The sequence below is a fragment of the Drosophila suzukii genome, chromosome 4 (genome assembly GCF_043229965.1).
Source record: "Drosophila suzukii chromosome 4, CBGP_Dsuzu_IsoJpt1.0, whole genome shotgun sequence".
NCBI lineage: Eukaryota > Metazoa > Arthropoda > Insecta > Diptera > Drosophilidae > Drosophila > Drosophila suzukii.
In genome coordinates, this window is record NC_092083.1 from 1 (window position 1) to 288,358 (window position 288,358).

The 288,358-nt window shown below is 36.9% G+C and overlaps 10 protein-coding genes and 8 long non-coding RNA genes across 62 annotated transcripts in view; 8 read left to right on the forward strand and 10 right to left on the reverse strand.

The window, feature by feature from the left end:
- Window positions 1-16,350: 16,350 nt before the first annotated feature.
- Window positions 16,351-23,265, reverse strand: LOC118878296 (uncharacterized). Its single transcript, XR_005014805.3, has 3 exons — window positions 22,910-23,265; window positions 16,863-17,033; window positions 16,351-16,779 (listed from the first exon to the last, which is right to left on the reverse strand). It is a non-coding gene; the product is annotated as an uncharacterized lncRNA (long non-coding RNA).
- Window positions 23,266-34,317: 11,052 nt separating this feature from the next.
- On the reverse strand, window positions 34,318-124,776 carry Cadps (calcium-dependent secretion activator 1). Of its 8 annotated transcripts, none has more exons than XM_036822689.3 (25): window positions 124,445-124,774; window positions 121,382-121,763; window positions 110,576-110,696; window positions 101,969-102,136; window positions 100,321-100,496; window positions 100,033-100,264; window positions 99,724-99,974; window positions 99,624-99,638; window positions 98,573-98,803; window positions 98,372-98,516; window positions 98,210-98,316; window positions 97,972-98,147; window positions 97,708-97,914; window positions 77,666-77,802; window positions 73,489-73,676; window positions 73,142-73,431; window positions 72,046-72,158; window positions 68,330-68,536; window positions 65,270-65,426; window positions 54,943-55,084; window positions 54,496-54,663; window positions 35,621-35,930; window positions 35,179-35,559; window positions 34,893-35,029; window positions 34,318-34,836 (listed from the first exon to the last, which is right to left on the reverse strand). In XM_036822689.3, the coding sequence occupies exons 2-25, from the start codon at window positions 121,720-121,722 to the stop codon at window positions 34,632-34,634; spliced, it is 4,605 nt and encodes a 1,534-aa protein (XP_036678584.2). In that variant the 5' UTR covers window positions 121,723-121,763; window positions 124,445-124,774; the 3' UTR covers window positions 34,318-34,631. The 8 variants fall into 8 exon arrangements, with proteins under 8 accessions (XP_036678584.2, XP_070853295.1, XP_016944118.2 ...); XM_070997194.1 differs by having other exon boundaries at window positions 124,419-124,774; XM_017088629.4 differs by lacking the exon at window positions 99,624-99,638 and having other exon boundaries at window positions 124,419-124,774.
- Window positions 49,135-50,201, forward strand: LOC136117249 (uncharacterized). 4 transcript variants are annotated; one of them, XR_010654657.2, is made up of 5 exons: window positions 49,135-49,265; window positions 49,330-49,392; window positions 49,463-49,649; window positions 49,722-49,836; window positions 49,960-50,191. It is a non-coding gene; the product is annotated as an uncharacterized lncRNA (long non-coding RNA). The 4 variants fall into 4 exon arrangements; XR_010654656.2 differs by having other exon boundaries at window positions 49,150-49,392; window positions 49,960-50,189; XR_011604540.1 differs by having other exon boundaries at window positions 49,150-49,649; window positions 49,704-49,836; window positions 49,960-50,201.
- Window positions 117,057-119,729, forward strand: LOC136117705 (uncharacterized). 4 transcript variants are annotated; one of them, XR_011604511.1, is made up of 3 exons: window positions 117,098-117,348; window positions 117,605-118,277; window positions 119,258-119,729. It is a non-coding gene; the product is annotated as an uncharacterized lncRNA (long non-coding RNA). The 4 variants fall into 4 exon arrangements; XR_010655268.2 differs by lacking the exon at window positions 119,258-119,729 and having other exon boundaries at window positions 117,057-117,348; window positions 117,425-118,275; XR_010655270.2 differs by lacking the exon at window positions 119,258-119,729 and having other exon boundaries at window positions 117,057-117,348; window positions 117,437-118,275.
- On the reverse strand, window positions 117,754-119,553 carry LOC136117660 (uncharacterized). The gene is made up of 2 exons (XR_010655233.2): window positions 119,412-119,553; window positions 117,754-119,329 (listed from the first exon to the last, which is right to left on the reverse strand). It is a non-coding gene; the product is annotated as an uncharacterized lncRNA (long non-coding RNA).
- A 2,060-nt stretch (window positions 124,777-126,836) lies between the features above and the next one.
- On the forward strand, window positions 126,837-128,800 carry LOC139353321 (uncharacterized). The gene is made up of 3 exons (XR_011604542.1): window positions 126,837-127,398; window positions 127,936-128,085; window positions 128,284-128,800. It is a non-coding gene; the product is annotated as an uncharacterized lncRNA (long non-coding RNA).
- A 1,913-nt stretch (window positions 128,801-130,713) lies between these two features.
- On the forward strand, window positions 130,714-152,695 carry Dyrk3 (Dual-specificity tyrosine phosphorylation-regulated kinase 3). 2 transcript variants are annotated; one of them, XM_017088717.4, is made up of 6 exons: window positions 130,714-130,859; window positions 131,197-132,324; window positions 132,386-133,248; window positions 150,990-151,590; window positions 151,648-152,019; window positions 152,080-152,695. In XM_017088717.4, exons 2-6 carry the CDS (start codon window positions 131,913-131,915, stop codon window positions 152,370-152,372), a joined length of 2,541 nt encoding a protein of 846 aa, XP_016944206.2. In that variant the 5' UTR covers window positions 130,714-130,859; window positions 131,197-131,912; the 3' UTR covers window positions 152,373-152,695. The 2 variants fall into 2 exon arrangements, with proteins under 2 accessions (XP_016944206.2, XP_016944207.2); XM_017088718.4 differs by having other exon boundaries at window positions 130,807-130,943.
- Window positions 139,783-141,562, reverse strand: LOC108020415 (uncharacterized). Its single transcript, XR_011604545.1, has 3 exons — window positions 141,055-141,562; window positions 139,987-140,841; window positions 139,783-139,929 (listed from the first exon to the last, which is right to left on the reverse strand). It is a non-coding gene; the product is annotated as an uncharacterized lncRNA (long non-coding RNA).
- A 5,462-nt stretch (window positions 152,696-158,157) lies between the features above and the next one.
- Arf4 (ADP-ribosylation factor 2) lies at window positions 158,158-159,169 on the forward strand. Its single transcript, XM_017088513.4, has 4 exons — window positions 158,158-158,315; window positions 158,476-158,738; window positions 158,814-158,939; window positions 158,993-159,169. The coding sequence occupies exons 1-4, from the start codon at window positions 158,249-158,251 to the stop codon at window positions 159,077-159,079; spliced, it is 543 nt and encodes a 180-aa protein (XP_016944002.1). The 5' UTR covers window positions 158,158-158,248; the 3' UTR covers window positions 159,080-159,169.
- Window positions 159,170-159,757: 588 nt separating this feature from the next.
- Window positions 159,758-162,617, reverse strand: LOC108020330 (uncharacterized). Of its 2 annotated transcripts, none has more exons than XM_036820412.3 (2): window positions 161,271-162,617; window positions 159,758-161,211 (listed from the first exon to the last, which is right to left on the reverse strand). In XM_036820412.3, exons 1-2 carry the CDS (start codon window positions 161,303-161,305, stop codon window positions 160,947-160,949), a joined length of 300 nt encoding a protein of 99 aa, XP_036676307.1. In that variant the 5' UTR covers window positions 161,306-162,617; the 3' UTR covers window positions 159,758-160,946. The 2 variants fall into 2 exon arrangements, with proteins under 2 accessions (XP_036676307.1, XP_016943952.2); XM_017088463.4 differs by having other exon boundaries at window positions 159,762-161,214.
- A 4,714-nt stretch (window positions 162,618-167,331) lies between these two features.
- Mitf (transcription factor Mitf) lies at window positions 167,332-180,071 on the reverse strand. 3 transcript variants are annotated; one of them, XM_017088721.4, is made up of 9 exons: window positions 179,735-180,071; window positions 176,861-177,200; window positions 176,691-176,810; window positions 176,220-176,624; window positions 169,503-169,523; window positions 169,233-169,392; window positions 168,928-169,169; window positions 168,712-168,873; window positions 167,332-168,656 (listed from the first exon to the last, which is right to left on the reverse strand). In XM_017088721.4, exons 1-9 carry the CDS (start codon window positions 179,908-179,910, stop codon window positions 168,090-168,092), a joined length of 2,193 nt encoding a protein of 730 aa, XP_016944210.1. In that variant the 5' UTR covers window positions 179,911-180,071; the 3' UTR covers window positions 167,332-168,089. The 3 variants fall into 3 exon arrangements, 2 of the variants coding, with proteins under 2 accessions (XP_016944210.1, XP_016944208.1); XM_017088719.4 differs by lacking the exon at window positions 179,735-180,071 and adding an exon at window positions 177,301-177,870; XR_001767965.4 differs by lacking the exons at window positions 167,332-168,656; window positions 168,712-168,873; window positions 179,735-180,071 and adding an exon at window positions 177,301-177,893 and having other exon boundaries at window positions 169,019-169,169; window positions 169,233-169,388.
- A 4,341-nt stretch (window positions 180,072-184,412) lies between these two features.
- PIP4K (phosphatidylinositol 5-phosphate 4-kinase) lies at window positions 184,413-195,977 on the forward strand. 7 transcript variants are annotated; one of them, XM_036817710.3, is made up of 10 exons: window positions 184,413-184,517; window positions 184,912-185,069; window positions 185,131-185,228; window positions 185,297-185,546; window positions 185,599-185,729; window positions 185,787-185,955; window positions 194,109-194,260; window positions 194,321-194,415; window positions 195,648-195,712; window positions 195,773-195,977. In XM_036817710.3, the coding sequence occupies exons 2-10, from the start codon at window positions 184,932-184,934 to the stop codon at window positions 195,887-195,889; spliced, it is 1,215 nt and encodes a 404-aa protein (XP_036673605.1). In that variant the 5' UTR covers window positions 184,413-184,517; window positions 184,912-184,931; the 3' UTR covers window positions 195,890-195,977. The 7 variants fall into 7 exon arrangements, 4 of the variants coding, with proteins under 4 accessions (XP_036673605.1, XP_036673556.1, XP_036673646.1 ...); XM_036817661.3 differs by having other exon boundaries at window positions 184,470-184,612; XM_036817751.3 differs by having other exon boundaries at window positions 184,485-184,503.
- On the reverse strand, window positions 195,887-207,018 carry LOC108020384 (uncharacterized). 2 transcript variants are annotated; one of them, XM_017088643.4, is made up of 10 exons: window positions 206,875-207,018; window positions 205,169-205,219; window positions 204,866-205,011; window positions 199,039-199,199; window positions 198,209-198,856; window positions 198,011-198,141; window positions 197,471-197,956; window positions 196,273-196,418; window positions 196,135-196,216; window positions 195,887-196,084 (listed from the first exon to the last, which is right to left on the reverse strand). In XM_017088643.4, exons 1-10 carry the CDS (start codon window positions 207,016-207,018, stop codon window positions 196,082-196,084), a joined length of 1,998 nt encoding a protein of 665 aa, XP_016944132.1. In that variant the 3' UTR covers window positions 195,887-196,081. The 2 variants fall into 2 exon arrangements, with proteins under 2 accessions (XP_016944132.1, XP_016944131.1); XM_017088642.4 differs by having other exon boundaries at window positions 205,127-205,219.
- On the reverse strand, window positions 203,228-204,859 carry LOC136117227 (uncharacterized). Its single transcript, XR_010654615.2, has 3 exons — window positions 204,365-204,859; window positions 204,132-204,298; window positions 203,228-204,083 (listed from the first exon to the last, which is right to left on the reverse strand). It is a non-coding gene; the product is annotated as an uncharacterized lncRNA (long non-coding RNA).
- Window positions 206,875-263,274, reverse strand: Kif3C (Kinesin family member 3C). Of its 8 annotated transcripts, XR_011604554.1 has the most exons (7): window positions 263,125-263,273; window positions 262,163-262,387; window positions 253,887-254,495; window positions 253,001-253,821; window positions 245,725-245,926; window positions 235,708-238,863; window positions 235,427-235,656 (listed from the first exon to the last, which is right to left on the reverse strand). XR_011604554.1 is itself a non-coding variant. In XM_036816392.3 (6 exons), the coding sequence occupies exons 1-6, from the start codon at window positions 263,194-263,196 to the stop codon at window positions 206,979-206,981; spliced, it is 2,007 nt and encodes a 668-aa protein (XP_036672287.2). In that variant the 5' UTR covers window positions 263,197-263,273; the 3' UTR covers window positions 206,875-206,978. The 8 variants fall into 8 exon arrangements, 6 of the variants coding, with proteins under 6 accessions (XP_036672287.2, XP_036672234.2, XP_016944012.2 ...); XM_036816392.3 differs by lacking the exons at window positions 235,427-235,656; window positions 235,708-238,863 and adding an exon at window positions 206,875-207,056; XM_036816339.3 differs by lacking the exons at window positions 235,427-235,656; window positions 235,708-238,863 and adding an exon at window positions 217,790-218,266.
- Window positions 208,356-229,766, forward strand: pho (pleiohomeotic). Of its 3 annotated transcripts, XM_017088533.4 has the most exons (7): window positions 216,758-217,018; window positions 217,208-217,453; window positions 225,456-225,621; window positions 225,686-226,458; window positions 226,536-226,833; window positions 229,152-229,271; window positions 229,325-229,766. In XM_017088533.4, exons 2-7 carry the CDS (start codon window positions 217,282-217,284, stop codon window positions 229,470-229,472), a joined length of 1,677 nt encoding a protein of 558 aa, XP_016944022.1. In that variant the 5' UTR covers window positions 216,758-217,018; window positions 217,208-217,281; the 3' UTR covers window positions 229,473-229,766. The 3 variants fall into 3 exon arrangements, with proteins under 3 accessions (XP_065723399.1, XP_016944022.1, XP_016944023.1); XM_017088534.4 differs by lacking the exon at window positions 216,758-217,018 and having other exon boundaries at window positions 225,468-225,621; XM_065867327.2 differs by lacking the exons at window positions 216,758-217,018; window positions 225,686-226,458; window positions 226,536-226,833; window positions 229,152-229,271; window positions 229,325-229,766 and adding exons at window positions 208,356-208,375; window positions 217,669-217,787 and having other exon boundaries at window positions 225,468-225,621.
- Window positions 229,152-288,358, forward strand: part of LOC108020352 (uncharacterized) — a 67,449-nt gene continuing 8,242 nt past the window's right edge. The window contains exons 1-9 of one of the 12 annotated variants that reach the window (XM_017088536.4): window positions 272,784-272,801; window positions 273,229-273,324; window positions 273,439-273,579; window positions 276,081-276,200; window positions 277,816-278,057; window positions 278,125-278,241; window positions 279,479-279,880; window positions 279,948-280,365; window positions 281,506-284,358. In XM_017088536.4, the coding sequence (XP_016944025.3) occupies window positions 276,180-276,200; window positions 277,816-278,057; window positions 278,125-278,241; window positions 279,479-279,880; window positions 279,948-280,365; window positions 281,506-281,775 (1,470 nt within the window). In that variant the 5' untranslated portion in view covers window positions 272,784-272,801; window positions 273,229-273,324; window positions 273,439-273,579; window positions 276,081-276,179 and the 3' untranslated portion in view covers window positions 281,776-284,358. Of the gene's footprint in view, window positions 229,272-248,961; window positions 249,302-254,492; window positions 257,264-272,763; window positions 272,802-273,147; window positions 273,325-273,438; window positions 273,580-276,080; window positions 276,201-277,815; window positions 278,058-278,124; window positions 278,242-278,536; window positions 278,809-279,478; window positions 279,881-279,947; window positions 280,366-281,505; window positions 284,359-288,358 lie in introns of those variants that run through there. The other 11 variants (XM_017088539.4, XM_017088537.4, XM_065867331.2 and 8 more) reach the window with 11 other exon arrangements.
- Window positions 270,311-271,252, reverse strand: LOC139353328 (uncharacterized). Its single transcript, XR_011604558.1, has 3 exons — window positions 270,742-271,252; window positions 270,583-270,687; window positions 270,311-270,438 (listed from the first exon to the last, which is right to left on the reverse strand). It is a non-coding gene; the product is annotated as an uncharacterized lncRNA (long non-coding RNA).

The window sequence follows — 288,358 nt, forward strand, 5'->3', positions numbered from 1 at the left end:
TAGCCCTAACAGTGGCCTTAACATAGCCCTAACAGTGGCCTAACATAGCCGCTAACAGTTGCCTTAACATAGCCCTAACAGTGGCCTTAACATAGCCCTAACAGTGGCCTTAACATAGCCCTAACAGTGGCCTTAACATAGCCCTAACAGTGGCCTTAACATAGCCCTAACAGTGGCCTTAACATAGCCCTAACAGTGGCCTTAACATAGCCCTAACAGTGGCCTTAACATAGCCCTAACAGTGGCCTTAACATAGCCCTAACAGTGGCCTTAACATAGCCCTAACAGTGGCCTTAACATAGCCCTAACAGTGGCCTTAACATAGCCCTAACAGTGGCCTTAACATAGCCCTAACAGTGGCCTTAACATAGCCCTAACAGTGGCCTTAACATAGCCCTAACAGTGGCCTTAACATAGCCCTAACAGTGGCCTTAACATAGCCCTAACAGTGGCCTTAACATAGCCCTAACAGTGGCCTTAACATAGCCCTAACAGTGGCCTTAACATAGCCCTAACAGTGGCCTTAACATAGCCCTAACAGTGGCCTTAACATAGCCCTAACAGTGGCCTTAACATAGCCCTAACAGTGGCCTTAACATAGCCCTAACAGTGGCCTTAACATAGCCCTAACAGTGGCCTTAACATAGCCCTAACAGTGGCCTTAACATAGCCCTAACAGTGGCCTTAACATAGCCCTAACAGTGGCCTTAACATAGCCCTAACAGTGGCCTTAACATAGCCCTAACAGTGGCCTTAACATAGCCCTAACAGTGGCCTTAACATAGCCCTAACAGTGGCCTTAACATAGCCCTAACAGTGGCCTTAACATAGCCCTAACAGTGGCCTTAACATAGCCCTAACAGTGGCCTTAACATAGCCCTAACAGTGGCCTTAACATAGCCCTAACAGTGGCCTTAACATAGCCCTAACAGTGGCCTTAACATAGCCCTAACAGTGGCCTTAACATAGCCCTAACAGTGGCCTTAACATAGCCCTAACAGTGGCCTTAACATAGCCCTAACAGTGGCCTTAACATAGCCCTAACAGTGGCCTTAACATAGCCCTAACAGTGGCCTTAACATAGCCCTAACAGTGGCCTTAACATAGCCCTAACAGTGGCCTTAACATAGCCCTAACAGTGGCCTTAACATAGCCCTAACAGTGGCCTTAACATAGCCCTAACAGTGGCCTTAACATAGCCCTAACAGTGGCCTTAACATAGCCCTAACAGTGGCCTTAACATAGCCCTAACAGTGGCCTTAACATAGCCCTAACAGTGGCCTTAACATAGCCCTAACAGTGGCCTTAACATAGCCCTAACAGTGGCCTTAACATAGCCCTAACAGTGGCCTTAACATAGCCCTAACAGTGGCCTTAACATAGCCCTAACAGTGGCCTTAACATAGCCCTAACAGTGGCCTTAACATAGCCCTAACAGTGGCCTTAACATAGCCCTAACAGTGGCCTTAACATAGCCCTAACAGTGGCCTTAACATAGCCCTAACAGTGGCCTTAACATAGCCCTAACAGTGGCCTTAACATAGCCCTAACAGTGGCCTTAACATAGCCCTAACAGTGGCCTTAACATAGCCCTAACAGTGGCCTTAACATAGCCCTAACAGTGGCCTTAACATAGCCCTAACAGTGGCCTTAACATAGCCCTAACAGTGGCCTTAACATAGCCCTAACAGTGGCCTTAACATAGCCCTAACAGTGGCCTTAACATAGCCCTAACAGTGGCCTTAACATAGCCCTAACAGTGGCCTTAACATAGCCCTAACAGTGGCCTTAACATAGCCCTAACAGTGGCCTTAACATAGCCCTAACAGTGGCCTTAACATAGCCCTAACAGTGGCCTTAACATAGCCCTAACAGTGGCCTTAACATAGCCCTAACAGTGGCCTTAACATAGCCCTAACAGTGGCCTTAACATAGCCCTAACAGTGGCCTTAACATAGCCCTAACAGTGGCCTTAACATAGCCCTAACAGTGGCCTTAACATAGCCCTAACAGTGGCCTTAACATAGCCCTAACAGTGGCCTTAACATAGCCCTAACAGTGGCCTTAACATAGCCCTAACAGTGGCCTTAACATAGCCCTAACAGTGGCCTTAACATAGCCCTAACAGTGGCCTTAACATAGCCCTAACAGTGGCCTTAACATAGCCCTAACAGTGGCCTTAACATAGCCCTAACAGTGGCCTTAACATAGCCCTAACAGTGGCCTTAACATAGCCCTAACAGTGGCCTTAACATAGCCCTAACAGTGGCCTTAACATAGCCCTAACAGTGGCCTTAACATAGCCCTAACAGTGGCCTTAACATAGCCCTAACAGTGGCCTTAACATAGCCCTAACAGTGGCCTTAACATAGCCCTAACAGTGGCCTTAACATAGCCCTAACAGTGGCCTTAACATAGCCCTAACAGTGGCCTTAACATAGCCCTAACAGTGGCCTTAACATAGCCCTAACAGTGGCCTTAACATAGCCCTAACAGTGGCCTTAACATAGCCCTAACAGTGGCCTTAACATAGCCCTAACAGTGGCCTTAACATAGCCCTAACAGTGGCCTTAACATAGCCCTAACAGTGGCCTTAACATAGCCCTAACAGTGGCCTTAACATAGCCCTAACAGTGGCCTTAACATAGCCCTAACAGTGGCCTTAACATAGCCCTAACAGTGGCCTTAACATAGCCCTAACAGTGGCCTTAACATAGCCCTAACAGTGGCCTTAACATAGCCCTAACAGTGGCCTTAACATAGCCCTAACAGTGGCCTTAACATAGCCCTAACAGTGGCCTTAACATAGCCCTAACAGTGGCCTTAACATAGCCCTAACAGTGGCCTTAACATAGCCCTAACAGTGGCCTTAACATAGCCCTAACAGTGGCCTTAACATAGCCCTAACAGTGGCCTTAACATAGCCCTAACAGTGGCCTTAACATAGCCCTAACAGTGGCCTTAACATAGCCCTAACAGTGGCCTTAACATAGCCCTAACAGTGGCCTTAACATAGCCCTAACAGTGGCCTTAACATAGCCCTAACAGTGGCCTTAACATAGCCCTAACAGTGGCCTTAACATAGCCCTAACAGTGGCCTTAACATAGCCCTAACAGTGGCCTTAACATAGCCCTAACAGTGGCCTTAACATAGCCCTAACAGTGGCCTTAACATAGCCCTAACAGTGGCCTTAACATAGCCCTAACAGTGGCCTTAACATAGCCCTAACAGTGGCCTTAACATAGCCCTAACAGTGGCCTTAACATAGCCCTAACAGTGGCCTTAACATAGCCCTAACAGTGGCCTTAACATAGCCCTAACAGTGGCCTTAACATAGCCCTAACAGTGGCCTTAACATAGCCCTAACAGTGGCCTTAACATAGCCCTAACAGTGGCCTTAACATAGCCCTAACAGTGGCCTTAACATAGCCCTAACAGTGGCCTTAACATAGCCCTAACAGTGGCCTTAACATAGCCCTAACAGTGGCCTTAACATAGCCCTAACAGTGGCCTTAACATAGCCCTAACAGTGGCCTTAACATAGCCCTAACAGTGGCCTTAACATAGCCCTAACAGTGGCCTTAACATAGCCCTAACAGTGGCCTTAACATAGCCCTAACAGTGGCCTTAACATAGCCCTAACAGTGGCCTTAACATAGCCCTAACAGTGGCCTTAACATAGCCCTAACAGTGGCCTTAACATAGCCCTAACAGTGGCCTTAACATAGCCCTAACAGTGGCCTTAACATAGCCCTAACAGTGGCCTTAACATAGCCCTAACAGTGGCCTTAACATAGCCCTAACAGTGGCCTTAACATAGCCCTAACAGTGGCCTTAACATAGCCCTAACAGTGGCCTTAACATAGCCCTAACAGTGGCCTTAACATAGCCCTAACAGTGGCCTTAACATAGCCCTAACAGTGGCCTTAACATAGCCCTAACAGTGGCCTTAACATAGCCCTAACAGTGGCCTTAACATAGCCCTAACAGTGGCCTTAACATAGCCCTAACAGTGGCCTTAACATAGCCCTAACAGTGGCCTTAACATAGCCCTAACAGTGGCCTTAACATAGCCCTAACAGTGGCCTTAACATAGCCCTAACAGTGGCCTTAACATAGCCCTAACAGTGGCCTTAACATAGCCCTAACAGTGGCCTTAACATAGCCCTAACAGTGGCCTTAACATAGCCCTAACAGTGGCCTTAACATAGCCCTAACAGTGGCCTTAACATAGCCCTAACAGTGGCCTTAACATAGCCCTAACAGTGGCCTTAACATAGCCCTAACAGTGGCCTTAACATAGCCCTAACAGTGGCCTTAACATAGCCCTAACAGTGGCCTTAACGTAGCCCTAACAGTGGCCTTAACATAGCCCTAACAGTGGCCTTAACATAGCCCTAAACATGCCTTTAATATGGAACAAGGGAACGGATGGAATCAGTGGAACGTTTGGAGAAACTAACACTGGAGGAACGAATGGAGTCAGTGGAACACATGTGGTACAAATGGATTAGGTAAAGCCTTTAGGACAAGTGGAATAAATAAAACAAATGGAATCGGAACATTTGAAACGAATAAAATAAGTGGAACACTTGGAACAAATGGAATCGGAACATTTAAAACAAGTGGAATCTGTGGAACACATGTGGAACAAATGGGATTGGTGGAACACATGGAACGAATGGGACTGGTGGAACAGATAAAACAAATAAGATGGTGGAAATAATGGAATCGGAGAAACATACAAAACATGTGGAATTGATGAAACCTATGGAACAAGAGGAATCAGTAGAACACTAAAACAAATTGAACAAAACGGAACCTTTGGAACGAATGGAATTAGTGGAACACTTGAAACAAATGGAATCGGAACATTTGGAACAAGTGGAATCGGTGAAACATTTGGAACAAATGGAATTAGTAGAACACTTGGAACGAATGGAATCGGAACACTTGGAACGAATGGAATCGGAACATTTGGAACGAATGGAATAGGTGGAACATTTGGAACGAATGGAATCGGTGGAACATAATTGGAACGATGGGATTGGTGGAACAGATGGAAAAAAGGGAGGGGTGGAACAAATGGAATCTGAGAAACATACAAAACATGTGGAATTAGTGAAACCTATGGAACAAGAGGAATCAGTAGAACACTTGGAACAACTGGAATAAACGGAACCTTTAAAGCAAATGGAATTAGTGGAACACTTGGAACAAATGGAATCGAAACATTTGGAACAAGTGAAATCGGTGAAACATTTGGAACGAATGGAATTAGTGGAACACTTGGAACAAATGGAATCGAAACAATTGGAACAAGTGGAATCGGCGGAACATTTGGAACATCTGGAATTAGTGGAACACTTGGAACAAATGGAAATGGAAAGTTTGGAACAAGTGGAATCGGTGGAACACTTGGAACAAATGGAATCGGTGGAACATTTGGAACAAATGGGATTGGTGGAACACATGGAACAAATGGGATTGGTGGAACAGATTAAACAAATGGGATTGGTGGAACAGATGAAAAAAAGGGATGGGTGGAACAAATGGAATCTGAGAAACATACGAAATATGTGGAATTAGTAAAACCTATGGAACAAGTGGAATAAGTAGAACACTGGAACAAATTGAACAAAACGAAACCTTTGGAATGAATGGAATTAGCGGAACACTTGGAATGGATGGAATCGGAACAGTTGGAACAAGTGGAATCGGTGGAACATTTGGAAGAAATAGAATAGGTGGAACATTTGGAACGAATGGAACTGGTGGAATATATTTGGAAAGATGGAATTAGTGGAACAGATGAAGCAAATGGGATTGGTGGAACAAATGGAATCGGTAAAACATATAAAACAAGGCAAACTAGTTAAACATTTGGAACGAATGGAATAAGTGGAACACTTAAACCAAATGGGATTGGTGGAACAGATGAAACAAATGGGAGGGGTGGAACAAATAGAATTTGAGAAACATTCGAAACATGTAGAATTAGTGAAACCTATGGAACAAGTGGAATCAGTAGAACACTTGGAACAAAGGGAATAAACGGAACTTTTGGAACGAATGGAAATATTGGAACACCTGGAATGAATGGAATCGGAACATTTGGAATAAGTGGAATCGGTGGAACATTTGGAACGAATGGAATTAGTGGAACACTTGGAACAAATGGAATTAGTGGAACACTTGGAACATCTGGAATTAGTGGAACACTTGGAACAAATGGAAACGGAAAGTTTGGAACAAGTGGAATCGGTGAAACATTTGGAACAAGTGGAATTAGTGGAACAATTGGAACGAATGGAAGCGGAACACTTGGAACAAGTGGAGTCGGTGGAACATTTGGAACGAATGGAATAGGTGGAACATTTGAAACGAATGGAATCGGTGAAACATATTTGGAACGATGGGATTGGTGGAACAGATGAAAAAAAGGGATGGGTGGAACAAATGGAATCTGAGAAACATACGAAATATGTGGAATTAGTAAAACCTATGGAACAAGTGGAATAAGTAGAACACTGGAACAAATTGAACAAAACGAAACCTTTGGAATGAATGGAATTAGCGGAACACTTGGAATGGATGGAATCGGAACAGTTGGAACAAGTGGAATCGGTGGAACATTTGGAAGAAATAGAATAGGTGGAACATTTGGAACGAATGGAACTGGTGGAATATATTTGGAAAGATGGAATTAGTGGAACAGATGAAGCAAATGGGATTGGTGGAACAAATGGAATCGGTAAAACATATAAAACAAGGCAAACTAGTTAAACATTTGGAACGAATGGAATAAGTGGAACACTTAAACCAAATGGGATTGGTGGAACAGATGAAACAAATGGGATGGGTGGAACAAATGGAATCTGAGAAACATACGAAACATGTGGAATTAGTGAAACCTATGGAACAAGAGGAATCAGTAGAACACTTGGAACAAATGGAATAAACGGAACCTTTAAAGCAAATGGAATTAGTGGAACACTTGGAACAAATGGAATCGAAACAATTGGAACAAGTGGAATCGGCGGAACATTTGGAACATCTGGAATTAGTGGAACACTTGGAACAAATGGAAATGGAAAGTTTGGAACAAGTGGAATCGGTGGAACACTTGGAACAAATGGAATCGGTGGAACATTTGGAACAAATGGGATTGGTGGAACACATGGAACAAATGGGATTGGTGGAACAGATTAAACAAATGGGATTGGTGGAACAGATGAAAAAAAGGGAAGGGTGGAACAAATGGAATCGGAGAAACATTCGAAACATTTCGAATTAGTAAATCCTATGGAACAAGTGGAATCATTAGAACACTAAAACAAATTGAACAAAACGGAACCTTTGGAACGAATGGAATTAGTGGAACACTTGAAACAAATGGAATCGGAACATTTGGAATAAGTGGAATCGGTGGAACATTTGGAACGAATGGAATTCGTGGAACACTTGGAACAAATGGAATTGGTGGAACACTTGGAACAAATGGAATCGGAACATTTGGAACAAGTGGAATCGGTGGAACAATTGGAACAAATGGAATCGGAACATTTGGAACAAGTGGAATCGGTAAAACATTTGGAACGAATGGAATAGGTGGAACATTTGGAACGAATTAAATCGGTGAAACATATTTGGAACGATGGGATTGGTGGAACAGAAAAAAAAAAGGGAAGGGTGGAACAAATGGAATCTGAGAAACATTCAGAACAAGTGGGATAAGAACACTTGGAACAAATGGAATAAACGGTACCTTTAAAGCAAATGGAATTAGTGGAACACTTGAAACAAATGGAATCGAAACATTTGGAATAAGTGGAATCGGTGGAACATTTGGAACGAATGGAATTCGTGGAACACTTGGAACGAATGGAATTGGTGGAACACTTGGAACAAATGGAATCGGAACATTTAGAACAAGTGGAATCGGTGAAACATTTGGAACGAATGGAATTAGTGGAACAATTGGAACAAATGGAATCGGAACATTTGGAACAAGTGGAATCGGTAAAACATTTGGAACAAATGAAATAGGTGAAACATTTGGAACGAATGGAATCGGTGGAACATATTTGGAACGATGGGATTGGTGGAACAGATGAAAAAAAGGGAAGGGTGGAACAAATGGAATCTGAGAAACATGCAAAACATGTGGAATTAGTGAAACCTATGGAACAAGTGGGATAAGTAGAACACTTGGAACAAATGGAATAAACGGTACCTTTAAAGCAAACGGAATTAGTGGAACACTTGGAACAAATGGAATCGAAACATTTGGAACAAGTGAAATCGGTGAAACTTTTGGAACGAATGGAATTAGTGGAACACTTGGAACAAATGGAATCGGAACATTTGGAATAAGTGGAATCGGTGGAACATTTGGAACGAATGGAATTAGTGGAACACTTGGAACAAATGGAATTGGTGGAACACTTGGAACAAATGGAATCGGAACATTTGGAACAAGTGGAGTCGGTAAAACATTTGGAACGAATGGAATAGGTGGAACATTTGGAACGAATTGAATCGGTGGAACATATTTGGAACGATGGGATTGGTGGAACAGATGAAAAAAAGGGAAGGGTGGAACAAATGGAATCAGAGAAACATTTGAAACATTTCGAATTAGTAAATCCTATGGAACAAGTGGAATCATTAGAACACTAAAACAAATTGAACAAAACGGAACCTTTGGAACGAATGGAATTAGTGGAACACTTGAAACAAATGGAATCGGAACATTTGGAATAAGTGGAATCGGTGGAACATTTGGAACGAATGGAATTCGTGGAACACTTGGAACAAATGGAATTGGTGGAACACTTGGAACAAATGGAATCGGAACATTTGGAACAAGTGGAATCGGTGGAACAATTGGAACAAATGGAATCGGAACATTTGGAACAAGTGGAATCGGTAAAACATTTGGAACGAATGGAATAGGTGGAACATTTGGAACGAATTGAATCGGTGGAACATATTTGGAACGATGGGATTGGTGGAACAGATGAAAAAATGGGAAGGGTGGAACAAATGGAATCTGAGAAACATTTAAAACATGTGGAAGTAGTGAAACCTATGGAACAAGTGGGATAAGTAGAACACTTGGAACAAATGGAATAAACGGAACATTTAAAGCAAATGGAATTAGTGGAACACTTGGAACAAATGGAATCGAAACATTTGGAACAAGTGAAATCGGTGAAACATTTGGAACGAATGGAATTAGTGGAACACTTGGAACAAATGGAATCGGAACACTTGGAACAAGTAGAATCGGTGAAACATTTGAAACTAATGGAAAATGTGGAACATTTGGAACGAATGGTATAGGTGGAACAGATGAAACAAATGGGATGGGTCGAACAAATGGAATCGGTGAAGCTTATAAAACAAGTGGAATTAGTGGAACACTTGGAACAAATGGAATTGGTGGAACACTTGGAACAAATGGAATCGGAACATTTGGAACAAGTGGAATCGGTCAAACATTTGGAACGAATGGAATTAGTGGAACAATTGGAACAAGTGGAGTCGGTAAAACATTTGGAACGAATGGAATAGGTGGAACATTTGGAACGAATTAAATCGGTGAAACATATTTGGAACGATGGGATTGGTGGAACAGAAAAAAAAAAGGGAAGGGTGGAACAAATGGAATCTGAGAAACATTCAGAACAAGTGGGATAAGAACACTTGGAACAAATGGAATAAACGGTACCTTTAAAGCAAATGGAATTAGTGGAACACTTGGAACAAATGGAATCGAAACATTTGGAACAAGTGAAATCGGTGAAACATTTGGAACGAATGGAATTAGTGGAACACTTGGAACAAATGGAATCGGAACACTTGGAACAAGTAGAATCGGTGAAACATTTGAAACTAATGGAAAATGTGGAACATTTGGAACGAATGGTATAGGTGGAACAGATGAAACAAATGGGATGGGTCGAACAAATGGAATCGGTGAAGCTTATAAAACAAGTGGAATTAGTGAAACATTTGGACCAAGTGGAATTAGTGGAACGTTTTGAACAAATACAATAAGGTGATCATTTGGAACAAATGGAGTAGGTGGAACACTAGGAACAAGTATAATTAGTGGAACATTTGGAACAAGTGGAATCGGTGGAACACAATTGGAACGAGTGGAATTGGTGGTACTGTTGCAATCGTTAGAGCACAATCGAAACAAGTGGAATCCATTGAACACTTATAGAACAAATGGAATCGATAGAATTTTAGGAACGAGTAAAATTGATGGAACATTTTGTACGAATGGAATTGATGAAACACGTTTGGAACATATGGAATCAAGGGAACATATTACATAAGGAATTGCTAAAACATTGAAGCAGTGGTAATAGGTGGAACATTTGGGACAAATAGAATCGATAAAACATTGATAACGAATGGAAACAGTGGAACACATTTGGAACTCATGGAAACGATAAAACATTTGGAAGACATGGGATATGTGAAGCATTTGGAACAAATGGAATGTAAGCTTGATGTAGAACCTTTGTAAGCTTAATGTAGAACTCATGCAGTATTTATTTAGAGTTCATGTAGAATTCACGTAAAATTCATGTAGATAACTTGCAGATAAATTTAGTTTTCATGTAGATAGTGTGTATAATTAATGTAGAATTTATGTAGGTTTAATGTATAATTCATGTAGATACCATTTTGAAAACATGTAGATAACGAGCAAATTACACGTAAGTAACACGTACTACTAATGTAGATAACTGGTACGACTAATTTAGATGACCTGTAGAATTCATGTAGTTAAAATGTGCTAAGCGTGCCCATTTCATGTAGACATGTAGGAAATAATGTCGATGACTTGAAGAATACATGTAAGTATCATTTAAATAAATTGTGATATTTTTCTAAAATGTTTTAAGAGTGTATATTTAAAAAATTAATACCTTTTGTAAATACTTATTGCCTTCCTAAAATACATATAGAAATTAGAACTTCTTGTCAAATTTTGAGTCATTTAAAATTCTGAAACAATTACTTTATATTTTAGAAACTTCGATTTCATTTTGTGTACAGTTTTTTATAACATACATTTAATGCATCAACACATAAACTTATAAGGCTTATAAAACAAAAAAATAAAATTTGTATTTAACCTTTTAATATTAAACATACTTTTCATATAAGATTGTTTTATTTCTTTTTCATTGAAATTGACATACCTCAAAAAATTACAAAATTTTAGATTAAAATTGTATAACAAATTTTTCCACAAAAACAATTTAAAACGAATAAAGTTTGTTTCAGCTTTTAAAATGTTATAATCAAGTCATTAATTATGTGTTCATGTGAGTTTCGTAAAGGAGTAATATACCATTATTGTAAAATTAATGTGCAGTCTATGTCAAATTCATTGGTTAAATATGTATTATTTACATTGGTTTATAACAATGTTCATGTTCACTTTATCTGTAATTCATTAAAAATTCTTTCGGCATTCATGTAACAATAATCCATATTTTTTGTTCAATGCATGTACAAACAATCTGATTTATACATGCGGCGGGCGTAGTACTGTTTTCTACTTACGAATTCTTATAGGGTGTTCAAAAACATTGATAAGCTATTAAGACGCCCAAAACATTTAAAACAAATTTAAATTTGTCATAATTTCTGTATAAATTATTTTTAATATTCAATACAGACAAAAATATTTTTTTAAGTAGGATATGCCGTCGCAACCATTTAATATATTGTTCACTATAAAGCACACAAAAATATTAATACGATTTCGTATACTATTTTATGTTTTTTTTATGTTTTACTATTACTTGTTTTTATTTTGTGTATTATTGTGTAAGAGAATATAAACTACAATTTTAATTTAAAATAAAAAAAATTGAGTGTGCACATTTAATAGTTTGTATTTTTATTTATATTTATAATCTGAATTTTTTTATTTGTTTGAAAAAGTATTTTTTAATTGTTGTGCATTTAAATATCAGCTATTAGATACCAGCCTTGTCTACTGCTATTATTTAATAGTTCGTGTTAGTTCTTCAGTCAGAAAAATTAAAATTTATTTAATGTTAGGCCTATTTTATAATGAGAAGATGCTACTTATATTAAAATCCGCCGAGCGTGCTACTTCCTTTTTTTATCGCAATGTGTCAGCTAAACGCCGGTATGCGACAGCTAAATTTTTATAAAAAAGCGGGGTGCTGTTGTTCTTAAAAATAATTTGTTTACTGTTATTTCGACATTGTGGAGATAAAATTTTAGCGGTGTTCAAAGTTACTTGTTTTTAAATCAGTTAATATTGTGTGGAAGACTATAATTAAAATTAATTAAAAATTAAATGCTTTCTATACCAAAACAACGTATAATTGTGTGCAATCCAACATTTAAAAAAGAAATCAAGTATTTAAGCTTGAGGCAAGTATTTTCTATGGAAAAACATTGCCAAGCATTGAAAATACAGAACCCGAAAACAAAATGCTGTTTTTAAGCACCAATTTTCAAGACCGAAATTACTAGGTGTCAGAACTTTTCGGTATACAATCAAGTATGAATAATTATAAAATGTACTCATATGTGTACTAAAAACGAAAGATTTAATAATAATAAAATGAGAAAGTTGAAGGCATCATTTAAGGACGAATAATTCCTAAAGCAATATACATTTATAGCAAATTTAAATGGGGTTTTAATTATGTGCTAGTAAGATAATTAAGTTTTGGAAACTGAAATAAACGAGATTTATCTATATAATATGAATTATTTTAAGTTTACATACGATTTGAAGCTCACGGGCATTACCACTGTTTACTTTATGCTCTTTATATACCGAGCACTTTTAGAATAAACAGTTTGAAATTAATAGATATTTAAATACAAAATGTGCTTAATGTGAAACATTTTTAAGCACGAACATTCCTAAATGGTAAGCATTAGATCGTTCTTAACTCAAGGCTAATTGTACTTGATTTTAGAACGGTGTTTTTTCCCAGAGGGTATATTTTTTATTATAAAAGATTTTTAGCTTTGGGAATTTTTATTTAGCTGCGATTAATTTTTAGTTTAGTCCAAAGCTATTAATTGTTAGTTGGTGTTAGTTCATCTGTCCGAAAAAATAATTTCAATTAATTTGTGTTTGAGGGCCATCCTAGTATAAGATGAAATTTATGTGTCGTGAGTATTGTTGTTCTCTTCTAACGAATTGGGCTAGCAACACGCCAATCGCATCGTCTGCGTTCTGTTAAATTTGCTGCGTGCGGATCGCAGCCCTCATCTAACGAATTGGGCTAGAGTGTCTTGACATTGTCTTCTTATAATGATTCGTAAAACATAAAAAAATGTATATACTGTGTTAGTTCTAGCTTTAAAATACTTTTTAAAATTTTTTTTATTAACATAGGAATTTTTAAGTATTTGTAATCCCTTGCAACAAGCAAATATATTTTGTTTCTTATAGCGAACCCAAAAATAACTAGCTGCATTTGTATATTATTTTAAACCTTGTAGCGATATTAGTTATGCCGCGTTCTAAGTTACTTGTCCTAAATTCGTGTAATATTGTTTGGAAGAATAGGAATTTAGTTTAAGATTTAAAACAAAACAAATTTTTTCGGAAAATTTAAACATAATTGTATGAAATGAATTAAAGTGCATTCTTATTGATTGTATTATAAAAATGTTTTTTTCATTGAGATTTTTTTTGTTTTAGCCGAGACTAGTTTATAGCCTTGTCAATGGCTACTTATAGTTGGCTGGTGTTAGTTCATGTTTCGGAAATAATAAATAATAATTCGTAAGGACCACCCTAATATAAGAAAATGCTAAATGTTACACTGGCGGCGTGCATCTTTTGCTTTCCTCTTCTAACAAACTAAAAGTTTGCCGCTGCGATTGACGCATTGCTAGCACAATTCGTTAAACAATACGCACACAGCCATTTAATAAAGACATATGCGTCGTAGACCACTGTATTTCTGTTACAATTCGTTAGAAGAAGACCGCAATACGCTCGCCGCCATTTGAACATAAACAAGATCTTAGATTATTGGCCCCGAACACATTACTTTAATTTTTCCGACATGAAATAACACCAAATAATAGCTATGAATAACGCTAAAAACTACTCGCAGACTAAATATAGAAATGAGTATAAATAAAAAATTCGTTTATTAAGAGTTGTGGATACGGAATGCAATTATTTTTAAATTCGGGGACAAAATTAATCTAATTTTTAATTGAAACTTAGGTAACTTTGAACAGCTCTAAAGAAATATCGCTACAAGGTTTAAGTAATAAACGAATGCAGCTTGATATTTAAGGGTGCTCTATAGTAAATAAATTATTTTTTATTGTTGCGACGCAGAACAACCACTTTAAAATAACTTCGTTAATTAACTATTAGAAAAATTATTTTTTAATAATAAAAATATTGCAAATTTAATTGTAATAATCAATAATATTAATTGTAACAATGTCGAGACACCCTAGAGTTTTTCCTTAGAAGAGAACAGCGTCTGGCTCTCCGGCGTTTTATCGGAACTTGGACGCTGCGGTTGGCGTGTTGCCAGCCCAATTCGTTAGAAGAGGAAAACAATACCTACGCCGCCATTTTATTAAGGCTTGCGCGTCGTGAGCCGGCGTATTTCTGACACAATGCGTTAGAAAAAGACAGCAATACGCTTGTCGCCATTTTAACATATATAGCATCTTATTTAGTGTGGTCCCAAAACATATTATTTTAATTTTTCCGACATATGAACTAGCACCAAACAAAATCTATGAATAACGCAAAAACCTGACAAAAAATATGGAGCTGAACATATTTTGCCCGAGGAAACTCATAAATTTAATGGAAAACAAGGAAGAACGCTATAGTCGAGTACCTCGACTATCAGATACCCGTTACTCAGCTAAACAGACCAAAGGAAAATTGAGATATGCAAGCAGCAAAGCGAGATTGAAATGCGCCACCTACCGGCGGTAAACCGATTTAAGCGATGTGGGCGTTCGGGTGGGCGTGGCAAAGTTTTTTTTGGATCAATCTATAGGTATTGACGAGACCATTACATTTCAGTTAAAATTTTTTATCTAGCATGAAAATTGTGGGCGCCACAGGCTTGGGCGGCTTATCGGCGTTCGAGTGGGCGTGGCATATTCGCGTAACAAACATGCGCTGGGTACAAGGCTACGGAATCTAAATCTGAGAGCCCAATTCTCTATCTTTAATATTTTCCGAGATATCCGCGTTCATATTTACGATTTTTTGAAGTTTGTGGGCGTTAAAGTGGGCGTGGCAAACTTTTTTGGGTCAATCGATAGGTATTGATGAGAACAATACATTTCAGTTAAAATTTTTATTCTTGCATCAGAACTGTAGGAGCCACAGTTTTGGGCGGTTTGTAAGCGTTAAAGTGGGCGTGGCACTGTACTGAAATAAACTTGCGCTGCGTAAGAAGCTCAGGAATCTGCACGCCAAGTCTCAATAGCCTAGCTCTCATAGTTTCCGAGATCTCAGCGTTCATCCGGACCGACAGACAGACGGACAGACGGACATGGCTAGATCGACTCGGCTAGTGATCCTGATCAAGAATATATATACTTTATGGAGTCGGACACGCTTCCTTCTGCCTGTTACATACTTTCCGACGAATCTAGTATACCCTTTTACTATACGAATAACGGGTATAAAAATCGTTAGACACTTATGAAAAGGGCAAAAATCTGTCAATTATGTAAGTCTCCTTAATCTACACGAAAATGATTTGGAACGTTATCTGCCCGAGATAACTCATAAGTTTAAGGGAAAAAAATCGTTAGCCACTTATGAAAAGGTCAAAAATCTGTAAATTATGTAAGTCTCCTTAATCTACACGAAAATAGGTTGGAACGTTATCTGAGGTTGTTAGCTGGTAAAAATCAGTCATTTTTTTTTAGCTGAGACATAGACAAAAATATCATCGGAAAAATTCCAGTTCTTGCATTAATTATGAATTCACATTTTGAACTAAAAAATATTAGTTTTTTGTCCGAGGCAACTCAACAAATGGTCCAAATAAGAAATGTCATACCGCGTTGAATTTGTAATAAAATGTCGAATCGTTTGGCTTTCAACCCTGAAAACCCAAATTTTTGTCCATTTTTGGCAAAAATAAAAATAACGTTAGCCCCTTATGAAAAATTTGAAAATCGGCGAGTTATTTAAGTCTTCTAAATCTACTTGAAATTGATTTGGATCGTTAGCTGAAATTCTAAACAACAGTAATTATTTTAAATGAGACCCAATTTAGCCATCTTACGACAAAAATATCAACGCAAAAATTCCTGTTCTTGCCATACTTTATGAATTCAAATTTTGCACTAAATAATATTATTATTTTTTCCGAGGTAACTCAAGAAAATTTTCCAAATAAGGAATGTCATACCGCGTTAAGTTCGTAATAATATTTCCAATCGATTGGCACTCAAACCTGAAAACGGTAATTTCTGTTTATTTTTTGCAAAAAAAATATTGTTTTTAAGGTTTTAAGGTCTTCTAAATCTACTTGAAAATTATTTGGATCGTTAGCTGAGGCTGTTAGCTGATAAAAACTATTTTTTCTTAGCTGATGCCCAATTTATGCAACTTACGACAAAAATATCAACAGCAAAATTCCTGTTGTTTCCCTGTTCCTCTCTAATATGCACTTTTCATTTTTTTCCACTCACCTGATTTTAATGTTAATCCTTGTGTGTTAATCCGTTTGTGCTTCGTTCGGCTGTTAAGAAGTAGATTTAATAAATGAGACAATAAATAAGTTATACATGCTGTATACTATATGTAAAAAATGAGCAAACTTACCTTTAATAATAAACCGCTCTTCCACGTCGCCCGTTCTCTTTAAGCAATCCCACTTCTAATGAGCACTGTTCACGCAGTTTGATCAGCAAGAAAATAAAAGAGGAAGAACTAAAGATATGATGGCCGCCGGCGCACACTGAATGCTTCCAATTGCACTGTGCCCAAAAATACCTAGTATGAATGTTGAATTATTTTCCACTGATTATTGCTTTTGCATATATAAACATATACATATATTTAATTAGTAAAAAGTTGATAATGACTAATTTAATAATAATAAAAAACAAGAAAAGAAGTTAGCTACGGCACAACGAAGTTTTTGCCCTTGCAGGTAGTTCCCGTGGGAGCATTGTTTGTACAGAGCTTCCGATTTTAAGAAAACTAAAAACTAAATATTATAATTGTGAGATATTTGTCCATTTAAGTTAACTACCGTCCATGTTTGCCGAAAACGATATATAACGGTCTATATACTATTTTGGCATTAATAATCCGATCGTTTCTATGGCAGCTATACGATAAAGTCGTCCGTTTTTATTTAAAGTTTATTCGAAATGTTGATATGTTAAACAAGGAAGAACGCTATAGTCGAGTACCTCGACTATCAGATACCCGTTACTCAACTAAAGTAACCAAAGGGAAATGGAGATAGCAGCAAAGCGAGATTAAAATGCGCCACCTACCGACGGTAGACAGATTTAAGCGTTATGGGCGTTAGTGTGGGTGTGGCAAATTTTTTTTTGGATTAATCAATAGGTATTGACGAAACCAATGCATTACAGTTAAAATTTCACAGGCTTGGGCGGTTTGTGGGCGTTAAAGTGGGCGTGGCAAACTGTTTTTGGGTCGAACGATAGGTATTGATGAGAACCATACATTTCAGTTAAAAATTTTTTTCTAGCATCAAAACTGTAGGAGTGACAGTTTTGGGCGGTTTGTGGGCGTAAGAGCAGGCGTGGCACATTGCTGAAACAAACTTGCGCTGCGTATGAAGCTCAGGAATCTGCAAGCCAAGTCTCAATAGCCTAGCTCTTATAGTTTCCGAGATCTCAGCGTTCATTCGGACAGACGGACATGGCTAGATCGACTCGGTTAGTGATCCTGATCAAGAATGTATACATATATACTTCATGGGGTCGGAAACGCTTCCTTCTGCCTGTTACATACTTTCCGACGAATCTAGTATACTCTTTTACTCTACGAGTAACGCGTATAAAGAATGGTAGTTCCAGGAAGAGAAGTTAATATGTCAAAAAACACCAAAGCTATAATTTGTTTCAAATTATTTTTTCACAAATTCTCCGATTGTTCCTATACCAGCTATATGATATAGCGTTTGATTACACCAGTTTACAAAAGAAAATTGATGAAATACGCCTTTCAGGAAACCTTTGTTTTCCGGTAAGATACATCTCCCTGATTAAGAAAAGGGCACTTAAAATTTTTTCTATGGTACCAATTTTTGTTAAGTGTAAAAAACGTTTTTCGCACTTTTTTATTTTCTAACTCGAGTTGTGATAAACCGAATTCGGTCATCAAAGACTCATTTTACAGGTAATAGAATGCCCTTTAACTTTTTTTTACACATCATTAAGTTCCATTCATTAGTTCAAAAGCTACACTTCGTCAAAGTTGAAAAATTAGGAAAAAAATCAATAACGCTGGCATAAATGGCTTCTTTAAAAATACACGCGTAAAAACCGAGATTAGTTTTATGTTTTCTTGAAGGCTGAACCATAACGGAGAATATGCGCCATTGATCACGACAATCCGTTGGTAAATCGATTTTTAACAGATTTTTAAACGTATATACCCAAGTTCAGTATTCGGGAGCATCGGCCGTTAAACGTTATTTTAAATTTTCAGTGTTGGGGAACGTAAGAATTTGGTGCAAGTTGTTATGCATAACGTCAGTTTCCTTGCTATTAGCGCTGGGCAAGCTAAAAAGTATGCGATTGCAGTTACGAGGAAATCATTTTCATATATTTTTAGCAAGGAAACTGACGTTATGCATAACAACTTGCACCAAATTCTTACGTTCCCCAACACTGAAAATTTAAAATAACGTTTAACGGCCGCTGCTCCCGAATACTGAACTTGGGTATATACGTTTCAAAATCTGTAAAAAATCGATTTCCCAACGGATTGTCGTGATCAATTGCGCATATTCTCCGTTATGGTTCAGCCTTCAAGAAAACAACATAAAACTAATTTCGGTTTTTACACGTGTATTTTTAAAGAAGCCATTTAGCCAGCGTGTTTGATTTTTTTCCAAATTGCCCTTTTCTTAATCAGGGAGATGTATCTTACCGGAAAGCAAAGGTTTCCTGTAAGGCGTATATCATCAATTTTCTTTTGTAAACCGGTGTTATCATACAATTAAATTTTAAATTCAGAACTAATTAAGAAAATGTTATTTTCAAGCGTAGGAGTTTGAATGTTAAAAAACACCAAAGATATAATTTTTATACCCTTGCAGAGGGTATTATGATTTCAGACAGAAGTTTGCAACGCAGTGAAGGAGACGTTTCCGACTCCATAAAGTATATATATTCTGGATCAGCAAAACTAGACGAGTCGATCTAGCCATGTCCGTCTGTCCGTCCGTTTTTACGCAACCTAGTGTGTCAGGTTTAAGGGTATCTGGCTAAAACTTTCCCAAAAGTCCAATTTCTTTTTCAGGGAGTATATAAGTCGGAACCAGCAAGATCGGACCACTATATCTTATAGCTCACATAGGAATAATCGGAAACAAAATTATATCTTTGGAGTTTTTTAACATACAACCTCCCACGCTTGGAAATTACATTTTTTAATTAGTTTTGAGTTTCGAATTAAATTTTATCAAAATCAGGCGACTATATCTTATAGCTGAAATAGGAACGATCGGAAAATTGGTGGGAAAATAATATGAAACAAATTATATCTTTGGTGTTTTTTGACATATTATCTTATACTATTGGGAATATCGTTTTATTTATTCTTCAGAATTTCAAATTAAATTTAATAATTATAACTGCAAAGGTATATAAACTTCGGCTTGCCGAAGTTAACTTCCTTTCTGGTTTTTTATAATTTAAAAAAAAAAATCAAGTGACCGAAAACAAAAATTTCAGAATTTCTTCCCTTGTTATTAAAAGTATTTCTTATATTTTTAGGCAAAGCTGATGGTTAATCCATTATAGAAGGAAGCATTAATCGTTCCATTTTAACCACATTATCCGAGGAACTTGTTCCAGAACCAAAAAAGCTTAAGGTCTACCCAAATTTCGCCCGCGCCTTACTAAGTTACTCTTAATTGTAAGTTTAATTTTTAAAAGACTTCTGGGATTTTTACTTCAAATGCCAAAGATAACATTTCTTTTATTATAAATAAAACTTACGAATAACGATTACTTTCGGTCACTCGTATATGTTCTCGTCTCGTTCTATTTTTAAAACTTATTTTTTTCTAATACTAGATGCAATCATTTTGGTGGAGCCCTCGGAAGCACCCGAAAGGGCACTGCAGAAGGCAACGCGGTGCGTGAAGAATTTGAGCTTAAATGCTGGCGAGGAGGTGCCAACGACTCCGTTAGGACCGGGAACCCCTGAGCCAACATTTTAAAATAAAGATGCAAATGAATTAAAAAACAAGGAAGAACGCTATAGTCGAGTACCTCGGCTATCAGATACCCGTTACTCAGCTATATGGAGATATGCAAGCAGAAAAGCGATATTAAAATGCGCCACCTACCGGCGGTATACAGATTTAAGCGTTATGGGCGTTAGAGTGGGCGTGGCAAATTTTTTTTTGTATCAATCGATAGGTATCGACGAGACCAATACATTTCAGTTAAAATTTTTTATCTAGCATGAAAATTGTGGGCGTCACAGGTTTTCGCGGCTTGTGGGCGTTAAAGTTATTGATGATAACAATTTTTATTCTAGCATCAAAACTGTAGGAGCCACAGTTTTGGGCGGTTTGTGGGCGTTAGAGTGGGCGTGGCACTGTGCTGAAACAAACTTGCGCTGCGTAAGAAGCTCAGGAATCTGCACGCCAAATCTCAATAGCCTAGCTCCCATAGTTTCCGAGATCTCAGCGTTCATCCGGACGGACAGACAGACGGACAGACGGACATGGCTAGATCGACTCGGCTAGTGATCCTGATCAAGAATATATATACTTTGTGGGGTCGGAAACGCTTCCTTCTGCCTGGTACATACTTTCCGACGAATCTAGTATACCCTTTTACTCTACGAGTAACGGGTATAAATATAGGAATTAAATAAAATTGGAAATATTTTTGCTGCTACGAGATGAACGTGTGATTTTTTGCATCTCAAAAAAACGCTTTATGCGTGCTAGTAGAACCCTAGGACATGCCTATGTTAATTTAAGCACTCATTTTCATACAAATTGGTCGCTTATTAAGCGCTCTGTGATGAACTTTTCCAATGATTGAGTGCTCAATAAGCGCTGAATGGTACTGCAAGGTTTGATTTTCTGACCGTGCCGTCGTTGTGTGCGCCGACTAATTTGGTGGTGGTTTTTTGCATTGTTTACGTTTTGTTGCTGGTGGTAGTTGTCAGGGTTTAAAATGCCGGCAAAGGCCGAAAACCTATTCAAATGACCCTTTATAAATAAACTTACATGCATACATACAAAAAAACAAGGTAGAACGCTATAGTCGAGTACCTCGACTATTAGATACCCGTTACTCAGCTAAAGGGACCAAAGGGAAATTGAGGTATGCAAGCAGTAAAGAGAGATTGAAATGCGCCACTTATCGGCGGTAGACAGATTTAAGCGTTATGGGCGTTAGAGTGGACGTGGCAATTTTTTTTTGATCAATCAATAGGCATTGACGAGACCAATGCATTTCAGATATAATTTTTTATCTAGCATGAAAATTGTGGGCGCCACAGGTTTTGGGCGGTTTGTGGGTGTTAGAGTCGGCGTGGCATATTCGCGTAACAAACATGCGCTGGGTACAAGGCTACGGAATCTAAATCTGAGAGCCCAATTCTCTATCTTTGATAGTTTCCGAGATATCTACGTTCATACTTACGAGTTTTTTAAGTTTGTGGGCGTTAAAGTGGGCGTGGCAATTTTTTTTTATGTCAATCGATAGGTATTGATGAGAACAATACATTTCAGTAAAAATTGTTATTCTAGCATCAAAACTGTAGGAGCCAGTTTTGGGCGGTTTGTGGGCGTTAGAGTGGGCGTGGCACTCTGCTGAAACAAACTTGCGCTGCGCAGGAATCTCAGGAATCTGCATGCCTAATACCAGTATTGTAGCTTTTATAGTTTGCGAGATCTTAGCGTTCATACGGACAGACGGACATAGCTAGATCGACTCGGCTAGTGATCCTGATTAAGAATATATATACTTTATGGGGCCGGAAACGCTTCCTTCTGCCTGTTATATACTTTCCGACGAATCTAGTATACAATTTTACTCGACGAGTAACGGGTATAATAAATGGGCGAAATCGGGTTTGCATTTGTTGCAGTTTATTGGTATTTTTATGGTCTTAATCGCTGGGTGCCAGTATTGGTTCTTTTTTATAGTTATTTTGATCCCCAATTGTCTTAGGCTCTTTTGCAATATTAATTCTTTGTCGCCTTGCCAAGTTCTCATGGGAACATTTTTTTCTTGCTTGTAAATCGTCGAAATAAAAACAATTTTAATTAAAAAAAAAAAATTAAAATTAAAAAGGTTTTGAAAAACTACCCTCCCCCTTCTTTACAGGCCACACCATTGGCACACGCTCTTTTTTTTACTTGTTTTTGTTTAGTTTGCGACAATATAGTTATACCAACTTGAAATACTTTTTACATTTTTTATAATGGTATTTAAAAAATATGTCAATCATATAATCTTTTTAAGGAAACAGAGCGAAATGTATGGCAGAGGAGACGGAGAGGGAAACATTTGTTAACAATTAGTACTACTCGAGAAAGAGATGGACAATGTTTAAATATGTTATTTTGACTAACAAAATGTACCAAATCTTTTAAGTTTAAAAATCGTTTAAAATGCCGTTATCATATTACTTACCGTCTGGCTCATTTTATTTGCATCCATTGACGAATTGAAAAACAAAACAAAATATAAAAAAAATTAATTGTACATGCATGCATATATAACGTAATATCACTTTTATACCGGCACCTGATCACAATCACGAACATATATGGCGCATATGCATTTTTAAACACGCACGCCTACGCAGCACAGCTTAAACTGCGTCACTAACTGACTATATGCACTTGCATTTCTATACTTTGGTTAATGACTCCACAACATGTCTTTAGTTTAACCGTGAACTTTTAAGCCACATGAGCTGACGCATTCTACCGGTGGCCAGCTTTTAAAATAAATTGCTCGTCCGCAACGTCCGTTCTCTTTGAGCAGTCAACTTGCACTCCCTTCTACTGAGCACTGTTCATACATTTTGGTCAATAAGAGAATAAGAAAGAGCGAAACAAAATGTTGGCCGACGCACTTACTGAAAGTCTCCAAATGCACTGTGCCAAAAATACCTAGTATGACTGAAGATTATATTTCATTGATTATTGCTTTTAAGTATATATATATTTATATTATTTCTAATTTTATATATATTAATTTAAATAGAAACAGCTAATAATGATTATTTCATTAATAATGAAAAAAGAATAGAATAAAATAATAAAAATGTTGTAATAAATATTATTGTATTGTACATGACCAATATTTAATTAACAATAAATTGGAAACAATTAATAAACGCGGGGTACTTAAACATGTATTTCTTAGATTTTGAATATTTAATTTTAATTTTCTTCATATTAAACATACCCTATTTATCTGCAAGTGACCAAGAGTAAGAGAGTGGAGTGAGGAATTTAAAGTCAGAGTGATGTGGGTACACACAGAGAGAGAGAGAGAGAGATGGAAAAATACGTTACATTTTCATTGAACACTGCATATTACATAAAACATGAATGGTACAAAAATAATAAATAAAATTTTGTTGTACGTGAATAATAATTTGTAGTTAATTATAAATAATAATAAAACCATTAGTAATGCAAGGTTCTTAAACAACAAGTATTTGTTGTAGTTAGATTATTACATTTTCATTTTCATCGAAGTAAGCATTCCCTTCTTTTCTCCAAGTGAGAGTTCCAGTGGTGGTGGAGAGAGAGGAGTGAATTTTAAGTCAAGGAGCAGATCGAATACTAAGAGGGGAATACTGCGCATAAAAATATGTATATACATATGTATATAAAGCAGCGGAATAGCAGCTTGAAAAAGAATGGGCAAGACAAATGGTCTGAACGACGCCAAAAATGGTTGCGGTTAATTTTGGTTGCACATGTGTCTGGCTGCTGCTCTGCTTTGTATGTGTATTTACGCATGCATGTACATACGTGTCGGTTCCCTGCAGTTCCCCAATTGAGTATAAGCGCCCAATCATCATTAAAATAATTGGTGTGGGCTTTAAAATACTTGTATTTCTTTAAAAGAAATGTATATGTTTATTAATATTATATGTGAATAATAATAATAATAATTATAATATATGTGAAGTTTAAAACATTTTTTTTCTGGAAGGCACGCACCTTTTTCGTATTTTTTTGCGTTGCTACGTCCTACGCTTGAAAATAAAATTTTTTAATTAGTTCTGAATTTCGTATTTAATTTTATCAAAATTAGACCACTGTATCTACCATAGCTGCCATAGGAACGATCGGAAAATTGGTGGGAAAATAATATGAAACAAAATAAAGCTTCGGTGTTTTTTAAGTATTATCTTATACTATTGGGAATATAATTTTTTGTATTTTTCAGAATTTCGAATTAAATTTAATAATTATAACTGCAAGAGTATACATACTTCAGCCTGTCGAAGTTAACTTCCTTTCTTGTTTTTATATTTAAAAAAAAACAAATAAGAAAATCATTTGACTGAAAACATTTCTTCTCTTGTTATTTAAAACTTTTTTTATATTTTTAGGCAAAGCTGATGGTTAATCCATTATAAAAGGAAGCATAATTCGTTCCATTGTAAGCATATTATCCATATTATTCCAGAACCAAAAAAGCTTAAGGTCTACGCACCTTACTAAATTAGTTTATATTCGGGCCGAAAGTAACTATTATTTGTAAGTTTAATTTTTAAAATACTTCTGGGATTTTTACTTTAAGTGCCAAAGATAACATTTCTTTTATTATAAATAAAACTTACAAATAACGATTACTTTCGGTCACTCGTTTTAAAACTCATTTTTTTTCTAATACTAGATGCAATCATTTTGTTGGATCCCTCGAAGCCACCCGAAAGGGCACTGCAGATGGCAACGCGGTGCGTGAAGAATTTGAGCCCAAATGCTGGCGAGGAGGTGCCAACGACTCCGTTAGGACCGGGAACCCCTGAGCCAACATTTTAAAATAAAGAAGCAAATAAATAAAAAAAATATAGAAATTAAATAAAACTGTAAATATTTTTGCTGCTACGAGATGTAAAGGTGCTGAACGTGTGCTATTTTGCATCTCAAAAAAGCGCTTAATGCGTGCTGGTTTTCGAGCACTGACGAACCCTAGGACACGCCTATGTTAATTTAAGCACTCATTATACCCGTTACTCGTAGAGTAAAAGGGTATACTAGATTCGTCGGAAAGTATGTAACAGGCAGAAGGAAGCGTTTCCGACCCCACAAAGTATATATTTTAGATCAGGATCACTAGCCGAGTCGATCTAGCCATGTCCGTCTGTCCGTCTGTCTGTCCGTCCGGATGAACGCTGAGATCTCGGAAACTATGGGAGCTAGGCTATTGAGATTTGGCGTGCAGATTCCTGAGCTTCCTACGCAGCGCAAGTTTGTTTTAGTAGACTGCCACGCCCACAAACCGCCCAAAACTGTGGCTCCTACAGTTTTGATGCTAGATAGAAAATTTTAACTGAAATGTAATGTTCTCATCAATACCTATCGATTGACCCAATTGGCAATTTTTTTTATCAATCAATAGGCATTGACGAGACCAATACATTTCAGATATAATTTTTTATCTAGCATGAAAATTGTGGGCGCCACAGGTTTGGGCGGTTTGTGGGCGTTAGAGTCGGCGTGGCATATTCGCGTAACAAACATGCGCTGGGTACAAGGCTACGGAATCTAAATCTGAGAGCCCAATTCTCTATCTTTGATAGTTTCCGAGATATCTACGTTCATACTTACGAGTTTTTTAAGTTTGTGGGCGTTAAAGTGGGCGTGGAAAATTTTTTTTAGGTCAATCGATAGGTATTGATGACAACAATACATTTCAGTAAAAATTGTTATTCTAGCATCAAAACTGTAGGAGCCACAGTTTTGGGCGGTTTGTGGGCGTTAGAGTGGGCGTGGCACTCTGCTGAAACAAACTTGCGCTGCGCAGGAATCTCAGGAATCTGCATGCCTAATACCAGTATTGTAGCTTTTATAGTTTGCGAGATCTCAGCGTTCATACGGACAGACGGACATAGCTAGATCGACTCGGCTAGTGATCCTGATTAAGAATATATATACTTTATGGGGCCGGAAACGCTTCCTTCTGCCTGTTACATACTTTCCGACGAATCTAGTATACAATTTTACTCGACGAGTAACGGGTATAATAAATGGGCGAAATCGGGTTTGCATTTGTTGCAGTTTATTGGTATTTTTATGGTCTTAATCGCTGGGTGCCAGTATTGGTTCTTTTTTATAGTTATTTTGATCCCCAATTGTCTTAGGCTCTTTTGCAATATTAATTCTATGTAGCCTTGCCAACTTCTCATGGGAACATTTTTTTCTTGCTTGTAAATCGTCGAAATAAAAACAATTTTAATTAAAAAAAAAAATTAAAATTAAAAAGGTTTTGAAAAACTACCCTCCCCCTTCTTTACAGGCCACACCATTGGCACACGCTCTTTTTTTTACTTGTTTTTGTTTAGTTTGCGACAATATAGTTATACCAACTTGAAATACTTTTTACATTTTTTATAATGGTATTTAAAAAATATGTCAATCATATAATCTTTTTAAGGAAACAGAGCGAAATGTATGGCAGAGGAGACGGAGAGGGAAACATTTGTTAACAATTAGTACTACTCGAGAAAGAGATGGACAATGTTTAAATATGTTATTTTGACTAACAAAATGTACCAAATCTTTTAAGTTTAAAAATCGTTTAAAATGCCGTTATCATATTACTTACCGTCTGGCTCATTTTATTTGCATCCATTGACGAATTGAAAAACAAAACAAAATATAAAAAAAATTAATTGTACATGCATGCATATATAACGTAATATCACTTTTATACCGGCACCTGATCACAATCACGAACATATGTATATGGCGCATATGCATTTTTAAACACGCACGCCTACGCAGCACAGCTTAAACTGCGTCATTCACTGACTATATGCACTTGCATTTCTATACTTTGGTTAATGACTCCACAACATGTCGTTAGTTTAACCGTGAACTTTTCAGCAACATGAGCTAACGCATTCTACCGGTGGCCAGCTTTTAAAATAAATTGCTCGTCCGCAACGTCCGTTCTCTTTGAGCAGTCAACTTGCACTCCCTTCTACTGAGCACTGTTCATACATTTTGGTCAATAAGAGAATAAGAAAGAGCGAAACAAAATGTTGGCCGACGCACTTACTGAATGTCTCCAAATGCACTGTGCCAAAAATACCTAGTATGACTGAAGATTATATTTCATTGATTATTGCTTTTAAGTATATATATTTATATTATTTCTAATTTTATTTATATTAATTTAAATAGAAACAGCTAATAATGATTATTTCATTAATAATAAAAAAAGAATAGAATAAAATAATAAAAATGTTGTAATAAATATTATTGTATTGTACATGACCAATATTTAATTAATAATAAATTGGAAACAATTAATAAACCAAGACCAAGAGTAAGAGAGTGGAGTGAGGAATTTAAAGTCAGAGTGATGTGGGTACACACAGAGAGAGAGAGAGAGGGAAAAATACGTTACATTTTCATTTAACACTGCACATTACATAAAGCATGAATGGTACAAAAATAATAAATAAAATTTTGTTGTACATGAATAATAATTTGTAGTTAATTATAAATAATAATAAAACCATTAGTAATGCAAGGTTCTTAAACAACAAGTATTTTTTGTAGTTAGATTATTACATTTTCATTTTCATCAAAGTAAGCATTCCCTTCTTTTCTCCAAGTGAGAGTTACAGTGGTGGTGAGAGAGGAGTGCATTTTAAGTCAAGGAGCAGATTGAACACTAAGAGGGGAATACTGCGTATAAAAATATGTATATATGTATGTATATAAAGCAGCGGAATAGCGGCTTGAAAAAGAATGGGTAAGACAAATGGTCTGAATGGCGCCAAAAATGGTTGCGGTTAATTTTGGTTTCATGTGTCTGTCTGCTGCTCTGCTTTGCTTCTGTATATGTACGTATAATTTTATACGGGGGCTCATATAAGCTTCAATATATGTACATTTCAGGCCTCACTTCAGGGCTGAGTGATTTGTTGCACCACCGATAATATGGATTCTGGAATAGCCGTAGGTTATTTTAGGCCATAATTAGTTTTGACGGGGCAGCCAGCCAGTTAATAGGTAATACAAATCCACAAATTCATGATGTATGTATAAAAATTCTATATACACATACACACACCCAAATATACACACATACATATATGTGTCGCAATATACACAAGAAGACGTTTCCGACACGATAAAGTACATACATATGTACATATGTACATATGTACAGTGGCGTGCAAGTCTGAGCACATGTCAAATTTTGTGTGTTTATTCTTTAAATAAATTTTTAAAAATTCTTATACAATATATAACAAAATAAACTAATTGGTCTCATTATGAAAAAAAAAACAAAATAAACTCACATGTACTCAGTTATGCTCAATTTGAACTTTTCAACAAAAGTTGCACAGCTTATTCAATTAAAAGCCTTATTGCAGAATTTTACCGTTTGTTTTTGAGAAGCTTCTGTTTTAAAGTGGAGATTTTAACTAAAAACGTACGAAAACTTACGTATTTTTGCTCTTTTGTATTAGAAATAAAAAAAAAAGAAAAAATCAAGAGACGTTAAAGATTCAGTAGTAAACCTAACTGAAAATGGGTGCTCGACAGGAATAATATCCAAAAAATTAAAAATCAGCGAATCAGCAGTCATTCGTGGGCAAAAAAGGCGCAACGCGGTACCCAAGGTACAAAGAAGTGGTCCACGTCGAGTTTTGACTGATGCAGATGCAAGGCTTATGATGCAAAAAATTAAAAATGAAATAAAAATTTACACCCAAGGATGCATCCGCAGCCATAGGGAAGCCCGTCAGCCAGTGGACAGCGTGTCGAGCACTTAGGCGCATTGGATACGTCTCAGAAGTAAAAAGGAAGAAACCGGCCTTGTTTGATAAAAATATAAAAGCGCAATAAAAATATGCGAGGGCGGATAAAAATTGGAAAGTGGACGACTGAAAAAGAGTTATGTGGTCTGATGAATCTAAATTCAATCGATACCAGTCGAATGGTAAACAATATTGTTGGAAGACGTCTGAAGAATTGTTGCAGAAACGCCACGTACAAAAAACTGTGAGACACGGAGGAGGAAATGTGGTCTGGAGCTGATTTACTTGGTGGAGCGTTGGACCAATTAAGAAACTTGATGGAATTATGAAGAAGGACGACTATTTATATATTTTGCAGACCCATCTTTGCGATTTTGTTGACAAATACGCATATAAGGAGAGTGACATCACATTCCAACAAGATGGCGATCCAAAACACATGTCCAAAATCGTCAAAGAATTGATCGCAAAACAATATTTTAAGTTGATGTAGTGGCCAGCTCAGAGTCCTAATCTCAATCCTATCGAAAATTTGTGGTCGATAGGAAAAAGACGATTGGGACTCTACGAATCGGTACCAGCAAACCAGCACGAGTTGTGGCAACGAGTACAGCAAGAACTGAGAGCTATTCCAAAAGAAATCATACATTTGGAAGAAAGTATGCCAGATTGAATAAATAGCGTAATTAATTAATTAACACCATAGATATAATTTTTCTAAATTTTTTTTTCCGATTATTTTTATGGGAGTTATAACATATAGTTGTCCGAACCGGCTGGTTCCGACTTATATATTATCTGCAAAAGATATAAGACTTTTGGGAAAGTTTCAGCCCGATAGCTTTAAAGCTGAGAGACTAGAGACGGACGGACAGACGGACATGGCTAGATCGACTTGTCTAGTCAAGCTAGTCAAGAATATATATACTTTATGGAAACGTCTCCTTCACTGCGTTGCAAACTTCTGACTGAAATCAATAAACCATTTGCAAGGGTATAAAAATAAGCGTTTGTTGAAAAATTCACGTTGAGCATAAGACATAACATAAGATCAATTAGTTTATTTTGTTATATTTTGTATAAGAATTTGTTAATAATTATTCAAAAAATAAACACAAATAATTTGGATTCATTTCATTCAACATGTACATTCATGTTGTTATGTACATACATATATGTAAAACATAAATGGGCCGACTTACCATTTTGTATAAATTGTTCGCGACGTTTGTCCTCGTTTAGCACAGTTTGCTCAATTGGTACACAATACATACATAGACTTATCTCTAGGTTAAGGCAAATTATACCTAAATTCTAACCCATTTTTGGGCATTTTAGGTAATTTATTTTTCTGGGTGTAGTCCAGCCATCGAAAAGCACGTTAGTGTCCAGTAAATAAATGAGAATAAGACAAACACCAACTAAATAAAATTGAATTTGAGATACTAGCCATGTTAATTATAAACTTGTTTCAAGGTCTTAGAAATAAATGACCGACCATGTCTGCAGAGAGATTCGATCACCATGCCCATTAGATTAGTAGTCAAATGTGTCCAAATTGCAAGCAAGCCCGCGGTTGACTAGATTAAAACTAAATTCGACCATTGCTGGTTCTACTGTTACACTGAAATTTTTACCGCTAGAGCCCGCCATATAACACGTTTATTGTATGAGATCTCCCCTCTGTACTCTTTGATGTTTTCGTAGAGCCTACATTTGGGAGTGCTGGCAATGTGCCAGGGGGCTCCTGTTTTCACCCTCACATTCATTAATTAATTTCCCATTTTGATTTACCTTTTAAAGCGCAAAAAATGATACTTCGGTTTACGCAAGCTGTAATTTGTTTTCGTTTTTAAAACGACAATTTTTCCTTTGCGTAAGTAATAATCTTTGTTGCCATAAAAAGTTACGCTTTAAGGTCTATTAGATATACATATATAGATTAATTATTTTAAACAAAAGATAAGTTAAATGTACGAAAGTTAATGAAAGGCAAATTGTAATGGTGGTACAAAAATGTTATTTCCCATTGCTTTTCTAAAAACCTACTCCCTTTAGCTGCGTAACAGGTATCTGATAGTCCAAGTACTCGACTAGTGTACTTCCTTATTTAATTTTGTATACCTGTTACTCGTAGATCAAGAGGGTATACTATAATAGACGGAAAGTATGTAACAGGTAGAAGGAAGCGTTTCCGACCCCATAAAGCATATACATTCTTGATCAGGATCACTAGCCTAGTCGATCTATCCATGTCCGTCTTAACATACTTTCCGACGAACCTAGTGCACCCTTTTACGAAAGTTATTATAGCTTAATTTGTGCTGGGGTTGACAATGGACGAATGTGCGTTTTTAAGATGTATAAGAAAATCTAAGCATTTAGCGCGCGACAAAAATAGAAATGATTTTTTTACTACCTGCTCAACTTACGATTGCAGCAATACGTGAAGGAATATTTTGATGCAGCTAATTTTATAGTGATTCTAATTCTTTATTATTAAAAATGTAAGTATTTAAGTATATTTAAGTATTTTTATACCCGTTACTCCTAGAGTAAAAGGGTATACTAGATTCGTCGGAAAGATGTAACAGGCAGAAGGAAGCGTTTCCGACCACATAAAGAATATATATTATTGATCAGGATCACTAGCCAAGTCGATCTAGCCATGTCCGTCTGTCCGTCTGTATGTCCGTCCGGATGAACGCTGAGATCTCGGAAACTATATGATCAAGGCTATTGAGATTTGGCATGCAGATTCCTGACCTTTTTACGTAGCGCAAGTTTGTTTCAGCAGCGTGCCACGCCCACTTAAACTTCAAAAAATCTTAAGTATGAACGCGGATAACTCGGAAACTATCAAAGATAGAGAATTGGGATTTCAGATTTAGATTTCGTAGCCTTGAGCGCAGCGCAAGTTTGTTACGCGAATATGCCACGCCCACTCTAACGCCCACAAACCGCCCAAACCTGTAGCGTCCACAATTTTCATGCTAGAAAAAAATTATTAACTGAAATGTATTAGTCTCGTCAATACCTTTCGATTGACCCAATCGCCACGCCCACTCTAACGCCCAAAACGCTTGAATCTGTCTACCGCCCACAAACCTACATATTGTGATCAGAGGTAGGTGGCGCATTTCATGCATGCATATCTCCATTTTCCTTTTGTCCCTTTAGCTGACTAACGGGTATCTGATAGTAGAGGTACTCGACTACAGCGTTCTTCCTTGTTTATCCATAAAATCGTTAGTACTCAAGATCCCCAATATCTATACAATAAGCTAGCACCATCATTATCTCAAAGGACTCAAATTTTAATTCTTCCAATATATAAGATCCTGTGTTCAAATAGACAATTCTCCATAAATGCCAACCGGCTTTGGAATAACCTACCTCAGCTAGAGGGACCAAAGGGAAATGGAGATATACAAGCAGCCAAATGAGATTGAAATGCGCCAACTACCTGTGATCTCAATATATGGTTATGTGGGCGGTAGACAGATTTAAGCGTTATAGGCGTTAGAGTGGACGTGGCAAACTTTTTTGGATCAATCGATAGATATTGACGAAACCAATAAATTTTAAAATTGTATATTTAGCATGAAAATTGTGGGCGCCACAGGTTTGGGCGCTTTGTGGGCGTTAGAGTGGGCGCGGCACATTCGCGTAACAAACTTGCGCTGCGTACAAGGCTACGGAATCTATATCTGAGATCCCAATTCTTTGTCTTTGATAGCTTCCGAGATATTCGCGTTCATATCCACGATTTTTTTTAAGTTTGTGGGCGGTTTGTGGGTTTTCACGTTGGCGTGGCAAATTTTTATTTTGGATCAATCAAAAGGTATTGATGAGAACAATGGATTCCAGTTAAAATTATTATTCTAGCATAAAAACTGTAGGAGCCACAGTTCTGGGTGGTTTGAGGGCGTTAGAGTGGGTGTGGCACTTTACTGAAACAATCTTGCGCTGCGCAGGAATCTCAGGAATCTGCATGCCTAATCCCAGTGTTGTAGCTTTTATAGTTTCCGAGATCTCAGCGTTCATACGGACAGACGGACATGGCAAGATCGACTCGGCTAGTGATCCTGATTAAGAATATATATACTTTATGGGGTCGGAAACGCTTCCTTTTGCCTGTAACATACTTTCCCTTTTACTCTACGACTTGGCATGTATTTTATTGGGCTTCCTGCGCAGAGTAAATTTGTTTCAGCAGGGTGCTACGCCCACTCTAATGCCCACAATCGCCCATAAAGCTAAAACCCGTTCAGCGCCCACATTTTTTTTTAAATTATGTAAAAACTCAAATGAGATTTTGTTCTTATTATCAATACCCGTCTACATGCCATTATTCAAGTTCAACCATTAACTAAAAAATTATAGCCAAACTATAATAAACAAGGAAGAACGCTATAGACGAGTACTAGCGCCACTTAGGTTTCATGCTATGTCGCGTTAGTGTAATCTCGTAAACAGCCGATAGGAATGAACGATAGGTGTCGTTTTTTTGTTAGCTGAGTCGATAGTCGAGGCAGTTGACTATAGCATTTCCTCTTTTTTTAAAGTTATAACCGTTAAGGTTTCTGTAAAAAGATAAATAGTAAACATTTATAACAAACAATTTTGTTATGTAAAAGCATGTGTGTTATTTTATTCGTTTATCTATTAACAGGTAGAAACTCATCAATTTATTTTTCTGACAGCAAAGTAAGTGTTACTCATAGAATTATTAGGGATTGTAAGTAAATGATGTAACAGTTTGTGAAACGCCGTGTATATTCGGTTTGTTGTAACGAAGAAAATAATTATATATCTCTTAAATCTTTAAGAATGCACAATATACTTAAGCTATAAAGAGAACTGGTTTCTGAACCCTCACCATGGGCTTTGTTTTTTCAGCCAATGATGAGCCAAATATATGTTTTCATTTACGAATAACGTAAAGATTTTATTCTTTTGAGCAGGCATAGTAGGTCAGGTAACAGCTCAGCTTTCAGTTATGGAGTGCAAGAGACCATAGTATTAATATATCCTTGAAACTCATACAATAAACTATACTATTTATATATATTTTTAGATTAAGTTAGGATTTATTACGTTATATTTAGTAAAGAAGTAATAGGGTAGTAAATTTGTATTTATTTAGAACATCAAAGAAGCAAAAGGAGAAATAGCTATATAAGTTTTCCTATAATAAAGTGGCTAGATAACTATTTTTGGGTGTAAACAACTTATTGACAAAGGTATAAAATCCTTTTTAAGTTGTGTATTTGCATATCATTATTGGGATCTAAAACCATTAATAAATGTAAAATGAATAAATTAGGAAATGTAAAATAATACTTTAAAAGCTATTCCTTAAAGAATTAAAAATACTAGCGTCTAAAACCAACTTCCACTTCCCAACTTTGAACTAAGCCCGCCGATGCCTTTGCCGAGTAAATTACCCACACGCCCGGCAACCACGTTGGTAACAGCAGCAGCTTGGGCGGCAGCAATTTTTGGTTTTGGTAAGCCCCTTGGTATGTTAGAGGTAGATTCGTCGCCAGTGTCTTCTTCTTCCCCTTCTCGAATATCGTCGCAAGGTCTGAATAAGAACAAATCTTTTTATAAGTTTTTGTTTTAATGCAAAAGTCAACTTACTCATCTTCGTTAATGTCGGGCATTGTTAAAGCACAAGTCGCTTCTTCTGTAGCCATTCGCTGTGCGACCGCTTGATATGCTTTAGAATTTAACTTATCTTCCAATACGCCTTGTAATTCGAAGTCTGAATATATTTTCTAAATTAAAAAGAATGTTATATTGCTTTTAGCCACATTAAATATAGTATTTTTTTATATAAATCAAGGTTTATAATGCTGTTTGTCAACAGTAAATACATGTGTAACAAAAAAAACGTAGCTTCTTTTGTATAATGCTTGTGTATTACCTTGATTATATGAGAAATAGATGAAACTTGAGCGTAGTGCAGAGCGTGGTCCAAACGTTCCGAAAGCCAATTACAAAGCATATTAATCTGCTGTGAATACCACTGCTCAAAGAAATTTAAGGTCCATAAATCGTCGCCAATTTTTCCTCGTACTTGATCCATATTATTTCTAAAGAAATTTACATATCCTTGCCCGAGATCCTTTCCTGAGCTCGATACATTTGTAAAACTAAGAATCGAGCCGATTAGGCTACCCTCGTCGTAGCGTGCTAACTTTGACAAAGTCGACTCTAGCACTGACATAAGTTTACCACTTAGACCTTGTGTCATAGCTACATTCGCTTTGTCGATTTGGTCGTCAATTTTTGCATGAAATTTATACTACATAAAACAAATATATTTAATAGTTTTAATTTAATTTTTGCAAAATTAAATGTCTTACCAAATCAATGCCGTCAATAGTAGTCAATTTAAAGCTTTGATTTTTAGCATCTAATATCACATTGACCATAGCGCACATTTCAGAAGGTAAAATATAATCAGTTGATATGAAGGCAATGTTTTTTTTTAGCCAGGACTGAAAAGACGAATCAGTTCGTTGTATACATTGCTCTATCATATCGACGGCCATCATTTTAAGTCGCTGTTCTAAATGTTGTCGAAACTCTGCGTCTGGCCAGTGCAGATCTCTTATGAACGACTGTAGAGCATCTAGTTTCCAAAATAAATCTTCGGAGGTGGCACACCCGTTTCTAAGCACAAAAACACCAAATTTTAGATAAATTAGATTTTTTGAATCATGAATTTGAGATATATATGTATGGTAACATAAAATATTGGTTCATTAAGAAGCATTTTTAAAAAAATCATTAGTTCAATGGATTTTATGCGCAGCACTGAGCACAACATAAGACACTGCTAATATATTTTTTTTTCTTACTCACGTTAGGTTACCTCTTCAACAAAATAAACAAATTGATAAGTTATAACTTATATTATTCAGGCCTAAAGTGCAATAGCCAATTAAAAAAGTAAATGTATTTATAGGCATGCTACCGCTTTACTTTATATATTTAACGTTAAATGATTTCATATTCGCAAAAACATTTTTTTTTGTGTCACGTTTAAGAAGTTTTAAAACTTGTGCGATATTTTATTTATTTGCCTAATGTGCTACAGTGGCCGAAATTGCCAGTCTGATTTATTTTACATTTTTATGAGATTGTGAAAGTTTGTTCTAAGATTCCAAGACAATGCATCCCTGTATTCCTAGGAAATACTATCACAGTTTTATATTCACTGGGTACGAACTATATTAGCTTTTACAGTAAACAAATGAATTTTCAATGGCATAATTCATAGCTAAACCCGATTGCATTAAAAAGTAAACATTTTTAAGATAATATATATATCAGCCAACATATTATATAACTATTTAAATTTATTGGCTGATATGTATATTTATTATTTATATAAAGCTAACTTAAAACGAAAGACTAAGGCTTTCGGCTCGTCTGGGTTCAAACAAAGGCTGAAATATATATTATTTTAGAAATGTTTACTTTTTAGTGCAATAGTGGGAAGCTCATGAAATATGCCCTTAAAAAATATTTCAGCCAATATTATAATATTTCTATATATATATTATATTTCAAAAATATTACAATATTTATATATATTTATTATATTTCGTTGACTTTCATATATTTTTAAAGTTTTTTATTGCATTTATAAACTAAATAAGTCTATGGATTGTAGTTATTCTTGTATGTGGTGAGTTGTCATTAAAGTAAGGCTCGGTTTTATCTAAATTTGAATCCTTATCTCGCAGACTTTTATTGTAGGGCTCATAGAAGCAATAGCCTAGCAGTTTATGTTTAAGGATCTGTAGTCGCCGTTCCCCAAATATATCGAGCGAATTTGGGGTACAATAGTATGCTAATAAGTAGTACATATTTAGTAGTAGAAGTAAGTTTCTATAAAAAAAACAAGGAAGAGCGCTATAGTCGAGTACCCCGACTATCAGATACCCGTTACTCAGCTAAAGGGAACAAAGGGAAATGGAGATATGCAAGCAGCCAAATGAGATTGAAATGCGCATCCTTCCGGCGGTAGACAGATTTAAGCGTTATGGGCGTTAGAGCGGGCGTGGCAAATTCAATCAATAGGTATTGACGAGACCAATACATTTCAGTTAAAATTTTTTATTTAGCATGAAAATTGTGGGCGCCACAGGGTTGGGCGGTTTGTGGGCGTTGGAGTGGGCATGGCATAGTCGCTTAACAAATTTGCGCTGCGCTCAAGGCTACGAAATCTAAATCTGAAATCCCAATTCTCTATCTTTAATAGTTTCCGAGATATCCGCGTTCATATTTACAATTTGTTGACAGGGTTGGGCGGCTTGTGGGCGTTAGAGTGGGCGTGGCATATTCGCGTAACAAACTTGCGCTGCGCTCACTATCTACCTTGACTATCAGATACCCGTTACTCAGCTAAAGGGACCAAAGGGAGCTGTAGATGTGCAAGCAGCAAACGAGATTGTAATGCGCCATCTACCCGTGATCTCAAACTATTTTTGGGTCAATCGATAGGTATTGACTAGACAAATACATTTCAGTTAACATTTTTTTTTAGCATGAAAATTGTAAGCGCCACAGTTTGAGCGGTTTCTGGGCGTTAGAGTGGGCGCGGCAACCCGTTGAAATAAACTTGCGCTGCGCAAGAATCTTTAGAATGCATGCGTAATCCTCACTATCTAGCTTTTATAGTTTCCGAGATCTCAGCATTCATTCGGACAGACTTACAGAGAGGCGGTCATGGCTAGATCAACCCGGCTAGTGATCCTGATGAAGAATATATACACTTTATGGGGTCGGAAACGCATCCTTCTACCTGTTACATACTTTCCGACGATTCTAGTATACCCTTTTACTCTATGAGTAGTAGGTATAAAATAATCGAGTATACCCTATTACTATACGAGTAAAGGGTATAATTATAACAGACGTTGTCTGTTGTTTTCTCTTCCTCTAAAAAAATTTGTTGTCTTACTTTGTTCTTGAATTAATAAATGGGTGTATATAATGAAAGCTATCAAAGACGACTGTCTGGTAAATGTTGCACCTAGTTTGCCATCTCTCCATCTCATAAAATTGCACTCAATGTGCATGCATTTGTTCTTAGAGGTTGTATGACAAAATTATCTGCAGTAAAGAGGAATTAAAAGAATTGATCGGCCTTCCAGCTTCTACTTCTAAAAGTTTTACACAAGTTCGAATGTCCCAGTCATCTTCTGGTTTTCTATTCCAATATATTTTCACGGAATATCTGTTCCCTATGTTATTACGCCGTTAACTTTCGAAAAAACCGAATACTTTTTGATTGAGTTTTTGTGTTGAAATTGCTTTAAAATTTAAAAATTGTAATTAGTTATTGGGAGATAGAGCAACGAGTGTATATAAGTAAAAATATTGAACATTTGAGCTGTTTGGGGCCAGTGGGGATACCCCAGTTTATTAGCGACCACCGAGCCCCCCTTTTTTATTTATTTTTAAAGTGCACAGCAAAGCTCCTTGTTTCCGAGATTTATCCTCACACCTATTTCGACAATATTTCCACTGTTTCACCGAATATCCACGTAAGATAGTTTACCCTAAAACTTATATATCTGGCAAACGGAAGGCACGATTTACATAAATTAAAAGCAGGTGGGTTTGTCTTTACATGGACGATTACGAGACAAATAGTGCATTTTACTTAGCCATAGATGACCAAGCAGTTAGTTATGATTTTGAAAAATAAACTGATTGAATTTTCACAAAGCACATACGGTTGTTATTATTTTCTAATGTAGTGTTTTGGAAAAATGTTTTGCTGTATTTGGTGAGGAATAACGTTTTATGAGTATGGCGCTTTTTCCTACCGTTGAAAAAGCCTTTTCAAATCTTAATTTAAGTCTATCCTTCACAGATTAAAACAATCGTATATCCTTTTAGAAAATAAAATTGATTTATTTAAAAAAAATGTAATTATATTGTCGAAATAGGTATGAGGATAAGTCTAGGAAACGATATGCTTTGATCTCAAGGTGGTACTGTGCACTTTAAAAATAAAAAAAGGGTGACTGGGTTGACTTTGAGCACCCCATATGTTAATCAGCACTAGACGAGACTTGCGCTGCACAAGAATCTCTAGATATCCTAGATAGCCATATCCCATAATTCTAGCTTTTATAGTTTTCGAGATAACAGCTTTCATACGTACGAACAGACAGACGGACATGGCTAGATCGACTCAGCTAGTAATCATGATCAAAAATATATAAATTTTATGTGATCGAAAACGCTTCCTTCTACATGTTACATACTTTCCGACGAATCTAGTGTACCCATTTACTTAATGAGTAACGGTTATAATAGTGTACTTAAGGCTGACAATCATCTCTGTCCAAAAGGCATCGAAACAAAAATTTCCATCCAAAAATGACAGTCGAAAAATTTTATGAACTGAATTTGTATAAAGGTTTTCTTTTCGTTGTCTTTTTGATCGCGGAGATGAAGATATTTTTCGTTTTACAAGTGTATATGTTGTATGTGCTTTGGAGAAATCAGGTAGGTGTTCCGACTTACATGCCTAAAGTGTAACAACTTACACAAAATAGACAAAATGGTTTGTTTCTTTTTTTATAAAATGTACATTTAATAATTACATTTCTACAAGCGTAAAGAACACATATTTTAGAAAACAAGAAAGGAACTTAACTTCGGCAAGCCGAAGTTTGTATACCCTTGCAGTTATAATTATTAAATTTAAAAATTCAAAAAATGATATTCCAAATAGTATAAGATAATATGTCAAAAGACACCGAAGTTATAATTTGTTTCATATTGTTTTCCCACCAATTTTTCGATTGTCCCAATGGCGTTTGGATGCTGTGTACGGTGACTCTTCTCCTTCGATGGCGACCCTCAAAAATTGTTTTAACGAGTTTCAACTTGGTCACACGTCGGTTTTTGATGAGCCATTCCTAGGTGCCCCGAAAACGACTACCACGGCGGATAACGTGACAAAAATCCACGATCTCGTATTGGCAGACCGCCGATTGAAGATACGCGAGGTAGCTGAGACAGTAGGCAAGTCAAAAGGCCGCGTGGGTCATATCCTGCATGAAATTTTGGGCATGAGAAAGCTGTCGACGCGATGGGTGCCGCGTTTGCTCACTCCGGACAACAAACGCAACCGTGAGACCACTTCAGAGCAGTGTTTGACGCTGTTTAAGCTCGATCCGAAGGAGTTTCTGCGTCGTTTCGTGACCGTCGACGAAACATGGATCCACTGGTACACACCAGAGACCAAGGAAAAGTCGAAACAGTAGACTTTACCCGGCGAACCTGCTCCGAAGAAGGCGAAGACTGTCCCATCGGCCGGAAAGGTTTTTTGGGATTCACAAGGTGTGATCTACATCGACTACCTGGAGAAGGGCAAAACGGTCACTATGCCGAATTATTGGGCCGATTCGCCACCGAATTGCAGAAAATACGGTCCCATTTGGCGAAGAAAAAAGTGCTCTTCCATCATGACAACGCACCGGCACACACTTCCGCCCTCGCCATGGCCAAATTGGTCGAATTGGGCTACGAACTGCTACCCCATCCACCATATTCTCCAGATTTGGCCCCATGTGACTTCTTTTTGTTTCCAAACTTGAAAAAGTCACTCGCTGGATAGAAATTTGCGTCGAACGAGAAGGTCGTCGCCGCCACAGAGGCCTATTTTGCAGACCTCGAGAAATCGTATTTTTCAGACGGGTTAAAGAAGTTGGAGCATCGCTTGGTCAAGGGTATCGAGCTAAAGGGAGATTATGTTGAGAAATAAATAGCCACTTTTCCAACATTTTAGTTTTTCTTTTGGAGGCTAAGTACTTATCGGACCACCCTCGTACAATACATTTCTTAACCCATTCAGTATTTATTGAAAAGGACGAATTTGTGTAAATCTACTTTTTAAACTTTTTTCCTCGACTTGAAAACTTAATTTTTTTTGTGCAAAAAGTTTCTTTAAACAAAAATATTAGTAACTGCAAACAAAAAATTTCAAAAATCTTTTTGGTTATATTTTTTATGATTTTTAAAAACGTTTAGAAACATGAATTTGAGCCATTTTTTTCTTTTTCTCATACAAATTTTTTCCGACATTGTCACCTTCAAAAATTAAAAAAAAAATATAAGCAAATTGTTTTTTGAAAAATTATTTTTTCAGTTACTATTATTTTTGTTTGAAGAAATTTTTTGCACCAAAAAAATTAAGTTTTCAGATGGAGGTAAAAAGTTTAAAAAGTAGATGTCTACACAAATTCGTCCTTTTGAATAAGTACTGAATGGGTTAAGAAATTAACATACCTTTTCATTGATGCCAAAGTTTACAAAAAGTAAGTTCAAATTATGAGTACATTTAACTTTTGTTTTGTCAAAATACTTAAGACGAGCAGTGTATGTTAAAAAACACCGCTGCTATCATTTTTTTCATATTATTTTCCCACCAATTTTTCGATCGTTCCTATAGCAGCTATATTATATAGACGGCCGATTTTGATAAAATTAAATTCGAAATTCAGAACTAATTAAAAAATGTAATTCCCAAGCGTAGGAGTTTATATGTTAGAAAACACCAAAGATATCGTTTTTTTACATTTTTTTTCCGATTATTCCTATGGGAGCTATAAGATACAGTTGTCCGATCCAGCTGGTTCCGACTTATATACTACCTGCAAAAGGAATAAGACTTTTGGGAAAGTTTCAACCCGATAGACTGAGAAACTAGTTTGCGTAGAAACGGACAGACAGACGGACATGGCTAGATCGACTCGTCTAGTGATGCTGATCAAGAATATATATACTTTATGGGGTCGGAAACGTCTCCTTCACTACGTTGCAAACTTGGGACTGAAATCATAATACCCTCTGCAAGGGTATAATGAAAGTTGATTGTTTTGGTCAATATCTTAAGCGTCCGTCTTATCGCATCGCTCAATTAGTTCGCGGCCCGACATATAAGGAGCAGTAGTAAGCAAATATAGATATTTTTTATCGAAAGTGTCGATTATCATAAGCTCTGTGTAAAAATTATACAACTCTGTGACCACGTGCTTTTAAGTTACAAATTTTTAAGTAATACAACCTTTGGGTTTTTCTACAATATGGAAAAAAAGGAGTTTCGTGTCCTGATTAAGCACTGTTTTTTGGTAGGAAAAAATACAGTAGAAGCAAAAGTTTGGCTTGATAAACATTACCCAGATTCTTCTCCGGGAAAATCAACCATCAAAGATTGGTACAATGAATTTAAACGTGGTCGTGTGGACACCAAAGACGCTGAACGCAGTGGTCGCCCAAAAACAGCAGTTACGCCAGAAAATGTGGCAAAAATCCGAAAAATGGTATTGGCCGATCGCAAATTGAAATTAAAGGAGATAGCTGATGCCTCAAAGATATCGGAAGGCAGCGTGTTTACGATATTACATGAACATTTGGACATGAGAAAGCTCTGCTCGAAGTGGGTGCCGCGATTGCTAACACCGGACCAAAAGCAACAACGCGTCGATGCTTCCGAGACGTGTTTAAGCATGTTGAAGCGCAATAGGACCGATTTTTTTCGCCGTTACGTAACCATGGATGAAACCTGGATACACCACTATACTCCAGAATCCAGTCGTCAGTCTTCTGAGTGGATGGTAGCCGGTGAAAGCCGTCCGAAGCGTCCCAAAACACAAATATCGGCGGGTAAGGTTATGGCTTCTGTATTTTGGGATGCACATGGGATTTTATTTATAGACTACCTGGAAAAAGGTAAAACAATAAACAGCGAATATTATATAAAACTGCTGGATCGATTGGATCGCGTTGTCAAGGAAAAACGTCCACATATGGCCAAGAAGAAACCACTGTTTCACCAGGATAATGCACCATGCCACAAGTCTATGGCAACAATGGTGAAATTGAGTGAATTGAGGTTCGAACTTCTGCCGCACCCACCTTATTCTCCAGATATGGCCCCCAGTGACTACTGGCTTTTTTCAGATCTCAAAAAGCACCTCCAAGGCAAGAGATATCGATCAAATGAAGAGCTGATTGTCGATACTGAGACCTATTTTGAGGGTAAAAGTTCATCTTTCTACAAAAATGGCATAGAAAGGTTGGAGAAGCGCTGGACTGAGTGTATAGCCGTAGATGGAAACTATATTGATGAATAAAACAAAATTTTCAAAAAAAAAAGTGTTTTTCCTTGTTAGGCCGGGAACTTATTGAGCGGTGTGATATAAGCCTTAAATGTTGCTTAGAGATTACAGCTTTCATACTTACGAACAGACAGACGGACATGGCTAGATCGACTCATGATCAATAGTAATCATGATCAAAAATATATATATTTTGTGGTGTCGAAAACGCTGTGTAACCATTTACTTAATGAGTAACGGGTATAATAGTGTACTTAAGGCTGATAATCATCTCTGTCCAAAAGGCATCAAAACCAAAATTTCCATGCAAAAATGACAGTCGAAAAATTTAATGAACCGAATGTACATAAAGATATTTTTTTCGCTGACTGTTTGATTGAGGTAAGTAACAGGCTTTGAACAGAATTTCAATAAACCTTATCCGTTATATACAAAAAAATTCGCGGAGATGTAGATATTTTTCGTTGTACAAGTGTATACGATATATGTGCATTGGAGAAGTCAGGTAGGTGTTCCGACTTACACGCCTGAAGTGTAAAAACTTACACAAAATAGACAGTGCTTGACATTAAAAATTGTTTCTTTGTTTTTCTAAAAAATGTTCATTTAATAAGTACTGTAACGAACTGATTTTGTATGTCTGCTCGCTACTAGATTCGTGCGGCTAGCTCAGAAGATTGTGCGTTCGTCCCACCAAATTTATATGACGTGATTGCCCGTAGATCAGTGAGAAAACAAAGTGTTCAAATGGTAACAGTGGGATTTATTCTCGTGGTATTGGTACAGCGGGTGTGTGGCTATGCTGGCTTCTGTATCTCCTTGTCCTGGTTCCGCCGGCTGCTGGTGCTCCTCCTTCTGGCTTGTCGACTCGTTGACTCGACGTCCGCTGGCTCCTGTGTCTCGGGTCGCTCGTAGTGGCCGCCTCTGCTCGCTTGCCGATGCAGTGCCTCGGGGTCGCTTGTCGCGCCTTAGACTCGCAGAGAATTCGGCCTTGTGGGCTTAGGGAAGTGTCACCATTCTCAGACTAGGGTGAACAAGCTTTGCTCTCCAGGCTAACGCCTTTCGAGGCAAGACCTGTCCCTTGCTCTGTCCCGGACGGTCCCGCTAGGTTCTTGCTCAGATCGCGCTGACAGTCATTGCTTCCGCCAGGAAGCTGCCTAGCAGTTCACTTTGCTTTACGCCTAGCGCAGACGAACGTTCCACCCGGCTTCACCCTAATGCTTGACGTCCGCGACGCTCCTGCGTTCCCCAATGAGCTCCGCGCGACGATGGTAACGTGGCTGCCGGAGATGTCTGCTGGCGTCGCTGTCGATGTCCTCTGCGCTGTCTTCTGGCCAGTATCTCGTTGTTCTGGCGCTCGGGGAGCTGGGCGGTCGCTGCTCGGGAACTTCGCCGGTAATCGCAGGGCTCTCCAGGCTGCCGCCTCTTGAAACCGCAAATCGATCTACCGCTCGTCCGTCACGCCAGGTCCTGCTTGGTCGGGCAAGGTACGCTGGGTCGCAGACAACTTTCCTCCCCAAGCTGACGGCTCTTCGTCGTAGGACTCTTTTGCTTGTCTCTGACAGACCCGCCGGGCGACTCGCCAGGGTGTGGTCGTGACAAAGTTAGAAAACAAACGCCTTGACTTAGCCGCGTGATGCCTTTCAGAACTCAGCCACCTGTGTCTCAATTCGGAGATTCCTGATGTCCTAATCCCGAACGTCTCGACGTGGCGATCTTGCTCCTTGTATGCTTCCCACGGCGCTGCTTCCGACGACTCGCTTGGTTGTAGCTCCCTCGTAGATTATTTGCTTGACTGACTGTTTATTTGGTACTTTAATTGATCTTGAAGGTTTGACTCCTCGTGATCGACTGATCCAGCTGCCAGCGCTCTGCGGCCTTATATAGGGCCTCCAAGCACCGTTATTTCCCTTTTGCGCACGGCCCGCTGGATCTTTCCACTCTGGGTCTAAAGTCCGTGCCTCCTGAATGACCCACTTGTCCTTTACGTACCGCTTCCAATAGATGTTCCGCCCACTGCTGCCGTTCCGCTGATTCCCGTGCCGCTTGTGGCACGCCTGTGTGCCGCTCCACTGCCGAGATGTGGCACTTCCTCTCCCGGTCCAAAGTTCACGGGAGAGTCCAAAGTCCAGTGGAGTTCCGTTATTCCCTTCTGCATACGGCACTCTTGCTCTGCCCGCGAAGTCTCCATTCTCTCTCGATCTCCATCCTTGGTCTCCAATCTCTCTCGCTCTCTTTCATTGGTCTCCAAACTCTCTCGCTCTCCTTCGTTGGTCTCCAAACTCTCTCGATCTCCACCCTTGGTCTCCAAACTCTCTCGATCTCCACCCTTGGTCTCCAAACTCTCTCGTTCTCCTCGCCGCGCCGTTACTACGCGAATTCGCCGCGTATCTGGTAAGCGGCCGGCCATCTGCTGCTGCTTCTATTTGTGGGGAGTTATTCAACTCCTCACAGTACATTTTTACAAGTGTAAACACACATATTATAGAAAATGAAAGTTGATTTTTTGGTCAATATCCGTCTTAAACGATTAAAACAAGTAGTAACTAATAGAAAGGTATTGAGATTTTCTTCAATTTCAATGGTTCATGAGAAAATGCGATGAAAGAAGAAAAAGTTAAATTTAGAAGATTTAATATAGGGAAACCGAGGGATCAAAATGTACCAATAAAAATAGCTAGATATCTTGGATTTTTTATAAGACTGAAAAGTTTTATTCAAATTAAGTATTTGGTGTCTTAAACAACGTTGTTTAAACTTTCTTTTCATTTTAAACAAGGAAGAACGCTTTCGTCGAGTACCTCGACTATCAGATACCCGTTACTCAGCTAATGAAACCAAAGGGAAATGAAAATATGCAAGCAGCAAAGCAAGATTGAAATGCTCCACCTACCGGCGGTAGACAGATTTAAGCGTTATGGGCGTTAGAGTGGGCTTGGCAAATTTTTTTTGGATCAATCGATAGGTAATGACGAGACCAATACATTTCAGTTAAAATTTTTTATCTAGCATGAAAAGTGTGGGCGCCACAGGCTTGGGCGGTCGATAGGTATTGACGAGAACAATACATTTCAGTTTAAATTTTTACTCTAGCATCAAAACTGTAGGAGGCACAGTTTTGGGCGGTTTGTGGGCGTTCGAGTGGGCGTAGCACTCTGCTGAAACAAACTTGCGCGGCGCAGGAATCTCAGGAATCTGCATACCTAATTCCAGTATTGTAGCTTGTAAAGTTTCCGAGATCTCAACGTTCATACGGACAGACGGACATGACTAGATCGACTCGGCTAGTGATCCTGATCAAGAATATATATACTTTACGGGGTCGGAAACGCTTTCTTCTGCTTGTTACATACTTTCCGACGAATCTAGTATACCCTTTTACTCTACGAGTAACGGGTATAAAAATTAAAAATGTTTAAAAATAACGGAGTTTTATCCAAATTGTCGGACCAATATCGATTTTATGTATCTTGTGGTGGACACGATTCCGGAAGAACGGTTTCAATCAATTATTTTGTCACTGAACGAATAAATTTAAAAACTTTAGGTTAAAGCGGAAATAAGGGAGCTTGACCAAAGAAATAACGAAATATCAAGCAATCCGTCAAGAAAATCACTTGCGCCGAAGGCATTAATATTTATACGGCGTACCATGTCGTATATTAAAGTAACTGATACCTATCTGAGAGCTTATTTGAGATAGTCTGGATAGCGGACAGGTGATTCGCATATATTGGCAATTCAGATGACGGCGAAATATAGGAACATTTTATGTATATAACAAGGAAGAACGCTATAGTCGAGTACATCGACTATCAGATACCCGTTACTCAGCTAAAGGGACCAAAGGGAAATGGAGATATGCAAGCAGCAAATCGAGATTTAAATACGCCACCTACCGGCGGTAGACAGATTTAAGCGTTATGGGCGTTAGAGTGGGCGTGGCAAAATTTTTTTGCATCAATCGATAGGTATTGACGAGACCAATACATTTCAGTTAAAATTTTTTATCTAGCATGAAAACTGTGGCCGTCACAGGTTTGGGCGGTTTATGGGCGTTAGAGTGGGCGTCGCAATTTTTTTTGGGTCACTCGATAGGTATTGATAAGAATAATACAGAATCAAGAATATATATACTTTATGGGGTCGGAAACGCTTCCTTCTGCCTGTTAATACTTTCCGACGAATCTAGTATACCCTTTTACTCTACGAGTAACGGGTATAAAAATACCGGAACGAGAAAGTTTTATACCGAGAATTTCGATGTCATTTCATTCCTTGAGAATTAGAACTTCAGATGGTTATTTTCAGTCAACGTCGGGTCGGACGATCAAGCACATAAGTTGTGTACTTACTTGGAAAAACTTCGGAGCTAAGAATATCCGGTTTTAACCAGGTTTCAGTAAATACAAAAACGTGGGAAGACGCGGAAAAACCATCAGTGTACAAATTAGTCAGCTTACTTAGTAAACCTCTTGTATTTTGATAGAAAAACAGTAGGAAAGAATCTAGTTTTTGGGACAGAAGAAGAGGTAGAGGGCGCTGTGGACGGCTCATTAGAGGGGTTTTCAACTTCCTTTAAACGAATTTCCTTTTTTAGCCACGTACTCTTTAACAAAAATGACTACAGGCCAAAATTTGGTCGAGCACACAGTTGCAATCTGAGCAACAGGAATACCAATTTTACAAGATTACATATTCCTAGCATATATAAATGTAAATTGTTCAACCTTTAAGTCATCAACCTGAATTTTTCTACGGATATAGGCCGTGATATCCAGGGATGAAAGGTCAAGACTCAGCCGTAAAAAAAATATTTGCTTTCCCTGCGGTCTACAGGTTATAGGTTTTGGTACCACGCAGGTGACAGGATTTGGTACTACAGCATTAATTGCCGGACCACCAGTTTCCATCGTCATTCCGGACGTGAAGTCAACATGCGGCGTTGGATTCAGTGTTTTATTATTAACCTAAGATTTTCCGGGTATCGCAAGCGGCAAAATATAGCGATCTGTACATTCGGGAACCGATTTTTTATTAGCCTTCGACCTCAGTACGATTTGAGCGGTGGCTGAGGTCAATTGCTGTGCTGAAGACCCCGGATCGCCAGAGGGAGTTTCACTGGCGTCGACCGCGATCTTTTTGCGCTTAGGGGAATGGGACTCAGATACGTATTTTTACGGCTTTTGCGGATGACTTTCGTAACGGTGCTCTTAGTGAGCCGCCTTTCGGAGATTGCCTGTTCTAATAGCGCAAGTCACTCCTCTTATCAACTGCATCGTGTACCAGGACTGAAAAATCAAGGCACCTTGCATGGCAAATATTTTCGCATGTATGGCACGGAATACTCAGTTGTCCATCAATGATAACCGCCTTGTATTTCTTTGAACTACAGACTGACATTACAGGTATATATTGGACCACTGCAGTGGTGCACTGTGCAAATTAAAGCTCTAAAAAGATAAGAGCAAATTAAAGAGCAGTAGAGAGTGAGCGGGAGGTACTGGGCGGGAGAGTGCGAGCGGGAGAGAGTGAGGGGGAGAGAGTTAGCGGAGGATTTAGCGTAAGTTTTTGCTATTCGAAAACAAGAAAGTTTAGCGCGTGAGTGCGGGAGAACGGGTAACTACAGTTTAGACTCTAGGCGCCCCAAACAGCGTTTAGAAGAAAAAGAAAAAGAGAAACATAATACAATGGCAACAATCACTGCACAGAGACCTTAGTTTTAAGCTAATGTTCACAGAGAGAATTCTGACGTTCTCATCTGAGTTGAAAACGTTCTTAAAATGAGAACGACATTTTATCAGCTCAAAATGTTCTCTTTGTAATTGAATCAAGTTGAGTTTGTACTTAAAATTTGGTAAAATCAAAATTGTTCTCAAAACAACAACGTGGCTCTTAAATCAAATTCAATTTGTTCTCAGAAAACCAATAATCTTCAAATGTTCTTAAGGTAAGAACGGAGAGGACTAAAAATAGAACACAAAGTGAGTTGCGTTTCGACTTGAAATTGCGTTCTGGATTTTTTATAACGCGTTAGTATCTTTCGGTTAACAGTTAGCACGCGTTAGACTCTTCTTCTTTGCTCTTCTTCTTCTGAACCATTCGGCTGGCACATTTCATCTGCGTTTCGATTTTTTTGTGCCGCATATAAAGTGTAAAGTGATGGAAAGCGAAAGTGACGAGCAGTTGTTAAAGTTCCTGAAGGATGTAGAAATGGAGTCCGTAAGAAAATTCCATGAAGGTTAGTATAAATTCCTTAGTACTTAGAGCTTTAAAATAATATACACTTTTACAGCTCTTCTTTTCTTTGCAGTAAAGTCTATGTATGTACATATGTACATATGTATGGAATGTACATACACCTGCAAGTGTTTGCTGAATTGTTTTTAAAGATTGGCTGCATTGAGTGTGTTTTTCTCAAGAATTTGGTAAGGACAAATTCGATCGTGTCTGTATGTATATATAAACACATGTAAGAAAAACACTTATAATTGTCAGAAAATCATAAAAAAAACTTATAATTACTCTCAAATTTATTCTTTTATTTTCAGCACACTCTTACATTACATTAATTTAGATTTATATATTTACAATAATGTTATATTATAAGCCCTTAAATAATCAAATATTAAATATGTAACTGTCACCAACTTAATAAAAATATGAAACTATTATAAAATAAATAAACTTATTTTTGCGTTTTTTTGGGAAGAGAATTCAGTTTTAAATCATTTTTCTTTTAATATTAGTTTAAAATGTTCTTCTTTTGATCCTAAAATTTAAATAAAATCAATCACAAAATGTTATCATATTGATAAACTTCCGTTTAGCTCCAACGCCCGATTTTTTTCAAACTTTCCATATCAACGTGTTTTTGGGTCCTGATTACGGGAAAAATAGTGGCCCAACAAACGGGATTTCGGAATATAACGGTAAAAACCGTAAAATGTTTGTTTTTTGCTGTTTTTTTTTTCGAAAATGTAAGGAAAATCAAAAATGTCTCAGACAAGAACCAAAGATATTTACTAAACGGACCTTTTTTGTTATAATCAACGGAAAAGAAATATTTTAAATAGGAGGTGAACATTTAAAAATATTGCATTATCCCGCCATAAAAATGGCGTCAGATAGTTTCGACTAATCGATAACAGCATTTTAGGTGATGGACCTTTTTCGTCTTTTTTTACGTTATATCGTGCTCATGCTTCCCATTTAGCGAAATATACAATCACTTTGCATTCAAAGCTTGTACTGAGAAGACCTGAAAATGGAAGAACTTAATTTGTTCAAATTGGTCTCCATTCTGAGCAGTCGGGAGAGTACTTTGCAATGGCTGCGGATGTCGGGTTAATACCCAAAGACCGCTATTGCCATAAACATAAGCAGAGCATGATTTTGTTAGATCATAAATCAATATGCCGCGATTTTTGTTAAAAATTTTTTTGCCTGCGACCTTAGAAATGCTTTTTATATTTTTTTGGTTAATACATTTTATTTCCGTTTTATAATTTGAATTTGATTTGTTTTTCTTAATTTATTTTTAACTATGACAACTGAAATGCTCTTTCAACATTTCTATTTTGCTTTTTCTTTTCATTTAGACTTTATTATTTTAATTTCGTGTTCCTAAAAATGTTAATGCCGTTCTCGTGTCTTGGTCGTTCCATCACTAAAACATCGAGTGACATCGACAGTAAGGAATCACTTTGAATGTTACAATCTACCAAAAAACCCCAGACCGAGTGCACAAACGGAACTGAAACAAAGGGTTGTTTCTCTGAAGCTAAGCGATTGAGTCTCAATTCTTAAGTGCTTTCAACTGAGCAGGGGAGAATATATTATAAAAGTTCTGTTGACCGTATCTACGAGCTCAGTTAAAAATGTGGGCGACAGACAGGTTTTAGCGTTATGTGCGATAGAGTCGGCGTGTCACACTTTATTACGTCAATCGGTAGGTTTTGAAGAAACCATTACCCGTCAGTTAAACTGTATTCTACTATTAAAACTGTAGGCGCCACAGTATTAAGCGGGGCAAACAAACTTGGGCTAAATACGAAGTCAAGGAATCTAAATTTCCAAAATTTTAAGTCTCTAGCTCTTATACAAGGAGTGTCTCAGAAGTCCCCAAGCTTTTTTAATAAAATGAAAACTACAACAAATTTTTGCGTATTTGTTTTTTTGTTCCTTACAGTAATCTCCATCTGCTTCAATGCACTTATGGCTTCGTCCAACAACAATTCCAAATTGTGTTTAAATTTGTCGATCGGAATGGCCATGTCAGCATAGTGTTGACTTTTCTTGGCTAATTTCACTTAGCCGAACAGGAAGAAGTCGCAGGGTGCCATATCAGGCGAGTTATTAATGGTAAAAATTATATTTAAAAAAAAATAGGTCACAAATGTCGATCGATGGGAAGGCGCATTATCATTATCAACACTCATTTTTGAACCGTTGACGCAAACATACTGTCACATTAGGCGCTACAACCCCATTTCCACCGTTTCAAATGTCATTAAAGATGCACCTTTCAACACGAGTTTTTACAAAGAGGTGGCACCACCAGAAATTGCCCAAATGCTTGGGACATACGATACCTATCATAATGATACCGATCTAGAATATATACCTAATGGGGTCGGAAACGCTTCCTTCTACCTGTTACATTCTTTTACCCGAATACAATGTATCCTTTTTATTCTACGAGTAAAGGGTATCGTTATAGTTTCGTTGTTTTTAATCACATTTTCTTCTACTCTGGGGTACAGATTTTTAAAACAGTTTTAAATCCTACGACCCCGATCCCACGGTCGATCGATAAATTTATGAGAAAACAAGGAAGAACGCTATAGTCGAGTACCTTGACTATCAGATGCCCGTTACTCAGCTAAAGGGACCAAAGGGAAATGGAGATATGCAAGCAGCAAAGCGAGATTAAAATGCGCCACCTACCGGCGGTAGACAGATTCAAGCGTTATGGGCGTTAGAGTAGATTTTGTATCTAGCATAAAAATTGTGGGTGCCACAGGCTTTGGTGGTTTGTGGGCGTTCAAATTTTTTTTGGATTAATCGATAGGTATTGACGAGACTAAAACGTTTCAGTTAAACTTTTTTATCTAGCATACAAGTTGTGGGCGCCAAAGACTTTAAATATATTTATTTTTATATTTAAATATATATCTGTCATAGGAACTGTCGGAATTTATATATACAAATCTTTCGAATATACGATTTCCGTAATATAAATGTGATTTCATTCGCATGATCTTGTTTAAGATGCAAGGGTATATCAACTTCGGATTGCTGAAGTTAGCTTTCTTTCTTGTTATGTTTGGTACTAAGGATTTTTTAAAATTATAATGCAAACAAGTTTACCAAGATAATAAACGCAGCTTTCAATGTTAAACAATGTCACATGTCGATAAACGTAATATTTTTATGTACATTATTAAGGATTTTGAGGATGGGAAAGATTAAAATGCAATAAAGCTTACAAAAACTATAATCGGAGCTTAACATGTTAAATAATGACACATATCGCTATGTAACAAGCCAATAAATATGTCAAAACCAACAATTTTGGTACTAGATGAAATATGTACTATGTTTAAAGTTTATTAATATAACAAAATTAATGCTTTAAAATGTCCTGCAAAGTACAATTTATGTAAAATGAAAATAATTGTAATCTGTCAATAAATTTGTTTTCTTTTTCTCAACCACACTTTAAATTGTGAAAGAAAGTCGTTCTATTGTGCAACCTAAAATGAAAAATAATCGAAAAATACCTTAATCAAAAAAAAACTTTAAAATGTCCTGAAAAGTAGCTCTTTTGGTAAATTGAAAATCAATGTTATCAGACAATATGCTGTTCTTTTTTCAACTGCACTTTTAGTTGTGAAATAAAAGATATTGTGCATCCGAAAAATTGAAAAATAGTCGAAAAATACCTAAAGCAGTCTTTCATTCAGCTGATGACGAACAAATCTTTATAATATTTAAAAGTGGCTTAAAAGAAATCCATTTAGGTAAAATGAAAATAAATTTTATAACCCGATAATTTGGGTTTCGTTTTCTCGCCTGCGCTTTAAATGATGAAATCGAAGTAAAAAAAATACTTAAAGCCGGTATTCATTCAGCTGATAACATATTAAAAAATGGCTGAAGAGAAGTATACTGATGTAAAAATTATACTGCGAAAGAGAAAGTATTCATCGTTGAGGTTGCTTTAAGGAAAAATGTGGTTTTGAAAAATCAAGAGGAAACACTATAGTCAAGCCCATCGACTATCATATACCCTTTACTCACTCAGCTAAACAATTTAACTTGTTAACTAATGGTCCTACTTAAATCATTTTGGGTACGCCGATAGATTGACAAATTAAATAAAATAATATGGGCACTAAAAAATCTTCATTCATGTGGGCGCCTTGAACTTTTGTATATAATAGAATCTGTAACTCAAGCTTGAAAAACGTGGTCGCAAAACCGAACTGAGCGTTATGGGCGATGGGACTTTTGACTTGCCGTAGGATTTATAGTTACTAATTGAATCTACTTGTCAAGTTTTAACTCTCTAGCTTTTAGTATGTATGAGTGAGATCGACTTATTCCTAGCGGGGAAAGCTTTAATTGCTTAAGACTTTTTAATTAATGATCCGTTTTGATCAATAAGTAACCTAATGCTCTTATAATTTCCGAGATGGCCCCTACGAACCGTAACTAAAGGACCGAGTTAAAAAACAAAGTAACGGACGATATAACGGCCCTAGCATTTCTATAATAAATGTATTTAAAAATATCAAAATACTTTGTTATAAAGATTTGCAATATTTTTTAAATGCACGAACTTAACAACGCTATAAGTATGAAATTATGAACAAGGAAATCGTTTTCAAGATAATATGTAACTTAACAATACTACGATTTTTCTAGAATTCATTTTCTATCTTGTGAAATGCATATAAATGCTGACAAGTTATAAGATCGGCAATGCTAGAAATTTGGCAAAACACAAAATGCAAAACCAAATGCAGACAACTTGAAAATCTACTTCTATAAATAAATTGATTTTTTTTATATTTAAAAACCTCATTTCGTCGCTGGCCGCTGTTGAATTAGATTGCTTTGGTAACTTCGGCACATAAAAATTTACTGTATCTTTTTTGCCGCTGAGTAGCATTGATGGGTTGAGAGCTGCTGTATTGAGCGCCTGGGCAGCATTGTTTAATGCTGCAGGGTTCAAAGCAGCGTTAATCCTAAAGTTTTATAGAATAAAAATATAAATACAACACAAATACTGCGTTTATATGCAGAATATGAAATTTGAGCTTAATTAATATATGTACGTATGTGTGACCTTGCCAATCTGATTTCCAAAATATCTTTCAATCGGATCAGTTAATGAGTTAAATTTAATATAATTTTTGAGTATTAATTTGCCAATTATGAATATTGTTTGCAATATGTGCATATATTACTCATACAATTATTTGTTTTAAGTTGTACGGTAATTGAACATTTAAAGTCATACATACCCTTTGCTTTCCCAGCGTTCCTTTTCAAATCCCTTATGAATTGACTGAGCTATTGAAGATTCCATCAGATCTACGTACCGCACGACTAATGGTGCGAATGTGTCTCGAAGGTGCTGATGAAAACGCCCATTCCGCAAATTATCTAAAAACAAAATGATATATAACCAATAATTAGATTATCAAAAAAAGGAAGAACGCTATAGTCGAGTACCTCGACTAAAGGGACCAAAGGGAAATTATCTAGCATAAAAATTGTGGGCGCCACAGGCTTGGTCGGTTTGTGGGCGTTAGAGTGGGCGTGGCAATCTTTTTTTGGATCAATCGATAGGTATTGCCGAGATAATACACTTCAGTTAAAATTTTTTATCTAGCATGAAAATTGTGGGCGCCGCAGGTTTGTAAGCGTTAGAGTGGGCGTGGCATATTCGCGTAACATAATTGCGCTGCGTACAGAGCTACGGAATCTAAACATAAGATCCCAATTCTCTCTAATATTTTCCGAGATCTCAGCGTTCATACGGACCGACTAGGCTTGTGATCCTGATCAAGAATATACCTACTTTATGGGGTCGGAAACGCTTCCTTCTGACTGTTACATACTTTCCGACGAATCTAGTACACACTCTACGTGTAACGGGCATAAATACTTTTGTAAACGTAAAAGTCCATAAACTAGTCTATTTGGTATGTTCGGCTAGCGACTAACAGCGACAAGTGAACGCCCAAATATAATAGGAGCATTATTGTATATAAAAAAAAACAACTAATATTGTTTTATAAACGCCCTAATATTTTAGGAGCACTATTGTACATCGAAAAAAAACAACTAATATGGTTTTATAAAAGTAAATTATTTGAGTATAGTAAAATTAAGTAAATTGAATTTACTTATAATGTTATGTTTATTTATTATACATTTTTATTACAACATAATTTTTTAGTTTAGTTATAAAAATTAAGTCCGTTAAAATTGATTTCAATATTAAAAACATTTTAGAATAAACATTTTTAAAAAATTCATGTTGTATTTCTTAGTCAAGAAGTAAAAATTTAATAGTCGGATATTTTTCGCTTTAGAAAGCGTATAGGTGCAGTGGCACGCGCCAACAGCGAAGAAAAAACAAGGAAGAACGCTATAGTCGAGTACCTCGACTATCAGATACCCGTTACTCAGCTAAATGGAGATATGCAAGCAGCAAAGCGAGATTAAAATGCGCCACCTACCGGCGGTATACAGATTTAAGCGTTATGGGCGTTAGAGTGGGCGTGGCAAATTTTTTTTTTGGATCAATCGATAGGTATCGACGAGACCAATACATTTCAGTTAAAATTTTGTATCTAGCATGAAAGTTGTGGGCGTCACAGGTTTTTGCGGTTTGTGGGCGTTAAAGTGGGCGTAGCAAACTTTTTTTTGAGTCAATCGATAGGTGTTGATGAGAACAATACATTTCAGCTAAAATTTTTGTTCTAGCATCAAAACTGTAGGAGCCACAGTTTTGGGCGGTTTGTGGGCGTTGGAGTGGGCGTGGCACATTGCTGAAACAAACTTGCGCTGCGTAAGAAGCTCAGGAACCTGCACGCCAAATCTCAATAGCCTAGCTCCCATAGTTTCCGAGATCTCAGCGTTCATCCGGACGGACAGACAGACGGACAGACGGACAGACGGACATGGCTAGATCGACTCGGCTAGTGATCCTGATCAAGAATATATATACTTTGTGGGGTCGGAAACGCTTCCTTCTGCCTGTTACATACTTTCCGACGAATCTAGTATACCCTTTTACTCTACGAGTAACGGGTATAACAAAAGAAATCAAGTAAAGGGGAGAGAGGAAGACTTGGTGCATTCTGTTTGGGTGATTGAAAGGGAAGCATACATTTTAATTGTGCGCAGCAGAGTTTCTTTAATCGTTTCTTTAAGTTAATATAATAAAGTCAGGTAAGTGCTGCATTAAGTTTAGGATGTTGTGCAATGATCTTAGTTTAAAGTACGTAAATTTTGAAGGTATTCAATAAGATCCGTTAGCCGAAAGTGGACAATGAAATGTTTTGTGCCAAAAAAAATCCCGCAAAGGGTTTATACACAGCTCTAAAAGGTAAATATACAAATTAACAAGTAAAACGCATTTTTTAATCACATGTTTGAGAAAGGCGATGACGAACGTAAAAAACAAACTAACAAAACAAAAGAATTAGAAATACTAACTAATTGCCTTTTAATTGAAAATCATAATAATACGATCTAATTAAAATGAATTTAAATGTAATTAAAAATGTATGTACTTTAAATTCTATATTTTTGTAAGTGAAAACTCATGGGAAAAATTCTGAATTTCACAAGTGATTTCACTTGGGACGTGTCACTTGCAAGTCATTTTATAAGTGAAAACTCATTGGTAATATTCTGAATTTCACAAGTGATTTCACGTGGGACGTGTCACCGAAAAACTTAAAAAATCTGAGACCATCTCCAAAATGTCCTGCTCACATACTTAAGCCACCTGGAACATATTGGTTGAAAAAGTAAAAAAATTTCCCAATATTCCTTATACTTTTAATAAATTTACTTCAATATTGAGTGGGATGACCTTTCTGCTTAAGAAGAGCGGAGCAACGCTTTGGCATTGAGTCCACAAGACGTGCGCACTGTTGATGGGTGATTTTCTTCCACTCTTCTTGCAAAACTCGCCATAAATCGTTTTTATTTGCTGGTTTTTTTTGGCCAACGACTTGTGAAACAGCCTCAGACCATAATCGAAGCCCCACCATGTTTAACAGTCTTCTTCGTGTATTTGGGGTCCAATTGTTTTTTGGGAGAACGTCGTACATATGGTTTACCATCACTCCCAAAGACATTAAACTTGGATTCGTCGCTCCAAACAATCATGTTCCAAAAATTGGGACCTTTTTGAATATGCTCTCTGGCGAATTGAAGGCGCTTTTTAACATTTTTAATTGACAGCAATGGTTTTTTTTTGGCAATGCGTCCATATAACCCGAATTCATTTAGCCGTCTTCTTATGGTCTGAGTTGACACATTCACGCCATAATCTGCCACCATTTGACCCCTGATTTGCGTCAAAGACTAGAACAGATCGGCTTTACTGATTTTGAAAATCCGTCTATCGTCGTTTAAAGTGGTTTTTCTGGGCTTTTCACGTGGAACACTTTCCCAGGTTCCATGTTTCTTATAAAATGCAATCGCATTTCTGACTTGGCCACGCGAAAAATGTAAAGTCTTACAAATTTGTAGAATATTTGTGTTTTTTTCGTAATATCCCATATTACCTTTCTTTCGGCCGAATTTGAATTCTTATTTTTAGCCATAGCGGTCAAATTGTTTTGGGAAACGTATTTAGTATTCAATACTTTAGTTTAGAAAATAACTAGCACAACTTTTTCGGAAAAAACACAAGTTTGACGATTTTAGCTCAAGGTGGCTTAAGTATATGAGCAGAGCACAATACTTCTTTTTGACATTTAGTCAATTTTTTGGAAAATACGAATACCTACTTGTCATTTTTTACTGTGATCAGATGCTTAAATAACAGTTCTGCAAAATGCAAAAATTTCAGGCCGAAATAAATATGTTCAAAAAAGTTATTAAGAAAACAGTTTATGGTAGTGGCAGTGGCTTAAGTCTATGAGCACCACTGTACTTTATGGGTTCCGAAACGCTTCCTTCTACCTGTTACATACATATAATATACCTTTTTACTCTAAGAGTAACGGGTGTAGGTTCATGGCCTATTGAAATTTTTTTAGTTCAAACGATAGCTTCACATCTGCTGAACAGGTTCTATAAAGGTTATGTTAAAGTTCGTATAGAAAACTTTTCGTCTATCTGTCCGTGTGAACGCTGTGATCTCGACAACTATTGGGTTGGCAAGAAAGTCATGTCGTTTTTTTTCAATATTTTCAAAGATGATTTATTTATATCAGGACTTATAATTAATCAATTATGTATTGGCCGTTTTGTTCGACCACTAATGACCATCTCTCGGGCAGCTGCATAATTCCGCGCTCGAAGAACTTTTGGTCTTTTCCAGCAAAGAATCGAGACAAGTGGTTTTCGACAGCCTCATCTGAATCAAAGTTTTTACCATTCAAAGAGTTTTGAAGAGAGCGAAACAAATGGTAATCTGAAGGTGCTAAGTCCGGACTATAAGGTGGATGTGGTAGCACTTCCCAATTCAGCTCCGTTAATTTTTGCCGAGTGACCAAAGATGTGTGGGGCCTAGCGTTGTCATGGTGAAAGACTATACCCTTGCGATTAGCTAGTGCCGGCTCCTTTTCTTTAATTTTTTCCGCCAAATTGGATAGCTGGCGACAGTACACATCTGAATTGATGGTTTCATTCCGTCCCAGCAGCTCAAAGTGCACTACACCCTTCCAATTCCACCAAACAGACAGCATAACTTTCCTCTGATGGATATCGGCCTTTGATGTGGCTTGGGCTGGCTCATCTTTCTTGCTCCATGATCTTTTTCGTTGGACATTATTGTAAACAACCCACTTTTCGTCGCCAGTAATGATCCGCTTCAAAAAAGGATCGTTTTTAATCCGTTGCAGCAGAGAATAGCAGATGTTGATACGCTTAGTTAGGTGAATTTCCTTTAAGTTATGCGGAACCCAAACATCGAGCTTGCTTACGTAGCCAAGTTTCTTCAAATGGTTTTCAACCGTTGTATGCGACACACTGAGCTTCTCTGACATCTCCCGCGTTGAATAGCGCCGGTTTTCATCCAGCAAAGCCTGAATTTGTTCGTCAAAAACGGCCGATGGTCGACCAGAACGTGGGGCGTCTTTAACTCCAAAATCTCCAAGCCTGAATTTGGCAAACCAGCGCTGACATTGGCGATCACTCATGGCATCTTTACCATACACTTCGCACAATTTTTCGCGAGCTTCGACCGCTTTTTTTCCTTTTCGGAAGTAAAAAAGCAAAATATGCCGAAAATGCTCACTTTGGTCCTCCATGTTTAATTTGCTATAGCTTCCACAAATGTTATCGAATAATTACCAAATTTTCGTCGATAGTACCTAAGACAATAAGCTTTAAAACGATACTAAAAAGTGTGACCCTGGTGCTCGATTAGTCGTAAATAAATTAGATTAAAAACGATTACTAAAAAAAACGACATGACTTTCTTGCCCACCCAATATAAGAAAATCAGGTTACACTTTGGTCGAAACAGACCATTCATTCCATTTGTTAAAGGAAGATCAAATCGTTATAAAGTTATCTTGGCTACCAGTAAAAAAAAATGGTTACGATGAAAACGTATTCGAAATTTTTAGTCCTCCAGCCTAATTAAAGCGCTGTAACTTTTGAACCAAATTGAGTATTGAAAAACCATTCTTCTTAAAAATACAATTTACTCAAGGAAGGTAACTTCGGCAAGCCGAAGCTTGTATACCCTTGCAGTTATAATTATTAAATTTAAAAATAAAAAAAGGTATTCCCAATAGTATAAGATATAAGCTATAATTCGTTTCATATTATTTTCCCACCAATTTTCCGGTCGTTCCTATGGCAGCTATATGATATAGTCGTCCGATTTTGATAAAATTATGGGAGCTATAAGATATAGTTGTCCGATCCTGCAGGTTTCGACTAGTATACTACCTGCAAAAGATATAAGACTTTTAAGAAAGTTTCAGCCCGATAGCTTTAAAACTGAGGGACTAGTTTGCGTAGAAATGGACGGACGGACATGGATAGATCGACTCTTCTAGTCATGCTGATCAAGAATATATATACTTTATGGGGTCGGAAACGTCTCATTCACTGCGTTGCAAACTTCTGACTGAAATCAATATACCCTCTGCAAGGGTATAAAAAAGAAGCTTACTTCGCCCAACAGAAGCTTCTATACCCTTGCAGGTCGTCCGCATGGGAGCATGTATACAGAGCTTTCCAATTTTTTGAAAACTATAAATAATTACAGATACATTAAGGTAATGTTCCATTTCAATTTACTACCAAAAACAAAATATACCGGTCTTTGTATTATTTTGACATTTTTTAATTTTTTTTGTTTAAGTTTTTTTGTTTAATTTGATTCGCAATTCTGAAAAATTAAAAAGAAGTTTTATACCGGAGTGGTTAATGATCAAAAAATAACGGAGCTATTATTATTTTCCTATCATGTTCCCATTAATTATCTAATTTGAAAACTCTGAAATATTAAAAGAATGATACTTTTAAGAGTAGAAGTTAATGTCAAATAACACCAAAGTAATAATTTAAAAATTAGATTTTTTTTAAATTGGTTTTATCATTCCAATGAGAGCTATAGAAAATAGTGCTTTGACTCGACTTATGTACTACCTGCAATATAAATAAGACTTTTGGTACGGTTTTATCGCGATAGCTTTAAAACTGATAGATTACTTCGCATAGAAACGGACAGACGGGCGTGGCTAGATTGACTCGACTAGTGATGCTGATCAAGAACGTTTATACTTTATGGGGTCGGAAAGGTCTTCTTAACGGCAATGCAAACTTCTGACTGAAATTATTATACCGTCTGCAAGGGAATAAATATTTTTAAATTTTATAAACCCAAGCATGGTTTATGACTCCCTCTAAGACCGACGGTATTAACACAATTAATTAAAGGAAGCTTACTTCCGCAGGCCGAAGTTATTATATTCTTGCAATTAAAACCATGTCATGTAAAAAGTCAATTGTTTTTGGGGAGACTAAAAACGTATCATTAAGGCGTATAATAAAATATTGCCACACAGAACTTTTGGTATATGTTTCCCCACATCATCATGACATTGCATTAACCATATATTGTTACAAGTGTTGTTCGAATCGGTCGGAATTTATCAGAATACAAATAGCAGACTGCGGGGGTGTTAAACCCGTGCCAACGTGCCTCACATTTTCTTGAAACCAAAACTTCTATTCGATAGAGAGAAAAAAAAATTTATATCATTGTTAAAAAAGTGCATAGCACCAGACTCGATCGATCAAATTCAATAAAAGTTGCACTAAAAGTCTATTAAGGGTTTATATAATTATACCCGTTACCGAAGAGTAAAAGGGTATACTAGATTCGTTGGAAAGTATGTAACAGGCAGAAGGAAGCGTTTCCGACCCCATAAAGTGTATATATTCTTGATCAGGATCACTAGCCGAGTCACTAGCCATGTCCGTCTGTCCGTATGAACGCTAAGATCTCGAAAGCTATCAGAGCTAGGCTATTGAGATTTGGCGTGCAGATTCCTGAGCTTCTTACGCAGCGCAAGTTTGTTTCAGCAATGTGCCACACCCACTCTAACGCCCACAAACCGCCCAAAACTGTGGCTCCTACAGTTTTGATGCTAGAATAATAGAAAATAGAATAGAATAACTGAAATGTATTGCTCTCATCAATACCTATCGATTGACCTAAAAATATGTTTGCCACGCCCACTTTAACGCCCACAAACCTCCCAAGCCTGTGACGCCCACAATTTGCATGCTAGATAAAAAATTTTAACTGAAATGTATTGGTCTCGTCAATACCAATTGATTGATCCATTGATTGAATTTGCCACGCCCACTCTAACGCCCATAACGCTTAAATCTGTCTACCGCCGATAGGTGGATCATTTAAATCTCGCTTTGCTGCTTGCATTTCTCCATTTCCCTTTGGCCCCTTTAGCTGAGTAACGGGTATCTGATAGTCGAGGTACTATAGCGTTCTTCCTTGTTTTTTTTTAATTATAGTTTTACACAGTCTTTTAAAATGTGGCGCACGGATGATACAAACTTGCACTGCGTAGGAATGATTTTAATATACATGCTTATCCCAATATCAGCGTGCATACGGACAGACAGGCAGACATGTCCAACGGAAACGCTTCCTTCTACCTCTTGCATACTTTCCGACGAATCTAATATACCCATTTAAATCAATCAAGACAAATTTCACTAGTCTCAAGTCATAATTTTTGCCATTAGATCTTTATAGAAATTATCGACAGAAATTTAAAATAAAACAAGGAAGAACGCTATAGTCGAGTGCTTCGACTATCAGATATTCAGCTAAAAAGAAGCAAAAGGGAGATAGAAATATACAAAGGCAAAATTAGGTTGCAAGGCACCACCTACACGCGATTTCAATATATGGTAATGTGGGCGGCGACCTATTTAAGATGACAGACCCAAAAGTTTGCCACGCCCACTTTAACGTCCACAAACCGCCCACAAACTTCAAAAAATCGTAAATTTGAACGTTGATATCTCGGAAACTATCAAAGCTAGAGAATTAGGATCTCAGATTTAGATTTCGTAGCCTTGTACGCAGCGCAAGTTTGTTACGCGAGTATGCCACGCCCACTCTAACGCCCACAAACCACCCAAGCCTGTGACGCCCACAATTTTCATGCTAGATAACAAACTTTAACAAACTTTTCGTTTTTTGTTTCAGACGACTTATGTGTGGTGTATCCTGCACACCTTTTAGGTCCGTAAATTTGGGAAAGTCTCGTTCCAGCTTCGGTCACCCGTACACTTTCTTGATAAAACAACAGTAAATAATTCAGTAATTATTCAAAAACCTTGAATACATTACTTACACGAAATATCCAAAAAAGCGCTTGAAAATCGACATTTACACAGGTGAACCCCCATAAGGCTTAAATTAGTCTACCGCCCACATAACCATATATTGAGATCTCCAGTAGGTGGCGCATTCCAATCTGGCTTTGCTGCTTGCATATTTTTATTTCCTATTGGTCCCTTTAGCTGAGTAAAGGGTATCTGATAGTCGAGGTACTCGACTATAGCGTTTTTCCTTGTTTTTTTTTATTTTCTGCACCTTTCTTATGCACCCTTTTTATACCCGTTACTCGTAGAGTAAAAGGGTATACTAGATTCGTCGGAAAGTATGTAACAGGCAGAAGGAAGCGTTTCCGACCCCACAAAGTATATATATTCTTGATCAGGATCACTAGCCGAGTCGATCTAGCCATGTCCGTCTATCCGTCTGTCCGTCTGTCTGTCCGTCCGGATGAACGCTGAGATCTCGGAAACTATGGGAGCTAGGCTATTGAGATTTGGCGTGATTCCTGAGCTTCTTACGCAGCGCAAGTTTGTTTCAGCAGAGTGCCACGCCCACTCTAACGCCCACAAACCGCCCAAAACTGTGGCTCCTACAGTTTTGATGCTAGAATAAAAATTTTAGCTGAAATGTATTGTTCTCATCAATACCTATCGATTGACCCAAAAAAATTTTGACACGCCCACTTTAACGCCCACAAACCGCGAAAACCTGTGACGCCCACAATTTTCATGCTAGATAAAAAATTTGCCACGCCCACTCTAACGCCTATAACGCTTAATTCTGTATGCCGCCGGTAGGTGGCGCATTTTAATATCGCTTTGCTGCTTGCATATCTCTATTTAGCTGAGTAACGGGTATCTGATAGTCGAGGTACTCGACTATAGCGTTCTTCCTTGTTTTTTACTTGTCGCTTTGTAGTTTTAAGAAAATATGTTTGGCACTATTGAGTTTTGATTAACTGCGTAACCATGACACCGGCAAAGAAAAGTATCAACATTTTAAAAAATTACGTGGAGATAGATTTCGACCACATTAAATGCAAAACATGTTTCCGTGCTATAAAAAACGACCGTGTTTTTAATTTAAGGAAACATTTACAATGGCATTACACCCGACCTGAGCAGCAAGAAATCGATTAAAAGAAAGGTGCAGAAAAAAAAAAAAAAACACAAGCGAGAGCCGTAGCACATGAAAAAGTAGCATGTGCTCTGCTCTCATCTCGCTATAAGAGCACAGAACTTCATTTTCTGCTATCGCTATTGCTACAGTTTCTTAAGCGACAAAACTGCGAGCAGAGCAAAGCACATACTTTCTCGTTGTTCTGCTATGAAGAGCGATAGCAATAGCAAAACGAAATACTACGAGAGTAGCGTAGCTTTACAAACGTTGATTGTAGGATCTAGCTCTTACAGCTTCCGAGACCACAGCATTACACGGTCAGACAGACACGGCTAGATTGACTCGGCTACTAATCCTGATCAATAATATATACACTACGCATCCTCCTACCTGTTACATACTTTTCTCCGAATACAATATACGCTTTTTGTCCACGAGTAACCGGTATAAATAGATTTAGGGTTGTTATGTATAATCTATGAAGACAACATTTATTATTTCGAACTTTTCCGAAAGGTGACCCAAGACTGTTTCTTACATTTGATGTGGAATGCAGGAGATAGTAACATGACAATAATAATGGTAATGATAAAAATAACAATAGTGCTAATACTTGTTAAAAAAATTTTAAAATATTAACTTACCATCAGCTCTCAAATAATCATTTAAAATTTGAAATAATGGGAATGAATCCCATGTATCAGGAGCTTGTTCTGATAAGACTCTATCCATATCAACTGCAAAGAGAGACCAAAATATCTCCGCGTGTTCAACCAGCAAGTCGCTAAACCATGCAAAAGCCTAAAGGAAATGAATGTTTAATTATTATTGATTAATAAAAAATCGTATACAAATATGTAAAATCAATTAAAGAATTACAGGCAACATTTTCAAAGTACAACAGTTTTAAAGGAAATATTAACTATAATTGCACACATAGAAGGTATTTTACCAGTTCACTAAAGATTTTGTATTGTATTCGTTTAGATGTGTATGGGAAGGTTAAAAAAGTAACCTGATCATCACTACGAAAGTGTTAGCATAAATTAGACAAGTATACATTAAGTGTTTTACTCAATATTTATTGACCACTAAACAAATTTACACCGAATATAAAACTTAAGTTTTTCTGTGTTATTTAAAAATCAATTATATAAATAAAAACTATTTACATTGAATTTAGAATCCTCTTTAGCAATATGATTTGCTTACCCAATTATAAACGTTTCTTTAACCAATTTTTAACCACGTAAAAATAAATTAACGTTTTAGGTAAAAAGTGAACAACTTGCATGCTACACTTAAATATTTTTATTCATTTCGCCTTTTTATATGTTCTATATCACTTTCTTAGGAAGCCCTACGCATAATGTAATTAAGCAAAGGAACGAAAGAATTAAAAGGTAGCCTTTTGAAACATGTTTAGTCTTGTATGATATCTCTTGTTATATCTGTCTGTCTCTTATATGCCCGTTTTTCAAATTGTTCTTAGCAAAACTAAATAAATAATAAAACTTTAGTATAATATTTAATGATTAACACTTGCAACAATTAAAAAAAAATATTTATTTTAGTTTTTATGCATTAATGCAATGCACTAAAGAAGACCTTTCCGACCCTATAAATTATATATGTATACTCTTGATCAGCATCACTAGACGAGTCGATCTAGCCATGTCCGTCCGTCTGTCCTTTTCTAAGCGAACTAGTCTCTTAGTTTTAGAGCTATCGCGATGAAACCTTTCCAAATGTCTTATTTCGATTGCATGTAGTATATAAGTCGTAACGACTGTATCCTATTGTCGACGGCCTCGACTATCAGATACCCGCTGCTGAACTAAGGGAAGTGCAAGGAAGTACAAAGCGACTGTTCCCAAGATGGCAACCACACCACCTAGCGTGGATTCCTTTATTTGCGTATAACTTTACAATTAATGGTCAATTTCAATATTTTTTGGCATGTAGATGGGTATTGATTATCAGAACAAAACCTCTTTTACTCTTTTTCAAAATATTTAAAAATGTGGACGCTAGACAGATTTCAGCGTTATGGCCGTTTATGGACGTGCCCCCTGCTCAAATAAACTTGGCTGCGCAAGAAGCTCTAAAATCTGCATGCCAATTCCTAGCTTTTATAGATTCCGAGATCTCAGCGTTCATACGGAGGGACAGACGGACATGGCTAGATCTACTCGGCTTTATGGGGTCGGAAACACTTCGTTCTACCTGTTAAATACTTTCCGAAACAATAATAACCCTTTTTTGTGACCGGTAAAAAATATTTTTATAAATATAGGGTATGCTTACCAGGAAGGGTCGAATTGTATAGCCCGAAATGTGACAAAACAATTATGTAACGTAATCGTTAAAGGGTTCTAAGCAATTACAAAATTACGGTCTAACATTACTTTTTAGATTTTAAAGATTTCTGTTTTAAAGCTCCTGTTTAGCCTTACTTAAATAAGCCGACATGACTTGGTGCAAGAATATACACATTTCGGCTTGACGAAGCTAGTTTCTTTATTTAATGTAAGTTTTCACTGAGGACGTAGTGATGAAGTGCTCCGGCTGAGGGTCGATTAACTTTTTATAAGCAACATTTGTAACTATACGTATTTTGTATCAAAATACCAGTTTGTTTTGTTCATGTTAAAATTTGTGGATTAACAATACAGAACAAACAAAGAAAATGTGTGAATGACATTAACAGTGAAAACCATAGCTCGTACAATTTTATTGACACATTAAAAGTGTTCAAACACTATTTAATGAAACGTTGAGAAAAACGATAGGAAAAGCTAAAATCTGTTTTCAATGATTTTTGTCTTCGCTCAAAACTTTTTCTCCGACCCGTATATACGAAACCATTTTATTTTTAATTTTAAACATTTCAAAACTAATATTTTTTTAAATGATTTTGATAATAATGAAGTAAGGAAAAACCAGATTAAAAGAAGCAAACGCTACCACACCGTATAAATAACACATTTGTGGCAATAAAAGTACCCCTATAATTTATTATTGGAAGACAAATTAAAGAGCTGGTTTAAGTTGGCAAAATAGAAGTCTTGGCAAAGTTTTGGTTCAGTCTTGATTTCATACAAGTCCAGGCTGTCGAGTCTTTTAACAGTCTTCTAGGTTATCAATAGAAGACTCGTGCCATCCGGTAAGGCCTTTAGAAAACACAAGTATAAAAAGCGACCTGTCGTATAAACTTACATTTCTTTTTTATTTAAAAAGTATTTTGAAATTAAAAAAGAAAAAATAGTTTAAGCAACGGAAACCTTTAACCGAAATAGCATCATGGGGTATGTCGGTCTGTATACAGTTTTATGAATAATTGAAACCGCTCACGATGAAATAACCAATTCCAATCCCACGAATTCCCTTGTGGGCAAGGTACAGAACTACGTCGGCCGCTAAGGAAACTTCAGGGATATGTATATTATTCCTACACCCCTGATTTCTATAAATTCTGTTTTTGATTTTGTAGTTTGATTCGTGCAGTGGTTTGAACAATTTTTTCACCTCTGTCTATGCTTCCCGGATAACCGTAAGAAAAAGACTTCAAATAGTTTAAAACGCTTCCAATTCTGGTATGATTAAAGGGAATTTACTGAAGGTGCTAAATCAATAATGGAAGCCCAACCAGGTTAATTGTCATGTCTATTATTTCTAAACCTATGTTTATCAACGATACATGCCGTTGGTACTGGCGTGGTGTATACTGCATGTGTCGGCATACAATAACGAAATGAGGATCCATCAGTTGATGCTGCAGAAGCCAGTTCAGATGTGCTAGTGAGTCCAGTATTGGCGGTTAAATCAACATCGCTTTCATTGTGGCCTTCTGGTACATCACCATCTTCCTTACGCATTTTATTTTTATCCATTTTGTCATGTTTGCGCAGCTAAATAAATCGGGCATAGGTGTTAAATAGGGTTAAGTACATACAAATCGTTATATAATTTTAACTAAAGTATACAGATATATAGTGTTACATTTACACTATTCTGCAACTTCAAACGGAATCTATTTGAAAAATAAAAATACATTTCTTTGGTTAATAAATTTATAGAAATAAACTATTTTTCTCAATTTCCTCAGTAAAAATATATATTGTTATAAATTTGATTTACGGCCAAACTGTTTAGCACGTTACCATGTTTGAATGTTATATTAAAATTAAGCAGAGAGATGAGGCCTGCACGTTTTTGTCTTTTTCAACTGCTTTTTTCTTCTTAACGAACACCCATTCCCTACTTCATAAACTCTATTTTTTTAATTCGATCTTATCAAGCCAACGTAATTATACATTTTAAGCTGGATTTTAAGTTCGAGATTGCAAACCAAAAAAAATAACAAACAAAAAACTTCCTAGCGAGGGAAAAATATATTGTAATCATACTCAAAAAATTAATTCATGATTTATATTTCTGTCTCCAATAAAGTGTCCACTTTATGCGGTCCAAATGGACACAACTATGTTGTTATACTCTTTCAGGGGACTATAATAATCCTCGATCAGAACCGATTTTGTCATTTCCAACAACGCAAACAAGTCTTGCAGTTTTAAAGCTTTCTCAAGCCTCAATTTATATTGCAATCGGAGCAATTACTTAGTTTTGATACGATTTCAGTTATTATTTAAAATATACTTAACATCTTTTTAACTGCAAGGGTTGGGTCGGTTTGGGGAATTTAGCAGCGCTGTATTGGTTTGCGTAGATAAGCTATATGATTAAACCCAAAAGTGTTGTCAGAGGAAGTGATAAGTCGTAATGAGCCGGATCGGATAATTATATCTTATTGCTTCCATAGGAATAATCGCAAAAATAAGTTACAAAAATTGTTTTGAACTATAGCTTCGGTGCTTTTTGACATATTAACTTTTACTTTTAGGTATATTATTTGTTTAACATTTCAGAATTTTTAATTTAATTTTAACAAATCGGACGACTATATCATACAGCTGCCATAGGAACGTTCCGATAATTAATTAGAAAACAATAAAAAAATAATTATAGCTTTGCCATTTTTGATCATATTCTCTTTTACTCCGGGGTGTACCATTTTTTATTATTCATTAATAAACTTGTTTATATGTTGAACTCGTGTTTTTTTTTAGTATCACAATTCTTAAAAATTAAATACGGTGTAAATAACGTTGACTATTTCTTATAACTGCAAGGGTATATAAACTTCGGCTTGCCGAAGCTAGCATCGTTTCTTGTTTTTGCGTTATTTTCTTTTTAAAATTCAACAAGGAAGAACGCTATAGTCGAGTACCTCGACTATCAGATACCCGTTACTCAGCTAAAGGGACCAAAGGGAAATGGAGGTATGCAAGCAGCAAGGCGAGATTGAAATGCGCCACCTACCGGCGGTGGACAGATTTAAGAGTTATGGGCGTTAGAGTGGGCGTGGCAAATTTTTTTGGATCAATCGATAGGTACTGACGAGACCAATACATTTCAGTTAAAATTTGTTATCTAGAATAAAAATTGTGCGCGTCACAGGTTTAGGCGGTGCGTACAGGGCTACGGAATCTAAATCTGAGATCCCAATTTTCTACCTTTGATAGTTTCCGATGTTTTGAAGTTTGTGGGCGTTAAAGTGGGCGTGGCAAACTTTTTTTGGGTCAATCGATAGGTATTGATGAGAACAATACATTTCAGTTAAAATGTATATTCTAGCATCAAAACTGTAGGATCCACCGTTTTGGGCGGTTTGTTGGCATTAGAGTGGGCGTGGCACATTGCTGAAACAAACTTGCGCTGCGTGAGAAGCTCAGGAATATGCCAAATCTCAATAGCCTAGCTCTTATAGTTTCCGAGATCTCAGCGTTCATCCGGACAGACGGACATGGCTAGATCGACTCGGGTAGTGATCCTGATCAAGAATATATATACTTTATGGGGTCGGAAATGATTCTTTCTGCCTGTTACATACATTCCGACGACTCTAGTATACCCTTTTACTCTTCGAGTAACGGGTATAAAAAGTATGGTTTTAAGAGTACATTGTTGTTTTTTTTTTTAATGTAGTGTTGTTGTGCAGGTCTTATAAGCTGATGAATATCGACTATCAGTTACCCGTTACTCAGCTCAGTGTACTGGGAGCACTCTGGGAGTGCGAGGGAGATAGAGATATACACGTAGCAAAGCATCTGTTCCCAAGATTGCACACTTTTTTTTGCTTATATCTTTTTAGTAAATGGCCCTCATTCAAATTCTATAAAAATATTTTAAAATGTGGGTGCTAGACGGGATTTAGCGTTATGGACGCAACAAGCTTAAGAATCTACATGCCAAGTCCCAACATTTTAGCTTGTATAGTTTCGGAAATCTCAGCGTTCATACGGACGGACAGACGAACAAAACAAATCCTTCTACCTGTTACATACTTTCCGACGATTCTAGTACACCCTTTTACTCTACGAGTAACGGGTATAAAAAAAATTAATTTTTTTAGCAACATTTTACATTGCAAAAAGTTGTTTTTTTTTTATTATCTTATAGCTTCATGTTAGATGATAATAAGACTATTTATAGTCATTTTTAAAAATTTGTTTTTTTTTTCAAAGATTGATATTTTAATTATAATATTTTAGTCACAGTTTAATTCGTGTAGTCTACAAGAGTATTAACATCGTCGGCTTACCGAAGTTATGGTTTCTAATACAGACCTCTCCCCTGTTCTTAACATTTTAATACATCAATAACCAATCTTTAAAGTGAATGAAAACCACTTAATACTGTTAATACAATGCTTAATATAGTCATGGTTAATGTAAGCACCAATAAAGCTAAAAATGTAAAAGACAATTAAAAAAAGTAACATAAACAAAGACCTAATAAAATATTTTGTTATTTGGGTAATGCTTTTTTTTAATATATTTTTGGTCATGAAGTTTGATAAATTTTTATAAATAAATTAAATTGTAAAAAGGTTGTTTACTCTTGTGTGACATTTGGAGAGTCCCAACCAAAAATAGACCAAGAATATGGGAAATGTGTAATGTTTTCTTCGCAACAGCCATTGACACAAACACTTAATAATATAGTTATATATGCATTTAGTATTAGTCATTCTTTTGTAACAACATTAAGCGTTCTATTATATACATTATAGGTCTAGACAATAACAGAAGAAAAATATAACTTTGCGAAATAAAACTGGTCACATGTTTTTATTGATTAAAGTACGACACATAAGCTAAGTTACAAAAAACAAGCGGATGAAAGAATGGAAACATAGGTCAGAATATGGTATTTAGTATTCGCACATCGAACAAAAGGCATTTATCTTTTGAATAATATTTACAGACACATATGAATATTGATAAATTTTTAAGATAATTACTTAAAAAATAAGCATATGCAAACAAAGCACTTTTATAACAATAGCGAAACTTACTTCTCCATAATGTTCTTCATTTTGTTGCAACAAATCAACACAAAGTTCTGCTAAGTGTATTAGGTCCTCTAGTTTTTTTGGAGCCGGAACAATAACTTCTCCTCGTAAATCCTCTGTGAATAAAAAATATATTTAAGTTACAAGTAAATGAGATGTTCATAAATTAAAATAATTTTTTCCTTTTTTAAACTAAATATTTGCCGGGTCCATGCGGCCCAAACCGAACCCCTAAGCGGACTGACAATTTATTTTGTAAGCAAACCAGAGCCATTGCTTTATAAATTGTGATCGATTCAAGAAAAAATAATTTCAATTGACAAATGTTCAGTTTTTAAGGAAAATGTTTGTATGTATCAACATATACTTATACAAAAGAAAATACAAGTACACTAAAAGGTTGTTTATGTAATGCATATACTGAACGAAATTATAAATGTTTGCCCATTCAATATTCCTGTTACTTTATTTTATTTTACCAATGATAAAATAAATCCTGAAAAACAGGAAGACCAATCGTGGCTGCCGATTGGTCTGTATTGCCATAAAAATCTAAAAAAACACCATGAAATTTCATGTTTGTATTATCATTTATATTTTCAAAGGACCTCTAGTCCTATAGGGAGCTATAAGATATAGTTGTCCGATCCGGCTTGATCCGACTTATACCTGCGATAGAAACAAGACTTTTGGGAAGGTTTAATCGCGACAGCTTTATAACTGAGAGACTAGTTTGCGTAGAAACGGACAGATGGACTAGCTAGATCGACTCGTGTTGCTGATCAATAATGTGTATACTTTATGGGGTCGGAAACGTCTCCGTCATTGTGTTGCAAACTTCTGACTGAAATCATTTACCCTCTGCAAGGGTATAAAATTGTATTGCTCTGTGTCGGAATCGAAATCTCATTGACATTGCTGATCTTCACAAAAATGTAATTCTTTCCAAAATATCTGCGTTTGCACACTTTGTACTCTTTGATACTATGTATTATATAAATCGATTGTGGGAAACGTACATGGAAGTTCATTCCCAAGAAGGTTTAATTTGCTATTGCTAGTTTTCTTATATTTGTCAAAGTATAAAAAGTGTTCTTACCTTCAATTTTAGCTTTATTGGAGAGACGTGTGTAATTAACAAGTGCTGCCGTCTCTAGGCTTTTTTTAATCATTTGACGAACTTCTTCAGGTGGAACCGGGGTAACAATGTCTTTCATTAGAACTCTCTCTAGCAAAGATAATGTCGCTTTGAGAGCACCTTCGGGGCGACCGAAAGGAAAACAGTATCTAAAATTAGTTATTTGAAACTCCAGTAACTGACGTAGGCGTTCTTTGATTTCAGAAAATTTTTCCTTTTCCTCATGCGTTATGCTTCCTACTCCATCAGGTCTGTAAATATTTCTTATAATTATTTTCCTGGATTTTAATTTTATAAATCTACGTTACCGATTTCCGTGAACATGGCTTGCGCAAAACGCAAATGAATAGTGAATCAGAGTTGGGTCTATCATGCATTGCTTTTCTGCACGATCCAGTAAATCAGAAAGGTAGCATAAATGTCGGTAGCATCCCCGCACACCGTATCGCGCGCAATATTCGTCCAACACGAAAACTTGACCAGGACTAAACCACCCCTAAAAATAATAACAAAATTGTCAAAATTATTAGGAATTAAAAGCTAAGGGAACGCTTAAGTCGATTGCCTCGACTATCAGATACCCGTTACTCAGCTAAAGAGTGCAATGGATGGATGGTTTAATTCAAACAATTTTTGGGTATTGATAATAAGAATCAAAAACAAGGAAGAACGCTATAGTCGAGTACCTCGACTATCAGATACCCGTTACTCAGCTAAAGGGACCAAAGGGAAATGGAGATATGCAAGCACCAAAGCGAGATTAAAATACGCCACCTACCGGCGGTAGACAGATTTAAGCGTTATGGGCGTTAGAGTGGGCGTGGCAAATTTTTTTGGATCAATCGATAGGTATTGACGAGAATAATAAATTTCAGTTAAAATTTTGTATCTAGCATGTAAACTATGGGCGTCACAGGTTTGGGCGGTTTGTGGGCGTAAGAGTGGGCGTGGCACGCAGCTAAAACAAACTTGCGCTGCGTAAGAAGCTCTGGAATCTGCACGCCAAATCTCAATAGCCTAGCTCTCATAGTTTCCGAGATCTCAGCGTTCATCCGGACGGACAGGCAGACGGGCATGGGCATGAAAACGCTTCCTTCTGCCTGTTACATACGTCCGACGAAGTATACCCTTTAATTATACGAGTAACGGGTATAATGACCGTCTGAACTTTTAGAGTAAAGGGATATATTAGATTGAAACAAATAGATGGAAGTTTGTACATTCTAGAGCGTCTCGCGGAGCGCAGATTTATTTCATCACGGTGTCACTCCCACTCTAACGCCCATAACGCTAAAAACGGTATAGCGCGCATACGTTTTTAAAGATTTTTTAGAAGTGTAAATTGAAGTTGATTTTATTGATCGTACCAAACGCATTGTTATTTAAAATTTTTTGACAGTGTTTCTTCTTGTTTTATACATAAGAGGGCTGCTATGTGGCCTAGGTCACTTCTAGCCATATAAAGACCAATTGGCCTTTTCCTTAAAAAAAAGTTTGGACTTTTATCGATAAAAGCTCCATACAACTTTTTCATATGTGTCCTCGTTTGATATCGATAACCTCGAGAACATTTTCGTGCATAATTTTTCACAACTTTCGACGTGGGTTATCACGACAAGAGTGCATCGATGAACCTAAATCTTTATTTGGTTATGAAACATTATCCTATAGCACTGTGAAAAACTGGTTTAATGCATTCAATCGATTGATGCCGTCCGTGAACTGATGACGCAAGATCATCATGTGACATACCGTAATATAGTGGCGTCCTTCGCCAAGGGAGAACGCTTTAGTCGACTACCTCGACTATCAAATACCCGTTACTCAGTTAAAGGGACCATAGGGATATGGAGATATGCAAGCCGCAAAGCGAGATTGTAATGCGCCACCTACCCGCGATCTCAATATATGGTTATGTGGGCGGAAGACATATTTAAGCGTTGTGGGCGTTACAGTGGGTGTGACAAACTTTTTTTTTGGTCAATCGATAGGTATTGATAAGACATACCGTAATTTAGTGGCGTCCTTCGCCAAGGGAGAACGCTTTAGTCGACTACCTCGACTATCAAATACCCGTTACTCATTTCAGTTAAATTTTCTAGTACTAAAACTGTAGGAGCCACAGTTTTGAGCGGTTTGTGTTCGTTAGATTGGGCGTGGCACACTGACGAAACAAATATATATATATACATACAATTTTTTATATGTCCCCTCTAAGTATTAATACTTATATACATACAATTTTTTGTATGTCCCCTCTAAGTATTAATACTCTTTGGTAGGACGGTCAATTCTGAGTGGTACACCACAACTGGTTTGCCTGAAGTCTTCGGAGAAATTCGAAAAACGAGCAAGAGATGACAGGTCATTGTGCACCATGACAATACGAGCTTTGACACATCAGTTCAAACCAGCGAATTGATGGGTCATACGACGCATATCCCTGAATTGGCACCCAATGATTTCTTTTTTTTCCGCACATCAAAACAGTGAATCAAAATGCGTGATCAACGATTTTCGTCGCCAGGAAATGCTGTTGAAACGTTTAAGAACCATGTTTCGGAGGTGTCTCAACCGGAGTGGAAAAAGTGCTCCGACAATTGGTTTAAGCGCATACAAAAGTGAATACATTTTGGTGGAGAATACTTTGAAAAACAATAAAACCATTTTTGATGATCAAATTTCCCGTTTTCATTATTAGGCAAGAAAAATATATAGCAACCTACGTATAAACGAAGTTATAGGGAACTTCTGGTCTTGGTATTGAGGTATACTAATTTGAGTATTAACACTGTGACATAAATTGACTTTTAAAAACTTCTGATACTTATCAAAATTAGTGACGATCTCAACTTCAACATACAAAAGTTTTGATATCAACTTTTGTGACACTCTCTCAATTTTTCTAATTTGGCACGCTTCATCAAAATTGTACTGAATGGTTTACCTCGTTAAGAGCTGTTTTTGATTGATTTATTATTCTTTAAATTTGAATATTTTTGATAAATACACTCCGCAGGACTCTTTTTGTTTTCAAAATAATTTTTTTAATATACGTAAGAGCCAGATCACTTTAATTCTTGATTACAAGTAGAAATACAAGCACTTAATGCACATAACGATCCTTCGAATACACTTTAAAACTTCCACTTAGAATGGTTTAAAACTGTAATTATACCCGTTACTCGTAGAGTAAAAGGGTATACTAGATTCGTCGGAAAGTATGTAACAGGCAGAAGGAAGCGTTTCCGACCCCATAAAGTATATATATTCTTGATCAGGATCACTAGCCGAGTCGATCTAGCCATGTCCGTCTGTCCGTCTGTCCGTCTGTCCGTCTGTCCGTCTGTCCGTCTGTCCGTCTGTCCGTCTGTCTGTCCGTCCGGATGAACGCTGAGATCTCGGAAACTATGAGAGCTAGGCTATTGAGATTTGGCGTGCAGATTCCTGAGCTTCTTACGCAGCGCAAGTTTGTTTCAGTACAGTGCCACGCCCACTCTAACGCCCACAAACCGCCCAAAACTGTGGCTCCTACAGTTTTGATGCTAGAATAAAAATTTTAACTGAAATGTAATGTTCTCATCAATACATATCGATTGACCTAAAAAAAGTTTGCCACGCCCACTTTAACGCCCACAAACCGCGAAAACCTGTGACGCCCACAATTTTTATGCTTGATAAAAAATTTTAACTGAAATGTATTCGTCTTGTCATTACCTATCGATTGACTCAAAAAAAAGTTTGCCACGCCCACTTTAACGCCCACAAACCGCAAAAACCTGTGACGCCCACAATTTTCATGCTAGATAAAAAATTTTAACTGAAATGTAATGGTCTCGTCGATACCTATCGATTGATCCAAAAAAAATTTGCCACGCCCACTCTAACGCCCATAACGCTTAAATCTGTATACCGCCGGTAGGTGGCGCATTTTAATCTCGCTTTGCTACTTGCATATCTCCATTTAGCTGAGTAACGGGTATCTGATAGTCGAGGTACTCGACTATAGCGTTCTTCCTTGTTTTTAAAATTAAATGTGCTATTTTATAAAATATAGCAAAGGAGTGGCTAAAAACTTTTGTGAACTTTTAAAGCATATCCTAAAAGAAGTCTACATCCAAATTGTTGACCGCACCGCTGGCTGATAGATATTAAAGACGAAATTATGTACAAACCAGAAGTCGCCCATTGCAGTTTGTGGCGTTTTTACATACATAGGCTGGCACCGAAAGACCGACGGTTTTCGAAATAAGGCTGCGACCTTATTTGCTCATAGTTTTGTTATTAATGTTCCAAATTAAAGAATGTTTGCATGAAGATTTTAAAAACCAAATCAAAATTCCTTTTAGCCTTAATACAAAATTAGAAAAAATAATACAAAATCTGTTATTGAGCTTGTTGCTAAAAAAATACCCATTTCTCTTTCCCTTCATCCGCGCCATAAATTCGTACATGTCTTCATAAATTATAGTTAGGTAAACTTACCAAAGAAGCATAGGGATCGTTAAGCCTATACTCCAGTGTGAGGTTTTGTAATGTTTTGAAAAGAGTAGCATGATCAAATGTGCAAGGATCAGTGCTTATAAAATCCTCCATCCCGTGTTTCCGTGCTTTGTCTGCATCTGAAATATAAATATTTATTATATAGGCACATTAAATAAATTAATACGAAAACAAACAAATACATTTTTACTTTTGTACTTGTCTTAAAATTTCAGTAAAATCTATTTGTACAACACTTCAAAATGTTTCTCACTTCTCTTAATATGTTTTTTTGTTTTTTCTCGAATAATGTAATATAATATTTATTTCACTTTCAAACCAATATTTGTTTGCGCACGTGATTTTTTACCGGTCACCTAAAGGCTCTCGGAATCAATGGTAAGCAACGAGTCTTGCCACTTCTCAGCATTTATCGCTTAACGATCCTGATCTCTTACGGTATTGCAGTGAGTATGGACGACGAACTTTTTATCACGCACTTGCTGAAATTCACAATCACCCTACATTTCCCGTCAGTCCTGTGAAGGAGAAGTGCACTGTAGATCCATTGGAAGATCAGGGTTTAATGTGGTCAGCATCCGGACACTACATAAAATATATTTATACGTACCCACGCTAAGGCCCATTTTGTCAATATCTATCGACGTGCAAAAGGCAAAAAATGTACCTAGTTTCAAACTGTTACTCAGCTAAGGGGAGTGCGAGTCTGCTGGAGTAAGCAACAAAGCGAAGATTGCACACTCCGGAACAACGCCACCTAGATTCGATTCCTTTATTTGCTTACAAATTTGTAATGGATGGTCCGATTTGAACAATTTCTGGTATAAGGACATTTGCTTGTCAAAACAAAATTCCATTTACACTTTATCATAATCTCGCGCTGCGTAAGAACCTTAAGAATCTGCATGTCAAATCCCAACTCATACGGACGGACGAATAGCCAGACATAAAAACAGCCAGACGGACAAACAGATGGCTAGTTCGACTAAGCTAGTTATCCTGATTAAGAATATATATGACTCAACTGGTGATCCTGATCAAGAATTATATATATATTTATATATATCAACTAACTATACAAACTGGCATGGATCGTTACATCCAAATCAAGCAAAACCTTAGCTTGATGGTCGGAAATAAATTGAAAATAAACTGCCCCAAGAAGGCGGTGAACAATCAGGGGCATCTAATAACAACAGATTCAGCCTATTGTCGGATGCTGAAAATATTCAAAACGAACCTGGACAAGCGGTCCAAAAAAAATTGAAGACCCCACCAATTAACATAAGGGAACGTTACTCGAATGCACTACACCCTTAAAAATAATCGTCATCAATATGCCTCTATTTAGGTGTCAAAGTGACACTATTGAGTGTCAAAAAATATATGATAATCTAATAATGAATCTCTAATACAGAATAACTTTGACACTTGGCAAAAGTTTTCTACGAAAAAGCTTTTTTGGTCACAAAAAAGCATTTTGCCGCTGGATATAAAAATGTAGGCGTGGCTTAGAGTGCTAGCGCATTGTTTTTTTTAAAGAAAAAGCCTTTTTTCCAAAAATATTATAAATATAGTTCACAGAAATAAAAAACTGTAACCACTCTTTAACGTCAAATCGGAGCCGAAGTACGTCCGATCTATAAAATGCAATTCCTATTTCATAGAAGGATAACCGCATAAGCGGAACGGCCCCCTGCAATGCACAAACTGACAGGAATTCAGACATACTAAAAACAACTGTGGACTTCAGTCAATCAGCGTAGCTTGTGGAGGCTTCCACAATTCTGAACCATGTCCTGCAAACAAAAAATATCCAAAATGGATAAATTGAGCTAACTTTGGAGAAAACCATACCGCCCAGGCTATAAGGGGCTGAAGAATCAGCTTCAACGAGCAAAATCTGCATGCTCCCAGAATATACAAAGTGAGTACGTGCAATCTCAACCCACACCTGAAATTTTCTTTGGGAAAGAAGCCAGATCTTCATTTGTCCTTCTAAACAGAAGTGTCCTTCTAAACAATCTAAATGATCGATGTCTTGCCTTCGAACATCCTTGTGGAATGCCAACTGCGTGTCACGGCACAAACTTGAAATAACAAAATTCCTCATTGAAATCCACGTAGAGGTAATGCTGCTGGCAGAAACGCATCTTACAAGTAAATACAACTTCCAAATATGAAGATACACTTCGTATTGCAAAGATCATCCGGATGGTAAAGCCCACGGCGGAACTGAAATCTCAATCAGGGAACGCATCAAACACCACTTTCAGCAGAGGTTTGCAACCAAGCTACATCTATAATATTACAATCAGGCAACAGTATTAGCATCGCCGCTGTTGTTCTTGGATTTCTACAATTCACTCGGAGATCGCTTTATAGCAGAAGGAGACTACAATGCGAAACACACGCACTGGAGCTCACGATTCGTGACCCCCAAAGGAAGGCAACTATATAAAGCAATCATAAGCTTCAGCAACAATCTCGAATCCACTGGCAGTCCTACATACTGGCCAGCTAACCCCAGAAAAGTTCCGGACGCAATTGACTTCGTTGTGACAAAGAATATCTTAAGAAATCTAATACGAGTAATATCTCTATCGTACTTATCATCGAACCACTCGCCGGTTTTAAATCCTCTTCTTCAAAGCCCAGAAATAATCAAGCACCCCTACAGGCTGACATCGCATAGGACTAACCGGCTAAAGTACAATAAGTACGTAGCTAAGAATGACATCGATTACTGTGGCGATGCCCCGGAATCCGAACTCGTGGCAGCAGCCAAAACCTCAACACCGCAAGAAACGACTGTGCGTAGCAACCAATTTCCCAGCTCCGGTACATTGAGAAATTATCGCCGACCAGTACAAAGCATCCCTTGTGGATATCTCATCCAAGTTTCAGCTCTCCGGTGGAAACAGTCACTCCGATTAGAAACTCGTGAAATCGTAAATGTCATTAGGAAGCAACTAAATAATCCAATAATGATAATTGAACTTCCAAACTGTGCAGTGAATCACAAATCTTGGGTACTTCCCAAAAAAGGTAAAAGTCTATTGTCATAATGATACCGAACCCTGGGAAAGACCATACAATTCCCTCATCGTACAGGCCAATAAGTTTATTATCGTGCCGGTCCAAATTATTAGAAAAATTCCTTCTTACGCGTATAACACCATATCTAAGAGCACATAATATAATCCCGGCATATCAATTCGGGTTTCGGGTTTCGGGGAAGGCGCGGAACCATCGAGCAGGTCAACCGGATAACATCAGAAATTCGTTCAACCTTTAAACTTCGGGCGATATTCCTAGATGTTTCCCAAGCACTTCACCGAGTTTGGCTTGACGCCCTTATGCATAATATCCTAACATTACTGACAGGAAACACTCATAAGTTACTTGAGTCGTTCCCCTATCACAGAGTCTTCGCGGTGAGATGTTATGCAACAACATACAACTATACCATTGAAGATGGAGTTCCACAAGCTAACATATCTCGGCGTCCGTCTCGATAGAAGTTTCCTGGAGGAAACACATTGAATGCAAGAACGTACATCTCAAACTTAGAGGTAGCAGCCTACATTGGATTATAAATTCTCTACCACCCCTGTGTCTGGACCACAAGGTTCTGCCCTACAATTCCACTCTTAAGCGCATTTGGACATGGCTCCCAGCTTTGGGTGAATGCAAGCGACAGCAACATTAATATTACACAGCGCTCACAATCAATCACGATCACTGGGGCATACCGTTAAAGATGAAATATCAAAACATAAAGCGGCTTACCATAAGAAACGGGTTTTGAACAGAACCCATCTACTTCGAACTACCACCCCAGCAATAATTATCAGGGCCACTTACTGTAGTCAGTCTACATGACTGTTAGTTAGTTTATATTTATTTTTATACCCTTGCAGAGGGTATATTGATTTCAGTCAGAAGTTTGCAACGCAGTGAAGGAGACCCCATAAAGTATATATATTCTTGATCAGCATGACTAGACGAGTCGATCTAGCCATGTCCGTCTGTCCGTCCGTTTCTACGCAAACTAGTCTCTCAGTTTTAAAGCTTTCGGGCTGAAACTTTTCCAAAAGTCTTATATCTTTTGCAGGTAGTACATAAGTGGAACCAGCCGGATTGGCTGTTGGATTTCGAATGAAATTTAAACAAAATCGGACGACTGTAGCATATAGCTGCAATAGGAACGATCGGAAAATTGTTTTGAAAATAATATGAAACAAATTATAGCTTCGGTGTTTTCTGACATATTATCTTATACTATTGGGAATATCATTTTTGTATTTTTAAATTTAATAATTATAGCTGCAAGGGTATACAAGCTTCGGCTTGCCGAAGTTAAATTCCTTTCTTGTTTTAAAAGGTTTTTCCACTTATTGTTTGTCATGTTAAAGAGAACATTCAATAAATATAGCAAATGCAGATAAAAACACTATATTAAATTTTCAATAAAGTTTAACTAACATGATGTCCTCGAAAAAATAGTACAGGAATATGGAGTGGACAATCATTTAAATTACCGTTTATTGATAGCATTGCACAGACAACCTAGTACATTACTTGTGGTTTTAAAAATAAGTAACAATTTAAAACAACTTTATTTACGAACAAATAAAATTCAGTTGTTAAACGTGGGAAAGATAGTAAAAGTGTTAAAATTTGTAGTACTCAATTAAAAAAAAAAATACGTCTTTTAAATTAAAATATTTATTTTTTGTTTTTTGACATACTAACTTTTGTTCTCGGAAATATCATTCTTTTAATATTTTAGAATTTCGAATAAAAAGAAAAAAAAATCGGACGACTTTATCATATAGCTTCGGCAAAAAGAGCTAATAAGATGGCGCCGAGCTGAAGGCTACCGAACAGGCCGCAGGTTGCGGTAAGCGAGCGCCCTGGTTCTCCAGGGTAGCTATGAATAAGCGTGGAAGTTGGTACGGCCCAGCACCCGCCAAGCTCCCAATATTAATCGTAAATAAGAAGCCCCGGACAGTCGGCTATCTGCGACGGAGCACTACCGACGTCGCGCTAGTGCTGCCGCCTCCGACAAAAAGCTCACACTCACCCCCCTCCCCACACGATAAAGCTACCTTTTCCCTATCCCCCAAGCATTCATCTCATCCAGGACTGGACTATGGTGTAACTCGTATCGTGCCGAGAGTCAGGGTACCGCTCCGAAAGCCCTAGTCCAGGTGACTTCAACACCTGCCAAGGCCAGCGAACAACGCAGCCGACTAGCCCCGAAACCCCACAATGACCAGCCCAAACCTCCCACTAGCGTAGGAGCGGCTAACCAGCCAATGTAACCTGAGGACCGTGCCCAGGCTGATCTTGTGGTAAGCACCAGGGCCAAGGAGTTCAAGAGGACACCATCTAACCAGGCAGGGCCTCTAGAACGGAAGAAGGCATTCAGCATCCTCAAACGGCAGGCCACCAACCCCATAGAGTACCAAGCGTCTACAGAGGACTACCAAAAAATCCTAGAGAACATAGCCTGGGCAAAGGCGGTACTCCCAAACTTCAACCAACCGCGACACATGGTCGAGGTCCTTTGCGTAAGTGGTAAAGGATCGGAAGATCATTGGAGTCATCGACCAGAACAATGAAGGCGGCAGGATTCTAAGAAACCAGTGGGGTCTGGTTATACGGGCACTGGCGACAGTGGCGTTGAAAGTGCTGGACGAAAACTCAGGTGCCCCCCCGATTGCACAGATGCGGGGTGGTACCAGGGTAACTTGAAGCGGATCGCCTGTGAGGACGAAAGATCGGCAACGCTTTACAAGGCTGCCAAGGCTGGCGAGGTCTGCTGACTGTTTGCAACGCTGTTCGCAGTGTGGCTGCCGTCTGAACCCTCTGAGCCAAGGGCTATTTTTAGCCTTTTGACAAGGTTCAACCCGAAGCTTCCAACAGAAAGTTGGAAAGTGGTTAGGGTGGAGAAAACCGAGCGCGTCACAAAAAACGTGGCATGTAAAGAACCCCTCGCAGTGTAGCAGAACCGGCTGAACTATGAGTTTGACAAGGTGCAACTCCCCATCTACGATACGGACAAACTAGCGGCAGACAACCTGGCTGCCTGTGCGTCCTACGAACCCCCAAGTGATGACGAGATGGAACACGAGGATGCCAACAATACAGGGTACGTGCCAACTGACTCAGAGCTCACCGAAAGCTTTAAGGAGCTGTGCACAACCCGAACGGGGCGCACTGTACTCCAGGACATAGTGGAGGAAGCGGAGGGTACCCAGCCCGAGCTCAGCCCTAAAGATGGTGCAGTTTCTACACATTAATCTGAATCACAGCAAGACAGCATACATGCACACTCATCTAAGGAACTCATCCTGGGAGGGGACAATGGAGAAGTACAAACACAAACGAAAGGTTACTATATGACTATCTCCTTCAATGAAATCTATTCATCTGCAACAAAGGTAATGACCCAACTTTGATCACAAGAAATAGGAGGGAAGTCTTAGACATTACACTAATATCTGATCCCCTGCTTAACCAACTCGAAGCGTGGAAGGTGGGGGTCGAACACTCTTTTTCAAACCACCGGTACATAGAATTTACAATAACTCTAGACTGTCCTCCCGCCAAGAACATTACTAATCTAAGACTAACCAACTGGGGTTACTACAAAAACTCCTCACAAGAAACTTACATACTCCACCGACTACGTGCGTCAACATTCAAGAACTAGACAGCGTCAAGAACTAGTCAATACTTTCACTGACATCTGCAGTGAAGCCATAAAAAAGGCTTGCCCAAGCAGAACAGTCAAAACAAAGAATCTTAACAACAACAGCTAAGCTTCCTGGAACATATGCCATACGAAGCTAGGCCTATACAAAAAGGAAATAAGAATATCGAAACGAAGAGAATGGGCTAACTTCTGCAGTAGCATAGAATCTACCGCGAAGGCATCCTGACTCAGAAGAATCTTAGCAAAATCTCCAGCAACCATTGGCTACCTAAAAACCAATTCTGACACCTGTACGGAAAACAGCCAGGAAACCCATTTCCCTAAAAACACCTTAACAGTGGAGGACCTCTACATAGTGGAGAACCTCGACGATAAGAGCATAGCCAATATCTTAAACCCTGACCGCATCAAGTGGGCTACTAACTCTTTTAAGCTTTTCAAACCCCCCGGCTCTGACGGTTGTACAACGGACACTAAACACAACCCTTCCTTGGCTGACAGCCATCTTCCACGGCTGTCTAGGACTAAACCACATTCCATCCAGGTGGCTGGACGTTAAAGTAATATTTATACCGAAGGCCGGCAAACTTCTGCCCGATAAGTCTCTTTTCCTTCTTGTTGAAGACCCTGGAAAGGCTAATTGACACCCACATCAGGCTAACTACCAACCCAAGCCTACTCTCCAACGTACAATTTGCGTACCGTCAAGGCAGATCAACAGTTAGTCCTCCACTCGACCAGGACTGTCAGTAGAGGAACCCCGCAAGGGGGTGTACTCTAACCTCTTCTATGGGTTATAGTGGTCAACAAACTACTATCACTTCTAGAGGACGATGGCTCTGCAAGAAAAATTTCCTTAAACTCTCTGCAATCTGATGGACACAGCCCTGTCCCCCCTTTCTAGGTGGACAGCGGAATGTGGACTGAAAGTTAACCAAGATAAGACCGAACTAGTACCAAGTCTAACTCTCCCAAAACTACACCAAACGCGCCTAACCCTTAGCAACCAGGCAAAGAACTCAGTAACTATCTCTGAATGCCGCAAAAGTATTTAATAAAATCATAGAAGTGCAGTGACTGGTTCAATAAATCTACAATAACGCGAAAATATGCTCTCCGCGATGAAATCGCTAATGTTTATATTGATTAATTAATTAATTAATTAATTAATATAAAACATAACACCTAAAACTCGAACGATTACAATGAGTCAAAACTACGTTCGCACACAACGCCAACGTGAGCAAGACGAGAGACGGCTCTCAGTACAGAGAAAGAACGCGTATAGATCTTTTAAAGCAACCGAAAATAATGCAAATTCTGATCAAGCGCGGTCAATTACCCCCAACTTGACCGAATTCTTAAACGTAGCGAGCAAGAGAGCGCGTTCTTGCACCCCCTCGCTACCACAGATGTCTCTGCAGCCAAAGAGCGCTGTATGTGCTCCAATGAACTACGCTGATCAGCAGTAACTAGCACCGCTGCCCGAAAATCATAACAAAAACAATGAACATCCAAATCAAAAGGAAGCTGAGTCCCCTAAATTCTCAACGGAAAATAACCCGTGGTAATGCTAGCCTAGCTGCAATAGAAACGCCCATGAATACAAACCGATTTAAAATCTTGGCAGATGCCTCTACCGCCGAATCTACTGAAGTCGAGAAAAGGAAGCCAAAGCCTCCGCCTATCTATAAAGAAAATAGTTCCAATGTTCTTGTCAACAAAATCACCGAGGTTATTGGAAAGGATAACTTCCACATAATACCTCTTGTAAAGGGTAACATTCAAGAAACAAAAGTTCAAATGAAGTTTGAAGATAATTACAGAGTATTATCGAAATATCTTGACGACAATAAAAATAACTTTTACACGTATCAGCTAAAAAGCAGCAAAGGCCTGCAAGTCGTACTTAAAGGCATAGAGTCCGACCTAACGCCTGCAGAGATAACAATGGCGCTACAAGAGAAGGGAATTAGCGCAAAGTCAGTCTTCAATATCCTTAACGGGGATAGAAAGCCGCAGCCACTCTTTAAGGTTGAGCTCGAACCAGAAAATAAGCCCCTGAAGAAATACGAAGAGCGCCCTATATACAATCTTCAGTTCCTGCTGTACCGCCGAATTACAGTTGAGGAATCGCACAAACGCAATGGTCCGGTACAATGTGCGAACTGCCAAGAATACGGCCATACAAGGTCATACTGTAAACTGCGCCCGGTGTGTGTAGTTTGTGGAGAGCTTCATGACTCCGCACACTGCCCAGCGAGCAAAGATGAGTGCAACTCGAAAAAGTGCGGCAACTGCGGTGACAATCAAACTGCTAACTATAGAGGCTGCCCAGTTTATAAGGAGCTGAAAAGCCGCATCCACCAGAGAGGAATTACTGCCCGCACCCAAAATAAAACGTTGATAGCCTCCAGATCAAACCCTGAAGTCTTCTTCTCGACTGCAGCGAGATCCTCATTATAAACTCTGACAAAAATGTGACATACGCAAGCGCTTTAAAATCAGGACTGGCTACCCCTGCCTCAAAAGGTTCATTTCTGCAATTAGCATACCAAGAACAGAACACGGCTCAGTAGCATCAATCGCCGGAGCAGCCAAAAAGCAACTATGAAGCTATGATATGCAGCCAATTTATGTCGTTTATGCGCACAACTATACAAGATTTAATGCGAAACCAAAATCTATTGATTCAAATGCTGGTTTCACAACAATCCAAATAATGACTTTCCTACGGATATCTACGTGGAACGCTAACGGCCTTTCGCACCATAAACTTAAGTTTAACACACCTTACAAACAAATACAATTTTCAACTACGAGGTTATTCGTTCTAAGGAACAAGTCATACAAATGGTAAAGCACATGGTGGGACTGGAATTCTAATCAGAAGCTGTATTAAGCACCACTATCATAACAAACTTCCTACAGTCCAAATCTATAAATATACAGCTAAATACTGGCAACCAACTTACACTAGCCGCCGTATACTGCTCCCCTCGCTTCACTATAGCTGAAAGTGAGTTAGTGCAGTTTTTTAACTCACAAGGAGACCGCTTCATAGCAGCAGGAGACTACAATGCCAAGCACACACACTGAGGATCTCGTCTCGAGACTCCAAAAGGAAAGCAGCTCAATAATGCAATTATCAAAGCCAAAAACAAGCTCGACTATGTTTCTTCTGGCACACCAACATACTGGCCGGCAGACCCAAAGAAACTACCCGATTTAATAGACTTTGCGATTACCAAAAACATTCCTAAAAATCTGATAAGCGCCGAATGCCTTTCGGATCTTTCATCTGATCACTCGCCTGTCCTGTTTATTCTACTCCAACATCCAGGAACATTGGAACAATCACTAAAATTGACATCACAGAAAACCAATTGGGTTAAGTACAGAAAGTATATTAGCTCACACATTGAGCTAAGTCCTCATCTCAACGATGAAGCTGACGTAGACAGCTTTGTTAATTCACTGGAGTCTGTAATCGTCTCTGCAGCTAGAGCTTCAACACCTCAAACTATAAATACACAATGCAAATAAAAGAAGAGAAATCTACAAATCGAACAGCTCGTCCTCGAAAAGCGACGCTTACGTCGAGAGTGGCAATTCCACAGATCGCCATCTACTAAGCAAAGCTTAAGACATGCCTCACGTCAACTTACTAAAGCTCTACAGCAAGAAGAAGCATATGTCCACTGCCACTACATAGAGCAATTGTCAACTTCTAGTACTATAGAGCCTCAGCTTCAACATGAGCCAATTGAATTTCGCCCAAACGAAATCGTTAACATCATCAAAAATCAACTGAATCCGAAAAATCCCCGGGCTGCGCCGTTTGCACTATCACCCAGCTTTTCAACGCCATCGCAAAACTTGGCCACTATCCAGTGAGTTGGAAAAAGTCAATTATAATAATTATAGCAAAGCCGGGAAAAGACCACACAATTCTCAGGTCGTATAGATCTATATGCTACTTTAATGCTTATCTAAACTCTTTGAAAAATGCGTTTTAACTCTGATTAACACATACTTCAGACTCCAAGAAGTAATCAATTTGGGTTTCGTGAAAAGCACGGAACAATAGAGCAGGTCAACCGGATAACTTCTCAAATTCGGAACGCGTTCGAAAAACGAGAGTTCTGTACTTCCATATTTTTAGATGTCTCTCAAGCATTAGATAGAGTCTGGCTAGAAGGTCTAATGTACAAGATCAAGACAATGCTCCCCTACAACACCCACAAGCTTTTAGAGTCTTACCTTTACGACAGAAATTTTTGTTAGGTGCAACACTGCTATATATGATGATTTCACTGTTGGAGCTGGAGTTCCTCAAGGTAGCGTGCTAGGGCCAACATTATATGTCCTCTACTCAGCACAACAAGCACACGACTAACAACATCTACGTTTGCTGATGATACAGCTATTCTTAACCGCTCAAAATGCCCGATGCAAGCAACTGCGCAGCTAGCTCTTCATCTGGTCGATGTCGAAAAATGGCTATCAAATTGGCGAATTAAAGTGAACGAACAAAAATGCAAGCACGTTACGTTCACCCTGAACAGGCAAAGCCCGCCGCTCACGTTAAACAACACTCTACTCCTGCAAGCAAACGAAGTGACGTATCTAGGAGTACACCTCGTCAGAAGACTCACATGGCACCAACACATTGAAGAAAAAAGAACACAAAAAAAAAGCCAGCAGGCTTCATTGGTTTATCAACGCTCGGTATCCCCTTAGTCTTGAATATAAACTCCTGATGCATAACTCGGTACTAAAACCTATATGCATGTACGGCTCCCAGTTATGGGGGAATGCCACCAATAGCAATATTGACATAGTCCAGCGAGTTCAATCGAAGATCTTGAGAACAATCACCGGGGCACCGTGGTACGTCCGCAACGAAAATATACATCGCGACCTAAACATTCTACCAGTCAAAGAAGTGATCGCAGAACAGAAGGAAAAGTACTTTACGAAGCTATTTTTGCACCCTAAACACATGGCGAGAGGTCTAACAAGGTTGAGCAACCAATCACGTCTTCGTCGCAATGACTTACCCACCCAGTTTTAGTGTACTGTTAGTTAAATTTTAATGTTAAGATTCGTAAACTTATTGTTAGTCTCAAAACTATATTCTGGGTATTACCAAAATTGTAAAATTGCTAAATTGTTGAATTTTGATCAGCTGTTAATCAGCTGTCCCATACAAAGTCAACTGTCAGAAATTTCAGTAATTCAACAGCCTCGGGGCTGTTGAAAACTTTGTTTAATTGCTGAAAGCCAGAGTTGTCGCTGTTCTCGACCCAAAGTTAGAGGGTAAATCTGGTCACTTGTAAACATGGAGGAATTGCAATCGTATAAAATATGCAAGTAAAGGATATCTGATAGGATGCTGCCTGTTAGCAGTTTTAATAGTTTAGTTTTCTGGCTTATTCTCGGCGTTTTCCTTAATTTTAAACATAATCTTTGGTAAACACAGCCTGTCAATTTGACAGTCTGACAAACAGCAGACATCTTAAAATTGAAAATTCAATAGGGAGCTTTTAGGGTCGTTCCTTTAATTGCTGAAATTTTCTGTTGAATTTTCAACAATTCAGCAATTCAACAGTTTAGGGAATACCCTTAATATTATTCATTAAAAAAAATCACTGAATGTCGCAAATCTCTGAACGAGATGGCCACTCATCTGAGAATCAACCTCTTCTGGGTGCCTGGATCATTGAGGGAAACCGCATAGCAGACGAGCTAGCCTGACAAGGGACAACAGCCGATATCCTTCGCGATAAGGACACGGTGGGTATGCCCATGGCTACCTGTAAGCTCTTCCTCATGCAGAGATTGTACACCCTCTCCAACAACCGATGGAACACAATCTCAACATGCCACAATTCCAGGCTCACTTGACCAAATTACAACCAGGAAAAAACCCAAAACTCTCCTACAATTCAACGGGGAAGACATTTCCACTCTTATAAATGCCCTCACGGGTCATTGTCTTTTAGGGACTCACGAGCGTAGGCTGGGACTCAGCAACCACGACTACTGCCGCAGCTGTAAGCTGGTAGACGAAGAGGAGAGCATTAAACGCGTCCTATGCTTCTGCCCAGCACTCAACCTCAAACGTCTTCAAACCCTAAGAAGCTACACACTTCCGAACCTTGCGGCCGTACAGGGCGTAAGCATTCCCAAAGTCCTATGTTTCCTAAAAAGAACAAACTGGTTCGAGAAACCCAATAAGATTACATGGTATCATAAGGGGCCCAGTGCGGTCTAAGTGGGGGGAATAGTTTTGTAATCTCCAATTGAATTAAAAAGCAGCATTATCTTAAAATTCAGCAGTTAGTTTTTAGTTTTCTAAAAATCAAAAAGCTCTGTAGATTTAATGTTCCCACGATAACGACCTGCAAGGGTATAGAAACTTCGGCTTGCTGAAGATAGCTTCCTTGTTATTTTGTGCGACTGGCCAAACAGCTGATCAATAGTGCTGGGTAGTGCGAGAAATACAGCTGGTAGCAACCGAACGCATACGATAATAGGCTTGAAGCAGCAACGACATATTGAGGTAAAAACGAAGGAGGAAATAGCAAGGGTATAGAAACTTCGGCTTGCTGAAGATAGCTTCCTTGTTTTTTTGTGCGACTGGCCAAACAGCTGATCGATAGTGCTGGGTAGTGCGAGAAATACAGCTGGTAGCAACCGAACGCGTACGATAGTAGGCTTGAAGCAGCAACGACATATTGAGGTAAAAACGAAGGAGGAAATAGCAGCGGCTGTGAACAAGGAGCTAGGAGTCACATCCGACTCCGTGGACTCAAATGCTCGGACACTCAGAGCTAATAGGAGCGGCCTTCAGATAGCCACACTGTCACTGCCGACAACGACAGCTAACTTATTGATAGCATAAAAAGGCGAAAAATACGAATTGGGTGGGTTATTTGCCGCATTAAATCCGTGCTGTTGCTAATGCGATGCTTTAAATGCCTAGAGTTTGGCCACATACTGGAAAACTGTACCGAAGGCCACGGATAAAATGGAGAAGGCGGCTAAGGATACATAAGGATAAGGATAAGGGTGTAAAGTTGGTCACTTAATGAGCTCAGCGATTACAATCAATGTTCGTCATTGTGGTAGAGGCAATAGCAGCGGCTGTGAACAAGGAGCTAGGAGTCACATCCGACTCCGTGGACTCAAATGCTCGGACACTCAGAGCTAATAGGAGCGGCCTTCAGATAGCCACACTGTCACTGCCGACAACGACAGCTAACTTATTGATAGCATAAAAAGGCGAAAAATACGAATTGGGTGGGTTATTTGCCGCATTAAATCCGTGCTGTTGCTAATGCGATGCTTTAAATGCCTAGAGTTTGGCCACATACTGGAAAACTGTACCGAAGGCCACGGATAAAATGGAGAAGGCGGCTAAGGATACATAAGGATAAGGATAAGGGTGTAAAGTTGGTCACTTAATGAGCTCAGCGATTACAATCAATGTTCGTCATTGTGGTAGAGGCATTTGCTCACTGGATTTGTTACTTAAATACGCCGGGTCAGGCCCCACATTTAGGAGAGCTGGAACACAGTCGATAAGCGATCTCCGTACATAGGTACAAGTGGCAGGGTTGACAACGTGGGAGATCAGCGCGACGTACACCGCGAGCGACCATGGCGCAATTGTTACCACCCTAGAAAACCGCGATGAGAATAACTACAAGGAGTCACAGCAAGACAAAAACACAAAACATCAATATGTTCAGACCATCCCTAGAAGAAAAGGAGGCCTGCGACGCCAGTACGTAAAGCAGTAAAAGCTTCAAAGGGCGCAGACCAATCTACTGGTGGAACCAGGAGATTGACGATGCCCACCGAGAAACCCAAAGCTTGCAATCTCTTCGGGAGATCTATACCCATAAGGCAAAATCCCTAAAAAAAAAACAATAAAAACAGCAAAAGACGTTGCTTTCTCGAACTGTGCGATGAAACGAAAAACGACATATGGAGTAGCGCATACAAGGTGGTAACTGGCACATATTTTCTGCGCACGAGGAGGTGGCCAAACCATCGACCAATCCAATTCCCAACTATGACGCAGGTGGATCAAAAATCCTACAGAGTGCCAAATAACTCATGGTGGCCATTCATCCACATTCGCAAAGGTGTATACAAAACGCCTGAATCTAGCTACAGCTCTACAGAGCTAGGGACGGAGTTCGAAGGTCCGTAGTAGGACCTTTACTATGGAACAACATGTGTGATGAAATTCTATGATTGGACTTCACACCAGGGGTAGCATCGTAGGGTTCGCCGATGATGTCGCCGTAATAGTGGTCAAAAAATTGTACAGATGGTGGAGAAATGCCACAAACAGGGTCATCCGACTAAAGCAAGGAGTAACTGGCTAAGAGTAGCTGAACTGAAATTGGCGAGACACAACATGGAAGCAGTGCTCATAAGCAGCAGAAAAAAGGTAGAGACGACACAAATCACAGACAAAAAAGGCAAAGATAAGATTAAAAAAAAGCAATTAAACATCTTGGCATCACACCGATATAAAGCGCACCTACAGGAAGCGTACAGGCCCACTGCGTCCCTGTGACACTATCACGCACGATGCTCAACCACAGAGGTCCAAAGTCCTCGAGCAGAAAACTGCTCTTCAGTGTAGCAAAGCCGTCAGTTCTCGCAGCACCAATTTGGGACTAAGCGACAAGCACAAAAACCTACCTTAAACGCGATTATAGACTGGGGGAACTCCGAGTAAGCTCAGCATTTCGAACAGTCTCCACAGAGGCAATATTGGTGATCATAATACATTTGGAACTCGCAGCGGTGGCAAAGGAGGGCAAATAAAAAACTTTTAAGCGAGAAAGGCAGCAACCTCACAAACAGAGCACAGCTCAGCGAAATATAGAGAGAGACCCAAGACTTTCGAAAGCTGGCAACAGATGGTCTTATCCCAAACATAACAGACACGAAGAAAGACCCTTATGCGAAATCTGCGATGTTGCTGAGAACACCGACATCATGCGTCAGGTTAGAAGAAGCACGTGGGAAAGCAAAAGAAAACCTGGAAATGCGGATAAATGTAGAAGACTTGGTTCCAGCCATTCTGGAGAACCATGAAAAGTGGACAGTGGTCTTCCTATTTGCGGCGGAAATTGTGACCGAACTAAGGGTTCTTAAACGCTTAATGAATGAGAGGCCCTAAAATGGAGACCCGGCAATGCTTCATGGCATTACTCTATAGATTCTGTGACACCGACACGACAATTATAATAAGGAACCAATTTGTGTTGCCCTTTTTAAAACCAAAATAAGCTGTTCACTGTTCACTCTGTAACTCGTAGTGTAAAAGGGTATACTAGTATTCGTCGGAAAGTATGTAACAGGTATAAGGAAGAGTTTCCATAAGGTACATACATTCTTGATCTGGATCACTTACAGAGTCGATCTAGCCATGTACGTCTGTCTGTATGAACGCTGAGCTTTCGGAAACTATAAGAGCTAGAATTTTGGAATAAAGCATCCAGATTCTTGGGACTCCTGACTTCGGCAGAAAAATTGAATAAACTCGTGAACATTTTGGTGCAATCATTTTTCACAACTTTCGAACGTAAATCTTTGAATGGCTATGAAGCACTATCATATTGCACTGTGAAAAACAGGTTTAATGAATTCAATCGATTGATGCCGTGCGTGAACGGATAACGCAAGATCGTCATGTGACATACCGCGATATAGAGACGTCCTTCTTTATTTAACAATCGCTCAAAAAAGGCTCGTGCATGCAAAGAAATTTTAGAAAAATATAATCGCGGTGTTTCAAAAGACGTTTACCAGATCGTCACAGCTGACGAGTTATGGATCTATGCTTAATGCTCAAAACAAAACAGCAATCGAACGTGTAGGTCTTCGAAGTTGAGCCAAATTCAACGAAAGTTGTTCGTGGATGAAGCACTTCAAAGCAAATGGTCGCCTGTATCTTCGGTAAAACTAGTTATGTGGCGACTTTTCCGCTTGAGCAACATAGGACGGACAATTCTGAGTGGCACACCACGATTTGTTTGCCTGAAGTCTTTGGAGAAATTCTATACATGAACAGGGAAAAAACCATTTTGCAAAAACAATGTTGCATGTAACAGGTTGAAGGAAGCGTTTCAGACCCTATAAAGTGATCAGGATCACTAGCAGATCTAGCCATGCCCGTCTGTCTGTATAAACGCTGTGATCTCGGAAACTATAAAAACTATTAAGTTGGAATTTAGGATGTAGGTTCTTTGGCTTCTTGCGCAGCGCAAGTTTGTTTCGTCAATTTGACACGCCCACTCTAACGACCACAAACCGACCAAATTTTACTGCTAGAATAAAATTTTTAACTGCATTGTATTGTTCTCATCAATACCTATCGATTGACCGAAAAAATCTTGTCACGCCCACTTTAACGCCCACAAACTTAAAAATCGTAAATATGAACGCGGATATCTCGGAAACTATCAAAGATAGAGATTTGGTATTTCAGATTTAGTAGCCTTGTACGCAGCGCAAGTTTATTACGCGATTATACCACGCCCACTCTAATGTCCACAAACCGCCCAAGACTGTGGCGCCCAAAATATTTATGCTAGAAAAAAAATTTTAACTGAAATGTATTAGTCTCGTTAAGGCCTATCGAATATATATACATATATATAACCCAAAACAAGTTTCCCACGTCCACTGTAACGCCCATAACGCTTAAATCTGTTTGCCGCCCACGTTACCATACATTTTGATCGCGGGTATGGACGTTTGTGAGCGTTAGAAACACTTCTAACTCAATATTACGCTGCGTAAGAGCCACCAGATTATGTGTGCCAACAAAATGTTGGGTTGTCATTTAGAAGGACTAGGAATCTGTCTTGGCAGGTACGAGTAGACTGTGTCGTCCATAACGAACCTTGAACTTTTTCATTGGCATTCAGTATATTGTTTACATACTTGCCCCCTTTCGAGATTTTAGGCGTACTTAAAAAGTGTATGAACAAAATTTAAAAAATGAAACCAGACAGGCTATAAAGATCCCCTGCACCGACCGAGTCACTTGTGCTCCTGATATCAGTATGACGGTCTATTAGTTCGACAATATTAATAAAAGCAGTTCAGTATTTATAAAAGTTAGATCACTAGATCACTAGGATTTTATATTTACTTTTATATGTATACTTCATCATTTTCGTCATACATTTGCTCGCATAACTCAGCATACAGCAACAAATACAACAAATTTTGCTTTAACATCGAATATCTCTGCAGATAACAAGAATTACGATTCAACAAGAAAGGAAACTAACTTCGGCAAGCCGAAGTTTCTATACACTTGCAGATCGTTTCCGTGGGAGCATTGTATGTACAGAGCTTTCCGATTTTAAGGAAACTAAAAACTAATTAAAACAAGGAAGAACGCTATAGTCGAGTACCTCGACTATCAGATACCCGTTACTCAGCTAAAGGGACAAAAGGGAAATAGAGATATGCAAGCAGCAAAGCGAGATTAAAATGCGCCACCTACCGGCGGTAGACAGATTTAAGCGTTATGGGCGTTAGGGTGGGCGTGGCAATTTTTTTTGGATCAATCGATAGGTATTGACGAGACCAATACATTACAGTTAACATTATTTATCTAGCATGAAAATTGTGGGCGTCACAGGTTTTCGCGGTTTGTGGGCGTTAACGTGGGCGTGGCAAACTTTTTTTTGGGTCAATCGATAGGTATTGATGAGAACATTACATTTCAGTTAAAATTTTTGTTCTAGCATCAAAACTGTAGGAGCCACAGTTTTGGGCGGTTTGTGGGCGTTAGAGTGGGCGTGGCACTCTACTGAAACAAACTTGCGCTGCGTAAGAAGCTCAGCAATCTGCACGCCAAATCTCAATAGCCTAGCTCTCATAGTTTCCGAGATCTCAGCGTTCATCCGGACGGACAGACAGACGGACAGACGGACATGGCTAGATACTCGGCTAGTGATCCTGATCAAGAATATATATACTTTATGGGGTCGGAAACGCATCCTTCTGCCTGTTACATACTTTCCGACGAATCTAGTATACCCTTTTACTTTACGAGTAACGGGTATTAAAATATTTAGATAATGTTCCATACTAATTTACTACCGCATATGTTTACCGAAAACGAAAGATAACGGTCTTTGTATTATTTTGACATTAGTTATCCGATCGTTACTATGGCAGCTAGATGGTTAAATCGTCCCATTCTTCTAAAATTGTATTCGAAACTCTGAAATATTAAATAAAATGATATTCCCAAGAGCAAAAGGTAATATGTCTAAAAAGCACTGAAGCTATAATTAAAAAAGAAATTTTTTTAAATATTTTTTTGATACATCCTATGGGAGATATAGGATAGTTGTCCGATCCGGCTCGTTTCGACTTATATACTACCTGCATTAGAAACAAGTCTTTTGGCGAGGTTTCTTCCCGATAGTTTAAAAACTGAGAAACTAGTTTGCGTAGAAACGGACAGTCGGACGGACATAGCTAGATTGACTCGTATAGTGATGTTGATAAAGAATATATATACTTTATGGGACCGTCTCCTTCTCCTCTGCAAGGGTATACAAATTTGTTTATTGTTTTTGAGAAAAATTAAACTGCCACAAGTATTACTTCCATTTAGTCTTTGGCTATCATACATCGTAAACAAGAAACGCTATAGTCGAGTGTCTGGACTATTAGATACCCTTTACTCTGTTTCAAATAAAATAACATTTCAGGGCATTTCGATAAGCGTGATTACACCACCGATTTCAACGCTCCGGCATCTGTTTAACTTTGTTTGGGCGATTTGTTAACGTTATTAGCTGGGAACGACTCTACCATTGGACTATTATACCATTGAACACTTAAGCCCTTCCGGAGACTCGCCTTAACTTTTTATCATGTCTTCAAAAACTAAGCTCAGTGTTCTTAAAAAAATAAACAAAAGGTTGAACTTGTATACACAGAAATCGCGTTTTGTAATTTTCATATTTGTACGCAGACTTTCGAGGATTTCATTTTTGGGGCTGTTCCAATAAAATGGACATATTAAGAAAACCGCTAAGCGTATATTTATTTGAGGACCGAAAATAGAGTTCGAAAGTACGATCAAAACAATAAATCAATATTGAATCGTCATTCTTATTACTAGCAGAGTAATTGCGGTAAAAGTTTTAATTTTTTGTGATGTACGCAGATTTTTGCGAGCACAAAATTATCTATTTTCACAAGGTAAGATAAATATATTTTTATAACGTACCACCTTGAATTTTTGACATTGCTGAATTTTTATCTTGTGTTATTGGTGGAGTTGGCTTATGGGACTGACCAGTTGCCCTATACATAGCCATGACCCACAAGCTGCATTCGTTCTCATCATCGCAAGCAAAGGAAATGCTATCACCCTCCCGAACAGCGTTGAAGAAAAATCGTCCACCATTTAAATCGATACCAAACATTAGGTTTGCTAAATATAAATGTTTATGTTATAGTAAATCATTTTTATTATAAAGGATTGACATACCACTGGCCGCTTCTATGTAATCTACTGTATATCCATCAAGCTGCATCATCTCAGACGGCTCTGATTTTTTCTCCTTATAACTACACATGGCAAAGGTATATTGGGATACTTGAACTAAGACAAAATATCGTCTTTTCCATTTTTTCCAAACTGATTTCCCGATTGCATAAAGATGACTAAAGAATTTTAATTAAGACTTTTTTAACCCGCAATCCAAATACAAATGTAATGTACGTACCCACAGTGTTTCATATTTAAAGGTTTATCAAGTCGGCAAGCTATTTTAATCCGTATATCTTGGTCTGGAAGGTTTTTTGGAATGACCATTCGATGCCACTCAGGTGACTAAAACAAAGAAAAATATTAAAAATAAATATAAATATGTTTAAGCTTGGCTCACTTTGGATGAAAGTGGAGTAGGTTTAAGGATTACTTTTCCTAGTTCCTTATCCTCCAATGCCAGCATTCCTGGGTTCTCTGTGTACAATTTGACCTTAACAACTGGCAGTGGATGCGTTGTTGTAAAATCACCTTGCGTATCCCACCTGTTAAAAAAAGATTGTAAGATAAAGCATTTTGCATATCACCAAAATGCTCTTACATTGGTTTTGATGCCTCCGCTTGATCCGTTTGCAGCTTTTCTCCATTTTCAACCTCCATTGTGCAGTACACAATGCGATTGGGAGCTAATGATTTTAGTCCTTTAACCTCCATAACGATCACTTCCAATTGAAAGGTAAGTACAACATCTAACTTTGTTAGTTGTGTAGAACCATCTTCTGAGTCACCCTCCAACTTAGACAAGGATCCGTGGGACCGCAGTATCAACTTCCTTTTTTTTGGAAGCCACAAGAAAAAATGTATTATTGTAAAAAACTAAAACTTTGTTTAAATATTACTTGAGAAGTTTAAAATTTGTTAATATGCGAACAGTGTTATTTCCATTTTTTTTATTTAACCCCACAGATTTAACTAAGTGTGAAGACTCATTCAAGACTTAGACAAGTTCACTGGCCAGTTGTGTCATGTATGTACGTTTTTTTAGTTTTCTAGTAGATATAATTCGTTTTTCCAAAAAGGGTTGTTTATGGGCCATTTGTTGGAAAATATGCATTCAAGCATTTTTATCATCTAGCACTAACGTCTTTGAGTTTACATTCTTAGGCGGTCGATAGAATGGAATAATAACACCAGTTTACAAAATAAAATTGTCCAAATGCTAGACGAAAGCGACTTGGGTTTTCGGTAATTAAAAAAAGGGCACCCAAAATTGTTTGTATGGTGTGTTAAAAACGTTTTAAGCCAATTTTTGGGAATATATTTTCTATTTTTTCTATTTTTAGTTCTAATGAGCCGATTTCGACTATTAAACTAATTTTAATACTTCGAAAAAAAAATTCGAATTTGCATTGCGCCTTACATTCATATATTAATATGGGCTGGCAAGGAAATCTTCAAATAGTTTTGTTTCGGGGGAAAAAAAATCTTTCCTTTCCCCATTTGTCAGTTTTTATTTTTTCGTGTTTCTGGTGTAAATATTACTAGCCTTATGTTATTCCGTTTTATAAGGCTACATATACACACATTAACTAGTTTAGTTTCAGAAGTAATAGGTACTTAATTTCACGTTATATTTGGTTTTGGTAACTTACAAAAATGACGGTGTACTGTAAGTCAATACAAGAAGCAAGAGTGGAAAGAACATAGTTATTTATAGATATATATATTATTTAAGAAGTTAAATTAAATAACCTGTGATTATAACGTTTAAGTTTTTGAAGTCCATATTTACTATCCATATTTCCTTTAGATACTGGAAGAGATTCAAGATTTGCCATTAAAAGATTTATTGACGATTTAAGTTCCTCGACGTAAAGGGACTCCATTTCTTTGAGTACAAATTTCGGCATAAGTTTGCGATTTTTTTCCATTTCTCCTACGCGTTGCATTCTTCCGTCTAATTCCCGTCTTATAGCCGCTGCTTGTTCGTCGGCAGAGTCTAACTGAAATATTAATATTTATTACTTGATTGTTAGGATTATCATAAAAACGCGAATTTACCATCAATGCGTTATACAAAATTTGATGTTCAAATTTTTTTACTAACAATATTTGTTGAAACATATCATACAATTGCTCTTTAGAAAGAATCAACTCGCTATTAAGTGATTGCTGCATTCGAGATGGTCGCTTCGAATCCTCTTCTCCCGTTCCTTTTAATATTATGTCGAATTTTGCCATCCAAGAAGTTAACACGGTTTCCTTACTAAGACCATCAATCTCAGGTAAAGATCTTGAACAAGATAGTAATGTTTATTTAGATTTAAATATAATTAATTTATGTAGTACCTGACTCTTTTTTCTATGTTGTTACGAAAAACTTCGCGAAAATCATGTTGCGATGATGCTCCAGATTGAACCATCTTTAAAACTCGCTCTGATTTAAGAAACACGTCGTGATAGCTCTGTACAGCATTTTGAAATGCTTCATCTGCCATAATTTGGGTTTCACCTTTAAGAAAAGCCTAAAAAAACGTTTTTAATCGGGGGTGTCCCTTAAATCTCAATCAACCTTAAAACAATAGTTGGGTTCCATTAAATATTTTTCGACATCTTGATTATGACAGGCTTTATGAAAACAGATAAGTACGGTTTGTACAATTTATTTCTTTATAGCAACTATAATTACATAACAAGGAGAGGCTCTTATGTAACACCAAATCTGATCTAACTGAATGGGCAGAAATAATTGGTACGTTAATTTCAAAGCATTAATAACAAAGATTTTAGGGAACCCAACACTTACTTTTTTGTTGGTTGCTTTTTATAATTCGAAAATCAACACTTATCAAAAACAAATCAGTTTAGACAAATATTTTAATTTTGCTACAAATCTTTGTTAGGGGACCCTGTTTTAAAGAACACTATGTGGTTTTGCTCTTTGCAAATATAAATAAATAAAATGTTTAATTTGTATACGTAAAATTGTATCGTATGTATATAATAATATAATCAACATCAGCTTAGTCGATCTTGCCATGACATTTCTTTTTACGCAAACCTAGTCTATATATAACCCTATTGACTCTATTATTTGTGACTCCGACAAAATTAACAAACGGTGTAGTGAAAGTCTCTATTACGCGCCTCAAATGCCTACTCAGACATCAGACAACTGAGATCGACTCATTTTGAAACTATTGCAGAGTTTATTATAATTTAGTCAGATGTTTGCAACGCAATGAAGTAGACTTTCCGACCCCATGAAGTATATGCGCCATTCTTTTACACACCGAACCGATTTCACAGCAAATGTTTTTTTAACATTTTTGATTTGCTAAGGAATATAAATCTGAAATCCCAACTCAGGAGCTAGCACGTAAACGTAATAAGTTACTTTCAATCATTTCGCATTCGCTTAAAGGGTTCTCTATAACTTTCATTGTTGTGTTCCGTGGCTGAAACTAACTGACACCTCTATCTCTTACGGTTTGGGGTGTGATGTGATAGCCTTAAATGCTCCTGTTTTCCTTTATATATCTTGAAATCCGGTCGAAAACGCCCCCTTCTACATGGCTATCACTGTGGATGGCAGTCTATGTAGTGACTCATCTTACCAGGAGAGTCTGCAAAGGCGACTAATATATACATACGAAGAAATGAAAATCGGCTGCAATCGATAGGTATCGCAAAAACTTAAAAGATTGTGTACTTTAAAAATATTAATTAGTTTTTTAAAAAGTTTGTTGAAATCCTATGGTTGGGAAAGGGGTCGGTACGCTACCTAATGCTCGTGCTTGTAGAAGCCTAAATATTTTACTCAAGCGGGCAAAATGAATAAATTTTAGATAGCGTATTTACCAAAAAGTTGTTACCAAAAGTTGTTATTAAAACTTTTGTATGTTACATGTTGTTTGATATTAAATAACATGCCCATAAAAAATGTTTGAACAAATTTAAATATCCTTCAAAACTATTTGCAATTCTACCATCTTACTTGAAATCGTTGAGTTATTATTTCTAATTGCTGTTTAGTTATTTTTGTTTGCCGCTTAGTCATATCCGTAGGCTGTTTAGCATTAAAAGGGTACGAAATACATCGTGATATAAACACATAAAGTTGAATTCGTCGTTTGCGTTCCTCTTCTTCCCGTTCATGTTTGTCCTGAAAAAACAGATGATGAATAAATTGTACATGTAATAATTTTAGTAATAACACAAGTTTACTGCCAAAATGCCTAAAGAAGGGTAATGATAGTTCCATGGTAGAACATTTCTTTGGGATCTCCATATTTTTAATTATATTTCTAGTTGCGCCTAGTCAATTTAGGTGATATATGTTTTAGTTTACAACTATAACGCTGAGACTTAATTAAAAATACGGAGGATCAAAAAAATTTTCTTTAAAAATCTTAGAACAATTTGTTTCTATTTCAAATATTTTTAACTCCTTTTCTGTGATCTAGGGGTCCAACTCTACCAGGAACTACCAACATTCTTCTTGGAGCAATTTTAAAATATTATTTTGTAAGCTAAGTAAAAAATCGTTCAGCTTTAAAACTAGAATAGTCCATTTATAGCCACATTTGGACTTCCAGTACCAGTTGGTGTCACCCAAACTATTTTCCAAAAATCATCCTTGAGATATTCCCGAAAAACATGATTTTTTGTTGTTGTTATATTAGAGAGCTAATATTTCAGCACCTATTTCAACCATTTGACAATTGACACTATTTGAATGTAAAATGATGTACATAAAAAAAAAACATGTTTTTCGCAAACACATCAAAACTATTTCATTTGAACATTTTGTGAGTGGGTGCCAAAGTTTTGTGAGGTTTTTGGGCTTGGAAAAAAACTGCTAAAATGCGCTTCGTGCGCTTATTAAGAACCCCTTTCTATCTTTCTAGCTTTTATACTTTCCCAAATCTCATCGTTTATATGGACAGACACACAAACGACCAGACGTTAATGGCTAGATCGACTCGTCTAGAGATGCTGTATTAAGAATAATTACACCGGTCGGCATAAGTATTTTGACGAACAAAAGTTATATATATAAAAAATATAAGCAAACTGATTTTTGAAAAATTCCCTTTGTAGTTACTATTATTTTTGTTCGAAGAAACTTTTGCATCAAAAAATTTTAGTTTTGAAGACGAGGAAAAAAGTTTAAAAAGTAGTTTTTACACAAATTAGTCCTTTTCAATAAGTACGGTGAAACGGTTAAGAAATGTATTGTATCATTCAAACGGCATTTAAATTAGCTTTCCATTGATGCCAAAGTTTACAAGAAGTAAGTTCAAACTATGAGTATATTTAACTTTTGTTTCGTCAAAGCACTTATGCCGACCACTCCAACGCCCATAACGCTTAAATCTGTCTACCGCCGGTAGGTGGCGCATTTCAATCTCGCGTTGCTGATTGAATATCTCCATTTCCCTTTGGTTCCTTTAGCTGAGTAACGGGTATCTGATAGTCGAGGTACTCGACTATAGCGTTCTTCCTTGTTTATTAATTACTTTACCACATCACTACTTATTCTTAATACAACTCGGCACAACTGAACTTTTAACCCGAAAAACCTTAATGGTGCCGCATACTTTTGCTACTTCTTTTAATAAATGTTCCTTAGTTGCAAGAACCGTCCGCATTGTGGGCTTAACCACACTTTGTATACCCTTGCAGAGGGTATTATGATTTCATTCAGAAGTTTGCAACGCAGTGAAGGAGACGTTTCCGACCCCATAAATTATATATATTCTTGATCAGCATGACTAGACGAGTCGATCTAGCCATGTCCGTTTGTCCGTCTGTTTCTACGCAAACTAGTCTCTCAGTTTTAAAGCTTTCGGGCTGAAACTTTCCCAAAAGTTCGGCTTGCCGAAGTTAACTTCCTTTCTTGTTTTAGTTACTAGATATGTAACCCTACTTAACCCTACCACAAAGAAGATCTATCTACACAATGATGTTAATTTTTTGGTCGCAACTGTACATGTTCATGATCAGGATCGCTAGCCGAGTCGATCTAGACATGTCCGTCTGACCGCCTATCTGTCCGTCCGCATGAACGCTGAGATCTCGGAAACTATAAAAGCTAGAAAGTTGGCATGTAGATTCTAAAGCTTCTTGCGCAGCGAAAGTTTGTTTCAGCACGGTGCCGGGCTTACTCTAACGCCCATAACTCTATAACCCGTCTAGCACCCATATTTTGTTCTATTTTTATAAATGTTCCTTAGTTGAAAAAGCCGTTAGCATTGTGGGCGTAACCACACTTTATATTGTTACTGGATATGAAGTCCTACTTTCTCTTAAAAATGTAAGCCATTTTTTAGCACAAAGAACTGTCTACACAATGGTGTTATTTTTTTGCCGCAACTTTATGTATGTATGTATGTTCCTCTCCACGTGTGTTTATGTGTTTTACATACATATATACATATCTACTAATTTATATATATGTATGTAGTTGAACATGCTAAATCGTGTATATCGGAGGTGAGACATAGATTTCTTTCCACCCGAATTCCGCTGTAGCATATCTAATTACATATGTATGTATTAGTGTGTATATATTATATATGTATGCAAATATAAACAGATGAAAACAAAAGCACTTATAATTTTCAGAAAATCATATAAATCAATTAAAAATTACTTTCATATTTATTCTTTTATTTCCAGCGCACCCTTTATTACATTACTTTTGATTTAAAGAGTTATAAGTTTGTATGTATACCATGTTGTTATATTATAAGCCTTTAAAAAATCAAATATTAAATACCCGCCACCGATTTATTAAAAATGTAAAAATTTTGAAAATTAACAAATTCCAAAATGTTTTAAAAAACAACCTGTTGAACTAATAAGCTTTTTTATTAGTTGTTGCTAAATTAAAATACGAATTTCAGGTTGCTTTAGGCTTGTTAACAATTTATTAGCGAGAGAGAGTACAGCAGGCGAGAAGAGAATGCGTTTTATGTCGAGATCAGAATTCGTACTGATTTACAAAGAGACGGCCAGCCGAATGCAGGGCCCAAGAATGCAAGTACACAAAAAACGAGAGAGCTAGAATGGCAAGAGCTACCTTTCGCGATGCAATTAATATAAGAGATCGAATTAAGACGTTAATTAGCTGCTGCGGCTGCGTGTCCCAACATACTCCCCCCGTTGGAAGCCTGGGTTTCAACATCATCCTTAAGGGGTAGCAGACACAGCTTGTTTACTGCTCGCTTTGTCACTCCTGATGCTGTCTTCAGAACGGCAACTCGAGCAACCCCGTCTCCACCGAACAGAAGCTCGATCACTCTGGCGAGGGGCCACTTCATGGGAGGCAAGTTTTCGTCCTTAACCAGAACTAGGTCATCGACAACCAGGCCAGGTTTTGGGGTGCGCCACTTGGAGCGCTGCTGTAGCAATGTTAGGTATTCTTCCTTCCATCGGGACCAAAAGATCTGCTGCAAGTAAGCCACGCGTTGCCATCCATCCAAGCGATTGAAGTTAAGACTGGTCACATCCGGCTCGACGAAAGAAGAAGGAGGACCACCATTCAAAAAATGTGCTGGGGTTAATACATCCAGATCAGCTGGGTTTTCTGAAATCGAGACTAATGGTCGAGAATTAACAACCGCCGAAATGTGACACACCAGGGTCCGCAGCTCCTCAAAGGCTAAAACAGCAGTGCCAACAGCGCGGTAGAAATGATGCTTAGCGATCTTCACAGCCGCTTCCCAAAGACCGCCAAAGTGTGGCGACCTAGGAGGAATGAAACACCAATCAATAGCCTCCGCTAGGCAAAAGTCCAATGTAGCTCTCTGATGATCACTGCTGAGGAATAGGCGCCTTAGTTCGAGCAACTCATTGCGAGCTCCAACAAAGTTGGTTGCATTATCAGACCAAATCTGCCGCGGCCTTCTTCTAGTGCATACAAATCGTTTGAGGCCATGTAGAAAAGATACCGTAGAGAGATCCTTGACTAACTCCAGATGAATAGCCTTTGTGGCGAAGCAAATGAAGACACAAACGTAGCATTTTACTGGAGGCTTGCTTCGCACCTCTGACTTGTAGAGAAATGGCCCGCAAAAGTCAATGCCAGTGACTTCGAATGCATGAGATCCATCAAGTCGTTCCTTTGGAAGATCCGCCATTATATGCTCCACTACTCGAGGCTTCATTCGAAAGCATCTAATGCATTTGTTTACCGCCTTCATCACCGTCTTTCTCCCCCCAATAGGCCAATATTGGGATCGAATAATGCCGAGTAGTGCCCGTGGCCCAGTGTGCAGATTGCGTTCATGAAAGTGAGTAATAATGGCAATAGTGACCGAATGACCATGTGGCAATATAATTGGATGACGTCCATTAAAATCCAGAGAAGAATTCCTTAGCCGGCCATCCACTCTAAGAAGCCCAAATTGGTCAATGAATGGCGAAAGAGATGCGAGCGAGCTAGAGGAGTGCACCATTCCCTTTGACTGCAATGATTTGATGTCATCCCATAAATGTGAGCGCTGGACAAGACGAAGCAACAGCAACAGAACAACAACTCCATCCAAAACAGCCGACACATTGGAGCACCACTTTCTAAGCTTAAATTTTCCCTTGGCTAGAAGTTTTGATGCCTGATCCATAATGATGACTGCCTCTTCCTTGGACTTGGCTCCAGATATCAAATCATCCACATAAAAATCGCGACGAATGACCTCAGCCCCAAGCGGAAACGCTGTATGCTCGTCTGCTGCCAACTGATGCATAGCTCGCACAGCCAGAAATGATGCTGGCTTCGTGCCATAAGTAACGGTGTCTAGCTTAAACACCCGCAATTGATCCTGGGGGGAGTCCCTCCACAAAATGCATTGCAAATGGCTGTCCTCAGGCTGAACCCTAACACAACGGTACATTTTGCAAATGTCTCCTGTGATTGCTACTGGGTGTGAACGAAACCGTAGAAGAATCTGGAACAGCTTAGGCTGAATAACAGGGCCTGCCATAAGAACATCGTTGAGAGAATAGCCTGAGGAACTGGCCGCCGATCCATCAAAAACTACGCGAAGCTTTGTAGTGGAGCTATCTTCCTTTATGACGCAATGATGAGGCAAGAAATATCGGCACAACCCGATGTCAGCGGCAGAAACTGATGACATATGTCCTAGATCGAGATATTCTTTTATGAATGCTGCATATTGAGCCTTCAAAGATGGCTGACGATTCAACTTTCTCTCTAGGGACAATAATCTTCGATAAGCTTGCTGGTAGGACTCTCCCAAAAGATCTAGATTAAACTTGGCAGGCAGCCGAACAGAATAATCACCAGCTGGCAAACGATTGACGTGTCTTACGAAATGTGCTTTACAGTCCAATTCTTCCTTAATAGCGCGTATAATTGGCTCGGCGCAGCTTTCCACTTCCCAAAATCGTCGAAGAAGATCATCTAACCCATCGAAACTATTCTCTCTACTAGCGAGAAGTTCATCTTGAGACGACATTAAAACCGAGACATTGGAAAGGCCATAGCCTCCAGAAACAACCCAACCCAGACGCGTCTTTTGAATTAGGGGTAATCCAGGTGGGAGCTTGATTTGGCCAACGCACAACATCTCGAAAAAGAGGCTGGCTCCGATTAAAAGATCCACCCGCTGGGGAGCATAAAACCTTGGGTCAGCTAACTGTATATTTTTGGGTATGTTCCAGCTGCCAATGTCGACGTTGAAGCTAGGCTGTCGCTCTGTTATGTTCGGAGCAATCACCGCGGTAATGTTGGCAGAGTATTCGGAAGTTCGGGACTGAATCGTAATATTGACCGAGTGACCGTCCGTCACAAAACTGGAATCTCCAACTCCAGTTACAGATGCTGAGGATTTTACTTTCTTTACTTGAAGCTGATTTGCGAATCGTGACGTTATTAGATGCAGTTGGGAGCCCGAATCGAGTAGAGCTCGACAGGGAACGAAAACCCCAGAACGGTTTTTTACTAAAATGCTAGCCGTTGCTAAGAGCACAATGTCATTACTAAATTCCTGTGCAATAAGAGCAGTCGAAGTGGAAGGCAGTGCAGAGGGTGAAGCAGAAGGAAGTGCTTCTTGAAGCTGTGCTCCTTCTTGTGAAGGAAAAGAAGGTGAGTTTCCCAGGTGAAGCAGGGTGTGGTGCTTAGATCCGCATGAACGACAACTACTAGAGTTGCATTGCCGAACTTGATGACCAACCTTAAGACAATTTATGCAAAGACCGAGCCGCTTCGCTTCTTGAAACCTATTCGCAGGAGACAGGATTTTAAAATTCTGACAATAAGAAATGGAATGCCCTGTATCATTACAGAATATACAAATCCAGGGGTTAGCGTTCGAGGCAACAAATGCTGATCTACGCGCATTGGGTATTCTGTTACTTCCCACCTGATTGCCCGGCGCATAGTTTGCCATGGCGAAATCCATAGTCTCCAACGTCCTGCATCGCTGCTCCAAAAATGATGCCATTGACTCCCACGTAGGAATTAAGTTGACGAAGGCAGGGTCCTCTAAACGCTCTTCCCACTTTGCCTGACTTGCCGGATCCAACCTTTGGAACAGGACTTGGACGATGATGCATCCTGCGATTTGTTCCGTCGTGCCCAGTCCTTTGAGAGCACGAATATGAGCGTTGAATTTATCGGACAGCTCCCGAAGTGTCGAGACGGAACCACTCTGCACCGCCTTTAGTCCCAGGATCTCAGTAATGTGTGCCTGAAAAACCAAACGTCGATTATCAAATCTATTTTTCAGCAAATCTAAAGCAATTGCGTAGTTGACATCCGAAATTTCCAATGAGCGAATAGTTTCCAACGCTGCGTCCCTCAGACATGATCGTAGATGCTGCAGCTTTTCTACGTTGGTGAGGTCCGGATGACTATCTATGATCGTGGTAAACATAGAATAAAAGTCAGACCAATTTGCATAACCTCCAGCGAATTTTGGAAGCTCCAGTGGGGGCAGCAATGCTGCCCTATGTCGAGGCTGACGCTGCTGGGGGCCGAAAATTCCCGGAGTGATGCCGTCAGCAAAGGTTGAATGCGAAAGAAGCTGTGAGGCGCGCTTTGAAATTTCGGATCGAACCGATGACTTCAGAGTTACGAGAATGTCATCAAATTTCTCACTTAAATCACTTTCAATTTCCTTGAAATCCAATTCTTCGAGCTCACCGAGCACCTTTTTAAATGACTCTTGAAGCTCATCGATCAACTCTAACCTCACATGAAGACCGGATTCGTCGCATGAAGTTAACGCCGCACTTGATAGGGAATCCACTAAGCGCTCCACTCTATTAAATAAAGCCGTTGCCTTGCGCTTTAAAAATATTGCCCTGTTTGCATCAGCGGTAACATCTCCAAAAGTTCCCGTAGGCATGGCTACAACAACAACAGCAGACGAAATGCCCGAAATTCGGCTCAAGCGGGAAGATGAGCGCAAAGCAAACGAAGGAATAACAGCCCGTTACTTGGCTATGTACGCTTCTATGTATAGCTGATTTTGCGCCTTATATGTAAATTTCCGCAATCACCAACTGCTATTTATTTTATAGCGCTCACTGCATTTAAGGCCTTATGATTGTTGCTCCGCCAATGCACCGCAGCAGCAAGAATGAAAAAGTCAATAAATAGACTTATATGATTTGCACTTAGTGTTATTTATGCACAAATCACGTCGGGGTCACCAATGTTGAACTAATAAGCTTTTTTATTAGTTGTTGCTAAATTAAAATACGAATTTCAGGTTGCTTTAGGCTTGTTAACAATTTATTAGCGAGAGAGAGTACAGCAGGCGAGAAGAGAATGCGTTTTATGTCGAGATCAGAATTCGTACTGATTTACAAAGAGACGGCCAGCCGAATGCAGGGCCCAAGAATGCAAGTACACAAAAAACGAGAGAGCTAGAATGGCAAGAGCTACCTTTCGCGATGCAATTAATATAAGAGATCGAATTAAGACGTTAATTAGCTGCTGCGGCTGCGTGTCCCAACACAACCAAATAGCTTATTTTTATACATTTGATACACATATGTTCTTAAATTAAGCCCAAAATCAACTTGAAAATGGTACAAAATCAACTCATTTAACTTTTTTAGTTCCTACCATTTCGTTCTTGAATAATGAACCCCCAGCTAAATTCCAAAATGTTTTAAAAAACAACCAAATAGCTTATTTTTATACATTTGATACACATATGTTCTTAAATTAAGCCCAAAATCAACTTGAAAATGGTACAAAATCAACTCATTTAACTTTTTTAGTTCCTACCATTTCGTTCTTGAATAATGAACCCCCAGCTCAAGATAAGAACATTTGTACTTACTCATTTTTTATAAAAGAATGTTCTTAATTCAAGCACAATGTACTTGGTTTTTCCTCTCTCGGTGTACTAGAGGTTAAGTTGTCCTCTCGGAAAAATAAAGGAAATTGTGGTATTCAAAAAGTATTTACGGTATTAATTTTATACAACTCGTTTTTTTAATATCACTGAGCACTCAACAGTCTTTAAAATTAAAAATGGTATAGGTATATAACCTTCGGCTTACTAACTGCCTCTCTTTTTTATTTATATCATCATCAAAGCTTATGTCGGGTGGCACTTACATGTGGATCTCCAGTGTCAGGCTTCTCGCTGGTTAAAGATGGTGATGGTGACAATGGGCGTGGCAATGAGTTGGCTCTCGAGGATCCAATACTTTGATTTAACGTTTCTTGCGAAATTCCACTATATAATACAATAAAAATAGCATATTAGAGAAGAATACAGATTTGTACACCCGTACACTCAGTATAAAAGTATATATTCTGTTTTAAAGTGTACATAGTCTTATCAGGATCACTGGACAGGTAGATCTCTAGTCATGAAAGTGAACATTTTACGAGCTCGGCTCATGTATATGTAAAGCCGTAACTCAACCCCTACAATGGCTACACCCTGCTAGACAACTGTAATCATTAAGTGCAGGCCTCTTGAGCCTGACGAAAAATATATTGGTCACACTGCACATAAGGTCGCTTCCTGGAAGTTTATTATGCTCTCCCACTAAAGCAAACAGATGTGGTCTGATGATCCCGTAGATAAGTGTATTATAAAAATCTCATGTTAGATTTATAGGTATTTAATATTTCCATCTTTTTAATTACTTTTCGAGTTGGTGATATATGTTTTAATGTTTATAAATGAATAGGCTACATTGAGTATATTGTGTTGGATATTTAGACAAAATACACAGTAAAAGACTTTTTTCTAATTTTATTTAATTTAATTCTTGGGGCATTTTCAAAAAATTATTTTGTAATGGTTTGCGAACAATCCGATCCCCATTTTTAGTTCTCACTTTTCGAACGTTCGTTCACGAAAATCGAACGGTGTTAGTAACAATTTCTACCGACGAACTAGTCGGTGCCAAATTGCGAAAATTGTTCTCAGGTATCGAACGCCGTTCATGAAAAAGCTGCGATAGACGGGTTAAAGTCTATCGAAATCGATGATTTTTCGCCACATGTTTGAATTTCGATTACTGTGGAAAGTACCAAAATGGATACAAATCTACATATATGTAAACATTTTTACGTGCGAGTACGACTGTAAGTAATAAATAAAGGTTTACTTTAAATGAATACATTAACATCATGTGCCCGCTTTTGCCCCTTTCGTATTTATTTATTTCGCCAACAAATATCATATCCTGGCTACTTAAGTAGGTCCTAGCAAACGACTAAATCTGGAGAAATACATGAACGAGACCTTTTTATTATTAGCCCTGCACGAACTTGAGTCCAAACTCATGCTATATGGCAAACTGTTAAATATATGCAAGGCCCTGCAAATGGGCTCATTTAGAGCGAAATTAGTTGTGCGAAGGTTTAAAAAAGGTTCCAAAGCTCTTAGAGTCCTACTAGGTACAGACAGATTAATACTATTTAGCAAAACAGGGAATTCAAGTATGAAGAGCATCGTAATTTCATTTCTTGGATCTTGAAGTGAGGACAGATGCACAAGACGATATTTAGCGGTATAGGAAGGATCTAGATTTTAGAACATTTTATATAATTTACAGAATTAAACAAATAATAATATTAAAATATACATATACCGAAAATGGTGTTAAAAGTGAGTAATTATAATTACTAATTACTATTACTTTATTTATTACTAAAAATAAATAAATAATAAAATAACAAAAAAATAAATGTTTTTCACGCTTTTAAAGCTCTGTTCTTGATGAATGACATTTTGTATTAATTTATGAACATTGACCCATTTCTATAACCAAACCTAAATTTATGAACATTTTGTATTATTTACAAAATTAAATAAATAATAATATTAAAGTATACATATCCCAAAAATGGTGTTTAAAGTGAGTTATTGTAATTATTACATGTTTATTTGCTTAAATAATTTTAAAATCTTTCCGATATTTCGGAAAAATAAAGTTAAGTTAAAAATCCTTACGTTTGACAATACTTCTACCGGCCAAACAATGCAAAGCTAAAATAAATAAAATTAAATCTATTTTACCATGGATTTAGTCTTAATATGGCTTGTTTGGTTCGTACATGTACCTGTTTTTTCGAATTTTGTCAGAGTGTTTACGATATCAACAGCCACTTTACAGTCACTAAATTGTTTAAAAATTCCACATTCTCAATGTACTCAGTGTAGCCTATTCAAATCATCCATAAAAAATATTTTTGTCTAATTTTTCGTGATCTAGAGGTCCAACTCGACCAGGAAATACCATCATAATTGTTGGGGAATTTTGGCTGTAAACTTGTATTATTAAGGGGGTAGAGTCAGGTTTTTATTCGATTTTTTTTTCATTTTTCTAAACGCGTTTTTCTTGAAACAGTATTTTAGAAAACGGGCACCGTTATTGCGGCCGATCTACTGGGCCGATTTGCATACAACTCACAAAGTTAAAATTTCCCCCGAAATTTAAACCCAGTTTCTAGCAGCTTCAGTTTAAGATCTACCACTTTTGAGCGTAAACTTAACCATTTTGTAAACATCAATCTTTGCAAACATTAAAATGTCATTCGACCTGTCAAAGACTTAATAATAACTAGTTCACTCTGTATATTAATATCCAGTTATCAACTTGATTGAATTTAAAATCTATTTTTATACCCGTCACTCGTAGAGTAAAACTAAAAACTAAAGATTTCAGCTATCTGTATGCTAAACAGCTCGAAGTAGGAGACCCTCTGGGACCGTAAGTGTCCCAACATTCTAAAATACTTTGCCATCTGAAAAATTTGGTGCCAAGGGTGCACGTGCTTTCGAGAAAGCATTCTTTTACCAAGGGTGTAAGAAAGTGAGGACAAAGTATACATGATAGTGAATTTACCACATGCGAATCTTCAGGGAAACAACGCAGATCACTTTATACCGACAATTACCGCAGCGCGTCAGGTCATATCACGAGACCTGCCAGTTCTTAGCGGAAAGCCCGAAAAGTGGCTTTTATTTATAAGCAACTATGAACAATCAACCGAAAGATGTGGATTCACCAACGAAGATAATCTTATCAGACTTTAGAGGTGCCTGAAAAGATCTGCCCTAGATGCCGTTCGGGGAAAGCTTATGATCCCACCTATGGTACATTATGCTATTGGATCGCTATGGGCGTTTAGGAATAGTGCACGCTACCTTGCAACGAAAGCTGAAAGATGAACCGCCCAAACTCAACTCAAACCCAACAATTTAGAATCCGTAGTACGACTGGCACTGGCAGTCCAGTATTATTGTGACATAATGATATCAGTAGGACTACAGGAATACCTAATGATGTTTCTCTGTTGAAAATTTGGTTGCTATGTTTCCGAGTGATTTGAAGCTAGATTGGGGCAGACTCGCTTAGCAGCTGGTGCCGCCAATTTGGCCACCTTTGACAATTGGTCCTTTGGTATAGCGATGTGCGCAACGATGGATGCACTTTATGAATGTCACTTAATAGAGACAGTTAAAAGTGGAAGGTATTCAAAGGAACGCTTTCCAGTGCACGACATGCTAGGAAACAATGATATCGGCGACCCGAAGGCACACTCAAAGAAGAATATCCTTGTCCAGAATTTTGCTGCGACCATTTGCTGGCAGATTGCAAGAGCTGTCCATCAAGTTAAGAGTAGAATTTATTAAATCTAAACGGCTCTGCTTTTGCTGTATTGGAAGGCATATTGTTCGTAATTGCAGAGTAAAGCCTTGCAATCTTGTTGGATGTAAATTACCACACAACGTGATGTTGCACTCTCCGAATACTGAGCTTAACAGCGAGGTTCGTAAGGACGTGTCCTCCTAGAAAAACCGGCGAGTCAGAGACCAGCGAGTCAAAGGTTTTCTTCCATGAGAAATCCACAACAAAGGCTATGTTCCGTTATATACCAGTTACATTGCATAGTAATTCCCGAAGGTGCGTCCTGCACGTTAATGGAACGATCATTACCTGATCAGCAAGGACTTGACGGTCCTGAAGAGCAGCTTTGCCTAAAGTGAACTAGCGACGTGAACCAGAGCGAGTCAAAATCGAAAGTCGTTAGCGCCAGTGTTTCCGCTGAAGGTTGTCCGGAAGTAAGACACGTACTTAATGGAATGCGCACTGTTAGCAACTTGGATATTCAATTGCAAAGCATCGATGAACAGACTCTCAAAGAACGTCAGCACCTGCGAACCGTTTCGGTGTTATCATACAAAGGTGTTAAGGCTCAAATTATCATCGGACTAGACAACATTAAGATCAGTGTGCCGTTGGTGATACGTGAAGCTGATGATGATCTTATTGCTGTTCGATGCAAATTGGGATGGGCTGTGAACGGACGCCAAGCATCCGGAAATGACACGTCAGTTAGTATGTTGCATATTTGCCACTGCACAACAGTTTATGGTACGCGAAAGCTTGATGAATATGAAGAAGTTCTTCTCTTTGGAGTGCTACGGCATGAGCATTCCTATAAACCCGTTGAGATCTAAGGAAGGCGAACAGGCACTAGAGATAATGGAAGCATCTACAAAGTACTTATCCAACGAAATTCGCTGGGAGACTGGGTTGTTATGGAGTACGACAAGGCCAACTTGCCCGATTCGCATCCCATGGCTCTTAAAAGGCTCAAGTGCCTTGAGACAAAAATGATAAAGGATCCGAAGCTGAAAACGTTTTTAAACAATGCCATGCAGCACTACGAGGAGAAAGGATACATTCGTAAATTTGGAAATTGGGAATTGTCAAAAAGTCCACGTTCTTGGTATCTTCCTATATTCACGGTAACAAGCCCGAACAAGAAGAAGACACGTTTAGTTTGGGACGCGGCAACTCAAGTTGAAGACATATCGTTAAACGACACTCTTTTAAAAAGTCCAGATATGTTTCTTTGCTGGGAGAACAACCTATAGCGGTATCAGGCGATATCAGGGAAATGTTTCATCAAATCAAAGTTCGTGCTCTAGACCAATCTTCTCAGAAGTTCTTATGGCATAATGGATATATTCGCCCACCGGATATATTCGTAACGATGATGATGACTTTTGGCTCGCCGTCACTCGCCAACTTTATTTTGAGACGTAATGCAGTCACATTTGGAGAAAGTCATCCAGAGGCCGTTAAAGCAATTTGCCAAAACACTTTCTTTGACGATTGGTTGGAGTTGGTTGATACAGAGGAACAAATGGTTCAACTAGCAAACAGTATTAAGAATATCCACGCGAATGGTGGTTTCGAAATGAGAAATTAGCTATCAGTATCTTGGCTTACAGGGCTTCTTGGATATTTTAACGTTCGTGCTAAAATTATCCTACAAAATATATGGAGGTCTGGCGTGCCGGGACGACGCAATCAAAGAATCGGATGAGATGAAATGGCAAGCCCTTCTGCCAAAACTGAGCGATCTGCGCATCCCTCGCTACATGTCATGCTCGAGTAAGGTTAAGAGCCTGTAACTACATAGGTTCGTTGATGCTTACGATGCGGTAGAATATTCGCGAGTTAATCTTGGTAACGAAATCCGCTGGTCTCTATTGGCATCGAAAACCAGAGTAGCAACTTTGAAACCTATATCAGTACGACGAATGGAATTAAGAGCTGCGGTTTTGGGATTGCGCCTGGCTAAATGTTTGCAGTCTGAGCTATCAAACGAAATTAAAAAACGCGTATTTTGGACTGATTCTCAAGATGTTCTGTTCTGGATAAAATTAGATGCTCGCAAGTACCCGCTTTACGAGCCGAGGATCCAAAGCTTGTGAATGGCGTTCGGTACCATCGCAACTAAATGTAGCGGATAAAATGTAGTGGATAAAAAAATGTTGAGGTAAATAATAAGATGGTTCTCAGGACTGAAGTATCTGTTGCAAGATGAGTCGGGGTGGCCACTCAGAAATGAAATGTCGAAAACTAGAGAGACCCAAACATTGTACCACAAGGCGAAAACTCAGAAACAAATCTCGCCTCTGGCATCTGTTATGCCGGTTCCGCTACGTTTCCTGCTGCCCAAAAGAAAGTGTTAGAATTTCTACGTCTTCTTCCTATAAAATCGCACGGAGCTGGAGAGATTGCTTCTGCTTAAGCGGGATGTCGAAATGGATGCAATTTTCATACGGATACATATGTCAATAGGAAGAATTTTTTGACGAAATGCGATGCTTAAAAGAAGGTCGCTATCGAAAATATAGAAGTCAGTGTTAAGCGTCCTGCTATATTTTCGCGTCACCACAGAATTTCTTACCTTATAGTATCGTATCACCACCGGAAGTACCATCATTTGCATGCAGGAATAGTAGTCAACGAAATACGACAAAACTATTGGATACCAAGCCTGCGAGCTCTTGTAAAAGAAATCACCAAAAACTGCCCGTGTGCTGCATCAGGCGAGCGCATATCAATGTCAGCAGTAGAAAGTAAGTATCCTGAGATGTCGTTTACCTTTATTCCTCAGGGATCACCCCTTATGGGCGTCAGCTGGGAACGCATGGTACGTTCTGCGAAATTAATCCTGACTGAAATTATTTCGAACGTCGGACTGCGCGAGGAAGTATTGCGTGCTGCGTTGGCCAATGTCGAACGCACCTTTAACTCAAGGCCGTTGACCTACATTCCACACTGGTCCAAATGCCAAAAATTTTGGCAGAAATTCAAATTTTTTTTTTAAGAGTTTTGCAAAAATAATATTTTATTGCAATAGAATATTAACTAGGGCAGTTAAAAAGCATAGTCGTATTGTTGAAATCGAAGCACTGCAAATTTGTGCAGCCCTGGAAGTCAGCTGATCATTTACCACAAACTTTGATTGTGAATGCTTTGCAAATAAGAGCACATTTGAAACTGGTGTATTTTGTGTTATTCCTCGAATATTTAATCAAATTAAAATGGAAAACGAAGTTGAAGGTATTTATAATATAATTGTTATCACGCAATACTTGTTTTATGTGGTGTGTCTTTGTTTATATGTGTTTTTATAAAGTGATGTTTTTAGCGATTCTAACCTCAAACTTGTTGTGTTTCGTGGAATAAAAGTATGTTGGATTGTCGTGGATTGTCGTAACTATTAACACCATGTGGTTCTTCAATATGTATATAATACGAGGATATTAATCTTATTGACCCGTTTTTGCCCGTTTTCCTGAAAATTGACTTTTTCCAGACAACATTGACATGAGTCACGCTGAAATGCTTGAATTTTGGCTAGCAAATAATCGGCAAACCGAAGGCCTCGCTAATTTTGTGCTGCAGCAAAGTCACAGGAAGCTTAACCAAATCATGGAGGAGTCAATTCGAAAGAAAATTAAGAACTTTGTTGCTTATGTAAATTTTCATTTAAACAAATGTAATCGAATGGTTACAAGATTTAAAACGAAACATCAAAGTTGGCTTTCATCACGTATGCAACTACAATTAAAAGCATGTAACTTTGTTGATGAATCCGCCAAAACTGTTGGACGTCCACGGTTATGCTACGACGATGGTAGTTCTCGCTTAAAGCGCAAATTAGCAGCAGAGGTTTCGGCAGACAATGGCAATAATGCAAATCTTCTTGTCCATGCTGCAGCGGTCGCTGCAAAGAAGGCGCATTTAAAAAACGTGGAAGAAGAAAAAAAGGAAGCTAAACGTGTACCTTATACTCCAGAAGAAGCCTTAGATTTTCTAATAGAAAACAGCTTTACTAAAAGACAATATATGAACATAAGACAACATAGCAAAAACCGGAATTGCGACATTTATCCGAGCTACAATAAAGTGATTGCAGCAAAAGAAAAATGTAGACCTAAAGGAATATGTATTACAGAGTCAGTCGCGTCTGTTCCTTTACAAAACTTGTTGAAGCACATAGTCGAACGCATAATGTTGTTACAAAGCGAAGTGCTTAATATATATGCTGATATTTCTGAAATGAAACTAATTGCTAGTTATGGATTTGACGGTTCGACTGGGCAAAGTCTCTATAAACAAAATTTCGTATTGGATGCATCTGACACGTTGGATCAGTCTTTGTTTGTAACAACCCTAATCCCGCTAAAATTAGTTGATTCGATAGGTCGAGTTATTTGGATGAACCGCTCTCCGCAGTCTGTGCGATTTTGCAGGCCTCTTAAAATTGAGTTCGTTAAAGAAACAAAGACTCATATATTAAAAGAGAAAGCAAACTTGGACTTGGAAATTCAAAATTTATTGCCGATGGTATATGAAGATGCGAACAAACAAAGCTATACCATAAGTTTTGAGCTGAAAATGACTTTAATTGACGGAAAAGTCCTGAATATCTTAACTGGAACTAATTCAACCCAGTCTTGCCCAATCTGTGGAGCTAAGCCTATGCAATTTATGACAATAACTGATCTGGAGTCGGATAACTTTATTCCAAAAAGCCCACAAGCGCTAGAATACGGAGTAAGTCCTCTACACGCGTGGATTCGGTTTTTCGAATTTGTTCTTAAAATTGGATATAGGATTGGTATCAATAAATGGCAAGTACGTGGCCCTGAAGACAAAGAAAAAATGTCTGCGCGGAAAGTGGAAATTCAAGGCAAATTATGGGCGGTTCTTGGACTTCATGTCGATAAGCCCAAGGCAAACGGAAGCGGCAGTACAAACGATGGGAACACAGCAAGAAAAGCATTTTTGAATACCGACACATTTGCGTCAATACTTGGCTTCGACCCGGAGGTTTTAAGAGACTTCTATATTATATTAATCACCATTTCATGCAACTTCGAAATTGATGTTCAAAAATTTAAAAATTTCTGTAAAAAAGCTGGCTCTTTATACATGGAAAAGTATCCTTGGTACCCAATGTCAGCTACGGTACATAAAGTACTTGCTCATGGTGCTCAGATCATAGCCGCATCCTCCCTTCCACTTGGTTGCCTAGCTGAAAATGCATCGGAAGCCCGAAATAAGTTTTATAAAAAAGATAGACGTTCACATGCAAGACAAAATAGTCGTATAAATACCATGACAGACGTTTTTTGCCGAGCGCTAGATTCATCGGATCCCCTGGTTTCCAGCATTTATATTCAACAAAGGCTGTTGCAAAATAAAAAACACACTTATCCAGCAGAAGTTCTTGAGCTTTTAAGAGCTCCAAATGTAAATTTCCTATTTAATAATGTCAATGCAGATGATGACGATAAGGAAGATGACTTGGACACATCTGAATGTATCGATATATATTCTTTCGATTTAGATGTGGAAAATGATTAACAAAATAATAAAAAAAAAATCATATTAAAAAATGCCTTACTAAAAGAAATAACATATATGTATATTAATTGATGTTTTACATATTTTTTTTTTGGGAAGCTAAATATTTTTGGGGGTGGGAGTCTGGTGGGAGAGTGGTAAGGGGTGGGAGAAATGAATTGTCAGATTGTTTATTCAAAAAGTTATATATACGTTCAAGTTTTGTTGGACAATGTACCGGATTTAAATATACTCGAATTTATAGTTTTCAAGGACATTAACTTATATGGGGCGGCGTAGAGGGCGTGGTCCAATCGGACTAAACTTTTTCTCAGGCTTAACATATACTATGACAATATTGCCTACCAAGTTTCAGGTCTGTAACTCCTTTTTTCGAATTTCTGCCAAAATTTTTGGCATTTGGACCAGTGTGCATTCCTTTGAAATCGGAAAATTCGGATGCTCTAACACCAAACCATTTCTTGGTCGATAACTCTAGTGGACTACAGGAACGCGGCTCGGTGGAATCCACCGGCTCAGGCTTGGTCAATCATTTCCGCATCGCTGGTCAACTGGCTGATCGATTCTGGAAAAGATGGATTCAAGAGTATCTGCCCACGTGACGTGGTTCTTATTGTTGATGAAACGAGCAAGCGAAACTCCTGGCCAAAAGGAACCGCCGTGGGTGTTCATCGGGGGAAGGATGGACACGTTCATAGCGGTGTTGTGCGTACACCGGGTGGACTCGTTACTCGCCCAATAGTCAAACTGGTTAAATTTGACATCATAAGGATTGGTAATACTCAGCGAAGTCACGCAGAAGAATCACGGGGTGGGGAATGTTGCGTGGCTAATGAGAATGCTTGGCCGCGCGCTAACTGTCCAATTTAATTTGAATTTAAAAACACACTTAAGTTGTTCAACACTGCTCGTCAGTGTCATCTCTAGTTTGTAGTATTAAAAAACTTGATAATTTTAAAAAGAAGAAAGCTGACGTATGTTAGAAGTTAAAGAGTGGCGAAGCACAAGTGTAAAAAAAATGTTATTAGTTTTAATCTTTCTAACTCACTGAATTTAAAAAAAAGATTTCAGCTATCTGTATGCTAAACAGCTCGAAGTTAGTGGGAGATCCTGTGGACCGTGAGTGTCCCAACACTAGATTCGTCGGGAAGTATGTAACAGGTAAAAGGAAGCGTTTCCGACTCCATAAAGTATATATATTATTGATCAGGATCACTAGCCTCGTCGATCTAGCCATGTCCGTCTGCCCGTATGAACGCTGTGATCTCTGAAACCGCAATACTGGGATTAGGCATGCAGATTCTAGAGATTCCTGCGCAGCGCAAGTTTGATTCGTCAGTGTGCCCCGCCCACTCTAACGCCCACCAACCGCCCAAACCTGTGACGCCCACAATTTGCATACTAGATAAAAAATTTTAACTGAAATGTACCTATCGATTGATCCAAAAAATTTGGCCGCGCCCACTCTAACACCCTTAACGCTTAAACCTGTCTGCCGCCCACATTACCATATATTGAGATCGCGGGTAGGAGACGCATTACAATCTCGCTTTGCTTGCTCTGATAGTCGAGGTACTCGACTATAGCGATCTTCCGTGTTTTAGTTCAGGTCACGGATATATAAAATAAACTATTTAATAAATCAAGAGTTATAACTGTTTTAGCGTGTTTTGAGAACGCGTCACGCAATTATTTAGAAATAAATTAAATTAATACCAACCTGGGAATACTGTTGGGCACCTCGAGATTCCCTCCGTCAACTCGGCTACCATGTATTTGCTCATTTTTGCTAGAGGAGCCTCCAACTCCTGTCGCCACACTTATGTTTCCAGCATCATTTCGGTTACCAATAGAACTTATATTAGATTGCCTCTGATTTCCGGCCAAATCACCATTAGAACCAGATAAAGCAATATTTGATCCTACACCGGGACCGGAAACTCCACCTATTATAGAAACGGTATTTGTGCCCTTGGGTGCATTTGTAAGACGTCCTTTCGATGATACATTAGCAATGGGGTCATCTTCGCCTTCTTCCTCACTCGAACTTGGATCAATCATGGTCAGAAATAACCTCGGTCGCAATTACTTTACTTTCAAAACTACAACAAAAAGATTTGAAAATTGTGTGAGTTTTGGTTGGTTGTACATATATGTATGTCTTAATTAGTTTTATTGTATGGCTTTACACGAACCCTTTACGTTTAAAAAGTGTAATGTTTGTTGTTAAATATATGTGTTATGGTCCTCTGACAGCTGGCGCATCTTAAATTCTATTGTTGTCTTATTCACAATATAATTTTTGTTTGTACCTGCGATTCAGACAGGATCAGACACTCTTTAAGTGCATTGCTTATTAAAACGAAAAGGTGCAACAAATTAAGAGCACAAAGAAGCAAAAGTCAGTTTTCTTCACTTTTATCAAGGAGATGGCAAAGAATATTCGAAAGACTAGTTATTCTACTCTCTAATCAGAGTTAAAAGACTAATTGTATTCGTTGAAAAGGTAGAAGGGATCGTTTTCGAACCTATAACGTACCAACCAAAAACACTTCGGAACGAGGTAAAATGAGATGGAAATCGATTATGAATTGTGTAAAGTATTTTTTCCATTGCACTCTGCCGATTGAGAAAATTTTAGAAAATGCATTTATTTCAATATACACACAGTTTAAAAAATGTCGAATTTTGGTGAAAGTATATTTTATAACTTTTTAACTCAGCCTGAAAACAAAAGAAGAACTTTTCAAAAATCCCTTTGCTAATGTTTTTATAAGTTTTTTTATCCATTTTCAAACAGAAAATACACCTCATAAAATAACGTTAATTCTAGAGCTAAAAATAAAATCGAATGTCCTAAGATTTATTTTAAACTCGAAAAATAACGATTATTTTTGGATTAATAAGAAAACTTGAAAAATAGTCATTAGAAAATGATTAATCAATGGTCCGATATGGACAATTTCTCGATAGGTATTAATAACACTAGCTTACAGCCAAAATGCCCCAAGAAGGATGATGGTAGTTCCTGGTAGAGTTGGACCCCTAGATCACAAGAAAGACTAAAGAATTTTTATGGATACGTTTTTAATTATATGTGGAGTGTCGAGGGCAGAAAGTAAGGTGAATTTGCTTTTTTTTCGATTTTCGTGATGTGTATTATCAATTCCTGCCACCAGGCCAAACTGCTAATAAGGAATATTATTTGAGCGTTATGCGTCGTTTGCGTGAAGCAATTCGTCTAAAAATACCAGAATTAAAATGCACCGGCTCACATATCTCTCGTTCTTCGTGACCATTTCGCCAAAAATTCGACGTATATCATACAGCATCCACCGTATTCGCCTGATTTGGTTCCGCGTGATTTCTGACTATTCCCAAAACTCAAGAGTCCACTCCGAGGAACGCGATTCAAGTCGATTGAGGAGTTTAAAAAATCAAAGATGGCGCTGACGGCTATACCGGAAAGGACTATTTGGCATGTTTCGAGTATTGGAAAAAACTTTCGCATAAGTGTATTCTATCGGTAGGGGATTACGTTAAAGGGGTTGAAGTTGAAATTGAAATTCAAATATCAGTCGCAAAGCTGCTGCCGGCCTACTTTACCATAGATTTTATCTTGTTTGGTACAGTTTTTTTTTCCGAGTTTTAACGATATCAACAGGCGTCTTACAGTCACAAAATTTAGGTAAGTCACTAAAATTGGTTAAGCGCAACTCAAGATATAATTAAAAAAAAACAAAACAAATTTGCGTAAAAAAATCTTTAAAAAACTTATTAAAGAAAATTGTTTTCGTGATATTGGGGTGTTTAATTCTTCCAGAAACTACCATCATCCTTCCTTGTGGCATTTTCAAAATTGTATTTTGTAAACTAGTGTAATCAAAACAAAATCCAATTTACTTTTCAGGCAAATTTTACCGTCTATGTCAATCGATGATTGATAATGACGAAACCAGTACATTTCAGTTAACATTTTTAATCTAGCATCAAACTGTGGGCGCCATAGTTTTTGGCGGTCTGTGGGCGTTTAAGTGAGCCGTGATGAAACACACTTGCGCTGCGCAAGAATCTCTAATATCTAGCTTTGATAGTTTTTGAGATCTCAGCGTTAATAAAGACGGTTTTGGACGGTTTGTGGACGTTAGAGTAGGCTTAGCACATTCGAATAACAAATTTTCGCTGAATGAGAATCTAAGGAATTCCAACTCTCTAGCTGTTATAGTTTCCGAGATCACTGTGTTGGCACAGACAGACGAACATGGCTAAACCGACTGGGCTAGTGATCGTCCGATAGTTTTTAACCTAAGCCTCTAATCTGCGTAGAAACACTGCTGCGTAGCAAGCTTGGGGGGTCTTTTTTAAGTAAAACATTTGCAATGTCATTGAAGAATTTTAATATTAACCTCGTTGTTTTTGATATCTTAGCGTCCATACCAACGTGTTTAATGATGCTGATCAACAAAATACATGTGTATAATTCTTCGTGGGGTCATGTATGGTTCCTTCGCTGCCTATGTTCTGAATGAAAATATAACACCCTCTGTTAAGCAATATAAGCCTAAAATGGTAATCATTTTGTACAAATCCTTTTTTGTGTCTTCAGGTCCTTCACAGAAGATGATATATTAGTTTTGAAGTTAAAAGTAGGGTATTTTTTGGCATTTTCATTTGTAAGACACCACCAGCGTTTATATGTATATTAATACGTATGTATGTAAGTAGGTGTAGATTTGAAAATATTTATTTCAACGTACCCTGTTATGGTGGTATTTTTAAGTACCTTTAAAATTAGATTACAATTTTGCACTGTTGGGGTCACAGATATTTCGTTTTAGTTAAACCATTATCCACAAGTCTAAACGTTTTGACTTATATATGTTTAACATTCACGTTAACTAAACAGAACAATAAGGGTGGCAGTCACGTACTGTGCAAATGACAATAGGATATCCATGTTATAATCAGTAAGCTTAACAATATCCTTTTTAATGTATTAGCAAAACCACTTGGAGTCCTAACTATTAATGAAAGTTATTTGTATATGTAAAAAAAAAGCAAAAGATCATTTGCTCTATACCGTCGAAAACAGTAAGTCTACAACGGTATCTTTACTACCCCTTATGATTTATTATCGATTTTCGATAGTGTAAGCAATAAGCAATGGCTTATTCTTACTTTTGGAACAAGTGAACAAACAAAAGGAATGGGAAACGAAAATAATTATTTATAGCCTATTCACACAGAGGCACACACACAACTATAAAAGTCGCTAAAGCTCGCTTCAGTGAAAAATGGAACAGCATACGCAAATTAATTCAGATCTTCAGTGTATTTATTCAGTATATTTAATGAGTCTATATGGCATATACGGTTATAAGGAAATGATCTTATCGTAAAACACTGTTGGTGTCTTGTAAAGATGAGTAAAATATAGGTAATAATTAACATAACTATTAATAAAAGACCATGAAGGTAGATAAATTCTTTAAAAAAGATAAGGCCGTTTTGATTTTTATATGTTCAAGATTGCAGTGGGCAGTTCTGCGGTAGACGATATCTTTATTACAACCCTTCAGTTCAAAAAAAAAAATGTTCACTTGTGAATCACCTTGTGAATCCCGTGGGACATGTCCTCTTGCACAAGTGAAGAACAAGTGACGCTCTATATAGAAAATTGTATGGGATGTCCGCATTTTCACAAGTGAAAATTCAAATGAAAATTTTTCGAAGTCCCACGGGATTTCACTTGTTCCTTATACTCATTTTTCGTATTGCCTGTCACGTGCCGGTGACACGTCCCAAGTGAAATCACTTGTGAAAATCAAATTTTTTCCATGAGTTTTCACTTATGAAATCACTTGCAAGTGACACGTCCCAAGTGAAATCACTTGTGAAAATCAGAATTTTTCCCATGAGTTTTTACTTATAGAATTTAAAATACATAAATTTGTATATACTTTTAAATATATTTTAATTAAATAATGTTATTTAGGTTTTCTGTTAAAGGACAATTATTGTTAGTAAGCCTAATTTTATGTTACGTTAATTTGCTTTTTACATTGGTCATCGCCTTCCTTAAACCTTTGTCCGGGTCCTCCGAACCCTTGGCCAACGCTCCTGATAAAAAATTATGGTCATATGCTTAAAAAATTCGTTTTATTTGTTCATTTGCATATTTACCTTTTAGAGCTGTGTTTCACCCTTTGCAGGATTTTTATTGGCGCAAAACATTTCATCATCCACTTTCGGCTAACGGAACCCATTGAGTACCTTAATACTTTAAACTAAGATCAAGGCACAACATCTTCAACTTAATGTAACACTTACCTGACTTTATTATTTTATCTTTAAAAAACGAAAGAAGTAAATCTGCTGCGCACAATTTAAATGGCTTGCTTCCCTTTCAATAACTCAAACAGAATGAACCAAGTATTCCTCTCACCCCTTTACATGATTTCTTTTAATTTCTCTTCGCTGTTAACGCGTGCCACTGCAGCTATACCCTTTCTAAAGCGAAAAATATCCGACTACATAATTTTTACTTTTTTGAGTAAAAATACAAAATGAATTCTTTAAAAATGGTAGTATTAAAATGTTTTAAATAAATTTTAACTAACTTAATTTCTATAACTTAGTTAAAAAATTATATTGTAATATTAATGTATAATACGTAAGCATAACATTAAAAGTAAATTCAATTTACTTAATCTTACTATAATCAAATAATGTACTTTTATAAAACAATATTAGTTGTTTTTTTTTCGATATACAATAATGCTCCTAAAATATTAGGGCATTCACATGTCGCTGCGCCACGAAAATTTTTACGCCAAGACATAAGTCGCTAGCCGGACATAACGGAGAGACTCAAAAGAAATAACGGACCTGCCGAAATTTGTCTCTGAGAGCGCCGAGTGCAGGCAGATTATAAGACAAAGAAAGAGAGGGAAGCTCCGAATATCTGCCTCTATTTGTTGCACGATCGTTTTCGTAGGCAGTCTTCTACACTGCGCCGACTTCTCTGCTGACGTCAACAGCGGCACAGCGTTTTAGGCACAAAAAAAAAACCAAAAAGCTTTTTGCCTTGAGCCTTGAGCGTAATTTTATTTACGACGTCATTATGTATACCCTGCAGTTCCACAATTGAGTTAAGCGCCCAACCATCACGAAGCCGACTGTGACGTCGGCAGAGCAGCCAGCGACTCCGGCAGAGCTGAGCGCAACGGCGGCAAAGAGACGCGCTCTCAGTCGGGGTCCGCAAAGAGAACGCACAAAAAGTACTTTTGGGCTCTCTCTCTCTCGCCATGTCTCAGCTGGAGAAATGCGTGTGAGGGCAAGGTGGCCCAATCCGACAACCAATTAAAATAATATGTTTGGGTTTTAAATTATTTGTATTTCTTAAAAAAATTTATATGTTTATTAATATTATTTATTAATATGGGAAGTCTTAAAAATATATTTTTATGTAATGATTTGCATAGTCGGATATGTCTATAAATACCCTGCTTTTATGTGCAAGGTGCATAGATCAAACGGGTCATGCCAAAAAAACAGAGCAACAACAGATTAGCGGAACCGTTGTTGTTGTTGCTTGTTATTTTTCTGGAAGGCACGCGACTTTTTTCGTCTTTTTCACTTGCGTTTACTTATGTGAAGGAGTTAGAATTGCCCGCAATTAACGTAGTTACATAAAATAAGCCAGTGGTTTAAAAGTGGTACCTATACGATTCCCAGGTAAGTCTGTCGCAGACCAATATTTATTTAAACAGTGAGAGTAAAAACAAGTTATTGTGTATTAAAAAAATGGAAAATACAAGATTCTCAAAAAAACACGTGGAGGAAAAAAAATAGCTGTGAAAATATTAATTTTTGACGTGAAAAACAACAAATGAAGCATATAAATAAACAAATGAATGAATCTGTGAAAAAATTTAAAAATCTTATTGAGTGCAAAGTTCCCGGGGACGAAAAATAAGAGATGTTTGTTCTTATAACTTATGTTTGTTTGTATTAATAACATTAAAGCACAATTTTTATTTTTGTGTAAGTAAACAAACATGGCTATTTAAATAAAAATCTCAAACATCTCTAATTTTCCGTCCCTGGAAAAGTGGTATTTTTTTCCGCATCTTCAAAATAAATAAATGTTTTAATAAATAATAAAAAAATACATAAAAAAATTTTTACAACAAAATAAAATAAATCAAGTGACCGAAAACAAAAGTTTGCAAATTTCTTCTCGATATTTTTTTAATTTTCATATTTTTTAAGACAAGGCTGATGTAAATCTATAAAAAAATGGAAGGCTGAGTCGTTCCATCTTAAGCATATTATCCGAGGAACTTGTTCTGTCCCACAACTTGGAGGGGGGCAAAACAAGAAGAAACTCAGTCTACCCAAAGTTCGTCCGCGCCTTATTAAGTAAGTTTTTATTGAGGCTGAAAGTAACTATTGTTTGTAAGTTTAATTTTTAAAAGACTTCTGGGATTTTTACATTGAATGCCAAAGATAACATTTCTTTTATTATAAATAAATCTTACAAAAAACGATTACTTTAGGCCACTCGTTTTAATTCTCCTCTAGTTTTATTTTTAAAACTAATTTTTTTTCTAATACTAGATGCAATCACTCTGGTGGAGCCTCGGAGCCTCCCGAAAAGTCGCTGCCGAAGGCAATGCGGTGCGTTAAAAACTTGAGTTGTACCAAAAAAAAAGGCACCAGATGCTGAGGAGGAGGTGCCAGCGACCACGATAACACCGGGAACCCCCGAGCTCAAATTTTAAAATAAATAAATAAAAATTACAACTGAAATTTTATTTGCTGCTAAGCGCTCAACGTGTGCTGAATGTGCGCTTTTTCGCTGCTTGAATGAGCGCTCAACGTGTGCTTTTTCCGCTGCGTAATCGAGCGATCAACGTGTGCTGATTGTGTGCTTTTTCCGCTGCTTAATCGAGCGCTCAACATGTGCTGAACGTGTGCTTTTTTTGCTGCTCAAAAAAGCGCTCAATGCGTGCTAGTTCTTGTGCACTGATGAACCCTAGGACATGCCTATGTTAATTTAAGCACTCAGTTCCATACAAATTGTGCTATTATTGAGCGCTCAGTGATGAACTTTTTGCAGTGATTGAGTGCTCAATAAGCGCTGAATGGTACTGCAGGGTAGTGAGCACTTAGCAGAATTAATGTTGTTTTGCTGAACGTGACCATTCTTTACAGAAATTTTTTCTCATACTGCTAAATTTTACTCAGTATTGTACAAACAGATTTATAGTTTCCACACCGCCTTTGCACGAACACCGCCAAAGATAAAATTTCTTATTCTTTGGGCCGCGGCTACCGGCGTTCATCGAAATTCACTCGCTAAATCTGGTATTTTTTTTGGTATTTCCTTAGCTCATATGATTACCGCGCTGAAAAACCGACCCGACGAAAAGCGTTAGCCGCCTATTTGCCTCTCGCTCACTCCTATGGTTAGCTCGAGGTTTTCGTCGATGTGAGTACTAGGCTTGACAGTGCAAATTGAAACATTCACTGCGAACGGTGATAGGGAACATTTGAAAGTGGAAAGCTAAAGCCTAGTACTCAGATCGGCTAAGAGTTTCACTAGTCAAAAAATGGTATTCCTTGTAGTGGGACCGAAGTTTTCAAAGTTCACCCGCAATGCATGTAGCATAGTCTTACTGTCAAGCAGTTGGGTTTGTTGCCAAACGAAAAACAAATCAGTTGGAGAAATTTAAACAAGAAGAGTCTGCTGGTACACAAAGAAGTTAGAATACGGACGGACAGACGGACGGACGGACAGACGGACATGAATAGATCGACTCGGCTAGTGATCCTGATCAAGACTATATATACTTTATGGGGTCGGAAACGCTTCCTTCTGCCTGTTACATACTTTCCGACGAATCTAGTATACCCTTTTACTCTACGAGTAACGGGTATAATAAATGGAATGTTCAACGAATGTTTTTATTTATGTAAATTAGTAGTTTAAAGCTTTCTTCTCGTCCCACGGATGCTTCGCATTCTTTTCCGCGCCACCGCAGTCCAGCTCCGAGTCCCAATGGGCATATTGGACCTTGAGGAAGTGGGAGAACGGGGTTGATCCGCTGATGCTGCAGGAAGTCGCCCAGCATCCTGGCAGTGGCTGGCTATGGCTTCTCCAACTGTTCCTTAGCGGGCGCCCTATTTTCCTCCTCCCTATAGAAGCCAGCGGGTCCTCCAGCTCCGCTTAAGCTACCAAGTAGCCGGTGGTGGTGGTGTCCGGAGTCCTAATGGAGAGGTCGTCGGAGTCCGTTTTACTGGTGGTTCTGCTAAAAAGATACTTTTATTAGTACAACGCAATCAAATTCTTTTGGCCAGATCTTACTTTCTTTGTGCCCGGCAGGATGTCCATCTAGAGATCGAAGTCACACTCGGCATGTTCCTTCCCACTGGGATTCCCTAGTGGATCTCCTCCAGCACTTCACCTATTCTGGGAATTTTCCCCTTTTGTGAAATGGCTTCCTGTCGGTGAAATCCCACAATAAAGGGCATAAGCTTGGATTTGGCGTCCTATTTCATCTGCCCTGACCTCCTAGATCCGATTTTGGGGTTTTCCTTCCATTTTTAGTTTTTAATTTTCACATCGACTTTGCACGAACACCGCCAAAGATTAAATTTCTTACTCTTTTGGGCCGCGGCTAACGGCGTTCATCGAAAATTCACTCGCGAAATCTGGTATTTTTTTTGTTATTTCCTTAGCTCATCTGAGTACCGCGCTGAAAAACAGACCCGACGAAAAGCGTTAGTCGCGTATTTGCCTCTCGCTCCCTCCTATGGTTAGCTCGCGGTTTTCGTCGACCTGAGTACTAGGCCTTAGAAGCCACAGGTCCTAGATCAGCTGTTATTGGATGGTAGATGGTGGATGTGCTCTGTGCGAATCAGAGTTTTACATTTGTCAATTCGAACCGTTTCCAACGGATTGACTCTTTGGGAAGAGGATATTAGTTTTTCAAGCAGACGTGAAAGCCGATATGTGCTTTGTGTGTATAGCGTTATAGGAGGTATAAGTAAGCCGGACGGGTATTATAAGAGTTAAGGACACGGTCACATTCTGGTTCTCTTTGTTCGCTCTGAAAAATTGTGTATTCAAACATAGTTATATTGTACAATAAGTTTGGTTTGATTAAATTATAAAACTGGGCAAGCCCAAAGTATGTACACAACAATTTAATATCAATATTAAATTCTTTTTTAATGTATTGCTTGGAGTATGTGCTAAGCGGTGTGCGTTTCGTGTATGTATGCATGTTCATTAAAACATGAAAAGTCAGTGTTGACAATATTCCTCAAGTGATTGCGTTAAAGTATTATTATAAATTGTTATATTTTGATTTTATACCAAAGCATACAAAATTCGAAGAACTTATGTTTCCATAGTCTTTGTTTTTTTAAAGTTTTGTCAATGTGCAAAATTATCTACATCTTCATGCAAAGAACTGCATACTTTCTTAATGTTCAACTAGTAATTATATGATTTGTTTATTTTAGCATACAAACCTAAAGTTTTAGAAATATAAAACACAGCCAATACTTGTAATGGACAGCTCCGATCTAACTTATAATGTAACATTTTTGGCAATTCAACAAGGGCAATAAAACTATCAAAAAAATCAAAGCATGATTTGATACACTTAAAAAGTATGGTCTTTGGATTAGCATCTTTAGAAATTTAGTTAAAGCTAAAAAATAATACAATTTAATAGATACCAAACCTAAGAGGATGAAATTCTGTTAATGAGTAATAAAAGCGACGGTATGGCAAAAATAAAATATTACACATACTTCTGAAGAGACGAACGATTTAAATAACGAATATTAGCCTGAAACCCTACTACATCGAAAAATACCTAAAAAATATGATAAAATGTTTTGAATACGTTTTGAGAAATACATTTGGAAAATATTTCCGTAAATATATATATAAAAATATGACGTTCAGATTTCAAGGATAATAAATTTGAAAAAACTAAAACCACTACCAATTACTGGAACTCCGTAAAGGAAAAAATCAAAATATAGAATTAATTTTACCTTGTTTATGCAAGAGCATAAAGTACATATAATTACTCTGAGTCTAGCCAAAATAAGAGAACGAAAAAAGTTATTCTATTATTATATACATTCAATATAACTTATGAGTAAGTTTTCATTTTAAGTTTATAAATATAAAACTTAAAAACAAAAACAAACATAGTCAACGCACTATGGTTGGTTCTCAGCAAAAAAATAATCATATCGAATTGTCTGAGACACACGCATTAAGCCAAACTACCACATATACGTGTGAAAGTAATTTAAACACAACACCTCTGGAAAACATAAAAGTCTCTAAAGCACTTTCACCTCCAACATCACTACCTCACCTAAGAAATCAGATGATTAACCAAAATTCTACCCAGACTGGTATCACTCAAACTAATTCTCATACTTCAAGTCATCACGCATGTCGGGGCAGTGGATTGCAATATTTCAGTAGTAGCTATGGATCATCGGCAATGCTTCATGATAGTAAAGACGAATTACAACCACAGCTATCAAATAAATTTCCTAATTTCACTGAAAATGACAAAAATATAAACACTTCTGATGGTTGTGAACTTTCGGGGTCTATTCAAGGTAATAAACTTGCAATCAAATAAATTTAAATAATGGTATTATATATTATTAAATATTCTAGCAATATCTCTGCCTAATGTAACGACACTTTCCAAGAAAAACGACGTCCCCGGCTTACTTTTAGGTGCTATTTCAAGCAATTCTAAATCAAAATCGGAACCTGAATGTGAATCGCTAGTTTTATTTAACGAACCTCCAGTAATGGAGAACGACACCTTCTCCTTTCACGAGCAAATTATAATGTCTGGACAGCAAAAAAGCGAGTTACAGGAAAAACCAAAAGTACTCGTCGTTTCCCCACAACAAGTAATGATTTTATACATGCACAAGCTTACTCCCTACGAACGTACAGAAATACTCAGTTATCCACAAATATATTTTATTGGTGCTAATGCAAAGAAGCGCCCAGGAGTCTACGGCCCAAATAATTCTGACTATGATAATGAGCAGGGTGCTTATATTCATGTACCGCATGATCACGTAGCATATCGTTACGAAATGCTTAAAATAATCGGAAAAGGCAGTTTTGGACAGGTGATTAAAGCGTACGATCACAAGACTCACGAGCATGTTGCCTTAAAAATAGTACGCAACGAAAAGCGGTTTCATCGTCAGGCACAAGAAGAAATTCGGATACTTCATCATTTACGTCGCCATGATAAATATAATACTATGAACATTATTCACATGTTTGACTACTTTACATTTCGCAATCATACTTGCATTACATTTGAGCTGCTCAGCATTAATCTTTACGAACTGATCAAGAAAAATGGTTTCAAGGGCTTCAGTTTGCAGTTGGTACGAAAGTTTGCGCACTCTCTTCTTCAATGTTTGGATGCACTGTATAAAAATGACATTATTCATTGCGATATGAAACCAGAAAATGTGTTATTAAAACAACAGGGTCGTTCTGGTATAAAGGTGAGTCAAATTTTGCTTTTTAAACGACGTTGTGCAGTGCCTGATCGATTTCTGAATTCAGCAATTAGCAATTTCAGTATCTCTTGTTATCCGCAAAACAAGAGAAACCGCTATGGTCAAGTGCCGCGGCTATCACATATCCAGCTAATCCAATTATTTTTTATTTTTATTTTTTTTTTATAAATACGTTTTTTTGTCAGTCCTGTAATTTTGGGTGCTAATTTAAAATATGAAAAAAAGTTATATCCATGTTACTGTAAATATACCTCTAGATCGTTCCCTCCGTCTATGGGTTTGTCCAATATTATTCCTATTGTTTCCCAAAATGCCGCTTGGTGATAAATTAAATTCAAAATTCTTGCTTTAAACGATTAAGCAAGTTATTTACTTGCGCCACATATAGAACATTTGGAAGAAGATGACTTGCTCACTTAAGGCGTCGAATATATTGCCATTCACCAAAGTCAGTCGTTTGTACCATTTTTATACCCTTGCAGCATAGAGTAAGAATCTATATAGAGTCGCCAATTGCTCTGCCCAACCTCTGCTAAAAGCCAATTCAAGGCCAAGTTTGAAGCTAACTTAGGTGCGAAGCAACAGCAATAGGGATTTCAAAACAGTGAGCAAGAGCGGTGCAGAATGAGGTGGGAATGAATTACAAGTTCGATCGAACTTGTCAAAAAGAGGGGAAATAAGCATTTTTCGCCTAGGCATCATAGCCTCATTATCTAAAGAGAGCGGCAGAGCAATCGGCGCCTCTATATAGTTCATTACTCTATGCTTGCAGAGGGTATTATGATTTCAGTCAGAAGTTTGCAACGCAGTGAAGGAGACGTTTCCGACCCCATAAAGTACATATGTATATTCTTGATCACAAACAAATAAAACAACATATAATTCTAAAATAGATTTGTTAATACATACTTTTATTGCTGCACAAACTCTACATTTTCTTCTGCGTTCATTGCACGAGCTCAATTTCCTTGCAATACATGTTTATGCAAGAGTTAAAAAATACGTTCGTACGCATTTAGTTCATTTTTTTAGCATTTATATGTTTTTATTGCAAAATAATTAAACATATAAATGCCTTTAAAAGTAGCTAAAAATGAAACAAAGTATATTTTTTGGGTTTAGGGAAATTTCTTCAACAAAACAAATAAAATATGCTATGGTTCCACTGTATTATGAAAATATGGCCATTTATTTATGAAAATACGCAAAAAATACGATGATTCAGAAGATTTTATTGTTTCGGCCCTGGTTGCTGTCCTTATAACTTTGCTTGATGTACATCGTGTTAAAAAAAGACACGTGTTGCACTCAGTCATAAAGAGCATATCCATACACTGTTTTCACTCTAAGTGAGCACAATAAAAATGCTATGATATCTTCTTCTTGCCCAAAATGTATACTTTACAGCGAAGAACGAGTGCAGTATTTTTAAGAACACTACACTACTATACCCTTGCAGATAAAAAATTTTAGCTAAAATGTATTGGTCTCGTCAATACCTATCGACTGATTCAAAAAAAGTTTGCCACGCCCACTCTAACGCGCATAACGCTTAAACCTGTCTACAGCCCAAATAACCATATATTGAGATCATGGGTAGGTGGTGCATTTCAATCTCGCTTTGCTGCTTGCATATCTCCATTTCCCTTTGGTCCCATTTGCTGAGTAACGGGTATCTGATAGTCGAGATACTCGACTATAGCATTCTTCCTTGTTAAATATGGAGATATGAAATCTTTCTCCCTGTTCATCACTTTCTACACCCAAGTTTAATGGCACAAGTACAAATGATTGTTGGGAAAGTGAATTTTGAAAATCATGCGCGCTCTTGCACTTTCAATATTAAATATTGGGAGCACTTAATTTTAATTATTAATGTTAATTTTATTCCGCTGAATTAAAATACCTTGTTTTATACTAACCTATGGTCTGAAAGGTATTCATAATGGATTGAACGAAGTTTTGGTAGTTTTCACTTAATAATTATAACTGCAAGGGTATACAAGCTTCGGCTTGCCGAACTTAATTTCCTTTCTTGTTTTATTTATATTTTCATGTTCTCAAGTTAAGCCCGAAATGTTTTTAAACTGACCCCATTCGTGCGGAACCCAAGCCAAAAATTCCGGTAAAATTTTGTGAGCGAGCCTTTATGAATTGTCAACGATCGGGCTTACGCACATCAGGGCTTGATTTTTGAACATTTCGAAGGTTTTTTTTTCTGGGTGTAAAATGTAAACATCGATGTTTCTTTTGCATTTTTCGAATGTATATTTCTTTTGAAGTTGCATAGTCGAGTTTAGGGTATTTGATAGTTGTTGTAGATGTTCTAAAAATTATAAACTCTTACCATAATCAATTGATCTAAGGAAAATGTTCTAGCTTTGACCGTCTGTCCGTGTGAGCCCTGTGACCTCAGAAACTGAAGGCGCTATAAAGTTGAGACTAGGCATACAGATTCGAGAGGTTCCTGCCATCCATGGGCCACGCTTACCTAAACGACCACAAACGTCATAACTCGCCCGGCGCTCACATGATTTAAGATTTTGTATAATTGCAAGTGCAGAAACGTATTTCATGCAGTGTTTGGGATCCACAGAAGACCTAGCGATAAGACCAACATAAAACAAAATATTCAAGGGTTTCAAAGTCGTATATTATAGTACGGCAAACAAAATGGAACCCAAATGTAATTGATCAACACCCTATGGGAGGGAATGTTATTTTATAAACATGTTATTCAGTCTTATGGCGGGCGCCACTGGTTTTGCGACTTGTGGCCTTTAAAAATGGGTGCGCAACTGATGCAGGCGTCGCTTTCTCTAGTCTGCATGTAAAATCGCAACCTCTAGTTTCCTTTAGTTTCCGAAGCGTGGCTAGATCAACTATGTTAGAGATCATTTATTCTATGAACAATGAGTATATAAAGAAAACGTTACAGCATGGGTGACAACTAAAAGCTAAGGGATAAGAAAGTTTAGTTACTTTTACCCGTTTTCCTTATAAACTAGAGGGGTTTTTTAGGCTGCAGCTCCTAGGCTTCAATGCCGTTATTTACCACCTGCAAAGTTGCACACATCATAAAAATGCTAACTATTCAGGACTGCAATGTCATTTTGGGGCTCTTATGAATACCCATTAAACCACAAGGCTGATAGTCGCAGCTGATAAGTTAAAAGCAGTGTATAAAATTATAGGATACTGCCCGAATATTTATTTAAGCATGTTTATAAGAAAAGAGCTGTGTTCCGACAAATCCCGACGCTTCGGATCCTGGGCTTTGATAGATATTATAGATACTGCTGTTCCTAGGTAAAATTATAAAATGATTATAAACAATCGAAATATTTAAAAAAAAAGTACTCTTTTTTTCCTATTTTTTTGAATGTAAGGCGCTTGTGCAGTTTGAGGAGTTGAAGTGAGAGCAGCGGTGGCAAAGGCAGACTCCACTGTGTTTAAAAAGTGGTCGATGTCAGCTTTAAGGTTGAGTACAGGATTTAGCTCAATGTGCGAGCTAAAATATTTCCTATAGCACATCCAATTGGATTTATGTGAAGTCACTCCATTCGGTTGATCTTCGGATATTGGGCGACGGAGTAGATAAATCAGTAAAGGCGAGTGATCCGATGAAAGATCCGAAAGACTTTCGGCGCTTATCAGGGTCCTAGGAATGTTTTTAGTTTTGCGAAGTCAATTAAGTCGGGCATTTTTTTTGGTCTGTTGGCCAAGGGAAACGTAGCTAAGCATGTTGCTGGCTTTTATGATTGCATTTTAAACCTGCTTTCCATTTGGAGTCACGAGGCAAGATGTGCTTGGCACTGTAGTCTCCTGTTGCTATGAAGTGCTCGCCTAATGAGTTAAAAAACTGCAGAGCGAATGAGGGGGACAGTACACTGCGGCTAGAGTTGGTAACCACTATCCAGTTTTATTCTTATTGATGTGGATTGAATATAGATAGTTGCCAAATTCTTGTAGTGGTGGTGGTTAATACGGTTTCTAATCAAGATACCAGTCCCACCGCTTTCTTCACCATCGGGATGGTTTGTTGTGTAGAAACAGTAGCCTCTTAAATTAAACTTATATTTATTTGTAAGATGTGATTCTGAGACCAACATTACGTCGATATGTTTGTCAAGCAGGAATGGAGATAACTCAAGTTTATAACTCAAGCTGCACCTTTTAGTGCGAGGATCGTCTTTGGCCGATGGGTAAGCTACCCACACTGGGCAAGGGGTGTGTTTGGCAATTCATTGTACATTTTACAGGTTTGTGTGGTTCTTCTACAGTGATTCTACGATTTGAATGTAACAATTTTTCCTAAACTAACAATTTTCCTAAAATTTTCGTATAGACTGTTAATACTAACGCTTTTTGGAGTTATGGCGCATTTAAAATTATTTATTTTGATCCTTAAGTCTTTTTGGAGCTGTTTGAAGACACTGGGGTAGGTGAATCTTTCTATCGAATCTTTGTAGGAAAAGTTGATTGTAAATTTAGCGGTTCTAGCTCCTACGGTTTGGGCTATGGGCTTATCCCCTTAATTATCCCTATTTCAAATATATATATATCTTTTGTGATAGTTAGCTTGGCATGCGACGTCTTCAACGGCGAGAGACGTGTCTTCGCTAATTTTTTATCACGATTCACACTTTTTTATTTGATTCGGTTTATTTAAATTTATTTTAATGCATTTTGAACGTTTCCAATGTTTTAATTTTCACTTGTTCTTCAATTGTGTTCGGGCTATTGACCTTTGGTTGTGTATAATTTCACCATAGCTTTGATTTGATAGCACATTTATCCCTTGAACGGATGGCCTTTACATCCTAACAATTTTTAGGGGCACGGAATCACGAGTACTGCGGCCACAAACATCACAGTATGTCGGATGTCGTTCTTATGATTGAACCCCTCCACGTTTTTTGATTACACTGGCCGGCGTCGTCCAACACTTAAGATTCTTTCGAGCTGCTGTTCGGGTCCTCCTTAAGGACAGTTGCACTCCGTGGGCGGATACCCAAGCCTGTGGGAAAGTCGCCTTTCCTCGGAGCTGGCGGCTTCCGTCAGCAAGACACCAGAATGGATTCTGCCTCCCTTCTTCATTAGGCTATGGTCTTTTATACCAGATTAGAGCTTTTACTTAATTCACGGGAAGAATCGGATTAACTAGATGTTGCCACCCCGGAGTACTCGTATCTGGTATCATTCCTTCGTCCGAAAAACTATCCTAACGCATTTTATACCCGTTACTCGTAGAGTAAAAGGGTATACTAAATTCGTCGGAAAGTATGTAAAGGGCAGAAGGAAGCGTTTCCGACCCCATAAAGTATATATATTCTTGATCAGGGTCAATAGCCGAATCGATCTAGCCATGTCCGTCTGTCTGTCCGTCCGGATGAACGCTGAGGTCTCGGTAACTATAAGAACTAGGTTATTGGGATTTGTCATGAAGATTCCTGAGCTTCTTGGTCAGCGCAAGTTTGTTTCAGCAGGGTGCCACGCCCACTCTAACGCCCACAAACCGCCCAAAACTGTGGCACCTACAATATTGATCCTAGAATAAAAATTGTAACTGAAATGTATTGGTCCCATCAATATCTATCGATTGACCCAAAAAAAGTTTGCCACACACACAGACTTCAAAGAATCGTTAATATATACGCAGATATCTCGAAAACTATCAAAGATAGAGAATCGGTATTTTAGATTTAGATTCCGTAGCCTTGTACGCAGCACAAGTCTATTACGCGAATATGCCATGCCCACTCTAACACCCACAAACCGCCCAAGCCTCTGGCGCCTACAATTTTCATGCTATATAAAAAATGTTAACTGAAATTTTAACAAAACAAATGTGTCACGCCCACTCTAACGCCCATAACGCTTAGATCTGTTTACCGCCGGTAGGGTGCGCATTTCAATCTCGCTTTGCTGCTTGCATATCTCCATTTCCCATTAGCTGAGTAACGGGTATCTGATAGTCGAGGTACTCGACTATAGCGTTCTTCCTTGTTTTCATTTGTAATTCTTGTAGCTTAAAAGTTCAAAAAGAATTTTCAAAGTACCATGAGATTCTTTCATGTTCGTTGAATGAGGCGAGTTACCATATCTACACCCAGAAAAAAATGACCTAAAATGCCGAAAATAGCCTGGATTTTAGGTAAAATTGGCCTAAATCTAGAGCTAAGTCCATGTATGGCTTAAAATATGAGACTCCATAACTTAAAACTTTAGGTCACTAATGTCCTAAAATGTGGGCAATTTTTGGCCTAGATTTTAGGTAATTGGCTGCCTAAAAATATAAGAAAACCCCGAAGCCTACATTTTAGGCATCTTACGGACAAAAAGTTGGTGCAATTGTTGGCCTGTATTTTAGGCAATTGACTGCCTAAAATTATCAGGAAACCCAATGCCTAAAATTTAGGCATCTTACGGCCTAAGAGTTGGGCCAGCATTAACCTAAAACTTGACCCCCAGCCCAATTTCTGGGCCAAACGTGACCTAAAAATTAAGTACAAATGGTAAAAATAAATACAGAGTTCTGTATTGTCTTTTATTAAGTTACCTTATTTTTAAATTACATGATTTACACGTTATTTGCATTTTGATAAAACCTTGTTCGAAATTGACGATGATATCTGGATATTTAAGTTCAAAATCTCTTCTTATCTAATAAAAAATACAAGATATAATTAAAATAATAATAATAATAATAATAAATCGTACCTTGAATGTACTCTTTTAGTTTTTCGTATTTAAAGTCTTTTAATATTTGATCCATATCTAAAATGAATTTTCCATCATTTCTTGTTGTCGAGTAAGCCTACTGCGCAATACAAACTGCACGACTTTCCCAATACATATAAATACATACATATGTACATTGTACATATGTGAATGCAAAAACATTCACATACGCATTTGTAAAATGAATGTAGTATATATTACAAAAAGACAAGATATAAATAATTTTTATGACTATATTAAAAGAATTTTAAGAAAGAAACTAAATTCAGCACATGCCCAGTCGTAAATGACAGCATTCCAGCACGCGTTCTTTCATTATGAAATGGCATCAAAAAGGTGTTCCGGAAGTGATGAGTCTGTCCATTCTTTTTACACGGGTGCGGGACAAAAAAGAATGCACCCGTTGCATGCTTCTGGAAGCATATATCTGGAATGCACCTGGAAGTAACAAACTAAACACATTCTGGGTGTACTCTTTTTTAATGCACCTGGAAGCAACATACTAAACACATTCTGGGTGTATTATTTTTTAATGCACCTGGAAGCAACATACTAAACTCCTTCTGGGTGTACTCTTTTTTAATGCACCTGTAACATGTACCCAGGAATGCACCTAGAAGCATTCAAAAACGAAATATCTGGAAGTTTTCCCCAGGAATACATAAAACTGGATTTCAATTTCATATTTATTTTCATTTCAATATTCAAAAACGCAACTAATTTTTAATCGGAGTAACTCCCCTTCTGTACGGTGCTTTGGTGCTTCCTTCTTGTTTATGTACTTTTGTCATTTACGCAGTTCAGTCCTTGGTGTGCCCAATCATTTTTTCGATTCTGAAAAATATAAAGCAAATTGAATATTATATATTTTGAAATATGTGCATATACATTACAAATATACAATATGTTTATTTTGTATGTACAATTTACATACAAATAGTTATTATTTTATTTGTTTAATATGTTTTTAGTTTGAATGTTCAGTGTACATGTACTGTGTTATTTTATTGTGTTCATATTGAACTAAATTATCTACACTTTACTTACCTGTGAAAATATTGATGTAAAATTGGTGGCAGAAAGCAACAAACTTTTTCAAATCACGTGGCACGAACTTCACTTTTCAGAACTAAAAATGCAACTGACGAGAAATGCAAGAGACAAGAAAAACCGCTCGCTTCCTTGCATGTTCCCTTTTGTCTTTATTATTTGTTTGTCAAGAGAACAGTTCCGAAAAAAGACGATTGTAAAAAAAATGCGCATCGGCAACCTTCGGGTTTCAGTTTGGTTTTTTTACATTCCCACTAAAATGCACCTGGATGCACTATATTGAAATACACCCAGATGGCACCCAAAAGACTGCCCCCAGCACGCACATTTTGCTGGGTAAATTTGCATGCGTGCTGTTTTGCGTAAAAAAGATACGACCCAGAACTATTTCTTTCGGAATACGTTCCCGAAACGGGTGTTTGGGCATGCTTCTGGATGCATTATTCTGAAACACTTCTAGAAGGCACCGCAATAGAATGCACCCAGCACGCACATTTGCCTTGGAAAATTTGCATGAGTGCTGTTTTGCGTAAAAAAGGTACGACCCAGAACTATATTTTTTTAAAACACGTTCCGCAACTTACGACTGGGTGTGCGCAGTTGCATGCATGTATGTGTATACATATGTACGTATGTATGTGTGTAAAAAGGGAAGTTCCAGAAGAAAACAGTTTTATTAACTAACTTCATATAATATAATAATAACTATCCTTATTAACTATATTATTTACATTACTTACCTGCTTACTTATTAATAAAAACCGACCACCTTGTAAAACTTTTTAAATGAACTTCACCTTGTACAAAATATCCCAGTCGTAAATGACAGCATTCCAGCATGCGTTCTTTCATTATGAAATGGCATCAAAAAGGTGTTCCGGAAGTCTGTCCATTCTTTTTACACGGGTGCGGGACAAAAAAGGATGCACCCGTTGCATGCTTCTGGAAGCATATATCTGGAATGCACCTGGAAGTAACAAACTAAACACATTCTGGATGTACTCTTTTTTAATGCACCTGGAAGCAACATACTAAACACCTGGGTGTATTCTTTTTTAATGCACCTGGAAGCAACATACTAAACACATTCTGGGTGAATTCTTTTTTAATGCACCTGTAACATGTACCCAGGAATGCACCTAGAAGCATTTAAAAACCAAATATCTGGAAGTTTTCCCCAGGAATACATAAAACTGGATTTAAATTTCAATTTTTATTCTCATTTCAATATTCAAGAACGCAACTAATTTTTAATCGGAGTAACTCCCCTTCTGTACGGTGCTTTGGTGCTTCCTTCTTGTTTATGTACTTTTGTCATTTACGCAGTTCAGTCCTTGGTGTGCCCAATCATTTTTTCGATTCTGAAAAATATAAAGCAAATTGAATATTATATATTTTGAAATATGTGCATATACATTACAAATATACAATATGTTTATTTTGTATGTACAATTTACATACAAATAGTTATTATTTTATTTGTTTAATATGTTTTTAGTTTGAATGTTCAGTGTACATGTACTGTGTTATTTTATTGTGTTCATATTGAACTAAATTATCTACACTTTACTTACCTGTGAAAATATTGATGTAAAATTGGTGGCAGAAAGCAACAAACTTTTTCAAATCACGTGGCACGAACTTCACTTATCAGAACTAAAAATGCAACTGACGAGAAATGCAAGAGACAAGAAAAACCGCTCGCTTCCTTGCATGTTCCCTTTTGTCTTTATTATTTGTTTGTCAAGAGAACAGTTCCGAAAAAAGACGATTGTAAAAAAAATGCGCATCGGCAACCTTCGGGTTTGAGTTTGGTTTTTTTACATTCCCACTAAAATGCACCTGGATGCACTATATTGAAATACACCCAGATGGCACCCAAAAGACTGCCCCCAGCACGCACATTTTGCTGGGTAAATTTGCATACGTGCTGTTTTGCGTAAAAAAGATACGACCCAGAACTATTTCTTTCGGAATACGTTCCCGAAACGGGTGTTTGGGCATGCTTCTGGCATAGAGTAATGAACTATATAGAGGCGCCAATTGCTCTGCCGCTCTCTTTAGATAATGAGGCTATGATGCCACCTAGGCGAAAAATGCTTATTTCCCCTCTTTTTGACAAGTTTGATCGAACTTGTAATTCCTTCCCACCTCATTCTGCACCGCTCTTGCTCACTGTTTTGTTTTTGTTTTTAATCGAAATCCCTATTGCTGTTGCTTCGCACCTAAGTTAGCTTCAAACTTGGCCTTGAATTGGCTCTTAGCAGAGGTTGGGCAGAGGTTCGGGCAGAGCAATTGAAACCTCTATATAGATTCTTACTCTATGCTTCTGGATGCATTATTCTGAAGCACTTCTAGAAGGCACCGCAATGGAATGCACCCAGCACGCACATTTGCCTTGGAAAATTTGCATGCGTGCTGTTTTGCGTAAAAAAGGTACGACCCAGAACTATGTTTTTTTAAAACACGTTCCGCAACTTACGACTGGAATGACGCGAGTGATGGCAACGATAGCATAAGAGGTTTAGCTGCGTATTGCATTTATATATCGGGTGTCGTCCACGTCTTACCTTACACGTTTCACTAGAGTAGGCAGATGTTAATAAATTAGTTTTCTTAAAATAGTACCTTAAATAATTTATTAAATAATTATAAGCAATACCATTATTATTTGGCTAGGTCCAACATCAATATGTAACAGACATATTTCGTTAAAAAGGCTTTTAGCTGTCAAATATTTTTAGGTAAAATGCTTTATTTTTAAGACCCACGGTGACCCAAAATATTAGGCTGTTCGTCACCTAAAATATGTGGCAAAAAGTACAAAATTGCCAAATTTTAAAATTTGTAGGTCATGCGTGACCTAAAATTTGGTCCATATTTTTTCTGGGTGTACGGAATCAATATCACATCTGATAAGATTATGCGTACAAGTTGTATAAGCCATTATTCTACAGTTTACTAGAGTAGGGAAATTAATTAGTCGCAATAGGCAAACGCAAATTTTTATTAATATGTTTGTGTGACGAATCGATTCTTTCAATGAAGTCAAAAGCAAATTTTAATTAAGATGTTGGTGTAATTTTTCACACATCTTCATCCGAAAGTTTAATAAAGACGCGTTCAATAACGTGGGGTGGCTTGATTGCTGATATAAAGGAAGTACCAAGAACGAAGATACGAAAAACACGGGAGTACTTTCTGTTTGTTGCGCGACGTGCGTGGGTGTTTATTTGGACACTTGAAAATTATAACTAATTAAGCTTGACTTAACTAAAGCACAGCAGAGCGGAGCGGAGGCTTAGGGGAGAGATGGGGAGGGAGAGTGAAAGGTAGTTCGAGCGAGCAAAATGTGGACATCTGGAGAAAACTGCCGCTCAACACTCCCTCCAGAAATTAAAAGCCCCGTTGGCATGACCAAAGTGAATATAAAGAAAACTAAAGAAATCAAATTACTAAACGGCGTATTTTAATTCTTAGAACAACGTTTTAGTTATTTTGCCTCATCATAAAGTAAGGAAAGGAACCCTTTTAAAAAAGTGGTAAATACTCGTAACACTAATAAGCATGTCTAGTTTGTAAAATGGTTGGCCACTTTGTGACTAATGGTTCTAAATTTAAAGGAGTTAGTGTTGTGGACAGATAGAAATTTATCAAAAATCAGCGATAGTGCAATAGATGCTTTAAGCACTCCTCTTTCAAGTTAATTAATAATTAATTAATTAATATATATTTTAGTTTACAACCCTTTAATTTTGCCAAATTGACGAATAGGCAACACTGAGTATATTGTGAGGTACAACTAGTTAAGCCTTAAAAACGATTCAGTGACTGTTAGGTGACGGTTAATATCGTAAGAACTCGAAAAATTCGACAAAAAATAGAAATGTAATAGAAATGTGCCGCTTTATAGATACCGTCCAATCGAACCAAACAATCCATATTTGGGCAGAATCCATAGAAGAATAAGTTTAAATTTATTTTTCATAGCTTTGTATTGTAAGGCCTGTTAGCTGTTAGCCTTGCTCCGAAAATTTGAATTTCAGTATTGACTCCTTTCCCTCCCATTCTAGCTTTTATAGTTTCCGAGATTTCAGCGTTCATACGGACAGACAGAAAGACAGACGGGCATGGCTCGTTCGACTCAGATAGAGGTCCTGATTAAGAATATATTTACTGTATAGGCTCGGTACGCTTCCTTCAACCTGTTTCATATACCCGAGTATGTACGAGTATCGGGTATTAAAATGTCACATCTTGCAAACGAATGACGTTAAGGTTTTTTTGTCGATAGGTATTGATATAATAAATTCAATTAAATTTAAAGTTATTTTTCACCTTAAATTTGAGGGTGTAGCGCAATTTGTAAGCGCTTTAAAGGGCGTGGCACTCGGTTAAATCCAAATATTGTATAATGCCAACTTTCAGAATGTAGGACAAGCCTGATCAAAATGATTTGGAAAATTTCAGGAAGTCTCGTTCGTAGTCTTTTAAAATTGAAAACATTTTAAGAAATTGATTTTCATTTTCATAATGGGCTTTGCATTTTTGGAGCGAATTTAGATGGAACATATTGATGTGCTTTTTTTTTATAAAGTTCTCCAATAATGGCACTGTAAAATAGATTTGAATTGACTCAGAAACTGTTTTTATACCCGTTACTCGTAGAGTAAAAGGGTATACTAGATTCGTCGGAAAGTATGTAACAGGCAGAAGGAAGCGTTTCCGACCCCATAAAGTATATATATTCTTGGTCAGGATCACTAGCCGAGTCGATCTAGCCATGTCCGTCTGTCCGTCTGTCCGGATGAACGCTGAGATCTCGGAAACTATGGGAGCTAGGCTATTGAGATTTGGCGTGCAGATTCCTGAGCTTCCTACGCAGCGCAAGTTTGTTTCAGTAGACTGCCACGACCACTCTAACGCCCACAAACCGCCCAAAACTGTGGCTCCTACAGTTTTGATGCTAGATAGAAAATTTTAACTGAACTGTAATGTTCTCATCAATACCTATCGATTGACCCAAAAAAAAGTTTGCCACGCCCACTTTAACGCCCACAAACCCCAAAACCCTGTGACGCCCACAATTTTCATTCTAGATAAAAAATTTTAACTGAAATGTATTGGTATCGTCAATACCTATCGATTGATCCAAAAAAATTTGCCACGCCCACTCTAACGCCCATAACGCTTAAATCTGTATACCGCCGGTAGGTGGCGCATTTTAATCTCGCTTTGCTGCTTGCATATCTCCATTTAGCTGAGTAACGGGTATCTGATAGTCGAGGTACTCGACTATAGCGTTCTCCCTTGTTTTTTTTTAATTTGCTCTAAAATTTTTCGCGGGACATTGTTTCTTATCGTTTTGGCAAATGGTTTTTCTTGCCCTTAGACACAAATTGGATACAATAACAACAGAAATGAGGTCTTAAAATCACCATATAAATACCGAAAAAATCACTTCTTAAGGATTTTAGTTACTTAGATTAAGTTATATACAAATAGAGTTGATAAGTTGGGAGTCCCTTACTTAGAAACTAATATCGAGGAGAAATCATATAGCAATATCTTTTTAATAAGTTTAAAGCTTTTTGCCTTCGTAAACTTTGTGATGGAATACTTTCTATAGTGTCGGAAACGCTTCCATCTACTTGTTGCATACACTTCTTAGTTTAAGCGCTATCTTTCGAGTGGAGTATTACTTTCACTGACCACACCATCACGCACTACTACACTCACGTCACCTCAGTCGCCCATAACCCTAAAGCTTGTATGGCGCCCACATAAGCATATATTGTAATCGCCGCTAAGTGGCGCCTTGCAATCCCTTGCACACCCTTAAGCTGAGTAACGGTTATCTAATAGTCGAGGCGCTGGACTATATCGAACTTCCTTCGGCATTTATTAAAAATTCTATATTTATAACTAGCTTTTCGGTCGCGACTTTGTACGCGTTTAAGAACGTGTTTTGTCTTTTTAAAATAAATATTTTGGTTGTCTATTTTCCCCCTTTGTCCCCTTGCCCAGTTCTTCTGTGAGCATTTTTTATACCCGATACTCGTAGAGTAACGTCCGTCTATCCGTGTGAACGATGTGATCTCAGCAACTAAGAGCTAGAGGGTTGAGGTTTCAGATACAGATTACGCAGTACGCAACGCAAGTTTGTTGCGACAGAAAACGCACAAACGCTTTAATCTGTCTGCCGCCCATATAACCATATATTAAAATCGCGTAAAGCTGGCGCATTACAAACTCGATTTGCTGCTGGTTTATCTATATCTTCCTTTTGCTCCCTTTAGCTGAGTTGATTTCACGCGTTCAAGATTACATTTTTATACCCGTTACTCGTAGAGTAAAAGGGTATACTAGATTCGTCGGAAAGTATGTAACAGGCCGACCCCATAAAGAATATATATTCTTGGTCAGGATCACTAGCCGGGACGATCTACAAGACAAGACAAGCTACAATACTGGGATTAGGCATGCAGATTCCTGAGATTCCTGCGCATCGCAAGGTAGTTCCAGCAATGTGCCACGCCCACAAACCGCTCCTACAGTTTTGATGCTAGAACAAAAATTATAACTGATATGTATTGTTCTCATCAATACCTATCAATTGCCACGCCCACTTTAACGCCCACAAACTTCAAAAAATCGCAAATATGAACGCGGATATCTCGGAAACTATCAAAGATAGAGAAATGGGATCTCAGATTTAGATTCCGTAGCCGTAGATTCGTCGTAAAGTATGTAACAGGCAGAAGGATGCGTTTCCAACCCAATAAAGTATATATATTCTTGATCAGGCATTAGCCGAGTCGGTCTAGCCATGTCCGTCTGTCCGTATGAACGCCGAAATCTCAGAAACAATAAGAGCTGGAATGTTGGGACCTGGTGTGCAGATTCTTGGGCTTCCGGAATGCCACGCCAACTCTAACGGCCATAACACTAAAACCTTTCTAGCGCTCACATTTTTTAATATTTTGTAAACCCATCTACATTTCTGCTGCAATTAAATATGCCTTTGTTTAGCTGTATGATTTTGATAAAGCGTGTCGGATGAGAAAAACGCTGGTATATTAAATGGCAGCCCTCCGAATGTAAAAAATGTTGATAGTTTATTTATTTAGTAGATCTTATAATAAAGTTTCGTCACAAAAGTTGATATCAGAAAGGTGCGATCGTTACTAGATTTTTAACTCGTTAAGAGGTGTTTTTGTTTGTTATCGGAAGTTTTTGTTTTATACATCAGTCATATAATTAATCTACTTTCCCAAAATCGTAGAGTTTCCGTTTCTTATATGGAACTGTAAACAGCAATTTAAATGATTCCATGACCCTAAAATAGCATTTGAATACGCACAAAATACAAAATTCAATATTGTCCAAAGTTGAGGAATCTCAAGGGCAGTTTAAAGCTTTCGAGTAAAGTATTTCAAAGTTCCTGTTTTTTTTTTTAAATTTGCTCTAAATTTTTTCGCTTGGGACATTGTTTCTTATCGTTTTGGCAAATGTTTTTTTTTGCCCTTAGACACAAATTGGATACAATAACAACAGAAATAAGGTCTTAAAATCGCCATAAAAATACCGAAAAAATTACATTTTAAGGATTTTAGTTAGTTAGATTAAGTTATATACAAATAGAGTTGATAAGTTGGGAGAATAGCATTTGAATATGCACAAAATACAAAATTCAATATTGTCCAAAGTTGAGGAATCTCAAGGGCAGTTTAAAGCTTTCCAGTAAAGTATTTCAAAGTTCCTTTCTAACGACATATAGCACATTTATTTAGCCTTACAATACGTGTCGTATGTCTAAAGTTGAGGAATCTTAAGGGCAATACACTTTGGGGATAAACTAAAATCGTTAGAGCCGATTTTGAGAAATAAAAAAAAACTTAAAAGTCTGAATAAAATAAAGCTTGCCCATAATTTTTAAACGGTGGTATTTAGACATATCCTGTTAGAAAGGCGTACAAAGTATTTTAAATTACCGGTCTAACCACATTTAAGCACATATAGCACAAGACAGTAGCATCAGTAGTTCACAAGTTACGGGTGCACAAAATCTATCTATTTATAGCTGTTTTCCCGCCAAACTAGCGAGTTTTTTCAGAAGTGGTAAAACTAAAGCTTTTTGTTTTAATCTGTTTACCAACGTCTAGACTGTAAAGCCCTAAAATAACGTTTTGGGACAAACTGACAAACAAAATAAAATTTTAGTTTTGACAAGTCCGCTAAAATGTTGTTTTGCTCATAACTGTTGAACGGAGCATCGGAATTATACAAATGAGGTGTCACTTGACGCGTATTTTAAGTGAGAATACAACTAGACTAATTAACTTTCATTTATCCGCAACGGCCCCAATATGTCAAATGTTCTACATTTTAAATTTAACTGTTCTTTCTTCCAAACCAATTGATTTTTTCTAAGTCCTGGTATGCAATACTTACTTTTTGCGATACCTTTCAATTGATGAATTACTCGTAACGATCACAGTAGATTTTAATTTCTTCGTGTATATATAGTAGTCGCCTTCCCACACTCTCCTGGTGCGTTTCGTCACTACGCGGAATGCCGTCCACAGTGATAAAAATCCGACTACCATATCATATAGCTGCCATAGAAAGGATCTAAAAGTTAGTAATGGAAATAAATGGTGTAATTAATTGAATATTTATTTTAACTGCAAGGGTATATAAACTTTGGCTTGCCTAAGCTAACTTCCTTTCTTACTGTTTGAACAATCATATCACTGAAAAAGATAGGCTTTAATTTTCAAGGGTCCAAAAACTATTTTTTTCGAAAAATCGAAAAAATTAACTGAAATCGATCATTTATTCTGAAGACAGATCTTTTGTTTATAATTAGAAAAAAAAACCTTTCGGATTTATTTTCCACCCCAAAAGCAAATTCGGAAAAACACTATACTATACTATACTTAAATTCTATCCCTCGCGTTAAAAGTTTAATTTTATAAATGCACATATCGGTATTTAATTTGCATTAAAAGTACCCTTAAAACAATAAAATAAAAGAAAAACAAGGAAGAACGCTATAGTCGAGTACCTCGACTATCAGATACCCGTTACTCAGCTATATGGAGATATGCAAGCAGCAAAGCGAGATTAAAATGCGCCACCTACCAGAGGTATACAGAATTAAGCGTTATGGGCGTTAGAGTGGGCGTGGCAAATTTTTTTGGATCAATCGATAGGTATCGACGAGACCAATACATTTCAGTTAAAATTTTTTATCTAGCATGAAAATTGTGGCCGTCACAGGTTTTCGCGGTTTGTGGGCGTTAAAGTGGGCGTGGCAAGGTGAGAACAATACATTTCAGTTAAAATTTTTATTCTAGCATCAAAACTGTAGGAGCCACAGTTTTGGGCGGTTTGTGGGCGTTAGAGTGGGCGTGGCACTGTGCTGAAACAAACTTGCGCTGCGTAAGAAGCTCAGGAATCTGCACGCCAAATCTCAATAGCCTAGCTCCCATAGTTTCCGAGATCTCAGCGTTCATCCGGACGGACAGACAGACGGACAGACGGACATGGCTAGATCGACTCGGCTAGTGATCCTGATCAAGAATATATATACTTTGTGGGGTCGGAAACGCTTCCTTCTGCCTGTTACATACTTTCCGACGAATCTAGTATACCCTTTTACTCTACGAGTAACGGGTATAATAAAATATTTAATAACAAATAAGCGGCTATGTAACAATTGGCCTAATAATTTTTTTTTATACATTGATTTTGTATTCGGTATTACGTGTGTGCTAAATAAATCGCTTAGCGCTGAAATTGGTTAGATTTTATATGACTTAAAATTAAAGATTCAGTTTTTAATCATATTCTCCATAAATATGTATATATATTAATCCCAGTGCTTAAGAAGTATTAAATAATTTTGTGGTTTTTTATCTTTAAAGGTAATTGACTTTGGGTCATCCTGTTTCGAGGATCAGCGTATATACACATATATACAGTCACGCTTTTATCGCGCTCCAGAGGTAATTTTAGGGGCAAAATATGGCAGAGCCATCGACATGTGGTCGTTGGGTTGTATTTTAGCAGAGCTGCTATCGGGACACGCATTGTTTCCTGGTGAAAATGAAAGCGACCAATTGGCTTGCATTATTGAAGTCTTGGGAATGCCAAATAAAAATATATTAGCTAGCTCGAAGAGGTCAAAGTCGTTTTTCAGCCCAAAAGGGTATCCCCGGTACTGCACTGTTCGCACCATGTCTGACGGAATGGTGGTCCTAATTGGTGGACAGTCACGGCGAGGTAAGCCACGTGGCCCACCATGCTCAAAGAGTCTATCCAAAGCGCTGGATGGATGCAAAGATCCCCTATTTCTTAATTTCATACGTGGTTGCTTAGAATGGGATGCAGACAAACGACTAACTCCATCCGAGGCTTTAAAGCATCCATGGCTTCGCCGTCGCTTACCGAGACCGCCAAGTAGCTCAAGTGGCTGTGGTGGGGTGAGTGGTGTTTGTTTTAGTGGTAACCAATCCCCAGTAACAGGTAAAAGAGATTTACAGTGTTAAGGTTTGTTATATATATATATATATTTGTTTACAGGACATAATAAGAACTTGTCGACCGAAGTAACTCCAGCGTCAACGTCTGCTACATCTATTTCTTTAACTATCAAAAGAGATAGCAGCCATTCCAGTCTTCGTCTAAAATATGGTGGTGTTACGGAAGCAGACTTCAAACTTGCAAAATGCGGGCCGGAGGGTTCAGTAGGTGCAACAAAACCACCTTTGATGAACACTGATATTTTAGTAGACAGCTTAAAAAAAACTACAGTTGCGTCACCTCGCTTACCTTCAACGCACTCTGCTGACTCCGGCGGAATAAATATTCAAAGCACTGTGGACGTCGGAACATCAAAATATTATCCGCCTTCACTTTCATATTTACCGCATATGAATAATAATGAGAATAACCGTAAATTTAAAGACTACTCTATATATTGAACCCTTGAAAACTTTTATATATATTTTTTAGGATTATTAAAATTCTCCGGCTCGTTAAACAGCTCCGCAAACTCATTGACACAATTGGAACAAGTCACAAACTTAGATGTCTTGGGAGAATTCTCTGCTTCTACCACACCAAATTTACCTGCAACAGATACTGGCTATACGTTTGATTCGGGTTCAGTGGCCATAGGTATTGCACAAGAATCCTTGGTTACTCTAGCAAGCACGTATGCAATGGATAAATCTATCGACATTATTGGGAAGACAAATTTATCTCTACATTCTAATAAGATAAAATTACAGTCGAATGATATGTAGCTAATTTTTGACAATATGAAATACGCTATGTAAGAGATTAGAAGCAGTACTATATGTTGTTATCTGATTTATTGACAACGCACTGCCATACAAGTGATAAACTAAATACGTCTTGGCCCTGATTTGCATTGCTCTAGTATAGGCATGAAATCGCACATGGACAAAAGAGATCTCACAAAGTAAAATTAAAATGTATGCATTTTAATTACAAAAAGCGTAAACCCGTTATTTGAGTAAAGCTTAATAAAAATGTTAGGAAATTTTGTTTAATGTTGCAAACTTACTTTATTTCATATAAATAAAAACCCTAATACAAGATTGTATCCACATATTGAATTTTTTATTTAAACTCCGATCAAAAAATCGACCGGATTAAAAAAAAATCCAAATGCTTTCATGACGTATAATAACAATATACAAAATTTAATAAATTTTTATAAGTTTTTAGATAAAACAAGAGAAATCGCCCTAGTCGGTGGCCTCGACTATTGGATACCCGTTACTCCTCTAAAGGGAGTGCGAGAGGTCTGGAAATATGGTTCAAGATATCTGCATTTTTCACTAAAATACCAGCCTATAGCTACACCTAGCCTATAGCGCCCCTTGCGGCTCTGTAGCATGTAGATTTTTACAAAATATTAAAAAATGTGAACGCTGTTTTTATACTAGTTTCTCAGCTTTATATAGTAGCTATCGGAATAAAACTTTTCCCAAGGGCCTTCTTTGTATAGTAGGTAGTATATAAATAGGATCGGACCGGATTCGCGTTGGTAGAAACAGAAAGAACATAATTGTTTTTTATTTGGATGAGTATATCATGAAAAGTTAATGAGACAATAAAATAAAACAAATTAAAACTTCATTGATTTTGATCATATTCTCTTCTACTGTTTGGTAAATAATTATTTAAGATTTCAGAACTTGAAATTTATTTATATAAATGATTGTTTTCTATTTAGCCCCAGTCTAAATAGCCAAAGTAAGTACATGTTTGCAAATTTTGCCTGTTGGACTCTCAAGTTATTACCAATACAGTGGTCAAAAATGTTTCAATTTTTTTTTTAATATTTGTTATCTGCGACCTTTGTTTATCGATAATACTCGGAAATCGGTGAAAACTGTTTAGGTAAATAAACAGAAGAATTAACTGAATAATAATTTTCAAGTACACATATACCGAAAGTGGTGTATAAAGTGAGTATATGTAATTATTACATGAAAATTTGTTTAAATAGTTCTACAAATATTTCCGATATTTCCTAAATAAACAAGGAAGAACGACTATTAAATACCCGTTACTCAGCTAAAGGGACGTAAGGGAAATGGAGGTATGCAAGCAGCAAAGCGAGATTGAAATGCGCCACCTACCCGCGATGTCAGTATATGGTTATGTGAGCGATAGACAGATTTAAACGTTATGGGCGGTAGAGTGATCGTTGCAAACGTTTTTATGGATCATTCGATAGGTATTGACGGGACTAATACATTTAAGTAAAAACAAGGAAGAACGCTATAAAAAAAAATCTAGGAGCCAAAGATGCTGATGTGGCTGTTCGACTTCTTCACAAAACTTATAGAAGTCATTATTTTCAACAAGTAAAAAATATTAAAAAACTCGTATGTCTTACTTGTTTCCTAAAAGAAATTTTTTCGTTGATTTTTACTGCTGTTGAGTGCCATCCCCAAATGGAGTCATTACATCAAAAATAAATTCATTGATTAATTTACTAAAATCGGTCATTTCCGAGTCGATGCGGGTTTGCCATAGTTTTCAGTAATTTTAGTTTTCATTGAAGGCTTAATTTCAAGTGTAAAGCCTAGTACTCAGATCGACGAAAACCGCGAGCTAACCATAGGAGTGAGCGAGAGGCAAATACGCGGCTAACGCTTTTCGTCGGGTCTGTTTTTCAGCGCGGTACTCAGATGAGCTAGGGAAATACCAGAAAAAATACCAGATTTTGCGAGTGAATTTTCGATGAACGCCGTTAGCCGCGTCCCAAAGAATAGGAAATTTAATCTTTGGCGGTGTTCGTGCAAAGGCGATGTGGAAACTAAAAATTAAAAATGGAAGGAAAGCCCCAAAATCGAATCCAGAACGTCAGAGCAGATGAAATAGGACGCCAAATCCAAGCTTATGTTCTTTATTGCGGGATTTCACCGACAGGAACCAATTCCACAAAAGGGGCAAATTCGCAGAATAGTTGAAGTGTTGGAGGAGATCCACTAGAGAATCCCAGTGGGAAGGAACATGCCGAGTGGTACTTCAATCTCTACATGGACATCCTGCCGGGCGCGTCCTCGCAAAGAAAGTAAGATCTGGCCAAAAGAATTTGGTCGCGTTGTACTAATAGAAGTATCTTTTTTGCAGAACCACCAGTAATACGATCTCAGACGACCTATCCCTTAGGACTCCGGGCACCACCACCACCACCACCAGCTACTCGCTTCTATAGGGAGGAGGAAAATAGGGCGCCCGCTAAGGAACAGTTGGATAAGCCATAGCCAGCCACTGCCAGGATGCTGGGCGACTTCCTGCAGCATCAGTGGATCAACCCCGTTCCCAATCCGGCTCCCACTTCCTCAAGGTCTAATATGCCCATTGAGACTCGGAGCTGGACTGCGGTGGAGCGGGAAAGATGGCGGAGCATCCGTGGGACGAAAAGGAAGCTTTAAACTACTAATTTACATACATAAAAACATTTGTTGAACATTCCATTTATTTTTATTTTAATTTCTTTGTGTACCAGCAGACTCCTCCTTTTTAAAGTTAAATTTCAAACCCAACTGCTTGACAGTGAGACCATGCCACATGCATGGCGGGTGAACTTTGAAAACTTCGGTCACACTACAAAGAATACGATTTTTCGACTAGTGAAACTCTTAGCCGATCTGAGTACTAGGCTTAACCATTTTGATGAGCCTTACTAAGCATGCCCAAAAGTATGCCGTATTTTTTCAGGTTTAATGTACGTTTTGCCCGCCAAAATTTAATTTTACTTTGCCTAACATCTAAAATTACTTTTTTCAATAATTCCAGCTTCTTTTATTTCTGAAACCAAACAATCGAATGTAATATCGATATATCGAAAAGAGAAATATCAACTTTTTTGGCTCTTCACTAAAAAATGTTCACAATTTCTGTCATTCGGTGCTAGAAACTCGAAGCGAGCACACCATGGCTAACTTTAAAAATGCGGAAATTGTGGATTTACTTTCCAAATATAACAATGATATATCTTTAGTTGCTGGTTTTCATGACAATTGCATTTAAGCTATAAAACTTAAAGTATGCAATCTGAGATCCGAACACCATGTTAAAGGAGTAATTTGAAAAAATCAAGTATCAATTTTAACGAACGTCATTCGAATTTGTTAAATTTATTATTCTTATTTCCAATGCCCTTAAAACATGGTCCATCCGAGAGGGGTCGTCCGAAATTAAAAGGTTCGTAAATGTCTAACCGGTCGCAGCGTCGAGAAATTTAATAATGACTCACAGAAGTTTATTGAAGCTGGGACATATGCTGCAAAGAGGTTTGGGCATAAGAATCTTAGTTCAGCATTGAAAAGCATATTCCGCATTATTTACAAACAGTGGTACCCATAAAGTAAATAAATTTTTCATCAGGAAGACTAGCCGCTAGACTATACTAAACGCGGTGATCTCGGATTCCTTCGAATGCACCCCGCCCAAAAGCCGCCCAATATCGTCCGTATGAACGCTGATATATTGGAAACTATTACTATGTTTATGCTAAACGTTTCATGATTTCTTGAAAGCGTGAAATAAAATTTGCTTCTGGTTATGCGACGCGGCCGAATTCATGTATTTTATCAATCTCAGCTGACAGAGATGCCGGATTGGTGGAAAAAGGTGTAAGCGATAATTAAACCGAAAATTTTTTTCGATTCGCATGAAATAAACTTGCTTATATTAAAGATAAGGTGTGTCGAAATAAAAGATAAAAACTAGTTTCCATTGGCACTGAATAAAAAAATAATTTGTTAAAAGTATGGTGTATTTATATCGATCTGGCAACTCCGATAATTATATAGAGTTACCGGAGATTAATTGTGCACATTTCACGCTTTCAGGTTGAATTCATAGTCAACTTTCGTATGTTGCCGAATTCACGAAATGGCGTTTATGCACACACGAATCGGGTGAAGTTGCGAAATGAAAGCTTGAGTTCGGCATCGCATAAAGAGAGTCGGGAGTAGATTCGAGAGATTCTTGCGTACATATTTTAGCAGAGGCCACACCCATTCTAACTTTTAAGATCACTTTTTTAAAGTGTAACATTTAAAATAGATTTTATTTTATTCTGCTTGTCAATATCTACCGACACTCCGAGAATTGTTAAAGTCGGGCCATTAGTTTATAAGTAATGACCTTACGACAGTGTCTAGCAAGATCATCGTCAATGAGCAACTAGATAAAACTAAAAAGTGTAAAATTTAAAGTATATTAAAATGATAAAATGATCTTCACCTCCACTCAAAGGCATACTTGTTTAAAAATTTGTTGGCTGAGTAACAAGTATCTGAGGCACTCTACTATATTTCCCTGTTATAAATGTTGCCACATTTTGTAAAGCGCTCCTCATGACCTTAAGGCACACACGCAAGTAATTATAATTATTATTGTAAAATTCAGTCTCTCTAACTTAGTCCCCTTCTTATTTTAATTTAACTTTGTAAATTGTGACGTTAAGATCTCCATATATTTTTTTCTCGCCATGACGACGAATCTGCTGGTGCAGGAACATGTCGAGTGGGACTTCGCTCTCTACATGGACATCCTGCCGCGCGTGTCCTCGCAAAGAAAGTTCTGGCCAAAAGAATTCGGTTACGTTGTACTAATAGAAGTATCTTTTTAGCAGAACCACCAGAACGATCTCCGGCGAGTTCTCTACTGGGGAACCCCCTCCACCAGCTACTTGGCAGCTAAAGCGGAGAAGCGGAGGGCGCTTACTAAAAGACAGCTTGCCAGCATCCTGGCAATAAATGGTAATGTCAGTACCAGGATGCTGAGCGACCTTCTGCAGCATCAGGCGGAACAACGCCGTTCCCAATCCGGTTCCCACTTCCACGTCCAATATGCCTAATGGGACTCGGAGCTGAACTGCAGATAGAGCGGGAAAGATGGCGAAGCATACGTGGGATGAGAAGAAAGCCTTAAACTACTAACTTACATAAATAAAAACATTCAATTTTTATGTGCATCAGCAGACTCTCTTTTTTTCAATTGCTCCAATTGATTTGTTTTCCGTTGGGCTACAAGCCCAGCTGCTTGACAGTACATGCATTGCGGGTGAACTTTGAAAACTTCGGTCACACTACAAGGAATATGATTTTTGGACTAGTGAACCGAAATTCACTCGCGAAATCTGATTTTTTTTTCTGGTATTTGCCTCTCGCTCACTCCTATGGTTAGCTTGCAGCTTTTGTCGATGTGATAACTAGGCTTTACTCGCATCCTTGAATTGTTTCCGAAAGTCGCTATTTATTTTACAGAATTTTTGTTAATCCGGCTGCCGGATGATCTTTTCGTTTTTGGGGAGCGCAGAAAAGTTAATTTTATAATAGTTTTTGTGGGAGCAACTCCATCAGCTGTAATCATTTTACACATGTCAAAAATAACAATTGCTCCTAAAAAATGGGCTCAGTGGGTCTAGAGTATCACATCGAGTAGTTTTTGTTTCTCTTCCATTGTTTCAAACGAACCAATTTTAATTCTAAACATTCTGATTCTAGTATGTTATTCTAAATGTTCTTTAATAAATTTTGTTTTTAATATGCAGCCACACTAATCGAATGACTAGTTTACACGTCAATTTACTTAAAGAAAATATATCGCACTCGTATTAAAAAAAATGGGACTAACAATATCTAGCCTCTTAACACGTCTATTTGGGAAAAAACAAATGCGGATTCTTATGGGTAGGTTATTAAAGTAAGATATATAATAATAAATGTCCGATTTAGTCGATGCCTTCATCCAAAAAATACAGTCATGTAAATATTGCCTTATAGTTCACGGATTTATTATTCTCTAATATTAGCAAACCATCCCCAAATCTTTACATGCTTTTATACACAGTTGGCTTGGATGCGGCTGGAAAAACTACTATATTGTACAAACTTAAGTTGGGAGAAATTGTAACCACCATCCCCACCATCGGCTTTAACGTTGAAACTGTTGAGTATAAAAATATATGTTTTACCGTTTGGGATGTCGGTGGCCAAGACAAAATTCGTCCGTTGTGGCGACACTATTTCCAAAATACGCAAGGGCTGATTTTTGTGGTGGATTCCAACGATCGTGATCGTATTAATGAAGCTGAAAAAGAACTACAAAACATGGTAATCATTTAGTTTTAAGCGTATATGTATGAGTACTTATGTGCTTTCTAATACTATATTTCATTTTCGGCATAGCTTCAGGAAGATGAGCTTAGAGATGCCGTACTGTTGGTTTTTGCTAACAAACAGGACCTACCAAACGCAATGACAGCTGCCGAGCTAACAGACAAGCTGCGTCTTAACCAATTACGGAATCGCCACGTATATATGTGTTTAAATTTGTATTTCACTAGTATTTACTTAATTTTTTTTAGTGGTTTATTCAAGCTACTTGTGCTACCCAGGGTCACGGACTCTATGAAGGACTTGATTGGCTTTCAGCTGAATTGGCTAAAAAATAATTCAAAAATATTCTTTAAAATGTAAGATAAGAATTCGTATTGTCCTATGCTGAAAACTAGACCATAAATAAACTTGTACATGTATATAAATTCGTTTTATAGTTTTTTTTTTTTTTTGGGTCGCTTTTTGAACCATGTAATGTGTTCTTTAAGGAGGGGATGCTCTTTGTGTCTAAGAGGAACGCTATAGTCGACGGCCTTGACTGTAAGATACACGATACTCCGCTTAAGGGAATGCGAGCCAGATGGGCATATGCATGGAGTCGATAGGCTGTTTCTGAGACCGCACACCAAGCGTCTATTCCTTTATTTGCTTATAACTTAAAGGAATGGTCCGATTTGAACATTTTTTGGCATATATGTATATGGGTATTGATAAGCAGAACAAAGTGTCATTTACACTTTGCACCGCGATGAAAACAACTTGCTCTGCGCAGGAAGCCCAAGAATCTGCATGCTTAATCCCAACAATTTGGATGCAGATCATTTTATAACGTTACTCATTTTTTTCTTGAAAAAGTTTTTTTTAGTTCAAAAATATCAAGTAGTTTTTTTTAAAGAAAATTTGAGTGACTGTTGCACGCTACATGTTGCACGCGACAGTTTTTTCCGTTGTTTTGTAAGGTGGGTTTTCTTTAACCTTGACGTAAAATGAATGGTTCTAAACCAACTTTAACATATACCGATATGCCCATATTAGTAAGTATTGTCCTGAAAAAGTATCCAAGGACATATATTGGCTAGCTTAGTTGAGGAGCATTATTTAGAACAGATATCGGTGCAAAATCATATGTTTTGATCAAGTCTCAAGAATATTGGCTTGGTTAAAATTGACAGAGAATGTCCCTTATGTATGTACTTTATAGGGTCGGAAACGCTTCCATCTACCTAGTACATACTCTCCGACGAATCTAATATACAAATTTACTATACGACTATACCCTTGCAGAGGGTATAATGATTTCAGTCAGAAGTTTGCAACGCTAAATAATAATAATAAATGTAATATAGTTTATTTATTTTGTCGAATGTAATATCATTTTTCGTCACAATTGTTGATATCAGAAATTTTTGTTAAAGGCGCTTTCGCCACTACTTTTTACCTCGTTAAGAGGTGTTTTTGTTTGATATGTACATATGTATGTATTGTCTAAATCCGAAAGTGATTAATCCGACGCAACGGAATTTAATATATGTATGTATGTATTTCAATTCCGTTATTTATGCGCAACAATATTCCAGTTTCCTTTTTTCCGCCATTTTGTACACTAAACAATTTAAACAATCCAAAAGTTTGCAAATCCGCAATACGAATAAAATGATATTCCAGCTATTCTATTAAACACATAAATTTTCAAATATATTTTTAATTCCAAGTATGTGCATTATTCTGCGTTAATAATTCCCGATTCTAAAATTTTTGAGTGTCAATTTTATAGGTAATGGTGAAAATGATAGGGTAATATTTATATATTTTACATTATATAACAAACTTTTGACAGCAACCGTAGTTACTTCGTTTACGATGATGGCTTTGCATGCACTCTCGAACTGACAAGCAGCTGGGTTTGTTTTGTTGACGATTTAAAAAAGACGAATCTGTTGGTGCACAAAAAAAATATACATGGAATGTTCAAAGGATATTTATGTTTATAATAGTTTAAGGCAGCGTTCGGCAGCGCCCTATTAAGTGAGCATAGGGAATTGTTCTGCCCATCCGCTGCCCCCTAACGTATAACGTAGATGTGACTTCGGCATGGGTCTTCGGTCTTTTTTCCTTAGCTTCAGCGCGCTTTTTCGCTTCTGCGGCAGAGGTTCTGCGTCGCAGGGCGACAGAAATAAGTGCAAAGCAGAGAAACGTCACGCTTCAGCGCGCTGCTCGCCAACTTCGTGTCACACTAGTGCAAGGCAAACTTGTGGTGGCATGTGTATGCCGACCGCTGGTTTGAGGCTTCCATCTCGTGTCGTGGATGCTTCGCCATCTTCTCCGCGGGAGAAGTCCCATATCGGGACTCCTTTTTCTTCCTCCCAATAGAAGCCAGCGCGTCCTCGGATCTGCCAAGTAGCTGGTGAAGGTCGAGTCCTGCGATTCTCCAATGGAGAGCTCGTCGTAGATCTTATTACTGGTGGTTCTGCTAAAAAGATACTTATATTAGTACAACGTAACCAAAATCGTTTGACCAGAACTTACTTTCCTTGCGTGGACCCGCCCGGCAGAATGTTCATGTAGGGAGAGAAGTCCCACTCGTCATGTTCCTTCCCAATGGGCTTCTCGATTGGATTATCTTCAGCACTGCCATTCTTATATCCTGTTGTGGTATTGCTTCCTGTGGGTCAATTCCCACAATAATGGGAAACTTGGAGAAGGTTTGGACTAGACGTCTTTTTAGATCTGCACTGACCTCTTGCACATCTCGCGATGCCACAAAGAAAAAATTCAATATTTGGCTCATTCGTCTATTTTTGAACTATGTTGACGAAAAGGAATCGACCTAAAAGGCACCTTGCGCTTAACAATTATCAAACAAAAACACCTCTTAACGAGGTAAAAAGTAGTGGCGAAAGCGCTCTTAACAAAAATTTCTGATATCAACAATTGTGACGAAAAATGATATTACATTCGATAAAATAAATAAACATATTATGATCGTTATGATCGGACATAATTGCAGATTTTCAATTCTGCGGCTATATATAGTAGTTGTCTTCGCACGCTCTCTTGCGCCCTTCGCCACTACGTGTACTGCCGTCCACAGTAATAAATGGGCTGTAACGCATTGCGAAAGTTTGTGGTCCGCGTATACGCAGCGCAAGTTTGTTTCGCGAATATGCCACACCCATTCTAACGCCCACAAACCGCCCATGCCTGTGGCGACCACAATTTTTATGCTAGATAAAAATTTTTAACTGAAATGTATTAGTCTCGTCAATACCTATCGATTGACCCAAAAAAAGTTTGCCACGCCCACTTAAACGCCCACAAACCTCAAAAAATCGTAAATATGAACGTGGATATCTCGGAAATTATCAAAGATAGAGAATTGCGATCTCAGACTTAGATTCCGTAGTCTTGCACGCAGCGCATTGCAAATATATATTCAATGGGTATATTGGTGCAAACAAAATCATCTGCAGAGCTATCGAAGTAAGCATGATTTTCCCTCATGATGTCCGCAAATGAATCATCAAAAAATATTGATGATTTGTTCTACCCATGATTTAATTGATTGTTAAAAAAAACCCCGATTGTACATAAAATAAAAGATGTTTCCATTCGGAGTTGAACTCGCACCCACATGTTCCGCAGTTATGCGACGATACCCAGTATGACAGTTTATTGCGTCTAAGTCTGGAATGAGTTTATAACTTGCAGGTCGTCCAAGTATTCAATTGTCTGATGGGTGCAATCTTTTTAGTCTTCTTCTGTTCATAGGACTGAAGGGTGGGAGTCTGTTTGAGAGACAGTCTAAGTGATAGATGTACATTTTACAAACAGGATTCAGTTTGAGATTTCGAAAAATGGTAGTGTTTCTTGTATGTTTATCATATGTCTTAAAATATTGGCTTGAAAGGATTCAATTACAGGGTTGCCCATATTCGACGGACCCATCTGACGACGCCATAACTTTTGACAGAGATGCCAGATCGCTTAATGACATACCGCGTTTGAAGCGTCAGTCAAAGCAGATTTTTACCATGGAACAATACACGCCACGCGAGCGCTCTGAAATAGTTGAAATTTACATTCAACAGAACAAGTCAATTGTGAAAACTCAACGTGCTTTTAAAAAATTAAAAAATGTGAAAAGTGCGCCTTCTAAGAACACCATTAAGCGTTTATACGAAAAATTTACGACTGGTGAGGCTCTTTCTAATCCGAAGAGGCCAAATAAAAGTCGACCAAGGCGATCGGACGAGAATATCGCTGCCGTACGAGCCAGTCTTGAGATGTCCCCAAGAACATCCCAAAAACGCCGTTCTCAGCAGTTGGGCATGGCTCAGTCCACTTTACAACGGATTATTCGCGTTGATTTGCATTTGTTCCCGTACAAAATTCAATTGACGCAAAGATTGTTGCTTACGGACAAGCCTCGTCGATTGGAATGGGCCCAAAGAGTCATCGAAATGGCCGAAGATGACGATCAATTTTGGAACAAAATTATCATGTCCGATGAAGCCCATTTCACATTGAATGGGACCGTAAATAAGCAAAATTGCCTTATTTACGCCACTGAAAATCCTGAGAAGATTCAAGAAGTGCCTCTTCACGACGAAAAAGTCACAGTTTGGTGCGGCGTTAGTTCGAAAACGGTCATTGGGCCGTTTTTCTTCCAAAATGAAAATGGCCATGCTGTTACCATCAACCAGGAGCGTTATCGCGACATGATGACCAATTTTGTGATGCCAATTATTCGTCGAAAGCGTATGAGGCAGTTCTGGTTTCAACAAGACGGCGCTCAACCGCACACAAGTCGCATAACAATCGATTTTCTGAAGAAATTGTTTCCGGGCCGCTTGATGTCGAAAAGTGGTGATTTGGACTGGCCACCGCGTTCGCCCGATTTGACGCCGCCTGACTTCTTCTTGTGGGGATATTTGAAGTCAAAGGTTTACGTTAACAAGCCAAGGACCCTAGAAGAGCTCAAGGACAACATTCGTGAAGAAATAGCCGCTATTCCGGCCGAAATGTTGGCGAAAACGATGGAAAATGCTGCAAAAAGGGCACAATACGCCATCAACGCCAGAGGCGGCCATTTGAAAGATATCATATTCAAAAATTGATGTAAACAAATCTACTTGGAACAAATTAAATGATTAAGATTGCCAACCGCCAAATTTTTATTTTTTTCTTTGATTTAAAAAAAAAAAACATGGGTCCGTCGAATATGGGCAACCCTGTATTTTTATTGACGTGTTACAGGCTGTGCATCTATGCATTTTAATTCAATCTTCAGTAAAGATCTTTAACATAAAAATGACGTACTCTTCTAATTTTGCATATGTATACCATTGAATATGGTGATACTATCAAAAAACATTTATAAAAAACCCAACAAAAAAATCAATAAAAAAAGTAAAAGACTCGAACCTGCGTCATATCGATTTCTAACCAAACGTTTTAACCGTCTGCGCTATGGATGCAGCAGTCCGGCCGATGACAAATTCTGAAATTAAATATTTCGGTACGACAGATCATGCAAAAACAAATATTTAAATTTTTCAGAAAATTGTTCTGTTTTTTAGAGAACCCTCTACGATTTATGAAAAATTTCCTTCCTTTCCGATTTTATATAATTTAGGGTTAATTATACCCGTTACTCGTAGAGTAAAAGGGTATAATAGATTCGTCGGAAAGTATGTAACAGGCAAAAGGAAGCGTTTCCGACCCCACTAGGATCACTAGGGTCGCCGAGTCGATCTAGCCATGTCCGTCTGTTCGTCCGGATGAACGCTGATATCTCTGAAACTATAAGAACTAGGCGCAAGTTTGTTTCAGCGGCGTGCCACGCCCGCTCTAACGCCCACAAGCCGCCCAAACCTGTGGCGCCCACAATTTTCATGCGTGATAACAAATTTTAACTAAAATGTGTTAGTCTTGCCATTTTAACTGAAATGTGTTAGTCTTGCCAATACCTATCGATTGATCTAAAAAAAGTTGCCACACCTACTATATTTATATTGCGGGTAGGTGGCGCATTTCAATCTAGCTTTGCTTATTACATATCTCCATTTCCCGTTGGTCCCTTTAGCTGAGTAAGGGGTATCTGATAGTCGAGGTACTCGACTATAGCGTTCTTTCTGGTTTTATCTTGAATGAAGCTTTACAAACACGTTAACACTTATTTAAGGCTCCTGTTCTTTATAAATATAATTTATTTTGAAGAACTTGAGTAGTTAGCTCCGTCTAAAATAAAAGGACATGCAAAATATGGAAACATATTTTAATGTTACCTGCGATTTTAATGTAAAACAAGAGAGAACGCCATAGTCGATATCATCGACTATCAAATGCCCGTTAGGGCAGGGGAGAGCGAGGGAGATGGAGATATGTAAGCAGTAAAGCGTCTGTTTCCGAGATTGCATACTTTTCTTGCTTATAACTTTATAATGATTTGATTTGATTTTGGCATGTAAATGCATATTGATAATTAAAACAATATACCTATACCTCTTTTCCAAAATCTTGAAAAATTAAGCGCTAGACAGGCTTTAGCGTTATCCGCGTTTGTGAGCGTGGCACCCTGCTGATAAAGTAAAGCGCTGATAAATAAACTAGCGCTGCGCAAGAAGCTTAAGAATCTACATGCCAAGTCCCAACTATTTAGCTTTTATAGTTTCTCAGCGCTCATACGGATGGATAGACTTTGAACCTTCTGCTGCACAGAGAAAAGAAAATACCAAAACTGATCATCAATCGGGTATATTAATATTTTCGAACATATGAAATTGATATTTTCGAACATGTCAATTTGGTATTTTTCATACCAGATTGATATACGCACATAGCAAAGTTGTGACCAAATTGTGGTATGCTTTCATATCAAACTGATATGCTTTCATATCAAACTGATATACTTTCATATCAGATTGATATGTTTGTAATATCAATTTTAATCAGTTTTGCTTTTACTTTTTTTGCATCTTATAAACAAATAAATATTGAAAACCCATAAGATCGCTGTAAATATTTATTTTTTATATATTTCGGATCAATTCTAAAAATAATTCCAGGACTTAGCAATAAATGACCGATCACGCTGTACTCGGATGCCTCCTGTAGCTTTGCATCAGCGCCAGGAAATCCTTCTTCTGTCCTGGATAGAAACTTCCCAGCGAAGTGGTGGACGCCAACTTGCCCAATTCGGCATTGTGGCCAGCCATTTGACTTTGTGTAGTGCAGTGTGTGTAGTCAGCCACCGAAACGCACGTTACAGTGTCCAAGAAATAAATATATTAGAATTAGACATTTGCAAAAAAAAATAAACAACATACGTAAATGTTTCACTTTTGTACTATTTTACTTTTCGTCAAATGTTAGAGTGTCCGCGGCAATTCAGTCAAAACAAGGAAGAACGCTATAGTCGAGTACCTCGACTATCAGATACCCGTTACTCAAAGGGAAATGGAGATATGCAAGCAGCAAAGCGAGATTAAAATGCGCCACCTACCGGCGGTAGACAGATTTAAGCGTTATGGGCGTTAGAGTGGGCGTGGCAAATTTATTTTTGGATCAATCGATAGGTATTGACGACACCAATACATTTCAGTTAAAATTTTTTATCTAGCATGAAAATTGTGGGCGTCACAGGTTTTCGCGGTTTGTGGGCGTTTAAGTGGGCGTGGCAAACTTTTTTTTAGGTCAATCGATAGGTATTGATGAGAACAATACATTTCAGTTAAAATTGTCTATCTAGCATCAAAACTGTAGGAGTTACAGTTTTGGGTGGTTTGTGGGCGTTAGAGTGGGCGTGGCAGTCTACTGAAACAAACTTGCGCTGCGTAAGAAGATCACGAATCTGTACGCCAAATCTCAATAGCCTAGCTCTCATAGTTTCCGAGATCTCAGCGTTCATCCGGACAGACAGACGGACAGACGGACATGGCTAGATCGACTCGGCTAGTGATCCTGATCAAGAATATATATACTTTATGGGGTCGGAAACGCTTCCTTCTGCCTGTTACATACTTTCCGACGAATCTAGTATACCCTTTTACTCTACGAGTAACGGGTATAAAAATATCTTTAGTACCCTACTATATACCATAAATACACAAAAAATACGAAAGCACAGTCATACTTTTTTCAAAGATTTTTCGATGTTACGTTTGATATGAAAAACATATCAAATGAATACGAATTTATATTGATATGATGCAAAGTCACATCAATTAGAAATGTTTATATGAATCCGTATTATGTTGATATGAATGCGTATCAAATTGTTATGTAAAAGGTGATATGTGAAAATTGAGGAGACAATATCAAACGGGTATTGTTCCGTTTTTTCTCTGTGTGTCAAACAAAAATTCCTCTTAACGAGATAAAAAAAACTACTGACGATCGTACCTTCGACATACAAAAGTTTATGATTTTTACGATTTAAATTGTATGCATAACATCTTCGAGTTGCCGAAACTGGCTATCTTTCTTCTTTGTATTCGAATTACAATGACATGTCACTTTATTTAAATTTCGGTTATACATAACATAATTACAAAAAATGTAGTATAACAAAAACGTGTGCAGAAAATAACATTTTTTTAAATTTTTTAATACTCTATCACTTATTTTTTAAATAATACATTTGACAATTGTAATACAAATATTTATCACAACAATTTAAGAAAATGAGGAAGACGCAAAGTATTTTTAACTGAAACGATTTAGTCGATTTTTAAATCGAAAGACTTGAGTCATGTGTCCGTAACCGGCAGAAAATTGATTAACAATTACAATATTGCATTTTCTAATTTTTGAGAAGAAATTGTGGTAGACGATTTCTGTCAAGCCTAATATTGAGCCTAAGCTCAAGTGCCAAACGAAATATACCGTGGTTCAGTTTAGGCGCACCGAAATCTTAATAATTTAAAAACTGGGTTTTACATATCTGTATATTTTGTTTATGCCTATGTACCATATTGGAATTTAAGTATTTATGCATTTTTTTTCCTCACAGTCAACAAGTTTCCTATTATTTAAACTTAAGTAACAAATATGCTATAATTTTTTCGGTTATACCGATTATAGATTACATTTAAGTTTAGGATACCATCATATTAGCATATTAAATAACAATCTTTATTAATTATGTAAAAAAAGGCGAGCCTAATAATATATTGAGGGTTTCATCTAAAAACATCCTTCGTAAAACCTGAGAGAGGTCTTTAGTATTTTTAAAGTTCAAGACTTAAGACTTTCAGAACTTACGTTTGAGATGATATTACCTCAAAAAAAATTAAACAAAACAATGATGTGTGTTCATAACACACAACCTTAAATTTTGTTAATTTACAAGTCAATATCTAAGGTGTCAGGAGTGAGAAGCATAGGCTCACTCTGATTGTCATCCACCAAAGAAGAAAGTGAGTCATTTATCATAACCGCAGACATATCAACAGAACTGTGTTGATCTTCATCTACTGTGCCCAGAGACCTTCGGGAAGATGACAACAGCGGATCGTCACAATGTTCAAGTCTACCGAACTCAGAGTTTTGAACTGAATCAGATAAACTATGAATCCCGCGTATACTGGAGTGGTGGCAATGATTTCGGTGACCCTCGTGTGTTGCCTGGTGCTGAATATAGCATGAAGTACTGCAATTTATACTGCAACAATCATCTGCTACTAAATTTGACTTTCCTCTAAATAGGCCTACATCAGCCTCCGAGACAATCTTTGGATCAAAGCTAGCACAATTTAATTCCTTTGAAGATGGTGACCCTGAAGCGGATGGCATGTGACTATGCGATGACAACATCGGGTCGCCACCTTGTACTGGATGCTTGCAATCCTCCATGAGTTCATCGATCTGATTCATACCCATATTAACATCGCCACTGTTCATAACTTGTATCTTTAAATGTGTTAAGTAATTAGTGGAAGTAACATTATAATTTTTTATATCTTACTTTTTTTTCAACAGGTAGATCAAAAAGGGATCGACGACTTCGAGAAACGGGAGACAGACTTGAACCTTTAAGATATGCGTTGGCTTGGGTAGGCGCCGATACTGAAGTTAAGTGGTAGTCTGATAAAGATATTCCGTGGGACTTCGCCTGCATTTCCAATTCCTTGAATAAAGTATTTGGTAATTAATTGAAATTATTTTGGGCGCCTTAATTTACCCTTATTCGAGACATAAGTTTTCGATTTTGCAACTCCACTTGACGTTGACGACACTCATTTTGTCTTAAACGAGTCACCTCATGTTTCAAACATTTAATATAGTCAACAGAGGACTTTAAGATTGTCCCTTTGTTTGGACGAATATCACGAACAACTTCGTAAAATGCATCACTACCCTTTGGCAAAAGCGTACCAAGCTCTTTGATTCTGTCATTAATATTGAAACGCCGTCTTCGCTCAACTAAAATTAATGCAACATTAGTATAAACTCATTACTAAGGAAGAAAATATGAATTCGATTTACTCATATTGTGGTTATCCTTCTTTTGTCTGTCTTTTGCCATAGCATTAATTTCAGCATCAGTTAAATTTTGAGGCTCCTGTTTAATTGAAAGCTCAGAATTGAAATTTTTATCGAAGTTAAAGGAGTCATTTTGCAAAATATCATCAAAAAGGTCATCTGGCTAAAACGAAAATAGTATTAAGTTTTAAATAAAAGATAAAAGACAAAAAAATAAAACTCGGAGCGAACACTTTAAATGGTATGACATGTAAATGCCCTTGGTATACTTACATCGCTGTCAAATGATGGTAGCTGTAAATTAAATAAACCAATAAATTATTTAATTTATTAAACAAAAACAAGAAGAAACGCAATAGTCGAGTGCCACGACTAGCAGATACTTGTTATTCTGTTAGATAGAATTTAAATTTAAAAATTTAAAATTTACGCTCAAACATAAATGTAGTCGCTAGACAGACTAAGGCGTTTTGGGCGTTTGTGGGCGTTAGAGTGGGCGTGGCAGTCCGCTGAAACAAACATGCGCTGCGCAGAAGTCTCTAGAATCTTCATCCAACTAATCCCAACTTTGTAGCTCTTTTGATTGATTTGCGTTTGTACGCACATACGAACATGGCTAGATCGACTCGGCGAGTTTTCCTGATCAAGAATATATGGGCCATTCTTTTCCAAACTGTACAATTTTGGGTCACATTTTTGATTTGCCGGAAACTTTTTTTTACGTATACTATTCGGTAAATAAGTAAACATTAGAAAGTGTATTTATTTAGTCGAATGTACAAGCATTTTTCGTCACAAAACATTATATCAACTCTTTTTTGAAGGTTGAAGGTTCGATCGTCACGACTCATGACCTCGTTAGGCCTAGTATTCCACCTAACAAAAAGTCGTCCAAAAACCCAAAATTGTATATGAATTGAAACTAAAAAATCTTCAAATTCATCGTATTTTTCAGTGGAACCAAAGCATATTTTTGTTGAAAAAAAATTTTTTTTTTCATTTTTAGCTACTTTTGAAGGCATTTTTATGATTAATTATTTCGCAAGGAAAACATATGATTTGTGTGCACTTTTTCTACCAAATCTCTTTATTGCAATCTGATGACTAGAAAAAAATCCAAAGAGGCCGAAAAAATGTTCAATTAACTGTTAATAAAACAACATGGAAAAATCGTACGTTCGCGACCCGTACGTTCGCGACCGGTACTTAATTCAATAAAAAAAACAAGTGGAGATATTTCCTTGGGAACAGACTCGAAGTAAAGCTACATGAATTCATTATAAGAGTAAAGTTATTGCTTTAGAATATTCCGTCCCGATTCGCAGATATTTGCATTTTACTAGATTAAGCCAAAGTCGACTTCCATTTTGTGTACGTTCGCGACCGCATGTTTTTTGCCAATATTATGAAAATGGTAGCTCAATAAATCCCATCATTTACACTTAGCTAAGAGCTAACAAAATGCTATCGAATAGCAAAAAAAGTTTTTTTTTTTTTTTTATTTGCACTAAGTGCGTACGAACGTACGTTCGCGACCCCTGGAAATGCCCATATGAAAAAAACGTTGCTGTGACGTATTTTTTTTATATGAAGTTTTTGGTTTTTGGACGACTTTTTGTTAGGTTGAATACTAGCCTTAAGAGGTGGTTTTTGTTTAATATATATATTTTGTTAGTTCTTTGCTTAGTGTAAATGATGGGGTTTATTGCGCTATCATTTTCATAATATTGGCAAAAAACATGCGGTCGCGAACGTACTCAAAGTGGAAGTCGACTTGGACTTAATCTAGTAAAATGCAAAAATCTGCGAATTGGGACGGAATATCCTAAAGCAATAACTTTACTTTTAAAATGGATTCATGGATTTCAATAAATTTTTCCATTCATTTCAGTTTTTAGGGAATTTTCTTCAACAAAGCAAATAAAATGGTTACACTGTATTGTGAATTTTCTTCAACAAAGCAAATAAAATGGTTACACTGTATTGTGAAAATATGGCCATTTATTTATGAAAATACGCAAAAAATACGATGATTATTTAGATTTTTGTGTTTCGGGCCTGGTTGACCATTTGGCGTATATAAATACATTTCCGATAGCAAGACCAAGTCAACTTGGTTACTGTAACCCACAACCTGTTCTTAATTATAGAAGCATTTTCTGTAGGAATTTTAATAAAGTATGTGCAGTTTTAAATATGAAATTTAAGGTACAACGTTTGATTAGTTTTCAGGTTTTTAAATTTTTATTTATTACAACAAATTATAACCCTTTAGTTTTCGATGACTTTTAAATGGACTATATAGTTTGAAATTTAAAACGAAATCGCTTGAACCAGTTTTGAGAAAATAGGCGAAAAGTGGTTTGTATCTTACTTATTGCTACAACGTTAAACCTATTGTATTTAGAGAATTTAAGCAAAGGCAGCGTGATTAGTATATTGAATTACCTTTTTAGCGCCATATAACAAGTATCTGTAGCATTCAGCTCCTAAATAACGGTTGACATTATTTTTTTCGGTTCTTAGTTTTTTCTGTCTTCGCTCAACAGAAAAAAGTTAGCTTTTTTCAGCTGTGCTTCTGTTTTCCAGAAAGCAGTCAAGAGAAAACACTTTGAAATAAAATATAACAGTTTTCTGTCCGAGACTAACAGAACATTCTATATTTTTTGTTTTTTGAGAAAAAAAGAGTTTCAGAAATAAATTTTGACAGTTATTTACAAGCTCTAGTAACCTTATTTGTTTAGAAACTATAAGCCTTTAAAACCTACCTATTTTTTTGGGTATCCTGAGTTATATATATATATTATTCATGTATTTATCTCGAGCATTTTTATACACCCATTAAGTCCCCTACACCCTAAAACCAAAAAGGGACTCATACAAACCCACATACAATGGAACAACCTGTTACGAGCGCCGGTTAGGGCGGAAAGAGGGGGAGGTAAAGAAGACAACAAAAGCCGCGGTATGTTAGGTCGTTCCAATGCAGTTCCAATCAGCGAACAAGTTGACCAATTCGCTGAAAAATTTTATCGGGCACTGAAGCAATAAGCAATGAATTTGAACCCGCAAGCTTTCTCTAGCAGAATCCAGAAGTGGCTTAGTTGTTTAAAACAAGGGCAAATTTGCAGCTAGATGGAATCATTGAGGAAGCAAAAGAAAAGCTCTAGCCGACGGCATTAAGGGAGTTAGCTTCATGGAGAAGAGCAGTCAGAAACTCATTTACGGTCCGTCTAATACGCACTGTCGGTCAACCCGAGAAGAATCCTCGTTTATAATAGTCGCAGTAAAGGAAAATAAATCTCGAGTTAAGGCGAGAATAAAGTTAAAAAAAATTGGTCAATCGAAAGCAACAACCAAAACGATTAAAAAATGAAAGCAAGAAAAATCAACAACACGTGTAATCTAAAGCATGCCAAGGCGTCACCACTACAAACTTCACGCGAATGCCCCGGTACGGTGGACGTTACTCATTCCATCCATATTCTTTTTTTTTGTAGCTGTAAACGAAAAATGCAAAACTAAGCAATTCATTATTAGTAATAATTTACCCGTCCCATTAATTGTATCACGACGTGTGAAATGGAGGATATGTGGCCGAATCGTGTTACGATCAAGCGACATCTAAGTCTCGACATCTTGTTCTCGTTATGTGGGAGAGGGAGTGGTTTTCAAAGTACCCACGCAACTCCCTCGGCCCAAGTCTTTCTCAGGATTTGGTAAAGCCCCTCTAAAACATTTTTTCTTAATAACTTTTAAATGGAGCATAGGGTTTCAAACTTTACTTTTCTTTAACTTTTACCGCACTTTCTCCCAAACAAGTTGAAACGATTAGAGCCTCGGTATGCAATTCTTTTTTTGCGATACCTTTCGATTTGTCTATTAGTCGTTGTGATTGGACAACATTACTGCAGATTTTCATTTCCTCGTGTATACATAAATAGTAGTCGTTTTCGCACACTCTCTGGTGCGCTTCGTCACTACGTGGACTGACGTCCAAAGTGATACCCTCTTACTCTACGAATAACGGGTATAAAAATTAATAAATTTTTTTTAATTTCGCGAATCTAAGTCTACAAAAAATTATATTTTTGACACTTTTCCTCATTCGTTTTCCATTCAAATAAATTTGTTTTTAAAGTAAGTATTTGTTTTAACGATAGAATTTTCTTACGTTTTAAAATGGAAAATGTCTTGAAAAAGAAAAGTGAAAGTAAACAAATCTGCCTTCCCCAAATGGGTTGTTTCTTCACTTATCGGAAACAGAAATTAGTTTTTGTATTTTACTTTAACAATTTCCGTTTATGAAATTAGATAGATCTAGGGTTAATTTTCTTAATTCTTACGCGATTTTTCTGTTTTCAAAGGTAAATACCCTTAACATATGAAAACAAATTTTAAGCATCCACGGCGGTATTTCTTGAAATTATGGTGAAGCGCCCTAAAAACAAGAGCAAGTGCCCTAAATATTAAAACTAATTTTTATAAAAAAAAGTGTTTGGACATGTTTGCTGGTTATTATCTGCGGTACTTTTTCCAGGAATTTTGACTTAGTGTCCTTTTTTACTATAATTTGAGAGGGAGAGAGAGAGAGAGAAAATTCTTCGTGGTCGCAGCAAGAATCGAACTCACGACCGCTGGGTTCGCAGTCGAGAGCACTACCGCTGCACCAAAGACGCATCGCGTTAGGCGACGCGCAAAAAGGTTCCATGTCTCAATTTGTTCTAAGAACAAATTCTCAATTCAATTCTAAGAAATATTCTCACTAATGACAACAAATTATGATTTATATTACCCAATTAGACTTAATCATTAAAAATTAAAAAAAATATTATTTTAATGTAATATTCATTTTTTTTTTGTTGTTTTGACGTGTTCTATTATTTGTTTTGCCTCTGCACACAAAATTGTTCAAGAATTCAATTCTAAAAACTTGCACAAAAAAGAAAAATACATGTTGACTCTTCGTGGGCTCGAACTCACGCCATTTAGACGAGTTTGAACGTTCAGACCGCTAGGCCACCGATTTTCAAATTTCAGGGGCGATTTTCTAGTTTCAAGGGCGATTTTGGATGATTTTTTGTTTCACGAAATAAGGCAATTTGCCCTAAATATGAGAAAATATTAAAAAAATTTGCGCGGAAAAATTCGCCCTAAATAATAAAAATTTTAGAAAAATTAACCCTAAAACATATTTTCTATGGCGATGTTTCCTATATTTAGGGCGATTTTTCTTAATGTTAGGGCGATTTCATGTTTAGGGCGATTTTTCTAGTATTTAGAAAAATAATTTTATGAGTGTACGCAAAGGAACCGAAATCAACGGCGGCAGAACCAAACGCAACATTGGCAGAAGGCATTGATGAGATTTTCATTAAGGCAAGTGCAGTGAAAATTAAATAGGGACTATTGTGGGCCAACAGTGACGCCACAAAAATATTCACAAGTGGGAACTGTTAAGAATTTGTAACACCTTCCTCACATACGGTAAGGTCTATATCCATTTTTAAGTAACAATTTTGGGAGATGGATGAGCCTTTAAATTAGCCTTTTTTTTAGATAAATAATGTACGTTTTGGTGCAACAGTTGTCAGGCCTTGCCAATGAGGACACAAGCAAGAGGTTGGTCATTTCCTTAAAAAAAAGCATTCCAATATTTCAACATAAGATCAATAGCTGAATTCCGAACCCCAGGTACAAAAATCAACTAGACTAGTAAAAAAAAGTCGCTGGAGCGGAATTTGGTTGCTGAAGCGGATACCCCCTCTGCGTAAATAGGTTATTAGCTGGGTATTTGATAGTCGTGACTATCGACTACAGCGTTCTCCCGTTAAAATTTACCATGCCGAATTTACTGGCTATGTTTACTTTAGTCTGGCGCCACCTTAACGCCCAAAAATCGCAAGTTTGTAGAGCTCACATTATTGAAGAATATTTTCAGTGTACGTAGTGTTTTATTTAAGAATGGTTGAAATTGGACCGTTAGTTAAGAATTTAAATTGGTTAGCTAAGTGACGCACGAATTATAGTCGTTTTCTCTTGTTAAGGTTCGGTATTCCATCCGAATTTCGTGCCCGGTATACTACTGTGGGCAAAAAATAAGGTGATTTTGTTCTTTTTTTCGATTTTCCTGGTGTGGTGCACTATGAATTCTTTCGGTCTGGTGTAACATTTAATAAGGAATATTATTTGTCCAGTCAAGTCGTTTAAAAAGACCTAAACTATGGTTTTTGCATCACGATAATGCACCGGCTTACATATCACCATGACCATTTCGCCAAAAATTCGACTCCACGTGTCTGTCTATTCCCAAAACTCAAGAGACCACTCCGGAGATCGCGTTTCAAGTCGATTGAGGAGATAAACAAAATCGAAAAAGGCGTTGATGGCTATACCCGAAAGGGACTGTTTGGCATGTATCGAGGAGGAAAATACGTTGGCATTAGTGTATTTTATCGGGAAGGAATTACATAAAGGGTATGAAATTGGGTTAGAAGAATTAATAAAAATTTTTCATTTCATTATTTTTCACCTTACTTTTTGCCCACAGCGCAAGTTTGTTTCAGTAGAGTGCCACGCCCACTCTAACGCCCACAAACCTCCCAAAACTGTGGCTCCTACAGTTTTGATGCTAAAATAAAAATTTTAACTGAAATGTTATGTTCTCATCAATACCTATCGATTGACCCAAAAAAAAGTTTGCCACGCCCACTTTAACGCCCACAAACCGCGAAAACCTGTGACGCCCACAATTTTCATGCTAGATAAAAAATTTTAACTGAAATGTATTGGTCTCGACAATACCTATCGATTGGTCCAAAAAAAATTTTGCCACGCCCACTCTAATGCCCATAACGCTTAAATCTGTATACCGCCGGTAGGTGGCGCATTTTAATCTCGCTTTGCTGCTTGCATATCTCCATTTAGCTGAGTAACGGGTATCTGATAGTCGAGGTACTCGACTATAGCGTTCTTCCTTGTTTTACTTACCTCCGAGGCACTTGTTGCAACCGAGCTTAGGCTAGGCGAAATGGGTGCTGAAGTAGACTGCAACGAACTGGCTGTGCTGGAAATTCTAATTGAATTAATCATTCCCGAAGAAGTGCGCGTTGTGGAACTTAGGCTTGAATTAGCTTTAACAAATCCTAACTGGTTGGTTTTTTGTGCAATGACTGACTCTCCAGAAACTTGATCAATATTGGTATTTATGTTATCACTTCTTGAAAAACTGGTTCCAAAGGTGGAAATAGGCATTGGGTCGTCGGAATGCATATTTCTTTTAGCACTAACAGCCGTATCACACCCAAAACTGTTTGTACGCTCCAACGGAAGACCTTTATCTAAGGATGCACTTTGAAGATTACCGGTTGAAGCAGAGTTATTTGCCATTTTAATCTACGGTTTAAAAAAATATACCTTAATATAATATTATGTTACAGTCAGGCGAGGCTAAATACTTACTTCGCTGTTATGGCAGCCCCATATAGATGGCTTAAAGGATTCGCTAAGATATTGTCTCACTTGATTTTTTTGCTTTTGAATAACGTGATACCTGGTCGGGTTTTCAAGAACTGTACTGACCTGTAAATTATTTTCGTAAAATTTTTTTTTTAAGAGAATATATTTTTTACCTGCAGCACTTGGGGTGGCACATCTACACCAATACTTTGAAGAGGAACTTTAAGTTTAGCTGCACTTGACGTGTCAATTAAATTATCCATTTGCACTAATTGTGACATTTGCTCTAAACTAGATGACCCGCTGCCACATGCGCTGGTACTACCGCTGTCGATAAATTCCGATTCCATGGATCCCTGTCCACTGCCAAACAAAAGGTGCATTTTTGGATCTGGTGAATCCAGGGTCTGTTGCTGTATCATCATTTGCTGTTGTTGCTGTTGATGTTGCTCCCGTTGTAACTGAAGTTTTAGTTGGGTTCGTGAAGTGGGAGTGGCAGTTTTGAATGTTGGTCTGTTAATTAAATATTAAAAAAGTACCCATTTTTCAAGCATTTAATAAAAACTGAAATATAAGTGTATGACCCCAATTAATGGTCAATACGTGTACCTACCCACCCGAAAGTGGAGGTAAACCCACTATGCGCGGCTCTGTTGCTTCGGCAATACTAATATCGCCCAAATCTACAATACTTGGATCCATTTCAAGAATCATTTCTAAATCTTTGTCGATACCAACTGTTACTCGGATATTTGTAGTTGCCATAGGCACATTTTCACATTCACTTAAACTTAGATCTGTCGAAGGACATGCTTTACCAATATTATCAGTTGCATGTATAGTCGGCGGTTCCTCTCCGACTTCAATAGCCGTGGAACTGCGCAAATTGGACCGATTGACTGTTAATTCTTGTTTTTCGCTTGCCTCGACGTGTGACATCTGTAAAGTCTGAACCCGCCTCAGAAAGTCTTGAAACTCCAGGACATGCTTATCTGTAGTCGGCTGAGCCATTTTCTGCCTTTCCATTTCTACTTCTGTTGGTAAAGTATTTTCGCTTATGGACAATTTTTTCGCCAACTCTTTACATTCAACTTTGCTTGGAATACTTTTTTTGCTCCAGTAAGAAAACATTTTTAACAGTCAACACGATTAAGAGTGCTACAAAGACCTTGATCTTCGATCTAGCAGACAAATGTGAAAAGAGGGCCTGTTGTACGCATGCTTTCGCAAAATAATACCAAAAAATGATGACAAAAATGTAAGGTTTTACATTTGAAATACCTATAGCTCGCTCTCTAAAAGAACGTGTAGGTACTATGTACATATAAATAGTAAATATTTTTAACAGACTTTAGTTATTTCAAGCCTCCGAAGAGTTATAGAAAACTAGGAATTTGTTATGATACTAGTAAACAAGATTGTCCAACATAAGAGTTCAAACGATTCCTCTAAGAATAGAAAACCACCTTACAATTTTGTATTCATTTTATATATCTGAATATCTATGTACATATGTATGGACATACGTACTCTGTATTTATAAGAGTAAACAACCAATATATATAAGTTTTTTTTATGCGAAAGAACTTGTATATACACATATAGTATATGTGTGCAACACATAAATTCAAATAGGGTGCGATAGACTTATAATGTATAATTTAAAAATTAAAATTAAAAATTTATAATTTATAATTTATAATTTATAATTTATAATTTATAATTTATAATTTATAATTTATAATTTATAATTTATAATTTATAATTTATAATTTATAATTTATAATTTATAATTTATAATTTATAATTTATAATTTATAATTTATAATTTATAATTTATAATTTATAATTTATAATTTATAATTTATAATTTATAATTTATAATTTATAATTTATAATTTATAATTTATAATTTATAATTTATAATTTATAATTTATAATTTATAATTTATAATTTATAATTTATAATTTATAATTTATAATTTATAATTTATAATTTATAATTTATAATTTATAATTTATAATTTATAATTTATAATTTATAATTTATAATTTATAATTTATAATTTATAATTTATAATTTATAATTTATAATTTATAATTTATAATTTATAATTTATAATTTATAATTTATAATTTATAATTTATAATTTATAATTTATAATTTATAATTTATAATTTATAATTTATAATTTATAATTTATAATTTATAATTTATAATTTTTTATTGCATTATATTTAATATATATTATTGCATTGTTGTTGTTTTTTTTATTTATCTATGTTTAAGCGATCGATGTACGGCACTTGACTTTTAATTTCTATATCTATGCACATACATACATACACATGTAAGTTCTTATACGGCGGTGCCACAGAATTCGTAGAGCGCCAAATGGGGGCTAGTTCGTTATGTGCATCAATATAGTAGTAGTGATTTTTGTGGCACCCGTTATAATGACCGAGCAAAGTATTTTATAAAATGGTAGTGATTTGTTTACTCTTTTATTTTACTAACTTTTTAATCAATTAATGTGATGTGATTCGTAAGAAATCCGTAAATGATCTTAAGGCAAGTTGGTTGTATACATACATATGTACATATGTAAGTAGATATTTATTACTTAACGAAGCCGACAATCTATATCATTTCATGAAAACACATATGTACATGTATGTATGTATGCCTGAATTTCGTGTTTGGGTTTTAATACATACATATGTACATACCTATATGTGTACATTTGTATGTGTCTATGCGTATGCATGCATACATATGTATGTATGGGCATGTTTGTCTGATAAGATTATAAAATAGCGCTAATCATACTTCAAATATCGAGCTTTATACATATACACACTTGAATATATATATGTACATTAATATAATGGTATATATGTACATAGATATATACCGATCTTGAAGATATAAATTAACATGCGCTTACGCATTGCCAACGTAGATTATACATTGGTTTTTAATATATGCATGCATGTCTGTATGTACATATGTACATACATACTCATTCATATTACAAGCTACTTACATTTCGTCAGATCGTAAACAGCGAGTTGATGATTTTAATTCATAGAACTCCACATTCTCAGAACTGCCTGCTACAGTAATATTTGGTAGGAAATCCATATTTTCGTTATCATTTAACAGACTAATATTCAGATCGAACTCCATATCGAAGCCCAAATCAATTCCAGATTCCGTCATATTTGCGACCAAAGAACTAAACAAATGCTCATTTATTTTTCAAATGAAAATATAAAATTTTCAATAACTAAATTAGAACAATTTTATGTTTTACTAATTCTTAAATCGATATATGCACGCGTCATTGCAGTCGAACAGGCGGATCCACTTATGAATACCTAAAATTTCATAACATGGCTAGAGCTTTCAATAGTGGTGAGAAAATGGCAGTAAGTGATCGCGCGTATACCGTGCTTGTAATAGCGATGAGAAAAATGTCAGTAGGTAATCGCATTAACATATTTTCATCAAGGGATATAAAATATATTTTTTCATTCTTTCATCTTGTACATTACGTGCATACATACTTAAAAAAACTTGCTGATCTCAGTTCTACCCAAAACTATCGGTTGTGGAAGCTACATATATACGTACACGTCCGAGTAGAGAGCCGTTTTTAACCTTAATCTGTGTTCACATATTTTAATACCATTGAGAAATTTTCAAATCACTATTTCTTGAACGGAGCTCAGTATTGAAACGGAATTGGACCCTCTTTTTTGGCACCCCCGATATTGCCCTCTCAGCTTCTCTTATTTTTGGAGATGTTGCTACGATTGGGCTTATCCGTTTTTGGCCGACCGGCAAGCTTTTCACATCACCTGAGTGCCTTCCAAGGGCTCGAAACTCAACAAATGATCTCATCGTGAAAAGAAATATTGATGTTTCTTTTGTAAGGAAATCACCAACCTCCAGCTTATGCCCTTTCTGGCGATTCCTGGAAACTGTCGCACAAAGTCATACATTATTTATAAAAAAAAAAAGATATTTAGAGGCGCATCAATCTCCCAAAATTGACCAAAATTGTTGCATAAAAAATGGATGTAGTAATAGAACCGTAAGCGAGGAAGGTGTTATAAATAACAAGAAGGGTACAAATACCACAAAGTATTGAAAAAATACAATTTAAAATAAATAGTAAAAATCCCACTATTTTTGTCGATTACTTGTACGCAGATGAGCTAAGAAAATACTTGAAAAATATAAATAGAAAACTTAATCAGGCTGCCAAAATTCTTTAAAAAAAATTCTGATGAATGTTCTGTAACCGCTGTTGGTAATCCCGAACATATTTTTTAGAATAGTTTCGTTTCAAGAAGTAAGACCAGTTTGGACGAACTTTGAAAAATTCGGCCACGTTACAAAGAATAATACTTATCTTACTATACTTACTTATTACTTAGTAAAACAACCCTTTTTTAACCGGCTTAAGGGGATAGCCTGCTTTAGAGGCTTCAAAAACGGCAAAAACGTGTAGCTAAACTAACCAAGAATGTGTCCTCAAAATTTCAGAAGCAAATTTCAAGTACTTTTAAAATTACGAATGAAATAGTGAACAATCGTCGAGCAGGTATACGAGCGGCCGGAAAACGTTGACGTGCGATTTCTCGGTTTTTCATTTTTACGATTTTACCTAATTGGCGGGAAAGATACGGAAAAAAGTAAACATCCTATCGGAACGAGACAACATTTATTGTATTCTTGATAAAATTATCTTCTAGTTGAAGTTAAAAAAAATGTTTCTCACTTTTTGTTCAATTTTGTATGTTTAACTAGAAGGTACGCTATTAACAATGTAAAATGGTTTGCTTTTGTTTGTCTCGAATGGAAATTGCGACCTGCGTCTTTCCCGCCGCAGGACATATGCACACTTGAGGCGCCTCGGCGAAATGCTTGTACAAGGCATAATATTGCACATATTTAATTGAATAATTTTTAGAAGACTGTTGATATATATAACTACAAAACCTGAAAGTTTCGTTTCAATCTAACATTTCTTTCCTTCCCATAAAAATCGCCGAAAAAATTAATTTTTGGCTGCTTCTAAAGCAGGTTCGCCCTTAAGTTAAATAATTATGTTACAGTTTATAAATTTAAATTATTCCCAAATTTTAAAACGTTACGATTATAATTTGCTACACCCTATTCACACAGTGGGGGTTTCCGCTTCACCAACCAAATTCCGCTTCAACGACTTTTTCGTCCATAAGAAATACACGTGCTAGAAAGAGACAGGAAAAAGTCGCTACACATCGCTTTAGAGGAAAATGGGACGGCACACGAAAATCGATTCAGTATTTCAGTGAATTTAATCAGTGTTTTTACTACTCTAAGTGAATATTTTTCATAGGTGTTATAAATACTTAAAAGGGTCCAAGCGGTTCAAGCTTGTGAAAATTTTTGTGTCATTACTGTTGCCTAGTCCCAATTTAATCTTCAGTACACTTGCATGAAGGGAAATCTCATCCTTGTTCAGTTTGCTAATTCCAATGAAATATTCATTTGGCAAACAATTCACATGCTAGCGTTCAAATCGTATTTAGATTTGCGTTGGTTTGTATGTTTTTTGGTTCAACTGAATTTCACCTCCTCTCCCTTCGGATACGGCTTGCTTTTGACGAGCAGTTGTTCATTTCAGAGATTTTCTATGTGAATAAGAATCTAGTCGATCTAGCCATGTCAGTCTGCCCGTTCCTATGCGAACAAGTCCCTCAGTTTCAAAGCTATCGCGATGAAACCTTTCGAAAAGTCTTATTTCTATTGGTAGTATATAAGTCAGGACGAGCCGGATTGGACAACTATATCCTATTGACTCCATGCAATGTGATCAAAAAATATTTTTCGAAATATGTAAAAAATATCTTAACTTGTACTCATTCATTCATTCATTTAACAGATCAGAATTTGGAATACAATTTTAAAAAATCGGACGACTTTATCACTTAGCTGCCATAGGAACGATCGGATAAATGGTGAGAAAATAATTATGGCTTCGCTATTTTATATAGCATTTTTTATTTTGTCAGAATACGAATTAAATTTAATAAAAACCGGACTAATCCATCATATAGCTGACAAAATAATACAAAGGCCGTTATATTTTGTTATGGGTAAACATATACGGTAGTAAATTTAAATGGAACATTATCTTAATATATCGGCAATTATTTTTTAGTTTTCTCAAAGTCGGAAAACTCTGTAAACGCAATGCTCCAATGGGAACGACCTGCTAGGGTATAGAAATTCCGACTTGCCAAAGTTAGCTTCCTTTATTGTTTCATATAATTTATTTAGTTCGTTTATTTCGAACGCCCCAGCCTAAAATAGTTCGCCTGGAAGTGAATAACAAATATGGTTCGAAAAAACCGTTCAAATGTATATTCTTTATAGTTTAATAAATAAAGGAGTCTTTTTTTCGTGCGGAAAAACGAGTTGTTTGCTAACTCGATAGAAACTTGATAAGGTGTGTAAAATATTTTTTGAAACGATAGGTATATACGAAGTGTCAATTTAACTTAGCCTCCTTGGACACCTCTTAAAATCCCTGTTGCAATTTTAAGCGGAATCTTTTTCACATAGAGAATCGCTAAAGGGAACAGCGGATCGGCATAAGCAACCCGTATCCGAAGGGAAAGGACGTAAAATTCAGTTGCCCTAAAAAAAATCCAAACCAACGCAATTTAAATACAATTTATCGTTAGCATGTATAATGTTATCAGCGTCAAATGATTTATTTATTGCTATAAGTAAATTAATCAATGATGAGATTTCCATTCAGACAAGCGTAGTGCAAATTGAATACGGACTATTTTGCTCCAACAACATTTTGTATATATAGTTCTTTATAGTTTAATAAATAAAGGAGTCTTTTTTTCGTGCGGATAATCGAGTTGTTTGCTAACTCGATAGAAACTTGATAAGGTGTGGAAAAAATATTTTATGAAACGATAGGTATATACGAAGTGTCAATTTAACTTAGCCTCCATGGACACCTCTTAAAATCTCTGTTGCAATTTTAAGCGGAATCTTTTTCACATAGGGAATCGCTAAAGGGAACAGCGGATCGGCATATGAAACCCGTATCCGAAGGGAAAGGACGTACAATTCAGTTGCCCTAAATTAAATCCAAACCAACGCAATTTAAATACAATTTTATCGTTAGCATGTGGAATGTTCTCAGCGTCAAATGATTTTTTTATTGCTATAAGTAAATTAATCAATGGTGAGATTTCCATTCAGACAAGCGTAGTGCAAGTTGAATACGGACTATTTTGCTCCAACAACATTTTTAACACCATCCTCGCATACAGTTCTTTGACTATATCCATCTGTTGAGCAACAGTTTTGGATATGGATGTGGCTTCAAATGGCTTTTTCCTTAGATAAGGTCTGCCAGGTCTTGCCAAGAAGGACATAAGCTGGAGGTGGGTCATTTCTTTTAATAGAGCATAGCAATATTTGTTGCGGTCCTATTTCTCGCTGCAGCGAGTTTTAGCGACTTTTCCCGTCTCTTTCCTACACGAAAATTTCTTATGGAGGACGAAGTCGCTGAAGCGGAATTAGATAGCTTAAGCGATAACCCCCTTTGTGTGAATAGGGTATTATGTGCTTAAAAATGGCGACAGCCAGTGTGAATAGGTCTTAATAACTTTTTCAACAAAGAACATATGTGGGTATCGATATGTTAAACAAGAAATACATATCTGAAGTTATCGATACACTTTTTCGTTTTATAAATTTATGTAAACTATAAATTTTCCTCTCTTATAGCAAGCAAGTTCCCAGTTGTAAAGTCAATGAAAAAATAAAGCACTTTATTTTACGTTGTCGCAAATAAACTTAATTTATTATGAAAGCTGTGTACATTAAGTTTTAAGGAAATGTAATTCAGCAGTACTAATCTGTTAATAGGTGTACATGTATACTCTAGTAAACAAAGTGCCGTTAACTACATACATGTATACATATATATATTGTACATTTTATGTACGAACATGAGTTCGATTTTATTTTGCAAAGATCTCTTTTAATGAAAAGTATATGTACATGCTTGCATATTATAATTTTATTTTGTTTTCATCTTAATGTAAACATCCTGGGGTGCTACAGAAATCACTTCAGTGCTAAGTCGTGTACAATTTATATTGATACAAAATATATAATCTAATTGTATTTTTCAAGCCGCATTAGCCAGCCAAAAAATGGATAAAAAGATCTCGTCGACATCTCAACCCCGCATTTTGAAAAAAAAACACTTCAGGGTTAAGCATCAAAAGGTTAAACTATTTAGAGCCAATGAACCGATTCTAAGTGTGTTCATGTGGGGAATAAATCACACTGTACGTTGATTAATTTTATGTACGGACACATGTAAAAAAAACAAATTTCGAATAATTATAGATTAATGAATTAAGTCATGTAAACATACCTGTAATGCTTCTCCCAGACGACTTCCGTGCTTACTCAAAAATTAAGGTGGATAATCACCTTTTCAACAAGTAAGTAAATTATAAATGAAACCAAATTTTAAAGATCTAACACCATTTTGGTACATACAATATTTAAGAGAAAACATGCCGTCACATTTCAAAGTAAAAGAATATTGCCCCCTTGTGTTTCGGAATCTACGTGAAAGATTTGGAGTTGATGATGTTGACTACCGCGAGTCGTTAACTCGATCCCAACCTATACAAATAGACTCGTCTGGAAAGTCCGGGGCACAATTTTATCAGAGTTATGATAGGTTTTTTATAATGAAAAGTTTAACATCGGAAGAAATTGAGCGTATGCACGCCTTTTTGAAGCAATATCACCCGGTAAGTAAAGATTTATTTTAATGATAAAAATATCCATTATCACCATTTTTAGTACGTTGTTGAAAGACACGGAAAAACACTGTTACCGCAATACTTGGGAATGTACCGAATCACTGTAGAAAGCGTGCAGTATTACTTTGTAGTAATGAGGAATGTTTTCAGCTCGCACTTAACAATTCACAAGTATGGAATATGTTTAAATTGTATGCTTTTATGTATAGCAAAATATTTTTTTTATAGAAAATTTGATTTGAAAGGTAGTACCGTGGATCGGGAAGCATCGGATAAGGAACTTGAAAAACATTTGCCGACTTTCAAGGACAATGATTTTATTAAACAAAAAGTGAAATTGGACATTGGAAAGGAAGCTAAAGAAAAGCTGATGAACACCTTAAGCAATGATGTGGATGTAAGTTAAAATAAAAATATTCTCATAATTTATTTTATATAGAAAAAACCCCCCAGGGAGTCGATCGGGTCGTTCGCACAAGTTAAAATTGAAAGAAATAAAAAAAAAGTTTTTGATTTTGACTATGGTCCTTATTTTCTGATCCCAAGCTCTATGTTGTGTATTGATCTTGATTTAGTCTCATTTTTAGTTTTTAAGATATCTTTGAATGAATGTCGTATTCGCTCGAGACAAATATGGAATTCGTTTTTGTGGAAGTCCATTCAACCCCTTGATTTCATCGAATTCCGATTGAATATTTTAATGAGATAATTTTTAAAAAAGTTCTTTAATAATGTCACTTTTAAAAAGAGTTGGTTGACTCGATCGGGGACATGTCGCTCGGGACATTTTTTCTTACCATCTGGTAAGTGGCAGCAAGTAATTACCAAGTAATGGCTCCTTTCGTGGACTTCTAGCATTCAAATTTTTATCTAACATACCTCGGAGAATAGTGCCATCACAGATTCCCAGGCTCACATCCGCTTTTATAGTCCTACAGGATGCAAAAGGATAAGCCTTACTGAAGCGCACTTTGCGTACGTCCTCTACAATTGTGGTTTCCGTATCGCATACAGTTTTCGGGCTTGGGTTCATAATTTATGGCATTGTAAACCATATTGGCTGGACATTTTAAGGGTCACTGAACATATTGATACGTTTTGCCGTCCTTCCTAAGCTCAATCATTTTCTCCTTTCTCCCTTGAAGCAATGAGGTTCTTTACCCACTAAAGTTAATTTTTTCTATAGTTATAGTGTATTAGGGTTCAATTTATAATAATGGTCTTCATTAAACCCAATTTTCACCAAATCACAAACATTTTCGGGTCTTTTCATGGAAGAAAATCAAAAACTGATATTTCAGTGAACAGCCAAAATATAAAAATAACACAAAAACAGACCAAATCTAATGGGGTTTTTGCTTGTTTTGTATCTCTATGATCCATTCTACAAAAAAAAAATTTACTAGTGATTAACTGACAAAATGGACTATGCTAATAAACGTTATATAGTTTCGCTTCTGTCACACTGCTATTTTAATGAACACAGCTGTACATCACAGACTATATTCAAAAAGGGCAAGGGAGGTGGAGATAAGCAAGTAGCAAACCGACATTTTCCCAGAGTGCATTGCGATTACAATATATAGTTATAACTTTTTAATAAACAAAATTACATTTACACTTTCACAAAATCCTTAAAAATGTGTGCGATAGGTTTTAGCTTAATGGGCGTTAGGGTGGGCATGGAATCTTAGCTTTTTCATGCAAAGCAAAAAAGTTAAAAATCGCGGTCTGTACCAGCCGTTGCCGATTAATTGTTTTTTTCGATCGCGTTTTTCAGTACAAACCGCTTTTACAATTGTGCATTTAACCTGGTAAAGAAAACAAAAACTTGGAAACTTTCCGTCACGTCACAGCTTTTAGAAAATCGTGGTCGACGTGCCGAATTTTCGATTTTTAGTCAAGGGCAGAATTCAGCTGAAATGGTTCTTTAAACCTTTGACTTCAACAGTGAACAATCATAATTGTTGTAGGTTTATTGCTTTTTAGTTAAAGCGTATTTTTACTAAGTTAATTTTTGTCACTGTTAATATTACTATTATACAATTTTTTTGACCGTGCGAAAATTTTAAAGTGACCATATTACTGCCATGGTAAAAAAAGCGGGGAAGGCTTGATTTTATCAAAAGATGGTCGAAGGAATTCGATGACCATATGTCACAAAAACCTTGTTCATTTCATTAGTCCAACCAATTGTTCAGTACTGCGTCCCGTCTGGAGTCCCCATTGCAGGGTACATATAGACCGGATTGAGTCTGTACAAAAATAACTTTTTAATATACAGCGTCTTTACTGGCATTCAAGCGTAGTTCTACCTCCTACTCTAACATACTACTTTTAATTAACTTAAATAGATTTACTTGAAACTATAATCAACATGTTTTAAATCATTGTACATCTAATTACGTCATGCATGACCCTTTTAGATTACTTTGTAATGATTATAATATACTATATCACCTTATTTCAATTACCGACTCACTGCCTATCTTAAAATCAATCATTTTCATCTTTGCAACTAATTAGTATTAATATTTCTATCTTGACTACTCGTATTTTGTCCTGCATGTATTTGATAGACTATTTTTATATTGTCTTTTTCTATGTCCGCGATTTCGTTCATTCGCTCTAAAGAGAATAGGGCTCCGCGCGTAACAAGCAATGCCTGGTGTCGTAATGGCCACTTGTTTATACTGATCATTAGACATCGGATCATATTGGACATATCTTGCATATCAAGAACATATCCAACATTTTCAGAGCAGGCTTTTGTAAGAATGTTTGAATATTAAGAATCATTAAAAAGAGCGTTTATTGTAAATAGTTTTTAAACTCAATATTTATTAACAAATTTTCACCGAGGGGTGTTTGGTGAGGCGGTTACAGTCTTCCTCCTTATCTCATACAAATACGCAGTTGTTTGATCAAAAAGTACAAAAACAACTAACATGGTTTTAGTGACCGATTTCCTTAAGATACAGTGATTCGATTGTAGATATTTGATTGTATGGGCTTTCTGTCGACTACAGGAAGATATTTGCAACATTTTAACCATTAAGCTCGAAATCGTAATGCCCACAAGGCATAGACATATCGACATATTTTACATTACAATTTTACAATTAAAAAATGCATATTTTCGATATGTCGTTTTCATTCGAATACAAATCTAATATAGTGTTTAAATCAAAATTTTGTCTGTATTTGGAGCAAAAATTAAGAAAATATTACAGTCCGATGTCTACTAAGTGACACTCCAGGTAGAAAATTGTATGAGTTGTCCGCATTTTCACAAGTGAAAATTCAAATGCAAATTTTTCGAAGTCCCACGGGACTTCACTTTTTCCTTATACTCAAGGTACTTTTTCAATAACTCAAACAGAATGAACCAAGTCTTCCTCTCACCCCTTTACTTGATATCTTTTGTTTTCTCTTCGCTGTTGGCGCGTGCCACTGCACCTATACCCTTCCTAAAGCGAAAAATATCCGACTGTATAATTTTTACTTCTTGAGTAAAAAATACAATAAGATATTTTTAAAAAAGGTAATGTCAAAATGTTTTAAATATTTAAATCAATTTTATAGGTCTACATTTCTGTAACTTAACTACAAATTATATTGTAATATTAATGTATAATACGTAAGCATAAGACTATTAGTAAACTAAATTTACTTAATTTTAATATAATCAAATAATTTTTTTTTAAAAACAATATTAGTTTCCGTCGGGAGCCTTCTACGCCTTCGACTTTTCTGCTGACGTCAACAGCGGCACATCGTTTTAGAACCAAAAAAAAACAGAAAAGCTTTTTGCCTTGAGCGATGACACCGCGTCCCTACTGCAGAACTGAAAGGAATTTACAAAACGGCATTGTATTATGTGTCGTCGACATCTGGTCTTTTTTTTAATAACCCAGTCCATAGTAAAAATGTACATTTTTCTTTTCAAAAAATGCACTTTTTTTCCAAAAATGCACATTTTTCCTATGGAAAAGGGCTGCAGGTTCACATCCCCATTATGGACAAAGTCCATTCGCTTGCATTAAGGCTGTCAAAAATTTTCAGTACTGAAACGTTCCGTTTTACATAGGAAATTCCCTGAAAAAGTTCACGTGGTGCCCACCCCTGAATTTTTCCTATGGAAATTATTGTGGAACCAAGCACCACATGCCTGACGGTCCGACTGGGAACTAACTACACTGGTGCACAGTTTTTACGGTATATCTACAAATACAAAAAACTATGTTTGCCGACATTTTGAATCAAACAAAAAAAATCTAGTGACGAGTGCACCTACTACAAACAAAAGTTTTAAAATCAACTTCCTTGACGAAAATCTATTATACGATCTTCTAAATAAATACACTTTCTAAATTTGTCTCATTCATACAAAAGCGTACACAGAATTTCAAAATACCTTTCTAACTACATGTAGCATACGCCTGTAACTTTAGTAGTTCACAAGTTACGGGTGTACGAAATTGAGCTATTTATAGCTTTATAATGATTTTTATATAAAGCTGATTAACATCACCTTAAATTTCCATTAAATAACGTTTTGAGACAAACTGACAAACAAAATACAATTTTATTTTTAGAAGTCCCCCAAAATCTTGTTATGCGCATAACTTTTGAACGGAGCATTAAGTTGTTGGCCGATCTTTACGAAACATACCTTATTTTGTTGGTCGGTTTATTTATTATTGATCAAAGAAGAAAATCATTAATAAATTTTTTCTTTATTATTTTTTGTACACTTTGGTCTCAGGTTACTTTAGTTTGGTTATTTTATTTATTTTTTTATTTCCCGTCTTTTCTTCATTTTATACGGAGGTAACGACTTGATTTCTCCTAAATATATTATATTTATCAACAACACTATTTTCAAAAACATTTTGAAGGATCTTAAGCCATAAATGGCCGTATCTGTACCTTATAAGCTGTAAAACTGTTGGTGACTTTGAACTACCCAAAAACAAGGCTGGGAATTTGTCGAAAGTAGGATTCTTTTCAAGAATTTAAACAAGTTAAAAAAAAAAGTTTTGGAAGCAACTTTTCCAAATTTAAATCCAATGTGCGCCTAAAAATTGTTTTTTTCCGAGTCATGGCACCAACTATACAATTTTATTTTTATTAAGAACAAATGTTAATCGAACACAATTGGAAACATGAGAGAACGCTGAGCCCGTTACTCAGCTAAAAAAAAGTGCGAGAGGGATGGATATTTTCTTGCTTGCGGCTATCGCCACCTAGCCCATAGCGACTCTAGCGGCTGTTCTGGTGAAAACAGCTGATTTGTTGCATGTGGTGAGCAATCTCGATTGAAATAGAGAGAGAGAGAGAGACAAACGCTAACTTTTTGTGCTATTTATATGATCGTGGCTGTAGTAGACAGCCTTCGCCTTCAGCCTTCGCACACTCTCCTTGTGCGCTTCGACACTACGTGGACTGACGTTCACAGTGATTAAGTAGCCTATATAATTGAACTTATCTTAAATATTTTTTCTAAAACACTCTCCTAATACAAGACGATATTGCTACAAAAAAAACCCCATCTTGAGCCATGGCCCATTTCTTCGGAACTTGACGTCGAAGTTGAAACTCCCAAGATGTGCATAATTTCTTGGATCCAAATCCGTCCCTAAAAAATAAATCTTAAACGGAAGTAATTTTTTTTCTTTATTTCGGTTTAAAGCAATTTCTTTTGTTATAACGATAAAACAATTTTTTTTTTTTTTTAATCTATTCATACATGTGGTCAAATTAAAAACAAGTCATGGCAAACTATAGATAATAGAGCCTTATGTCCCAAAAAAACGAGTATAAAACAATCAATTTTGTTATGTTTGTGGATTTTCATATTGTATCCAAAGATAATTTAAATAAATATAAAAATGTGTTATTCATAAAAATAAATCATGTCCTATACATAATATATATATATATTTAATGCGAGAAGCATTCCAAAGGTTGCATATGCACTTTAAAATAGAAAATAGGAGAGAACGCATTTCGAGTCCATTTTTGGCACGCTGATAGACACTCATTTAATCTAACGCCCACAAACCGCCCAAAACTGTGGCGCCCAGAGTTATGATTCTAGATTTAACAGGAGGATATTGGTTGGACCTAAAAAAATATTGCCACGTCTACTCTAATGTTACAAATGTTGTAATAGCCGCTAGGTGGCGCAATGCCATCTGGAAAAAAAAAGTTTGAAAAAATACGGACTTCACAAAATAAATGTCTGAAGGAAGTGCACAAGCTAAGTGAAGAATGAAGATATGCTTAAAGCAAATCTGCTTTTTTTGACTAACACACCTAGCCTATAGCGTCATCTTTCTTCTATAGCGCCACCTAGCCCATAGCGCCCTTAGCGACTTGGTGGCGTATTAGTGAAAACAGCTTATTTACTGCATGTGATGTGCAATATCGATAGAATTGCAAATTGGTGTTACTTAAGTCGTATAGAAAGTTACAATTTTATTTGTAAAATAAGTGAGTATAAGGAATGTTTGGAAATATGTTCATAAACATAAACAAGGAAGAACGCTATAGTCGAGTACCTGGACTATCAGATACCCGTTACTCAGCTAAAGGGACCAAAGGGAAATGGAGACATGCAAGCAGCAAAGCGAGATTGAAATGCGCCACCTACCGGCGGTAGACAGATTTAAGCGTTATGGGCGTTAGAGTGGGCGTGGCAAATTTTTTTCGGATCAATCAATAGGTATTGACGAGACCAATACATTTCAGTTAACATTTTTATTCTAGCATCAAAACTGTAGGAGCCACAGTTTTGGGCGGTTTGTGGGCGTAAGAGTGGGCGTGGCACATTGCTGAAACAAACTTGCGCTGCGTAAGAAGCTCAGGAATCTGCTTGCCTAATACCAGTATTGTAGCTTTTATAGTTTCCGAGATCTCAGCGTTCATCCGGACATGGCTAGATCGACTCGGTTAGTGATCCTGATCAAGAATATATATACTTTATGGGGTCGGAAACGCTTCCTTCTGCCTGTTACATACTTTCCGACGAATCTAGTATACCCTTTTACTTTACGAGTAACGGGTATAACTAGGCGCTAGAAGCCAGAAAAAATTCCCTTTCCAGCGATTACATTTAGAGAACAGTATTAAATAGGACGTACATGTGACTAGATGGTGGCTACTGGCCACCCAGACAAGTCTGCAGCAGACTCTTTGTGGTGCCGCACGGGCTTGGGGGTTGCCGCCGCCCCTGCTCCTCTGTGCCTAAGAAGGAATCCTAGCTGGATGATGTGTGGCTTATGAACGCGGGTTTCCAGCGTGACTTTTAGATGCAACTGGCAACGCGAATTGGAGAGACCGAAAATAGGTCTGAGATAACTTCTAAGAAATATGAGCCAAAGTATCGCCATATGCGTGCACTGAGAGCTGGATAGGGACAGAAGAGGTTTTGTATCGTCTCCTCTTCTTCCTTATCTCTACAGCTTCTACAGAAATCGGTATGGGGTATCGAAAGTCGGGCTGAGGTGCGAGCGAAGTGCTACCTGACTATTTGAGTAGATACAGACAGATTGAGAAGTATCTGAGAGTCTTCGATGGAACACTGCTTCCTTGATGCCAAAAATTTCCGCCTGGTAGACGCTGAGGTGATCAAAGATCAGAGAAACAGATGTTTAAACCAAGGTGCTTGGAGTAGACTCTACCTCCCACATTGAGTTTAGATTTATCGGTATAAATGTGAGAAGTTAGGGGGTCCCGGTGGTCAGTGGAGGAAATAAAGGTGCGGTTGGAGGTTGAAGGATATTGATCAATGGTTTCGATGGAAAGTATATCGAGCTAGATCTATACTGCCATTCGGTGCACCTGTCCCAGCTGATTTATAAATCTGTCTTATACTAACATTCTTTTCGACAGTTAACCTTCAGCGTCCCCTTCAAGGTCCTGCATCGCAGTAGCCGGTAAATGAGGGGCTCTAGGTGTTGGTCAGTATTCAAGTCAGTGATGGCTTCTGGCAGGGTATTGTTGAAAGCTCCCTAAACTTTTTTTCGTGGAGCGAAACTGTGATCGTGACGACCCTGTGTTGGGCTGTATTAGTAGATCTGCGGATGGTGTGATGTGGTTTCGGATTAGTCTTTTATTTTTTTTCAACATAAACGATGAGTCTGATCGGTCTGAAGTCTTTGTGGGTGCAGTGGGAGGGTTTACACACTTTAGGGATGAACATAGTCTTGCTGCCATCCATAATAATAATAATACTGGACTCAAAGAGAATTTTAAAAATTTGGCGGAGCCAGTTAAACGATTTCATCTGGACCCGTTTATTTAAAGGGCTTGAAGCTGTTTATAGCCCATTTAAGGTGATAACCGAGGATTCATACTTTGTGAATTTTTGTTGTGTAATTTCTTCAAAACAAGAGAAACCGATTATAAAACAAGGAACTTTGAATGTTATATAACTATAATTGAGAACTGAACTTCTTGTAATGGTTAAAAAAAGCAGAAACCAGATAATAACACCTGTATATTAATTTGAGTTCCTCAATAATTATTCTTATTTGGATATAGCTGCTAACCAAGTTGCACATCATGGACTACTCTTTATTGGTCGGTGTGCACGACTGTGTGCGTGCCGAAGAAGAAGCGCTACAAGGAGATACTGTTCCAGCTGCCGGTCGCAGTGAGAACAGTGAAAGCGAAGAATGCGATAGCGGCGAACGGTAAATAAGAAGTATTTAATTTTAACTTTGTGATTTTTCAGTATTTTCCTATCGCCTAAGCTGGACGTATAACACGCCTCCCGATTCTCCAAGAGGTGCACAGTATAAAGAAGTCGTTTACGAAGTTGATATATATGACATTCCAAGTATTGAAGGTAAATTTAGATTTCGGTTTGTATTTTCTATACTGTCCCCAAACAGTAGAAAATAAAGAAGTCGTGTACGAAGTTGATATATATGACATTCCAAGTATTGAAGGTAAATTTAGATTTCGGTTTGTATTTTCTATACTGTTCCCAAACAGTAGAAAATTGTACAGTTTTGACTTTGTTATAGCACAATTTGTGCTAGGAATACGATAAATATGAAATATTTACAATATACAACAAAAAATAGGCAAATATTTTGAAAAACACAAAATGTGTACCAACTTCATTAAACAACTACACATTTTTTGTCATGCATATCAGGGTATGAATAAAAAATACGATTTGCAAATTTTCATGTCAAAAGTTCTTACACTGCGCCCATTTTAACAGAGCTCGCAAACGGTATCAAAACGGACAGGCGAATATGACTATTTCGACTCGACTAGTGATGCCGATAAATATTTATTTATACTTTCATTGTTTTGTTATTATTTATAACGTCTTCTGACCAAAATTATAATACCGCTTCATGAATAACACCAGTTTACAAAATAAAATCGTCATTATGCTACACGAAGGGAACCTTGGCTTTCCAGTAAAGTTGAGATCCCTCATTTAAAAAAGAACACTTAAAATATGTTGTATGGTGTCAATTTTTTTTAATGTAAAACTTTTTTTTTGCTTTTTTGTATGTTTTTCTTTATTTTTTGTTACCTCGAGGTCGATTTCGGTCAATAAAGACTCACTTTACTGGTAATAGATAATAATAATTTTTATAATCTAATAATAATTGTTTATACCCATCATATAGTTGGAGTCGCTAATATTGATAAAAAAGTTGATAAAAAGAAAGCTAGGTACAATTCAAGAGACAGGCATAAATTCCGACTTCATGTAGCATTTGTAAGAATCTATTTTGTACACAGGTGTTCTTTGATCCCTTTAACTCAAATACTTTTCTTCTTTGGTCCTAATGTTTTTCGAATATGAATATATGATTATGAAAATTGGCACGACAAAACACCACAATTCTATTTATTATACCACAAAGCATATGATAATAAGCTGTTTTCTTAAAAGCTTAAGTGTCCAAATGTCTAGTCCGATATATGTCTACTTAGAAAATACCCGTTAGTTATAAATGGACTACCACATAATTTAAAACAAGTTGAGATAATTAACTTATATTTATTTTTTCTCTTCGAAACTGTTTCAATTATGTTTTAATTGTATTGCAGACAAACGTGAAATATACTTTATTGCAATTATTGACGTTCTTACTCAGTATGGCGTAAAAAAGCAGGTATTTAAACATACAAATAAAACAATATCTCAACTTAACTGACAATATTTTATATTTCAGGCAGCAAAAGCAGCCAAAACCGTTAAATATGGCAGTAATGTAGATGGTATATCGACATGTGACCCGGAACAATATGCCAAACGATTCTTGGAATTTATGGACAAAGCTATAGAATAAAGTATTATAATCATATTGTATTTGCCACATTCAAAATGTCAAAAATGTATTTATATAAGACATATAAAATATAAGATATTATTTCGAAGCTTCTGGGGATCCTCTTATTCCGTGATGTGTGCTTTATTTTATTTACTTTAAATATGCGTATAATGACACTTTGTCGTTGTAGACCATCAGGCGATTATTGCTTTACTAAAATAAAACGATAAGTCTAATACTTTAAATTAGTTTTGTACACATACAACAAATCGTTTGACTTGACTTCTTGGTGCGTTCTCCAGTTGAGTGTCAGAATTATTCATGTTTTCAAACCGTTCCCGTATTCTGAAATTTAAGGACAAAATCATTCAACCTTTTTATAAATGCCGGTTGGGACTTACTTTTTTGCACTTTCAATAGACTCATTTGAAATTAGCTTTGAGGACTGTGTGTCTACACGTCCTTCGTTGAGTTCGCGTTCTATTTCGTTAATTTGCCACTTTTCAAACTTCGCTCGCAATTGTTTAGCACGAGCTGCGTTCTGAGCCTGTAAAACAAAAGTTAATGTTATTTTTCAATAGGAATTTATGTTCCGCAAATATAAACCTTTTTTTAATAGAATCTGTCGACATAATGTCGCACAAATTTAAGTTTTCAAATCTTATCTTCCGTTAGCAAATGGCTTCCCAGAAAGATAAATTTAAAACCAATAGAGACTGCTACAGTCGAGTGCCTAGCCTACTATATATCCCTTACACACGATGCCAATTTATCTTATTAACTAACGGTCCAACGAAACACATTTTGTTTATAACTTATTGAAAGGTCTGATTTAAAAATTGTTTTTGGTATTTGATTTGTATTAATAATAAAAACAAAATGACATTTAAGTTTCACAAACTTGCGCTGCACAAGAAGCCCATGATCCGAATGCGTAACCCCAACATTCTAGCTCTTATAGTTTCCGAGGTCTCAGCGTTCATACGGACAGAGGTTCAAGAATATATATACTTAATGGGGTCGGAGCCGCTGCCTGTTATATACTTTTCGACGAGTTTAGTATACCCTTTTACTCTACAATAATGGGTATAAAAATATGGGAGTCACTCACTACCATACCTGTTATATACTTTCGACGAATTCAGTATAGTAATGGGTATACAAATTTGGGAGTCACTCATTACCATAACTTTAATTGCTTATATTTATTAATAATAGGTGGATGGGTAATTAAGTATTGATAAACAATACAGCATCGTTAAACATGCACCCGCACCCACAAAAAGCCATGACGTTAAAATCTGTCTGGCGTCTACATGTTTAACGATGCTGTATTGTTTATCAATACTTATTAATAATAGGTGGATGGGTAATTAAGTATTGATAAACAATACAGCATCGTTAAACATGTAGACGCCAGATAGATTTTAACGTCATGGCTTTTTGTGGGTGCGGCGCAGGAATCACCAAATTATAAATGTTGTACTCATACAATTTGAGTCAAATTTTTATTTGTAAGGACAGCAATGGTATTAAAACATCGGCATGCCGCTGCAACCTTCCGTTCTCGTTTTATGTTAAAATTTGCTAAAGTCTTACCTCGTAAAGCCCTTGATCATTGTTGCAGAAGTTAGGGGGAGCATTTGCAAACCTCTTTTCGTCGTCATCAGTGTTCTGCTCGCTGTCACTATCGTTATCCTCTTCAGTATCTGATCTATTAAAATGGTTACCGATTTCTGGTGGTGGAGTAAAGCATTTTAATGGTTTCGGGCTTCGTTCCTTGTTTTTATCTTTCATTTGTTGCACTTCCATTTCGCGAAACTTGCTTAATATTGTTGACGTTGTTTTGGTTTTTTGTAAAACGTTATCATTGAATAAGGGCGTTTGAATCGAACCCTCCGTGTCCAAATCAGGGGAGGGCATCTTTACAACACCGTCACGTGGCGGAGTCATGCGAAATTTTTTTTTTTTATTTTCGAGAGGTGCATATTTTTCGAAGAATTTAAACCTTTCTGTTAACTCTTCAGTGGCGACTTTAACTTCTTCTGGCTTCGAGTCGCATTTGATAACGTCAACACCGGTGCTCTGTTTTAAAAAAAATGTAACTATAAAATGTTTTTAAATTTAATATGGACTAACCTCTTGCCACAATTGATTACAGCTCACAACCTTTTTATCGGGACGGCTGTTTTGGGTAGGACTGTTACTTAAGTTGGAACTTATATTGGCATCTAGCTCCATGAAGATACTTCGTGATGCTTTGCCTATTCCTGCATTTGTAATAAAGCAAATATATATTTAACATTAAATATGTGTTTGTATTAAATATACCCATACCAGATTCAAAAACATCCGCATCTGCTTGCATACCAAAAATTGCCTCTTTTGACTGAACTTTATTATCGTTAAAAACCTCACCTTTCTCAAATCGATCTTTGATAAGATGAGTGGCCTTTATGACATTAATATCGGGGGTCTTACCCACCGATGTAACGCTTTGTTCTGATTCAGCCACAGCTAGTTGATACATTTCTTTAATTTTTGCTTGTTTACCAAGAAATAGTCGAGAACGTATGCTCTGTATTTCCTGTTTCCTTTCTTCGCGACGTTCTTCTTTTGTCATCACTTCACCTTGCTCGAATTTCGATCTTATATCATTCATAGCTTCTCCCAAGCCCACAGGCCTTTCCCTCTTGATATCCTTACTGGAGCACAAAAAATCCATATCGCTTTCATCGTCGGTATTTATCTTATCAATGTCGCTGTTGTCAATGTCATCTAATTCAACAAGTTCTAAATTAGTTATTCCGAGCTTATGGAGTTTGGTTAGCGTAGACCGTATTGATTTGCTATGAGTAAGAGCAGTATCTTGACGTTCAAGTGAGTTATTGACTTGTTCTCTGCAACCATTTTCAAAAACCTTGAATTTTGAGCGCACATTTAATTGTTGAAGCTCGTCAAGTCCAAGACTTGGCTTATCGGAAGCTGCAATATTAAATACATGCATTTAAACAATTTTCAGTTGTCCATTATAACGAACGGTTAAAAAGCGTTTTCATAAATATTTAAAAAAAAATTATGTGAAAGAAAGATTGAGGTAGTGTTTGAAATCATATAGAGAGGGCGTTTGGCCGCTCACATCTATCTTATTCAATGTTTTAGTTTACCTCTTGCGACATCCGGTGGTAATTCTATTGGTTGATTCTCTCGTATAATAAGCTCTGGCTTTAGTGGTGTAAATTCTTCATAAACTATCTTCGGTGCAAAGATTAATTTGAAGTGCACAGAACAGTATAAACTTCCATCATGAACGTTATAGCTATCAGATCTGTGGGATATTAAAACAGAAGAGTATAACCATAAAATGTCATTAAAGTCTTGAAGTGGTTGTGAAAAATTTAATGTGGTTTGCAGTTTAAAAATCCATGGTATTAATGAAACACAGATCAAGCTTCTACGATTTCCATTTCACTCGCAGATACCACGTACTCCTTCTCGGAAGAAGAGAATTTGGCCGAATCCGACGATTTACACAAGTACGAAATTAAGTACTACGATTTGCAGGTTATAGAGGATAAAGATTGTATCGCAATATTTAATACTTCTAAAGAATTATTACTCTTCTGCTGCATTGCCTGGTTCCGTTACTTGTAGCTGTCTAGCAGGTGAAAGTGCTGGAGGATATTCACTGCTTCCCAAAAACTGCCCAGAACTTGGCGCCCTTATTTACAAAACTTAAAATATTTCATTTTAATCCGGAAGAACGCTATAGTCAAGTGTCTCGACTGTCAGATACCCGTTCCTCAGCTAAGGGACCAAGGGGAGATGGTGATATGCAAGCAGCAAAGCGAGATTGTAATGCGCCAGCTACCTGCGATCTCAAATTATGGTTATTTGGGCGGCAGGCCGGTTTAAGCGTTATGGGCGTTAGAGTGGGCGTGGCGTGGGTCAAACGATAGGTATTGACGAGACAAATACATTCCAGTTTAAATTTAATTTTAGCATGAAAACTATTGGAGCCGAAGTTTAGCCGTTTGTGGGCGTTAAATTGGGCATGCAAACTTTTTTTATGTCAATTGATTGGTATTGACGAGACTAATATATTTCAGTTAACATTTCATTTTTTCTAGCATGAACAATTTGGGCGCCTCAGGTTTGGGAGGTTTGTGGACATGACATATTCGCGTAACAAATATGCGCTGCGTACAAGGCTACGGAATCTAAATTCTAAATCCTTATTCTATATCTTTGATAGTTTCCGAGATATCCGCGTTCATATCTACGATTTTTTTAAGTATGTGAGTATTGCAGCTTTTATAGTTTCTGAGATCACAGCGTTCATACAGACAGAGGGACAAACGGACAGATCGACTCGGCTAGTGTCCTGATCAGGAATATGTACATATACTTTATACTTTTCGACGAATCTAGTATACCCTTGTACTCTCCCTTTTACTCTTTATAGAGGATTATTTACAACGTGGATACATGGAAGCGCTAGATAAGCATCAACACAACGTCCCAAAAAGGAATTGCTTTTATCTAGCTTATCAAATGGTACTCAAACCGGAACTTGCAACAACCGATTGTCATGTTGTCTTAGATCAGCGGTCGGCAGCGGTCTATTAAGTGAGCATAGGGAATTGTTCTGCCCATCCGCTGCTCGCTCACGTATAACGTAGATGTTCGTATGACTTCGGCATGGGTCTTCGGGTCTTTTTTTTCTCAGCTTCGGCGCGCTTTTTTGCTGCTGCGGCAGAGATTCTCAGTGCAAAACAATGAAACGTCAGGCTTCAGCGCGCTGCGCGCCAACTTCGTGTTTTTTACACTCACACTAATGCAAGGTAAACTTGTGATGGTCTGTGTATGCCGACCGCTGTCTTAGATCAACGATGGCCAGCAGAAGCAGCGCTCTCGGTCCGTGGGCTTATAGAATAGAAATAGAATGCAGAATAAACCACTCACACTAACAGTTTGATCTGGTTCTGTAGGCCATAACTATTTTATACTATGTTTATGCTAAGGGTTTCATGATTTCTTAAAAGCGTGAAATAAAATTGGTTCCTGTTACGGCCGAATTCATGCATTTTTTCAATCTTAGCTGACAGAGATTCCGGACCGGATAAAATTCAAGAAATCATGAAACCCTAAGCATAAACATAGTAATAAACGCAGTATTAGATGGATCCAGTACGGCTTTTTCCGGCAATTCTCTTAAAAATCGTCCACACATCGACCTGCCGATAAAGCGAGGTATCATCGGCATTTGTTTGCGATACCGAAAGTATCGTTTTTATTATTTAAAACTTTTAGGACTCACTTTATCAAAGATCTTTTTATACCCTTGCATAGGGTATAAAGATTCCAGTCAGATGTTTGCAATGCAGTGACGTCAGCAGAGAAGTCGGCGTAGCGTTGAAGACACGAAAACGGTCGGACAGGAAAGGGAGGCAGATATTCGGAGATTTCCCTTTCTTTCTATGTCTTATAATCTAGTATTTTTTGCTTATAATGGGCGCTCGCAGATTCGAAATTTCCGTTATTATAAATTAATATATAACCAAAATATATTAAAAACGCATATTTATTTTCATTTTATATCATATTTTAATCGACAGCCCGAACGACCCTGACAAATGTTTTCGCAAGGCGATCCAAAAAAGAATATTCTCTCTAAAAAGAACAAGTTTAGAGTGGGTGTGGCAAATTTTTCTTTTGGATCAATCGATAGGTATTGACGAGACCAATACATTTCAGTTAAAATTTTATCTAGCATAAAAATTGTAGGCGCCTATGCTTGGGCGGCTTGTGGGCGTTAGAGTGGGCGTGGCATATTCGCGTAACAAACTTGCGCTGCGTGCAAGGCTACGGAATCTAAATCTGAGAGCCCAATTCTCTATCTTTGATAGTTTCCGAGATATCCACGTTCATATTTACGATTTTTTGAGGTTTGTGGGCGTGGCAAACTTTTTTTTGGGTAAATGGATAGGTATTGACGAGAACAATACATTTCAGTTAAAATTTTTATTCTAGCATCAAAACTGTAGGAGCCACAGTTTTGGGCGGCTTGTGGGCGATAGAGTGGGCCTGGCACTATGCTGAAACAAACTTGCGCTGCGCAGGAATCTCAGGAATCTGCATGCCTAATCCCAGTATTGTAGCTCTTATAGTTTCCGAGATCTCAGCGTTCATACGGACAGACGGACATGGCTAGATCGAGTCGGCAAGTGATCCTGATCAAGAATATATATACTTTATGGGGTCGGAAACGCTTCCTTCTGCCTGTTACATACTTTCCGACGAATATAGTATACCCTTTTACTCTACGAGTAACGGGTATAAATACCGCCACAAGAATTATAAAAAGAAGTGTATATAAATAAAATATGAATTTTACCCTGAAAATTATATGAGCTGACACGAGGGAAAATGCGAACATCCTCATTCCGCGACAGCTGACACGTAACCGCTGATTCAAGGGTGAAAACTGATTTTTGGAACTGAACGTCTTAGTCCGCTCCTTTTTACATTATTCATTAATGATCTTCCTCTAGCCCTAAAAAAGTCACGTGTACTTATGTACGCAAAAAACGGCAAGTTGTTCCAGCAATTAATGAGTCCGCACAGAGCTCAGTTTTACAATCTGATCGTGACGCATTTCAAAAAAGCATTTCAAACTTGGTGCAAAATGGCTCTAAGTGCAAAGTGATTTTCGTGCGAGCCCACACTACATCACTTATTTTCTAAGTGGTTGTGTGTTAGAAACAGAACGAATATTGACGAACTTGTTGTATCTTTAACTTAAATTTTCTGACCACACTACTACCATTGTGAATAAAGCCAGCGGACCAATTCTTAACCATTGCGTTCCTGTCTGGAGATGCCAATACGGGGTACTTAACTGCTAATAACACCATCCCACCTTAGCAGACTACTTTTAATGGACCTACGTTCATTAGCCAACTGTAGAACTATGCTAGGTACCACGTTCATCCGGAATCTTATACACGGAGAAGTGGAAAGTCCCGATCTACTGGGCCGCCTTCACTTTAATGTTCCGAATAGATTCGCTAAAAACTCGACTATAGCGCTCACTCTTGTTATTCACCTATAACAGCCTTGTATTGTCATTGTTAAGGCTAGAATCGGACACATACAAATCTTGCATAGTTTTTGGGCATTCTAGTAAGCAACGAAGGGTTGAACTTAAAAAGGTTGCACTTTTTATCGCTCAATATCTTCTAGGCCGTAATTTTTAATGCAAAAAGTGTTACATTTCAAAAGTTGATTAACTTTAAGAGCTATAAGATTTGAAATTGAAAAAAAACATTGTATGAACCAGTTTTTTTTTCTTGTTTTTGAAATAACTATTGAACGGCACATCAGATTTCAACAAACAAAGTGTCATTCGACGCGTACTCTCAGTAAGAATAAAACTAGGTTAAATTTCATAAATTTACACTTTTACACGTTCTCCGCTTTTTCTTCTAAACGAATTGAAATTTCGAAAGTCTTGCAGTCTTGTTAGTTTTTGCGATACCTTTCAATTGGTGTGTCACTCGTTACGATCAGACCATCATAGAATATTTTCAATTATGCGGCTATATATACATAGTAGTTGTCTTCGCACACTCTCTGGTGCGCTTCCCCACTACGTGTACTGCCATCCACAGTGAAGAATAAAACTGTCAAAAGCGTAGTAAAATTTCAGGTCAATGCTGGACCTTGGGCTACGAATGGTTTAACCTAGTGCTATTATACTCAGAGAAAAAACCGTACTAAACGTTCTCGATTTCAGTATATTTGATCACAAAAGAGAGCCAAGATCGATTCATACTCAATTTCTTAAAACCTAGGTCGAAGTCTTCTCTGTTTGCATATGCCTTCTGAGAATGTCTCCTCTTGATATGGATACAAAGACTTCCCGGTTTCAACACCGAATCGGTTTCGATTTCGAGATGAACCGTTCTCGGATTCAAGCAAAAACCGTTTTTGCTCTCAGATTCCATTCTCAAATAAAAATGCTAAGTTTCTTAAAATTATATATATTTTACTCTTACGGCTTTCATTTCATTATTAAGTTGGCATCTATCGAGGGGTGGTGTTACAAATTCGGATAACTTATAAATGTAGTTTCTTTAGAAAAATCCCAATCGGTGCAATAGCCTCTATTATTTCGTCATCCTAAGGCACTCGTAAGAAACTCCGGTACCTAAAACAATATATATTATTATTGTTATTCATATGTACAGATACATACCTCTTACAATTGAAATGCGCTTAAGATGAGTTGTGATCATACGTACATACTACATATTTCATAAGTGTACATTTGTGGTTATGCATGTGTCATTGTGTGTGCAATTTCAAGTCTGTGTTAATTATTTTTGTTTGTACGTTACAACAACGCTTTACCGATTTGGGTTTCTTAAGAAAAACGTGCTCGAATAAAAAACATAGAATAAAAAATTGACAAATTCCGATTTTACTTACGTTGTAGGTAAAAAGAGTCTTTATTAAGTTGAACTCGCGAAGCAAGTCCTCCAAATGTTTCTTCATTTTCTATTTCACTCATCAACTTAACCGCATACTTTGCACAAAAACGAAGAAGTGAATTTGCAGCGACACAGATTCGCAACTCACTTCGATAACTTCCCGATAATTTCAAGAGAGGAGTTTCGTCTCTCCCTCCTCACTTTCATTTCTTCTACGTCTTCCCCTCACGTTCCTCTTCGACAACCTTAAAACCGAGATTGCTCTTGATTCGGAATACTAAAATCGACATCGCTTTCGTCTCGATATCGAGAAAAAAAAGTAAGAAGACAATATTCTCAAACTAAGAAGTACCGATCTCCGTTGTTTCGTTCTTAATTAAATGTCTACAAAACGAATGAGTGATACTTTGGCCGATAATTTGTATATATTCGATTTTTTCTTGCAGAAAAAACATTTAAGCATACTTTAGTAATTATAGCAGTTCTGTGTAGTACGCACTTTAGTTGTTTACCGCATTCCTTGCAACGCAAGCACGTTTTGTGAAATATAGTCGTTCCAGTTTTTAATTGAAGAATGACTTCCTCCATTTTGTATACCGGTTTTTTGCATTGACGGCAGTTGTCAAGCTGTTCAGCAATTGTAGACTGTTAAAATGAATAATACATAATTGAATTAGATTAATTGTCAATATAATACAAATATGGTGATATTTGGTTATTTAGTAAATGTAATGAGTTAATTTCGTGGTACTTGGCTTACTCGAAAAATTTCTTGTGCTTTTTTAGAATCTCTTGAACGTACATGGATTACATTTCGTTTTTGAAGGTCATCAAACTTGGTAAAACTTTTTTTCTATAAATAAAAAAGAGGTTAATTTAGCCATAAAATAATATAAGAGTACACATATAGAAATCAGTATTGAATTGTATGTTGTTGAGCTATTATTTGGATTAATTTTTCTTGTTTTGTTTTTTCTACATTTGAATTGTGACACCGCAATTAAATCGGTAACAAAACTATTTTTATACCACTTACTCGTAAAGTAACTTGCGCAGTGAACGTTTTTTTTTTCGGAGTGCAACGCCTACTTTAGCGCACGCAACGCTAGAAACGGTCTAGCACTCAAATTTGTTTTTTAATTTTGTATAAGTGTAAATAATAATCTTATTATCTACAGACATCTACCTGCCAAAAATTCAAATCGGACCATTAATTAAAAAGTTATAAGCAAATAAAGGAATAGACGCTGTACCGATACCCCGAAAATTGTATAAATGGGACCATTAGTTATTAAGTAAAGACCTTACACCCGTATTTAGCAAGAACATGGTAAATACATTAGATTAAAATGTAAGCAGCAGATTAAATGTAAGCCTCAAATAGGTATATTTATTTATATATCGTCTGTCCGCGTTAACGCTGTAATTTCGGAACCTGTATGAGTTTGAGAATTGGGATTTAAGATTAGGTCTTCTTAGCTTCTCATTTAGCGAAAGTGCTGATAATACATACCAATCTTCACTGACATTTTTAGCTCTTGTCAATACCTACCAGTTCCTTAGCTTCTCGTTTATCGCATTTTTGTTATCCGAATGTACCCAAACCCACTTTAATGCCCACAAACCGACCAAAACAGTCCCTAAGAACGCTGATATCTTGTACATTGTACATATAAACATAAATGCTGTTATACAAGGGTGTTTTATATTGAAACTTCATATCGAATTCATAAATTCAAAGTACATAAATAAATTCTTTCTTAAATATCTGGCATCAAAAGTTGCATCTTTTTGAGCAATCAATTTAAAATATTAGATACCCATTACTCAGCTAAAAGAAGTGTGAAAGGGATCGAGATATGCTTGCAGCAAATCGGCTGTTTTTCACTAACACGCCACCTAGCTTATAGCGCCACCTAGTCTATACCGCCACCTAGCGTAGCAATATTGATTGAATTATATAATTATTGATTATTATCTGGTGAAACCCCTTTAATGATTGGCCCGATTTGAACAATTTAATGGGATGGGTACTAAGAACCAGAACCAAATCGTATTTAAATTAAAAAAAAAAAAAGGTTGTGGACGATAGAGTGGGCGTGGCACCCTTCTTAAACAAACTTGCGCTGCGCCGGAAGCCCGAACATTTGCAAGCTTATCCTGATCCTGATCAAGAATATATTTTATGGTGTATTCTACGTTTTACATACTTTCCGAAGAATCTAGGAAACCCTTTTACTCTACGAGTATCGTATAAAAAGCGGGTTTCCTTGTTATTCCAAACAAGTAGTTAATAAAATTAATGTTATTTTTTAAATTATATCTGTTTCAAATAGCTAAGAAACATAATATGTTTACATTTTTATTAGAAAGGAAGAATGATTGATAAAAAAGAATGACGATAACCGACTTAAAGCCTCACGACAGTTCAAATACAATGTGGCAGGAATAGAAGAATTATTCATACACAACGTTTGAACAGGTCCTTAGGTTTTACTGTTGCCTTACCATGTTTATATTCTGGGTATCATATTCATACGTTTTTGATCTTTTTGATTTGCTTTTTTTCGAGGGCAAACCATTTCCAGAAAGTCCCTTTGAAATATTAGAGTTTAAAGTGACCATGTCTTTTTTGTCGTCCCTTTGGTCCATTTTGTTGTTCCGTCTTGAATACTTATTTGTAAACTTCGCTGAAATATAAGATTTTTGTTCAGCTTTAAACTCTTACGAGAAATGCATTTTAGAGTAACTTAACTTATTTATCCTAAGAATATAACTGTTTTAAAAGCGATTAAAGGGCAGCATATATATACTAAAGTAGTATTAGTATTTGTAATCGTTTTGTCATTTCAACAAAATGAAAAAAATACTTTTCCAAATATATATATGTATAAATAGCTCAAAATTTGAATTTTGCAAAGATAATTGCCTACAAATGAAGTAGTTAGTAGTCAAAAACTGTTTGGCCACTGCGACATTGTAAAAAAAATTTAAAAAATATTTACTTTCCGAAATACATATTTATGTATACGCATATTCGCATATAAATAGGTAAAATGTTGATTTTTTTTTGAGGTATTTGCCGATATTTTGCTGTTATATATTTTGTATTGCCGAAAATCTGTTTTATTGCGTGCCACAAGTACGGCCCGTAACAAAAGTCGCAGCCATAAGTACAGAACAAATTGGGCAGCGGAAAAGTAAATACGTCAAGAGTTATTTTCGTATTTATTTTATTAAGCATGGCTCCGGGTTTGTATACATGATTTGTGGTTACAAGGATTATTTACTTAGGTCTAGAACAGATACAAATGGACAACATGGTAGAATATCAGTTTACAGAAAAAAATCCAAAATAAGCAATTACATCTACAGGTGGTCGGGTTAAAGTTTCCCAAGGGCTATTACAGACGGTGTGAAGACACGTCCGTCGGCTGGTTGCATATGGTTTATCACATGCAGATGTGTGCAGACCAGGAAATCAGCTACATATTTATTTAGGTCATAGTATCTATAAGCAGCGAACAAATTTCGGCTAGGTCAAAATCGTACACTATTTTAATTAAATTTGAATTCATAGGTAAAACCAGCAACATTATTAATACTTCGATTTGTCGAAGTTCCGTTTTCGATTTGCTATGGCTTTAAAAAATATGCTGTAAAAAAATGTTTTTTGTAGACCAAATTTTGCAGTTTTATACTATACTTATAAAATGAAATTAACACACAATTAAAAATACACAATACATGTAATACTCAATTTAAAAATAAATGTTGGGAATGTTGCGAATAAGAAGAATGCGAGAGTATTTACATTCTGGTATGGCTGATTATATTTATGATACACTTTACCTGAAATGCTTATATAATTAGGAAGCTTTTCTTTGAATTCGTGCATACGCATGCATTTTTAATTGTTCATATGGATACACACTTGACAGAAACAAAATCATCAGTATAATAATGTGTCTATTGTTACAAAAAGGAAATATAAATGTAAATGATCCAGGTAATACAATTCAAATATTTTAGGTTTTTTTATTTAAAAAAATGGGTAAGGAACATACCAGTACTAACTTTTAATCCGTTTTTTGTTTGCAATTGAAAAACGTTCTCGCACTATATGTATATATTCATCCAGTTTGGTTTATTAACATCATTGTATGCTTTTATTGTATTATGATAAAGTTTTGAGGTGGTAAAATGCAGTATTTTATAGTTTTTTTTCTAATCAGCACATCACATATTTAATATATGTAAATGTACTAAGGATCGACGTTCAGAAGTTAAAGAGCGAACAATATAGACTGCTTCTATGTACACTCAATGAGTTTTTTAGTGTTGCCCGATTTTGTGCATGTAGATATAACATTCAAAGTTGAGTTAATTTTAAAAGACTAAGAGCTTTTTTCGAAAAGTATTCGAAAGCTTTTTGGGAAATTAAACTCTTAAATGTCTAGAATCAAAACGTCAAATGGGAGGACTCTAAAATTAGTTAAGATTGTAAAACACAGAATAACGCTATAGTTGGGTGGCAGATATCCGTTACTCAAATATCGGAGCGCCAGGGAGAGGAAGATTTGCAAATGGTAAAGCTTTTTTTTTACAGGGAGCCACCTAGTGGCAATTACATAATTTGGTAATAACTTCCTAATGAATTTTCCTATTTTAAAAATTTAAAGATATGGATATAGGTATTAATAACAAAGCAGAATCCCATTTCACCTTTACAAACAAACAGATTTTAGTGTTAGAAGATAGGTATTAACAAAACCAATACATTTCAATTACAGTTTGTATTCTTTCATTAAAACTGTTGCCACCATAGTTTTGTGCGGCGCTACGCAAGAATCTCTAGAATCCTTTCTTTGTAGCTTAATCCTCACTCTGTAGCTTTTGTAGTATCCGAGATATATGCGTTTATACGGAGGATTTCCGTGGCAACATTTGTAGGTCAAATGATAGGTTTTTAAGAGAGCAATGATTGTCGGGTAACATTTTTAACATTTAAGACATAGAAGCCACAGTTTAAGGGGGTTTTGTGGGCGTTAGAGTGGGTGTACCACATTTGCGTACGTGGTCATCGAACGTGTTCCGCAAAGAAAGTCGGTTTTAGCCAAAAGAATTTGGGTACGTTGTACTTATATCAGTATCTTTTTCGCAGAACCACTAGTAATACAATATCCGACAAGCTCTCCATTGGAGAATCGTTGGCTTCACTACCACCAGCTACTTGGCAGCTAAATCGCGCTGGCTCCTATAGGGAGGAGGAAAAAGGACGCACGCAAAGGGACACCTGGAGAAACCATTACCAGCCATTGCCAGGATACTGGGCGACTTCCTGCAGCATCAGCGGACCAACCCCGTTTCCAATCCGGCTCCCACTCTCTCCAGGCCCATGTTGGCGTATTAGAAATCGGAAACCGGACCTTCAGTTCCTCAAGGTCCAATATGCTTATTGGGATTTGGAGCTGGACTGCAGATTGCTCGGAAAAGATGACGAAGCCTCCGCGGGACGCTGATGCTGCAGGAAGTCGCTTAGCATCCTGGCAGTGGCTGGCTATGGCTTCTCCAATTGTTCCTTAGCGGGCGCTCTATTTTCCTCCTTCCTATAGAAGCCAGAGGGTCCTCCAGCTCCGCTTAAGCTGCCAAGTAGCTGGTGGTGGTGGTGCTCGGAGTCCGAATGGAGAGGTCGTCGAAGATCGTATTACTGGTGGTTCTGCTAAAAAGATACTTCTGTTAGTACAACGCAACCAAATTCTTTTAGCCAGATCTTACTTTCTTTGCGAGGACGCGCCCGGCAGGATGTCCATGTAGAGATTGAAGTCCCACTTGGCTTGTTCCTTCCCACTGGGATTCTCTAGTGGATCTCCTACAGCACTTCAACTATTCTGCGAATTTGACCCTTTTGTGGAATGGTTTCCTGTCGGTGAAGTCTCACAATAAAGGACATAAGCTTGGATTTGGCGTTTTTTTTTTGAGGTTTTCCTTCCGTTTTTAATTTTTAGTTTCAACATCGCCTTTGCGCGAACACCGCCAAAGATTAAATTTCTTATTCTTTGGGCCGAGGCTCATGGCGTTCATCGAAATTCACTCGCTAAATCTGGTATTTTTTCTGGTATTTTCTCAGCTCATCTGAGTACCGCGCTGAAAAACAGACCCCGACGAAAAGCGTTAGCCGCGTATTTGCCTCTCGCTCACTCCTATGGTTAGCTCGCGGTTTTCGTCGATCTGAGTACTAGGCTTAAGTATTCAAAGTTCACTCGCAATGCGTGTAGCTTGGTCTTACTGTCAAGCAGCTGAGTTTGTTTTATTGACAACAAATTTAAGGATCTGCTGTTACACAAAGAAATACCAATAAATGAAGAATGAGAATAAATAAATAAATAAACAAATAAATGGATTGTACAACGTATTTATACCCGTTACTCGTAGAGTAAAAGGGTATACTAGATTCGTCGGAAAGTATGTAACAGGCAGAAGGAAGCGTTTCCGACCCCATAAAGTATATATATTCTTGATCAGGATCACTAGCCGAGTCGGTCTAGCCATGTCCGTCTGTCCGTCTGTCCGTATGAACGCTGAGATCTCGGAAACTATGAGAGTTACAATACTGGGATTAGGCACGCAGATTCCTGAGATTCCTGCGCAGCGCAAGTTTGTTTCAGTAGAGTGCCACGCCCACTCTAACGCCCACAAACCGCCCAAAACTGTGGCTCATACAGTTTTGATGCTAGATAGAAAATTTTAACTGAAATGTATTGTTCTCATCAATACCTATCGATTGACCCAAAAAAAAGTTTGCCACGCCCACTTTAACGCCCACAAACCGCGAAAACCTGTGTCGCCCACAATTTTCATGCTAGATAAAAAATTTTAACTGAAATGTATTGTTCTCATCAATACCTATCGATTGGTCCAAAAAAAAGTTTTCCAGGCCCACTTTACCGCCCACAAACCGCGAAAACCTGTGACGCCCACAACCACAATCATGCTAGATAAACAAATTTAACTGAAATGTATTGGTCTTGTCAATACCTATCGATTGGTCCAAAAAAAAATTTGCCACGCCCACTCTAACGCCCATAACGCTTAAATCTGTATACCGCCGGTAGGTGGCGCATTTTAATCTCGCTTTGCTACTTGCATATCCCTATTTAGCTGAGTAACGGGTATCTGATAGTCGAGGTACTCGACTATAGCGTTCTTCCTTGTTTTTTTATGTAAACTAGTAGTTTAAAGCTTCCTTCTCGTCTCACGGATGCTTCGTCAACATTCCTGAGCCATCTGTAGTCCAGCTCCAAGTCCCAACAAGCATATTGGACCTTGAGGAACTGAAGGTCGGATTGGAAACGGGGATGTTCCGCCTGATGCTGCAGGAAGTCGCCTAGCATTTTGGAAATGGCTCATCCACCTGTCCCTTAACGGAAATCCTTTTTTTCCCTTCCTACAGAAGCCAGCGCGTCCCCATCTCCGCTTTAACTGCCAAATAGCTGGTGGAGGTTGAGTCCTGTGCATCCCCAGTGGAGAGTTCGTCGGGGATCGTTATGGTGGTTCCGTAAAAAGATACTTCTATTAGTACAACGTAACCATATTCTTTTGGCCAGAACTTACTTTCCTTGCGAGGACACGCCCAGCAAGATGTCCACGTAGGGAGCGAAGTCCCAATCGCCATGTTCCTTCCCATCGAAATTCTCTAGCGGATCTCCTCCAGCACTTCAACTATTCTGCGGATTTCCCCTGTTGTGGTATTGCTTCCTGTCGGTGAAGTCCAACAATAATATGCAACAGCTTGGAATAGGCGTCCTTTTTCATCTGCACTGACCTCCTGCAGTCATTTTTTTTTGGGTTTCCTTCCATTTTTAATTTTTAGTTTTCACACCGTTTTAGCACGAACACCGCTAAAGATTCATCGAAATCCACTCGTTAATTGAGGTATTTTTTCTGGTATTTCCTGAACTCATCTGAGTACCGCGCTGAAAAGCAGAACCGACGAAAAGCGATCGGCGCGTATTTGATTCTTTGTCGATGTGAATACTAGGCTCTACGGAAGTATTCAAAGCATGTAGCATGGTAACAGAAAACAAACCAATTGAAGCTATTTAAAAATACGACTATGCTGGTAGGAATAGTAGTAGGAATGTTCATCGAATGTAGATCAGTAGCTTAAACTTTTTTCTCGTCCCATGGAAGCTTTATCATCTTTTTCTCTAGCTTGGCATTTTCAGATCTGATTCCCAATATGAGAATATGGGCCTTGAGGGAGAGCAATCCTGATTTGGAACAATGTTGTTTTGCTGGTAATGCAGGAAGTTTCCCAGCATCCTGGCAATTGCTGGTCACGGCTCCTTCAGCCGGCCCTCGGCGGGTAGTCATTATTCCACCGAACTCCTGCAGACGTCTTTGTCGTGGTTTTTGGGGTTTTCCCTCCATTTTTAAATTTTCATTTCCACAACGCAACAGAAAGATCAAATTTCATCGAAATTCACTCAACTCTGGTATTTAATCTGGTATATCCTTAGCTCATCTGAGTACTGCGGTGAAAAACAGAACCAATCAAAAGTATTAGGCGCCTTTTTGCCTCTCGCTCTCTCCTATGGCTAGCTCGCGGCTTTCGTCGATGTGAGAACTAGGCTATAAGAAATTTAATAAAATATTTTCATATCCGTTAACCAAAATCAAAGTATACTGTAACCAATACATTTCAAGAAAAATAAAAATTTTTTCCCTTAAGCCTAGTACTTAAATCGACGAAAACAGCGAGCTAACCATAGGAGTGAGCGAGAGGCAAATACGCTGCTAACGCTTTTCGTCGGGTCTGTTTTTCAGCGCGGTACTCAGATGAGCTAAGAAAATACCAGAAAAAAATACCAGATTTAGCGAGTGAATTTTCGATGAACGCCGTTAGCCGCGGCCCAAAGAATAAGAATTTTAATCTTTGGCGGTGTTCGTGCAAAGGCGGTGTGGAAACTAAAAATTAAAAATGGAAGGAAAACCCCAAAATCGGATGCAGGAGGTCAGTGCAAATGAAATAGGACGCCAAATCCAAGCTCATGCCCTTTTTTGTGGGATTGCAATTCCACGATTTCCGACGACTTCTCCATTAGGACTCCGGACACCGCCACCACCGGCTACTTGGTAGCTTAAGCGGAGCTGGAGGACCCGCTGGCTTCTATAGGGAGGAGGAAAATAGGGCGCCCGCTAAGGAACAGTTGGAGAAGCCATAGCCAGCCACTGCCAGGATGCTGGGCGACTTCCTGCAGCATCAGCGGATCAACCCCGTTCCCAATCCGGCTCCCACTTCCTCAAGGTCCAATATGCCTATTGAGACTCGGAGCTGGACTGCGGTGGAGCGGGAAAGATGGCGAAGCATCCGTGGGACGAAAAGGAAGCTTTAAACTACTAATTTACGTAAATAAAAACAGTCGTTGAACATTCCGTTTATTTTTATTTAATTTCTTTGTGTACCAGTAGACTCCTCCTTTTTAAATTTCAATTTCAAACCCAACTGCTTGACAGTAAGACCATGCTACATGCATTGCGGGTGAACTTTGAAAACTTCGGTCACACTACAAAGAATACGATTTTTCGACTAGTGAAACTCTTAGTCGATCTGAGTACTAGGCTTTAACATTTTTTTAAAGGCGGTTTTTTATCAACATGTTTGGCTGTGTACCTGTGTATTCAGCTGGGTGCGTTGAAAAACAGCAAGCAAGACAATTGAAACAGTATCAAACAGAGAAGTTTGTCGGTATATATAAAATTAAAATGATAGTTTATGGATTGTTCAACGGATGCTCATTTATATGTAACAGCCGCTTGAAATCGATGTCGCAATTTTATGCGGATATATGTTCATATAAAGAATCGCTGAAACATAAACAGCTAAACAGCATAAACAAGCTGAAACAGAATGAAGAGGACGTGCAAATTAAGTTTTGCCTTCAAAATGGGGAACCCAAAAATCAGAATTTTAATTTGGGAATTCCGATATTTTTTCTGCTGTTTCCTTGTAGCCTCTACACAAAGCCGCCTCAACTTGCTATTGCAATTTTAAGAAGGTTCTTGTTCACCTCGAGAACCGCTGAAGCAAAAACAGCTAATCGGGACAAACAAATCGGAACCAAAGGGGCGGTCGTACAAGATTAGTTTTCCTGAAAATAAAATGGATTACAACGCAATACTAAATGCAATTTTAACGCTAGCATCTGCGCTAAACGAGATCTTCATTGCTAATAGCTAAGTGATAAAAGATGCGATTTCCATTCAAAGCAAAAAGTGCACGAGAATATCCACAAGTTAAGCCCTTTTAAGTGTTTATAACATCTTGCTCGCATACCGTTCTTTGTTTATACTCATATTTTATTAAACGCCTTCAAATGGATTGTTCTTTAGATAAGTAATGTATGTTTTCGTGCAACAGTTGCCAGGTCTTGCCAAGCGGGACATACGCCGAAGGTTTGTTATTTATTAAAATCTCGGAACGCCGTATAGTAAAATCACCTAAGCCCGTAAAAAAATGTCTGCAGCGGAACTTGGTCGCAGAATCGGAAACCTCCTCTGTGTTAATAGGCCACACATTAATTGTTTAAATCGTCCAACATTTCTTCATTTACTCTTGTTAAGCAAGCTGTTCAGCTCCGATGTTTGCTCATTAGAATGCACTGCAGTTGATCTCTTTTTTTAAACGACATTTTATTAAACGTCTCCTATGGATTGTTCTTCAGATAAGTAATGTATGTTGCCGTGCAACAGTTGCCAGGTATTGCCAAGGGGGACATACGCCGTAAAAGCCCGTAAAAAAGTGTCTGAAGCGGAACTTGGTCGCAGAATCGGAAACCCCCTCTGTGTTAGTGGGGTACACATTAATTGTTTAAATCGTCCAACATCTCTTCATCTATACTTTTTAAGCATGCTGTTCAGCTCCGATGTTCGCTCTTTAGAGGATGCACTGCAGTTGATCTCTTTCAATGGCATTAGCAGCTTATGCAACAGCGGTGGCCGATGTGAACAGCCTGCTTAAACTTAATCACTGTTGCAGCTTTGCCGATCCTTAAACGTCGGGCTACGCTGCGTTATTTGGTGCAACCATACATTTTTTCTTGACAGTAAAGCCTAGTACTCACATCGACGAAAAACGCGAGCTAACCATAGGAGTGAGCGAGAGGCAAATACGCGGCTAACGCTTTTCGTCGGGTCTGTTTTTCAGCGCGGTACTCAGATGAGCTAAGGAAATACCAGAAAAAATACCAGATTTCGAGAGTGAATTTTCGATGAACGCCGTTAGCCGCGGCCCAAAGAATAAGAAATTTCATCTTTGGCTGTATTCGTGCAGAAGCGGTGGGGAATTTAAAAATGAAAAATGGAAGAAAAACGGCTAGATGAAAAAGGACGCCTAATCCAAGCTGTTGCCCATTATGGTGGGACTTGACCGACAGGAAGGCGGGAGAAAACAAGGTCGCCCGCTAAGGGACAGCTGGAGCAGCCATCACCAGCCATTATTGGCCAGCCTATTGGGACTCGGTGCTGGACTACAAATGGCGCGGGAAAGATGGCGAAGCACCCGTGGGACGAGAAGGAAGCCTTAAACTTATAATTTACATAAATAAAAACATTCGTTGAACATTTCATTTATTTGTATTTTTATTACTTTGTGCACCAGCAGCCTTTTCTTTTTTAAATTGCTCTTACTGATTTGCTTTCCGTTTGGGAACAAGCCCAGCTGCTTGACAGTAAGACCATGCTACATGCATTGCGGGTGAACTTTGAAAACTTCGGTCACACTACAAAGAATAAGATTTTTCGACTAGTGAAACTCTTAGCCGATCTGAGTACTAGGCTTAAAGGTCTTAGCGATTGCTACGAAAATGTCAGTACTGATAGGACTTAAACTACGGTCCCAATATATTTTTATACTAAGAGCAGGGCAAAACAATTTTATAACAGTCTTGCAACAGCTCGGATCATTGCAAATGATCTCATCGTTAATAGAAATATTATTACGCTTTTTCAAGGAAATAACTAACCTCTAGCTTATGTCCGTATTGACAAGGTCTGGCAACTGTCTCACCAAAACATTATTCAATACTTATCTACGCGAGAATCTGCTTAAATTTGCAAAGGTGATTTTAAATGACTAAGTGAGTGAGGCTATTAAATTTGGATGGCGGCCTGACTGGTTGAGAAAAACTTATGGACCAACCACTAAACTGATTGCGGATACTGAATGGATCTCTGTGGGAATAGGTTATTGTTAACACAGTTTTAGATATCGTACAGAAGAAGCTTGAGAATGTGCGAACTGGATATATCATTTTGTTTATAAAATACTGTAGCTTAGTATTTTATACAAACCGTGATTTTTGTAAATAAAATACCGAAAAGCCTGAATACCATTATCAATATTTTACGGCATCTGTTATCGGTTTCATAAAAATTGCTTAAATTTTTTTTGGTTTTATTTTGTTTTTAGTATAAAAACTACATAAACATTTAATGAATTGAACAATTTACCTATTATTCGTGAAATTTAAACAAAACATAAGTTACATATGTATTTAAAACGTGAATATACCTTAACTTTTTGTTCGGCTCTTATCTTTAGTGCTGGTTGTAGTGTTCTGTAGTTTATGATGAAAAATATTACTGCTAGGTAAGTTAAATATAAATTATTTTTAAATTGATTAACTTGAAAAACATGCTACCATATACATATATACATACGTGTACTTACATACATAGTTTAGTTTAAGCCCTTACATATGTACATACGACCACAAACTCCTCACCTATAGTAAAAGTCTGCGTTGTTTATATGAAACACAACTGTATGTCCTTTCAGATTCAATTAATATACTCAGGAAGTACAACGCTCGGGAAATAAATAAAAATAACAACAAGTGCCTGCATTTATGCATGCTGATGAGATGCTTTTATACTACCTGTAAACAGAACCTTTTATTGGATCAAAACATTGTAAATATGGCATACGAACGTTATGGCATACTTCTTCAAAATGAGCAATACGACGAAGATAAAATCAACGCAAAAGGCATTCATAAAATAAACGTCCATAATGACAGCAATGGTGAGTTTGCCCTTTAACAGGAGTCGAATATTAATTAATAAAATCGGAAATAAATGCAAGACATTGTAACACAATAAATGTATGTATATTTATAAAGTTACTTTATATACATATTCCAACATGTGACACAATAAATGTATGTATATTTATAAAGTTACTTTATATACATATTCCAAAAAGGGATCCATTACATATGTGTATATTGTTAACAATAGATAATATAAAGGATCAAATACGGGATGGAAACCGTAATGATCGTAAGAATTGCGCCCGAAGCAGTGTCACCCCGGATGAGGTTTTTGATCGGCATGAACAACGCAGGCGATTTAGACGTGTATGTATACATATGTATGTACAAAGATGGTACTTGCTATAAAAAATACAAACATACATAGGTATACGGCCCTGTACAAGTTTTCATTTTTAAGAAATTTCACTTGTGAATTTCCGGTTGTAAACGAAAAGAATTACACATTTTGTCGATTTGTGTACCCTTGCAGAGGGTATAATGATTTCAGTCAGAGCAACGCAGTGAGACGTTTCCGACTCCATAAAGTACATATATTCTTGATCAGCATCGCTAGACGAGACGATCTAGCCCTGTCCGTCTGTCGTCTGTCCGTCAGTTTCTACGCAAACCAGTCTCTCTGTTTTAAAGCTATCGGGCTGAAACTTTCCCAAAAGTCTTCTTTCTTTTGCAGGTCGGAACCAGCCGGGTCGGACCTCTATATCTTATAGCTTGGAAAGCTCTGTACATACAATGCTCCCACGGGGACAACCTGCAAGGTTATAGAAACTTCGGCTTGCCGATACCTGCAATAGAGAGACGTTTGGGAAAGTTTAATAGCGATAACTTTAGAACTGAGGGACTAGTTTCCGTAGAAATATTCCCTATTTACACAGAGGGGTTTTCGCGTCAGCGACCAAATTCCGCTTCAGCTAGTTTTTCATCCATAAGAAATACACGTGTAGAAAAGAGACGGGAAAAAGTCGCAACACAACTCTCCGCAGCGGAAAATGGGACTGCACACGCCCAGTGTTTTATTCAGTTTTTTACGCTTTTTTTTCGGTCCCATTATCTGCCGCTGAGAGTTGAAGCGAGTTGCTGATCAGCTGTTCTCTTTAATTTATGGGTGTTATATTGGTCGTGGCCAAAGCAAATAAAGGCTTTATAGGCACAAGTGAAATCGAAGATTTGATATCAATAAATTTAGTGGTGTATTTAATGATAAGATCATTTTGGCTGTGATTTAGATTTAGATTTTGTCACATTCTTTGTCACAATTCTATGAATTAAGAATTTGCAAGGTTTCTATTTTTTCGGCTTACCGAAAACTGCCTTCGTTTTCGTTACAGTGTAAATTCTATTTTGTTTTATAGGTTAATGAAAGGTTACTTTGTAAAAATGATTTTGGAGATTCATCGAAGATATGATATCAATAAATTTAGTGGTGTATTTAATGTATTATCATTTTGTCTGTGACTTTATATGAATCTGTCGACGTGCCAAAATTTGATTAATTAGTTAAAATGAATAGCTGAGTAACGTGTGTCGACTAAGACGATTTTTCTTGTTACAAAAAGGGTATATAGTATTCGGCGGAAAATGGTGCATTTAGAAGAAAGCGTTTCCGACCCTATAGAATATATATGTTCTTTATCAGCATCACTAGCCGAGTCGACCTTGTCTTTCCGTCCGTATGAACGCTGTCATCAAATTTTGTATAATACTACTTACTATGGGCAAAAGGTATGGTGAATACATTTTTTTTTAAGATTTTCGTAGTGTGGTGCACTTTAAATTCCTTCCACCCGTCCAAACTGTTAGTAAGGAATTTTATTTGAGCGTTATGCAACGTTTTCGTGAAGCAATTCATCTTAAAGGACCAGAATTTTGGGCAACAATAATTGTTGGTTTTTGCATCACGATAATGCATCGTCTCAAATTTCACTCGTTGTTCGTGACCATTTCGCCAAAACTTCGACGCATACCGCATATAGCCACCGTACTCGCCTAATTTGGCTGTGTCTGGCTATTCCCTAAACTCAAGAGATCACTCCGGGGATCGCATTTTAAGTCGATTAAGTGATAAAAAAAAATCGGAGAAGGCGCTGAAGGCTATACCGGAAAGGGATTTGGAATTTTTCGAGGATTCGAGGAGGATAAAACGTTGTCATAAGTGTATTTTATCGGGAGGGGATTACTTTAGAGGCGATGAAATTTATTTGGAAGAACAAATAAAAAGGGTTTTAGTTAGGTTAAAAAACTACTGGGAAACGAAATACGTCTTGGAGGCGACCTTTGTTAAGAAAATGATTAAGAAAATGGTACTTAAAATTTTTTCTATGGTACCAATTTTTTTTAAAGTGTAGAAAACGTTTTTCGCACTTTTTTGTTTTCTAACTCGAGTTCAGATAAACCGAATTCGGTCAAAGGCTCATTTTAAAGGTAATTGAACGTCCTTAAACTTTCTTATACAAAGTATTGAGTTCCATTCATTAGTTTAGAAGCTGCACTTCGTCGAAGTTGAAAAAGTTTGAAAAAGTGCAAAAACGCTGGCATAAATGGCTTCTTTAAAAATACAGTTGCGGCAACAAAAATAGCACCAATGTGTAGGCAATTCTTTTTTGTGCTACAAAATGGTATTTTTTTGCAATGTTTGTATTCTGTTTGTAAGGGTAAGTAGGGTTACATATCATTTAAATAAAATAAAAGTGGTTGTGGGCGTAATGCGGATGGTTTTTAAAACTTCGATACATTTATGAAAAACGTAGTAAAATTATGCGGTAACTAAAATAGCACTATTAACGGTTTTCGATATAAAACTTCATTTGCTCCGATTTTTTGGCTGTTTTTCGTTTTGTTGTATTAAGAATAAGTACTACTAAGTGAATTGGTAAAATAATGAATAAAATAGTGTTCCCAACGGACTCTCAAAAAGCTAATTTATAAAGGCAATGTAAAAGATAAGTTAAGTTGAATCGTCGAATTCTTTAAAATAATGATAAGAAGTTACCTAAAACAGGAATACAAAATAATAGCACGGAGTGCAAAAGCCGCTGTTTTTCGTTTTGTTGTATTAAGAATAAGTACTACTAAGTGAATTGGTAAAATAATGAATAAAATAGTGTTCCCAACGGACTCTCAAAAAGCTAATTTATAAAGGCAATGTAAAAGATAAGTTAAGTTGAATCGTCGAATTCTTTAAAATAATGATAAGAAGTTACCTAAAACAGGAATACAAAATAATAGCACGGAGTGCAAAAGCCGCAATGACCCCATAACAGTTAAAAAGTCATGTGCATGAATGCAAGTAGGTCCCGTTTAAGCCGCCTATCAAGTTGAATTTTTTTAAAATTTTTGTAAGTACATAAAAAGTTGGATATAATGTACATAAACAAAAATCATCATAAAGAAAAGTCAATTCGTCTTCTGGTGTCCTCCTTATACCCTTATACCCTTGCAGAGGGTATTATGATTTCAGTCAGAAGTTTGCGACGCAGTGAAGAACCCCATAAAGTATATATACAGGGTGGCAGATGAATTTTGCTACATTAAGAAACTCAAACAATTTGTTTTTCAGTGTATGGAATTCATTTTTCTTTTATTCATGTTAAAGCTCGTTCAATTTTATTAAATATAGCTTAATTAGTTTTAAATATAATGGAATTTAAATGCCCCCCCTGCTCGTTGATGCATGTGCGGCATCTTACCAAAAAGTTGTTCATTACTGCTTGGAGAGTTGAGACAGGAATAGCCGCAATTGTTTCTCGAATGGATTGCCTTAGTTCATTCAAATTTGTTGGTTTTGTTTTGTAGACTTCCTATTTGCAATAACCCCGAAAGAAAAAGTCAGGTGCAGTAAGGTCAGGCGACCTGGGTGGCCAATGGAATGTGGAGTTTCTGGATATCAGCTTATTGGGAAATTTTCGTCGCAATTCTGTCATAACAGGTTGGGCTATGTGAGGAGCTGCACCATCTTGCTGAAACCACACAGAGTTGAAAGAAATTCTCTTTGGGCGAAATTCTGGATAAAAAAACTCTCTCAACATGCTCAAGTAACGGTCTCCAGTAACCGTAACGGTGTAACCGTTTTCTTCGAAGAAGTAGGGCCCGACAATGCAGCGTGATGAAACTGCACACCACACTGTGACACCAAGTGGATGCAATTCCGTCTCATGGAGTATCTGTGGGTTGGAAGCACTCCATATTCGACAACTTTGTTTGTTTATGTTGCCGTTTAAATCGAAATGGGCCTCGTCAGACATGAAAAGACAGTTCAACATGTTTCCAACCTCTTCCACCATTTGAAGCATCTTCTGGCAAAATTCCAAGCGAATCGGCAAGTCTGCAGCGTTCAGTTTGTTGGCCATTTGAATTTTATATGGGAATAAGTCCAAATTTTTGTGCATAATGGACTGTAATGACTGTCTGCTTACACCCATATGAGCAGGTAAGCTTCTTGTCGAAACACGTGGCTTGTTTTGTGATTGTTTCCTCCGTTCGAACCGAAGGGTTTCGATGGTAAGGTCTTCTGTTGACTGTCCCATGCTCGGCAAAATTGTTTACAAGTCTCATTATGGTCCAACTGCTCGGAGGATTGCCGTCAAACGTGCGCCTATACTCTCTTTGAACCGAAACTACGGACTCTAGTGCGTGATAGCGGCGGATTCATCAAATAGAAAAAAAAATTATTTAATTATTTTTTGGTAGCGGCTTTCATCAGCCACCCTGTATTATTGATCAGCAACAATAAATCAGTACGTCCGTCTGTCCGTTTCTACGCAAACTAGTCTCAGTTTTGAAGCTATCGGGATGAAACCTTTCCAAAAGTCTTATTTCTATTTCAGATAGTATATAAGTCGTCCTCATCAGACAACTTATCCTATAGCTCCCATAGTAGTGATCAAAAAAATAATTTTAAAAAAATGTAAAAAATTATAGTATTGCTGTTTTTTACATTAAACTCCAATCTTGGGAATATCATTCTTTTAAGACTTCAGAACTTCTAAAAAAATTAAAAAAAAAATTGGACGACTTAATATATTGCTGCCATAGGAACGATAAAATAATTAATGTCAAACGACTTGCAAGGGTACCGAAACAAGGACCCATATCCTTTACCTCTAGCAGCATCGTCTCGTTCAGCGCTCTGACGTCAGCATTGCTGCCAAGTATCTCCACGGTTTTACGTCGGAGGCCTTGTTAGGACGTACTAGTTACTCCCCCTTATTCGTGCGTCTCAGCCTGTACGCCTTGCCCTACCCCCTTCAGCTGCGGCTCAGATGTTACTTTTTTTTTTGGATTTTTGCGTAAGACACAACTAGCGGCTGCTAAAACCATTGTGTCGTTTTGGGGCGGGACGTACTTTTGGCTTCCTAATTATACCCGTTACTCGTAGAGTAAAAGGGTATACTAGATTCGTCGGAAAGTATGTAACAGGCAGAATGAAGCGTTTCCGACCCCATAAAGTATATATCTTCTTGATCACGATCACTAGCCGAGTCGATCTAGCCATGTCCGTCTGTCCGTATGAACGCTGAGATCGCGGAAACTACACAAGCTACAATACTGGGATTAGGCATGCAGATTCCTGAGATTCCTGCGCAGCGCATGTTTGTTTCAGAAGAGTGCCACTCCTCAAAAAATCGTAGGTATGAACGTGGATATCTCGGAAACTATCAAAGATAGAGAATTGGGATCTCAGTTTGTTACGCGAATATGCCACGCTCACTCTAACGCCCATAACGCTTAAATCTGTCTACCGCCGGTAGGTGGCGCATTTCAATCTCGCTTTGCTGCTTAAATATCTCCATTTCCCTTTGGTTCCTCTAGCTGAGTCACGGGTATCTGATAGTCGAGGTACTCGACTATAGCGTTCTTCCTTGTTTTCTGTTTGACATGTGGCCATCCCTCTGGCTTTCTTACAGGTCTCTGGGGCTTGCTGGTGCTCTCTGCCCCAGCTTGCCGTTCTAATGCAGCGAAGCAACGTAAATCCAATTTGCGTTATGGGTTTCTTAAATGGGCACTGAACAATATATACACCATCTTCTCAGCGAGCATGTGTTGTAAAAAAATGTTGTTCTGCTGGATCACTGGCGTCAATCGTTGCTCGAAGAACCAATTATTGCTTTGATTATGTATAAAAAGGGGTTTATTAATGTTTTCTTAGTTTTCTGAGGTTTATTCTTTACGTTGCGGTTTTACAATAATTTTCAGCGGGTTGCAGCCAGCGAACAATTGCGGGGAAAGATCACCTATAGCTACTGCCGATATATAAACGTGCAGAAAAATATGATAAGATCTCGTGATGTTCTTATACTAATACATGTTTGCAGCTGCATTAATGTTGACTAATATAATAATCAGCAAAAAAAATAGGTGCGATTATGTGCAATTAGTATTGTCCTTTTCCCGAAAAAAGTTTGGACTTTTATCGAAAAAAGCTCCACTTAACTTTTTCATGTGTGACCACGTTAGATACCTATTAATGATCAATCAAAAACATACCTCAGTAGAAAAAGGGAATTAACTCGTGAACATTTTCGTGCAGTCATTTTAAGCAACAATTGACGTGGATTATCACGACAATAGTGCATCGATGATCCCGCACTATTTGACAAGAAATTTTGGAAAATTACAATCGCGGTGTTTGTTCTCGTGGGATCGCGTACAATTTGACAATCGCTCAAAAAAAGGATCGTGTAGATTGGTGAAAAGAAATTTTGGAAAAATACAAACGCGGTGTTTCAAAACACGTTTATAAAATCGTGTCGACCGTGTGAGTCTTCGAGGACGAGCAAAATCCAACGAATTTGGCTCGTGGAAGAAGGACTTCGAAGCAAATGGTCGCCAGTTTCTTTGGCAAAACTGCTCATGTGGCGACTTTTCCGCTTGAGCAACGTAGAAAGGTCAATTCTGCGTGGTACACCACAGTTTGTTTGCCTGAAGTATTCGGAGAAATTCGAAGAAAGAACCAGAGAACACGGATCATTCTGCACTAGGACAATGCAAGCTCTCACTCATCAGCTCAGACCAGCGCCCTTCTGACCGGCCAAAACGTCGAATTGTTGGGCTATCCGCCGTACAGTTTTCTTCCCGCAAATCAAGGGAAAAATGCGTGGTCAACTATTTTCGCCGCCAAAAGATGCTGTTGAAGCATTCAAATTAGAGGTGTCTCAATCACAGTGGAAAAAGTGCATCGACAATTGGATTGAGCTCATGAAAAAGTCTAAAAGAGAGAATACTTTGAAAATCAATAAAACCATTTTTGATGATTAAAATGCGTGGTCAACTATTTTCGCCGCCAAAAGATGCTGTTGAAGCATTCAAATTAGAGGTGTCTCAATCAGAGTGGAAAAAGTGCATCGACAATTGAATTGAGCTCATGAAAAAGTCTAAAAGAGAGAATACTTTGAAAATCAATAAAAACATTTTTGATGATTAATATTTGCCTTTTCATTATTAGTCAAAATCACCAAAACTAGGATTTTTCATGGGGCTAAGAATTATCTGCATTAGAAATAAGACGTTTTCGAAAGCTTCATCTTGATATCTATTAAACTGAGAGACTAGTTTGCGGAGAAGCGGACAGGCGGACATGGCTAGGTCAACTCGACCAATGATGCAGATCAAGAATATATGTCGGAAACGTCTACCGTCTGCAAGGTTATATCGATCGATAATCGATGTTTTTCGGCTCTAATTTTATATATAATAATTTATTTTAAAGTTAGTTAAGAAATTAATGGGTATTTCGATTTCGAGTCATTCGATTATAGCGTTCCTTCTTGATTTTATATATAGATTTTTGTTTTAGGCGTCATTTTGTTAGGTTTCTACCTACTAGCCCTTATTTGTATAATTTGCCAATTGTCTACATCCGCAAATATTTAAACGGTGAATTAAGTAGCCAGACAAAATTTGTCAGGCTGGTAATAAAATCCTTTGCTACGGTACAACAATCTCAAATGTATGGTCCTTAAAGAAATTTATAAAAAGTTTTTTTTTCAGATGGTATACACCTCAGCAATCACATCAACTTGCACAAAAATAAAGTATTTGAATCAGTTATTCAGTCAGAACCAAAAGATAGTGATAACGCAAGTAATTCTAATGTGCATGAAAAGGCATTAAGAGCATCTGAAAATATATTTTCCTCTAAAATGTAAGTAAATTTATTTTAATATCTGAACATATATGTATAAGTTTTAATATGTATTACTTTACAGAAGAAAGAATACCAACATTGGATATCAAATGAATATCAATTGTTATAAAAATATTGGTTATGCAGAAAATCAAGAAATGTCAAAGGACGTGACACATAACCTGCCAAGCAATAGGAACGCTACAGAAGAGTCTTGTACTGTCGGCAGAAATTCACCTTTCCTGGTCTCAGATACAACAATACTAACATCAACTGGAAAATCAAGACGGTGGGAGCAAAAGCTGGTTCAAATTAAAACTATGGAAGGAGAGTTTAGTGTTACAATGTGGGCATCCGGAATATCCGATGATGAATACTCCGGGTCAGACCAAAATGTTGGCGATTCCGATTTTTTAAAAGGAAAAGATATTGATTTTGATCAGAGCACGTCCCAACGAACCAAAGAACTGGAGCAATCTATATTACAGCATGATGTATTTATTCAAGAACCTCAGGCACTTGAAATGCAACCACCCTTAAGCTCAGTTCCAATCATAGAACAGTTAACGAAAGAGAAGGGACTTTTATCTCGTGAAAGTAATATTTCCACAAAGGTTCTAAGTAAATCATCATTAAGTTTCGAAGATCCCATCTTGATTTCGGACTCCACAAGTATACAGCTGGTCAATGAAACTGCCGCCATGACAATTGATAATCCTAAAATAATAGCTACTGACAATACTGGCGATCTGCATACATTGACTAGCTCAGTGCCATTTGGGCTTGGCTTACAGGAAAGACATCAAACTGATTGCTTAGCAACATCTTCACAACCACCATACCACGGCAATATAGGTAAAAACTGTAACTAAAATATAATTACAAAATATAGATTTTTTTGGTTTAATAATAATTTTTGTTTTTAAATTTAGGACCAAACGGAAGCACTGATTTAAGTTTTAATCTTTCCGAAGTCATAGTGTCCTATCCAAATGATAAGAAAATAGCTTGCCCCCATAAAGGTTGCCATAAAAATTTCAGAGACTCGTCTGCGATGCGCAAGCATTTGCACACTCACGGTCCTCGTGTTCATGTTTGTGCAGAATGTGGGAAAGCTTTCGTAGAAAGTTCTAAGCTTAAAAGACATCAGTTGGTTCACACAGGAGAAAAACCATTTCAGTGTACGTTCGAGGGATGTGGAAAACGATTTTCTCTGGATTTTAACTTAAGGTACAGTACAAAAAAGGTTCTAGCTCTAATAAAAGGTTGCATATCTAATGGTCGTTTTACGAACACACACTTTTTAGTTTGCTGACCAATTTCAAATCTAATATGACTTTAAATGGTAATAGAGACAGGTGCAAATTTATCGGCGTCGCAAACACAAATTATGCGAACTTCGACTCGTAAAGAAACATTGAGGTGTACATTTTTAACTTATTTACATTAAACACTTCAAATTTGTATATACTGGCTGTAACGTTACTGATAATGTGTGGCCTACTAAGGTCATAACGTTACCAGGCAAGCACTTTTAGAATTCACCTAAACTTGTTTCTAAGCAAGTATGTTGTAGCACATTTTCGTAAATACATTTCCCAAAAATACATATTAAGATACAAAAAAGGATACTGATAAGGTTAAAATGATCAAACCAAAACAACTTTTTTTAAATACTAATTTTTACAAAGGGTTTAAGAATGTAAACTGTCTGTTCGCGCCAAAAGGTCATTTAATTTCTGGAGACAGTGTCGAGCGGCAGTTTTATCCAGATGTCTACGTCTCGCCTACGTTAAGCTAGGCTAAGTCAGTTTTATTTTCAAAGTGTCCAAATAAGCACTCACGCACGTCGCGTAAAAACTTCAAAGTACCCCGTGTTTTTGCGTACCTTTCGTTCTTGGGACTTCATCAAAGCCACCCTGCTTCAACATTGCCTATTAATTTAGAAAAACACTTCAAAATTGTAGGTGCCCTGGGCTTCCGTTTGTGTGGTAGTACCAAAGATAATATAAACTACAAGATGAGTAACGGCCATACAACGGAATGTACGTAAAAATTGTTGGTGTGGATTTTCGATCTTGCTAGTGTGCGTTTGGTTGAGTTGGTGTATCATTTCGTACGGACATGGCTAGTGATGCTGATCAAGAATATATATACTTTATGGGGTCGCAAAGCGAGATTGAAATTTTTTTTAATCAGTCGATAGGTATTGACAAGACCAATACATTTTAGTTAAAAATTTTTATGTAGAATGAAAATTGTGGGCGCAACAGGTTTGGGCGGTTTGTGGGCGTAAGAGTGGGCGTGGCATACAATTTTTCATCTATCATGAAAATTGTGGGCGCCACAGGTTTTGGCGGTTTGTGGGCGTAAGAGTGGGCGTGGCATATTCGCGTAACAAACTTGCGTTGCGTACAAGGCCATAAAATTTAAATCTGAGATCCCATTTCTCCATCTTTGATAGTTTCCGAGATATCTGCGTTCGTATTTACGATTTTTTGAAGTTTGTGGGCGTTAGAGTGGGCGTAACACATTGCTGAACAAACTTGGGCTGCGCAGGAATCTCAGGAATCTGCCTAATCCCAGTATTGTAGCTCCTGTAGTTTCCGGGATCTCAGCGTTTATACGGACAGACGGACATGGCTAGATCGACTCGGGTAGTGATCCTGATCAAGGATATATATATATACTTTATGGGGTCGAAAACGCTTCCTTCTGCCTGTTACTTACTTTCCGACGAATCTAGTATACCCATTTACTTTACGAGTAACGGGTATAATTATTTGCTTTCCCGTAAAGTTTGTGTAAAATGTGTACGTTTACTTTTAACCCTATTGTAGCTTGTGTGCAACTTTATTGCTATAGCATCTAAAGCTGTGCGCGCCTTTTGTTTTGATATCCGGAACCTTTAGAAGCAAGAATGTTGGGATTAAGCATACATGTTTTACAAGTAAGCATACAAGTTCCTGACTGTAGTGTAAATGTTATTTTGTTTCAATTATCAATATCCATATACATTTGGAAACAGTTGCTTTGCTGCTTACGTGTCTCCATCTCCCTCGCACTCCATTTAGATGAATAAAGGATATCTGATAGTCGACTATAGCGACATCTTTTGTTAAGTTACAGTTATAATTTGACATGTAGATTCTACAAGTGCCTATAATTCAATCTTCCGAGTTTCTTTTCAGTGTAATTTTTTTTTATTTTAATTGGTAAGGCACGACAAAAATGGTTAATAAGTTAAATTGGTTGGTTGAGTAACAGCAAAATGATAGTCGAGGCACTTGACTTTAGCTTTTCCTCTTGTTTGTCTTGGAATTGTGTTCAGGTCGAATCGTTCCAGCTCAATAAAACTTAACCATTAAACTGATCTTCTGCAAATCTGATCGTTTGATAATTAAGATTTTAAACACACTCACATCCTATTGTTTTCGAACTTTATTTGGCTTTTTAACATAGCCAAATTACAATAAATTACAATTACAACAATTTACAATTAAGTAATATTAATATATTTGTTTACCATTAATTACTTTTATTTACAGAACACACGTAAGAATACATACTGGAGATAGGCCATTTGTTTGTCCATTTGATGCCTGCAATAAAAAGTTCGCTCAATCCACAAATTTAAAATCTCACATATTGACTCATGCGAAAGCTAAGTAAGTTCTTAACTAATATTAAATTAAATATTTTTAGCTCAATTTCATTTAAGGAGGAATACCAGCATTTCGCGGAAAAGTGGTTGTTCAAACCTTGAGTCAAACAGCCAAAGTGAAGATAATTCTACAAGTTATGTTAAGGTTGAGTTACGGGATAGTGTTTCAGAAAACCATGTTCCCTTTGTAGTGTATGCAGACTAAAACTTTATATCGACCAATTTAAAATACCATCTCGGTCAAAATTAAAATGCATACTGAAATCTTAATTCATTTTGCATAATTTTGTTTTTTAGTTTCCTCTAACAAATCTCAGAGTTAATTTTGTACAAATGAAATAAAAGTCAAATGATAATTTTTGATTTCGGCAAATTTAATTGATATTGAAATCCAGTATAATGAGGTGTATATTACATTTATAATTAAAAAACACTTTGTAATGTAGCATGTCTCTTTAATAAAAATTTGACACTCCTTAGTGTTCTTTAAAGTCTTGAATTCTATGTCGATTTACTTAGTATCCGCTCTCCAATAAGTTAAGCGCGGAATGATTACATCTAAATATAATTAAAGTCAAAATAAATTAAAAAAAAATAAAACAATGTTTTGATACAGGTTTAAGTTTTTATTCGTATATTAGTAAACTCTACTATTCTCAAAATAAATTATTCCTATTGACGCGTTGCTCGTACACACAAAAAACAAGAGAAAACGCTATATAGTCCGTTACTCAGTTAAAGGAGTGCGAGAAGGACGGAGATATGCATGCAGCAAATCGTCAGTTTACACTAACGCGCCACCTAGCGCTTGAGCGTAATATAATCTCGGAAATATACGATTTGCCGCGTGCATATCTCCATTCCTCTCGCGCTTAATTGAATGTGCTAATTATTGATTGTTTTTTGGTTATAACGTTTTAATGAATGGTCCCAATCAAATAATGTTTGGCATGTAGATGGGTATTGATAATAAAAACAAATCTATCTTCAAATTATATCTTCAAATCGGACCACTTGTTAAGAAGTTACGACCAAATTATGGAATCGCCGCTAGTATATTTTTTCAGCCCTATCCCCCTCACCCTCCCTTTAGCTGAATAGTGCAAACCGCAAAACCTGTGGCGCGCATAATTTTCATGCTAGAAATAAAATTTAACTAAAATGTATTATTCTCGTCAATACCTATCGATTGTCCCAACAAAAGTTTTCCACGCCCACTCTTACGCCCATAACGCTTAAATCTGTCTGCTCTCCAAATAACCATATATTGAGATCGCAGGTAGCTGGCGCATTACAATCTTGCTTTGCTGTTTACATTTCTCCATTTTCACTTGGTCTCTTTAGCTGAGTAACGGGTATCTGATAGTCGTTGTTTTTAATGAATATGTAACGAATTAATATTTTTATTTATGGTTTGGCGTAACGTAAGGAAGAACGCTATAGTCGAGTACCCCGACTATCAGATACCCGTTACTCAGCTAAAGGGCCCAAAGGGAAATGGAGATATGCAAGCAGCAAAGCGACATTAAAATGCGCCACCTACCGGCGGTACACAGAGTAACGGGTATCTGATAGTCGAGGCACATGATATAGCGTTGTTTTTAATGAATATGTAACGAATTAATATTTTTATTTATGGTTTGGAGTAACGTAAGGAAGAACGCTATAGTCGAGTACCCCGACTATCAGATACCCGTTACTCAGCTAAAGGGCCCAAAGGGAAATGGAGATATGCAAGCAGCAAAGCGACATTAAAATGCGCCACCTACCGGCGGTACACAGATTTAACCGTTATGAGCGTTAGAGTGGGCGTGGCAAATTTTTTTTTAGATCAACCGATAGGTATTGACGAGACAAATAAATTTCAGTTAAAATTTTTTATCTAGCGTGCAAATTGTGGGCGTCACAGGTTTGGGCGGTTTGTTAGCGTTAAAGTGGGCGTGGCAAACATTTTTCATTTCATTTTTCAGTTAAAATTTTTATTCTAGCATCAAAACTGTAGGAGCCACAGTTTTGGGCGGTTTGTGGCGTTAGAGTGGGTGTGGCACATTGCTGAAACAAACTTGCGCTGCGTAAGAAGCTCAGGAATCTGCACGCCAAATCTCAATAGCCTAGCTCTTATAGTTTCCGAGATCTCCGCGTTCATCCGGACGGACAGACAGACGGGCAGACGGACATGGCTAGATCGACTCGGCTAGTGATCCTGATCATGAATATATATACCTTATGGGGTCGGAAACGCTTTCTTCTGCTTGTTACATACTTTCCGACGAATCCAGTATACCCTTTTACTCTACGACTAACGGGTATAATTAGCTTTAGTGATGTTTTTTTCTTTGGAAATCATTAGGACTACAAAATATCGTCTCACAAATGTATTCGTTTTTTTTGGTTTCGGTATTAAATATTTATGTTTTTTTTTTATTTAGTATTTTGTGTGGAAGCGGTTGCTTTCTTTTATAGCTTGTAAGCGTCTCGATTGACTCGATTAGTTTTCGGCACCTCACTTCTGGTATATTCGACCGTTCCTACAGCAATATCTCCTTTAGCTCGTTCTTCAAGGACTTTTAGCTAAAGATGGGCCCAAAGATTTTCAATAGGCTCTGTGGAGGATTGTGAATTTGCTTGGTGTTGTACAACAGACTTTCCAAGCCAAGCCGTATGTTTGGGATCATTGTCCTGTTGGAAAATGAACTTGTCGCGTTCTAGACCCATTTTGGTGGCACTGGTGTGTCAATTTTCATTGAATATGTTTAGATATCCTTCAGCATTCATAACCAACACATCGAGCGGACATGGAGCCCAAAACTAGTACGGAACCCCGCCATGCTTCACCTCACCGTTGGTTTGACCTTTTTCAATTTAAGCTCTTTACATGGCTTTCGCCACACTTTTTCTTCTCTATAAGATCCGAGTATGTTGAATTTGCTTTCATCACTAAATATAACTTGGTCCCAGTACTCCCAATGCCGGTTTAAATACGTTTGAGCAAAAGAAAGTCGCTTTGATATATTGATGGACGACAGCAAGGGTTTCTTTCTAGGGCATCTCCCAAGCAAATCTTGGCTTCTGAGCACTTTTCGGACGGTTTCAGTGGATACGTTTGTTCCCAGGGATGTGGATATGACAGTATTAGTTTTCGGAGCCGAAAGGTGCGGGCTTTCCTGTTTTCTTCGAGGATTTTCCTCTCTTCCCTGCATGTTAATGATTTCGAACGGCCAGAGCGGGTAGATTTTCCAGGAAATTTGTGGATTTCAGTCGAGAAATTACACTCCTTATGGTTGAAGGACTTCTATCGAACATCGCACAAATATATTCAATGGATCGACCCTCATTATGTAGGTGTAAAATAATTTTTTTGCGAAACGTTTAACTCCGGTCCCTTCGGCATTTTGTTAGAGATTTACACCAAGAATGACACCAAAAGTTTGTGTTTTTCCCCGAGTTCAGTATTTAAAATAGAAACCAAAATGCCACAAAAAATAATGCGGTAGCCCCAAAAAATAAAAAAAATTGTAGGTGCAACGAAAACTTTTGTGAGCTTACAAAACGGTTCATATTTATATTTTTGCTTATAACTTTTTATGGGAAGCTTTTCTGTTTGGTTTTTTTCGTCATATACTTCACAAAACATGTATCTTTGAAAACATAAACCATTTTTTAACATTTTAAAATGGTTACTTACCTAAAATTGGCCTTTTTCTCTTAACCCTCTTTGCAACGAATACTTTTGTGACTCACTGTATGTCCCAGTTTCTTTTGCCAACAATTGCACACTTAAAACTATTCCAGTGACTTACAAAATGTATTCCAGTGGTAGTACTCACCCGTATAATTCTCGAAAATATTTTTTTTCCAAGTGTGTGTATATTCTAAAATTTGTCCTTAAGAATTGCACTCAATCATTATTTACTGGGTTCCAGCTGAGTGTATATATTAACATAAATATAGTACTTCTAATACAACCCACTTTCACCACCACTTCTAATGCAGTCCACTTCAACTGCTTTCTTTGCCTGACGATTTAAATATTTCCCAAAATTAAAAAAATCCTAATATCCGCAAATTTTGTCCAGCAAAAACTTTTGCAATTAAATTGTGCAGGTGACAGACGCACAGACAAAAAACATAAGCGAAGTCTTAACAAATTTTACAGCGCATAGTCGTTTCAAACAAACAAAATTAAAGTCCGTAAAATGTCGATGTTTTGAGTGGCCAAGTCAATTCCCGGACCTCAATCCCATCGAGAATCTCTGGGGTAAACTCAAAAGAGAGGTGGGAAAGACTTTATGTCAAAATAAAAGTCAACTTTGGGATATTGTCCAAAGAGCATGGTACAATATACCAATTGGAACATGTCGCAAGCTAATATCCTCCATGCCAAGACGAATGGAGAAAGTCCTGCAAAATAATGGCGGATATACCGGCTATTAGCTGCCAGATACTTAGTTTAATATAAAAAAGGACCAAACATAGTGAAATATTGATTTAATTTAAACATTTATCTTTGTACACCTATTATTGTGTCCAGCCAAAATTGGAGGATTTAAGGAAATATTTAATTTAGTTGTTTATGAAAGGGTTTGTGAAACCTATGTTACTTTTTGTTTAAAGACAATTAATATAAGTTTTGAAAAAAGTTTGTTTTGTTGAGATTAGAGATGATAAGAATTATAAATAAAAAGTTAAAAATGAAAAAAAAAAACACACCTATTATATTGTCCATGAGTGTATAAAGCCCTATAGAGGGACTCATTTTGGGAACAATTTGTCCGCCGCAGCTCGAGAAAAGGGGATAAAAATTCCGAAGTTGTCTAGACGGGGCGTGAAAACCAACTTTCGATAGTAGTTCTGGACAGTCGATACTACCATCCACCAAATTAGAGATGAAGCAAATGGCGAGGATACTTCTACGATGCTCAAGAGATGGTAGGTGAACAAGCCTACATTGCTGGTGGTATAAAGGGGTAGGATCTAAAAACCTTAGCGGCAACAAAGCGAATTTCAAAAACTGTTTCTGTAGACGTTCTATTCTGTTTCCATGAGTGGTAGTGAAGGGATTCCAAATAAGAGACGCATATTCTAGTTTAGATCGGACAAATGCAAAATAAAGCGCAAGTCTGGTGTAGGGATCCGTGAATAGTGAATAGTGATGCGTTCCGTTTCACAAATCCAAACATAGCATAGGCCCTGGGCATGATGTAATCGAAGTGCGCTGCAAACTTAAATTTCGAGTCAAACAACACTCCTAGATCCAAGGATTCCTGCCGCAGTTGTAGAGGTTGACCATTGATTTTATAGGATGTGACGAGATTGTAAAGGGATTTACTGTAAGTGACATAGAAGCACTTGCTTATGTTACGAAGAAGCGAATTTCGGCTACACCAAGAGCTCAAGGAATCTAAGTCATGTTGAACCAATTGTGAGTCTATCGCTAATTTAATAGACTTAAAAAGAGGTTGCCAAATAGGAATCCGAGAATTTTCCATTAATATTAACTCTATAAAGTCGATGGTGTAAATATGATTTTATCCAATTTAGTAATGCCGAATGTATACCCAAGTGGGCCAGTTTTGCCAGTAGGGCACTGTGGCTAACTTTGTCAAAGGCTTTCGCAAAATCAATGTAAATAGCATCAACCTGAGATCGCATATCAAAGGCATGAATGCAATAGTTGCTGAAAACGGCAAGATTAGTCGTAGTTGACCGACCTGCAACAAAACCATGCTGAGAAGTGCTTATATATGTTTTTACAAGAAATGATAATTTATGAGCAACAATGCGTTCGAAGAGTTTAGCGATATTTCTGATCTTTGCTATAGGCCTATAATTGGCAATGGTGTTCTTCGGCCCTGATTTTAAAATTGGAGTCACGGATGCGACCTTCCATCTGTCCGCAAAGTGTCCGCTAGAAAGTGATTTATCAAACAGAATTTTTAGTGGAACGCATAACACCTCTATACAATGTTTCAGAAGGTAGGCCGGAATCCCATCACAGTCCGGAGTGTAAGAATCATCCACGTCTTCCACAGCTCTTTGAATATTCTCTTCTAGCACGGTTAAACTACCTAAATTCAATAGAGGAGTGATTGCATTTAAGGTTTGAGAATCATTCCAGGCTGCTGTTGGCTCAAAATTAGCTTTCAAATAAGAGGCAAAGAGATTTGCAGTTTCTGTATTTGAATAGGAAGATAAATTACCTAGGAACATAGCAGATGGAACTGAAGAAGCGTTCTTCTTTGAATTGATGAATCGCCAAAAAGAGTTGGGATTACTTTTTAGGCCGTTCTCAACACTCGCTATATACTGATTGTAAAGAAATTTATTAAGAAATTCAAATTCTCGTTTGTGCTGCAAGTGTCTATTCCAATCACCAGTATCCTGTGAAACTAAAAACCTTTTATAGAATTTATTTCAAAGATTTTTAAGCTTTTTCAAACCTTTCGTATACCATGGCAACTTAAACGAATTGTGGACCCTTTCTCGAGCATTGTTCTTAATGAATCTCGTGTGGTTGATGTATGTTGCTTGGCAGTGAAGAGTGATGCTCCGGATCCTGAGACCAAACGAGGGATGATAGATTAAAGTCTCCAATCACACAGATATGTTGATGGTCCTGCAGATTATTGTAGATGTCGGTAATGTTTTCCAGATGCGCCTTGTACCACAATTTGCAGCGTTTCCGATTCTCCAATTATCGACACCGCAACTTGATCAAGAAGGGTATCTTTAATGAGAAGTCCAATTGACAAGCAGCGCAAATTGCAGCGAACAGCAACAATTACACCACCCCCTCTAGCACAGTGGGTTTTCGTGCTATCTTTGTCTTTGCGGAACACATGGTACAAATTGGAGTCGAAGAATTCATTTGAGTAAAAGTTTATGTTGAGCCAAGTTTCAACTAAAACTATAACATCAAACTCGCATTGGGATGTGGCAAGGTATACTTGCTCCGCCTTTGTCCGCATTCCGAAGATGTTTTGATAACAAATTTTTAGTGGGGCCGTTACTCACAATAGCACGATCAACAATCTCCGGAATCGCATTTAAGGCATTATAGTTCAATGCCCTAGGAAGTATTTGTTCTTGCGTTCCCAATGTTGTAGGTCCGCAGATCGCCTTCAGTAATGTAGTGTTTTTAATACGAATTTTTTCATGCAGACTAGGATCGATGCATTCCTGAAGTTTGCTAGATACTTTTAGTAAAGAGCAACTAGTTCTTAAGAGCGATGGCAATGTCGCCTTTAACAGAGCATATCTATCCAAGTTGGGGAGAGATGGACAAAGTTGTTGTTGATGCTGCCATCGGGAAGAGCCACACAAAGCAGTCGCTGAGAAATTCAAGCAATTTCGTAGCGTCAGAGAGCAGCGCGGTAATAAGAATATTATACTGTGATCACGAGTATCACTCAGAGCAAATTTTGAAAGCTCCAGCCGTTGGGTTTTTGTGAGCATTAGTCGAACGTAACACAATTCAGACAACGACAACTCCAGCTGACGTTGTTGTTGGTTCAATTGTGTAAGCGCACAACTCCGACGAGCGCACTTAGAGCAGGAATCTTGATGAAGTATGATGAAAGCGGCTCTCCAAAGAGCGTTGGACGATCGTCGTGCGAAACAGACAACGACAGTTCAAGCTGATGTTGTTGTTCCTTTGATTGTGATGCATGCACATCCCCAGAGAGCGCACTTAGAGGGAGATGCGTGATTGAATATGATGAGAGCGCCTCATCGATCAGCGTTTGACGAATGTCGCGCAAAACAGACAACGACAACTTCAGCTGACGTTGTTGTTTGTTTGACGGTGATGAGCGCACAACTCCGAAGAGCGCGCTTAGAGCGGGAATCTTGATGAAATATGATGAGAGCAGCTCTCCAGAGAGCGTTTGACAAACGTCGCGCGAAATAGACAACGACAAATCCAGCTGATGCCGATGTTGCTTTGATTGTGATGAGTGCACATCTCCAAAGAGCGCGCTTAGCGCGGAAATCTTGATGAAATCTGGTAATAACGCCTCTCCAGTGAGCGTTTGATGAACGTTAGACAGAACAAAAAAAGAAAAATATAGCTAATGATGTTTTTGATTTGGGAGTGACGGGCGTCCAACGCTTAAGAGTGCACTGGGAGCGGCATATGAGTGAGTAATGGTAGCAGCTAGCGGTATCGAAACCAGCGGACTTTGATATTGCGAATAAGTAGCATGAAGATGAGGAAGAGGCTCATAAAAATTTGCCGTAGTAAAATCGACACCAGAGGCGCCGATTATTGGGGGTTTTTTGAGTCTGATGTATGATGATTGTGCAAATCCAGAACGTTCCCATCAACAATTGACCTATCCCTGTGGATGAATCGACTGATCTTGATTGGATTGGGCCAGAACGCATCACTAAACACAGTCTGAAAGTGCTGCTCAGGTATTCCTAATTTAAAATTGACGAATTCCAGTGTAGCAACATCTACACCATTTTTGACTAAAGGCTTGCAAATTATGGTGGCGGTATCCACACCGAGCTTATTTGCAACATATTCACGCTCAGAATCAGATTTTACGTGCGCTCTGAATCTACCAATATGAAGGAATTTATTGCTCGGCACAACTTTGAGTAGTTCACAATTAGGAGCTTGACCAACTATTTGCCTCTTGTTCCTCTTATTCTTTGCATGGTTCCTGGCGGCAGTAGAAACTGGTGCGGGGGGTATCTGGTCTGCATGGTTGGCTTGACGACCAATTGAAGAAGCTGGAGCCAATGGTTTCACCACTTTTTTACGCTGACTGACATTGCTATTGTCAGTGGTAGAATTGGGAAAAGCCTTCAGAAACTTTGAGTTTAGATCCATGTATAGACTCTTCAGGTCATGAAGTTCTTCCATTACTTCATCGATTTTGGAGTATGAGTCATTACTCACAACACAGCGATCACACTGCCAGAGTAGATTCGGCATATTTGTTAATAATCTAATAGCATCCTCCGGGAGATCAACACATGCAGTGTTAAAAGTACGACGACAAAGCGATGAGCAACGAACCGCCTCAAAACCGCGAAGCTGCGCTGCTGTAACTTCAGCATTGCACGGAGCACGAATAAGAATTCATAGCGAAAAGAAAACACGTCTGACTACAACTAATGCTAATCAGAGACTATCAGAGACAATTATCTTGGCAATAACATTTTGAGATTTAGAAACCCTGCAAGGGACGGTTCCGTGCCACCTTTTGTGAATTCGGGTGGATGAGACTTGTGGCACACCCTTCGGCGTCCTGTTGGGCACCTCACGACTCACTATCCACTGAAGCGACCTGTTTCGATTCTGTGCTGAAACAATAGGCATGTGGTTACTACAGGTTTGGCATGAAAAGTGATCAATCCATTCATTTTAATAATTAATTTTAATAAGTTTATTAACCATATTATATACATATATATATGCATACTAAATGAATTCTTTAGCTACCAGTTGTATCATATACGCCTTTAAATCGCTGTAATGTATTACCAAATTCTCCAAACTCTTTGTATTTTTGTCGACTGGTTCTAAAATAGTTCTTTTGTACATCGATGTTGTATTTTTCTTTGGAAGTGTTTTCAATTTTCTCCTTAAAAGAAAGAGTAAGTATTTTATTTATAATATATATCGTATTTATAATATAGTTTGTTAAAAGAAAATATTTAAACAAAAACGCAAAATTAAAATTATATAGCTACCGAAAAACAAGGAGGAAATCCGTTACTCTGTTTACCATATTTAAAAGAAATACACCTTAATGGCACACTTGTCGTTTTAATACTCGCTACTCGTAGAGTAAAAGGGTATACTAGATTCGTCGGAATGTATGTAACAGGTTGAAGGTATCGATTCCGACCCTACAAGGTATAAATATTCTTGATCAAGTCTCCGAATAATTCTTAAACTCTCTCTCTGTATGCTTTAATTTCGGTTCAAAGCGATTTTATGAGGATATTTTATTTGATTTGTTATAGCAATAAAACCTTTTTTTTTTGGTTTATTATCTACTCCTGTATGTTGTCAAATTTAAAATAAGTAAAGGGTACTTTAAGAACTTTCCTCATAATACTTCGGCAAAACGGCGGGGCTATACATATAAAACAGTAAATTCTACACTCTCAAATATTAATAAACTCCAACCTTCTGTGCACTGCTATTAAAGTCGAGCTACTCTCCCCATTTTTATAATAAACTTGTACATTCCACCGTGTCAAGGCTTTTCAAGTATCGATCTTTCTCACACTCTAAATCAAGTTCTTGGACTTATATTGTTATCCGGAGACTTCAATCCTTGGAGCCCTATGTGGGGTTCGCCTCATCCCAATTCCCGCGGTAAAAATTGTCCTAAACGACGGCTCTGGAACCCATCTCTCCACCCACAACACCATAACCCACATTGATGTTTCTCTAATTTCACCCAGAATAGCCCACCGTAGCAGTTGGTCTATATGTGATCGATTGCATGGAAGCGATCATTTCCCCATTTTCGTTTCCTTAGATTTCCCTTTCTCCCCAGACAAAACCCTACCAATTCTAAATTATAAAACTGATCTCGCTGACTGGAATAGGTTCGGCCAAATCTGCATTGAACTTGAATCCAGGGTGGTACCCGGGTGCTTAAATCATCAGGTTGCTCTACTTACGAAATACATCAGAACGTCCGCTAACTCCTCCATCCCTCAAACAAAACGAATACCACATAAATCAAAAATATCATGGTGGAGCCCGCAACTTTAACAGCTCAGGGAAACAAAGCAAAAACTGTTCCACACATTTAAATCTCAGATGTCATCTATAAACCGTATTAATTAAAAAAAAATGTTGATTCTGAAAAAAGGAAATCCCTTAAAAATTTTACGTCACGTATATCCCCCCCTTTCGACCACCAAAAAGATATGGTCTGACATTAATCGTCTGGCAGGCTTTTCGAAGATCCCAATAAAACGCATCCAAACAGCAAACGCACTTATAAAAAACTCCAGTAGCATATCGGAACAATTCAAGGAAATCTGGGCCAAATACGGAGCGGATGAAAATTTCAGCAACACTTACATAGATCTTAAAGAATCCCACCTATCCTCATCATACAATCCTACCACAATATCCCCAACAGCTCGGAGTTAAGACACTTCCTTTAGACTGCACGAAATCGAGGTAGCTCTTCAAACCGCCAAAGGCAAATGCCCTGGCGCTGAGAAAATATCCTATACCATGTTAAAACAGATACCGCCATGTCTTAAGCAGAGACTTCTTGACATTTACAACTCCATGCTATCCACCGGCAATTACCCCCACACCTGGCGATCTTCCATTGTCATCCCCATCCCTAAACCCAAAACAAACTCTTCAGAAATTAATGGCTATCGCCCAATATCTCTAATACCCAGCCTTAGCAAAATAATAGAGATAATGATTTCACTCCGACTTATGTGGTTCATCAACCGCCACAGTCTGACCAACGGCAACCAAGTTGCATTTAAAAAGAACCACAGCACTATGGACTCAATTCTCAAGATCCAACACTTCGTGTCGAATGCCATTTCGACCAGGAATCTCGTCTCCATCCTGGATACGGATTTCGAAAAGGCCTTTGATCGCGTGGGGCCACATGCAGTTCTCTCTCGACTCCTGCTTTGGGCCATTGGTCCAAGGCTTTACAACCTGGTTAAAGCCTCTATGACGAATAGGACCTTTAAAGTCAGAGTCAACGACAAGACCTCAAGCTCGGCCAACTTGCTTAACGGAATCCCACAAGGCTCACCTCTGTCGGTAGTCCTGTTCATCATAGCTTTTGACCACGTAAACCTTAGTTTAGCTAGGTACAAGAAAATAAACCTTTCCTTATATGCAGATGACATAATAATTTACACAAAAGAAAAAAACCTCAGGACGGTAAAAAATACATTTTTAAAATGTGTACTATCGTCTTTCTATCGCTCAGAAGTGTCTCAGAAGTTACTTCTTTGCGATCCCGACCCTTTTTGTTTTCGTAAAATGCGCACTATCGTCCGAAAGTGACTTAGAAGTTACTTCTACGCGATACATGTATATTTTGTTTTTGTAAAATGTGTACTATCGTGTTTCTATCGCACACCTTTTGGCATACGACTCATTATTGTAAAAATACCCTTGTCAAAGTTATTAATCAACAAAAATGGCCACATTTACCAGCTCAGAGCATCTTACACTGCCTGAGCATTGACCTTTTATGTGCGTATCCAAACTCTATTTTATGGTCCTGAAAATTCAAGATGATTTTAAACAGCTTAATAGAAGTAACATTGATTCTACCACTTTTGGAAAAACTCGTTAGTTTGGCAGAAATAAAGCTATGGGAAAAAAATCGGTGAAAAAGAAAAAGTACAAATTAAGAAAATTAAAGCTATATTAAGATGATATGTTACTTATGCTTAAATCAAAAACTTCTGATATCAAACAAAAACACCTCTTAACCTTTAGCAAACAAAAGTTCTGATATCAACTTTTGTGACGAAAATGTATTATACAATCTACTTAATAAATACATTTTTTTAATTTTTTTTTACATTCGGCACGCTGCTATCTATATACTTGGGTTTAATTTTGATAAAGCGTGCCGAATATAAACAAATTAAGAAAATGTATTTAAAGCCGCGAATTCTTCAAACAAATGGGACTAACATTATACACACCCCAATATTTTTAAATGTCTTTTATTAAGTTGAGTGTGATTCACCAATCTGTATAAGCTAATCCTCTACGTCTTAAGAATTCGCGGTTACTGAAGAATTGATTTAAATATCAAACCACCAATTTGCACAATAAATTTTGTCAATTCTTCTGTATCCGCGAATTCTTAAGAGGTAGAGGATGTGTATTAAATGTTGGTCCCTTTTGCTTTTAAGAACGCCCAAAGCAAAAATACCATCTGCAAGGATGCAGAAGGCCAATATAACCACAATGTTTTTCAGGACACTCCTTGACGTTCCTTTTGTAGGCTTTCTCAACAAAATTTCACAAAATCGGCACAGGAAGACTGGCTTCAAAATGATTTGGTTTTTAATCAAAAAAAATAAAAAGTTAGAAATAATCATTAATTTTGATATTTTTTTTTTGATCAGGAATAATGATTATTTTTGATTTTTATTTTTTCTTTGCTCAGGAGTAATGATTATTTTTAATATTTATTATAAAACTCAAAAATAATGATTATTTCTGAGTTTTATTTTTTTTTGATAAAAAATAACGATTATGTTTTGAGTTTTAAAATAAAACTCATAATGATTACGGTCCGTGATTTTTTCTAAGAATTTAAATAAAGTTGTAATTACACAGAGATGAAAACGGAACAATACCCGTTACGAAATACGAAATACGAAATCATATCAATTGGAATGATTTTGTATCATATTGATATGAATTCGTATCAATTTGATATGTTTTTCATACCAAACGTAACATCGAAAAGTATTAATAGTATTTAGTATGGTATTGAAGATAGTTATACCCGTTACTCGTAGAGTAAAAGGGTATACTAGATTCGTCGGAAAGTATGTAACAGGCAGAAGGAAGCGTTTCCGACCCCACAAAGTATATATATTCTTGATCAGGATCACTAGCCGAGTCGATGTCCGTCTGTCCGTCTGTCCGGATGAACGCTGAGATCTCGGAAACTATGGGAGCTAGGCTATTGAGATTTGGCGTGCAGATTCCTGAGCTTCTTACGCAGCGCAAGTTTGTTTCAGCAATGTGCCACGCCCACTCCAACGCCCACAAACCGCCCAAAACTGTGGCTCCTACAGTTTTGATGCTAGAATAAAAATTTTAACTGAAATGTATTGTTCTCATCAATACCTATCGATTGACCCAAAAAAAAGTTTGCCACGCCCACTTTAACGCCCACAAACCGCGAAAACCTGTGACGCCCACAATTTTCATGCTAGATAAAAAATTTTAACTGAAATGTGTTGGTCTCGTCGATACCTATCGATTGGTCCAAAAAAAAATTTGCCACGCCCACTCTAACGCCCATAACGCTTAAATCTGTATACCGCCGGTAGGTGACGCATTTTAATCTCGCTTTGCTGCTTGCATATCTCCATTTAGCTGAATAACGGGTATCTGATAGTCGAGGCACTCGACTATAGCGTTCTTCCTTGTTTTTGACTGAATTGTTATACAAAAGTGAAACATTTATGTTGTTTATTTTGTTTTCCAAATGGTTAGTATGTCATGTTCATTTATATTTACTTGATGTTTGTCAAATTCTCATTTACTTATTTCTTAAACACTGTAACGTGCCTTTCGGTGGCTGGTCTACACACACTGCAGTACACAAAGTCAAACGGCTGACCAGGATGCCAAGCTGGGCAAGTTCGCGTCTATCGAGGACAGAAGAAGGACTCCCTTGCGCCGATGCAAAGCTACAGGTGGCATCCGAGTACAGCGTGATTGGTCATATATTGCTCCTCGAGATTAAAATGCGCCACCTACCGGCGGTATACATATTTAAGCGTTATGGGCGTTAGAGTGGGCGTGGCAAATTTTTGGATCAATCGATAGGTATCGACGAGACCAAAACATTTCAGTTAAAATTTTTTATCTAGCATGAAAATTGTGGGCGTCACAGGTTTTCGCGGTTTGTGGGCGTTAAAGTGGGCGTGGCAAACTTTTTTTTGGGTCAATCGATAGGTATTGATGAGAACAATACATTTCAGTTAAAATTTTTATTCTAGCATCAAAACTGTAGGAGCCACAGTTTTGGGCGGTTTGTGGGCGTTAGAGTGGGCGTGGCACTGTGCCGAAACAAACTTGCGCTGCGTAAGAAGCTCAGGAATCTGCACGCCAAATCTCAATAGCCTAGCTCCCATAGTTTCCGAGATCTCAGCGTTCATCCGGACGGACAGACAGACGGACAGACGGACAGACGGACATGGCTAGATCGACTCGGCTAGTGATCCTGATCAAGAATATATATACTTTGTGGGGTCGGAAACGCTTCCTTCTGCCTGTTACATACTTTCCGACGAATCTAGTATACCCTTTTACTCTACGAGTAACGGGTATAAATACCATACTGGTATACAAAACACCATAGTACGGTCACAAATTTGATATGTGCGCATATCAATCTGTTAAGAAAAAGACATTATTGATGTGTTAGAAAATATCAATTTGATATGTTTGAAAATATCAACATGATCTGGGTTAGAGTTTTATGTATGACAAAAAGTGTTATAAATCAAAAGTTAAAAAAAAGTTTAAAAATAAATTTGTTTGAAAATATCAATATGATCTGGGTTGGAGTTTTATGTATGACAAAAAGTGTTTTAAATCAAAAGTTAAAAAAAATTTTAAAAAGAAATCTTTCGAACCAATTAAAAAAAAAATAGGCAAAAAGTGGTAGAAACAATTTATTTATAATTTTAAATTTATTGTATTTAGAAAAATTGAACAAATGCAACGTGATTAGTATATTCAAAACCTTTTCACGTGCTATATGTACGTATCTGTAACATTTGTTGCTTTGAAACTATAAGCCTTTAAAACCTAGATTTTTTGTAATTTGCGCCTATGCAGCTGATTTTTCCACACGTCGTAAAACAAAAGTTTTTTATCTCGAGCTTCCTAATAAACCAATAATGTCCCTGAGACCTTAAAACCAAAACGAGATTCACAATCCCCTAAAATATTATTTGTGAAATAAACTTTGATCGAAGCATCGGATTTTCTTAGTAAGAATAAAGGTGCGCACACAATGTGGCGGCGCGGCGCCGTGCGGCATAAGGATCGCACACTCAAGCAAAATCGTCCTGGCGAATGTACTCGCGTCAAATTAAAAGTTTGATACTAATAAAATAAATTGAAATATTTACTTAAATATGAATATATATTTACTTATATATGAAAATGAAAAATTGTGTTACTAACATTGACTACTTCTTATAACTGCAAGGGTATACAACTTTTATGTAACTTATTTTTGAACTTCTATAAATAGGGGTTTCTTTTATTTGTTTTCACTGCAAGATTTATCAAATCTCACAATAAAAAAGTTATTAGCAAATAAATAGGTGACCCCAGTTCGCGAAATCGGAAAGAGTAGCTTTGGCGCTCATATTTTTAAAGCATGATTGTTGAAACTTGTAAAGTAGATGTGCCTCGTCCACTCCAATTTAACAGAAATCTCTTTTGTCCAAATTTTGCCTAAAGAGATTTTTTGCGACACACGCGATTGGCAATTACACTTCAATTAAAATTAAAATTACAATCTCAAAATTGTCATTGATTTAACATTTGGACGAGAAAACGACCGCTATCTGCAGGCATATATATTTTTAAATTTTGTTAAGAATTACGGGTATGGTTTAGATAGTAGAGTACTAACAAAGGGAGCAAACAAAAAATAGTAAAGCTTTGGTAAATTAGTAAACGTGGTGCTACTAAACTAGTATTTGTAATTATTACTTACATATTTTTCTGTTGCCTTAGCGTCTCGGTTGATTTTAAAGTTTATATGTTTTACGTTATTACTATCGATAATTGAACTATGAATACGATGAAATCCTGATTTTGGAGTAGCCGGGGGAAGTTTAAGTGAATCGATCTCTGGAATCCGCCAAATTTTAAGGTCATCATTCCATGAAGAATTTCGCATTACAATATCCGGGGTCCTGGTTAAAATTATAATTATTAAGTAGCTTTGAAACTGAGAAGAAGAAAAATCGGACAAATAGACGAGCTGAATTTTGTCAGATGGACATGAATATAAGAATATAAATGCACAATAGGGCGGTCCCAAAAAAATGAAATCTTATTCTCACATCCTTAAATGGTAGGGTAAAGTGTCCAAAAACTGTATCCAGGACATTTTTTTTGAGAGTTAGCCCTGACGTTTAGTTAAAATTTGTTAAAATGTATTCATAAAACATACGACCAGTCCTTTAAAAAAATGGATTTCGCCTTCCCAACTTTGTCAACTCTGAAAAATTGTATGTTTTTTTTTTTAACTAAAGTAGTTTGGAAAGGTGACAACCGAATTTAAGACAACAAATTTAAAACAAAAAAATTGAGAACGTATGAGAACGTAATTAAAAAAAAATCAAACTTTCTTAAAGTAAGAAGCATTGGTACATAAATTAAAAATGCAATAAAAAAATTATTTTCAGGGTGGTTAATCTGTAAGAGGCGTCGACACATAAGGTTTTTAAAATGTTCCAAATTGTTCTATAATTAAAAAAAAAGAAACTTTCTTAAAATAAGAAGCGTTGGTACTTAAATTAAAAATGCAATAAAAAATGTATTTTCAGGGTGGTTAAACTGTTAGAGGCGTCGACACATTGACTACTTGTACATAAAGGTCCTGAGCTAATCCTAACAGCTTGCCTAACAGTTTTTGCAACGTTTTTTTTTGTCTAAGACGGAAATAGTTTTCTTTTGTACTTTACGGTTTAAAACCGTAAAAAAATCTCTATCCCTGTGGCCAAGAGTAAATGTACTCGGTTTAGTCAGCGTCCATTAGAACCGTGCGCGGTCGATTTGGTTTGCGAGTCTGTCTACAGTACAAGCTGTCGTAAGTTCAATCTAAGATCGGGGTATGAGTTATTCTATCTATCACTTATATCTTTACCAAAAACTTTTCCGTAAATATAAAATAAGATTAAATAAATTTAATCTAGAAAAAACCCTATAATCAAGTGCTTCGACTATCAGGTACTAAAGTTTCAAATGAAATAAAATTCGAAGGCGTTTTTATTATGGTGTTATTTAAAACTGGAGCGAGCAAGACAGACATATGTCAGCTCTAATAAGGCAAAACCGAAAGGCACTTCTGGTATTACAAAATTTATATAAAGGGTGTTTTTTTAGAGGTATAGAAATTTAAATTTCAACAAAACAACGATGGATTATTCGATTGACATGAATTGTTTTTTATTGGAAAGATAATCTTGTGGCTTACATTTTAAATATGATTTCTGACATATGACCGTGAAATTAGGCGGTCACCAAACGTGTCTTTCAATAAATCGATTGCGGCACGAGCTGTGTGACATATTGTTCGAAGTACAGCTTCCCAATTCAGGATGAAAAAGTTAGTAATCATGGCTCTATATCGATCTCCATTGACTGTAACGTTCTGGCCATCATCGTTTTTGGAGAAGTACGGACCAATGATTCCACCAGCCCATAAAGCGCACCAAACAGTCAGTTTTTCTGGATGTAACGGTGTTTTGACATACACTTGAGGGTTAGCTTCACTCCAAATGCGGCAGTTTTGTTTGTTGACGTAGCCATTCAACCAGAAGTGCGCTTCATCGCTAAAGAATATTCCATTCGACGAATCTGCGCCTTGATTGATGATCGTTTGGCTTCAATACTTGCACGAGTTGGATTTTGTAAGCATGCAAACCAAGATCCTTCCGCAAAATCTTCCATAAAGTGGATGGACACAGATGTGCTCGTGCTCATGTGCTCGATGGCGGATGGACTCATTCGGGTCTTCCTTAATGCTACGCTCTACAGTAGCAATAGCTACTTCTGTACGCACCGTACGGCGTCTCTGGGGATGCAAGTTATCAATAAGAATAAACGTGGTGCGAAAACGTTTCCTGCTTAATCGAATTAACTGCTCTGATGGACGATTTTGTCGACGATAAAATGGACGTAGTGCGCGTAACGTATACCGCACAGAACCGTTATTTTCGAAATAAAATTGCGTTATGTGCAAGCGTTGTTCAGGCGTAAGTCTATTGATCATGAATTGCCAAACCAAACTGAGAAGAAATCACTTGACAGCTGTTAAATCGGTCGCCATCTTGAAAGGTAATGCCAACATAAAGTTCTATACCTAAAAAAAAAACACCCTTTATAATTTAATACTTGAACCAAAATTTTAATGAGCAAAATTCTATCCAGGAAGTAAAATTTGGCTCATTTAACTAAAATTAACTCATCAAACTAAATCTATGCATTTTGCTTGATTTTTTCAGATCCTTCCTGCTAATTAAGTGCTGTGAACAAATAAAAACAACAAAAGTAATATTTAAGGGTCTTTATGTCCGTTGCGACCAAAAAATAACCATGATACTTTAAACACAAAACTATATGATAGCATTCAGAAATAAAACTCGAGTGCTTTTTGAAGATCAACCAATTTTTAGACCTTAGTTTTTCATGACAAGCTCCTAAATGTTTTTATTTTACTTAAAAAATGTATAATAGGAATTTATTCTCATCGAATTAATGTTGCAAAGTTTTCGGTTACTGAATAGTGTCCTTAATTATAGAAACATTTTTCCCAGGAATTTGAATAAAATATGTGTAGTTAGACATCGGATATTCAACATACATTTTTAAGCTTTCGGGCTTTTAATATTTAATTTATAAAAACAAATTTTTCTAAACGTTCTCATTTTACTTTAAAAATATATAATAGGACTTTATTCTCATCGAATTTTTGGCATTTAAGTAAGCATGAAATGTTTTTCATACTGAACTGAAAAGTAATATAAAATAAAGGTTGAGGCATCTCAAGGGCTATATAGAAATAGTAGTATATCTATGTCTTTAAATCTATTGTATTTAGACAAGTTAAGCAGCACGTGATTAGCATATCTAATAGCCTTTTCAGTAACATATAGTATGTATCTGCAGCATTAGTTGTTTCGAAACTATAATCTTTTAAAATCTACTTTTTTTGCAGTTCCCGCTAAACTAACGAGGTTTCCCAAAAGTTTTTTATCTCGAGCTTCTGAGTACATTTATAAAGCTCCAAGACCATAAAACTAAAAAGTGATTCATACAAACCAACGAGCAAAGGGAAAAACATTTCCATTTTGGAAGGTCCCTAGAAATCTTGATTTTGGAATAACTATTGAACGGATCGGATCTTAACAAATGAGGTCTCGTTCAATGCGTATTTGCATTAATAATAAATCTGGGCTAATAACCTTGGATATTTATCACCACCAGCTCCAATTTTCTACATTTTCACGTTTACATTCTCACCGGCTCTTTCTCTTAAACCAATTGAAAGTATTAAAGTCTTGGTAAGCAATCATTTTAGTTTTTAAGATACCTTTCAATTGGTATATCACTCGTTATGATCAGAACAATACTGTAGATTTTTAATTCTGCGGATATAAGTAGTAGTCGCCTTCGTACACTCTCCTGGTGTGTTTCGTCACTACGTAGATTGCCGTCTACAGTTACTTATATTCTTGATAAGCCGAATCTAACTAGCCATATCTATTCGCCCGTCTGTCGGAAACTTTAAAAGCTAGAATGTTGGGATTAAGCATGTAGATTCTATAGCAACCTACGCGGCGCATGGTGCCACGCCCAATCTAACACCCACTCTATCGCCCATAACGCAAAAACCCGTCTAGCGCCATTACTTTTGAAGATTTTGTAAAAGTGTAAATCGAAATTAATCAGATTCGAAAAAGTATGTAACACGTAAAAGGAAGCGTCTCCGACCCCATAAAGAATATATTCTTAATCAGTGTGAAGGCTGTGATCTCGGGAATGATCTAGAGGGTTGAGATTCCTACGCAGCGCAAGTTTGTTACGTTAACATGCCACGCCCACTCTTGCGCCCACAAACCGCCCAAAAATGTGGCGCCTAAATTTTTCATGCTAGAAAAAAATGAACTGAAATGAATTCGATACTTACCGTTTATCACTAACATTTTTTTATATTTATACCCGTTACTCGTAGAGTAAAAGGGTATACTAGATTCGTCAAAAAGTAAGTAACAGGCAGAAGGAAGCGTTTCCGACCCCATAAAGTATATACAGCTGTGTTCATTGAAATAGCAGTGCATATGACCTGCACGTATAAAATCGAAAAACACTATTATAAACACATCATTGAAACAAAACTTAAATACAACAGTTTTAATTATTTATTTTTAAATAATTTAGCTGTTTTTTCCTGTTGGGTAATTCAATATTTTAGCAAATATGGATAATAACAAAAAAGAAAGACTGAATTATGGTGTTCATTGAAATAGCAGTCTTAAAAGAAAAATATGATAAAATTCAATATGGCTCATTAATAACTTAATCCTACTAAATATCGATTTGATTACGACCAAATATTTTGTTGTATGGCCTTTATTGGCTATTACAGGCTAACACCTACGTGGCATGGAGTCCACCAAGTCCTTGCAACGTTTGCGGGAACTCTGACCCCGTCCCTCCTGCACAACTTGCCAAAGCTGCGGCTAAGAAGTCGGGGATTTCTTGACAACAAAACGCTTATGTCCCTCGATAAGTTTTCAGTCGGATTTAAATCCGTGGACTGTGCTGGACACGGCATTACGTCAATTTGCTTTTGGCTAAATGTTGGTGTGGCCAATTTGTTGGTGTGTTTAGGATCATTGTCCTGCTGAAATGTCCATATTAAGGACATTTGATCATCAGTATACGACAGAATGACGTTTCTCAGTATATTTACGTAAACATGTTGGTCCATGATCTCATCGATCAAACGTAAGGGGCCCACACCGCTATATGAGAAATTTGCCCATACCATGATTTTAAGGCCATCTGCTTAACGGTCTTGAGATTTTGTTTTGGGTGGTACCCGGTGTTTGATGGTCGACGGACATACTATTTTGAACCTGTTCCACCAAAAAACACCAGCTAAGACTCATCTGTCCAAAGGATATATCGACCTTTTGAAAGTGGCTAGTTCAAGTGGCTTTTGGCAAACTTCAACTTGTCTTTGAGGTGTCTTTTACCAAGTAATTGCTCCTTTGGTGGACTTCTAGCATTCAAATTTTCATCGAACAGACTTCGGAGAATAGTGCCATCCCTGATTCCCAAGCTCACATCCGCTTTTATAGTCCTACAGGATGCAAAAGGATAAGTTTTGCTAAAGCGCACTTTGCGAAAGTCCTCTATAATTGTGGTTTTCCGTATCGCATAACGTTTTTCGGGCTTCGGTTCATAGTTTATGGCATTGTAACTCATATTGGCTGCACATTTTAAGGGACTTTGAATATATTGATACGTTTTGCCCTCCTTTCTAAGCTCAATGAATTTTTCCTTTCTCCCTTGAAGCAATGAGGTCCTCTACCCACTAAAGTTAATTTTTTTCTATAGTTATAGTGTATTATGGTTCAATTTATAATAGTGGTCTTCATTAAAAACCAATTTTTACCAAATTACAAACATTTTCGGGACTTTTCCTGAAAGAAAATCAAAAACTGCTATTTTAGTGAACAGCCGAAATGTTGTGTCCGTGTGCAAAAATATGAAAGAAACCCAAAAACAGACCAAATCTAATGGGGTTTTTGCTTGTTTTGTATCTCTATGATCCATTCTACAAAAGAGATGTACTAGCGATTAACTAATGAAAAGGACTAAGCTAATAAACCGTTATATAGTTTCGCTTCTGTCGCACTGCTATTTTAATGAACACAGCTGTATATTCTTGATCAGGTTCACTAGCCGAGTCGATCTAGCCATGTCCGTCTGTCTGTCCGTCTGACTGTCCGTCCGGATGAACGCTGAGATCTCGGAAACTATAAGAGCTAGGCTATTGAGATTTGGCATGCAGATTCCTGAGCTTCTTACGCAGCGCAAGTTTCAGCAGAGTGCCACGCCCACTCTAACGCCCACAAACCGCCCAAAACTGTGGCTCCTACAGTTTTGATGCTAGAATAAAAATGTTAACTGAAATGTATTGTCCTCATCAGTACCTATTGATTAACTCAAAAAAAAAGATTTGTCACGCCCACTTTAACGACCACAAACCGCTTACAAACTTCAAAAAATCGTAAATATGAACGTCGAAATCTCGGAAACTATCAAAGATAAAGAATGGGGATCTCAAATTTAGATTCCGTAGCCTTGAAAGCAGCGCAAGTTTGTTACGCGAATATGCCACGCCCACTCTAACGCCCACAAACAAGTATCTGATAGTCGAAGTACTCGACTATAGCGTTCTTCCTTGTTTTATTTACATGAGACTGCTTTGATTATTAATGTCCAACTACATGCCAAAAATTGTTCAATTCGGGCCATTTATTAAAAGAATATAAGCAGGCGCTTTTCGACTTGTATATCTCTATCTCCCTCGCACTCCCTGAGTGCGGATCACGAACTTTCGCTTTCAAATCCATAACTTTGTTTTTAAATTATTCGTACTTCATTTCTAGTGTTCGTTCTTGAATCGGGAAAGTTAATTGAGTTTCACGTAACACTCTCCAATAAACTTAGTGTTTTGCTTATCAAAAATGAATCAAGAAATTTTAAGCTTACCGAACTTTCGGTATCATTCGAGAATAGCATCACTGTGGACGGCCATTCACGTAGTGACGAAGGGCACCAGGAGAGTGTAGGAAGGCGACTACTATATAAAGCCGCACATTAAAAATCCGCGGTGATTGCCCGACCATAATATTTGATCAAGGGCAACAATAATAATATAATCTTTGAAACAATTTCGCCGAACCTATAACTCCTTTTTGAATGTATTTTTATGTACAACAGAATAAAATAACTATGGTACATTGATTACACACTATTGAGTATCGATTTGGCATCGATAAGATGAGTATTAAATATATACTTTTGAAAGTATAATATTTAAATTATTTGCTTTAAAAATATTACCACAAATACAACTCATATACTTTTTAACTGAGTCGCAAACTTTTATATAATACATCCCCCCGCGGGAAATGTTAAAAGTTTTATTGACCAATGGTGATGTAATATACAGGATAAGCTCTTACCAGTTTTTGCCATTTTTTTGAAAACTCGGATTCAATTTATAAACCAATTGTTGATAAAACTTTATATGACGGCCGAGATTTCGAATTTCGTCTAAATAATCCTCTCTATCCAGCTGAAACTCTGAACTTAAATCGGAAACTTCCATTTCAAGCATTTTTATTTTCTCTTCACAGTTTTTAATGTGATTATTTTTTATATTTATTTCTTGGGTAATAGTAGCATAATGTCCCTGCAAGAGGTCACGGTCCTCACATTTAACTCTGCTTAATGCATAGGCGATAGCACTTAAGTGACGTTGTGCTGCAAATTTTCTAGCTTTGTGCTGTTCTTTTAGTTTGAAGTCATCAACACGTTCACCTCCAACTAAAGTGCGTTTAATGAAGTCGATGCGACTTCGGGCTTGCAATTGCATTTCTTCTTTTGATTGAAAAGAAGAGTGACTTGGCTTTATTGATATTGAGTTTATGGTTTTTAGCGGTACATCGGGATCTTCACCTGATTCAGTTATTTGATCCTCTTTCCTTGAATTAAGATTTGTAACATTTAAAATTGCCATAGGTAACTCAATTGATTTAATTTTTTCATCATTTCTGTAAAGCATTTTTTGTTGAGTCTCTTCAAGCATTCTTTTCAAATGTAATATTTCATTTTGGTACTGACGAAGCTTTGCATCTTTAGGATCTTCATTGATTATGGGTCTGTTTGAAATATTCTTCGCTCTACTTGCATACCTGAGTGTGGATATAGTTTCGTCATAACTTATGTCTGATGGTGAGATACAGGATATCATTAAAGTTTTTGTATTGCCTCCTAAGGAATCCTGGATTACAAAATATTAAGGTATATACATCGAAATATATTTGTACATTATTCATATACAGTTACCTGGAGCAGACGTGTAAGTTTTGAGTCCCTAAACGGTACATGCTTTGCTTTACCATCAACCAAAGATGAAATTACGTTTCCCAAGGCAGAAAGTGATAAATTAATTTTAGACGCTTCCTTAAGTCGATCTCCTTGAGCTCCAGTTTTACGCTGTCTCTCTGAACCTGCTAGGTCAACTAAGCTTAATTTTCCTCGGCGTATTCCTCTTAAGTCATTCTCTGTCGCAATACTATTAAAAAATGGAGATTGTTCCAAAGTAATAGTAAATATAGTGTGCGAACGGGAGCTTTTTTCGTTCATTAACGTCGCTGCAGTAACACGGTTTTTATTTCCCAAGTTTAACCAATCGTAACACTGGTTTGCATTAATAACGGGATGCGTGGTCAGCGTGGGAACTGAAACACCAATACCTGGAATTTCTTTAAGAGAATGATTTATCATGCTCGTACTTTCATTTGTATTGAGCAAGTCTCGAATATTTTCATTGTAAATTTCCAAATAGCTTACGAGGGCCAAATATCTGACATTATTTGCCATTGATATTGTCTCGAATATGTGATCAAAACACTTAGGAATTATTCCACTGCCGCTGCTTAAATTTTCGTTGCCCTTATGTTAGAGGAAAAAAGGTAAATAAAATAATTTAATTGCCGTTAAAGGTAATGACAACCTTTCAATGTAAGAAATACCAATAACTATTTGTTATGCCATTGAGAAAACAATAAATTAATTTACAAAGTCCATACTTTTCAAATACCGTAAGGCGCACAAAAAACACTTTTTATAGCATTTGCATAAATTTTACTTTTTTGTAATAATTGTCATAATTTTCGGAAAGTTTCTTATTTCGGCGCCCCTACCTATTTGATAAGATCCGTATTAGTAATGACAGCATGTAATGAACGTTTACTTTAGCTTACTGCAAAAATACGCCAAAAATGATGATGGTAGTTCCTGGTAAATTTAGACCCTTTATCAAAAAAATAATTAACAATGGTATAAAAACAATGATTATGGGTACGTTTTTTAAAGATAATTTTTTGAAAATTTTGTTGGTATTCCCGTGCTTTTACTTACATATCAAGTTACGTCCTACAAATTTAGGTTTGTTTATATGTTTTAATCTTAATAGATCTAGCCATGCCCGTCTGTCTGTACGTTTCTACGCAAACTAGTCTCTCAGTTATAGTCTAGGAATAACCATAATATACCAAACACAGCATTACGGCATTATCGATCTATGGTAACACTAAAATGTGAACCACGTGGTTAAATCTTCTCTCGTAATTCTAAGCTCGTAAGCTGTGGTTTATTGTAATGTGCTAAATAAACGAAACTATAACTAATACTATAATACTAAATACGGTGATTTGTTTATCTAAACTGGGAGTCCCGACAGGTTGTGGGCCCCGGCTACGCCTAATATATTTAGATCAGTAAAATTCTAATAAGTTTGTGAAATAGCTTTGTTTTACGTTACGTTGTGAAATACTGTTTCCCATCCATACATATAGCCATGTGTGCGTGTGTGTGAATTACCATGCAAAAGACAAGACGCAACATTAATGCTTTTTACGGGGAAACGTATTCGGTGTGGAAATTCAGAATCAGAGCTCTGTTCGCCAAATTGGGTGTTTTAAAAGTAGTTGACCAGAATATTTCTGATGAGGTTGACGATTCCTGGAAAAAGGCAGAGCGTTGTGCAAAGAGCACTTTGATAGAATGCCTTAGTGACTCATTTCAAAATTTTGCGACAAGTGACAAGGCGCGACAAATTTTTAGAAATTTTGACGCCATACATATACATATGAACGCTAGAGTCTCGCGTCTCAGTTAAGCCTAGTACTCACATCGACGAAAACCGCGAGCTAACCATGGGAGTGAGCGAGAGGCAAATACGCGGCTAACTCTTTTCGTCGGGTCTGTTTTTCAGCGCGCTACTCAGATGAGCTAAGGAAATACCAGATTTAACGAGTGAATTTCGATGAACGCCGCGGCCCAAAGAATAAGAAATTTAATCTTTGGCGGTGTTCGTGCAAACGCGTTATACAAAACAAAAAAGGTAGGAAAACCCACCAACGCCTGCAGGCACTGACATCAGTGCAGATGAAATAGGAAGCCTAATCCAAGCTGTTGCCCTTTATTGTGGGATTTCACCTAAAGGAAGCCATACCACAACAGAGGCAAATCCGCAGAATAGTTGAAGTGCTGGAGGAGATCCACTAGAGAATCCCAGTGGGAAGGAACATGCCGGGACTTCGCTCTCTACATAGACATCCTACCGGGCGTGTCTTCGCAAAGAAAGTAAGATCTGGTCAAAAGAATTTGGTTGCGTTTTACTAATATAAGTATCTTTTTAGCAGAACCACCAGTAATACGATCTCCGACGACCTCTCCATTAGGACTCCGGACACCACCACCACCAGTTACTTGTCAGCTTAAGCGGAGCTGGAGGACCCGCTGGCTTCTATAGGGAGGAGGAAAATAGGGCGACCGCTAAGGAACAGTTGGAGAAGCCATAGCCAGCCATTGCCAGGATGCTAGGCGACTTCCTGCAGCATCAGTGGATCAACCCGATTTCATTCCGGCTCCCACTTCCTATAGGTCCAATATGCCTATTGGGACTCGGAGCTGGACTGCTGTGGAGGGGAAAAGATGGCGAAGCATCAGTGACAAAAGAAGGAAGCCTTAAAATACTTAATAACATTAATAAAAACATCCTTCGAACATGCCATTTGTTGGTATTTCTTGGTGCACCATCAGACTCGGAAAATCTTACTGCAGCTTTTGTAAAGAACAGATTGCTTGATCACGAGATACAAATTAAAAACATTAGCAGCGATACAAGTAGAAAAGTTATGAGAGCAACGGTATTCAATAACAACAGTTATAAAAATAAATCATTTAAAAATAATAACAGTGTAATTCGCAAGCTATTTAAGGGAAAGGGAAAATTGAATATCAAGTGTCATTACTGTGGCAAAGATATTAAAAAAGATTGTTATGCGTATTAAAGAATAATAAATGATAAAAATAAGGAAAATAACAAACAGGAAAAAATAGTAACAAGTAGTAAATCGATTTTATAAAACTGGCGAAAAGGTGAAATTTATCTTGGATTCTGGTGCTACAGATCATCCCGTAAATGACGAGAAACTCTTCATGGACTACATCGACCAGGAGTCGCCTAAAAAATGCTGTCGCCAAGCATGGCGAATTCATTTTTGCAACGAAGTTTGAGATTGTGCTCTAGTGCCAGGATGTTGCAGAGAACTTAATTTCTGTCAAGCGACTCCAGGAGGCTGGTATGACTGTTATGTTTGGCAGTAACGGTGTAGAGATATTCAAGAATGGATCTGTTGTGGCTGAGGATCCAGGTATGTGTAATACACCAATTCTTGAATTTAAAGCCTTTACATTATATGTGGGAAAGAAAAATAATGAATATCGAGAGATTAGGTCACATTAGTCACATTAGGTCACAATTGCCAGATATTAAGGAAAAATTTATTTCGTGACAATAATCTCCTTAATAACGATAGTCTAGTTGATTGATATGTGAAGCATGTTTAAATGACAAGCAAGCCAGATTGCGTTTTGAAAAACAAAAATAAAGAATACATAAGTAGACCCCTATTTGTAATCTCTTCTGATGTATGCGGGCCAATAACTCCTGTTTCAATTGCCGTCAAAAATTACTATGTTATTTTGGTGGATCAATATACACATTATTTTGTAACGTATTTAATAAAACATAAATTAGATGTTTTTGCAATGTTTAAAGATTTTGTAGCGAAAGGTGAGCCGTATTTAAACCTTAATGTTGTAAATATTTATATAGACAATGGTAGGGAATATCTATCTAGTGACATGCGTGAATATTGCGTACAGAAAGGGATAAGTTACCATCTGATTGTCCATATAAGGCGCAATTAAACGGCGTATCAGAAACAATGATCACAACGATTACTGAAAAAGACCGTAGTGTAGTAAATTGTGCTAAATTAGATAGAAGCTACTGGGGTGAAGATGTTCTGACAGCAACTTATTTAATTAACATGATTCCGATAAGGGCACTTGGTGATAGTTCAAAAACTCTTTATGAGGCATGGCACAGTAGAAAGCCTAATTTTAAATATTTGGTTCAACAGTGTATGCCTATTAGGGGGTATCCTTAATGCATAACAGAAAGAAAAAGTTTAAAAAAATTAGCTCTAGACGGTGCGCAATGACTTTTAAGGTTTTTAGATTTATTTTATATTCGTCTAGGTGCCGTAGACTTGATTTTAAACTTTGACAATTTGCTTGTAACAACCTAAACCATTATTTAATAAACTAACTAAATGCCAGTGATTTATGCTAACATAACCCTTGATCTTCACAATTCTAAAATACAATCGCCATTTCAATGTGAATATACCTGAAATTTATTATATTTTATAATAAAATAGTAAAGAAAAAAAAGATTGTTCGGGGACCGAACACGGTCATTTTCGGTTCAAAAAGAGAAGCTCTGCGCTCTAGGCTCTAGGCTACTTTGAACTGATTTGAAAAATTACAATTCTCCAGATCAACAAGAAAGAAGAATATTATTTGCATTCGACACAGGTTTCTGTTTTCAAATAGACAATTTTTTATAAAAGCGATTAGAATGTGGAATGAGCACCTACATAAAAGACACTAGGAGCGCAACACTATTTAAGACAAAACTTCTCTCACACCTAAAAAAATAGCAGTTCTAGTCTGCTATAAGATATATTATCCTATATTAACATTGCGACTTATCCCCAAAAACATTTTCCTCAGTTTTTTTTTTTAATTTCGATTCAATTTTATTTGTCAATCTGAATTTTCAATAATTACTGTAACCAATATATGTCATTAGATTTATGAACCAATTTTGTCAAAATTTAAATATGTTAATCAGTTGTGACTAGAGCAGTAATTTATAAGTCTTAGAACTTGTAGCGTTAGGAAGCCTAAAACAATAAATAATAATATTAATAATAATAATATAAATCATGAAATAATCTACTATTTATTTCCATTATTCGATCAGAACAAAAAAGTTGACAAATAAAGGAAAGGAAGAAACATTTGTTGTGTTGTGCAAGTCATTTTTATAGAACATTACCATTTCAGATACTGTGCTCATATGACCTTAAAAAATTTACCATAATATTCATACTAAATACAGTAAAAGAATACTCGTTGAAAAATCATGCAAAACTATTTTAGCTGGCTATGAACAAAATGGTTTAAAACTAAAGGACGTTAATAATAAAAAAACAAACGTTAATAATCAAAATTCAGAACTAATTAAGAAATGTTATTTCCAAGCGTAGGAGGTTATTTGTTAAAAAACACCAAAGATGTAATTTAAAAAAATTTTTTTTTTTGACAATTCCTATGGAAGCTATAAGATATAGTCTTCCGATCCGGCTGGTTCCGACCAAATGAAATTAGACTTTTGGAAAAGTTTCAGCCCGGTCGCTTTAAAACTGAGAGACTTATTTGCGTAGAAACGGACGGACAGACGGACATGGCTAGATCGACTCGTCTAGTGATGCTGATCAAGAGTATATATACTTTATACTATTAGTTTTGATAGTTAAAACAGAAGACAATTTCTGTAAAACTTAGCAAAAATAAAATTAATTACAAGTAATATAAAAATAAATGCAAGGCTATAATAATTGTTTCATTATTTCTCTGACCGGTTATTTGACAGTTAGAGTCGTCTAATTTTTACTAAATTTAATTCGAAAGTCTTAAAAATACAAAAAATTATATTCCCAATAGTATAAGATAAAAAAAAAAAAAAATTTGTTTCATATTATTTTCCCACCAATTCTCCGATCGTTCCTATGGCAGCTATATGATATAGTCGTCCGATTTTGATAAAATTTAATTCGAAATTCAAAACTCGTCTAATGATGCTGATCAAGAATATATAACGTCTCCTTCACTGCGTTGCAAACTTCTGACTGAAATCATAATACTCTCTGCAAGCGTATAAATATATATGTAGGGTACGCAGACTCTGACTGGGGAGGAGATGAAATTGATAGAAAGAGTACAACTGGGTTTCTATTCAAAATGTTGAACCAAAATTTTATATGCTGGAATACAAAAAAGCTAAATTCAGTAGCTGCTTCATCGGCTGCGGCAGAGTACATGGCCTTGTTCGAAGCTGTAAGACAAGCCTTGTGGTTGAAATCCCTATTAGAAAGTGTTCATATCCAATTTGGGAGACCTATAAAAATATATGAAGCTAATCAGGGATGTATTAGTATAGCTAGTAATCCCTCATGACATAAAAGATATAAACATATTCATATAAAATATCATATTACAAGAGAGTAAGTACAAAATAATGTAATTTGTATCGAGTATAAAGTCGTTACCTGCTCCACGCTTTATGGACTTACGAAGAAAAATGGGACTGGATAGAGCAAACAAGGAAAGGTAATGAATAATATCTTGAATAATATTCTGGATCACTGAATTTTAAGATCCAAAAGAAAAGAAAAGAAAGAAAACAAGCGAGCACAAGCAACATAGATTAAGTTGAAACATGTAACATTAATTTAAATTTTTAATTTTATTTCTAATGCTATTTTTGAGGGGCGGTGTTGAATACGTCTATGAATAACCCCATTATAATTTATAATATACTAAGAACCGCATTACAATGTTATCGATCTGTGGTGACACTCTCTCTCTTTCTCTCTTTCCTCTATTACTATATTACTATTATTTTTGTTTGAAGAAACTTTTTGCATCAAAAAATTTAAGTTTTTAAGTTGAGGAAAAAAGTTCAAAAAGGACATTTTCACACAAATTCGTCCTTTTCAATAAGTACTGAATGTGTTAAGAAATGTATTGTATCATTCAAACGGCATTTAAATTACCTTTCCATTGATGCCAAAGTTAACAAGATGTAAGTTCAAATTATGAATATATTTAACTTTTTTTTTGTGAAAATACTTTTGACCACCCTTGTAAGTCGGAACGTTCCGGATTGGACATTAAATTCTATTCTGAGGAATATATATTTTTTAAATTTCCGAATTTGAAATTAAATTTAAAAAAATGGGACTTCTATATAATATAGCTGTACTTGCTATTTTTGATCAATCTCTCTCCAACTTTTCCGGTATGTAGCTTTCTTTATTATTTTTTTTTTTATTATTCCAGAACTACGTATTTAATAAAATAAAAATCGGATCGCAAAAATCAAGTCAAGTCAAATGGTTCCATTTTTCGTTTTCGGCAAAACATGTACGCTAGTAAATTAAAACGTATCATTATCTTAATATTTCTGTTAATATTCTGTTAGGTTCTTAAAATATATATATATTTATTTTATTATTTTTTTATTGTTGTTTCTAATGAAAAATCTTGGTATCACCATGTCAAACGATAAAATTCCGTTTTTAAGTTATACATATATAATTTTTTGTTAAAGCTCTTTACTATAAACTTACATGGCTAGATGCATGCATAGATACCTAAGTCGCAAATGGTACTGATGTGGTAATGGTAATTCACATGTGTTTGTCTGCTTCCACCACTCATATGCAATGCTCGGTCTGCCGAAGCTGACATTGGTCCAGTGCGTAAACTATTCACTCCTCGCGCGAGCGACCCGGGTTCGACCCCGCAGTTGTCATTTATAACGACAGTTACTTACTTGTGTAACCACACATATTCAACTAACACTTAAACACTAAAATCATGACATACACACAAGACTAAGATATAAGGTACTAAGGCATACATATGTACAAGTCTTGTGTCATTCAATCGGAATTTAAATGACCTTTCCATTATTGCCGAATTGTACATGAAGTAAGTTCAAATTCTGAGTATATTTAACTTTTGCTTTGTCGGAAACTCTTAATATACTCTTCAAATAACGGGTATTAACATATATATATATATAAATATATTTATATATATATTTTTATTTATATATATATTTTTATTTATATATATATTTTTATTTATATATATATTTTTATTTATATATATATATACATATATATATACATAAATAAATAAAAATTATGTATATATATTTATATATATGTTTGTATATATTTAGATAATTGTGGTTATATTATATTTTTATTGCTATCTTATATTCTTTTATATTCTTACTGCAAGTATAAACTTGTTGTTAATGCACTGGTCACAATTTAGATATTTTAATGTAAAAATCACTTGCCAACCTTGATACGAAGCATAGCTGTATAATATAACACTAGTACCTGCATTGTGTGTGTTTTTCCACAACCTGTCTGGCCGTAAGCAAAAATGGTTCCATTATATCCCTCGATAGTGCTCTCTACTAATGAATAGCACATTTCGTTATAAATCACTTCAGTTTTCGTAATCATATCATAAGCACTATCAAAAATGAACATTTTTTTTGGAGCGAGGCGAGCCGAAGGATTTGTCACGGAAACTGCATACTCATTTATTTCAACAATGTTCTGAAGTTAAATAAAATATTTTATAAATTATTATAGTTATATTACACATTATTTTACAAAAATTTAATTTATACAATTTGGGTCTATTTGGCACTTCCGAGCCGATACAGCCATGCCCGTCTGTCCGAATGTCTGTGTGTTTGTCCGTCCGTATGAATACTGAGATCTCGGTAACCATAAAAGCTAGAATGCTGGGATTTGGCATGCAGATTCTTGAGATTCTGAGAAAGCGCATCAGCGTGCCACGCCCACTCTAACGCCCACAACCACCTATACACCCACGCTAAAATCTGTCTGCCGCCCACATTTTCAAAGATTTTGTAAAAGTGTAGTTGGGATATAGTTTTGACTATCAATATCTATCTGCATGCCAAAAATTATCCAAATCGGAGCATCCACTAAAAATTTATAAGAAAATAAAGGAATCTACGCTAAGTGGCGATGTTGCGGGTTGTTCAATATTGTGAACAGTCGCTTTGCATATCTCCATCTTCCTCGCCCCCCCTTAGCTAAGTAACGGGTATCTGATAGTCATGGGAATATAAACTTCGGTATTTAAAAAAGCTGATGGAGACATTTCTTCGATCTGAGTAGAAGGATTTCATCTATAAGCTGCATGCTATTTTTTGAACAATTATCTATAAAAATCGATAGCTAAGAATATGTACGCTCAAATATGGTTATATTTAAAATCCAAGCAACTACATAATTATTGTAACTATAGGTATTGCTCTTACTTCACACTTGTTTTCATTTTCACTTCGGTGCATAGGGCGACAGCGAACTACAACTTTAATATTTTCACTCATTTTTCTACGTAGTTCAAAACATTTCTAATTGTGTGTACAAATTAATGGGAACTTAACATTTGTGAAAGCTACGGAAAGCTTCTTAAACCTTTGTAAACCAATGGTAAAGCTTTGAATTTCATAAATTATTTATAGATTGTGCTTTCACGCAACCAAAAAGTAATAGTTTTAATTACATTTAAGACAGGCTTATGAGGCTAGCTTTCATGGCCAAAATTGATTAAGAAACTGAGAATTTGTCACATTTTTACCCCTATAGGACATGTAGGATATAGATATAAAATCGGTCGTGTTTTCAAACATGATCTGCGTACACATATTTTTTCCACGACTGGGAAAATTTTAATCTGATCTATTAATGTCTTTTAAAATGTTTTTATTCTGCCCGATTCCGCCAAAGAATTAAGCTTTGAAACATACAACGGCGTGTTCTATTGCAGCGTACTGAATAAGAACATTTTAGAAAGTTTATTTATTTATTCGAATTTACAATCATTTTTCGTCACTAAATTGATATCAGAACTTTTGTAAGTTGGAGGTGCGATCGTCAATACCGCTTACCTCGTTAAGAGGTGTTTTTATTTAATATCAGAAGTTTTTGTTTTAAAACGCAATTATAAAATAGAAATTAAGTTCACTTTTGCTGTAATACTCATATATGAGCTATTGTAATAGCATTAAAATTAATATATATATTTCCGTTGGCAAGGCCACTTTCACCTCGTTACTGTATCCCGTACTTAATTATAGAAATATTCTTTCTAGATATTTTAAAAAAGTATGTGTATTTAGACGTCGGAAATTCAACCTACAACATTTTTCGGGCTTAAATTTATTTATTTGTTAAAACAAATTTCTTTAAAAATATCTTATAAGAGTATTGTGTCATTAAATTAATAATAAATAGTTTTGGGCATTCAAGGTTAGCATGAAATGTTTTTCATACTGAACCGAATCGGGTTGCACTGTTTATCGCTCAATAACTTCCTTACGCTAATTTGCATGACAAAAAGTGTTATATATCAAAAGTTGAACAATCTCAAGGGCTTTATTGTTTAAAGTTTAAAAAGGAAACCATTTTTGAGAAAATAGACAAAAGGTGGTAATCTTTGTTTTTGTTTCACTTTTGACTAAGGATTGTATGACGCGTATTCTCAGTAAGAATAAGACTTGGCTTAGTCTTTGCAATACTGTATGATCAAACCATCATTACATATTTTCAATTCTGCGGCTATTTAGTCGCCTTCGCACAGCCGCCAGGTGCGTGCTCGCCACAACGTGGACTACCGTCCACAGTGATATTAAATTAAATTCTTATTAAAAACAAGAAAGGAAGTTAACTTCGGCAAGCCGAAGCTTGTATACCCTTGCAGTTATAATTATTAAATTTAAAAATACAAAAAATTATATTCCCAATAGTATAAGATAATATGTCAGAAAACAACAAAGCTATAAATTGTTTCATATTAGGTTAGGTTAGGTTAGGGCGGTTTTTAAACTATAGTCCGGCACACTTAGACCTCTATGGGTCCATTGTGATACCGCACGATCTCGTTTTTCCTTCTCTAGGGTCCCGTTTCTAGTAGTTTCAACCTGTGGTAAGCTGATCAGCATGTCTTCCACCGGGAAGATTTAAAAAAGGCACTTATGTTTTTGAGATTAATCTCCGATATTTCGGTAAGATCGTCGATGAAGGGACTTCTTAAGTGCTTCAGTCTGAGTCTGCATAGGGCTGGGCAGAAGCAGAGAAGGTGTTCTACCGTTTCCACTTCTTCCTCATCCCTGCAGCTTCTGCAGAAATCATTTTGCGGGGCTTTTAGCCTGCCGGCATGTGCGCCAACAAGCCAGTGGCCTGTAAGAGCTCGAATCAACCAGCCACTCTCTGTGTGAGTAACTCCGAGGTTTTTTGCCTGGCTAATTCGTCCGCTATGCAGTTGCCTACGATGTCCCGGTGACCCGGAACCCATATAAGGCTGATAGTTGCCGATTTGGCTCTTTCCATGCCTGCTAAGTCCTGGCTAGGGAGGATCAAGATCGCATTCAGCGCTTCATTCGGGATGGTTCGAGGGGCTCCACTAATACACAAAGCCGCCATTCGCTGTACATTGTTTAGAGGAGTCAGTATGCATTGTTTGTGCAGGGCGGTCCACCACAGAGCCACTCCGTACAGTAGGATTGGCTTGACTACCGCTGTGTATATCCAGTTCACTATTCTAGGGGACTTGCCCCATCTTAGCCCAATTGTTTTTTTGCAGGAGTAAAGTGCAATGGTCGCTTTCTTGGTTCTCTCTTGGTTGTTTAAGCCCCATTCGAGGCGCTTATCTAGTACTAACCCCAAGTACCTGGCGTGATCGCTAAAAGAGAGATATCAATTGTTTAGAATGGGTGGGTTAAGTTGTGGAATTTTGTATCTATTTGTAAATAGAACAAGTTCCGTTTTCGAGGGACTTACCCCGAGTCCGTTCGCTATCGTCCATTCCGATAGTATTTTAAGTTTAGCGGTCATAAGATCGCAAAGTGTTTGTGGATATTTTCCATTAAAGATGATGGCGACGTCGTCTGCGTATGCCACAACCTTACAACCTCCTCCTTCCAGAATCCGCAGTAGTCAATTTACTGCGATATTCCACAAGAGGGGTGATAGTACACCTCCTTTCGGGGTGCCTCTGTTCACTAGTCTAGTCTGGGTTGAGGTCCCTAGTGCGGCTGTAACCATTCTGCTTATCAGCAATTTATGGATTAGCCTCACCATTGGCGGCTCAACCCCTAGTTCTGTAAGAGATTCTGTTATAGCAGTGGGGAGCATGTTATTGAAGGCTCCCTCTATATCCAGGATGGCGATCAGTGTGTATTCCTTGTTTATGGCTATTTGTCCTGCTTGTTGGATGTGAGCCGGTGTTATCCCGTCCGGTCCCGGCGATTTGTATGGTTTGAAACTATGAATGGACCATTTCATGTTGCGGTCTGATAGGAGTGGATCTAATTCGATTCCCTCTCCTGCTCCTCTCTCAGGAGGATGACCTGCTTGTTGGCTCCCCGGGAAGTGAGCGTCTAGGAGCAGGTCCAAGGACTCTTTACTGGAGTCTGACCATGATCCATTTGCTTTTTGAAGATAGCCCAAAGGCCCAGCTGTCTTAGAGAGTATTTTCCTGAGCCTTGCGGTATCATATTATTATTTTTATACCCGTTACTCGTAGAGTAAAAGGGTATACTAGATTCGTCGGAAAGTATGTAACAGGCAGAAGGAAGCGTTTCCGACCCCATAAAGTATATATATTCTTGATCAGGATCACTAGCCGAGTCGATCTAGCTATGTCCGTCTGTCCGTCTGTCTGTCCGGATGAACGCTGAGATCTCGGAAACTATGGGAGCTAGGCTATTGAGATTTGGCGTGCAGATTCCTGAGCTTCTTACGCAGCAAGTTTGCTTCAGCAATGAGCCACGCCCACTCTTACGCCCACAAACCGCCCAAAACTGTGGCTCCTACAGTTTTGATGCTATAATAAAAATTTTAACATAAGTGTATTCTTCTCATCAATACCTATCGAGTGACCCGAAAAAAAAATTGCCACGCCCCCTCTAACGCCCACAAACCGCCCAAACCTGTGACGGCCACAGTTTTCATGCTAGATAAAAAATTTTAACTGAAATGTATTGGTCTCGTCAATACCTATCGATTGATCCAAAAAAAATTTTGCCACGCCCACTCTAACGCCCATAACGCTTAAATCTGTCTACCGCCGGTAGGTGGCGTATTTAAATCTCGATTTGCTGCTTGCATATCTCCATTTCCCTTTGGTCCCTTTAGCTGAGTAACGGGTATCTGATAGTCGAGGTACTCGACTATAGCGTTCTTCCTTGTTCATATTATTTTCACACCAATTTTTTATAATCGTTCCTATGGCAGCTATGTGATATAGTCGCCCGATTTTGATAAAATTAAATTCGAAATTCAGAACTAATTAAAAAATGTTATTTTCATTAATTATAGCTTCGGTTTCCCACCAATTTTGCGATCGTTCCTATTGCAGCTAGATGATATAGTCGTACGGTTTGGTAAAATTTTGTTTCAGTCCAATGGTAACATTCTATAAAGCTCACAAAACCTTTCTAAAAGTTTTCAAATGGCTGTTGTGATCAATTTTGAGCTTTCGAAGTAATCATATGTTTTTTCGCGTACGTATGCAAATTTTTGAGGGTAATTTGAGTCGTGTCTAATATTTTGAACAATACACAAATTGACTTTTTTGATTGATTTAATTTTTTATTGAAGTAACCATTGTTTTCGTTAAACTAAGGTATGTACTAGATGTAAATAATGTGTTCGTGATTCGTCTATGTATGTGTAGCCTAAAAATATATTGTTATTAATATGCTTCTGAAGAAATGGTTTTTAAACGCTTTACTGTCTTCGTTGGACTGTAACTAATGTGATTTAATCGTATTCATGCTAATGTTAGTATTTGTCATAAGTGTAAGTCCCTGTGGTGTCAAAATGTCCAAAATGAGAGCCAACTACGGCCAATTCTTAAGTCTATTACACTTTGTAGGTGGAATGTCAGTCTCTAGGAGACGTCTTTTTGCCTTGTGGCTCAGCGAAAGTGTAGCTTAGCGAATATGTGTTGGGGCAAATTTAAAAAAGCAGCTGATTATCTGAAGCTGAAGAATAAGAAATTAAAAAGAAATTATCAAATTTTGTTAGCCGGCTTACAACAAAATGGAAAACTTGCCATTACAACAAATCATTTTTTGAGACTATCGGATACCCGTTACTCAGCTAAAGGGACGAAAGGGAAATGGAGATATGCAAGCAGCAAAGCGAGATTGAAATGCGCCACCTACCGGCGGTAGACAGATTTTGGATCAATCGGTAGGCATTGACGAGACCAATACATTTCAGTTAAAATTTTTTATCTAGCATGAAAATTGTGGGCGCCACAGGCTTGGGCGGTTTGTGGGCGTTTGAGTGGGCGTGGCATATTCGCGTAACAAACTTGCGCTGCGTAAGAAGCTCAGGAATCTGCATGCCAAATCTCTTATACCAGAGTAGAAGAAAATTTGATTAAAAATATATTATTATTATTATTTTCCCATTAATTATCCGATCGTTTCGAATTGTTCCTATCGGACCTTTAGTTGTCCGATCCGGCTCGATCCAACTTACATATATACTACCTGCAATAAAAAATAAGAGTTTTGGGAAGGTTTCATCACGGTAGCTTTAAAACTGAGAGTCTATTTCGCGTAGAAAGGGACAGACGAAGGGATAGGGCTAAATCAAATTGTCTAGTGATGCTGATCAAGAATAAGTCGAAAACTTCTCCTTCATTGCTTGTAAACTTCTGACCCTCTGCAAGGGTATAAAAAGATTGCTGCTATATGGAGCCTGTCAATTTAAACTAGTCTAACCTCAAAAATATTGGCGTCACAGAACTGCGATTTATGGTACTGTACATTTTTTTATGTAAATAAACAAAGTGCTCAGAAATGCATCTGACTTATGTATTTGGCAGCTCTTGTAGTAAGTCAACAACTACTTATAACTACTCTACTTGTTCCCCGATAGAATTTGAAAATTTTCATTCTGAAATCAGAATTTTATAATTCTTGTAATAGCCTATGCAAGGGTAAAATTGTTCAATATTTGTTCAATTGTATAGCAGGCTTTCGTAGAATTACGAATACCCAAGCCTGTGATTTTATTGTGGGTTTCTCTTATTGTAAGCTTTCTTAGGACTACGAATACGCTGGTTTGCGATTTTGTTGTTGATTACTTTTAAGATTACTTTTAGAATATAGCTAACTCAAATTCTGAAAAGAAGATGAGAGAGAATAAAGTTACTGGGACTTTGGAGAACTACGACCAGGCAGAGAGTCAGTCTGAATCGGAATTTGAAAGCGTGAACATTAATAAAGACTACCCAAATATAAAGGGTGTTCTTCTTTCGTCCACGAAATCAGAAGTGACTAAAATCCTACGTAATCCTATGTCAATGCTAGAGTAATTGTGTTATGTAGATGAGCGCTTCACTGTCTGCCGAAAAATAAAGTATCGAGTAACGGAGAAGGAAAAGCCGTCTTTATCCGTTACCATTAATCGATACTTTATTAGACAAACTTGTTGAAAAAGCTGTGTTTAAAAAGATAGATTTAATTAACGGATATTTTCACGTTTTCGCTAAAAAATAATCGATAAAATACTAATCATTTGTTACCCCGTTAGGGCACTTCGAGTTTTTAAGAATACGGGGAAAGACGAAAGCTGTTCAACGTTTTTTAGGACTGTGTTCTTATTTTCGTAGACTTATAAAACATATCTCTACATTCGCAAAGCTTTTTTATGATTTACAAAGGAAAGAAAAGGAATTTTGTTTTGAAGAAAAAGAATTAGAATGTGATGCGTTGAGTCGGTGTACGAATATTTTAATAACGGAAGCAAATACATTATAGGATAATTTAGTGATACACCAAGGAAAAGCCCAAAAAATGAAATATTGTTGTTGGAAAAAGGTGATGATAAGTTGTTTGATATGAGAAATGGTGTGGTTTATGGGAAGACAAATGAAGGAAGGTTATAGTTTTATGTACCTGTGGAGACAGAAGAACACATTTTGTACAAATATCATGATAAATTGTGTCATATATATAGGAAGAGTTACGATGTTAAATGCAATTAGGAAAATGTACTGGTTTAAAAATTCAATGGAAAAAGTAATGAAATGTATTGAAAATTGTTTAAAGTACATTGCTTTCGCGAAGGATTTCTACATAGTATACCTACACAGAGAGGAAAAACCAAGAACATTGTGCTTGAATTGAGAACATTCGTTCTTAAAAATCGTGTAAACACAAATGTTCTTATTTTGAGCTGAATGTTCTTAACTCTAGAACGAAATGGTAGGAACTAAAAAAGTGAAATGAGTTGATTTCGTTCCATTTTCAACTTGATTTTGGTCTTAATTTAAGAACATTTTGGTATCAATATGATAACCTTTTGTGATTGATTTTATTTAAATTTGGGATCAAAAGAAAAACTTTTATTAAAAGGAAATATGATTTAAAATTGAATACAAAAAAACGCAAAAATAAGTTGATTAAGTTTTAAATAGTTTCATAGTTTTATTAAGTTGGTGACAGCTATTTAATATTTGATTATTTAAAGGCTTATAATATAACATTATGGTACATATATGTAAATGCTTATAAACGTATAAATCTAAACTAATGGAATGTAAGGGAAAGCTGAAAATAAAAGAATAAATATTAGAGTAATTATAAGTTATTTTTAATGATTTTTGTGTTTTTGCTTACATGTGTTTATATATACATACAGATATGTATGTAGAACACGTAAACACACGTGAACACGAACGAATTTGTCCTTACCAAATTCTTGAGAAAAACAATTACACTTCAATGCAGCCAATCTATAATAACAATTCAGCAAACACTTGCATGTGTATGTACATTCCATAGAAAAGATAAATAGAGCTGTAAAAGTGTATTTTATTTTAAAGCTCTAAGTAATAAGAAATTTATACTAACCTTCATGGAATTTTCACTTCCACCACTTTAAAATTTTTGCAATATGTGCGGCACAAACAATTAGAAACGCAGATGAAATGTGCCAGCCGAATGGTTCAGAAGAAGAAGAGCAAAGAAGAAGGGTCTAACGCGTGCTAACAGTTAACCGAAAGATACTAACGCGTTATAAAAAATCCGCAACACCATTTCAAGTCGAAATGCAACTCACTTTTTGTTCTATTTTTAGTCCTTTCCGTTCTTACTTTAAGAACATTGGGGGTAATTGGGTTTCTGAGAACAAATTGAATTTGATTTAAGAACCACGTGCTAAGTGTATAACATTTCGTTCTTGTTTTAGAGAACAATTTTGATTTAACCAAAATTTAAGTCCAAACTCAACTTGATTCAATCACAAAGAGAAAATTTTTGAGCTCAAAAAATGTCGTTCTCATTTTAAGAACATTTTCAACTTAGATGAGAACGTCAGAATTCTCTCTGTGTAGAGGGAAAAAGCCGTTTGATGTAATTCATATAGAAAATTTCGGCCCAGTGGCAGCAGGAAAGATGTATACAACGAAATCAACAAGTTCAAAAGAAGCCATAAACGCGCTGAAAGATTATTTTGGATCATACCGCTTTCCGAAACGCATAACATCCGATCGTTGAAGTTGCTTCACGTCAATACAGTTCGAAAAATGTATGAATGAGGTAAATGTGAAACATATAAAAATTGGCACTGGTTCACCAAAGGCGAATGGGCAGGTGGATATAATAAGTAGAGTTTAAGGTCCAATATCAGCCAAGATTACAGAGGTTGAAAGTGGATTACATTGGGATACAGTTGTGGAAAAAGTTAAATTGGTACTCAATAACACACAACAGTATAAAGCAATGCCCGAGAAAACTGCTGTTTGGTTTAATATAGAGAAACAAAACTAGGGATGAGTTGAGAAAGGAACTACAAATTTGGGTGAATATAAATACAGTTGGGAAAAAAATTTAGAAGATTCTAAACAGTTATGAGAAAAAATCAGAAGGAAATTCAAGAAAGAATGAATAATATTATAATCAAAAAAGAAAACAAGATACTGAGTATAGGTGATAACGTGATGATGATAACGTGTCAGGATAGCCGAGTTATAGCAGGCTATCCTCGAATTACGAAAACTCAAGTATGTGTTTTTTTTGTTGGTTACTTTTAAGATCCGTAAGAATGTACAATATATTTAGAATGAAGGAACCGGGTTGTTAGATAACTGCGATCAGGCAGAGTTAGTCTGAATCGGAATTTAAAAGCGTGAACATTAAAAAAGACTACTCAAATATAAATTGTGTTCTTTTTTCGCCCACAATTACAAAAAATTTGTTTCAATATGTATTTACATTGGGAAGATTCAAAAAATAAAATCCTATTCTGTTCAAAAATGTTTTCAAAAACTTAACTTTTTTAGTTTTAGGACTTGCTCCACGTTCTAAAAGTTTCCTTAAACATTACTTAAACACTCCCCCCCTACTTTGTCAACATTCCGTTTTCGAACATAAAAATAAAAAAGGAATTTAAGAAATAAAATCAAATCAGCGCTACTTATATGAAAATGATATATTTGATAACATGCATAAGGGCGCATGAGTAATAAATTTAAAAGCCGAAGTGCATTTTAGAAAAAAATATTGGTATGCCTTAAATGCCTTTTAAAACTTCTATACAAATGTGGACCGCCCTAAGTTTTCATCCATTATTTAATATTTTAGTTAGTATGAGGTTAAAGAAGAAGAAGTATGTATGCACGTTACCATTTAAGTGATAGATCCCAGTAAAAAAAAAGCTTTTTGGCCACGACTTTTATAAATAAAGAAATTTTTATTTATTGCACAGAAATCGAAGCTTTAAGCTTTTAGTTCACTAGTCTGAACCTTATAATCGGAAATGGTGAATATAAAAGAGAGTTACGAGTTTAACAGCTTCTCACTCGCGCATGCGTGAATTTAGAATGCAAGCTGCATACGTTACAAGTCAACTTTTATTCAGTTTAATTTCCGCTGAGTGTTGGAGACGTCGTAGTAAAAATTGTTGACTACAGGTACACAACGCCATTTCTTTCATTAAAACGCGCTCGTTGAGTGTTACAGGGAATGTTTAAATTTAGTTTGTATTTAATATTCCGAGGACTAAGTGAGTTAAATTTTTATTTAATATCTTATAATTTTTTAATCATATCAAAACCAATTTTAAATTTATATTTACTTTGTTGTTCCAAATACAATTTACAGCAGTACAATTTTCAAATAACAATTTGTAAGTGCTTTTTTCAGCTTCAATGAAGCTTTAACAGTGTCGTAAATATTTTTCTGCGCATGACTTAATATGTTATTTTCTTAAGAAAACGGTATATATAAGCACAAAAGCATACGCTATTCGTTTCATTCATAAAATACTTATACAGTCTTCGTAAAGTTCTTAAATATTGAAAAGCTTGTACAAATTATTTTAAAAAATAATTGTTTTAGAATCATAAACAATCAATGCCATTCACTCGTACACAAAAACACTCATCAAAGTTAAAGTACTAGTTGGAGCGGCGTTAAAGGAAATTAAAAGTAAAGGTAAATACATTTATTGTCATTCAAATCGTGTAAAAGTCCCCTTCGTTTACAGACCAACACCTAATATTTTGTATGTATCCACTTAAGTTATTTTAAAAAAACGGTATTTTTCAGCAGGATGAGATCTGACACATGGATCTTCTATAAAACTTGGCATCAAAAGTGCATTCGTTTTTTTTGTTCTTGGCCGAAGAAACGCATCTTTTTTAAAATGCGTAATTGCATAATTGGAATATACAAAAAAATCCGGAAAAAGTAAATGAACATTTATGCTTAAATACGAGCATTTGCACAATTTTCAAGCTAATTGCACTATAACAATTCTTTTCTGAGCACCGCACCTGCACTTTAAAATGCACATAAATAAATTTAATTTCAAAAGAAATTACTATGCAATTAAATGTATATAACTGCTAAAATTTTGTAAGCCCTAAATTTGATTTTATCCCACAAGGTAGTTGTCAGAAATATATATAGATGGTTTAGAAAACAAAAAGGACAAAAATCAACGAAATTTATTGACTGTTTGTTAAATATTTTAAGCTGATTGCTGTTTTTACACCCGTTAAGCATAGAATAAAACTGTATATGGTATTCGTTGAAAACAGGCAAAATTAACCATTTCTGACCTTACAAAAAAAATAAATTCTTGATCAGGTCGCTATCCGAGTCGATCAAGACATGTTCATTTGTTTGTTACGTCCTCCTGTATAAATGTTGAGATGTTGAAAACTATCGGGCGTGCGACAGATTTCGCCGAGCGCCTATTCATCGTAAGTTTCTTATGTACATTTTACACGTCTTAGCGCTGAATTCATTTCTGTGGAACCCCTGTATAAGAGCTAAGAATCTAATCTGTGTGGCAGCCAATTTTTTTTAAAAAGACTTTAATCTATCAGTCTAAGGTAAATATTGATTATCAAAAAGGAAGGATGTAGTTTTCGACCCTAATGCCATCAGTTATGAGTAACCAAGTTAAAAATTTGCAATATCCAACATTGGTTATAAGTTGCAATTTTAACTATGTGCATATTTCTTCAAAGTCAAAGTCAAATTTCTTTAAGGGTAAAATATGGTATTCTTTTGGCATTTAAAAAGAAATTTTATTCATATCTAAATGTTAAAATATCTAAAACGTTCATCTGCCTTCCAAAAATTTCCAAATCATTTTTAAAAAAAGTATTTAAGTATCTACGGTATAATTTTTGACACACCTTTTTGGGACACCTTTTCTTTTGATTCACATTAGTTGTAACTTGTTTCTCGCCCGTTGAAAAAATGTTAAAATATCTAAAACGTTCATTTGCCTTCCTAAAATTTGCAAATCGTTTTAAAAAAAAAGTATTTAAGTATCTTCGGTATAATTTTTGAATAATTTGGAGGGACATCTGTAGGCTGGGACACTTTTTCTTTTGATTCACATTAGTTGTAACAGTTTTTTTTTTAAATTTCAAGTCACATTTCCGCAAATTTCAAAGAAATGCATTTTTCCGAACGAGACTTTTGTCGACTGTCACTACCTAGACGTAATGTGCTTTTTAAGGAAAAAGTAAAAAGTTGTATTATAAGCTAGGCGTTTAACCATTAATTAAAGTTTGTAACTTATGTCCGATTTCATTTTAGCACGATATTGTTTTTTTTAATAGCACTTCTAAAATGTAAATATAATTTTAAAAAATTATACTTATAGCCCGTTATACATATAAAAAAATATATTTGTACTCGTTACTCGCAGAGTAAAAGTATATAACAGGTAGAAGGGAGCGTCTCTGGCCAGCATCACGAGCACAGTCGATCTGGCCATGTCCGTATGTCCGTGTGAACGTTGTGAGCTCGGAAACTAAGACTCAAGTTTGTCACAAACCGCCCAAAACGGTGGTTCCCACAGTTTAAGTGCTAGACAATTTTAAACTAAAATGTGTAGTTCTCGTCAGTACCTGTCGATTGACTTAAAAAAAATGTTTAGCTGAGTAACGGGTATCCGATAGTCGAGGCACTCGACCATAGCGTTTTCCGTGTTTTTACTTGAAAAGATCTCAGAAAGTTGATTTTCCCAACTTACAGACCTCTCCCCTATTACTCGAAGTTTGTATAGAAGGTTCAGTAAATGTTCGTATTTTTCTCTTATATAGTTGTAATGCTGGCTTCGTAGAACTGTTACGTTTTAACTAGTCACGGTAAAAAATAAAAAATATCTTTATATCAAAAAAATGTGTAAAAGATAGCGCATTCTGGTAGGACACGCACATTGCTTACCAGATGTTGATTCTTTTAAATTGGGAAGTAGGTTGTAGCTATAAACTGTAATACAACCTTATTATTTTAAATTAAACAAGAATTAATCAAATGTTTGTACGAACTTTATTTAAATATGTTAGTCAAAGTTGTCAGAAAATGTAAATTAAGCATTTCAACTTAAGGGTACATGTGAATTTAGCCATCGCGGAGAAACTGAAAATATTTTTAAAGCCACAATTAATTTAAAGTGTACCCAAATACGCCTCAATAGCTTAGGGATTTAGTTAGTTTAAAGAAGTTTAATTAGTTGTGTAATCAGTTTTAAGTTAATTAGCAAACTATAGCTACAGAACTTTTAACAGGCAGCATACAAATTATCAAATACTTAATAGAAATTATCCATCTATTTGGATTAGTTTATATTGTAATTTTCCTGTGTTTGCATGATTTATGTTCAATTAACTATATTTCTATGAAATATAATTATATCGTATCAACATTTGATTTTTAAATGACAGAGAATACCACGCACTAAAATAAATTACACTCCAATGCAAATAAGAGAAGCGATAATACATTTGGTGACCATTCTGGAATTCTAAAATAACAACACGAAAATGCATTGCAGACGCATATTGGTACGTATTTAAATCAAGAGCTGTTAAGTGGATGTTTAAATATTATATGTATATTTTTCATATACAAATGCCTATTGCCCATGAAATGTATTATCATGACCAGTGCCTTTTATTCAGAGTACTGGCCGTATAACGTAATACCACCATGCTTACAAATTGTTTTATGAACTGGATTTTTAAGTCGGAAAGTATGTAGGATATGTAGGATCGCTACAATGCGGACCAATCGCAAATCGGACCATTCATTAAGATGTTATAACCAAACAATAATGAATTATTCAAAAAACTGCAAACTCAATATAATCATTCAGAAAATCGGTATCATACGAAATTTTACTAGCGCCACCTAGGTTTTACGTTATGTGATGTTTGCAACGCAGTTTCCTAGTCTCTCAGTTTTAAAGCTATCGGGCTGAAACTTTCCCAAAAGTCTTATTTCTTTTGCAGGTAGTATATAAGTCGGAACCAGCCGGATCGGACAACTATATCTTAAAGCTCCCATAGGAATAATCGGGAAAAAAATTACAAAAAATTATACCTTTGGTGTTTTTTAACACATAACCTCTTAAGCTTGGAAATAACATTTTTTAATTAGTTTTGAATTTCAAATTAAATTTTATCAAAATCGGACGACTATATCATATAGCTGCCATAGGAACGATCGAAAAATTAGTGGAAAAATAATGTGAAACAAATTATAGCTTCGGTGTTTTTTGACATATTATCTTATACTATTGGGAATATCATTTTTTGTATTTTTCAATTTAATAATTATAACTGCAAGGGAATACAAACTTCGACTTGCCGAAGTTAACTTCCTTTCTTGTTTCTTATTATTATACGTGCAAAAATGATATCATCCTCGTCGGAAATGTGTGCTTTCAACTTTTGAAGCTGATAAAGATGATTTTATTGGTCGGGAAAAAATGTTTACCTATTGTCAATCCAAGCATCTCCATAGATTTCCCCTGACCCCAACAACAAGTGATATCACATTTTATCCCTTAAGCGTATAAGGTAATTAAATTGTAAGATCTACCTTACAGAAGATCCTCCCTTAAAAGTATGAGTTTTTCTAATGCCCACTTGCATTTGTTATTTCGGCCTGCCTCTAGATTATTGTAACGGTTAAGTGTGTTTTTGATACAAAAATAAACTTGGGCTGTGTAGGCATCAGTAGATTCTGGATGCTTAATCCCAAAATTTTAGCTTTTATAGTTTCACAGGTATATGCGTTAGGTGAGTTGGCGGGGCAATATTTTTTTAGGACGATCCGTAGATTGATGAAACCAATTCATTTTAGTTAAATTCCTTATTCTAGCGATAAAACTGTAGGAGCCACAGTTGTGGGAGTGTCACTTTGCTTTTAAAAAAACTTGCGCTGTAAGTAAAAGGGTATATTGTATCTGTCAGAAAGTATGTAACAGGTAGAAGGAACAAATTTCCGTTTGTCCGTCTATCTCTTTGACAGCTGGGTAACAAAAAGATGGACATTAAAATGTGGTTATCAATTAAGTTTCGGTATTAAAAATACAATACAAAATGTTTAGATGTGCAACTAAAGTTGTAGTAGTTTTAACTTAAAATATATAATTAAAAAAAAATATCTTTGCAGATCAAATATATACAATTTGATATATTGGTAATTCTGGCAACTATTAGGCTTGGAAATGCCAACTATCTAGGTGCTCGCAGTCGAGAAAGAAATTTAAACAATAACAACGGAGCTAAATCTGAAGAATCAGCACATATCGTAAATTCCGGCGGTGTAAGGACAGTTGGGGAAGTATTTGTGCCAAAAACATTTTCCCTCAACTCACAGGAGCCAACATGCGAACAGCTTCGTGCCATGTGGATGTAAGTTGTTCAAAAATGGAATTTTCCAGAAAATAAAATAAGTTTAAACTTTTCTTGTGCTTCATAGATTTTCAAAAAGGCAATCCCGAGCTGCAGAAATCACGAATGAAATACCAACGTACCGGGACCCCTTTACTTATAATGTTTGGGAACCGCTTTTATTGAACTCACGAATGCTCGGATCGTAAGTGTTTTTAAGAACTGGACTTGACCCTGGTTAACTAAAAATGTCTATGATTAAACGCTAATAATTTTAAACGAATTTTCCATGAAAATGACGAATTTAAGACTAATAGCTGTTTATAGGTTTTGTAACTGGGTAAATAGGTGTTTTTTTATGAGCAAATCAATAATATTATTGGAGGGTATTAGGAAGAACTCAATTCACTTTCACTTATTTTAAAATAGCTGATTTGGTTTTTTAAAATTAAATATATTTAAATTAAATAAATTAAATTAGTTTTTTCCCATATTCTTAGTATCGATTTGCAAAGCTTTCCTTTACCTGTCACATATAACAATTTAAAAAAATTTGAATTTGAACATGGGAGTCTAACGCCGGATCAATTTGTATGGACGAAAAAAAGTGATAAATCGTGGTATCGTGGTAGAGTGGACGTGGAACGCTGACGATACAAACTTGCGCTGCGCAGGAATCTCCAAAATCTGCATGCCTAATCCCAGCTGCCATTTTATAGTTTCCGAGATCACGGAGTTCATACGGACAGACGGACATGGCTAGATCAACTCGGCAAGTGATCCTGATCAAAAATATATATACTTTACGGGCTCGGAAACGCTTCCTTTACCTGTCACATACTTTCCGACGGACCTAGAATACCCTTTTGCTCTACGAGTAACGGGTATAATAAGAGAAAACGCTATAGTCGATGGCCTCGATTATTAGGTACCCGTTACTCAGCTAAATGGATTGCGAGAGGGACGGAATTATGCCTAATGCAGATCTGCTTTTTTCACTAGCACACCTAGCCTATAGAGCCCCTTGTCTTCTTCTTTTATAGCGCCACCTAGCCTCTAGCGCCAACTAGCCTATAGCGACCATATTTGGTGATAACTTTAGTTATTGGTCCGATTTCAATATTTGTAAATGGGTAGAAGAACAAAACCTCTTTTAAATTTTTACAAAATATTAAAAAATGTGGGCGCTACAGGGGTTTGTTTTTTAGTCGTTTGTGGGCGTTAGAGTGAATGAGATAAAAATAAGTAGCGGTTTTACATTCTAAATAAAATTTAATTTAAGCTAACTAACAAAAGTACTCTTCTTCCAAACTAATGAAACGTATGTATTTTTAATCTGCGAAATCAGAAAGGCGAACGCTTGTTTCTTGTTACCTATTTCATACTTTTACTTATCTGAATATGTATATATCCTCTCTTTCTTCTCCTTTAAATGTTGTTAGACTGAGAATGAGCGCGAGAGAAAGAGCCAGGTCGCCCGTATTTGGCCGTGTTGTCAACCGAGAGCCAAATGCACCACAACGCGTTCCATTTGAACACCATCAAAGATTGGTTGAACTTGGACCAGGTTCAAGTCAAACTCGGTATTACGGAGCTGAATCGCGACCACAAAACGGTGCTTCTTCCTCATCACGCAGATCAAGTAAAAATCGATATATGGGAGTCCCAAATGGTACCGGCAATAATGCAAAAGAAAGTCAAAACTCAGTTGCTATACAAGGCAGTTTTCAAAAGCTCAAAGAGTTAATATGGACTGAGAGAGCTAAGGAATTAACAGAGCAACGTAGAGATGAGGAGTTGGCTGCACGTGCTGCAGCCCTTAAAGAAATTGCTAACGGGAAAAAGTAACTATAATTTTAAAATTAAATAAAACAATTATACATACTCAATTTAAATAATTTACATCAACAGCGTTCTATCGAATTATAATCCTCAAGCCGCTAGCCCATCTGATTCCATATTAATGGATGAAAATCGAAGCCCTGATGGAAATAGTTACCAATATAGTGACGTTAATCGCATGTCAATTCTAAATGAGCAAAACTTTCGGAGCGACAAAAGTAATAAAAATAGACATAGGACTGGCGCCAGAGCAACCACTCGACGCATTGGCAATTCCGCTTCTTACAATAAAAAAGAAAGTCTAGCTAATAAGGAACATAAAACATTATTTCCTGGAAATAATCGCGCCGCCCGCATAAAAATTCCATCAACTGAGCTTTTTTCAAGTGATTCCACCGAAAGAGATCATTCAGTCATTGGTATTCCGAGGACATACCCAATACGAAAATCCCACTTCAGAGAGCGAAATCGATCCCTTCTAAATGAGGTAAATAATTAAATAATTAAGAATTAAACAATTTTAAAATTCTTGACTCTTTAAATTAAAATTAAAGTTTTTTTATTAGGTTCAAGTTATGCGGGTTTCATTTTAGTAGACCTAGATGACTTTCATAAACCTGCAGCTTGCTATTTAGAGTTGTTTTCCCGCCAAACTAGCAGGTTTTTTTCCAAAAATGGTAGAACTAAAGTTTCTTAATGTAAACTGTTTAGCACCATCATTTTGGTTTAAAAAGTCCCCCAAAATCTTATTTTACGAATAACTTTCGGAGCATCAAAAATAAGGAAACATTTGACGCGTAATTTTAGTAAGAATACAACAGGACTTGTGAGATGAGACATTTATCTTTAACGGGCCCAACAGATTAAATTTTCACTGCTCTTTCTCCCAAACCAATTAATGTTTTTAGGTCTTGTTATGCAATCCTTTTTGTTGTTGCAATACTATATTTTAAGGTACGATCGGACCCTCACTGTAGGTGATGGCATGGCCTTTTCGTCATTACGTGAGCTTCAGTAATATGTTAATTAAAAATACACATAACGAAAATTGTGTACAAAAATGGGTTTTAGATTTGTTACCCAGTTTGATGCAGGTGTGTAAATCCAGGAATTACAGAATGTAAACAAAAAGAAAGTTGTGAAATGTTATCTAATATATGTTTATATTCGTTACAATATCAAATATTTCCAATTTAAGTTATGATTAGGCCTGAAGGATTACCAAAACGTAAGGATTTTACTACTACTTTACTACTCTCACTTGCAGCAAACTAGGTAACGAATCTAACAAAAATTTTTGTACCGAAGTTTAAGAAAGTGTAAAAGTAAAAATTAAGAATGGTTGAGCTGTCAGGGACATTGGGGAAAAATGAATATTAAGTAAAGCTATTAATTAATTTGAATTCCCATATGCACTTTTTCAAAAATGTTGTTGTGCCATTTAGTTATTTAAGTACATGCCTACAATAACGCAGAAGAACATACAGTAAAATTGTAATCGGATTGCGAGTTAAAGAGATTATAAATTATTTTAATCAAAACATCAAGTTGCTTTTTATCTTAAAGTTGCTAATCGCAAAGTTGCACATTGTACATAGCTAATGTCTTTTATTGTTCTACATTAAAGCCGCAACCTAACGACCACTTCCATCGCATTCTTAGAGGACTAACGGCATGGCCTTTTAAAAAGTCTTCACAGGAAATTGACCAAAGTAAATTTACATCTATTGGAAATACGTTAGGCCGTCAACTTGATGTACTCGGACATTACAGTAAGCAAAAGGATAACAATTATTTTACATCTTTAGAGAATAATGATAACCTAAAAATGTTGAATGAACAAAAACCAGAAACTGATGAATTTGAGTTGGGATCATACGATTACGATTATTATTAAAGAATCTGTTGTACCTAATGAGACCTGAAAATGTTTGTGGAAAAATTTAGTCTCTTTATTTTTAATTGATATTCATCAAAGTAAATTTAAATCCAAATTGTAAATACATTTGAATGTTAATCAATGTCACATGACATTATTACCACTAAAGGCTTTTTCAAAACTTTTTAATTTACGAGGAATTTAAATTGAAGCTATTCAAATTGGTTTTATTGTAATATAAAAAGTCCAGTATCTACTGGATGTCAATGTAAATCAGTAAATTAGTTAATAGTTAAACCTCATTGTCAATACTATGCAAAAAATTTAGAGAAGTCTTAAAAAACTTTTCACATATTAGAAAATTGAGGGCTTGGTCAAGTATTTAGTTCGTGCGCCATTATCGTTCTCTATATACCTGCAAAAGAATTATAATAATAACACAACTAAATACATTGAACTATCTATTTCAGAAAACCGAAGGCTTAATATTTAAATGCATTTTTTAGTTCATATGTTTTTTATATACATATAGCCCTTTAAATTATAAAGCCTGACGTGCGTATCAAATGTTAAAGTTTCAATTTTTGCACTGTTTAGCCCAAATTTTAAAATTCACCAGGCTTTTAATATTGTCAGCCATTTCATGTAATATTTTCAGTTAATACAACAAGTTATAAGGATGCACACCATATTTCGAGCAGACCTACCGATATCTGATAGGTTTTTATGAAAAGTGCAAAATAGCACAGTGTAAAAACTCTTGTCAGATAGCATACATATATTTTTCGAGAGATAACATGTTTACGTACCTAGATAATGTTACGTTTGGAATTCAACTAACAAAATGCTTCCAACCAATAACAATCAATTGCAAATAAGATATTATGGGCTATTCAGTCAATATCAATTCCGAATTTCGGAAGCCATATTAAACATTTAAATGCTAATCAATTCCACTTTCACGGAAGTACCTACTTAAAAGTTAAAGTTTACTAATCATTAACTGAAAACATATCACGATCTATAAGTAGACATTACTTTCCAGATACATAAAGAAATAATAAAAACATATTTTCGGCCTGAAACCAAAACGGGATGTCAATAAAATTAATCTTATTTAGACTTTTGTACTTATTTACTTAAAGTACGTTAACCGACGAATGCAATACAATCAGCACTAAACTAATGAAACCAAATACATACATTCACAAAAATATTCAGTTTTGGATCGTTGGTTCGGCTTTGTGCCCATAATATAGATATCCATTTTTACATAAATATCCTTTTTAAGCACGTGCCAACAATCGTTAAAAATAATTTAGAGTAAAACTTATGTAACTCCAATGTCTGTAACTTGGAGATCGCTGCAAATATATGCTAATCCCTATATTTATTCAAAGTTTTTGAATTTTCGATTTTAGTTTAGCTGAGTGGTTTAAGCTAGCTTACTAGAAATGATCTATGCAAAAATGCATGTAAAATTTAACATATCGAACTATTATACAAACTTTTAATAAAAAAATGCACTGTATTGGCCTATTATAAACTATTGCATATGTATATAAAGAGTATAATAGAAAATAACTTGTGTAATATGATAATACTTGGTGAAACGTTACCTAGATCAAAACTGCGTACCACTGAAAGCTTTGATCAATCTAAAATCACCTGGTGTTCAAGTCCAAAACCTTAATTATACTCACCTTATTCATAGTAATAACTTATTATTAATCGTACAGAATGCCCGCGTTCACCAGCACAACATATCAAAGGCAAGTTAAACCTAAAGGCCAAACCTTTTTGGTCATTAATCTAAATAAATACATTTTATTTTACCATTTTCCAGTAAACTACGACATTTTAAAAAAATTTACGACTTGGAGGTTTTTTATTTTAATTTCGCAAGTACAAATCTTCTCTGATAATCATTCTATTACATATACTGGTTTAAAAGGTGCCGCTAATGGGATTAGTATTATTTTCTGATGCAGTTTGACCCCCTGAATTAGGAAATGATAATTTAACATTATTTTAAAATCTGAATTTCTTAGCTAATCTTTAAATGAAGTATGCTTTCCAAAATTAAAATAGGTGCTGTTACTAGAAAAATTACCAGCTTAGTTACAACGGTCTTAGCAGAACTCGACATACAATATAAAAGAATGAACTCATGAACTGATAAAAAAATTAACAAATATATATATTGTAATGTACATTGGGTTTCCAACACCTGAAATAAAATAAAAGATTTAAGATATTGTGTATATGTGTGCTGGTTAACGCATGCAATATTGATATTACACTTCTACATGTTGTAGTGCTTGTATTAAATACATAGAAAATGTAAGTGTAAGTTCCGAGACAATAATTTAGAATTTTAAGAACAGACAATAGAATACTTTTGAAAACGAAAAAATGTATAAACGACATGCTTAAATCAGTAATTAATATCATTTCAAATATCTTGAAGTTGTCTACGCATGGTTGGTGTTTAATAAATCAAAAATGAAATAAATAATTCATTCAGGAAAAACTTTTATTGTAAAATATTCTGTACATTAAATCGTAACAAAATAAAACGATACAAATATTATATTGTAATTCTAGGTCATTTTTGTGTCACTAAGCTTGTCTTAAAATCGGTGTTGGTATGAGTCACATTAGTCATAAAAAGCTTGCAATTTGTATCAATACTTGTAAAGGTGTTATTTCACGACATTGTTTGGCTTATTCGCTAGATCCAGGTATAATTATACATATTGCTTTCTCTTTCACGCGTGTATCTTAGACGTGCAAAATCAGTTGCTTCGAAAAAAATGCTAAACATCGCAAAACTAAACACAATTTGAAGGCTAGCATGTGGAATGTTTTCAGCGTCCAATGATTATTTCATTGCTATTAGTAAACTTATCAATGATGACATTACCATTTAGGCCAGCGTAGTGAAAATAGAATAGGGACTATTTTGGGTCAACAATGACGCCACAAGAATTTTCACAAGATTCAACCATTTGGACGTTTTTAAGCCTTTGTAAAACCTTTCTCACAAACGTTTCTGACTGTATGAGTATCCGTTTTTATGCAACAATTTTGGGAAGTGTATGCGCATTCAAATAGCTTTTTCTTTAGATAAATAATGTACGTTGTGTACAGGTGACATTTCTTGCCATGAAGGACTTAAACTGGAGGTTGGTCATATCCTTAAAAAAGAGGCTAGCAATATTTATTCATCTTATCAAGATGAGATCAGTTTCTGGGTTTAGAGTAAAGGTGCAGAAACATCGATGTTTTTTCGATGTTACATCGATGATTGCCTGTTAAAGCATCGGAAAAGCGATGTCTAGTTCCGAGCCGTTGGAAGACTAGTATCCCAGCATCCTGGCAATGGCTGGTAATGGCTCCCCCAACTGCCCTCAGCGGGCGTCTTTTTCCATCCTTAATCTCCGCTTTAGCTGCCAAGTGGCTGTTGGTGGTGGAGTCCAGCGATTCATTAATGGAGAGCTCTTCGCAGATTGCATTACAGGTGGTTATTAGTACAACGTAACAAAGTTATTTTGGACAGAACCTACTTTTTTTCCACTCACCGCTAAAGATTAAATTTCTTATTCTTTGGGCCGCGGCTAACGGCGTCAATCGAAGTTCACTCGCTAAATCTTTTTTTTTAGTATTTCCTTAGCCCATCTGAGTACCGCGCTGAAAAACAGACCCGACGAAAATCGTTAGCCGCGTACTTGCCTTTTGCTCACTGTTTTTGTCGATGTGAGTAGTAGGCTTTAGCGAGTGAAATTCAATGAACACCGTTAGCCGCGGCCCAAAGAATAAGAAATGTAATCTTTGGGGGTGTTCGTGCAAAAGCGGGTTGAAAATATAAAATTAAAGCTGCATTGAATTGTTTTCCGTTTGTCAACAGACCCATCTGGTTGACAGTAAGACCATGCTACATGCATTGCGGGTGAACTTTAAAAACTTAAGTCACACTACAAAGAATACGATTTTTCATCTAGTGAAAGTCTTAGCAGATCTGAGTACTAGGCTTAAGTATTACAAGTATTCAAAAATGCGAGAAGTGGATGTTATCGAATTAAGAGTAGATCAAACTGTTATTTTCCAAAACGGAAATGTTAACTTAACAGACCACTTTTAATATAACAGCTGTCAAACTCAGCTGCTGCAAGCGAACAACACGTGTATCCGTTGACCCAAATTTTTTAGTGAAAACTAAAATAAATATCTCTTAAACGTCAAGATGTAGATCCATTTAATTTGAAATGGATATTCATTTATATGAACTTCTCATTTATAAAAACTTCTCGATTGGCAATGCGGCCCTGTTAGAGGTGTGGCGCAACAAACGTACGGCCGTGACAAACTGAGCGCCGTACTTGCTTTTATTTGTGAGCACATTCTCGACAGTATTCTTTAAATTAATGAATCTCGTTTAAAGGAGAAAATGCGAATGTTTTCCGTAAATTGTTCGATACTTTGCCAAAATTGCAATAGAAAAATGGAGAAGTTCAGTATGGATGGACAAGTACTCTTGAATTTAATTGGAAACGAAAAAAAGTAGACCCGAAAAGGAAATAGGATGGACTTCCAAAATTACATTTTCTTTAAAAGGCACATGAGGCCAGAAAGAGGATGCAGCAGCCCTCTCAACGGATTAGAAACATTATTCGAGGTTACTGGTACAAGCGGCAAGCATAGCTGCTCGGGGTCTCATCGATCTCGCTACCAAACTAAAAGTACTTGCCTTTAGTCCAGAGAAAGTCAAAACCATTAGGAAGTTGTTAAGCAATCCCTTAAAACATCCTGTGCGATCTATCACTGAGGAGGCTTTGCCTTTAATTTTAAATCAACTAACCAAAAAAATTTGCCATAAAACTGGATCACTCATCACTAACAAATATCCCTGGCTTTTAATGACAGCGACAGTACAACAATCAATCTGTAACAATCTAGCTATTTCTCCCCCCCTAACCCCGTGAAGAACCATTTCAGATAAATTATGGCTTAGGGCTACAATTGGTTTAAATGTTATTAAGCCGTAAAAAGTGCATAAAAATAAAAAATGTGGTACTTTGATCGATGTTTTCTTGGGGTAGCAATGTAGGGGGGTACGATTGTCTGTTTAAAGTAAACGTTGTATTTTTGCACTTTTGTTCGTTAATTTTGATTCGCCAGTCTGCAAGCCACTTCTACCGAGATGCTCAGAATCGCGGTGTCGTCAGCAAATACGGTTATAGTCTGCCTCTCGTTTGTTGGGGTATTCGCAGTGTATAGGACAAACAGAATAGCCCCCAATGCACTAGCTTGCCTAACTTTAGCTTCGATCTTGTACTAGACAGATGCTGTTGCATTGCATCTTACTGCCAATACTCTGTTGTAGAGGTACGTCTCCAGTTACTTATCAGAGTTTTCTGGAAGCAATGTTTTCATATAATGCACAAGAAATTCAAGACACACTCGATCAAACGCGTAAGAGACATCGAAGAGTATCGCACGAATGTATGTTTTCCGGTTGACCGGCTCAGTAGTTTCATGGTTCTCTAAAAAAAAAATGTGTACCGGGACTACATTGTGAACTTCTAGTTATAACATAATGCGCGTTAAAATGCATTTTTCCATAAATTTGGACAGAAGAAGGAATTGCAAGGCCTTTTCCCGGCTTCGGTAACAGTATTACAGTATTTGTAGCTGTATTTATCTGAAATACATTTCGGAGAAGCAGACTAAACGTAAATTAAAGTGATTGTTTCGGTCGGGACCTCAATTTTTGAGCCCCCCTCTAATATGTTGTTTTCTGTAGTACTAATCTGAAAATGCTCTTCTTCTGGCCGAAATTTAAGTGGAATATACTTTTACATCATTACAAGTACCACCAAGTTTCCGATGTAGAAAATCCAACTGTGTAAGTATAAGCACATGAAAACAAAAACATTTATAATTGTCAGAAAATCATAAAAAAATTATTACTTTCACATTCATTCTTTTATGTTCAGCGCACCCTTACTTTATTACAATACTTAACATTTAAATAGTTACAAACATGTACATATACATATATACCATAATCTTAAGCAAATATTAAATTCCTATCACCAACTTAATACAAAATAATTTCAAATGTTTTTCTTTTGATCCAAAAACTAGATAAAATCAATCACAAAATGTTATCATATTAATACCAAAACGTTCTGGAAAATAGAACAAAAGAACTTATTTGTATACCATTTGATCCAAATACGTTCTTAAATTAAGACCAAAATTATCTTAAAAATGGAACATAATCAGCTCATTTTACTTTTGTAGTTCCTACCACTTCGTTCTTGAACATTCAGCTCAAAAGAAGAACATTTGTACTTACAAGGTTTTTAAGAACGATTCAAGCACAATGTTCTTGGGTTTTCCTCTCTGTGTACCGTTTACAAATGGCACAAACTGTCGCTGCCGAAAGACGTTTGCTGGAGCTGTTTACAGCATGACTGTAAAGATCCTTAAGGGGCTGTCTATATATTACGTAATTATAGTTTTTCTGATAATTGACGAATATATGGACAGCCCCTAACAGTCACTAGATCAAAGTTCTGAAAGAGAAATATGA

Coding starts and splice junctions, on each gene's coding strand:
- Cadps (XM_036822689.3), bottom strand. CDS start 121,722: ATGATTGATCCAAGTTCGAGTGAGGAAGAAGGCGAAGATGACCCCATT. Junction 100,265..100,320: donor AACATAGAAAAAAGAGTCAG/GTACTACATAAA, acceptor ATCTTGTTCAAG/ATCTTTACCTGAGATTGATG. Junction 98,517..98,572: donor GCGGAGGCATCAAAACCAAT/GTAAGAGCATTT, acceptor TTTTTTTAACAG/GTGGGATACGCAAGGTGATT.
- Dyrk3 (XM_017088717.4), top strand. CDS start 131,913: ATGGTTGGTTCTCAGCAAAAAAATAATCATATCGAATTGTCTGAGACA. Junction 132,325..132,385: donor ACTTTCGGGGTCTATTCAAG/GTAATAAACTTG, acceptor TAAATATTCTAG/CAATATCTCTGCCTAATGTA. Junction 152,020..152,079: donor GAATAATAATGAGAATAACC/GTAAATTTAAAG, acceptor TATATTTTTTAG/GATTATTAAAATTCTCCGGC.
- Arf4 (XM_017088513.4), top strand. CDS start 158,249: ATGGGACTAACAATATCTAGCCTCTTAACACGTCTATTTGGGAAAAAA. Junction 158,316..158,475: donor ACAAATGCGGATTCTTATGG/GTAGGTTATTAA, acceptor TTTTATACACAG/TTGGCTTGGATGCGGCTGGA. Junction 158,739..158,813: donor AAAAAGAACTACAAAACATG/GTAATCATTTAG, acceptor TTTTCGGCATAG/CTTCAGGAAGATGAGCTTAG.
- LOC108020330 (XM_017088463.4), bottom strand. CDS start 161,305: ATGAACATTCTGCCGGGCGGGTCCACGCAAGGAAA. Junction 161,215..161,270: donor GGCGGGTCCACGCAAGGAAA/GTAAGTTCTGGT, acceptor GTATCTTTTTAG/CAGAACCACCAGTAATAAGA.
- Mitf (XM_017088719.4), bottom strand. CDS start 177,818: ATGTTTTCTTACTGGAGCAAAAAAAGTATTCCAAGCAAAGTTGAATGT. Junction 176,625..176,690: donor GGGGCTGCCATAACAGCGAA/GTAAGTATTTAG, acceptor TTTAAACCGTAG/ATTAAAATGGCAAATAACTC. Junction 168,874..168,927: donor AACTTATGTCTCGAATAAGG/GTAAATTAAGGC, acceptor ACTTTATTCAAG/GAATTGGAAATGCAGGCGAA.
- PIP4K (XM_036817710.3), top strand. CDS start 184,932: ATGGATAAAAAGATCTCGTCGACATCTCAACCCCGCATTTTGAAAAAA. Junction 185,956..194,108: donor CCTTAAGCAATGATGTGGAT/GTAAGTTAAAAT, acceptor ATTTGGATATAG/CTGCTAACCAAGTTGCACAT. Junction 195,713..195,772: donor AGTATGGCGTAAAAAAGCAG/GTATTTAAACAT, acceptor TTTATATTTCAG/GCAGCAAAAGCAGCCAAAAC.
- LOC108020384 (XM_017088642.4), bottom strand. CDS start 207,018: ATGGACCAAAGGGACGACAAAAAAGACATGGTCACTTTAAACTCTAAT. Junction 197,957..198,010: donor GTAATCAATTGTGGCAAGAG/GTTAGTCCATAT, acceptor TTTTTAAAACAG/AGCACCGGTGTTGACGTTAT. Junction 196,419..197,470: donor ATGATCAAGGGCTTTACGAG/GTAAGACTTTAG, acceptor TTTGTTTTACAG/GCTCAGAACGCAGCTCGTGC.
- pho (XM_017088533.4), top strand. CDS start 217,282: ATGCTGATGAGATGCTTTTATACTACCTGTAAACAGAACCTTTTATTG. Junction 225,622..225,685: donor AATATATTTTCCTCTAAAAT/GTAAGTAAATTT, acceptor ATTACTTTACAG/AAGAAAGAATACCAACATTG. Junction 229,272..229,324: donor TTGACTCATGCGAAAGCTAA/GTAAGTTCTTAA, acceptor ATTTCATTTAAG/GAGGAATACCAGCATTTCGC.
- Kif3C (XM_017088523.4), bottom strand. CDS start 263,196: ATGAGTGAAAATATTAAAGTTGTAGTTCGCTGTCGCCCTATGCACCGA. Junction 245,927..253,000: donor CAAAAAAATGGCAAAAACTG/GTAAGAGCTTAT, acceptor AATTTTAACCAG/GACCCCGGATATTGTAATGC. Junction 238,864..245,724: donor CTAAGGCAACAGAAAAATAT/GTAAGTAATAAT, acceptor CTTTCTTTTAAG/GAGAAAATTGAAAACACTTC.